The sequence below is a fragment of the Arvicanthis niloticus genome, chromosome 3, assembly GCF_011762505.2.
Source record: "Arvicanthis niloticus isolate mArvNil1 chromosome 3, mArvNil1.pat.X, whole genome shotgun sequence".
NCBI classification, from domain to species: domain Eukaryota; kingdom Metazoa; phylum Chordata; class Mammalia; order Rodentia; family Muridae; genus Arvicanthis; species Arvicanthis niloticus.
Window position 1 is genome coordinate 43,639,409 of NC_047660.1, and position 288,358 is coordinate 43,927,766.

At 43.6% G+C, this 288,358-nt stretch overlaps 1 protein-coding gene and 1 long non-coding RNA gene across 11 annotated transcripts; one reads left to right on the forward strand and one right to left on the reverse strand.

The window, feature by feature from the left end:
• Nucleotides 1-3,203: 3,203 nt before the first annotated feature.
• Nucleotides 3,204-107,071, reverse strand: Tsc22d1 (TSC22 domain family member 1). Of its 6 annotated transcripts, none has more exons than XR_013109268.1 (4): nucleotides 106,492-106,931; nucleotides 103,203-106,296; nucleotides 82,368-82,535; nucleotides 79,858-81,508 (listed from the first exon to the last, which is right to left on the reverse strand). XR_013109268.1 is itself a non-coding variant. In XM_034499263.2 (3 exons), the coding sequence occupies exons 1-3, from the start codon at nucleotides 106,112-106,114 to the stop codon at nucleotides 4,251-4,253; spliced, it is 3,219 nt and encodes a 1,072-aa protein (XP_034355154.1). In that variant the 5' UTR covers nucleotides 106,115-107,071; the 3' UTR covers nucleotides 3,204-4,250. The 6 variants fall into 6 exon arrangements, 4 of the variants coding, with proteins under 4 accessions (XP_034355154.1, XP_076786817.1, XP_034355157.1 ...); XR_013109267.1 differs by having other exon boundaries at nucleotides 79,858-81,555; XM_034499263.2 differs by lacking the exons at nucleotides 79,858-81,508; nucleotides 82,368-82,535 and adding exons at nucleotides 3,204-4,508; nucleotides 5,642-5,690 and having other exon boundaries at nucleotides 103,203-107,071.
• On the forward strand, nucleotides 107,063-151,344 carry LOC143441675 (uncharacterized). 5 transcript variants are annotated; one of them, XR_013109270.1, is made up of 8 exons: nucleotides 107,063-107,250; nucleotides 123,135-123,311; nucleotides 125,454-126,159; nucleotides 130,464-130,546; nucleotides 132,293-139,790; nucleotides 147,672-147,770; nucleotides 148,532-149,612; nucleotides 149,913-151,344. It is a non-coding gene; the product is annotated as an uncharacterized LOC143441675 (long non-coding RNA). The 5 variants fall into 5 exon arrangements; XR_013109272.1 differs by having other exon boundaries at nucleotides 132,293-132,490; XR_013109271.1 differs by lacking the exons at nucleotides 147,672-147,770; nucleotides 148,532-149,612; nucleotides 149,913-151,344 and having other exon boundaries at nucleotides 132,293-132,490; nucleotides 134,671-139,888.
• The last annotated feature ends 137,014 nt before the right edge of the window (nucleotides 151,345-288,358 follow it).

The window sequence follows — 288,358 nt, forward strand, 5'->3', positions numbered from 1 at the left end:
TTAGGAGACCATGCTTCTCGGGACCTACACAGCTATTCAGACAGATCTTAACACATTCCCAACTCCTCCAGAGTCCAGAGGCCTGAGGGTTGTTTAAAGGTTTTGCTGTGACAACATTTAAGTCTCAATTGGCTTGTCTTCCTTGTCAATGAAACTCCCTGGAAAAACTAGTCGGCATCTCTGTTATCCCTTTATAGTCAGCTCACTGGGTCAGCAAGCGACTTTTGCACATGCCCGGTTTTCATTTATTCTTCTCTTCCCTGCCATCAAGAGAGCAGGGACCATCCAAAGAACACCATCTAAAACAGTGGTTCTCAACCGTCCTATGTGACACCTGAACATAGTCTTCATGTTGTGATGATCCCGAACCATAAAATTGTCTAGTTGCTACTTCACAGCCATACTTTTGCTACTGTTACGAACCATACTGTAAATGTCTGATATGCAGGCTATGTGATAGACAACCCCCGTGAGGATCGCTATCCACAGGCTGAGGACCACTGATCTAAAACAAAGGCACATTCCAGGAGTCACGCACTGTCTGAAACTGACCCCTGCTGAAGAGAACACTGATGAACTGTGCCTTCATGACACTGAGCAATATTTTAGTTATTTACTGCCTTCAGGGTGGTGTCCAGAAGCAATGGGCTGGTCCAACACTGGACAGCCCCAAGTTTTTGCACCATTTATTCCCACTTCTTTCTACTTACACAACAACAGCATCGTGAAACAGGAGGTGTAACATAGTGGTCTGCTCTTTTACCATCGAGGGGCCTCTCGGTGGTGCATGCTTTCAAAGCACCCATCTGGCCGACTCCATCTACCAAGGTACCGAGTGCTACCTTCTGGGAAGACCCAGGCAACCGGTGTGGCTGTTTGCCACAGCAGGTCGCCACGGCAGTCCTGCTTCTTAAGGAAAGACACTAAGCACTCATGGAGCAATGGAGACCATCTTCACTGAAATATGTTGTCCCTGGAAACGCAGAGACTTCGTGACATAATCTTGTAGCATACACATCACAATCACAATCTTGGTCACTGGGCTGGCTAGAGAAGGTGGGGGTAGGGTCATCCTGTCAAGAGACATGGCTTCCCACTTAACAATAACTATTAATAATATATATATAATAATATTATATATATATATATATATATATATATATATATATATATATATATATATATAGAGGCAGTGATGGCTTCAATGGTATCTTTGGCAGGCTGAAGATACTTACTGATATTCTCTGAAGAAACGCAGCGTTCTAAGACCCTGTGCCCAGTCTCCACTAGAAAGGCTTTTCTAATTTGAGCTGGAATTTAGGTGGTTAAGCTCTCTCTCAGTGATTTCATGAGTGGGAAGGTGGGTCTGTGGCTTTCCTGTCCCTTCCAAAGATCAAAGAGCCGGTTTCCACAGCACTCAGGTGTGATCAGCTATTGTCTTTCTCCCACTTACCAAAGCAGGAACCTCACCACACAATCTGCTCCCCACTTCTGTTGGTAGACAGTTAGTTCTTCACTTTCAGGCTATTTTATCTAGGAGCAGATGTCATTTTCTGTTTGTTTCTGAACTTACTGCCGTTATCACTGTCTGAATGGATCTGAAATAGGCATCTAAAGGCCTTCACTGCACAAGGCTCTACCTTCTATTTCACACAGCCTGAGGGACAGTAGTGCCTGCATTGAAAATCATTTTCATTCCTAATTAAGGTTATAATTAACTCTTATACGTTTCTTGAGCAAATATAAACCTGATTTCTGGCATGCGCTATTCATGACAATTATTTTTAAAGTATGCAAAAACTCCAAAAGCACAGGTCCTAAATTCTGAACATTGTTAATTTGAAACAGAAAGCAGGCATTCATTAGAATTATGTGGTCCCTTTGTCTCCCCACCCTTGTCTCTCCTGCTGGTGATGTCACCAACGCCCAGTGTTCACACTAGATCTCCTCCTGCTTTAGAAGTCACTCCTGCTCTGTGGCATGGGAAGTGTGACTCCAACAACTCCATAGTGACCCACAGGCTAAGGAGGCCTAGTTAGGTTTGGAAGCCAGCAGTAAGACGAACTTAGGTATGTTCAAATAGCAGTCAGTAAAACTGTTCTGAACTTAAAGTGAAGAGAAGCCATAAGAACACATCTTTTGATTTTAATAATTCATTACTATTTCATTTATCAAGACACCACAATTTTGTGGGACTTTTATATTAGTAGAAATAATGTCTATTTAATTCATCAAGGATGGAGACTTCAAATTCTCCACAATTACATGAAAAATCTAAGAGATGAAATGGCCACTGTCTAGTTTTCTTTTTAAGAGAAGTGTAATTACTGTCTAAGCATCCCGTTAGGTCAGTTCTGTAGCCCTGAGTATGACAGAGACAAGTACTTGCTGCTCTCCAGTTATCTTCATGGCAACTGCCATTGGCTCACAGTGAGTACCACTGCTTTACCCTTCCACCTAATAAACTATGCCCACTGGCTGGCCATTCTTCCTAGTGAGCCCCGATGTGTGCCCAGTTCTCCAGCCCACCTCCCCCAGCTCTACATTAGGGAGCTGAGGGATCCAGGACTTAGGTAGATAAGCCTCAGAGGATGCACAGGATGGACCCAACTCCCACTGGATCCGGACAGACTACAAAGCTAAGTCCATCCTGTGACCTCCCTGCTTACTCCTTAGGCTCCACTGTGTTTACACATCATCCAGAAGAGATTCAAGTACCAGGTCCTACCTAGCTCAAACCCCAATAGATTCTTTCAACCCCCAGAAGAGTGTCTAAGAATACAACTACTCTCCTAGAGGCCAGCAGCTCATTCCACTGTAGGAATCATGATCTGATCCATGACAACAGAGCTGTCAACGTGGGAACGAACCTGTTACTTCCTTTGATTCTATCTGGGAATACACAAGAACCAGACTCATGCCCCTCAGTTCAGGAACTTCACGGGAATAAGCTCCACATAAACCCTTCCGATTTTAAATAGGGGAAGTGAAGATACTATCTCTTATCAGTCCAGAGGGGTGAGGTGACTCAGTCACAAGAGAATGAGCTCCTCTCCCCTCCTCCAAGCAAAGCAACATCTCTCCCTCCTGGAGTGGAACCACTGGCGTCCACGCCCTGAGACTTTACTAGGCAAACTGCTGTTGACTTCATGAGGAGCAGCTGTGGAAATAACTGTATCAACGGCGTCATGTGGAAACGCGTGTGTATCAACATTTGATATGCTTTATTGAAAGGTGACAAGAACAGGTAAATACAGTGGGGACTGTGTGGGGAACATGCGCAGAACGACTATACAGGTAAGGTGCAGAACCCTACAGGGAAATCCACTTCCTTAGCAACTGACCATTTCTCCGGTGTTCACCAGCTCAACTGACATCAGTCAACACGGAGTTTACTTTTCAAGACTCAGCAGCTAGATTCCGGCTTACACAAAGTGACTAACTGTGCCAAATTCTTAAAATTTCTTCAGGTGTGGTTTTTGTCACAAAGCAGTTTTTAAGTAGATCTCTAGAAAGGACAATCCACACCTTTTCAGACAGCCAATGGAACATCTAAATTTCAATCTGTACAACCTAAACAGTAGTTACGGTCCTCTATTGTACAAGTTCGTTACACTACATACACAAATATACAACAAGCAAAACAACCTTCATAATAAGATAGCCTAGGTCCCAGCTACCTGTCACCGTTATGTCACTAAGAGTTTTGTGTCTTCTGATGTTTCAGAAAAGAGGGACAGTACTATCGTATTTTATAAGCTTTGGTGACAGTTGTCGGTTTTGTAAAAGGACTGCATCCCCCTCCCCCCCCACCATTGCAGTCCTGTTTCTGGCCTCTCAAGTTCTTTGAAGAGAAAGAGAGCAAAAAATCCAGGAGCAGCCCACCTCCGAGCCCCACGCAGGCAAGCCCCAGAGCTCTTGGAAGCTGGGTGGGCGGCTGGGGAGGGGTTGAAAGGCACACAGCTCCTCGGCGTCAGTTAAACCATTCCTCAGACATCTGCCACGTTGCACAGGGTACATCCATGCTCACTCTCTGATTAACCTTTAATTCACTCAACTAGTACATTTCTTCAAGCCAAAAGCATATGAGTGCTTAATACTGGGGAGAAAGCGAGAACAGCGTGTGAGTCTCACGTCTCTTTCATAGACGGCAATGAAATGGGTGACGGCGGAGGCGGCTTCTCGCTAGCACATCTCTTCGGTCTGTTCAGTTCAGACAGCAGCAGCCAGTTCTGTTGGGGCATAGCAGGCTATGCGGTTGATCCTGAGCCCTGGGATGCTGGCTGTGCCGGGGGCTGTGTGGTCCCCTGTGGCTGCGTGGTGGCCGGAGGAGAGCCAGTCTGCAGCTGGGCCTGAAACTGGGCGAGCTGCTCCGGACTGGCCAGTGTCTTCAACAGATTGTTCTCCTGCTCCAGCTGGGAGTTTTTCTCTATTAGTTCTTTGATCTGCTCCTTCAGAACCTCCACTTCCTCTCTAACTGCATACATCAAATGGCTTTTCACCAGATCCTGAAAACAAGAGGTAAAGAAAGGCTTTAGCTTACTAGGTCCGGGGGCTCTGGCTTTTCTGAACGCCTTTCTTAGCTCTCCCTAACCAATTATGCATTCTACCTCCAAAGAGCATTAAAGCACACTTGTGGAAATCTGTGCATAATCACAACCACGAAATACTTTAAGTTTAATGTGTACGTGATCAAGCTTTTCAAAAGTCTCTAGACTTTCTCTGCAGACATTAACCAATGATGTCTCCAGTCCAGTTTCCAATTCAAGATGGCAAACCACACCAGGGGCTCCGTTCAGGCCCTGTGTTCTCATCCAGGCCCAAGGCCCAGTGGCCGCTTCCCCGCCCCCAGGCCCTCCCAGCGCAGGGAGCGTCTCCTCCCTCCCCCGGCACCGGCTTCAGCCAGTTCCTACAGAGCGTGTTGCCGCATTTTCTTCCCTCCACCTCTATACCCCCCCCCCCCCAGATTAAGCTGACATCACAGAAACCTGGGCAGACGTCGTAGCCAATGGGAGCCCGAGTTATTTATAGCTCTGAATTAAAGGTTCAGAGTTTGCCTAGCAACAGTGGGCAGAGAATCCCGTGAGAAGAGCCACAGGCGCTGCTCCAATAACAAAGAACGGCCAAGGCGGAAATAAAAAATAGGAGAAATCCAGGCTCAGGCAGAGAAAGACCAAACTTTTCTCCCATTCCCCTCCTTTGTGCGGCTGTAGCACCACGGGAGAGGTTCTGGTACGGTCTAGAGATACCCCCCCCCAATTCCCCAGCTCCCCTCGGTGGGGACACCCTCCCTCCCAGCTCCCCAGTAAAATCTCCGGGTTCCCAGTAAAGCCACACACACACTGCTGAAGGTGCTCCCAACGAGGAAGCTGGGCCGCTGCCTTCTTATCCCGACATGGAGTGAATGGGTCCAGGGCAGGGCCCCGCTCAGAACCTGGGGCCCTTCTCCTGCGGTGGCAGCCGTTGGGTAAGTGGCTTCTACGCTGGCAGGAGAGAGCGAGCTAGCGCTGGCATTCTGACTGTATGAAGAACAACCGGCACCGTCTGGATTTAGCTAAGGGATGCACTAGTCCTTTCCAAGGCATCTCGGTTTTTGTGCCGTGCCCACACTGAGTACAAGTAATTTTAAATCAATACATACCATAGCTTGCTCTATTTTGTTGTCGATAGCTACCACACTTGCACCAGAGCTGGAAGAGAAAATAAAAAAAAAAAGATCATCGATAAACGGAATTGATCTTTAACATCCAGGATAAGGACAGATCTCTGAATTCGAATGACGTTACTAGCATCATATTCTGAGTATTCTTAAACGCTACAAAATGCATCCTACTCCAGAAAATACCAGCCACACTCTATCCAGGCATCTCCCTATTTTAGGAAGCCACAAAGGACTAAATTACATAATGGAAGAAAGCCTGGTTCTCGAGCCAGATCTACGAAAATAAGGATCTGGCCATTTCAAAAAGCAACATCTATGCCACAGTAACCCTAGGCACGGACAAAGGAATTCGCATGGCTATCTTGTACCTGCATTACCACAAGTCAGTTTACTCCGAGTCAATTTAAACCAACTATCCCAGCTGACATTTACCTATTGTCAAGTCTCACGGAAGCGTTTTCAGTTCCCAGCAAAGACGACAAGAAAGAAATTGAAAAATGTCTCAGTTGGTAAACTCCTAGATCCATCGCCACTGGTCTACACCATTGGGATTTCATGCAATTGCAGCCAAATTTAAAAAAACCAGCCTCGTGGAAAAGAGAGAGAGGGAGGGAGGGAGCTCCAGCAGCCTGGTTCAAACTAGATAAAGCCTCCTGGCTGTCTGCAGCTCGGGGCGCGAGAACGACAGTGCTGGCGCGAGTAACCCTGCGTCTGCAGCAGCTCAGTCCGCCCCGGCTGCCGGCTCCACTCCTCTAGAGGAGGCCGCCTGGCCCCAGCGCCACATATAGGCGGGGAGGCGACGCGCCGATTGGCCGCGCCTTAGGCCCGCCCCGCGCTCCCGGGCTGCGGTCCCTCCCGGTGCCCGCGGCGGGGAGGGGAGGGAGGGGGTTGGGCGCCACCTCTTCCGAGGCTCGCGTCAGGGTCCCCGAAAGCACCCATTGCCCGCACGCACGCTTACATCTAAGGGAGTCAGACCCCCGTCTCCAAAGCGGCCAGTTCCTGCGGCAGCGCTGAACCCTGCAAGCTTGTTCTTTGCAACCAGACCCAGCCGAGCTACTGGGCATGCCCAGTCCCACCACTAAGACTCAAACGCCAGCGTCTCGATTTCAATTATTGGGTTCTTACAAGAAGCTCTAACGGGAGGTTATAGAGGCTGTGTTATGTGCAAGGATACTAATCCTGCTGTAGGAATTCCTTTTTTTTTTTATGCTAACGAAATTCATAGGAATATTACATTTGCTTTTTTTGGTGGGAGATAGCGCCACATAAAGTTTATCAGTTATGTGCAGAAAACAATATTGTATTTTTCTTTAGTAGGCAAATAAAAGGGTCAAAGGAATCTACAAGATGAAACGCAGGGAACCTTCCCTAAACGGCCCCATAGTTGTAAGCCTTAAAATCTCATTACCCTAACTGCACCAGTAATTATGTCTTCTTCCATTTATAGCTAGAAAAGTCAATCTACAGGTCCAATCCCAAGCAGATCTATGTTCAGCCAGTCCCTAAGGCCAAGGGTTCTTGAAGTGAGACGGCAATTCCACCAAGACACAATTCTCGGTCTTCTTAAACCGGAGAGATTGAATACCATCAAGGACGTTTTCCAAAAAGCATATGATTCCTTATAATGTAGCCTTTGCTCATTTGCAGTGTGGCCAGAACCAGTAAAAATGGGTAGAGTCTGATGGTTAAAAACAGTTCACCAAGCCGGGCGGTGGTGGCGCACGCCTTTAATCCCAGCATTTGGGAGGCAGAGGCAAGCGGATTTCTGAGTTCAAGGCCAACCTGGTCTACAGCGTGAGTTCCAGGACAGCCAGGGCTACACAGAGAAACCCTGTCTCAAAAAACAAAAAACAAAAAACCAAAAAACCAAAAACAAAAACAAAAAACCCAAACAAACAACAACAAAAGCAAAAAACAAACAAACAAAAAAAACCAGTTTACCAGTCAAAAGAGATGCTGCAGGCTAGCCACTACTTCACCTAACAGCCAGAGTGAGCAGATTAATGCCATCAAATCATGGTCCTTAGATAAGGATGTAAAATAGCTTAACCCAGGGCAAAATTACCTCTAATAATTTAAATATCTGTGAAGACGCATCAGTGAAGATTATACTTTAACATACTATAAAACTAAGACCAGAAGTTTGATTATTACAGATTATATACCTTCTGCAGTATGGCTGAGGAAATTTTAACCTCTACAATACTGCCCTCTAGTGGCAAAAGACTACAATAACAAAAGAAATAGCAACAGCTTGGGACCTCTCCATAGGCAAGTGGTACTCAAATAATTCCAAAATAAAATTTGATACATAAATACGCCCTTATCTATCAAAATGAGGCCTCTCCCTCAAGGAACATCCTTTCCTAAACTGCCATAGGAGAGACTCTTAGACCAAGGCTGGAGGGGGCTCTTGGTTTCAGAAACTGTATTAATTCAGTTAAACACCAAATATTGAATACAGCACAAGGGGACGAGAGTAATTCTCTTCTGTGTTAAAAATGGGCATTGCTGCAAAACAATATTCTTTTCATTGTGTTTCGTGTTAGACTGCTTCTGAATAAAAATGTTAGTATATTTGTAGTTTATGTTGTGTGTTGTTTGAAGGCGCCACTTTCAGTAATGGGAAATAGTAAGACTGGACAATCCTAATAACTCATGAAATAGGATGGAGTTCCTACGTCCACGAATGCTAAGTGGGATTATTTGTTTTGGTACTTTTAGAGTTATAATTTTAACTCTATCAATCTATATCTTTTTAAACATTTTAACTGCACAGCAATCCCAGAGGAAAGAATATTACAGAAAAGTACACTGTAAATGTTAAAAGCTAAACAGAAAAACAAAACCCACTCAGGCCATATGAAGAAATGAGGTTAAGATTCCCAGCTGGAATTTAAAAGGATCACATGATTTTATTTATTCATGTTGTTCTTGAACATAAGTAAAAGAGCTAAACCAGGTCTGTTTTCTATCACTTTCAGCTGGCTGACTACCTGTACTAGCAACAGAAGCAAATACGAACCACCACCAGTCTGTCTAATCCACATCCCTACTGGAGAACTGGCTGGACCAAAACATACAGAAAAAAATGGAGGCTTTTCATCTCATACAAATGTGCTGAGTCCCTTAAAACTGGCTTTTTATATGAAAGGAAGAATAAATAATATAAAACAAAGGCAATGGAAAGAGGACATTTTCTTGGGCTATAACCACTGGCTGAGAATATCTGACAATTTCCCTTCAAAAGTTCTTCTATCTACCAGACAGGTATCTGTGAGTCTAGTGCCATGTCTGAGACTACAACAGGTTGGCTGAGATTGTAAAGAAATGCAATAGCCCTTCATGAGATACTCCCAATGGCGTGGGCCATACAAGTCAGCTTCATCAGGCCTATACATATAAGAACATTTGAAATTTGCTATTGTCGTCTGCATAGGAGTTTTTGAATAGATTCTACTTCAACCACCTCTGGCTCTTGGTATCAAATGTGGGGAATGAAGAGGAGGAGAAGAGGAAAGGTCTGTGAGGGACTAAGGTGACTGGAGCACAGACAGGGTCTGTGAGGGTCTGCCTGAAGCAGAGACTGCATACCTAGAACCTCTTTCCCAATCCTTATGAACCTAAGAGGGACTGCCAAGGAAACAGGCAAGGGATGCATGTTGTAAAATTGCTCTTGTCTGGGTCTCCCCCAATCCCCTTACCAATCACCTCACTTTCCCAGGTTCCTAGGAAGCAGAAGTAGAATACCAAGGTTAACAAAACCACAGGTTTTATGGCCAAAGAAAATGTAATACGCACAGAGTCAGAATGGAGATGGGAGCAGAGACAAAACTACTACTTAGCCATTAAACATAAAATCTTTGCATGGTTACAACATGGATGGAACCACAGAGTCCAGAGAGTCAAAGACAAATCCCACATGGTCTCACATCTAACACATGTTGACCTCTTTGAGATAGAGGGCAGAACAGTGGTTACCATGGTAACCGAGGGTAATAGATGAAGAGGAGGGGAATGAGGGATGCTGCTCAAAGGATATACAATCTCAGATAGAGGGTAGGAGAGCCGCTGACCAGCATAGCAACTTCAGTGAGTGAGGGTTAGATTGCACCCTTTAAAGAGTGGATGCAAAGTGCTCTCCTGACAACTCAGCATGGCAAGTCCTGCATTTGTTGGCAAGCTGCAATTAAACTAGCCCACATACATTTCTATGAACACAGGAATAGACGAAAGCAGTTAAAAGTCACTGTGTACAAATTTACCTGTCAATTTAAAACAGCATTTCAATATATAGAAATGCATTAACAATTCACAGGTAAACAATGAATAATGTTTTAGTGACGTTCCTCTGCACACCATCGAAGGAGTAACAAGCCGCTACATGCAGCCTTCCTTTGGGTTAGAGGATAAGGTCGGAAAGTCTCCCCTTGGAGAACCAAAGAGGGAGAGTGAAAGAACAGAGATGGGAAAATGACTCTGGAAAGCCAATGTGCAAACAGGATGTGATCCAAAGACACCAAGCAGCGAAGAGGAAATTACCACACAGTCATCTAAAGTAGGAGTCTCCAGGTGAAATGAGAGAGATGACTGAACGCCTACAACAGCACACCAAAACCAAAACCCAAACAAACCATCAGAGCACATCATCACAAAACACAACAACAACACAGGGATGGAGAGGCATCTCCAAACCGCAATGATAGACAAGGCAAGTTACAAACAGAACAGTAACAGCAGAGAAAACTTTTTTTTTTTAACCACTGCCAGACGATCATGAAGATAAAGGTCTTTACAGTTCTGAGAGGAAAGGGCTGCAGTGACCGAGTTCTCACTTGGCCAAATTATCTCTTTAATGCAAAGTTAGAATAACAACATTTTTAGCTATTTTGTACAATATGCTGGAGGCCTATTCTGGAAATCAAGAAAAGCAGTGGGCAGGGGAGACCACAGCCAGAGCCAGAGGACAGACTCTGGGAATGGGGAGCTGACAGGCCAGACGGCTGTGACCTCAGGAGAGGCTGCCTGGCAGGCTTGGTGCCATGGTGGCCTGATGGTGGTGGGAGAGTCCAGGAGCAAGAGAGCAGGGAGAATAACTAAGTTTGCAGGGCCTGGGCAGCGGCTGCTATCGAGGTGCGTGACAGTCTTCCTGGAATAATCACCCTACAAACGCAAAGGAGGCTCACACCTCCCCAATCTACAGGACCATCATTTTAGAGATTAAAAAACCAAACCAAAACCATGAAACTTACTGACAAGGTGGTGGGAAGAATATTCACAGTGTGTGACAGTTTAAAGGAGCTAAGCTACATCTATATTTGTCACAACTTAAATTATAATACTCAAAATTGAAAAATCAGAAAGAGAAAAAAAAGTCAGAGAAATACAGAGATAAAGAGAATAAACATTAAAAGTAGCTGCCCTTGAGAGACAGAAAAGGGGTGGAAACGGAAAGTGCTTAATTGTTCTGAGTATGTATGTGGAATACCTGGATTTAAAATAAAATTAATAAAATGCCTGGATTTATGTAAAAGGGAAGAATGCAAACACAGGCATACCAAAGACCACCCATCGACAAGCTTCTATACCCAAACCTTGAGACAGCCACGGCCAAAGAGCAGACCAGTAGTCAGAAGTCAGAGAGGGTCTTGGCTGGTGAGGGCTACAGAAGCCAAGTGAAGAAAATCTAAGTCAGGAGTGGCGAATGCTCAGGACACTGCCACCCAACTACTGGGGGTGGGGGGTGGGGGCGGGGGGAGGCGTGATGTGCATGAGTCTCTGTGTCTGTGTCTGTGTGCATGTGTGTGTAAAATGGGCATCATGTATACACATGTGTATGCATGCTTTGTTCCTATGGAAAGCTGTCTAAAAGCAAGCCTTGAAAAAGTAACAAGTTACCCGCCACAATGGTTATTTGTTAAAAAGTAGCAGACACACTAACATAAAGACAGGACTCACAAGAAAATTCAATGAAAATGACCTGCATGTGACAAAGGCAAGAGAACCTGAAGACGAGGATATTAAATTAGAGACATTTAACTATGCTTTATATGGTCAAAGGCAGGCAAAGGAATTAGGATACTAAAGACAATGAAAATTCAGATTAAGTTAAAATGAAAACTACAATCTTTGAGAAGAACACTATACTAGACGGGATGAGAGCAGCAGATCCAAGGGCAGCAGTTTTAGCACTACACGAACAGCAGACCCTATTCCAAGTGAACCACAGAGAAAACAGAATTAAAAAAACAAAATAAAAGGACGGAGGGAAAGCACTGGCCGCAGCAGGAGGCCAGCATACGGGGGACAGTGTCAGTGGGAGCCCTAGAAACAGGTCAAGGAGAACTATTTAGGAAGCAATGGCAGCTCCCCAAACATTACAACAATAACCATGGAACCCACGGCTGCACACAAACCCCAAGGCGAGACTATCCTGCCGACAGCCAGGATGAAGTGCCAGTCAGAAAGAAAATCTTATGAACGGCCACAGACGACTCTGTCATACACAGAGGGACAGCGGTCTCCAGCTGGCCTCCTACTTGGAAACAACTGCAGGCAGGAAACAATTTCAGAAATACATTTATGGTTATGAGAGAAAAAGTTAGATCAATACATGATGGCAAGTTGATTTTCCACACCAGTGTAGGAATTCTGTGAAGAACTAGCAACGTTTCAATAAACGCTCCTGGGTCCTGGGCCAATTGAATAAAGTCAAATTAAATAGCAGAAAAAAGAAAAAGAAAAAAGAAAAACCACCTCAAACTATTCCTCACACTTACGAAACATTAACCACACACAGATCAGAGTAAATGTAAAAAAAATCCTGAACTAGACCGCTTCTGTAAGAAAACCCAGGAGACATCATTTACTCTGTAGATTAGGGAACATTTCTTAGATGTAACCCTAAAAAAGCTGGCAACCGGGCTGCTATTGAAACTATTCTGAGTTAATGCCACAAGAATATTGGAAGCAAGTTAACGGTAACAGGTACTTAGGAACAAAGAACTCAACAGCCAATAAAAGAAATGTATATATTACACATTATATATAATTATAACACAATATACTTATGTTATAAATATAATATATATACAAAATATAGTATATACTACACACTATATACTATATTATATATATATAAAATATAGTATATACAATATACTATATACTATATTATATGTAAGTAAATAAAAAAAAATACTAAGCATCAATCATTACAAAACTGAAAACAAAGCCGTGAGATGCTACTATACAACACACCTGTATTATACAGCATGGTTAAAATAAAACCTTCCAGTCTTTTTGTGAAAACAGTGCACCAACAGTCAGGGTGTGGGGTGGGAAGTGTGGGTGGGGCAACAGACCACTCATCTGTTGGCAGTGGGAATGTATAATGCCACAATTGCTTTTGAACAGTTTGATACCTTGCATCAAGGCCAGTAATCCCAGCTCAAGTTAGAAATTCAAATCCCTGCATGTTCACAGTGGCTTTATCATAAGCACCATAATGTCACTCAACTGGAAGACAGACAACCATGTGCCAGCGGCTAATCTAATGGGGTCTACCACTCAGCAGTAACCAAAAATGAACTACTAACAGCATGAATGAATCTCAAATTTAACACAGTGAGTGGAAAAGCCATTAAATGCAAAAGGCTGCAAAGCACACAGTCCCATTTGTAAGATGTCCTCGGGAAGGCAAAACAGTGGGGGCAGAAGACAGTTCCTCAGCTGCCTGAGCTTTGAGGCAAGGAAGGGAAAGTGGCGAGAGGACCCTATTCAAGGACCCTGCAGTGGGGGCTCCCTGCAAAGCCTTTGGCAACATGACTCAGATGGTTAATGTTATTTTACATCTCCAAGAGAATAATCATTCTGAAGCCAAATTTCTTCATAAATACCACTTCTGCTAAATGGTGGTAGATTATGAAAATCAGGAGCCATAGACGAAAATGGCACCCCAGATTTAGAAGCTAAATGACATTCTGTAAGAAACATCTGAAGTGAAAAGTTGTCCTGATTATGGTTCTATTTCAAGGCCTTCACGCACATCTCCTATCAAAAATGAACAGTAGTTCTTTACTTTTATGCAGCCATGGAAAGAGACGATTTGAGCTCCTTACACCTTAAAAATAGTGGCTTCAACCTAACCTTTGAGAAATTCCTGAGGTGGCGGTGGGTAGCAGCAGAGAGGAGGCAGGGGACCAGATCAGCCCTACACAGAATCAGCAGGGGCCATGACTGTCAGCCTCTTGGTGACCTTAAAATGGACAAAGTTAGCTGAACAGTTTCATTTACAAAGATGAAGATAAACTGGAAGCTGGTCCTCAGCCACTGAACGCCTAGTACAGCGTCGATCGGGTGCGAGAGTGCACTGCAAAGGTAACGCCGCGCCGCCTGCGCATGTGCAGTGAGCTCTTCTGCTCTGACGAAGGGCTCACGCCCATACGATGGCCTCTCTGGACACTGGTTGTGGAGCTCCGCCCCGGGGGTTTCCTCAAACTCTATGAATTAGTCAGAATTTTAGAAGGAAACAAGCTTTGGGGACCATTTTGTTTTGATAACCTTAAGATATGATGTGTCCAGGATTTACCTACACAATTGGAAGATGGTCACAGAAACAGCTTCTCAGTATATTATGTGATAGAGGTACAGAGTTCTAAAGCAATGGATAGGAAGGCAGGAAGGCGAGAAGGTGGAGGACCAGCCAGCTCAATAGAACCTTCGTAGTCATCTAAACCCACCCTCTTTACAGGTGGAGAAAGACCTAAGAGACTGGAAACCCACACCACAGCCCAAACGTGGCACAGAGCCTACAGTCTGGTGCAGGGTGTCCCTCCCAGCCCTCTGCCAGGATGCAGAGCAGACTGATCAGAGAGACGCAAGCCAGTCTCAGAAGCATCAAGTTCTGCAGTCTGTGTGGGTGCTCTTCAGGCACTGGGACCAAGTCCTGGCAGGGAGCAAGGCTCACCACAGCTCCAGGCTAGCCCATTACAGTGCAGACATGCCCAAGAAAGATATTCAAATGGTGACATCAGAGGCCTTCTTCCAAAAGCCTCCAGGAGCTGTGAGAAAGGCCTGAGGGAGTTCAGGTGGCCCAGAGGGAAGGATACTTTGTAAATAAGGCAGGCTAGATGTCTAAGGCCTGTGGTCAGGAAGGAAGAGGAGTGGCGTTTAGCAGCACACACGTCCCTGTGACAAGCCTGTGATATCCCAGTACGCCTGTGAATGCTGCCACACAGCAAAACCCCTCTAATCTCCTTACACATCATCTAGGTGTGATTCTAACCTTGTTATACCCTCACTAGTGACAATTCAGTAAGGGGAGGGGACAAGAGGACAAACAGAGTGAATAATGGAGTAGCCCTGGCCAATGAAGAGGGAGACGTGGGTCACTTTCAACACTTAAACTTGCTGCCAGTGTGGGCAAGGGGACTCTGCAGTAAAGGCGTCTGCCACCACACAATGCCAGCCCATCCATGTGGGCGCAAAAGAGAGAGCAGGGCTCACACAGTCGTCCTCTGGTTTTCACCATGCTCTCTCTCTTCCTCCCCCTCACACACACACATTCTCACACATTTTCTCTCTCTCTCTCTTGCTCACACACACACTCGCGCTCACATGCACACACACAATTGTAAAAATTAAAATTGCTAACTTTTTTTAAGGTCTAAGATAATACATTTTGACCAGAAGGATACAAACTAAAGTTTTGAAACACTCTCTTTGGGCACTCACTCTTTCATCCACTTATCCATCCTTATTCAACCAGAACTGTGAAAGGCCAGGAACTAAAGTTACAAAGACAAATGAGTCAGAGTCTCTGCTTTCAGTGACTGGGGAGGGGTGGAGGGGAGAGAAGCAGGGGGAGGGTATGCCACCTGATGTAACAAGATACACATACAGGATGACAGGTTCAGAGAAAGAAGCTGAGGGGTGTGTCTGAGAGCACAAGATCCCCTCTGGACCTTGAAAACCAAGGCACTTAACATGGTACAATGTGTGTGTGTGTGTGGGGGGGGGGGGGGGGCGGGGAACACATTTGTGAGGAGGGAATGACCAGACAAATGCCTGGGTCATGAGGCAGCCATGCCAGGGCTCTATGTCACTCAGGAGCTGACTGGCAGCACAGTCAGAGGGTGGAGGTTGTGGGGGCAGCAGTGCAGAGAAGTAGCAAAGGGGGATGGGGTTGAAACTCCTGCTATTGCCTGGCAGGAGACTGGGATTCCTGGTAGCTGGGGATCAAATGGGGTGTGTCACTGACGATGTACAAAATTCCAGTAGGAAGGACAGAGGGAGACCACGTGGGAGGGAGATCAGGTGATGGCTGGGGGCAAGTGTGGCAGGCAGAGCAAGTCTTAGCTTTCCAGGTGGGAATATGTGGAAGGTGAAGCCATTAACCAATCAGATGCTACACCTGCGAGACATCGCTGGTTTGGGGAAAGGATGGTGACTGGTTGGACCCAGAAGCCACTGGGAAATACGGTTGGAACTCAGGAGAGAGTGGGGCCTAGGAAAAACAATTGAAGCTGAGAGACAGCAAAACTATCCATAAGAATGGGTACAATCACCTCAGAGCTGTGCATGGGAAAGACAGTGGAGTGGAGGCAGGGGTCATCAAGGGTGGTCATGCAGCAGACACCTGAGCTGTCTATGGGTCTGGTAGACACAACATAAGGTGGCATGGTGTAAGCCATGTTTTCAAGATCCTAGCATAGGACAGTAGTCTCTTGAATGAGGAGACCAAAATGACAGCGATAACCTGGCAGTGGAGGGCAAGGAAGAAAGAGACAACTCAAATTAATGCCAAGTGGCCCAAGTGTTCTTCAGGAAGCCACCAAACATGTCCTGTGAGAGCCCACTAAAGAGTAGCCTGTCAGCCCATCAGACAGGGGCACACACACAACAAATGGCTGCAGAGAGCTTGGTGAGCCTCTAGCCTCTGTTCTTGCCTCCGGCTGGCACAACCTGCTGAGAAGAGAGAAGTGCTGGAGGCAAACAAAGCTCAGCTCAGGGTTCAGGCTCCAGATGATTCTCCTCTGTGGGGAAGAGTGGGTGAGACTCGCTCACAACTCAATAGGAAGAAAACAAGCAGAACGCTGTACTGACAGGATTCACAATGCACCGGGTTGAAAAGTAAGCCTGTCCAACAACAGGTACGAGTGTGTGTGTGTGTGTGTATGTGTGTGTGTGTGTGAGAGAGAGAGGGAGAGGGAGAGGGAGAGGGAGAGGGAGAGGGAGAGGGAGAGGGAGAGGGAGAGGGAGAGGGAGAGGGAGAGGGAGAGGGAGAGGGAGAGGGAGAGGGAGAGGGAGAGGGAGAGGGAGAGGGAGAGGGAGAGGGAGAGGGAGAGGGAGAGGGAGAGGGAGAGGGAGAGGGAGAGGGAGAGGGAGGCAGGGGGTAGGGAAGAGAAAGCACAGAGAAGACAGTGTGGAGTCGAGATGAGCAAGGTCAGAGAGAATGGTGATTTAATCTTCGAGGAAGAACTCCTTGAGAAGTTTGGGGTAGTCTTAGAAATAAAGGACTGAGTCTGCCACAGAAGACCTTTTCACACAGTACAGCTAAGGACGCACACCTCAGATACTCAGGGAGCCCATGACAGAGCCATGACAGTATGAAGAAGCATCACGAGAATCTGCAGTAACCAATGCATGGTGCCAGTGCTTTCTCTTGCTCTCTGATCTGCACATTCCGAGGACGGCTTCCTCTTTTGAGTAGAGGGATGTGCGGCTGACATCACAGTGTACCTAAAGAACTCCTGTGCGGACTTGACAGCAATGGGTATCACAGACCTCATCACAGCCTAGACTAGCTTCTTCAACAGTCATTTTGGGATACGTCTCATCTTCTGAGAAACATTTTCCTATCCGGAAGTATAAATAAGTAATGTTTCCCAATCATAGAACTAGATGCTTCCAAGTTTATGCACTAGACACATGAGGGTAGCTCTTGTTTGAGTCTTGGTTTAGATAATTTCATGAAGCCATGTGACTCTCACCAGGAATTCACATATTTAAAGAGCTGGTAAAAACTACTTCTTACCAAGAGTGGTAGACGGCAGCACATACATCTGTGTCCACCTACACACTACTAAAGACAAAAAGAACTCAGTTTTAACCACACAGAGACAGAAGAAATAGGGTAAAGATCAATTCCATCGGTTTTCAAAGATGAGGGCGTGTCATCCAATCAAAGACTATGCAAGCCGTAAGGTGAACCCGAAGACAGCTGAGAGCCATCACCGAGCCCAATCTTTAGAACCCATGTATTTTTGGAAGTACAAGGTACGGGTGAGAGGCGTCTGGAGCACAGACACCCACTCATGCCTGCAGCAGCCCACGACCCTCTAGTATAAGCAGCAGTCACGGACAGGGACCCCAGAGGAAACGAACACAGTGTAGGGTACTCAACAGTGCTTCACGTCTCAAAAGACTGCACAGACTCAACAAGACGGGACAAGAACGGTCAGCATGGAGGAGCTGGCCTTCAAAGGTGACACTGTGAACACTGACAGAACTAATGAGAAACTGAAGAAACGCCTCAGACTAGAACAGAACAAGGGAGGGAAGAGAACACAAGAAAGAGAAGAGCTACTCAGGCGAAATGACATCATCAAAGAGGCGTCAGAAGAAAAGACGAACCGGGCAAAGGTTAAGTATCACAAAGTAATCTGTGCAAGCGTCTACAGCTACAGATGCAGAATGTGTCCTATCAATACAGCATGGACAATGGAGGTTGCTCATCTGGTGTGGATTTCAGTCACGAGGAACCCAATAGTGCAAGCAGCAGCTGCACCAAGCCACCAGGAGCTACCTCAGTCCATAGCTGTGTCTTACAAGGACAGACATTTCACGATTCTGCAAGTCTTAGCGCTTCTATATCAAAAAAGTATGATTCAACGTCCTAAAGCTGGCTTGTCTCCCTGTTTTAATATCATACAGTGAACAGGAAAAAAGTGCTGAGAAGCCAGTGAGCGATCAGACAACTCCCTTGGAAGAGGCAGAAGGGAAGCCTTGCCTTGTGCATGACCAGTAGTCTATACACTCAGCCCCACTCCCCACCTGTGCACTTGTGTGCGCACACACAAACATAAGGAGAAGCGGGGAAGAAAGGAGGAAGAGGGAGGGAAGGGAGGGAGGGGAGAGAGGGAGGGAGAGAGGGAGGAGAGAGAGAATCTGTTGTGATCAAGTGCAGCATCATCATTAGGGACAATGACTAAAAAACAGAAGAAGTGGATAGAATGACTGACACATGGATGGCAGTGAATAATAAATCAATCAGAAATAGCCATTTCCATAATCAGAAGCATCATTTTCTACATAAAGACCAGAAATTGACAGATGACGATTCTTTTCATACTAATGGTGGCTGAGTAGTCTCAGGCATCGCTAGTTTCCAGCTACAGGTGAAACAGATAAGAAAACAGCCAGAGACCTCGCCAGTGAAACCAAAGTTAGCTGAAGAAGGCAGCCACATGTCCACCAAGCTTTCAATCTAATGAGACAGACACCTATTATAATCACATCTGTCTTACACAGACCCAAGAAACAAGCCTATTGGCACTTGAGATTATTATTTTATATTATTGGATAGAATTGAAAAACTTTCAGTGTCTCTTTAGAGCAAAACAGAAAAAATCTAGGGTTTGCTTTTCTTTTCCAAGCAAACCAGTGAAGTCTTTGGTTACTTGAGTCACTGTGCCCATCAAATCTGATCCACTCGTTTCTCACTGGGAGGATGACAGAAGTTACTCATGTTCTCCTAACAAACAGCACAAGACTACATGACCTTGGGAGGTAAGAGGAAGCAACACCAGCTTCTCTGTTTAATCTCAAAGTATTTTGTCTGAACTGTGATTTTGTTTGTGATTTTGGACCTTCAAGTCCAGATGCAATTACTGGTAGATTCTCTCCCACCTACCCGTGTGTGTGTGTGTGTGTGTGTGTGTGTGTGCACGAGCACACACACTCTCGGATGTACACTCATGCTTGTGTGTATCCCAAACATGCACATGCAAGGAGGCCAAGGAACAACCTGTAAGTGTGGGTTCTGGCCCATTAAACCCATGGGTGCTCTAGATCAGAAGCCTTCTGTGCTACCTGCTATGCTACCCGCTGCGCCACCCGCTGCGCTACCTGCTGCACTACCTGGCTGTACAATTCTGACTGCTTTTAAAACACAGCTTTGTGTATAGTCAGATTTGGGGCTCTGGAGTTAAGACCTTGATTTAAATTTTCCCAAATCCTTTCTTCTTGTGTAAAACAGGGATATCATATTTTATAAGTTTTCTCTATTAATTAAAAGAAATGACATAAGAATCTAGAGTTTCCTATAAGAATTTCAGCTATGATCCTGCGCTCTGAGTTACCTGGCTTCAACAGTAACTGTGGGCTATTTAAGAGACCTACACATTTCTCTACGTAGTTTTGAAAGTAGAAAGTCTCTTGAGAGTGCCCAATACACAAAATTATTATAAATTACCACACACCCCCATTTTTTTGTCAACTATAACATCCATTTTACAATGTGTTAGCCCTTTCTAAACACCGGATCAAGTTGTCCAGCTGACTTTGGATTTTAGCTCGAACAGCGCGAGGAGAACGCTCTCACTTTCCTTACACTTAGCTGACATCTAAACTACGCTGCAGATCTCAAGGCTGCATGGACTCCGTGCCCTCTCCTGAAGGGAAACGTCCTCGAGGCTTTCCTCTAGTAATGTCGGTGTTTGTTCTCCAGAGAGATAACAGACTGTCTGCCCAGACAGAATAAAGCACGGGGAGTCTTTCTTCCCTGTGCACTATTTATTATGTGCAAATATCTACACAAATCCTGATTCCACAAACATCTGTGACTAGCATAGCATTAATCCCCGGCGCCTTTGAGAAGTGAAATAGACTTAGCCTAAAAAGCTTTCAACCAGAAATCATTACAGAAATGCACAAACAGTTTTAACCTACTTAACTGCAGAAGAACCACAGCTTTGCAGGGCAGTAAAGAGAGCCTTCGGCAATACCAAGCCACAGACCATCTCAAGAGTTCACATGCAGACAGATCTACAAGGCTCACCTGGGACATCCATCAGGTGCCTGTAAGTACTTGATACAGGTTCTATTTCCACATCAAAATGAGCACATAAGAAGACCCTCAAAGAGCATACATGAGGCACGCACCCCTCTCCCCACAAACACAACCCCTAAAATCTAAAGAGAAGAAAACAAGAAGGGAAAGAGACAATGTCAGTTGGTGAATATTCTTGGAAATTAAAACCACCTGTTATCTGAGAAAAAAATGTTGCAAGCTAATGCATAATTTTAACCAAAATTTTCGATGCACTTAATAAGAATTCAAACATTTAAAATTTTCTATCAGAGATCACTTAACCAGACATGGTGATATCTATCTTTTCCTCAGTACTCAGGAGGCCGAAACAGGAGGATTGCCACCACAAGTTGAAGCCATCCTGAGCTACATAGTGAGACCTGTGTATGTGTATGTTTATATGTGTGTGTGTGTGTGTGTGTGTGTGTGTGTGTGTGTGTGTGTGAGAGAGAGAGAGAGAGAGAGAGAGAGAGAGATCGCTTAGTTTCTCCCTCATCTAAGTTACTCTGAACCCTTAACTGTAAAACATTTACAATACCATCAAAGTAGGCCTGCAGAAAAGCAGCCCAGCTGAGCTGCAGGTCTGTGGCAGGCTGTACCAAGCTCTGAGGTAAAAGTGAAGCGGCCCAGCAGTCCACTAAAGCCCGTACACACTTGGTCTTGGAGCTGGGTCAGTGCACAATCAATCAATTGCTGAATCCCATTACGGGGAAATCGTTTCCTCTGGAGATGGTATAGAACAGCCATTTTGATATGTGTCTTTTGATTAGAGGATTTCAGAAATTTTATATGAATATATACCTAGGGCCACAAAAACTTCTCTCCAGGGTAGGGCCTGAAAGTACCAAGAGTTTTAGAAACTCTGACAGGCTTTCCTTTGCAGCCCAGGTCAGAGCAGTGTGTGTGCAGCAGTCACTAAATACAGTCCTTCCACTGTGCAACCAAACTTAAAGTCAAGCCAGTCACCAGGAGTCCCAGGCAGGCTTCACCACCTACTCAACCTCCCCTCTGGCTACTGGCCTGGAGCCCCGATTCTCTGCACTGCATCAGGGCCACCTGCCTCCTCTGCCCACCACAATGCCACCGGCATGTCATTCTGCTCTTCTGTGCAGTTTTTATATCAACCACGGGAGCTCGCAGCTAGACTGAGCTGGTACCAGCTTTGCATCTGCCCAGTGCTCCAGTTACAAAGCAGCTCTTCCGAGCGGTTGGTCTCTGCTCCGTTTTGTGCCTCTGTTGCCTTATTTTTTACAGTGTGAACCATATACACTATAAAGACCTTCACCTAATGTGGGACCAGCACACCCAACAGACCACAGCAGGCAGACAGGGATGCACGGAGCACCTCCCTGAACTACGTAGGGATAAGCGACCTTTCTCCTTACCTTAAAGCCTTTGTCATGAGCTCTCTCCTCACCCACACAGACGATCTTGGCAGACTAGGAAGCTCTAGTCACTTAACACAGAGACACAATCTCTGCCTAAAGAAGGGCTTGAGCAGGGAGGGAAAAGGCTGAACTCTACAATCAGGCAGGAAGCATTTATAAAACATAGATGCTCCATCCCGACCCTCAGGTTCCAATTTCCTGGCGTGGGGTTGGCTTCCCAGGTGATTTTCTGGTGTGAAGCCAGGCTAAACAGGCTCCAGCTGCGGCTCAATGGCTAGTCACTAAGCCAAGGACCCTAAGTCCAAGTACCACAGCTACATCAGGGGAGACAGGCCTGATATTGCCATACTAAAGGCAGAGGCTTGGCACCAGCAGTGAAGTGTCCAGCGAGAGGCAGCAGCTACCATTTTTGGGTAAGAGCAGATTTTATCAATTGGCAACAGCTCTGGAGCTGGACAGTCCTGGGCCTGAAGCCACCCACCTGCTTTGAGGCTCCCTGCTGTGAGGCCTGAGAAATGGGGCTCTAGTGGAATACAGACACACACAGCCAGGTGATCGGGGCTAAGTATGCTTTGACTTTCAAGACTTACAAAGGCAGGTCATCCGTGTGCGGATCTCGTTACCACAGGTCTCTCCCACTCCCTTCACATTTGGGAGACACTTGAAAGCAACAACTTGCCACAACAGAGGGTTAGAACTGGGGGTCCCGCCCAGTCCACATACAACACAGCTAAGGAGGACTGACAGAGGCTCCTCACAGGTGAAGAGGGAAAGCTTCCAAAGGGAAGACAGTTCTGGTGGATATCACACACCCACCACAGGCTCTGCACCAGTCTGATTTGGGAAAGGCAGTGCACACCTTTAATCCCAGCACTTAGGAGGCAGAGGCAGGCGGATTTGAGTTCAAGGCCAGCCTGGTCTACAGAGTGAGTTCCAGGACAGCCAGGACTACACAGAGAAACCCTGTCTCGAAAAACAAAAACAAAAAACAAAAAACAAAAACAAAACAAACAAAACAAAAAAAAACCCAAAAAACAAACAACAAACAACAAAAAAAACCCAAAAACCAAAAGACTCCCATTCCCAGCACCCCAGTCTCCGCCACACCCTGCTCCATCCTGCTACACAGCACTGGCTTTGCTGGTCTGGTGCTTTTTACCCCCCTTTGGGCGTCTAATTTTGCTTCTGCATTGCTTCACTATTAGGCAACCTTATTTTTCTAACCCATTTGTCGCTCCCCCTTCCCAGCGTCCCTCTCACTCTCCCATCTTTTGTCTAACTTCTCCCCTTTCTTTCTTTCAAGTCTTTCTTACTCAGAGCCATCATCCATCTCTACACTCACCCTGGGTAGCTTCTACCTCCACAGTCCCATCTGTGTTGACTGTGTGGCTCTCCGTTCCACAGCAGCCATTGGTAATGATTCACGGCTTGTAATCAATCCTAAGCGCATTCAGTATCCTGCTCAGCCTGCTGCTGTTACAGTAGTCACAGTGTGTGCCCTTGCTGGGTGGTACTGGGGATTTACCCTCAAGAGTAAACTGATCGGTTAGAAGAGCCCCAAATAACACTGAAAGCCATCCTCACCAACAGATGTACAAGCCACAGAGCAGGGACCTACACTAAACACAGCAATGTGACTTCTCCAACAGATCCAGCCACTGAACGCAGAGATACAGGACTGGGTAAAACGGAGGAGGAGGAGGAGGCCTTCAACACTTTATCTGTAAAAACTGTGAAAGGACACCTCCCCCTCACAGCAAACAAGTGAGAGTAATACGGTAATCGTTTCAGGACCTGGAGAAGAAAGCCAACAACACAGAGAGAAAGCGGCTAAGTGACTGAGGAAAACGGCAACATGTAACACCCATTCAGCCAAGAAACAAACATTCTGAAGGACAAAAAAGAAACGGAGGAATCAAAAAGTCAATGAATCAAATAAAAGCCAACAGATGAAGCAACAGACAAAGGTTACCAGTAAATACTTCATTCATACATCAGTAAGGAGGAAGGGTACAATCCTAAGTTCCAACAACTCTGATAAGCTCTAGAGAACACGTCTAAGAACCCGTGGGACAGAAGCTGAGCGAAAAGCTAAAGGCACAGAGATCCACCCAATAAAGTTCCAGGCCTTTCTGAAATCTGCAAAAAGGAACCGGCATCTAAGCCACAGAAGAATCCAGACTCCTAAACAGACATGACCAAAGATGAGCCTCTCCCTCACAGACCAGGCGAGATGCCAAAAGCACAAAACTAAGAAATACTATTGAAAACACTAAGGAAAACCAACCAACCAACTAACCAACACAAATGTTAGAAACTACAAAGAAAAAAATATCACGTCCAACAAACACACTTATCTGTGAATAGGAAGGAAGAGAAAAATGACTTAATTCTCCAGCCAAGCAGAGAGACAGTGAACAGAACTACAGGAATTAGCAACCCTCTCTAATAACATCCCTACATGTAAACTGAAAGACAAGACTTAGCTGAATGGACACGGTCCAACCAGATGCTGTCTCCTGGGAAAGGTGCTCCCAGACAAAGACTCGAAGTGTGAAGTCAGTTTACTAAGCAAATGGAAGTCTAAACTGGCAAGCTACTCAGTGTACCTATTTGGTTGGATACCTTAAAAAGTAAACTTCTAGACAAAATCGGAAAAGTAAAGAAGGTAGTTTCACTAGCGGACATAGAGGGCATAGATTCTGACAGGAACAACCCATTCATTCATATATATATATATATATATATATATATATATATATATATATATATATTTTACATTTCAGATGCCACCCCCTTTCCCCATTTCTCCTCCCTAGAAAACCCCTATCCCATACCCACTTCTCCTTTTTGCTTTTATACTATTTTTTTTAATGTTAATCAAAGGCTTTATAAGTTTGGTAATGCTCAATAACAAGGTGCCCATACAATCAGAAGTGTAACCCAATACCTAACCTAGATATATCAACTATCTTTGACTGGAGGAGACACTCGAGCATCCGCCTCCATGCTCCCTCCCTCCCCCCCTTCCTCTCCTTACTCCTCCTCTTCCTCTCAGTACTCCTCCCACCTTAGCTCCTCCTACACATCACCCTTCTTGTTAAAATAAAACTTTTCTCTTAAAATACAATTAGAGAATAACTATACCAATTTGTGTCAGTAAGGTACAAGATAGACCTAATACCCAGTCCATCATTTCTTATCAATAGGTCATCCAAACTAAAAAAGCTAATGAAGAAATTCTGGTTGATCTACAGCACAGACGTATTTATCAGATAATTACAGCCCAGGGCTGCAGAAGACCTTCCTCTCAGTAGCTCATGGAGCTTTCTCAAAAATGCATCACATTTTAGGTCACAATATCACACACACACACACACACACACACACACACGCCTAAAATAGTTCCTTGTCTCACATCAGATCACAGTGGAACACGACTTGAATTTAGTAATAAGATAAACCACAATAGCCACACAAATACCCAGAGATTGAGCAATGTTGTCTAGATCACTCATTAAATCAAAGGGAAGGTTCTGAAGCTCTTATGATCAAGTGAAAATGAAAGCATGACTTAGCAGAACCTTTGTCACGCAGCTGAGGCAGTTCCACAATGAAAAGCCACAGTTGTAAGTGCTTACATTAAAAGATCGGGGGGGGGGGGGGGGGGGGGGCAGGGAGCTGGCCTGCAGGTGAAGGCACTTGGGGGTGAGCCTGATACCTGGGTTGGACCCCTAGAGCTGGCAGGATGGAAGGAGAAGGCAGAGGGCATTGTAGCATCAAGTTACCCTTTGACCTCCACATGTGTGCCATGGCACACACACACAGACAGACACACAATAAGTGTAAATTTTTTTTTTTTTTTAAATAGTTGGCGAGATCCCAAGTCAGTAAATTAATGGTGGACTTCCAGGTCTTAGAAAACAGGAAACAAGTCCAACCCAAAGCTGTGGACAGAAAGAAAAATGGAGAAAGAAACCTAGAGAAATGGAAACGGGTTGGTTCCTGGAAAAAAACAAAATTAACAAACTTTTATTTTGACTAACCAAGAGAAAGAAAAGACCTAAATTAACAGCAGAGATAAAATTCCAGTAAAGTTAAATGGAATGCAAATGGGCATTAGTATTTTGAAAATTAAAACAAACAGAAAAATCTATGGAAAAGAAATTGAGATCCTTAAGTATAGACAGCCTACCAAAAATCAGATCAAGAGGGTATCAACGGGTTAAACAGATCCATAACAAGCAGTGACACTGAAACAGTGACAGACAGACAGTCCAGGGTTAGGTGTGCTCACTGCTTTTACCAATTTTAATAAGCTGGGAGTGCTGTCATGGTCCTCAAACTGTTCCACCAGGCAGAAATCCCTTGACTCGAAAGGGGCCAGAGTACATCACCACTTTACAAGGGAACACTACCAAGCCGGTTCTATAAAGCCACTACTACTATTTTGCTATCAAAACCAGATAAGGGGGGGGGGGGACACGACACACTCTCATGTACACACACACACACACCCCACAGACACACACCAATAATCCAGATGAACAATGGTATGCAGGCGCGCACGTACACACATGCGCGTGTGCACACACACAATCAGTAAAGTACCTGTAAACCAATCTCTAGAAAACAGGAAGGTCATATACACCACGACCACAATGGTTTCACTCTAGGGAACACAGAGATCAACATAACCAAATCAGTGAAGGGCTACACTGGACCACTTCCTCCGCTGGACACTTTGTCCTTTCTGGAGTATATATTTACTCTGGTTATGGAAACTGCCTTTCCTGCATGTAATGCTTCTGCCAAAACCACCATCTGAGCATCTACAGAATGCTTTCCTTACCCACCATCATGGTATGCTACACGGCATTGCTTCTGACCAAGGAACTCACTTCACAGCCAGAGAAGTGCCACAGTGGGCCCACTGGTCCTACCATGTTCCCTACCATCCTGAAGCAGCTGGCCCGACAGAAAGACGGGATGCACTTCTGAAGACACAGTTACAGTGCCGATCAGGTGACAGCAGCTACAACCAACTAGTTTTGGCAAAGCTGTCAGAAGTATATAGTGGAGAAAACACAAACGCTTTTAATAGATTTTGGAAGAAATAGGATATCCACATGAAAAAGAATTAAATCAATCCCTAACTCGGGCCCCATTCTCCCTCTGCCTCTCATACACACAAATCAATTCAAACCTGATAAATGACTACTGCATGACTTGAAACCCTGATTCTGTTACACAAAACCATAGGGAACATAGTTCTAGATAGGAGAGTAGATAGGCAAGGACTTTCTGAAGAGAATTCAATTAGCACAGAAAGCAATCCACTTTGCTCAGTGCATGTATGAAATTAAAAGATTTCTAAACAGTGAAGGATATAACCACAAAATTGGCTTTTTCTTAGGGTTTCTGTTCCTGACCCGCCCCCAAATAATAATAAATTCTACTTAACATTCTTTTTCTTAACCTAGTCTGGCAAGCCCAACCACCTTATACAGCTAGATCACTGCACCATGTCTTCCCATGCTCCCCAGGGGAATGCCTGTGTACTCTTGCAGCCTGGTTTGCTGCAAGCCCCAGAGCAACTGTGGACAGGCTGCAGGGCAACCATCCGGTCTGAAGCCTGGACTCAGTCTGTACCCAGTTGCACCCAGCTCAACTTCCTTATCAGATGTTACAATCCATTCTAACAAAAAATTCCTTCACAAAAACAAGAGGTAAGTGGACCTTATGCTATATTTAAGATAACAAAAACCAATTAGGGTGTAGGCTCATTCACTGAGTCCTTATAATGAGACACTAGCAAGTCTAGAAGTAAATATTCCGATTCCCTACGATCTCAGATGAGCTACAACTTTAATAACATGTTCTAAACACAGCCGTGCTCCTGGATCTGATCTTTCTGGGTCAGTTTCAGAGTGTAAAGTTAGTTACACACAGTTCTGCCCTAAGTCTATTTAGTCTAAGGCAAAGTTATAGACTAACTATATTATATAATCTACTATGGCAGTGGGCCAATTACTCAAGAGCATACAGTACCTGGCCAAAAGGAAAATGTTTACATTTTATAACTACTTGATAAAGCTATCCATATATTTTAAGCACCTAGACACCATAGCTACACACCTGGCCACCACCACAAGGTTAAGAAAGTCCCGTTACTAGAGAGAGCTGAGTAGAGAGGCTCAAGTGTCCATGGCCCAGTGTCCATGGTCCAGTGTCCATGATCCAGTGTCCATGATCCAATGTCCATGGCCCATGGTCAGGCAAAATGCAGCTTCTACATAATGGCTGGAGGCTTCTCTAGAGTGCACCCAAGGAGGAGACAGTGTAGCCAGCGCGGCACTGGGGGAAACTCCCCCATGACTTAATAACTACTGTAGCCATGTGTAAAATCCACTCCAGAGCCAGTGTTGGGACATTACAGAGACCCAGAAAAGCACAGGATTGCCTTGATCCAGTGCCTCAGCTACTGCTTTCTCAGCTCATGTGAAACCACAGACAGGATCTTAAACTTGGGCCAGTGAATTTTATATATTACAATTTTTTAGACTCAGACACACCAGAAGAGGACATCAGATCCCATTACAGATGGATGGGAGCCACCATGTGGTTGCTGGGAACTGAACTCGGGACTTTTGGAAAAGCAGTCAGTGCTCTTAACCGCTGAGCCATCTCTCTAGCCCCTGTATAGTATTACATTTTTAAAAGACTGGGAAAACATGCAAGTAACTAATGGAGGAAACAAAGTCAGTAGACAGCTGGCTATCGTGACAGGCTCACAAAACCACCGCAGACCCGGAAGCACGGAAGAGCAAAGCTTCGGCAAACGCTAATGTTGTGGTCCAGGAGATGACTTACCCAGCGCTATGTCACCGGAACCACAAACTGCTTTATAAACAGCTGATGGCTGGCCGGACAGGCAAAGTCAGTACCAGCCACACCCCTGTACTCAAGTGTCATCTCCTCCATACAAACGGTCTACAGACTACAGGCTCAAGGACTGCAGGGAAGATCCCTTAGTGTGCTTTAGATTAGACCTTACAACTACAGGACACTTCTCTGCACAGCATGGTGTGCTACTCTGCCACGGTGGCCTGTGATAAGTGAAACTCAAGACTTCATAGTGCCTTCGTCCCCTCAACCGATGTTACAAACCCTTGAGAGAAGGCAGGGTTGGCCTGCCACTGTGTGCTATTTAATTTTGCAGACCAGGGCTTGGCATTATTCACTTCACCATTAATAGGAAAATAAATGCAGATTTAAAAAAAAAAGCAAGGTGGTGTCAGGCATCGTTAAACACCCGGGTCCATGCCTTTGCAGGGCCTCTCTATCCTCTCTCCCACCCCTTACTGCTCCATCTTAGTCCTTAGTCTATGCAGTCACCACTATCTAGAAGGTTCCTTGATCACAACTACACTACACTTTAGCTTGGGGTGAGGCTTAGAGAGCATTCCATCATAAAAGTTAAAATGGGAAGCTCTGGTATATAAAACGGTTAACATTTAACCACATAGAAAAATGTCCATTTTTGCACAACCAAAAGAGCTTGCTTTGCAGGGAACCAAAGGGAACCTACGAACATCCAACCCTGCCACCTTGTGGAACACAGTTGGAATTACAACCTGAGCTACATGTTTTAATATCCTAAAAAATAGTAATCAAGATAACATATTCATTCTGAAACATTAAATATTAGTGGAGAGGCTCACTAACATTCATTCAGTTGGTTGTTATTAATGTTTTATTTAATGAAATCATTTGGGGTCAAAACTGAAGTTTCTCTTTAGACATGAGCAGAACTGCTCTTGTAGAACGTGGAATAAACTGGGGTCTCACCCTTCTGACAGTTCCAACCTGAGACAACACCACAACTTCACGGCCCACCAACAGCACCAGTCTTACCCTCGGAGGGAGAATCCCTATACGATCTTTATTATTTCATAATTAGACTGCAATTAACCCAAACTCTCTGAGGAGTCTACTCAGTATTTCTTGATAACAAATTGCCACAAAAGAACCTGGTCTAAAATATCGAATAAAAAGACAGCACCATTGACACTTCCAGAGTACCTGTTGCAGTAACGAAGTTTTCAGAAAACAGGAGCCTTTGGAACAGCAAAGCCTCCTCTGCCGAGGGTTGGCTGTGGATCTTGTGAGAATGTGGGCTACCAGGTTACAGAAACACACCAGGCAGACACGACATCAGACCTCGTGAATGTGGCTCAGGACGATCCACAGAGCTTCCGATGCCTCTGGGCCAGGTCCTTTCCTCGTTCCCTGTAACAGTCTGTGTGTCTGCCTTGGGGAGGAAGTAATCCTACATCCGAATGGACAAAATCTTAGAAGAGTGCTAATGTACTTCCTGCTTCCAGGGATTTAGTTATCGCACCTGGACAGGATGGACAAAAATGGAGAATCTGTTCAAAATGTCTTTGAAAAGATAAAGATTCCATCTTTTGGCAAATATTTTTTCCCTTTCTGTTGATCATAATTTTCAAGTGTTTTTCTCTGCTGTTTCATCTGTTCTTCACAAACAAACAGAAAACTTGTAGGCAAGAAGCAAAGAGAGTTTATTACATTTTCTTCTGCTCTACATACCATCTGAAGGAAGCTGGAACACTGGCTATCTCCTTATCCCTTGCCTGAGAAAAGCTTCTCTCTCCCCTTGTGAGCCAGCATTTCTCACCCTGAGCCAGCATGTCTCATGATGAATCAGCATTTCTCACCCTGAGTCAGCATCCCCATTCCTGGCCTTCAGGTCCAGACCCTCAGACCCAATGGCATACAGTGAAGTATCTAGTGTCTTTTTCCCTTTCACCCACGCACATACGCAAACATCTAAGCACCAGGTCTTAAGAACCAAAACAGGAGGAGACAGAGCTACCCTCCAAACTGCAGCTTAGCAGAGAGTCAGGGGAGATGTGACAAATCATTGTTAAGAACTTCAGAACAAGTATACACAGTTTGATGCACACTAAATCAGAGGCGGGAAACTCTTGTTTTGAGCTGTGCACTTTTTGTCTCCTTATACCATTCCAAATTGTTTTCCAAGTAAGTTACATATTTAATAGTATGACATTGTGAAGAGTTTGCATTTACAGCCCAAAGCCTGCAACTACAGAGTGCATTCAAAAGATTAAAAAAATGACTCACAGGACCAAGTTTTATCAGGGAGCATGGTTATGCAAATGACTTCTTACTGGCACTTCCTTTTTAAAGTAAGCCAACCAGATTATCTAGTAAATAGACTACAGGAGAACTCTGGTTACAGAAATAACTGTGCCACCACAAGTAAACCCAGCGATCTATAAAATCGAAGAACTGACAGTTGGCTCTAAGCCCCACCCTTAAGACCCACCTCTAGGCCCCACCATGCCAATCCAGCATCATGTTTTAAACTCCATTATCATCTGAAGTGTCCGACTCAGCCTTCCAACTTTCTTGATTAAAAAACAAGACCAAAACAAAACACAGCTTTTCTTGAGTTTCTCCATCCCTGGAACAAGATACACATTCTCCTGGTCTCAGTTGTACTCTGAGACTTAAAACGTCCAAAGAAGAAAAGTTTTCAGTTTAAAACTTAAGACATGTACACCAACCACTACACCACATACTTTGAATGTACTGATATAAAATGACATGAATTATATATACTATAATTGCACACATCTGACATACACATACAAGGTAATTTTTTTATCCTTCATCCAATGTCTAGGGTAGACATTTACTACAGACTTCTACATTTTCTTGTATATGCTAAATGTCCCATTAAATAAATTCTCATTAAGTCTTTGATAAATGTTACTTCAAAAAGTTTATTCTAGTTCATTCAGTGAATATTTATTAAACATGCTTTATGTATAGTACAAAGTGCCGGGCGGTGGTGGCGCACGCCTTTAATCCCAGCACTTGGGAGGCAGAGGCAGGCGGATTTCTGAGCTCGAGCTCGAGCTCCAGGCCAGCCTGGTCTACCAAGTGAGTTCCAGGACAGCCAGGACTACACAGAGAAACCCTGTCTCGAAAAACCCAAGGAAAAAAAAATGTATAGTACAAAGCACAAAATGTCCACATTTTGTAACAAGAAACTAGGAGCTTGGCCAAGTAGCCGCCATAAGTAAGACTTGTATTTCTTCACTTCAAAACAAAGATAAAAATATTTGCCTTCCCTCCCTCATAAGTTAAATGGTTCAGATGAGAAAACCCTTGTGAACTGACTTGTACAATATTAAGTAACTTTCAATGTTAATCATCTGAGGCGTCATATTATAAAACAGGGACACGCAAAAGCTAGTTAGAATGGAGATATGTGTGAATCACAAACCCTAGTAGTTACAACAAAAGTGCCCTTTTAGTATCACTAGAGGGCTCACTGTGTAAGGGCACTTGGCACCAACCCTCATAACCTGAGTCCAAGACCCCAAACCAACATGGCGGGACGAAAGCCTTGACTCCCTTAAGTTATCCTCCGACCTCCACAGTGAGCGATGCCCCTGCCCCCAGTAAGTAAACAATAAAAACTGGCCAGTTTTTCTAAGTCTTAAATCCCAGCTGTGTATTAAAAGTGACAACTAAAACATAAATTAATGATATTTAACAAAACAGCCTTTTCATCTGTCTGTATGGCTGCCGTGTAGCAATTCTGCCCTTGGCAACTTCAGATATAACATCATCTGTATCAATAGGCAATTTAATATGTATCTTTTACTCAAACTGATGCTTTTCTGTTGCTGCTGTTTTTAAGACAATGTCTTATATAGTTCAGGTTGGCCTTGAAATCCATATACAGCTGAAGATGATCTTTCCTGAGCTTCCTGCTTCAACTCCCTGAAGACTGAGAGGGCAGCTGCCACGCCTAGCTTGATGAATTCTTAATCTGAAGGATTAAGAAAAACTACTCAGGAATGTTTTTTACATTTATTTAGAAGTATAGAGTTAAGTATGTAGGCCTGTCAACACTAAACCCATTTAAGTGACTGACACAGTACGCTTTATTTCCAGCCCTTGCTATCTTCAGGGGACTGGTTCTTGGATACCCCACTCTCTAGCAGATACCAAAAATCACAGGGTCTCCAGCCCCTTTATATACAAGGGGACTGCATACACATCCTCCGTGCCTACCCTTCCGTAGGCTTTAACCCAACTCTAGATTATATGTAACACACCGAAAGTGATACGTGAATAGCTGTGTACTATTGAGGGGATAGTGACAAGAAAAAGTCTGGGCCTGCCTCCTTCGGTGACGTTTTTTGAGGGGAGATTGGTGGAGTCCAAAGAAGCCACACATACAGAAGGTCACCTGTTAATGTATATACTTCTTAAGTTAGTAATAAAGTCAGCAGTCTCCAAACAGTATTTACTAAAAGCTTGAACGTTTCCAAAGAACTTTACAAGCCTGCTGAAGCATCTATTCCTACACATTCCTAGCAAGAATGGCTAAGATCGTTTTCCAAATTCCAAATATGGATGATAAGCTAATAATTTCTGACAAAAAAAAAAAAAAAAAAAAAAAAAAAGGGCTCAGTATAAACCTCCTATGTAAATATAGTACTTGTGCATGAAATTCTCAAAAAAATATTAACAAAAGAGAAAACAAATGCTAAATCATTTACAGTGTTAATTCAAAATGATTTCAGCTCTGGTATCAAAGTTAAGAGCTAAGCATGTTATCCACTCAATTTCCTTATTTATTTATTTATTTAGTTAGTTAGTTAGTTAGTTAGGGTCTCACTCTGGATATGGTGGCACACACCTTTAGTCAAAGTGATACGGATTTAGAGGCAGGTAGAGGTCTGTAAATTTGAAGCCAGCCTGGTCTGCACAGCAAGGCGAGCTAGACAGTGAGAGACACTTGTCTTTAACAAAGAAGGAAGAAAGGAAGGGAGGGAGGTCTCCCTGCACAGCACTTGGCACTTGCTGGTTGGGAACTCCATGGAGAGAGAACAAGCTGCCCACAATTCCCTATCCCCCCCCCCCCCCCCCCCCCCGGCCCCCTGCTTCCAAGCTGTTGGACTCCGTCACAGGCTCGTACCATCACGCTAGGCTTTACAAAGAACCTTCTATAACGTATCTGTCAACTGAAGCAAAAGACTCTTCTTGTCACGATTGACACCCAGTCCTCCAAGTATCTTTAAAGGAGCTCTTAAAATTTCCTAACTAAGAAAAAGAAAACAAAATGGCTGAACTGAACTTAATGCCAACCTCCAAGAGAGGCAGAAGCCAACTGCCTTTCCAGGTACAAATCAGTGTGTGTGTGTGTGTGGAGCCAGTTCATCCCTTTATCAGAGCCACAGCTGGTACTCACAGTACGTGTATCACTAGATCACAGGACAGGTTTCATGTGTAGACACAATGGTGGCTGTCCTCCAAGCCTGCCTCTGCCCCCGCTGCCCCCACCAGGTCCAACTGACACTACTGGGGGACCAACAAGTGCTTCAGATGAAAGTTCTCAAGTTCCATCTGACCCTCGAGGCAGTTTCTGCTTAAAGGGGAAGTGACCTAATTTATTTATGATGACACACTATTACAGACAGAGTTAAAAAATGCTATGATACATGATAGAGGGATTTGGCCCATTTCAAGGTTAAAGGGTGGGCACAGGAGATTGTCATGGGGCTTTCTGAAGTTAACCTCCGTTGACCATATGTACCTAACCCAAGACCTCAGAGAGTTCAGTGGGAGTTCTCCGAGGCTTTGAGTGGAGGGAGAGGAAAACTAGCAGTAAATAACAAAAGGATTTGGGAATGAATGGAAGACTTGGGGAGGAGAAAATATAACAGGGAGGGGAGGAGAAAAGATGAGGAGGGAAGGCAGGTAGGTGGGAGGGAAGGAAGAAGTGAAGAGGGAGGAGGGAGGAGGGAAGAAAGGGAGGAGAAGGAAAAGGGGAGGAAAGATGAGAGAGGAGGGGAGGAGGGAAGTAAAGAAGAAGGAAGAAGAACAAGGGAAGGAGGGAAGAAGAGAGAAGAAAAAAAGGAAAGAGCTGATGAGAAGAGAGGAGGGAGAAGTTGAGGGGAGGAGGGAGCGGAGGAGAGAAGGGAGGAGGGAAGGAAAGAGGAGGAGGAGGGAAAAGGACCCAGTGTCCCAAATTAGCAGACGATGATAATTGTCACCAGAACACAGATCAAACAGTCACTGAAAATTAATATTCTAACAAAACTCGAGGGCAAAACAGATTTAGTTTTCAAAACCCAGCCACAATATGATCACTGGTGTAACAGGACACGAGGCACCAATGTCTCCCCAGCGCCCCACTTCAGCAAGCTATGCACAAACTGTAAAGCCACGGTGCAACTTCTTTCCAAGAACCCAAGGACAAAAGCATCAGAGTCGTCTCAGAAAACAGAAGTGTTAGTTCTACATCCCTTGACTAAGTATAAATTTGTTACATAATGTGGGTAACTATTAAAGTTGACTTTCTTTTGTTGATTATCTAAAAATTGTCAATATGCAAAAAGTAATGATCATGTGCTCTATTTATTTACTTTTATATTTTAATTGTGTGTGTGTGTGTGTGAGCACGGTATGTGTGTGCAGGTTATGTGTGTATTTGGTATGCGCAGTACACTCTCCCTGTGTGTGTTGTGGGGAGGACAGACATCAACACTACCCTTTTCCCCACCATTCTCCATCTTGTTTTTTGAGACAGGGTCACTGAGCCTGGAGCTCACTGTTTGGATCTGGCCATCTCTACCCTCCCCCAGTACCAAGATTACAGATTGGCGCTGCCCCCCCCCGCCCCCGCCCAGCTTTTATGTGGGTGCTGGGAAGCTCAACTCAGGTTCTAGTGTCTCTGTAGCAAGCTCTGTGCCATCTCCTTGCTACATATTTATTACAAAAGAGTATCTGTAACTACATGACCTGACACATTGATTATTATAAGCAAATACCTTTGGTGGGTACTGCACACCTATAACCCCAAACACTTGGAAGACTGAGGTGGAGGACCCTAAATTCTAGGCCAGACTAGGCTATAGTGAGACCCATTAAAGAAAACACACATATGAAAATATATATATAAGTAATAGATATCTTCTACTCGGAAATAATCCTTAATTTTTAAAAACATAGCCAATGGTAAAATAATCATTTAATATTTAATAATTAAAGCTAGCATAAAAATCAACGTTTTTATATTTTCCTAAATACACCTTACTAAGAAATTAATCCCCATTGACCGATCAACATAAAAAAGTTAACATCATTCTATGTATTTTCCCAGATGGAGCATAAAAATAGCATTACTGCAAAATATAAAAATCTATTGTTTTATTCTTAAAATACTAGACAGCCCCTCATCTATAATAATGGCTTCGGTGCAGCTCTGGGCAGCAAACATGTAACTGTGCCTGCCACCCGTGCCTCGCCTTGCTGACTGTTTTCTAGTCAGCAATTCAGCTCATGTTGGGATCACAACTGAGGTTTGTTGCTGAAGGAGCCTTTCAGGAACAGAGGCTAGCTGAGGCTCCCTGCAGGAGCTCAGAGTTCCCAACGCCACTCCCAGCAAAACGGACTCTCCTGGAGCATCACTCAGAGTCCTCACTCTTCCCGACATCCCCCACACTGTACAAATGCTCCACAGGGAATGTGACTGGGATACTGGTTCATTCCGTATCCCCGTGCCTCATACGATACTTGGAAGTTGGATGTTTTGAAGAAGAGGAAAAGAACACCACAGAGAACACAGGAGTATCGAGCCTATTTAATTTAAAAAATAAAAGTGTATAAATAAATGGTAAAACAACTTCACCAGGACAGAACTTAACACCTGAACCATTTCTACACTGCTTAAACACATAAAGCATAGCTCTCCTGCAGATGCCAGGTTGCCGGGAAGTTTTACTCGCATTGCAAATGTTTTCTATAGAAAAGGCACATCACACATTAATGCTACTGACCTTGTTTCAAACATTATCAAAGTACCTAACACATACGGTGTTAATTTCATATTTTGTAGGCAGAAAAACAAAGGCACAGGAAGACAAGTATAATGACATTCCAAGGCACAGAGGAATAATTTTTGAGCCAGGCTTGAAACCTGGAAGCCTGATGGGTCACTGATTTTTTTCTGGTGTTTTTAGCACACACCAGTTCTTTATATAACGAAAAGATTTAGAGGCCAGAGACAGGAGAGGCAGGGAAATCGTTGACATCACGGGAGGAGACCGCAGGAAGGAAGAGTCAAGGATGCCACGGCAAGGGCATCAAAGAAAAATGAACAAAGCCAGATAACTGGAGAAGCAATGGAACACACATGCACGCACACACACACCACACAGAGAGACACATACTCAGACACACACACACACACACACAGATGTACACACACGGAGACACATAGACACACACCACACACGCAGACAAACACACACAGATACACACATACACGGAGACATATATACAGAGACACACATACATACACAGAGAGACACACACAGACATACACACACTCACACACATATGTAAATGCAAGCACATACCCCTACTCACCCAATAGGGAGCCTGTGAAAACACTAAAATCAAAGCTGGTGAACCGATGAGTCTTGGGGTTATTAACAGAAATATGGGTGAGGGGTCACTTACTGGAGCAGAAATGACTCAAAGACACAACACGAAAGATGAAGGAAGCAAGAGGTGATGCATTCTTAGGAAGCCCCAGAGGGCACAGGAGGGAGTCACCTGCTTATAACTCCACACACAAGCGCAGCTATCCAGTACGCCTGAGACCTGCTCTCATTTGTCTGTCCATCCATCCAAACAGCCATAGGCATCTACTCTGCTCAGGGACCACTCTGGGGGCCCATCTTTTACCCTCACACTTCCAGGGCCTTCCCCTTACAATGGAGACTGGAAACATTCACACCCACGGTCTATGAGGCCTGCAGATAATATATGTCTAATAATCTATGAGTAGGTTTATATTGTTTATATCCTTCTAGAAGGCCCAATGACTACACTACGAAAAACGCGCTAACGGGGGTCGGGGGTATACCCAGTGTAAGAAGCATGCTTCCCTGGACCCCTTTCTAGACGCGCTGGTATTGTTTACTTACTGACCACTCACATATGTGTCCTACTATAGCTATCCAAACTGATAAAGGAACAACAACAACCCTGCGCTGTTTAAATCCTGTATCTCACTCACACTCCTTGTCAATGTGAAGTTTCTTTGTAGCCTTACCAAACTCTGGCCATCCCTCAAACATAAAATGGGGCTTAAAATCTCATGCTAATATAATCAACAAATAAAGCAAAATCAGAGGAACATGTCAGTGCATTTAACGTATGCAATTAAAAGACAGCTTATTTCCACTGTTAACCTAAGTGCCTGGAACCAAGGTTTCATAGATATTGGTAGATTTTATCCTTAAAACCGCTCACAAAGTCGGGCATCAGAGGCCAGAAGTTCACAATGAGACAGAGTCCAGACGGATGCCCAACCGGGATCTTCTACTCTGCCAAACCACCCTCTAAAGGATGTGCAAAACCGGACGGTAAACATTCTGAACGTTTATAATCTTAAGGTATACACTTAGGACAAACATTCTAGGTCCCAGAGTTAGAGAGAGATTGGTGACTGCAGTTAGGATATAGATTTACTGAGATGTTGAACTCACTTTGATATGAAAGAACTAATACAAACAGAAATGACGGCCATAAGTTACAGCAGCTGACATCTATGGAGTGCCAGGAGAAGTACCACACAGGCTGTGCGCGGTGGTACAAGCCTATAATCCCAGGACTGGGAGATGGAGGCAGGAGGATCAGGAGTTCAAGGTTTCCCTCTACTATAGAACAAGTTTGTGGTCAGCCCTGAGACCTTATCTAAAAACCACAAAAATGTGAAGTGCCACACATTCAGCTAAATACTCTAGATACATTTTATTTATGCTTCATAATGATCATAAGAAACAGATAATGTGGGAATTGATACAAATATTAATAACAACCATCAGTTATAGCAATTACTATTGCTATTCTCCTTTTCATTTCCTGTTGAGACGATCAAGGCCCAGCAAAGTTGAGGCTCTTAGTCTCAAGACCACAGAGGAATCCTTGGGAAGTTACTCTCTCAGCCTGGGAGGGGAGCTGGCTCACTCGGTCACGGCACATGGCCATACAAGCCTCAAGGTCTGAACTGATTATCTGGAAACCATGATGAAGAGGAGGAACAGACTCCACACACCTGACAGTAAATAAAATCAAGAAACTCAGGGATCCAACTTTAAAACACATGTTCCTACTTAGTATAATGTATGAAAATATTTTTATATATTCTTTCTATTACGAATTAAATTCTGGGGGCTGGAGAGATGGCTCAGCAGTTAGGAGCACTGACTGCTCTTCCAGAGGTCCTGAGTTCAATTCCCAGCACCCACATGGTAGCCACAACCATCCGTAATGGGATCTGATGCCCTCTTCTAGTGTGTCTGAGAATAGCAACAGTGTACTCACATAAAATAAAAAAAAAAAAAAAAAAAAAAAAAACTCTTAAAAAAAAAAAAAGAAAAAAAAATACATTCCAAAACAATAAAATAACAACGATAGCTTTGGACACAGCTTCCCCCATAATGCCTGGGCAGACCTGTACACCCAGTTAACACCAAGCAACACACTAATACACTCACAGTGTTTTCATACAGAATAAAACTATAAAATGTGTTAAGAAACAGAATGTAGTAAACCCTGAGGTTTACAAAAGGCTAGAACAGGCTAACAAAATTTTACATAAATCATACATTAACGTACTGAGGTTTGTTTAGCCTGATAGTTTGAAAGGTAGCATGGCCCATTAGTTATAAAGCTCTCAATAATGTTCCTTCGGTGACTCTAAAGCCAGACCTCCAAACACTGGCCAACCTGGAACAGACACTGTCGTTAGAGCAGCCAACACCCAGATTCCACAGAGCAGAGACTAAATGAAAATCCCCACAACAGTGTGCCAGCTTTGGAAGAAGGCTTCAGGAAGAAAAAAAAAAAATCCACATGTACACCAGTAGGTGGCGCCAACACACCACGTCCTTCCTATTAGAATGGCTTCCAATATCCTTCCACAACCTATTTTTATATGTATAACCCAGGCTACCTAATGGTTTTATGTATGTAATATTTCATAATTTTTATGGCATCACTTTTATTACTCTAAAAACACAGGCATTTTATACACTCATTACAGCTATTTTTAAGATGCATTTGTTTTAATACAAAATAAAATTAGGAAACGTTAAACCTAACAACTATGCTGCCACAAAGCTCCACGTTTAAAAAAGAAACACATAGAGCAGAAAGACATCTGTGTGTGAAAAAGCCATGAGACCTTACTCTGTTAACCTAAAATTTAAATTTAAAATACGTATATAGAGTAAAACAGAGTAAAAAGAGAGACTATGGGCAGGTTAAAGAAAATAAAAGCCAAAAGTGTATGAATTCGCTGAAGTTGGCCCAGCCTCAAAGTCTGAACATCTCTCCAGTCAATTATAGAAGCGCTAAAGTCTCTTAAACGCCAGTGCGCACAGTAAGAATTTCGTTTCTATGTGGGACTACGCAGAACACGATCATTTCCAGGGGCCAAGTAGACAACACAGTCCTTTGTCCCCTTTGCCCACAAACCACTCTGAGGGCTTCCGACTTGGATGCCAACAACATCTCTGATGCAGTAGTGGACAGGACTTTAATTGGTCTGTGGCAAGAGAATATGAAGCATTTATTTCTTGTTGTGTTAGGATGGAAAGGCAGCTCATGACAGAGATGGCTAAGTCTGTAATAATCATAACAAACAGAATGGAATGTTCATAGCATAAGGTGACCACACACCATTCTAAAAGTTAATCCAATTGTAGGCTGCTGCTGCACCACAGAGGTCTGCTCGCCATGGGGTATCTGACTTGAAATTACAGAAATCACTGGAGTAGCAGAGCTCTGCTTACAAGGACTTCACAGGAAGACAGACAGAAAATGGGAGCGGACTGCCTGTCTGTCATCAAGGAAAAAAAAATATGGCACATGTTAGCTGGGGGAGAGGGGGAAGTAATATAAACAAAAATACTAAACAAAAGCTAACCCCCTCCTCCACTTCCCTTCCCTGTCAGAAATGGGGGTGACCCCGTTTCTGCTTAAACCTTTTAGTTCTCAGTATTCTCATTTTCCTAGAAGTCACCTGAAACCCCACTAGTCGGTAACCTGATTTAACATATAATCTTTCTTTCTCAAAGGGGGAGTTTGAACAGAAGTACCCTACATTAGTAATTGCTGCTCCCTGAAGGACATGAGTTACAAAATAAAATTTTCAGTGCCAGGCAGGAATTTCCTCCCAGAGAGTTACTGTCAGACAGGTCCCAGAGGCACCCGAAGCAGCACAGGCTCCTGTCTCTGCTCCTAGCTACCTACCATAGCTCGGCAGCGATAGCCCTGCTGTGAAAACCCCACAGGACACAGGGAGTCAATCTGGAACTACTCGAGGAAGTCCCTGCTTTCACAGAGCTGAGGGGCAAGGCGGGCGCCACCGGGAGAGAAAGACATCAGTGCCCTAAAGTCAGTGCTGGACCCTCACATGCTCCGGTAGCACCTGCCAGGGAGGATGCACCCAGTAGTGGAGTAGCTGCAAGACTGTGTATGGGGGTTAACATAGAAGAGGGACGGAAAGGATGTGAGGACAGATCACGGGGCAGCGTCTCCAGTCATGGCATGGCTGCTGCACGCATGAACACCAGGAAACGGTGGTTACCTGTACAAGATCAAGCCAGTTCAGAAGGCCTGTGTGGGTGGGAGGGGCTCCCGAGGCCCCGCCCCCAGCTGAGGCGCTACCGACAGTGGTGACTGCTGAAGGAGAGCCACTTTGTCTAGGAGCATGGTCACTGGTAAGAACCTCATTCTCCAGTGGATGTGCGCACACCTATGCACACATGGATGGCGCTAGGTGGACTCGGTGGTTTTCAAAAAACGTATGTTAATTAAATTATGAAAGGAAGGAATGAACTCAGATATGTGATGGTGGGCTCCCTGGCTGACGTGGCGGGAGGCAGTGAGGGTGGACATGATCTAAAGACGTTGACACGACCTAGACACACTGACATACACATACTTGTAAGAACGTTTCAAATAACGTTCCATATGCAGCGAGGGTGGCCGTCCTTAGATTTACAGCCACTCTGTCCTGAGAGGACAGCCACCGCCCATGTGCATATGGAAAGTTTGGGTTATTTCGATATTTTACTGTGCAGCAATTCTGCACTAACCTACAAATGCTCCAGAGACTACGGAGTTAAAAACAAACAAAACCTCAAAGCTGTATGCAGTAAATATTAGATTTCTGACTAGTTTTCCTAGGAGACATTTCAAAAACATACCGCTGGTTCAGAGAGACTAGCTAATGAGGGTAACTTTCAAATCCAGGGAGGGGCGGGGGGGGCTGAATATTTCAAGAGCTGGGGTGAAACAGAAAGGCACAAAATGAAATCTTCCTGCCATCTGTTGCTGTGGAAACATCTAAAACATCCCATTAAGAAAAGTAAGCAAACCCAATTAGAAAGGTATGAATCAGAAGGTACAGTCACAAACGGTTGGTATAAAGGAAAACCCAAATGTTGCATAGGTAATGGCAGATTTGCAGAATGACTAAATACCAATTTAAAACTTCAGGACGATAGTCCATGTACATTGTGGGGAGTGAAATAGGAAGTAACTAGGGTTAAAATCTAAGGGATTTGGTTTGGTTTTTCTTTGAAAGTTGGTCTTAGGATAATTTCAGGTTTTTAAAGTTGATAATATAAATGGTATGGATTGGAAGCCCACCAGTATAACACAGAACACATAAGCTAGAAAGGGATCAAACAGAAGATGTCAAAAAGCAAAAACAAGAAAAAACAAAAACAAACAAACAAACAAAAACAAAACCCAGAATCCCGAAACAACAACAATAAAGCAAGAATTTGGAGGTGGGCAATACCACTGAGCAGGGCAGGTGAAAGTCACACAGTGGCCCCAACTCTCCAGGGAAGGGGCTTCCAGTGCTTCCAGTGCCTGCAACTCCCCTGCAGCATGCCAGGGAGACAAATTGAGCTTCAAGGGCATGGAACTGGTAAACTCAGGAAGTGGGGAACCAGTATTGGCCATGTTAACCTGGAAAGGTTATATGCTTTGCAGAAGATGAAACAGACCCCAGAAAGGGGCATCCCTAGGGAGAGACATGACCCAACAGGCTCAATGAACATCGAGAAGCCGGACCTGCAGGAAGCCAAGGAGTGTGTCATACTGGTTCCATTACCATTGTTAAGTCACTCGGACCATATTAACTGTAATACTGAAGACTGAAGATAGCATCTTAAAGCTTGAGTTGATGCACACAGAGAAACCACAACCTCCACATTTAAAGAATGCACACCCTTCATAAGCACCCAGGAGACATCGACATGAAGGCCTCCTAGGCTAAGCAAACTTCAAAGAATGAGTTAAAAAAAAATTAAGTCTGAAGGTTGAAGAGATGGTGCGGTAGTTAAAGGCATTTGCTGGCCTTGCAGAGGACTTGGATTCAGTTCCCAGCACCTACGTGGCAACTCCTGACTGCTTGTAACTTCAGTTCTGGGAGGACTCTAGCTTTCCCAGGCACCAGCACATATATGCATATAAATAGGCAAAACATGTATACACATAAAATAAAAACAAATCTTAAAAAAAAAAAAAAAACCTTCAGAAAATCAAGTTTGCAGCTGAAAGTGGGAGTACGCACCTTTAATCCCAGCTTTAGGGAGGCAGAGGCAGGTAGGTCTGTGTGACTTTAAGGTCAGTCTGATCTACATAGCAAATTCCAGGCCAGCCAGTACTACATAGAGAGACAATGTCTCAAAAAAAAAAAAAAAAAAAAAAAAAAAATTACAGACTAACACACAGTTAATGTTTAATTCATTAACAAAATGAGAGACATACTGAGAAAAGGACACTTAGTATTTCTAAATTTTGTGGGTAAGACCAATTACAAATATGCAAATTTAAAACATTAAAAATTTAAAATTCAGACTTCTATATTATTTTATTTAATGACTTTTAAAAAATCCATAGCCTTTAAACAGATCCCAAGAAAGAAACCCTGAAGCCTAAAGGGCTAAATTTTCAACTTAATCCATTAGAAAAGGGAGGAGAACAAACGAGACGAGGGGGAAGGAGGTAAGTGTTATTAAGACAGGATACAGTTATTTCAAGTCAAATCTGGCTTCTTGAAAATACCAATACAGAAGAGCAGTTAGCAGAGGCTGGGAGAATATGAGTGTGACCACAACATACTGTGTATGTTCAGAAAGCCTGAAAGAGGGACTTGGAATATCTGGACCAAAAGAAAATAATAGATGTTTGAGGAGAGAGGGGTTTGCCCACCCTGATTTGAACATTACTCAGTGTGCACCCACCTGTACTGAAACATCATCCGGTACCACAGACACGTATAATTCTATGTGGCAATCTAAAATTTAGAGACTAGTAAACAAAGGTGGATTTCCTAAAACATTTGAGAAGCAAACATAAATACCAGGGGAACTATTCTATGGAAAGCAAAACGCAGATGATTAAACCTCAGAACACAGGACCTTCAGTAGGAGGCTACAGGCCCAGCCTTGTTAAACTGCCAAAGAAAAATGACACTGTTTTAAAAACCTCCCAGAGATTTTAACACACGTATAAAAGCTTGTTTTCACCTAAAGCTTATTTTAAGAAGCTTGTAAAACCTTGAAAAACATTTTTTAAAAAAAGCAGACTTTAAGAAAACTATAAGCTGGTTCCCTTTTATGAACAGTGTCAAAATCCCTTAAAAAACAAAACAAATACAACTTAGGGCCAGGCAAGACGGCTCAGTGGGTAGAGACTTGCCTCAAAATCCTACTTGGATCCCCAGAACCCACACAAAGGTGAAAGGGGGAACTGACTCTTGTAGGTTGCCCTCTGACCTCCGCAAGCTCGCCAAGGCAGGAGAGCTGAGTCCCTAACCCTCACACACAAAATGTCACAACTGGGTTGGATTTATAGCAACATCACTAGGGTGGTTCTACGTTATAAACTCTACACATTTTATCAGATCAACAAAAGAAACAGACAACAAGAAGAATAATAAATCATTTCAAGAAATAAAAACTTAAGACTAAGCATATGGTGCAGCAGGCCTGTAATCCCAGACCCCAGGCAGCGGGAGGAAGGATTACTGGGATTTTAGGCCACCTCGTGAGAAACTGTCTCAAGAAACCAAACCCTGGCTGGTGAGATGGATGGTTGGGTAGAGGCACTTCCCACTGAGGCTGATGACCTACCTGGGTTTGATTCCAGGGACCCACAGGAGAGCTGACTTCCACCAATTGTTTTCTGGCTTCCATTTGTGAGCCATGGAAAAAAAGCAGCAGCTAATAAATCATTTCAACCCCCCCCCCCCCAAATAATAGTAACTAATAATGATAATACAATTCAATATAATTTTATTGTCCTATTTTTGATATGGCGTGTGCCTTTTTAGTGGTGTTTTACAGGTCAGGTTCACAAAGCAAAAAAAAAAAAAAAAAAAAAAAAAAAAAAAAAAAAAAAAAAAAAAAAAAAAAAAAAAACAGAAAGAACAAATGCTGCCCAGGAAACAAAGTTCCCTCACAGACTCTCTGACTGCACACAACCAAAACAAAATGGTAAGCAAGTATCTACTGTAATCAGTAAGAAGGCCATTACCTGGGAATGGTTTCATTGGGAAACCAAGTGAGGTGCCACTGGACCACCCAGCAACACAGCTAAAAACACAAATACTACCAAGAGGGTTTAAGCTTTAGTGACAGCTGCCACATAGAGGCACCAGGCACCTACACACACCTAACAGATGAAAACAGGCATGGCTACTTTAAAACCTAGCAATAGCTAGCAAAAATGAACACACAAGAAACAACCTAAATGCCTTATCAAGAAGAAAACAACCACAGAGAATCATAAAACAGAATGTGTCCGTACAATGTAGCATGCAGTTACGGAAAGGAGCAAACTTCTGATAATCCCAGTAACAGTATTCAGCAAGAAAAAGCAGAGTGAGAAGGATCCACTTCAAGGCAGACAATCTGTAAGAAGAAAAGGAATTTCACAGAAGAAACACAAATGGTTAATATGCATCCATAAGAAAGCACTTAACCACAAAACCACACCGTCTAATATTTACATGCTCTACGCTGACAAAATTGAAGAGGTGGAGGATGCCAAACGCTGGCAAAAGCAGCAGTGAGTGGGGCTGTTTAATGTGTTACTGGTGAGAGGCAAATCAGGGCAATCCATGGCAATCATTGTCCAGCAAGGAGCGTCTCTCTCCCATCATCCACAACTCCACTCCACTGCAAACACTGCACAGTCTCCTGTTGTCAGGATGGTCACAGGAGTATCAGACATCCAGGAAAAAGAAAGACCTGGAAGTAAGTCACTCTAAAACACCAGCAAGAGAAAAATGGACACCTGTGTATCTAAGTCTTTGTATTTATAGATGGCTTTGGGGGCCACGAAGTTATTAGTGAACTCTACACAAGACAATGCACAGAAACCCGCTCTGGGGAAGTTCAAACACAAGCCGATGTAAGCAGCACACCGTCCGGGGACAGGCACAGGGAGAGTTCAGCTGCTTTGGGTCTCCTTTGCTATGAAACAAAGAGTAAGCTCTCCTCATCCAAACAAAATAGCGTTTAGCAGCTACCTCCAGAGGCAAGCAGCAGGCTGTGCTACAAGGCTGTGTTACAATGGGCTGGTAAAGGCACTATCCTGTTCTAGCTTTGTTCTGCCAGGTCCCAGATTTTCAGCAGTTTTTCTTTGTATACATCTCAAGTAATTGTTCGGTATTTAGTTAGCAGAAATCTCATAACAAATTAACAAAACCTCTTTAAGGCTATATTTACAAGGACTCCTATTTCCTCCTGGAAACTGCTCAAGTAGTATGCTGTCCTGGTAGTGAAGTCCAAATAACTCAGCCGCCTGCCACATGTCTCACCTCTCCATTCAATTATTTCTAAGGAGAGAAAGTCCTCTGAGGGTCTAGCATTAGTAAAAACAGCAGAGAAGGAAGTGCAAGTACGTCTCTCACCAAAGAAATTATTAGAAAGAGAAAAAAATAGCAAAAGCTCATTGCGTGAGCGTATACGTGTACACACACACACACACACACACACACACAAGGAAAATAATTCTACCACCAGCATACACCTCCTTCCAAAATGAAGGAGAATGTGAGACATCGCCACACAGGGGACACCCAAGGACAAACTTCTGCTTCGCAGCAATGGAACTTTCTCTGGGCATGATGAGTGTTCAAACCTGCTAACAGTGGTAGTTACAGTGCTGTAATGTACCTAGGTGCCATCAGATTGTACAGTTTAAAACAGTTGATTTTGTGTTGTTTAAGCTGAATTTACCTCAGTCTGAAAAAAAATAAATAAATTGGAAGGCCTGAATTTAAAAAAACAAAAACCAAATTATCTTCAGGGTTTTCTGTTTTGTTTTCTTTTTTCCTCTATCACCGTTCACCTCCTGTCTGACGAGAAGCCAAGGTTCTACTCAGAATGAGAGTCCCCTTCTTTTCCTTGTGGCTGCCCCGCCTCCATCAGCCATAGGTGGACCACAACTTCTAACTTAGTAATTTTACGTTTCCCAGGGAGTCTAATTACAAGGATACTGTGCCCACAGTTAAGCCTTTTCCAGGTTGCTGGCACGTCCATCCTTCTAAATCGTTAAGTCAAAACCTCCATGTTCCTGGTTGCCTCAAGATAAAGGGGAACCTTTTATATTGGCACAAGGCCTTTCTCTCTCTATTCCTGTCCCTTCTTACTCCTGTAGCCGCATCTCCTTTCTTCCTTTGCATCCCCTCCAACGACACACACGATGTATTTATGCTATTTCAAAGACCTATGTACTGCTTCTCCCTGGGAGAGCCTTCTCAGGTAACACTTCCTAAATACCCTCTACAAACCTCATCCCTCACAACAGAGTATTCCTTAGCCCAACTCATCTTTGTTTTGCTTGAGACAGGGTCTTGTAGCCCAGGCTGACCTTGAACTCATTTTCTAGCTAAGGATGACCCTGAACTTCTGACTTCTTACCTTTACCTGCCAAGTGCAGGGTTTAGAGGTGGGCATCACCAAGCCTGGTTTGTGCTGCACTGGGGTCAAACCCAGAACTTCATGCACTGTGCCAACTGAGCTACAGCCCAGCACCCCCGTCTCCCAGTTCTTCACTTCCACAGCATACACAGCCTTCCTCAGAGTGCTTTTCATAATGACATGAAATGACTGGTTTACCATTTCAAGCAAACTCTGAGAACAGGAGACAGGACTACCATGGCACATCTGTAGGTTGGCAAATGTTCTTTACCCACTCAGCCACTCCCTCAGTGAGCCCAGCAAAATCACCCAGAAACCTATGCGTTCAATTCGTGACCTAGCCAGTAGGCACACATCTGGCTGATGTGTAGCCTGGTCCACATCTGGGAGAATAATCCGCCACTTGTTTATGAGAACATTCTTCTTAGGACCCACCCTCAGACTAACTGAAACAAGAGCTTCAGAGCTGATCATTTCAGTTCACGAAGGAATAGTGAGTCTCTAATCCTTCTTGTTAGTAACGAAAGGCTGTTCTAGGCTAGCAGAGGAAAACATAAAAACCAATTTATTGACTAAGGCTACAGTCAAGGTAGAATCCCTTAATTGATTTTAAGGGGGAAAAACTAAATTAAAAAAAATGTAGCTGGGCAGTGGTGGCACACACCTTTAATCTCAGCACTTAGGAGGCAGAGGCAGAGGCAGAGGCAGGCAGATTTTTGAGTTCGAGGCCAGCCTGGTCTACAGAGTGAGTTCCAGGACAGCCAGGGCTACACAGAGAAACCCTGTCTCGAAAAACTCAAAAATAAATAAAATTAAATTAAATTTTAAAAAATGTAACGTTTCTCTTACAGTAGATACACAATTCAACTTTTGTTTTTAGATGTTCGAAACACACGCCCCTGCACCCCACTACCCACCATCCCCCAGGGCACAGAAGCCTGCATTCTTCTGCTTATAAAATCCTGGCTTGTTTCAGACGATATTCTGGAAACTGGAACCTTTTAGAATAGTTTTCCAAGGAAGTATTCTTTACTCCTTCCTTAGTTTCTGCTGAAAATGCTCCTCCATCTCTGAACATGTTTTAACAACCTGAATCTGAGGGATACGAGTGTATTCTTAACTATGTAAACGTCTCAAATACAATAGGCCATGATAAGCTGCAGCTTCATGTTTCTGATAAATGAGTCCTGCTCTAGTCATGGGAATCCAGTCTAATTCTTCCCACCTTCGGCAGATGCCAATCACTCGAGAGGATGAACTACCTCCTGCTTAGGATCAGGACTGGCTTTCCTTTGGTTATTTCTAGTGAGCCTAAAGCTGTCAGGCAGACATCTATTTTTCTCAACACCAGGAAGTACGGTGCTTTGCATACTTTTCTTTTCTTTTCTTTTCTTTTCTTTTCTTTTCTTTTCTTTTCTTTTCTTTTCTTTTCGAGACAGGGTTTCTCTGTCTCGTCCAGGATAGCCCTGGCTGTCCTGGAACTCACTCTGTAGACCAGGCTGGCCTCAAACTCAGAAATCCGCCTGCCTCTGCCTCCCAAGTGCTGGGATTAAAGGCATGTGCCACCACTGCCTGGCTGGTGCGTTACATACTTAATGTATTTGTTTTATGCCTTATGGGTTTAGAATCTTGTTCCATGGCCAGAAAGCTCACAGAGAAGCATATCTGGTTCTCGTTTACAGTATGGGTATGAGGCTACCTGGGTTCCATGGTGATTATTTTTAACTGTTTTTACTTTTCTGCCACAATATATGCTTCATATAAGATGTCTTTCTAGAAAACCCTTTTACAAAATAATGCCTTCAATCCCAGCACGTATGAGGCGGAGGAAGGAGAATCTCTGAGACTTACAGAATGAATTTCAGGACAGCCAGAACGACACAGAAAAACCCTGTCTCAAAACAAACAAACAAACAAAAACAACAAAAAACCTAGTTAATTAACTAGTTAATTAAAAATCTCAATATACACTTGATTAAGATATTAGCCTGTCTGCCTCTAGTTTCCACGTTACAGACACTAGACAGAAGCAAAGTCCACAGCGGTCCTGCAGTCCTTGCTTCATTCCCATATAAACAATTACAGACCTCTTCCCATCTTCCTTGGGTCATCACACTGTATCTGACTATCAACAGAGGTCTCTACCTGAACTTCAGAGGTGATGGGGCCACTCATGTAAGGAGCCACAGCTCCTGCCTGGGGATGGGAGGGATGAGGCATGTGACCGAAGACATACACAGGTAAGACGGTGACAGGAGACAGTTAACAACCAAGCAAGAGGCAGGGATGATGGAGTCTCAGCATGGATTAACAAAGGGAACATCACAACTGTTCAACGTCAGTCCTGGAGTTACAACAGCCAAGATTCTGCAAAAAGAGCTGACCTGGGAGCCTGGACTGGAACTGATGGTTTCCATTTTAAGTAGCATTGCTGACTGTAAGTCCTAGAAGATGAAGTGTTAAGCCCACACATCTGTCCTCACTCCTGAGTCCCCCAGGACTTAACTGGAACTCTCGTAATCCTCCCCAAGGTCAGACTTGGTCCCAGAAGCTGGGCCAGGGAAAAAGGCACAGACAGAGCAGATGAGAATGTTAACATGACACACTCATGAACCTACTATGCTGTGGTTGCACACTCATAAGACCTGTGCAAGCCTGGACCCCTCAACATGTCATCATGAGTGAGGAAGGGACCCATGAGGCCCTACTCCTCCTTGAGGAACTACCGACCACCAACGGTTGGAGGAGGGGGTGTCATTTTCTTCAGTGGTACACCATAGAAGATGTCCTTGCTCCACTAAGTCACCTCCCAAAGATGCTTGGACCAAAAACACTAATTAAACTCAGTGGGACACACACACACACACACACACACGAAGAAGCCTACATGAGAGTGGACGGGTCTTGCTGGAAGAAGGTTTTAGCAGTGAGACAGGAGGTGGCAGGGTAGGAAGGGGTGGCTAAAATTATAGAAATACACCAAATTGTCAAACGGTGAGCAGAGACTGTAGACAAAGCAAACAAGCAAGGCAGTGATCCCTGGGGTGAACGGTGGGAAAGGGGGATCCTGAACACAGAACAAGAAAACCTACTGCAACACAGATAAGCCACCTTAGTTAGCACGCTACCTCACTATGCAGTAAGTATATCAGAGACAAACACGAATGTCATACTAAAGCCATGTGTGGGGGAGAGTAAGAAAAGGAGACCAGTGTGTGTGGTGTGGACACACTTCTTTCCCAAGGCACTACAGGAGGAGCCCCCCCAACTTGCCATAATACGCAGCAAAAGATCTGTGGGCTTACACACCTTTTAAGTGTCATGTTTAATTTCCAGCTGACGTCTCTGACTTAGAGGACATTTCTGAAATCTCTCTTCCCCTTGCTGCTCATCCTTGATAAAGCTCTCCGTGATTAGGACTATGGCTCTGTTCTGACACAGGCTATGTCCATGCCTCCTCATGAGTGACCTTACAAACGCTCAGTGTCTAACTGATGACGTGCGTTGAGTGGCTGGTTTTCCTTAGCCGACACTAGAGATGGAAAACACTTTTGGGCAGCCTCTATTCTACATGTCTTAAAGGAAATTCTACATCTCTTAAAGGAAAACACCCTTTTCTCCGACGAACTAAATTCTCTCTTTTCGTCAGAGTCCAATAACAGTTAAGATGATTATCCCTACGCCTACATGGTTTATAATATGTTAGCTTATTTACGTCTTCCTACATGGTTTATGTTAATTTATTTACCTCTTAACTAAGGCTCTTTACCAAACCACTGCATGCAGAAGACTGAGAGGCTGTTTTCCCATCTCCGAAGGACAATCCTTAAGCAGAACCATTCTAGGACCATGGGACAATGGTCAGCCTGATGCCGTTCACACTGATGCCATTGAACTTCTCAAGAAACCACAACTGAAGAATCATAATCCAGCAGGCAGGCTGCATCATTCCCATTTAACAGCCAAGAAAACTGAGGCTGGAATCCAGTTACCCGGTCACACTCACGTTGCTAGCACACCATGGAACCGATATGCAGATTCAGCCTGGCTCCAGAACCCTTGCTACTACAGCCAGGCCACTCAGCTACTATGAACCCTTCCTCCATGTGGGAATTTCCAGCCTATACCTTAAAAATCTGCCCCTTTCAAATCTTTACAAATTAATTTTGGTAACTCACAGTAAAATACCAGACATGTAAAATAAAGAGCACAGACAACCTTCTCTGGATCCCTGCAGCAGTGGGCTTCCTAAGGGTACTCGGGATCTGCCTGACTGGTCATTGCAACTAACCACAGTTCTAAGACAGTGAGAAACAGAGGGAAGTAGCCTAGGCAGGCAGGCGTGGTTCACAGGGCACAAGAACGCCTTGGGGAAAGTCAGACATGGGACCGTATTAGCACAGTGAGCACTCTGGAACCTGAAGACAGAACTCTGGACAGGCCTTCCAATGCAGATATCCATAACCAGTACTTTTCAAGTTATCTAACCACAGGATGAAGGCTGCTAGCTCTGCAGCTTTACTTCTGATGCTCCTGGGTAGGTACTCCCGAGATACAGAAGAAAGCAGAGGACATAAAGATGAAGCCCCTAGGAATCTGCTGGGGCTCCGTTTTAGGAACCTATAAACCTAGCTAACTTCGTAGAAGAAGGGAGAAAAGAAATGGCCTCTACCCAAAGAACAGGAAGCCATATACAAATACCTTTGGATTTTCACAGAGTTGCCGTTGCTAATAGGTTTGTATATCATCCCGAAGCCCAAGATTTTGTCAGTTTGAGAAAAGAAGGGGTGAAGTTATGATCTACAACATAGAAAAAAAAAATCTTTCAGTATTTCCAACTCTAACGCAGAGAAAATCCAAGCGTTTGCTGTAGAGACATCTCAACTGAGACAAAGGCAGCACAGACAGATGAAACAGAATCGGAGCTGGCCACGGATAAAGTGGGTCGTAAGCGGCCCGTCACTGTCACTCGATCCTCTCCTTCCCTCAACTTGAACACTACTCTACTCAAACCCAGCCTCAGACTCCTGGATGTACCTGCTTTTTATTTCAATTAGAAACACTTGAGACACTTCACCATTAAAAAAATACTTGAATACTGTCCTGACAAAACAGAGCTTGTATTCGTATAGAGACACAGAGTGTTTCAAGTCAACCATGTCAAGCATGCCAGTTAATACACCTGGACTTCACGCAGGAATCCCAGCAAGGGTAAAACAGCCCCGACAGTGGTTCCCACCAGTGTTTCCAAACACACGGAAAACCTCCAGCCTGGGAGAGGGTATATACTGTAACCTAATATTGTCCAAGGGAATAAAACCCGCTCAGGACATTCAATCAAACTATTGCTTACTGGTGGAAATTCTCCTCCAGGAGAAATCAGCATTATTTTTTACCCATTGGGTATTTTTAAAGCTTCCAGAAGTCCCTATTGAAAGTCTTCAGTGAACCAATGAGAAAATAATCTAAAATGAAATGGGGGGTATCATCTACCCCAATGATAACGGCTAATCATTCCTTCCTTCAAGATCATAGAAAATAAAACCGATACCCAAATCTGACATCACATGTTTAAATCATCAGAAACTTAACATCGAGGCCAGCAGCAAAGCTTACTCCTGAACACCCCTCCTTAAACACCCCAGGTAAATCTGCTAAACGCGTGAGGATGGGAGGAAGCCGGAGACCCGTGTACAGGAGACCCATGTACCTGGAGACAGTTACACACTTCCTGGACAGCTGTGCTCTGCACACACACACACACACACACACACACACACACACACACGCAGAAGTTTGTCTCCAACACAGAGGCAGCCAAACAGCTGAGATTATGTTCTCCTGGTATTAAAACTGTGTGTTGTTTTAGCATCCAGGGGCTCGACAGTCACCATCTTTGTATGGTTTCAGTTAAAATGTGTGTTTTTGTTGAAATGACATTAAGCTTGTTTTATCCAAACCATATAATTAAACAAGGAAACCATGTTCTCTCTGTTAAATTATCCCAGAAAACTTCAGTGACCTCACTTTGACTGATGGAACTGCTGTGTGCTGGCGTAAATGACTGCATTTCAAAACACCCTTCGTGGCTGTTATCGGGTAACTAGGCTTTTTGATAAACTTCAATTTGATTCAAAAGGTACTCCATGAAGTACCAACTACATATAAGGCACCATGCTAGATTCTATGGGGCTAGCCACAGAACTGTCCCATCCTGGAGGTACTTAGGAGCAGATTTTTTTTATTTTAACATGTATTAATGGAGCTAGGAAGATTTTCAGTCAATATAATGCTTGCTGCACAAGTGGGAGAGGACCTGAGTTCAGATCTCCTGAACCCACTAAAAAAACTGAGCAGAGACAGGGCCCTTTGACCTCCAGCACCCAGGGAAACCGCTGGATGTGGTGTGGGTATCTGTGATCCCAATGAAGGGAAGCGAGGCCAATAACCGGCCTACCAGCAAGCCGGTGAGAGGCCATCTTAACACACTGGGTAGGGGGCTACTAAAAGATGGCATCTATGACTGCCCGGCCTCCACATGCATGTACACAGATGTGCAAGTGCATTTACATAAACATACACACATCTGCACACTCACACGCGGGCAATAACAAAAGCAAACATTTCCCTACCACTGAGTAGTGTCTTAAGTCTTTTAAACATACATTAACTTACTTAGTCCTCACCATAGCCCAGAGATGAGTATTATTACTGCTCCCAACTTCAAGGCGAGGAAAGCAAAGTCCAGAGAGATCGAATAAGCAGCTGAAGGCCCGGTGCTGGCAAGAGGAGGAATGAGGGCAGGAAATTCAGAGAGGGTGGTATGAAGTGACAGTAGGTGAGGAACTTGTTAAAAGCATAACAAAAATACACTCTATGTTCTCAAAGGAAGATGACATCTCATTGGGTAGAACCTACAAGATGGACCCTAAATGGGGAAGAGGAAGCAGGGATCCTGAGAAAAGGGAGTTAACAAGGAGCTGTGCGGAGGAGGGCCCCCTAGCGGCCACTAACGCTGTCTAAGCTGAGTGCCTAAACTGAGAGGGTGTTTTAGTAAGAATAATGCCGCAGCTGGGAAGGAGGAAAGTGAAAGCGGGCTTGGAGCCTGGCTGATCACCAGTTTCTCTCACTAATAATCAAGCGGCGTCTCGACTGTCTGTGCTAAACGGGGACAATGAGGAAGGAGCTGAGAAGACAAAAGCAAAACCGTCAAAGCAGTTATGAAACTGCAGGGACTGCACTGCCCACTGTGTCCAGGAACAAGCAGGCTGGAGGCCAGTGAAGACAGTCTGAAGTGACCAGGCTGTTGAGCATGAGTGACTAGAACACCAGGGCAATTCCACACAGAGGAGGAGCTCAGGCCACCAGGAGGCAGAGAGAGCACGCTCCTGAGCAAGATGGCCAAGAAGAGCTGGGGTCATCTGTGCAGAGCAGAGAGGAAGATGAAGACAAGGCACAGACCTAAGGGAATGACCCTCACATCCTACACATGAGTGTGTCGGGTGAGGGAAATAGCCAAGATGACGACGACGGCGGTGTACTGCCCAGATGAGGGAGGAAAGGCCAAGCCAGACAGAGCTGTCCCGTATCAAAACGACATCGTGACAAAAGAATCAAGAACAGAATTCTTTTACATTAAATGTAAATATCTTACAGGAAATTACATTTTTTCAAATTTACAAAGCTCAAGAATTGGACGCCAAGTCAAAAGTAAGCAAATGCTATAGAACTCAAACTCTTTGTTCTGAGAGACGGGAACCCTGTGTTCCCCCAAAAGATGAACCCATGATAGAAGCAAGAGCCAGTGCCTGGTAATAGCAATTTCATTCAATCCTAGGTGAAGTGCTTCCTATCAAAACCACAACACAGAATGAAAGAAATGGATTACAAGACTTGGGAGCAGTCTCACGCTGGCCCCCACCCTCCAGGTGTGCCTAGCCTCCCTGGCTTCCCTGTGAGCAAAAGTTCTCCGGAACTTCATCTCTGTCCTCAGAGCACCATGTCCGTCAGCATAATGGCTCAGCACAGGGGACCACTCGGGTCCTGTGACAACACAGGGAGTAGAGAGGGGAGTCAGATAAATACACAAAGCTGTCAAAAATAACACACAGCAAAACACAGGAACACTTTGAGCTCATGTTCTGTGTGCTGAAGTTAAGACAGGACTTGGAGAGATTCAACCCCTGACATGTATCATATGATGCCTGAGGTTGGGAGAAGCTGACAAATACTTTCCTTTCTGTTTCAGCACTGTAAATGACCCAACTTTCTGCTCTTTGGATATAAAACGGAAATATGGGTATCCTTCTAAATTCACCAAATCATTTATAGCCAACTTCACAGGGATGTTCGAAGACAGCTGACAACAAACCTCTGAGATTACTGTGTAAACTGGTTTTGCCCACATTTAGCGGGTTAGGGTAGAGAGAGATTCGGACAATCTCATGGTTACAGTGTTTCCATTTGGCAAGCTTTATTTTTCCATGGGGTAAGCCTGGCAGTTATCTCGACTTATGCTGTAGATGGCCACAATGAGCTTAACTAAAAGTGCAGAAGAGGTGAATGAATCAATATAACCTTGTCACCAGGACAACAGAAGTCGCGTTCCAACATATCTCCCTGCTTCTATGATGACTTGTCTATGATCTCCAACCCAGCAGCCAGAAGGATCTTAAGAAACAAAACAAACAAAGGAACAGGATAGACTTGCCTCCACTCCTAGCTCCACTCAGAAGTTCTTAGCATGGTTCCAGCAAGGCACTGGACCCTCCCTCTGTGTGTGCCCCTCCAGCCTCTGGCCTCTGTAACGCTGGCTCAACTGCTGGCCTTTTGTTCCAGACACCCAGGACTCTCTTCTGAGCCCTGAGCAAGTTTACTCCCTACTACAAAGCCTTGTCTCTCCTGGGCTCGCTGCCAGAGTAGACACAGAGTCAGACATGAAGCCCTCATCCTCTGAGAGACTTCTGGGAAGTGTCTCCTCAAACACCGACAAGAAACTACACAGGACCCCATGTCCTAGGCATGACGTGATGAATGAGCGATCTTGCCAAGACATGCTGAAGAATGCATTAAAATCAAAATCAGTAAGTCTGGTTTGCTGAACAAGGGGGGGCTCTAAATTCTTGCAGCAACTCAGACCCAATTTAAATTAAGTCAATGCTCCTTCCACCTCTCCAGCAGCCAGCACCATTAGCAAAAACAAAATAGCAATACAAGGAATGATTCTGAAACAAAAACCCATGGCAGAGACAATAGTAAGGTCTGAAAGGAACCTGTTTGGGGAATTATTCTTCATAAACTGACCACGTCCATAAGATAGCATTTGTATTCTTCTGCCCAGCAGATCCACTCCTGTGAATTCACCCAAGGAAGCAATCCTGAGGGCATGCGCAGATGACTGCACAAACCTGCGTGCTCATTACAGCACGAGGCGCCGGCAAGGAGTGGAGAATGAAATCAACACTTGGCAACCGAGAAGACAACGCTGGAGCGTCCATATGTTTTAAACAGCAACTAAAAATGTTTCCAAAGAACTTGTGCTAAGACGGAGACATTTTTTTAAGGCTATGAAAACAAAAAAATAATCTGTAAAGTTGTATATACCAAGTGTACTTTCAGAAATTTCCAAACAACATAAACAAAATCTTTGCCCAGTGTCCTGCCTTTTCTATAGCTGAGCTCACGTCACTATCAGAGGGGAGGGGTACGGTGGAATGAACTTATGTTTGGGAGGAGAAAAGGAAGCTGTGAACCTTATAAAATACCCACCGGCCCTTTATTTTTTATCATGAAGTGGTTGGTACACTAAGGTTAGGGTTAAATCTGATTTCTAGCATCAAACACACAGCCAGCATAGTAGTTGTCCAACGTGCCTATATATGCAAACACTCACCCACTCACTGAGCCAGCTAAGCAAAAATACACACAAACGCTTTTTTTTAAACAGACAAGAAACAGCCTGCCAAGTCCAAACTCTTTTGTGTGGAGTATAGTTGATTATTATTAAGAGTAAACGCTGACTCCTATAAGTGCCTTAAAAAAAAAAAGCCTTTCAGAAAAAAAAAAAAAAATTCCTTCACAGCTGACATAGGCTCTAATTTAAACACTGAGGACAGATGAGACCTGACTGGGTTAAAGCTTGGAAGGAAATCATTTGTCTAGTGGAGCAGTCCCGGCCTCAGTTCTCATGAGCAGCCTCCATCCCTCAGCCCCAGACTTCTCTACACACTTCCTGGGCGGTCACACTGCTTCTCACTGTGTTAACGATCACCATTAAGATGGCAGCTCCCAAACCAATGCCTTCATTTCAGATTCTTACCTTGAACATGGGGCTCGGATCTGAATGCCCACCGACCATCTCTATTCAGATGTGTCCGGCTCTATGCACTCCAAGGGGACTTAGTGTTCCCTCTAGAAACAGAACCACTTCTCCTTCACTTCATCTACATCTGTCGATAAGTTTTAGGAATTCACAGTAATTTTCAACTTGTCCTAGTTCAGGTTGATACTGGCTCTTCCAGGAACCCTGGACCTGCCTGCTAGTTGGCTTGCTTTCAGTTCTAACCCTCAGCAGCTCTCCTCAGGAGCCATCTTCAATAAATAGGCATCGGTTTCCCAGAAAGGTCTTCCCAGTCTCCAGAGCAGGCTAGTGTTAACTAGCTAGATCGCCCCTGAGGGTACCTAGCGGGAGCTCCCCGCAGTGTGGTGGGAAAGCCGGTACGACTCAACCAGAGAACAGCGTGACTCAATAGGTCTACAGTTCTTACAGTCGGAGCTCTTGAGGGACATTCTGGTTACAATTTGTTCTGCTGACCTGACGGGCAGTTCCATGGTTAGCACTCTGACTCTGAACATGATCTGATCATCAAAGGAAAAGTATGAATTATTCATTAAAGATTGTTAGAACTGGGAGCCAGAGAGATAAACAGAGCTGGACAGAGCCAGACAGAGACATGGAAAGAGATAGAAACAGACAGACAAACAGATAATTTGTATCAATTCAGAATACCAAGATAAACCCCAAGTGTGGCAAAAAAAAAAAAAGAAAGAAGGATAATTTCCTTACATCCTTAAAGTTAGTTTTGTTGACTCTAAGCTCCAATCGTGAGAGAAAACTTCACATTTTACTATATGTATAAAAAAAAGACATAACCTCTGCATGACCTAAACACAGTACCCACCATAAACAAACTTACAACAGTAAACTGTCAAACAGGGAGAAATATTTACTAGTCTTCATATCATGTATAAAGGGCCAACACCAACAAAACATCCTGGCAGCACACAGATAAAGTGCGCATATAAAGAGAACTCTGACAGTAAGGAACGTGCAAGTTACATCTGCTCTGCACAGTCCTCAGGCCCAAAGACAAAGCTGTAAGAAAACCGATTCTCAGGCACTGCTTGTATTTCAGTAAACTACAACTCTCAGGCTAGGCGGTGGAGGTGGTGCACACCTCTGATCCCAGCACTCGGGAGGCAGAGACAGATGGATATATGTGAGTTTGAGGTCAGCTTGGTCTACAGGGTTGAGTTCCAGGACAGCCAGGGCTACACATGGAACTTGGTGGAGGGGGGGGGCGATCTACTGGGAATTTAACTCATGCAAATGCATATGCAGTTAGGAAATGGTGGCAGGTGCGAGGTCACTCATTACAGAACTATTTGTAGCAACAAAAGCAATGGTCTAAACGTGAGGGGGTGCTTAGGAACAAAGGGACTGCTAAGAGACAGAAGAGCCAGCTGTGGTGGTGCCTGCGGTCCAGCACAGGACAGGCAGGAGCACCATTGTGACTTCCAGGCCAGCCTGGGCTATACAACAAAAACTAATTAGGAAGCGATTTGCTGTCTGTAAAGGCTGCCAAGGGGCCCTAGTGGGGACCAGGAAGAGCAAGATGGTGTGTAGTCTAATGTGCTAGCATTTGTGTGAACTTGCTAAACGCAAACTCAAGGATACGAACTGCTAATTGCTTGACCATGTACAGAAAGCATCCACAAGAACGTACAGCGGGCAAATGCTTTTTCATGTGCTTGCTCTACAATAGCTTTTCAAATGAATGGCTGAAACAGAAACTGAGGCTGATTCTAACAATCCGGCTGGGGGAGCGGGGGAGAAGCTAAAAGCAGCTTTTAAACACGTCAGCTAGAATGCAATGTCCCTGAAGTGTTGTTACTTGGTCTGCAGATTTTTGGCATTTATACGGCTTAAAAAAAAATTAAACTAAATTAGAAACAAAGCCAGTTTCACGCTGCACATCATTGGTACGCCTGAGAATCTTGGAGGGCACTCGAACAGACCAACACTCGCTACCAGCTACACGGTTTTTCTTCACTCTACTTGTCTGACTTTAAAAGGTCTCTTAAAGTTCAAATTGAGTGTTCCTGAGGACTTGACTTGAGGCTCTCGCAGGCATGCGGCTGGGAGGGTGACTGGTACCATTTACGACGACAACAAGCCAGAGCAACCCATCGCAGACACAACCAGGCTACTTTCAAGGTACACTCATTGGCTGTATTATACCAAGTAAAAGATATTCTTCCTTGTCACAAGAAGAAAACGTCACAAGTGCAATACTATTTGATTTCTATTTGTGGAAAACCTCAGTATGCCACCTTAGAAAAGCCCCGATCAAATCTCTACTAGGAAACTATTTCGCCAAGGCACAGACAGCTTCCTCTCTCAAAGCCAGGTTCTCCTGTTATCCGTTCCTCATTTATCTTTTTATGTTTTAGACTCGGCAACACTACTATCAATAGGAGCATCTCAAAGCAGAAAACAAAACACTTCGACTCAGGCTGAGGCATGGAGGATGAAGGGAGAAAGGGACGTCTTCACTTGACCCTCTTCTTCTGGCCACCTCCTCATCTCCTAGCTGTCCCATGCCAATCATGCTATAAAAAGCAACTGGCCATGGCAGCTGTCAGATCCAGCACACCCTTTCTGACCTAGGATGGCGTGTTTGTACGTGCATATCCACATGTGTGCACACACACAAGTATGTGGTCAGACTGTCCGCCTATGTATTCAGTCTGTTTTATGGCCCGTTTTCACTATTTACCTGTGCTCTAAAAGTCTAAAGTTCAGAAACATGATGAAAACCATTGTTACTTTAAGAAAATATCCCTTTCTCATTACGCAATACTAAAACTACAAAACACTTTTTAATAGCTGGAAACGCAGGCAGCACCATCCTTCATCTGTGAAACCCAAGCTCCTTCCTTCCAGCCCAATGCCACAAACAGAGCACGTATCAAAGACATTTTTCTGTTTTAAAGTTTAAAGTCCCTGCAAACCAAATGTGATAGCACATACCTACCCAGTACAAAGGGGGTTAAGGCAGGATATTCTTAAGTTCAAGGCCAGCCTGGGCCATGAAGTGCGGCTATGTCTCATAAGACAAAACACAAAACACAAAATTGCCTGTACACAATTGGCTCTGTCAAGATGGAGATAACTGGGCTTTATATTAATTCACAAATGGTTCTTCTCATTAGATTGCAGGCATCCCCACAAAAAGGACAAAGCTAGGAGCATGTTGTTTTCTTTCATTTTTATTTAGAGACTTAACTAGAGACCTCAGCAAAGGATGGATTTAATATTTACCCAACACTGTAAAGTTCAGAAAAAGCTATCTGACCCTAATTTCTTTTTCTTAATCGTGGCATTAAGATGACAGTAAAAATTATGGACTGGTAAGGCTAGAATTTATTTTTATATGCAAATCATTTTGATTTCAAAGGGCTGTATGTGCAAAACCTCCAAATTTTTAATTATACCATTACCCAGTTATCTGCAACAGACTGATGAATTTGGTACAGTAAGAAAATGCTAGAATTTGATATTTGAGGTTGGGAGACACTGACAAATACTTTCCTTTCTAGTTCAGCATTGTAGATGACTCAACCTTCTGCTCTGCAGATAAAACAGGAATACGGATGTCTTTTTAAAATTCATCAGATCATTTTTGTTCAATATTTAAAGTTCAGTTAACTTCACAGGGATGTTCAAAGATCGTCAACAATAAGCATCTGAGATTAACATGTCAACTGTTTGCCTAGATTTGGCTTGCTAGAGTCAGGAGAGATACTAACAAGCTCACAGTTTCTATTTAGTAAGCTTTAATTTTTTCTGAGGAAACAAAAACAAAGAAAAATCAGTAACAAGCCCGGCAGTGGTGGCGCACGCCTTTAATCCCAGCATTTGGGAGGCAGAGGCAGGTGGATTTCTGAGTTCGAGGCCAGCCTGGTCTACAGAGTGAGTTCTAGGACAGCCAGGATTACACAGAGAAACTCTGTCTCGAAGAGAAAAGAAAAGAAAAATCAGTAACACTGTGCTATTCACACACAAACTGGCATCCAGCTGTGGTCTCCTCACACCCATACCGCACAAGTCCATACTGCATATGCCCAAACTGTTTCCCCAGTGGCCTCACCAGGGTTGGGATCAACTCCAGCCGCCATTATCTGGTAATCTGTGATGCACAGATAAGAGCTCTCACCCCTCACAGTTGGTGGGCACCTGACTGAGTTAGACTGTTAAGGAAGCAGCTTCCCAACGTTCTTGGCAAGGAACACAGGGTCAGGATCACTTAATGCCAGGGCCAAAAACGGAAGAACAGCACATCAGACCCAAGTTCCGTGTTAACCTCATCAGCTCACCGGAGTACCGAGAGAGGCAAACCTTCAAGAATTCTATAGGCAACACATCTAATGAGATGATACTCAGTCCTAAGTCCATTCTCCAGACACGAAAAGCAGTACTGTCAACCAGACCCAAAATCAAACATCCAACGATAACAAACTTGTCTAAAGCCACACAATACTCAATGCAGCTCACTTAACAGTTTTAAACACTTGCTAAGTATTAGTAACACTGTGGGGAAAAAATTGTTGTCTAAATAGTTTTTTTTAAAAAAAAAAAAAAAAAAAAACCATCCTACTGAAACTAGAATGAGACACAGAAGCTGGGATATAACTAGATATACAAATCTGGATATGGCTAGGCAGTTTGTAACCACACTCCGGAGGCTAAGGCAAGCTGATGAGACAGGGGGATTAAGACCTACTTCTTACACAACTTGGCCTCTGGCATTTGCAACATTGTTTCCAACACAAAATAAACAGTATGTATTTGGTGATGGACTGGAGGCAAGTTTTACTGAAGATACAAACTCAGTAACAAATTCCTCCTTTTATATATATACACATTGTATGTATACAATTTCTAGTTTAGCCAAAAGGTAATTCTCTGACCTCAGAGAACAGAAATTCACCCTAAGCCGGGTGGTGGTGGGGTGGTGGTGGCTCACGCCTTTAATCCCAGTACTTGGGAGGCAGACGAGGCCAGCCTGGTCTACCAAGTGAGTTCCAGGACAGCCAAGGCTATACAGAGAAACTCTGTCTTGAACACCCTCCCCCCCCCAAAAAAAAAGAAATTCACCCTAAATTCTGAGCCTCATGCAAGTTACCGAGAAGCCCAAGTAAGTGGGGCTTGTGCCACCCCAGGATCCCATCCCCGTGCTTAATATACACAGATCTGCGAGCACACGTGCATATGGCAGACCTTTAAACAAAGGAATCCTTAGGACATTTTAGTTAAAGGGTGGAGCTGAAAATTCCCCTTTCTCTCTCCTACAGTTCAGCACCAGTCATTTACTTACTGTCAGAAACTTGAAAAGACTGTGTGAATTAAAAGACAGGCTGGGGGCTGGAGAGATAGCACAGCAGTTAAGAGAAGAGCACCGGCTGCTTTTCCAGAGGCCTCCGGTTCCCAGCATCCATATGGCAGCTCACATCTGCCGTAACAACAGTTCCAGCGGATCCCAACTCATACAAACATACATGCAGGCAAGGCATCAATGCACATAAAACAAAATAAAAGTAAATTAGTTAATAGAGATAGGCCATAGGTCTTCCTCTCACATGGCACCAATCTTAACAGCGTCTTGAAACTACCCTCTCTGTAAAGCAAATGTTTCAACAATTTGAGGGTAACTGCTCCTCTAACATCTTATGGAAAAGGAGCTTCATGGATAGATGCTTGAAAACATCTGTATCACGTAGTGATTTGCATTAAACATGTGGAAGGAGTAACTTAAAAACTCATTTGCATACTCAAAAGCTGAAATTAGACATTTAATTCTTTTTATGAACTCATTTATATTAGGCTTTCGTTTCTTTTAAACAAACAAAAAATGTTTTTAACCTTTATTTATATGTTTATATTCGAAGATCAGAGGGCAACTTAGAGGAACTGCTCTCTCCTTCCACCCTGTGTGCTCCAGGGATCGAACTCGGGTCATCAGGCTTGCTGGCAGGCGCCTTAAGCCACCATGCTCTCACCAGGCTAGGATTTTTATTTCTCAAAATGACGGATACTTATAATTTCAAGTTGGGAGCAAGGGGAAACTGAAGTAAGAGCAGAGAAATTCACTCAATAAGAACCCTGGAAAACTGAGGCACAAGGCAGGCAATGTTAAACGCAGGGCCATGAAGCAAGGTGCCACCTCCTTTTCACTGTTCAACAGTGAAAGCCATGAGTGCTAAATCAAACTCACCTTAGACTCATTCATAAAAACTTGTAATTAAAGCATGCTATATACTGATGAGTGTTTAGAAAATCACCCATCATTCTGTGCTTTGTCAGAGTGAACTGGAAAAGACCTCACATCTGCACACCAATGAGTGGTGAGCTTTAAAAAAAGGGGTAGGGGGGACTCTTGACTCACAGAGAAGAGTAATAAAAATAAACCTAGGGTACAAGTCTGGTTCTCTAGAACCGTGAAGCTAATACCCAAAGTGTGGCCAATAAATAGCGCCTAGTTTTCCACTGGACAATTCAGTTTAAATTTATATAAATTCATTTTTAGTAGAGTTCCCATTACACAATTCAGTGTATACAATCTTTGCAGTAACTTGACCTTTTCAGCTGAGTGGGTAAAGATGACAATCTAAACACAAAGCTGGTGTACCACCCACCTAGTCCACCTACTATGGCGGGGCTGTGATCTGGAGCTGGAGAGAGATGCGAATTAGAAAATGTGCATAAATTGTGTCCCGCTGGATTCGAAGCATGCAGGAAGGGACTGCTAGTTGTTACCAGTTCATAGGAGAAGTGGGAACCAAGCAGTGTTTAAATACTAGATTACCACCACAGGACTGTTATTACAATTGTTTTAGAATACTGATGAAAAACAAGTCCGATATTATTTATAATCACATTTTCCATGGGGGAAAAATAAGCCAAGCGACAGGTCACTGATAGAACACTGAGATGGTGAACTTCATATTTGGGGAAGTATCCACTTAGGAAGTTTCCATAACACGTACTTAGGGAAAAGTTACTGCTTTTAGGATTAGAGATTTTAGGAAACATGTAATAAGCCATTTTGCACGGAAGTTTTGCTCGGTGTAAAAGTAAATGCATCTCGAACAAGCTGGCAAGGATCGGGGTCCTATCAACCAACGCTATAGATTGCCTTTTCCCCAAATAAACTTGTCAGTGCCTAAGCACGGGAAAGCACCAGACTTCAGCCTACGCTGTGCTCTGCAAGGGGCGCCTCGCAGACACTGTTGTTACTTGGAATAGTTTGTGCTCTAGATATGTATTTTGGCATTAGTCAGTTGTGAGGGGTGGCGCACACATTCAACTCACAACTGTCACAAAACGTCCCCACTCGGTAAGACAATTCAAGCAAGAAAAACAACAGAGAGCTACAATGTAGATGATTTCAAAACCATGACTCCTAAAGAGTGTTTAAGAGACTGCAAAAGGCTGAAATGATGTATTTATTCCAAAGGCTAAATGTGAGACTACTAACAGAGTTTATCACACAGTTTCTTAGCAAAGAGGTCCTCCTATAAAAACCCCAAAGAGTTTTTAAGTTTAGGAACATTACAATGACAACAGCCTCATCTCCCCTTCGGCAGGAACAACCAGGTCTCTCTCACCCTGCACTGCAAATACAAATGCTGCAGTGATCTTATTTCTAAATCAAAACCACTGGGGGAGTGGGAGGCATGGACGGCGTCTAGGCCAGTGTGTGGCATTCACGGGCTCCCTCTGAAGGTGCAAAGCCTTTAAGGAACAACCATCCCAGTTCAGTGTGCACACACTACGGCCAAACCCACCAAGCCTACTCCGGACATTTTCATTTCCATGAGAAACAAGTCTACTTTTTCATGAAAAATGGAAAAAGGAAAAGTGTCCATCACTTTCTTGCTTGAAAAGGAAAACATTCAGATTACACACACACACATACAAATGCACACACAAGCATGCATGCACACACTTAGGAAAAAAAATCCACTGCTACTTCTTTTATCACTAACTAGAGACATGAAGAAACTTAGGGGAGTCACAGATCTAGTTAATTCCAGTTTAAAAGAACATTCTTTCAAGCTGGAGGTAGATGGCCCAATGGTTAAGAGCACTTGCTGCTCTTGGATATAACCCAGTTCCCAGCAACCACATGGGGCAGTTCACAACCACCTGTCACTCCAGGCCCTAGGGATCTGAAGCCCTCTTCTGGACTCCACAAGCAACTACATATACATGGTGCACATATAGATGAGCGGGAACACAAAGACACACACACAGACACACATATAATTACTTTTAAACTACCTTCAAGCTAAGTGTATTAGATATATTAGATACGGCTGGAGAGATGGCTCAGTGGTTAAGAGCACTGACTATTCTTCCAGAGGTCCTGAGTTCAATTCCCAGCAACCACAAGGTGGCTTATAACCATCAGCGATGGGGTTTGATGCCCTCTTCTGGTGTGTCTGAAGAGAGCAATGGTGTACTCACACACATAAAATAAATACATCATTAAAAAAAATTTTGCCGGGCAGTGGTGGTGCACACCTTTAATCCCAGCACTTAGGAGGCAGAGGCAGGCGGATTTCTGAGTTCAAGGCCAGCCTGGTCTACAAAGTGAGTTCCAGGATAGCCAGGAGTACAGAGAAACCCTCCTGTCTCGAAAAACAAAAACAAAAAAAATTACATACACACACACACACACACACACACACACACACACACACAAGAAGCAATAGTAAGAGCAACAATATCATGGGCCTCAGGAAGTCAGGCAGTACACAGAACAATATGTACTTTTAAATAGAGAAAAGTCCCAGAGGAGGAGGCCATCCACAAAGGATTAGGGTTAAGGAGAAACACAGGTTACATGATGACAAACCAAAAAAGGTATTTCTAACGTGAGGAAATGTACCTGAGTTCTAAAAGGGGAAGTAGGGAATCTCCCAGTCACAGAAATCCCCTACGACAAGAGAGGGCAAGACATGTCTTAAGCAAGCCTAAAGCGCTGGGAGGACGAATCACGGGACTTGTCATTGTACAAAAATAAACACTTTTCCAAGAATGCGTTTAAGCAGGAGGCAAGCATGAAGAAGGAAAGGCTATGGCAGCAGCTGAGGCAGGGTGATGCCCATTAGAGGAAGAGGCTGACACTTTAGAGAACAGGTATGAAAACTGATTAAGCTTAGAGGTCTCAAGACAGGAGAAAGTCTCTCAGCAATCAGTGCTGGAACAACCGGGTGGGAGACAGACAGCAGGAAAATAGAAATTACAGGAAGAAAAAAGAAAAACCTGGTCACTGACCTCACTTTTCATAAGTCTGTTCAAAATACATCACAGACTTCAACGTAAACTCAACTGTTAAAACTTTATGGAAAGCACTACAGGAAGCCATGGGAATTAGTTTTTGTTGTTATTGATTTTTGTTTTTTATAAAAACTACCAAACTCATGGCATATTAAAGAAAAAAGTTGAGGCAAATTAAAATTAAAAATTTCTCTTCTCCCAGGCACTGCTGGGTAGATGAAAGGTCAAGCCACAGACTGGGAGGGGAGATCTTCCATCTGGTAAAGATCCAGCATTGACCTAGGACTTCAGAGCCACTAAGAAAATGACTTAAATGGATAACAGTTATACATCTCTCACCGAAGAGACAGAGAACAAGACTATGACAGAGTCCAACATGGACGAGGAACCTGCAGATGAAAACAATGAGCCGCTTGGAGACACTGTCAGCAGACAGACTCAAACACTGGCACTGCCAGATGTTGGGGATGATGCCAAGTGATAGAACTGGTGGCCACAGCTGGCAAGAATGCAAAATGAAAACGGCCACTTTACAGGACAATTGCAGCCTGTGCTAGAGAGGAAAGCTGAGAATGGGCACTCTGCCAGAAGAATTCAAACTTGGGTCCACATAAAGAAAGCAATGTATGAATAGTCACGGACGTACTCCTCATATCAGCCCCAAAGCGGGTGTGAGATGCCATTCAATACATAAACAAACAGTAGTGAATATGTATGCTTGAAAGAAGCTGATCTGCCACCTCCCCCCCCCCAAAAAAAAGAAAAAAACCATTCAGCTGCATAGTGCCAATGAAAGCAAACCAGTATGCCCCTGTCACACTAAAGACCGGCAAAGCTAGCTGGTAAGGACATCAGTGTGTGCCAGAGGTCACAGTGAGGAAAATGAATGTGTGAAGACAACACATTTCCAACTTTGTTACCAAACTAATGTATTAGTCACATAGTCAATGTATAAAGTGGCTTCTCCAACTGTAATGAATATACCCCTTCATTAGCACAGTAATAACAGCAGACAAACAGCTCAAGAGCTACCGAGATGAGGCAGGGCAAAGGGTTACACGTCACCTCTCTTTTCCTAAGTGATGGATTTGAGAAGGGCAAAACATTAAAAACTGGTGGTCAGCTAGCAAAAGAAAGCCGCTGGTTTGGGCAAGACCATTTAAGCACAGAGAGAACGAAGGAAAACACAGAGTGAACTCGGAGGTACATTCACGGCTGGGTAGGATAACAATGACAACTAGAAAGACACTAATAGTTAGAGAGAGAAAAAATGAAGTTACAGAAGCCAAGAGAGTGCATTTCAGGAAGCGCCAGTGGCTGTGCTTGCACACAGTCAGACAGAGACGTCATAAGCTCCTGTGTTTGGCAACAGAAGGGTCCTTGATGACTCTGACCACAGTCATCAGATTAGTGCAGGAAGCATCAGCCAGGCTGGAACAGACTGAAGAGAAACAGAATCTGAAAAGCTGTAACAATACAAACAGACCAGTCTGTATCCAAGGGGCAGTGGCTGGAGCCAATGCGTAAGGAAAGGTCATGTGGATTTCGTTTCCTTAAGATGGCAAAGCTTTCCACCTCAAGCCCAGAGTGAGGTGGGCAACTCTGCACCATCGTTTGGTCCCAAACACGATGGAGCCAGTCAACCCCAGTCTCAACACTGCACCGGTAAGAAGTCTTTCTGTGAGAAGTTGCTTTTCTCCACAAGAAGCGCATCTCAGAGCTGGCACTGGGCAGTTTTCAATCATTTCTAAGTCTGTTAAGACTACATAAGCCTTCCTTACTAAAAAACTGGTGTGTGAAGGCGTAACAGATACTTACAGAGGTCCTGGGACTGGGGTTCAGCGAGAGAGAAAGGATGCACAATCCCCTTGCAGAGAACCCACGTCCAGTACTCAGCACCCACAGTGGACGGCTGATAACTGCCTATGCACAGTCACGCACTCGCACACACATGCACACACACACACACACACACACACACACCTATGTAAACAAATACACAGTTAAAATGAAAAAATATTTTTAGAAGATACTCAGAGCAATCATTTATCAGGACTATCTGATAGTAAAGAGAAAATATCATCAAGGAAAAAAAAAATCCCTTAACAAGATTCAAGAGTTAGAAAGGGCTAAGTAAATCCAAGTGAAAATGATAGCTGCCCAGGGAGTAACTTTTCCTCAGCGTGGACTCAAATACAGTCAAGGCAAGTGCAGGCAGCACGCTGACAACAAGGAGAACCAGGCAAATGCAGAAGCAGAGACCGCTGCCTAGCTTCACAGCTGGTGCAGGGGCCAGGGACCCAGTGAGCAGCTACTGGGGACTAGAGAGAAAACTTCCTGGCAGAGCACTATGGGGACCTCACGCATACATGATCATTAATGGCAGAAACACCTCCAGGTTCCTGTGGTAAAGAACATATAAAAATACCAGGCTTCTTTCTGTGTCTAGCAAAACTATCCTTGGAAAGCGAAACAAGACTTTGGCAGACAAGAAGAGATGGGGCGGGGGGGGGGTGGGAGGATGGTCACAGACGTGGCTGGGGACATTAAAGTTTCCAGTAAGAGGAAAACGAGACAGGTCTACACAAAGACAAGCTTGGAGACAGTAGGAAAGCGTAAAAGCTACCTTTGCGATTCTCAGTTGATCTAAGCCTTTTCTAAATGGTGACTGCACCTACACGGGGAAGCTAGTGATAGCCAGAGAGAGGTGTAGGCTGCTCCAGGATAAGGCAGCTGCAGGGCTCCGGAACGGAAATAGTTACCTGAAGGTGGAGTTGCCATAAATGGGTACTGTAAAAATCTTAGTTATAAGGCTAAGAGAAAAGAAACATGGAATTTCATAGAATGCTTGCTTGCTACCAGAGAAAAGGGGGGAAGGGGAGAGACGGAGAGACAGAGTAATGTTGAAAATGCATACAAGAAATGAGAAGTTATATACGAGATAGCTAATATGCCAAACTATCTCAGTCACATCACTTCGGGTGCTAACAGTGTATAAACAAACCCCTCAAGGGACAAATGGCATCAGGAAAACAAGCGTGAACATCCAAATGTGTGCTGTCTGTCAGATGCTCTGCTCAGGTTCAACCGCCCACCCAGATGAGGAAGAGAGCTAAGGGACAGGCATGGTGGTACATCCTTGTAGTGCCAGCACTGAGCAGAGGTGAGGGGATCTAGAGTTCAAGGTTAGCCTGGACTACAGAGTGAGATGCTAGACCAAAAGGAGGTACAGCCTCAGAGGGTCGAGTGAGCTGGATGTGGTGATCTGTATCTGGAACTCTGGCACTCCCATGGCAAGAGGCCATCAAGGGCCAGGTAGCTAGCCTGAAGCATGCGGCTTGGCAGAAATAATAGGAGACTCACTTCAACAACATGAGAGAGCTGACGCCTGAATACTGTCCCTTGTCTTCCAAACATGTCCCGTGACATGTGCCTACACTCATGAACACACATCACTCGCACAGCCATCTTTTTTTTTTTTTTTTTTTTTTTTTTTTTTTTTTTTTTTTTAAAGTAGAGAAAAGGTATCAAGGTTCCACTAATCAAAAGAAACTGGAAGGCTGGGGGGGGGGAGGGGGGTTGCTGGTAGAGTTCTTGCTGATCATACATGAAGCCCTTGAGTTTGTGTCCCAATACCACATATATCAGACATCATGACACATGCTTACAATCCCAACACTTGGGAGATGCAGAAGAATCCCTAGTTCAAGGCACACTTGGGAGATGCAGAAGAATCCCTAGTTCAAGGCTATCCATGGCTACATACTGAGCTTGAGGCCAGAAAGTTAGCTCAGTGGTCAACAACTTACTGTTCTTGCAGAAGACCCTAGCTTGATTCCTAGCACTCAAGTCTGGTGGCTCACGACTGCCCTCAGATCCAGCTCCAAGGCATCCCACACTTACCACTATCACCTGCACTCACAGCCCCCTGCCCCCAGACTCTCACATACACATAAGTTTTTAAAAATCTTTTTTCAAAGAGAAAAATCTAAAAATGTAGAAGTAGTCGTATTCATTTCAAAGTAGGTTCGAGAACAGAAAAAAACAATCAAGATATAGATTAAGTATTAATGATTTAAAAGATCAATATTGTAAGCTGTAAACATCTGTAGTATGTTTGTGCTTCCCCTTACCCCTCCCCACAAAAGACAGTACAAGGCAGAGACAAGCAAATCCTCTGTTCCAGTCAAAGACTTATGAGTAACTGACAAGACCTATCAGGAGAGAAGAAAGCACAACCTAACAGCATTGTCAGTCAGCAGGACCTAAATGACAGCTCCGGGTTACTACATCCAAAGGAATAAAAACCCATGTTCTTCTGAAGCTCACATGGCGCATTCACCGAGACAATTCACATTCTGAGCAATTAAACACCCAACAACAAACACAAAAGAACTCAAATATTTTCAGACAACAATGGAATTAAACCAAAATTTAGTAACACCTACCAATCACTTCCAGTCAGCTGATGCCCCTCAAACCCTTGGCAAGGCAACATACTTCTGAGGTCAAGAAGTAGCCTCAAGAGAAACTGAAAGTATTTCAAACCAGAGGCTGCCAGGATGACTCCCCACGTCAAGACTCCTACTGGACAAACCTGGTAATATAAGTTTGATCTCCAGAACGAATAAAGGCGGACGGAGAAAAGCAATTCAACAAAGCCTTTCTCTGAACATGCGCCAACACAAACAAAACTTTACAAAAATATTTCAAACTAAAGGAAAAGGAAATTCACCAAGATCTGGGATCAGTGCAGCAAAAGTACCACCTGGAGGGCAATACACAGTGCTGAGTGAACATGTGAAAAAGACTCAATAATCTAAACTTCCATCTTAGAAAAACTAGGTACAGAAAAAAAATGTAAACCTAAGGCAAGAAACAGGTAAAATTGACCAGAAATCAAACAACACCACAACCAAGAAAACATTGGAAAAAAAAAAAAATCAACAAAACCCAACTCTAGTTCTTTAGTCAATGCACTAACTACTGACAGCACACACTAATGACACACTTGAAAGAAGAGACCGTGAGATCCAGCACACACTAAAAGGACAGTAAGCATCAAGAGAACTGTCCCCAAACCTGGCAACTTAAACACACCAATTCCTTATAAGTCACAATCTACTTAAGCACAGGGAGGGTGGGGGTGGGGGTTGTTAAATGCACAGACCTGTACACCTGTACTTATTAAAGAAATGAAGACCATAATTAGTAACCTTCCCAAACAGAAGCACTACATACTATGACTGCACCTCCAAATTCACCCAACCATTTAATGAACAATATTCTCTACCAACACTGAGTCACCTACGTGTGGTGTGCCTGCATTCAAACACGTACCATCTATTCAGAAAGATGCAACACTGACAAGCATTACACAAATATCTACAACAATGATACCACAAGAAAGGGAACAAGGGAAATTATAGATTCATTTCTCTTATCAACAACGATGTAAAAGTCCTTGACAAATGAATTCCCAAGTGCCACTCACTATAATTCATGACAAATGAGATTTATCCAGTGTATGCAAGGCTGGTTCAACTCAGAAACCAATGAATAGAACTAATGGAACCTAGCCACAGCAGGAAAATCACACGATCGTAGTAATAAATGCCTTTATTTTAAAGACTTGGGTTTTAAGTCTCTGTATGTGATGGGTGTGGGTACAATGAGTGTGTGGGTGCCTTTGAAGATCTTATGAGGGCAGCTGGTACCCTAGAGCTGGAGCCAGAGGCAGCTATAAGCTACCTAACATGGGTGCTTGGAGCAAACTTGGGTCCTCTGGAGGAGGAGCAGGTGCTGCCAACCAGCCATTTCTGCAGCCCCTTCAATAAATGCCTATTCATGTCAAGATTCAATACCAGCTCAGGATTAAAAGCACTACGGGCAACTGGAATGGGGAGGAACTTCAGTGCCATGTGGTGTCTACAAGACTGTGCAGCTAACTTCACAACACCTTCCCCTGATACTGACAGCACAAGAACATGTCCTCTTGTGTATCCAGCAAGTGCAATAAGCAAAGGAAATGAAAGGTAGACTTGAGGAAGAATAAATCACAGGTATCTCTGTCCCCAGACAGCAGTCCACAGGATCATCTCTGAGAACACAACATGGGTGGGGAGGGGGAATCTCAACTCTGTAGGTCACTAAGCAGGGCTGAAGGACATGAAGCTAATACATGACAAGAAAGCTAACTGCAACGAGCAGAAATGAAATAAAAAGCGCTGCTTCACTTTTACAGTTAAAACAAAATACAAATGGCTGGTATACGGCTATCAAGGCACTCGAGGCTGGAGCAGAGGCCTGAGTTTGAGGCTAGCCTGGGCTACATTACAAGAGCTTGTCATGAGTTTTTTAAATGGGGATTAAAATATTATCTCATATGAGTGTGAGTGTGTGTGTGTGTATTTAGGTAAAGGACTGAAGTGCTGATGAAAATGAGAACAGACTGGTCCAGGAAGATGGAAACTTTTTATGTTCCAAGTCCAAACTGACATTCGATTCAAATGTGCAGCAGGCTTTGTGGATGGAGACAAAGGTCTGGTAGATTAAGAGGCATGGAAAAGCCGAAGACAGAGAAGAGCACAAGACTGAAGGCAAGTGAAGGTTCGCACAGCCATGTCTTCAAGGCTTGCCCAAAGCTCCAGAACTAACAGGAAAATGGTAGCATAGCAGCCTCAGGACAGAACAACATGCCAGGAGACAGAAACCAAGAACAACCAGGGCAACTCAGCAAAGTCTTTGCCTTCTGCCCGAGTCCTCAAAGGGAAACAAGCATGTACTCTAAAATTAATTAAAAGTCAAAGAAATACTTGTAAAATGCCAGCCCTTGGGGGTGAGGCAGGGGGCATAAGCAGGAACAGGACAGGGCTAGACAACAACGAAGAGTGGGAACATCTATGTGAACGGGTTTGGAATAAATGTTTACAAATACCACCAAACCAAACTCATTAAAAGGAGAGTGTCAGGATGGACTTCACTTAAAATGAGTAAAATGCAAACACTCCTCCAAAAAGAACATTGTCAAAGAGACTAAAGACAAGCCAGAATAGTGGATAAATTTTGCCAAACATACATCTGACAAAGGACTGGTATCCTAAACACACCATGAACTTGTCAGAATCAATGAACGGGTTTCCAAGCAGGCAAAACCCCTTAGAATACCTAATGTCAAAGAAGCTAAGAGAGACAAAAACCCACCATATACAAAGGACCTTTCAACAAGGATGACCAGGGACCTGTGAATTCAAACAAGGAGAGACCACATACTCCTACTGGAGCAGCCCAAACCAGACACCACCAAAGGCTGAGGAGATCTGGGCACTAGAGGATTCAGTCATTGTTGGCAGGGATGCAAAACAGGGCAGCCAAAGAATCTGCATTTCTAAGATGCCCCCACACACTCCCTCTGGAGCCCAAGGGCAGCTAGTCTCAAACCACACTTTGAAAATTATAATTACAGAGAAAAAAGTCAAACCCTTTCTAGGGCTGGGGGGTGGGGGGGAGGTGACAGCTCCGTCACTAAAGGACTTGCCTTTAGGGGTTTGACAGTTTTGTGTATAATGGAGCAGACTATAAGTTTACATTAGGACTCAGCCACAAGTAAGCAGGAAGCCCTGGGAGTCCTAGGTCAGTGATCTCTTCTGACGCCATCAGTGGATCTGTGACTCTGTATAATCTGGCACGGGACACAGCATGTGAAATGCCACACTAAGTGAGAAGGGAACTATAGGAAAGATGTCCACCTTATTGTCTAGTGCATTTTTCTATAATTCCCAAACTTTTTTTAAAGTGTGTGAGTACAAACTAAGTGAACCAATCCTATTGCAGACCTGACACTGCATTCTGTGAAAAAACCCACCTTCTTTTGACAAAGATTTTTGATTAGACAATAGGATTCTAAAACTAAAAGACTTTTAAATGTCATCTCTTTTGTCCACTGACAGTATACTCTTGGGCAGATTCTATAAGCTCCGAGTTGCTTGGCTTAAAAAATGAAAATATTCCCAACTTTCTCACAGGCTAGCTGAACCATTGGATAAGCATAGGCAACGCACCCAAGAAGTGTGTCCAATGTAGCTATGTAAACAATAATCTTGCTTTCTCCAAAATCCTAATTCTACCAAAGTAGGATAGTCAGCCCTCCTCCATGCCCGTGAATCCAACATGTCAGACTGAAAACACTGGGGGTAAAAACTCTCACTACACGAGGACAGATCTTATTGTTCCTAAGTGCCAGTGTATCAGCTAGTCTAGAGGTGATCTCTGGCACATTGGAAATTGTGGGTGGGAACACACATATACTGCACCATTTCATAAAAGGAACTTGAGTATCTGTGGACTTGAACACATCCATTCGCACTCCAGAGACCAGTAAGCGTCTCATGTCTTCCTGGAGGTCAGTCCTGCATTCCGGTGAAAAACTAAATATTCTAACTGGCAACTAAAATTAGTGCCAAGATGCTGTTGTAGAGCATCTGGCTCTATCTCAACACTCAGCACAGGACTGCATCTGCACTAGAACCTGGGCTTCCCGCATCTACTTCTTCACCGTCTTCAGTGGTTTGCTGCATTTCCCAGACTGTTCCAATAAAGCACTGCTCCTCATTTCTAATTCTGTTACTAAACACAAGTTCATTTCCTCAATGCCAGTCATGTAAAAATAGTTTGGCTCCAAAAGGCATGATTACCCTTAAATCTGCAAGGACATCCTGGAAAAGTAACATTTTATATTATACAGGTCATGTAACACACAATTCAGTTGTGTCAGAACTAAGTAAGCAAACCAAAAATACCTTAAGTGGAGATTATACTTTTGTATCTGATTTTCCAAGTCTTCCTTAGTGCCTTGACTCTATTTTTTTTTTAAACTAAACTATGAACCTTGTACAGTTTTTGACTACTGATCTGATTCTTACAAATAATTTCTTTGTGCATCACTACATAAATTATCTGCTTAGGGCAGCCTCAGCATAATAAACTTAAGTGCTAACTGGATAAACACATAAGGACTTATATAGGATATACATAAGTGATATAAGATCCCATGGACAAGCAAGGTCGGGTTTTAATAGCCAGGCACATCTGTACTGTGCTGTAATGTTACACCTTAAAGAACCAATGAAAATCACAATATGATCAGAGACCTCTAAGGCTCTCAAAGACATGCTTTATGAACAGGGATATGGCAGTGCATGATCTAGCAGAAAGGGAACTCAAAGCTGATGGGACCAGCTGCTAGACATCGCTAAGACTGCCATATATGAAAAGGATCAAACTTGCTCTGCCATCCAGGAGGGCCAGTAAGACCTCTAACATGATACTCCGCCCCAGCAGTGGCCGAGTCTTCCACACATTTATTATTTATGAGTAGTGTGGAGTTAGAAATGCTACAGTTTCTATGTATCAATCAAGATGTACGTACAGGGGTGATGAGCTGGTTAAAGAGCAAGCTGACAAAGCACACAGGAGCAAATTCTGGGTCAAGTTCTTCTCAGAACTATCCCAAACTCAGAACTATCTATCTCATCAAAGGGTGACAATGGGAGATTTACATCAGCAACTATTCCATTTTACACTAAAAGGTAGAATAAATTTTAAAAATCTTTCTAAGTAAAAGCAGAATGTTGACAAGCTGGAGTCCTTATGAAAACAACTCAAATGTGATGTAATTCATGTTGTTTTCTATATTCCCTCTCATGAGTCAATGACACCTGTGACCTTAAGAAAAAAATTCTAGCCGGTTTTCTACCATAGTCAAGACTGAATTTCTCTCAGATACACCAAGTATTATACTAACACTTAAGTTTTTTAACCTACTGAACTGTCCTTAAGAAATATAATAGTATAACTTCCTCTTTGCAATTACTTTTATATACTAGGTATTTCTTACTCTTAGAAATAGGGGATTTCTAAGCTACATTGAGTTTTTATAAAAGTCCTTAATTTATTAAACCAAACTAAAGACAAAGCAATAGACGAGAGAAGACAGAGGCAAAGCGAGGCCAGGTGTTAACTGCGGGACACCCACACATCCACACCAGGTACAGCGCTTTTGTGGTCCTCACAGGATGCCAGGCACCACGTGGCCAAAATGATACACACCTGTGATAGACTCAGGAGGCTGAGGCAGGAGGACCACAAGTTGAAGACAGCCTGTGCTGCACAGGAAGACTATCTCAAATAAAAACCACTAAATTAAGTATGGGTCATAAACACTAAGAGGAAAGGCAGAAGCTGCCTTGGCACCTCATAATATTAACAGGTTACCTGTACATAAAGAATACAATGTCTATAGGTGTATTTCTAAATAAACCCCAAGCACACAAAAACAAATCTGTGGCTTGTCTATTTCTGTGGTCTGGAAAAGCTTCCGGGAAAAATCACATTCCTGCTCCTTTATCTCTGCAGAGAAGTCAACCCTGTGGGGTTGTGTCGTCGGAAGACACTGTGCTGACGGCATTCTGAAGCTCCTCTACCTGCACCGTACCTTACCTCTTCTGTCGAGAGTCCCTTTGACCAGAATTTCTGAAAACTCCGATGCACACTTCAAAGTTCTGAAGAATTTTTACTATAGTATAATTTTGCCTCAGATGTATATACTAGTGGAAAAACTCCAGGGTACCTGTGTGAGTACTTTGGGTTTTTTTTTTTTTTTTTTTTTTTTTTTCACATTTAGAACCCAATTATTATGAAATCCTTTTTATAGGTAATAGAAATAACTGAATTGGGGAGAAAAAAAAACTTGCTTAGAAAACCCAAGCATGGACATTCTGCTCAATAAGAGAAAAATGAGCTGTGTGCACACTTGCAGTAAGTTTAAAGGTCAGTATTTCATAGTCACTGGGTTGTGACTTTTCATAGAAAGAAGCTATCCAAACATCTATCCCTTTCAAAAAACCAAAAACCAAACCTTTATTTTATCACATACAAAAATCAAAGTATGTTCATACTACAGCTAAGCTTTTCAGTAGTGGTGAAGCCAGAGACCACGCCTGAACATGTGGGAAATAACCACATTTCCACTCTGCAATGTTTTATTATGAGGACTAATGATAGCATGGGAAGACTGCAAACACAGCATGGAAACCTCTCACTTTGTCATTATCTTTGCAATCGTTTTGAAATTTCTGATGCATATCAAAAAGCTCGTGTAGAGAAACACAGCCTTCCTCTGCAGCAGGGCTGTGAACTTTCAACATCAACTCTAACATTAGGAACTCTGCCCTGTAACGGGGAATTTACTCATCTTTTCCCAACTTACCCGATGAATAGATAAGACCAAAGACTCGCGGCTTCACCCCCTGCCCAGTGCAGCAGGCAATTCCAATTAAACCTTCTACTGAGTATGCTCATTTTGCTCAGACTGGCATTTCCTTGGGAAGCCAAATCGTTGTGCTGTCAAGCCTCACGCTTTATTTCTTGGGTGGGACTCCATTTTACGTGACTTAGAGTGCCGAGTCCACTTTCTGAGCCTCACTCATTTCCTCTGACAGATGCAGCAGACTGAGAAGGGCAAGTGCCATGGTGGCGGCTGCCGGGAGGTAAGTATATACTGCTGTGAAAACCAGAGTCCCCATGGCCAGAGACGTTAAAAACAAGGGACTCTCAAGCCAAGGTCTACTATTTGCTCAAGGTGAACATTAAAGAAAAAACACTTTTCCTAGTGACACCTCATGACTGGGGTAGTTCTCTAATAAGCCATTATCTCCAACAGTTTCTGGTTTAAGCAGAGGAATAATTTATGTATGCTATTTTGTAAGGGGTTATATTTTGATCAATCTAATCTCAAAAATTTGATCAAATTACTCCTAATATTTACTATACTGACTCTAAAATTTTAACAATTAGATTTTTTCTAAGATAAAAAAATTAGAAAACAATATATTCAGAAACGCTTAGCAAAAGACACATAAAGTACACTTAAAAATATGATTGCAATTTTCACTTTCTATTCCTGAAACAAAAATAAGCCAATTATCAGTAAGTGCATTTTTTCCATGGAGAAAATATTTATTAGTTTTCAAATGATCACATAATACAAATATTACACAATAAATCATTCTAGAAAAAAATCACTTATATTAATATTCATAAAGTAAACACGGAAAAGATATAGGATTGCATATTGTGACACGATATTGTTCTTTAAAAATCTAAAAAGAAAATGCATCAAAATTAAAATTCAAACAAAACAGTTCACAGTGATACACAAAGTTTCCCTTGGCAGTAGCTTGTAGTGCATGAGGTAACTGGAGTGCACTTACATCTCTCTCGCACACTTTAAGGAACAGAGCTGAGATTCAGTAAAGCTTGAGATTCCAGATTAAATCACTTTCTGTCTTCAGTGCCGAGACAAAAAGCTAGTGCACTCAGGCCAGAAAATGGTTTGTACTGTGGTTTAAAGAATGCAATTTCTAGGTAAATCTCGCTTTCAGTTCTGAATTCCTTCTAAAATGTTAGATTAATTTATTTTTTGTTCATATGTACTTGTGAACTATCTTATTAAGTCAGGACTACAACGCTGTAATCATTCTACAGGAATTCAGAGTTCTGTGGGGGATTTTTCAGTTCAAAATTATCTTCGATATTTACTTTTAAGCATTAAACTTCTGAAAAATGATTTATAATTAAGAAATAGTTCTTATAGCCAAGAAAGACTAAAAGCAGGTTATCTCCTAGCTGATAGTCTTAAATGTTGAGGCTAACGTTTTAGTTGTCCCATTATTAATTCTACAATTGCTCTTCTTAAAACGTATTGCAATTTAAAAGAAACTGGCAGCACCGAGTAACTGTTATAGTTTTCCTTAATACCTGACTGCCAGTTACCTGATAACCAAAGAAACATCATTTTGATAGCTACTGCCAATTGGTAATTTGGACAGTTCCTTTAAACCTATTGACATCTACAGGTTTATTCTGACTGTTCATTACCTCTGCTCTGCATCACTCAAGCTGCAGAATGCCTTCAGTGCAGAGTAAACCCTAGTGGGCATTCACTGCTTAGGAACACAGACTGGACTCTGTTGGGTCTCCAAGATAGCTCTATGGCTTCATCATTTGATAAATTACAGTTAAGAATAAGGCTCAGGACCAGCAAAAGACGAGCCAAGAGAGTAAGTCCTAACAGGCTTGGGTTCACCCTTTCTTCACTTTAGCACTGGGTGACAAAAGACGAGGCAGAAGGGTTCCTCAAAATGTATTTTTTTTTAATGCTACTTTTTAAAGTGAGGGTTGCCTACGTGATTAAAATGATTTTCAGTCCCTCAATCTTTTAAGTGATACAGATACAGAGAGCTGCTTTGAAAGACAAGACTCTCAAACTTCCTCTATTTCAGTCTTCAGAATAAGAAATATTTTCATGGCCATGTAAAATTCCAATATGAAAAGATTACTTCATTATTTGAGCCTTTCCATTTTCAGACCAAAAATAAACCAGAATAAATCTTAGAAGTTTGTAAGTAACAAGATCAGGTGGCTGGCTCATCCTTGTGTCTTCTAGACATAGTGCATGGATCCATTCACCACTGCCTTCCAAACTGCAGGTGCTGCCACGTGTGACAGATATCATCCATGAGGGCTCTGCTAGAAGAGTTCCTTTTGCTGAAGAGGTATGATGTTTTACCAGTTGAAAGAAATCTGGGCAATTAGAGAACAAATAAACCGGTCTCCCATTATCAAGATACCTGGAGTCACAGAAGAAGCCACCAAGGAAACAATGAAAACTTGCCAAAGCACCAACTTCACATTCTACCCACTGTAGATGGTAAGAAATGCCTGGACTCACACCCTACCCTTGGCATCAAAGAAACTAAGAAAGAACCACCTTAATGCCCTAGGAAAAATCTGGTGTTGGCATAAATTACATTCCTAGGGACTAGAAAACTACTTTTGAGTATATAGCTTTCAGGGACATTAAATCCTGAAACTTATATTCATTCGTACTTATTTTATTAAAGAATGATGCCTACACTTGACAGTGAAGCCACAACAGTACTATCATCCCATCTCCTAAGAGATGAATGTGAAGGCCTAACATCTAGTGTAGAGAAAAAGACCAAAAGTCCTCACTAACAGGGCAGGGCAGGGGGACACCTGAATATTCAACTGTATAAAATTAGAGATTTCAGGTGTCCAGTTCAAAGATGAAGCACAAAAACTTTAATTTCTGGACTCTACGAGAATTCTATCAAGTCCACTGCTACAATAAAGGCCAGAAAATGCCTGCTTTTCTTTAATTTCTGTGAACTACACAGGCATGGAGCAAATTTTGTGTGTGCCCCAGATTATCTACCGCATTAATTATCTGGAGAGAAAACTAAATAAATGTTAGGTTTGTTTTGTGAATGGGCACTAGACAGTACTCTCAGGAAACACACAGACTGCAGTCCCACCTGGCTCCTGGAAGAAGCCAAGGGGATTACCAACAGAATAAATGGGTAATAGAAGGACACGCCACTCTATAGATAAACCCAAGTAAATAATGGAAAGCACCCACTTGTTTATTATCCTTTCCCACTCTCTCCAGAAGCTGGATATTCTGTCTCCAAGGGTTCAGTGGACAAAGTGGAGCCCTGACGTCAAAAGCTCTCCGTGGTCTTGGCTGTGTCTGTGGCTCTAGGATCACTCCTTGCACCTCTGGTAGGAGAGAAGCACTGAAATAGAGCTGAATATAGATTTAAGAAAAAATTCTTATTAAAAAAAATTACATACTCTGGTCATTTGAGTTTGTAATGGCTTATCCTCAGGACAAAAAGGAGCGATCTTGGTGCAAACTTTAAGTACCATCTTAATTTCAATTTTAGATATCTGTTATCACAAATGACTGATTTCCTCAGTAGCTACTAAGAAGAGGCCTGTACTGGTCTAAGCCATAACATACTCGGTGACAAACCACTCAACTTCAAACAGAAGATCGAAGCAAAAAAAAAAAAAAAAAAATCATAAATCATTATGGGAACCAAGATCATAGTTGTTTTAAAGGGACAGGGAGAAGGCATTCAGCCCGATACATCAGAAGATCCCCAGTTAATTCTTCTATGGAAGAGAAGAGGATGGACTGGAAAGTAGGAACAGTAAATCATAGTAAAAGAATATTACTAATCAGGAATGTCTACAGAGCTCAATTTAATTGTTTAAATTCCAGTAATTTAGACAGACCAATCGACACTACAGGCCAATATTATTGAAAAAAAAAAAAAAGATTAAACTCGTGTTTTATCAAAGATCTGACTAGTGTCAATGAAAAAGGTTTCTTTTTCAAGCCGTCAGTCATCCTTGAAACTGGAGGGCAGGATAATATTCATAGGTAATATATACTTAAATTTTTTTAAATGCATGATCCTTTATTTGGAGTCAAAAGGGACCAGGAATAATCATTAGTGGCCAGACAACAGATGATAAAGATGCTGGAAAACAACTTTACAGGTTCAAAAAGCACATAGTGTCAGATCAAGGGAAAGCTCAAAGGAGAAGCAGAGAGGCAGGCGCGGATTTAAAGTTATAGGGAAAACAGCACTGCCTCAAGGGAAATGGTCAGTTATCTTGTGTACAGAGTGGTAAGTTCTGGTTAAGTCTGAAGCTCTTCCTCTAACTGTAAAGGTGCTGTGTTTTCCTGATGCATGTATCAGTCAGCCGTGCTGTCCTATTTCTGGGACTTGTTATATTATGGGTGAACAAAGGAGGGGAAATTCAGCCAGGTTACTTTCTCCTCACACCAACTGGTTTCCTTACCTGTTAGTGGACCAAGGGTTGTGCTGTCCTGTTCTCTACCAAACAACCAACCAAGGTTATATCTCAGCATTAAGGAGGCAGTGACCATGACAGTGTCTACTGCCTTCACTTCCTCCTGGCTCTGGCAGCCAGTGTGGAAACATACCAAAGCTGAAAAGGAATGGTTACTCTATTATCTAACAACATTTAGACAACTTTCTTAAAGCCTGAAGAGGAAAAGAAAGCTGAACCCTTTTACTTAGGAACATATCCAACTCTGCACAGATGAGGAATAAAACCAGTGTGGCCCAAGAAACTTGTGATGAATCTATCCATCCAACCTTTAATTTCTAAAAATTAAAAGAGATGAAGAAAAAAAGAAGAAGAAGAAGAAAGTAGCAGAGGAGGTGGAACTGGCACTAGGAAAGACAGGGAAGCCATAGGCAGAGTACTTCATGGGCCAAAGTGGCAGCATGTGGTCCTGGCTCACAGAACCCATACACTTGCAGGACACAGGGTGGTTTTTAAAACACTGCCCAGTGTTATCTCATTGGGGAGGGAGACCAGGAATGAGGAAAGGAGAGAAGCACACATTAGAACCAAGACCTGAATACAGACTATCTAGAGAAACACTTTCAAGGCCTCAGAACTAAAGAAAATGACTGACGTTCCCATGGCTGGAACTGTCATTAGTAACTCTGCTGCGAGAACAGCATAGACCCAGAGCATCAGAGTTGCCTCAGACGTATGCCCCTTATATTTCTGCAAGTGAGCGCTACAGAGACGCTGCAAAAATCACTCCACAATAACCCTCCAATATTCCAATATAAACCATTGAAGATTATTTAAGAATTCTCCATTAATAAAATCTAAGTAAAATTTAACTGTAATAATCAAGGCAGTGTTTTAAAAATCTATTCAGAAATTATAAACAAAGGCTGAGGTTTTTTTTTTCCAAATTTCCCAGTTTCCCTCTAATTATCAAATAATAACCAATCATAACATGGAGCTGGATGAAAACTGGAAAAAGGGGAAGGGCCATTTTAAACATTAGGTTAAGTTCACAACTTCAGCAGGAGCACTGAGGTAATCACTTCAAAACCTTTATTTTCATACCTTCAAAAATACATATCAAAAACATGTTAACAATCTTAGCTCAGAAAAAAAAGAAAACCTAAAAGTCTTTATGTTCAGTTACAAAGCAAGTTCAATGTGAGCTTTTCAAAGTCCCATTTCTCTCAAATATTCCTTTATTCTGCCTTCAGCACCAGGGCCTCTGACATACTCTTACTCAGCAACAAATAAACACATAGATTTCACCAAACAAAAATTACTTTGCTATCGTTCAAAGGAGCTGGTATTCTTTTCACTGTAAGTTAAAATTCTGATTGGACTTGATGATTTTATATAAAAAAAAATATACAATTTCAAGATGAGGTCATGAAGAGCATCAATGGCATATGTATCCCATCAGCACACGGAAGACTACCTCACCCCACCACGCCCAAGCACTCCTCTCTATGTGAGGTAACTAAGCTTTCTGAAAGATTGATGTGTAATTACTAGAGAATAAATTTCAAACCAAAGATAATAAAATCTGTTGTGCTGTGATGTCACAGCAAGGATGTGAATGGCCTCTGTACCCATGGATTAGCAAAGTCATCAACATTCTCTGGAATTGTCTCCATTTCTAAAGAGTCTTACAGAAAATCCGGCTACGTTCAAAAGAAACACTAAGTATTACTTATATATACTTAGCATTATATGCATGTACACATCCCACTGAGAAAGACAAGTTCCTTGGAAATGTCTATCAAATGAGGCTGTTTGTAAAATTTGCCCTCAGTACTATATTATTAAATGAGAATATATGGCTTATTAGCTTTACACATTCCTATCATCAAAGAAAACCAACATACCTAATTTTTTTTTAAACAATGCAGGAGAATGACTTTTTTGCTGCTGCTGCTTTTGAGGCAGGGCCTCACGTAGCCCAGGGTGGCCTTGATTTTCCACCTCTGCCTCCCTAGTGCTAGGACCACACAAAAGTCCATACCAGTCCACGGATGTGATTCTCCCTTAAAGGCTGTGCAGCCACGAGTCTAGTTAAACCTGCTGCTTACCAGTGTGCAGATTTATAAAGTAGACAGTATAAATGACTTGGTCACCTGCCATAGCATCTTTTTCTTACATGTGGCACTCTGAATAAATAATTCAGCAAATGTTTTCCAAATGAAGCGTACTAGTCAAGAAAACAGTAAGAGAGAACTGTGTTTCCTGGCTAACATACAGGTAGATACCATATGGTTCAACTTTAATTCTTAAGGAAACAACTTTATCCACAGTATCAGAGTTCAGACAGGAGATGAGACCAAGTGCCAAGACCGGGCCAAGTGCCAAGCCAGCCATGGCTACATAACCAGACCCTATCTTCAAAACAAACCAACCAACAGACAACAAACCCCCCTCAACATACAACAAAATCCCGTTATAAATGATTTTTATTTTTCATCCTTTTGAAAAAGCTAACGTTTAAAATGTTACTGGGACTGAAGTCACACCACTAGATTTAAAAGTCAAATTTTGTTAAAAGGAAAACAGTAGGTAACTAACCAAATGTGTCTTTACATGAACTAAGGCACAGAATCAAGTAAAAGAGATGAAAAATGATAATACATGATATATTTAAAGTGGTCAACAAACTGAAGGGCAAAGGGCAATGAGAACAGACCTGGTACGTTCTGCCAGCTAGCTCTGGCAGACAGAGAAGAGCAACCTCAAAGGAAAGGCAAAGCACGAACATCCTTAAATCTGATTCTTAAAAAAAGAAAAAAGAACGGTCTATTTGACCTGTTGTATCAGTTACTCAACTGTGGTTTTTATAATTAGCCTACCTTTTCCTTCTCCAAAAGCTCCTTATGCTGGCTTGTTTTCTTAGTATAAATTATTGGCTTTGTTCTTAGGACAGTCAAGAGACTCTGAAATGTATGTTATTTTTAGATCAAATGCCTCTTCTATTTTATTTTTCTAATCCTAGGACCCCAAGTTGTACACTATATGAATACACTCAGAAAGATTGAGAAAAGACATGTAACATTCATGTTTCATTAATTACATTATGTAATTAATTAATTAATTAATTCCTTTAGTATCTTTATCCATTTATGGCAAAAACTGCCATTGGTCAACAACAACAAGATGAAGGACACAACTGAAAAGGTGCGGATGCACCCTGACACAGCAACAATGTCAAACACTTAATCAAGTCAGGAAGTACAAGAAACCAAATACATAATGCTGTCCCAGGTCATCACCTCCACAGAGCAAAGAGAAAAACAAAAACCCTCTTAATCACTGATGGAAACAACTCCAGCAATGGAACAAGTAGAGCAGGCACCTCATGATCTAGACACTGGGCAGGACACAGCAGCACTCCTCAGCTGTAAAACACCTATCCCATCCCATCAGGAGAAAAGAGAAACAGGGTGAATGAACAGAATGCCCATAGAGTTAGCTGGTACACCACAGAGACAGTAAGACCGGACACAGGATGAAGGCATTGCGGAGACCCAACCACCAAGTACAACATGGGAATCTAGACTGGATCTTAAAAAGATCAGAGGAAACATTATGTCAAAGTTCAAAACCAGCTTACAGATTGATGCTGATTTCCTAATTTCTAGATTTGTGATAGGAATGCCAAGGAAAGCTGGGTGACAACTTCTAAAAAGACTGCATGACTCACTCCTCCTGTTTTAATATGAAAGGCTAAAATTAAAATCCCAAAAGGTCTTGAATCAGTTGCTGTAACCATGTTATACTCACTGAAAAGAAATATAAAGCATTTTTTTCAGATCAAAATAATTTAGTCCATTGTTTCTTCAATAATTAATCTCAATGGAAATAACAACAGTATGTCATTGTGAATCTAAAAGTTCATAGTAGCAAACTAAAAGAAACTAAGAGAGCCTGTGTTGTCTACTGCTCACCAAGAAAGATTCCTGCACAACACCCAGACTGCACTGCCCCCACACACAACTGTCCAATCTGATTTTCTGTATTTAAAATCCCAGTGTCTTACTAATTATTCAAAGCTTTCATAGTTGTTTCAACTTTTCAGACATTTTTAAGAGCAAAATTTTGATGGTAACAATGTCTAAAAAGGAAAATACTGCCAAAGAGAATATGGTGAAAAGACCATTATCATCATCAAACCAAGGACTCTAGAAATATGACTCGGGCCAGATTTGGTGGAGGACGTCTTTTAATTCCAGCACTCAGGAGGCACACAAAGGCTGACCTCTGTGAGTTCAAGGCCAGCTAGGGCTACATAGTGAAATGCTGCATGAAAGAAAGTAAGAGAAAAGAGAAAAAAGAAAAAAGAAAACGAGAAGAGGTGTGTTTTTGTTTTTGTTTTGTTTGGTTTGGTTTGATTGGTTTTTTGTTTTTTATTTAAACATTAATCTTAGCACTGGGAGGTTAGAGAGAAGATTAGGTGTTCAAGACCAGCCTTGGCTATATGAGACCCTGTCTGAAAAACAAAGCAAAACCAAAGACAGACAGACTGCTTTAAGTTCACAGTGCATTTGGCTTTAATCCTTGACAGTGCCACTACTACAAGAACTTATTGTCTTTATATTTATTAAGCCACAGATCCAAACCTCCACTAAGAAATGAAGCGTGGTGCTAGGATGACAGCTCAGCAGTTAAGAGCACTGCCTGCTCTTCCAGGACGGAGACTCAGTTCCCAGCACCACATGGTGATTCACAACTGTCTGTAACTCTAGTTCAGAAGATCCAATACTGTCTTCTGGCCTCCCACAGAACTAGTCACAAACATTGTGCAGGCAAAACACCCAGAAACATAAAATCAATACAATTAAAAAGAAAGGAAGGAGGGGCAGGGAGGAGAGAGGGAGGACTGGAGGGATGGCTCTGTGCAACTTTCTGGCAGAGAATCCGAATCCAGCTCCCAGAACCGTACACCAGGAGCTTTATAATCACTGTAACTCCAGCTCCGGGGAGTTGAGAGTCTCTTCTGGCCTCCTCAGGGACTTGCACCCAACTACATGTGTGTATATACATATACATACACACAATTAAAATAATAATACGGGTTTTTTTTTTTTAATTAAATGAAACTCATCTAGTATCCACCACACATTTTGGACTGACTGCTTATTATTCAGAAGTAATGCCAGATTGTGGTATTTCTAAAAATTTAAAAAAAAAAAAAAAGTCATTCTGTCCTCAAATTTAAAAGTTCAGCAAATACTTTAAAGCCTGAGTTGACATCACAGTTCCACTCTCCTGGCAGACCAGAATAGTCAAGCGCTCCTCCATACTGAGTAGCACTGTCTTCACAATCATCTTCCATGGCAGGCAAAGTTTTCACCTTAAAAAAAAAATGTCCTGGGCTATGAAAAACTTCAATTTTTACCTCGAAATTTGAGATTTTTAAACCACCCATGGCTCAATCTATAATCCCTCCACTCAAGAGGCTGCCTCAGGAGGCCCATTGTAGAAGGACAGCCTAGGCTACACAACAAATACGATTTATAGTCTGAGCTATATAAGTACTATGGCCAGGTTACAGAGCAAGAACCTGTCTCAAAACAGAATCAAACAACAACAAAACTGCAATGTTTGTATTAGCTAGCTCCTTGTAACCTAACTTGGATTTCCTGAAGAATACAGTACCACATACAGACTCCATCCCTAATAACTGAACTGTTGACAAAGGCAAGGACAGCTGAATGAAGGAGGGCATGTCAGCCCAGCACTTTTCCAAAGCACATTCCCAAGCATCTGGCAAACACCTCTTTGGTCCACTCTCATATGGCAATAATCACACTTTGATCCTAATATGAATGCATACTTACAAAAGACAAGATAGAAAACATGGCCAACTGTTATGGCAGGATAATAAACGTAGAGAGAAACGGGCTCATGGAGATACAAAAAGCATTTTGCAAAACTCCTGGGCTCTAGAATTTTCCTTTTTCCATTTGACAAACTAGTATTTAAAAAAAAAAATTCACTTTGAAAGTCTATAGAGAACTTCAAAATCCAGTTCAATGAATCTGTGAACCTTAAGAATCCTGATTCTGAGTCATTACTTTATTGATTAGTCTCATTCACTCTCTTGAGATGTTTACCATCCCATATGGGGCTGAGAACGGAACAGATGGTCTTCAGGGCACTGCGCCCATCTAAAACAATCTTTACAGAGTTTCAGATCCCTTCATCTGGATGATTCTACTTTGGAGTGTTAAACTGCCACATGACACTGTATTTTCCTAAGTCCCTTCACTCCCATTAGAAACAAAAAATTGAAGGCATGTTTTTCATTTGTAAACTTAACCCAAGTATTTATCAGATACTCAGAGAATAGTCCTCACAGAATGAAATTCAGAAAAACAATCAACCCCTGATGTCTCCAATGAATGGAATAGGTTTTTTTGGTTTTGGTTTTGGTTTTGGTTTTGGTTTTAACAGAATGAAGACACTCAATATATACCATGCTTGGCAGAAATAAGAAAGAAGCCACTCTAAAGACAAGTTCTTTCATATAACCCATGGTGATCCAGACTATACCAAATATCACAAAGACCCAGAATGACTTGTTTAGAAGGCTATATATAATATGTAGAGGTCTTAGCCTGGTAGGCAAGCTTTCTTCTTTAATTTACAATGCTATAAAGGAACCTTCTTACTTGGCATGATATGAGCACCAACCACACACATAGCCACACGGAACTGAGCTGGATGCACTACACAGCTATCTCCTTTGATCTTTCCAAACAGTACCAAGGTCGTGTTCTAGTCCACAGAACAGGTAAGAAAACTGGACTAACAAAGTTTAACTCACTTATAAAAGTCATACAATTAATTAAGAGGTAGAAAAAACAAGGCTAGCAAACAGGTCTGATGCTAAAACTGATGTTCAATAAAACCTACCTCCTTATATGCTGAGAGCACTAACAGCTTTGTTGATCAATTATTTGAATGCAGAAACTGTCATGTGTGTTATATATGAAACAACAACTGAGCATATACTTGATCTGGAAGACATTAAGATCTATGATGCTTAAGACACATGAAGATCTTACGGGCTTCCCCAGCCCCCTTTATATTTTTAGCACTTTTGCTAAACATTAGATATGTATAAAGCACTCAGTATTTCTGAGATAATACATTTCTATGGAGAGTCCTGTAAAGAGCTTTCTAGACTGACACACAACTCCTTAAACTAGCTGGTGTCATCTTTACTTCCCATGGGTAGACCTCCAAAAGTAGGCAATGAGGACCAAGTATCCCTGGAGAGTGGGCTGTACCAAGTTGCTCCACAAAAATTACCAACTGTGACAACCGCGTCTTCCCTTCCCACACTCTAACGGTTTATCACCGTCCTGGTTCTGTTTGCTCATCTCCTAGTGATGTGTTCAACCTCTAACTCAGACCTCAGTTATTCACTACTCATATTTAGACTCAATACTAATGGGATTTAAGTTCCATATTCAAAAGCTCAAATATAGCACAGACTGGCTCTGTTAGAACAGACTCTATTCTTAAAAGCTTCTGGCTTTACATATTAGATCTAGTCATAATAAGCCATTGTAAAGCCTCATGGGCTTAGACTCTGAGTACAACTAGAAAAATAACTGAAACTAAGAAAAATTCCAAAATGAACCTTACCTTCCACAAACTTAACCCGTTAAACCATTCTCCTGTGACTGCTGGCCTGGCCTTGGGGAGAGAGCAGGTCTAGGAGCAGTCCACGTGTGGATGTAAACTAAGGTGCTTTCAAAAGCTGCTGCTTCTTCCCAATAGTGACAGTGGGAATTAGGGAGCAGATAGGGCACAATCAGTACCCAGTGATGACCTAAACCAACACCTCACTTCCGAGCTTCACCGTTACAACCCAAAATCCCCAGCTGTCGCTTTCAACAGCTTCCATGCTCATTCATAAAAGTGAACAAATGTGACTAAGTTGTGCAACAACTCTTAAGACAGACACATAACACAACCTCTCCAACAACAAATGAAATTTACCTTCCAATAGAAAGGAGCAAAATGCTAAGTTCAATTTTTAAACTGCATTATTAATTATTCATATAAATTAGTACCTTTGTAGTTCATTAACAAACATAAGCTGCAACAACTCAAAATTAAAGACCTGAGTCATAAATACGCTATTACAACTCAGTTAATTAGAACGAGGTTTCTGCTTTTAGACTATTTTAACGTAAGTTATGCTGAGCTTAAGGCAAACATCTTAAGTAAGCTTAGCACTGAGAACAGACGCTTTCATTTACTGATTGTTCCTGGCATAAAACTGACTCACTGGACGTGGTGGCATCTGCCTTTAATCCTGGCACTTGGGCGGCAAGAGGCAGATAGATCTCTGTGACATTAAGGACAGCCTGGGCTACATACTAAGTTCCAAGACAAATAAGGGAGGTCCTGTCTTAAAAAAAAAAAAAAAAAGTCCCCAGTTATTCTTCTGAATTGTGATTAGACACCCACAGTTCCAAGCTAAATACAAGGCAGTAAGCTTGGGAATGTAAACCACAGCAAAGGGATGCTATCACTGTCTTCCTCTCGGGTGTTCACCGGCCCTTAGGAATTTATCATCAGTGTATAAACCTGCCAAGAGAAGAAGCTAAAAGGACTGGAGTATGGAGTAGTCTGTAATCCAACAGGACCTGAGGATACAAGTAAAAACATGAAGTCCTGGTTCTCGATCCACCCTTTTTCATGAACTGGAAGAAGTGCTCGCTAGGAATCAAATGTTACCGATTTCAGCAGCTGAACAAATGTGTACACCCAACTTCAGACAGTAACTGATGAGCGTGTGGTGGTTCTACATGAAGGAAGAGAACAGTAAAGATAGCAGCTGGGGTGTGTGCAGGAGAGAAAGGAGACACAGATCCGATGAAAACACTTGACCATCACACCGAGATGCTACAGTTAACTACAACAGAAGACATGCCCCATGCTGGATTCTAAGAGAAATGCAGGGGAGTGATGAACGGGAAGACCTACTGAACGCACAAGAGGAAAGCTGCAGCTCACTGGGCTCCTCTTACCTAGGCTGGGCACATTACCTCACACAAAACCAGGTGCTGTGTCCACCCACTCTGAGGTTCATTGTCTTTGTGCTCAAAGGGGGTACTTAAAGAAATGCCCAGTGACAGAAACGCTCAGCGGCAAAGTGCTCACTTAACAGCATGTTTTTAAAACTGTGTTTCCCAGGCACAGTCATCAAACACCATCTTTTAAAGTAAATTTTAAAAGAGGAGTATATTCAACAAAAAGAAACTATGCATAACTTTCACAAATACAACAAAGTTATCTAGAAAGAACAATCAAGAAAATGGTTAACATAAAACTTGCTTATAAAACAAAGTTAACTGAAGTCTTCATTTCTTTAAAAAACAAACAAACAAACAAAAAAACCCGTGACACCACCTGAAATAGCTTTTCAACATAGCAAATCAAAAAACGAAACAAAAACAGAAACTAAGGGGCCCTCTATTATATCAAGTATCTTTAGTAGTCAGTGATTCTACTGTGGTACAGAAAATGCACTATGCCCTGGTGCCTCCCAACATACTTCAGCTTGAGGAAGCAGAATATTCTGGTTCTGATGACATGCTGCAAACGTGTGATGGTTCAACTTGGATGGAGAAGGACCACAAAGTGAAATCTTTAGGCAAGCAGGAGTCTCTAGAATGAACTAAATGTGGGGATACATTCCACAGGTTGGGGTCCTGGTGACTAGAACTGGGAGAACGAGCTGAACGGCAGCATCCATACCCACCCTACACCCACTGTTGTCTGCTGCAGCCATGTGGAAGAACGTCAAAGTCCAAACCCTAAAACTAGAATTCCCACCATACAGGCAGGTGACCCTGAATTAAAAGGCTTCTCTCTATCCTCAGGTTCCTCACCTGTAAAATGGGAATAAATATGAAGGCAAAAAGGACTAAGTAACACCTCTGTGCCCAGACAACTCTGGCCAGCAGTGCTGGTTTCCACTACTCTACTCCAAGGCAGCTGCCGATGTTACTAGAGTCTGAACAGCACACAGCACTCAGCAGAAACTACCAGCTCCACCCAGGACAGAGCCTCAGGAGGGCGTAATCTAACTCCAAGTGCTTGGTTAAAAACAAATTAAAAATCACATCAAAGTAGCCTTATTACTAATGCTGAAATACGCCATACCACCTGGTGATTTTAATAAGTATCATTTCAACTGTATGTGTATCCTTTCTAAGCACTCCTAACTAGTCAATATACTATGTTAGTTTGTATATACATGCTAGAAAAGCCTAAGGGGGGGAAAGAAAAAAAGGTAAGAACTAAATAACCTGAATAAGCTATGAGAGAATTAAGTCTTTATCAACAAACAATTTTGAATCTGTAAGTCACCCAAAGAATACTCAGAAATGTACATGGGCTATCAAGAATTCCCAAACCAGGCAGTCAGCAGTCAGGTGTCACTGCAAAAATGTGAGGGCCCTGGAAGAGTGGACCATTATTTCATCTGTTTGACCTCAGAGAGCTGAGTTACTCTGCTCTGTGGCTCCATGGATGAGCAAAGCCATACCACACACCATGACCTAACATTGATCCTTCACAACACCAAGTCCCAGTAAGTCTCCCCAGTCAACACAAAACGGTTCTATGAAAGGCAACTGGGTTAAACACTGACCGGTTCAGAGAAAGGGAAACTGACTAGATTTCCAACTAGCCTCTGGTGAGCACTGCATTACATCACTGCCCCTCCTGGTGGTGGGGTACTGCTGCTGTTAACCACCACCATCAGAATTCCACCTTAAAAACGAGGCCTCATCTGTCTCCCAGGGCTTCTCCGACACACAGATAGTCATTAAAGATCACTGTGCATTCTGACCACTGACAGCCCTTTCATGGTTCTTTTCCCTCTGAAGAACGCCTACTTTCCTCTTCTGAATAACAGGCAACTAATAATGTCCACAAGTAAAGATCAGAGAAACTGTAAACAAATATTTACTGAACTGGTTAGAAGGAAACAAACAAACCCCTTCAACAGAAGCCAGTGGCATTTTACAAGCTCAAAACCTGTTTTTGAACAGCAGACTGCAAAGGGTTTCCAAGATAATACCCAGGTATTTTAGAACCACTTTATGGAAAATAGCTAAGCCAGTCCAAAGTGGAAAAATACTGATTATTCCAATCACAAAATAAATGGAGGTTTTTTTGTTGTTGTTTCACTCAAGTTAAAAAAAAAAATTTTTTAACAGCTTAATACAAAATAAACAAAACACAGTGCTTGTTTAGAGAAAAAAAAAAAGCCAACCCACAATCAGCAAAAAGTAAAGCAAGTCTCAATCATATCTATCAAAGAAAAAAACTGATGTCACATAATAACCTCTAAGGAATTTAATTCTATTCTCTAAAAAGATGCATTCAATTTCCCTGTTCTCATGCCATGAGAATAGATTTTCTTCATTAAACAGATTTTCACATCTCTGTAAACATTGAAACAGGTTTTGGATACTAGTAGATTCCAAAAATCCCTGTTCACGGAGGCTAAAATTTTATCAGATAATCACATCAAGTAATAAATTATAACAAGTATTATAAATGAAAATAACAAAGTGCTTTTAATTAGTTTTAACAAACAACCTAAATTGTCTGGCATGTCAGAGGCCCTCCCAAAGGTTAAAGTTTAGAAGTGGTACATACCTGTAATCCCAGGACTCTGGAGGCTGAAGTAGGAAGATCACAAATTCAAGGCCAGCTGAGGCTACATAGCTAGTTCAAGGTTGGCCTAGACTACATAGCAAGATCTTGTATCAAAACAAGAAAAAGAAAAGGGACAATTAAACTTTAAGGAAGAGTTGGGGAGGTGACCTTGGGCATGTTTATGTTCAAGAACTGCATGTGCAAATGCCCTGAGAAGAATGGGTGTTGGGTAAGAAAGTTCCTGAAAGGTCAGCAAGTGTCATCAGGAATAAAGCAGGGGGAGTGGAAGCCCAGGATAGAGCACTTGCCTGGCACGCACAAGGCCCTAGGCTCCATGCCCAGCAGAGAGAAGCGAACGTTTACTTTTCCCTTTTATCTGCTTCTTGTCTGCCAAGAACAGCCAGCCCTTGCCACATGCTCCCACCACCGGGCGCATGGGGCCAAGCAACCAAGGACAGAACCTTCTAAAACCATGAGCCAAAATAAACCTTTCCTAAGGAAATGGAGCCTGATAGGAGGCCAGGAGCAGGCAAAGACAAAGGAATTCCCTTACACCAGAGGGGAAGGCTTTAAGAGGATCTGGGCAAGTGAGTTACATACAAGACTGCCCCATTAAGAGCACCATTCAGACTGCAACACAGTACCAGAGAAAGGCAGGATGTGTGCAGATCAATCGGTGAGAAAGCTACCACAGGCAGTACTTCTTTAAGCAAAGGCTGTTCTCTCTTAGATTTGGAACTGTGCCAGCAGAGAACAGTTGGGAGACAAAATAAAGATGGGCTTTATGTGCAGGACGGAGCCAGTGAGGAAAGAGATGAGGAATGTGATCTAGTGTCTAAAGTGCGTCTCTGAAATGAGGACAATTGGTGTTAGGCTGACTACCTGGGAAGACTGAGGAACTCAGTGGGCACAGCAGCTCAGGCCTGGGAGCCCAGCACCAGGGAGGCTGAAGCAGGATGACTGCCTCTACTCAAAAGTTTGGGGCCAGCCAGTACTAAAAGACTGAGCCAGAAAGGCCAGGAAAGGCCAGGAAAGCTGACATTGATAGTCTGGCAGAGAATAATCTCAAAGACCAACACAGAATGGCAAGAAAAGTGGGGGAAAAACAAAACAAAACAAAAGAACAAAAAACAAAGAAGGGTGTTGCAGCCAGCCAGAGTGCTGCAGGAGGGAGCTCGGTCAGCCAACAGAAGGCAGTAGAGAAGACTTTCCAGTCAGGGTGACTGGGGAGGAAGAAATGGTGGAAAGAAAAGGGCATTTCTGTCTGTGAGATCACAACCCACGGTTTACAATATAGGCAAAGATGGGTAACTTGTTCTTCGACTGTACCTTCCTTTGAATGAGCCATTAAAGGATGTTTTGAAGCCGTGTGTGGTAGGCCTTATCAGGAATCCCAGCATCTGGAAAGGCTGAGGCAGGGGAACTGCTGTGAGAGACTAATCTCTGCTAAGTAAGGAGAATGTTACCTCAAAAAGCAAGAGCAAGACCAAGGAGCCACATACTCTGCCATGCCATCCAGCCTTACAGTGGCAATCAAATCCGAGCAGCAAGGCTCTGCCTGTAATGCCACACCAGGCCTTTTCAGTTTCAAGTTTTAAATTTAAATTTCTACACAAGAAGTCATGTCTATTCTTTTGTTCTTAAAGTGAATTTTTGAGGCTCTACCTCAAATTAAAAAAAAAAAAAAAGGTATAAAAATGTAAGCCTATAAAAAAACAGAACATGAAAAGACAATAGTAGCCGGGCAGTGGTGGCGCACACCTTTAATCCCAGCACTTGGGAGACAGAGGCAGGTGGATTTCTGAGTTCAAGGTCAGCCTGGTCTACAGAGTGAGTTCCAGGACAGCCAAGGCTATACAAGAGAAACCCTCTCAAACCGCCCCACCCCAAAAAAAAAAAAAAAGAAGAAGAAGAAGAAAAAGACAATAGTAACACAAATCTGGAAGCCAGAAAGCAGATGGCTGAGTGACAAATGACTTCACAAACAGTAAAAACAATTGGGTTCGGCAAACAGTAGAGAAAGCCTAAAACAAACCCAACTTCGCAAAGCCCCAAAAACCCAGGGACTGGCAGCACACCACAGCTACTGTGGAGATGGAGACTCTGCAGAAGGCAGGTGGAACCAGCTCTTAGTCCTGCTCCTCACCCAATGGCCAAGTCTGCAGTCTGACAGGGAGCACAAGAGTGAGGGAGCCAAGCACAGGAGAGGGCAAGCGGGGAAAGCAGGACATGGCTGAAGGAAGACATGCAGGTGATCCAAGACTCCCAAGACTTTTCATTCCTCCACTCCCTACAGCCCTCTTCTTACAAGGAGCTAATCAACTAAGGAGAATTACAAAGACATGAGGACCCCTAGTCAAACAGCCCATCAGGTTACAGGCTAGTGGGGCAGATGGCTGACAAGCTTGTTGAGAATCTGTACCAACATTTCCATCGTTTACACTTGAAACTACTTAAAGGAAGGGACTAGAACATGGAAGATACAGACCAAGGCACAAAAGAAGAGGAAACCTGGAAAAAGCAGACTGCACAGAAAGAAAACTTTTAAAGAGTTAAGCATGATGACACACTACAACATCTACACTCAAGAGGCAAGGCTGGGAGAATGCCAAGTTCAAGGCCAGCCTGGACTACAGAGAAACCCTGTGTCATAAAACAAATCTAACTTATGTTCACAGAGCTAAGAGAAAGCTCTATTAAATTAAACTGGAGCAGTACAAAGCTTAAAAAAAAAATACAAAGGTCAACAACAACAAAGCTCTTGGAAATTAAATGTAAGAAAAACTCAAAGAAACAGAGCAGAGATACAAACCAAGGAAATTAGAAGACCAGCCAAGAAGGCCCATTATGCAAATAAATTTGAGGAGAAAATTTTGGGATGTAGTTCCCTGGCAGATCCTTCACCAAGTCTATGAGGCCCTGGGTTCAAACTCAGTACCCCAAACTTTCCAAGATAAAATTGCACATAGCAAAAACTCATGAATAAAAGCAGAATACACACCCACACACCTACACACACACCACACACGCTATCCATGTAAAATTCAAAACACTGGAAGCAAACTTTAAAAGCATTTATAGATCTTTCAAAATGAAGAAAGGAAGGAGAATGAAAGAGAGGAAAAACAAAGACAGGTCACATACAGCCTAGGAAACTAAAATGGCTACAGAAATCTCAAAAGCAATATGGAAACTAGGAAGTAGTGTCAATAAAGTTGTAAGAGAGCACGATTTCTGCAACCTGGTATCCTTTACCCAAACAAAGAAATCAACTGAGTGTAAAGGTAAGCCAACACCATTTAAAAATAGCAAGCAAATCAAGAATGGAGTCAAAGCTGGCTGTGGAAAATGAAGATATACCCACTGGAGAAATGAAAGAGGGAATCCAAGAGCAACAGGTGAGTAGCAAGCCTAGGTGAGAGGCCAGCAGAGAGGCCAGAGTGACACTGGACTTCCTAGAGAAAGGCCACGTCAATACCTTGAGGTTGAGGCTGAGGGGCCGGTGATAAAGGCCATTAATGATAAGACTAAATAAATGCAGGGTGCAATGGGGACCATACACTCCAGCCACTGACCGACCCAAAGCCAGTTCCACAGTAAGAGCAACCCCAGTGAAATGTTCTAAGTAGCTCTCTATCCTCTGGCATTGAAGTGCAAGCACACAAGCAAGAAATCACCAGAGAGCTGAGGAAGGGCTCTATCCACGTGGAGACCAAAGCACACACAACTTGGAGACCAGGAGAAAACTGTGCTGATAAAGGAACTGGAAGAGACCCACCCCTTCCAATACACCAAGTGTCTGGGAGTGGAGGGAGGAGCAGGGCAGCCATAGGACACTGTACTGTGGATAGAAAAAGGAATGATCTTTTATAAAGCTTAAGAATACTCCAGAGTAACATTAACTGTTGGGAGAAACTTCTAGAACAAGGGCAACCAATGGGCAGGTCCATTTTATCTCAGAAATTTAAAAAGTCAAAGTAAGGATAGTTCTTATTTGATAAACTCTTAGGAGCACAAAGAGTTAAGTTCTGAGAGTCTTCTAAATTTAATTTACCTGACAATTCTGTGAGAAATGTTATTTATTGCCTTCATTGTTTTCAATTGAGGAAACTGAGGGATAAGCAAAGTAAAGAGCCTGAAGTCATATGAAAGGAACAGAGGACAGAGAAAAGGCAAGACTGGGTGGTCAGCCTTCTGAGCTGCTCCAACCGGCACACCGTGGCCTGTCTGGTAGTAGGACAGGCTTGTCAAAGAGGAATCATCTGTACAAAATTAAAAGGATTCTACAAAAGAACTCTGGGTAGGAAGGAGGTGGGAGGCACAGACTTCAACTCTTTAAAGCGTACATGTAAAAACTAAATACTTCAGGTCAGGTGTGATGGTGCACACACACCTCTAAACCAACATGCAGCACTGGGGAGGCAGAAGCAGACTCATCTCTGTGAGTTCAAGGCCAGCCAGGGCTACAGGGTCAAAACAAAACCATTTAAAGGTACTTGACATTTTTACATTATTTTAATTGATCCATCCTATAACAAGTGTTGTTCCTTTTCTGTATAAAAACCCCAGATTTCCAGGCTGGGGAGATGGCTCACTCTCCCATCTGACAAGATGGGAGGTGCTTGCTACACAGCATGTGAACCTGAGTTTGGACCCCAGAACCCACAGAAAAGCCTGATTGATGCAGAGACTTCTAATCTCAGCACTGAGGAAGTACAGACAGGTGTATCCCCATTGCTCACTGGCGAGCCAGCCCAGCCAACACAGTGAGCTCCAATTCAAAGAGAGATCCAATCTCAAAAAATAAAGTGGACACTGTTGAGGAAGACAATTGTAGTTGACCTCTGACTTCATAATCACATACACGAATGCAACACAAAAGTAAACATGAAAAAAAAAACCCACTCATTGCTGTATAATACTTGAGAATTTACTACAAAACAGTATTTAGAAAGCTGACACCATGTCACCTTAAGGAGCAAGAAGATAGCAAAGTCATACTGCTCATTTCAATTTGTTAGATAAATTATAGCAACTGCATTTCTAATGGTGTAGTTAAGATGACAGACAACAGGAACTGTGCCTTGATAGGAAAAACAGAAAAAGATCTGCTGAGTCCGTTAAAAAAAAATTGTTCCTGTCCTTGTGGGAAAGACAGGTAAACATAATTATCACCAAATATATAGTACTTAAATAGAGACAGTAAAATGTGCTAAGGAAACAACCCCTGGGGAAGAACAATCTTTCAGAGGGAACATCTGAGCTTTGCTTATAAACAAGACTTTCACATAACACTGTGCTAATGAGTACAGAACATTACAGTAAAATAACTGTATCTTCCTGTTCCTGCAAACATTAAGTTCACATTAAAGGCTAAGACATCTAGATCTTTATAATAAAATAGCCTTTAAAAAAAAAGTCCCATCACCTTCCATCCGCATCTGTAATGTTTCTAGTCTCCCAAGTATCACAGTTGGTAAGGGGACAACTGAAAGCACTCTCCACGTGTCTGAGCATCTACGCTAAAGAGCTAGAGCACAGCCAGTATGTACTCAAGGAGAGTCTCTCTCTCCTGCCACCAAACATTTTTATGTTAACATTACTTCCTGGATCATAAAATGAAATAAGGGCACAACCCTCTCTTCCAAAGGAGAGCAATGGTGACAAAGCCTACAGGATGCAGGTGACACAGGCTGGCATGGAGGAAAGGGAGGGCTCTAAGGCTGACTTGCTTTAGCCTCTCCTAGGTATTTCCCAATTATCTCCCAAGGGCAAATTTAAATGATTTTTTTTTTAAACCAAACTACAGTGAGAAAAAAAACAATCTGCAATAAGATGTAATTAAAAATAGACCTCAATGGTTGGTCTGCATGCTCCTTGGCGGGGACTCAGATCTTAGAGAACTTGAAGGAGGCCTGGCAAACAATGTTTCCAGTCTTGACAACTCAACTTTGATGTCAACTAACACAAGTTTGTAATAAAGTTCAAAGACAGTCTGAGGACTGCTTATGTTAGTTACTGCAGACAAATACTTCACATTGCTTCTTGAGCTTCTCCGGAACATAACTCTACCCTACTGACTCCTGACCCACCTTGAGCTCAGTAGGGAAACAGCTCTGGACTCTCACTCTACCGGTGTACAGTATTCTCTGACTTAACCTTGGACAGCAGGTCTTCCCAAGGCCTGCCATCTCCCTACCAACAGGAGGAAAACAAAGGAAGCCCTCCCAGGAGCCCACAAACAGTGATTAAGAAAACCCTCCCAGTTTGTAACCAGTGTGTGGTTTCCATTTCTCTCTGTTACCTGTTTGTCACATCTTAGGTTAGCATCTGTATTATATAGTTATGTTAACAAGGAACTTCACTCAGTTCACATCACACCCTTTTGGTTTAGGAAACAGAAAAATTAGAGTAAATAATTCCTTAAACTAAAATTACAGGTGAGGATCAGAATGATAAAGATAAAATTAAAGGTTGAACAATGGTTATAATTGGACTATTACAGAAACTACCTCTTACAAGTCTATCTTGTGAAGCACTTTTGTAGGAGGGTTGAGGACTGCATTTAGTTAATAACAAAATTTAGGTTATAATTATTAGAAAAACAAAAAACTAAAGTATTTTCACCTGTTTCAATTATCATAACCTTTTTATGTTTTAAATGACTTGGGGAAAAATGATGAAAACTTCACTGAAACACATGCATGGCCTTGCTTTCTCTTTATAAAATTCTTTTGCAACATCTTCAGTTTTTCAAAGTAAACCCACAAATATACAAATATAAATGCTTCAACAGGAATGGTTGAAAGTTTAATGTCAAAAATCCTCAAAAGATTCTAAAATAATTAACTATCTTAAATGTTTGTTCAAAACTTCAGTGAAAAAGAAGTCTTTTTACAACTTATGTTGTTACTTATGTTGTTTATATATACTGGCAAACTTGCAAAAAAAACTTTCTTTTTTAAAAAAAAAAAGAAGAAGAAGAAGAAAAAGAATCTTAAAGCAATGTAGAAACAGAGTTCAAAGCTTGGCAGTCTGACTAAGTGTGATTAACATATTTTCAATATAATTGAAAAAAATGCTGGCCTAATACTGACTTTTAGCCTGTCTTTTGGTGAGAAGAAACAGGTGGGACAGATACCCTGTATCAAATCAGCCCTTTAAGACTGACTTCACTCTTTAAAATGGCTACCACATTCATCTACTATCAAAAGAAAAAAATGTACAGCATTACTTACTACCAAGGATAAATCTAGGTATTTTGCCCTTGGAAAATACACTCTAAGACCCATATTCTTTTTCTGTTTACAAAAGCTGGTACAAAAGCTAACAGTATGAGGGCAGCCTATATCACCCAGATTAGGTCATCTTTCCCACAGTGCCCTAGGAGGACAAGCAGGTAACAGTATCTCTCACAGCCTGAGATCAAACATACTAGGAAAGAAAAGGGCTGTATGGCAAGAACAAACGTGGGAAACACAACCCCCAACAAGAAGTGATCATAAAGATTTTAGTAGCTCAGAAGAACAGCTTTAACTATTTCGTGGGATAACAAAATGTAAGCTGCTTTTCATAATCTTCTCAAAAGCACTTTATAAATAAAATCTACCTGGTAGCCCCAAGCCTATTTGTCATATACACTTACACTTTACAACTATTGTGAACATTATTTTCATAACCTAGTCTACCTCCCAACCACTGAAACCATTCTGTGACATTCTTCCTCTGTAAAACTTACCATGAATATGCATTTCTCACATGCAAACGAAAAGGTGTATGTGTATATGTATATATACACTGCTTTAAACTAACTGCGCCCACACGTATTGCTACTCAGGAGATTAACTTTTAACTGCCCGATGTCTGCAGAAGCACATGAGCTTACCTCTCGTCCTCGCCATCCACCAGGGGTGTTGTCAGCGGTAGCACCTTCAACGGGAAGAGAGAAGCAGAGGCTGCTAGGCTGCTGCTACTCCCATCTGAAACTGCTGACATTCCCCCACTGTCACCACTGATAGTCTGAGGTAAGCCGCCTAAGGAGGGCTCCGCTGGGCGCCTGGTATCTTCCATTTGGCTTCCAATCGCCTGAGCTAATGATTGTGTAGAGAACTGAGTAGAACTTAGTGGTATCTGCTGTGCCAAAGGCAAATTTATGTTAGTGGCTATCAAGGGAGATTGACTAACACTTTGAACCAAACTGCCATTTTGGGTGGCTGGGGGTTGTGCTATATTCTGTGGTGGAACTAAGTTTGTTGGGACAGAAGGCATTCCAGGAGGGCCAGCTGAACTAACCTGATTTGTAACAGAGATAGTGCTTGCAGAGGGCAGAGGACTACCTGTGGGCAACTGCTGGGAAACAACTCCTTGAGCCACGGTTTCTACTCCCTGTGGCTGGGGAGGCACAGTTACCAAGGTACTCTGGGCTGCAATGACCAATTGTTGAGGAAGGCTTGAAGCACTAGTTTGAACTCCCTGATGAATTATCCCAGTTGGAGCAGGTAGGACTACTTGTGAAGACGGAGGAGCACCTTGCTGAATAACTGAAGGTGTAACCTGGGTAGAGGGCTGCTGTACTGCAGTGGGTATGTTTGCCTGTTGACTGATATTTGCAATCTGACCACCAGCTGGTACAGTGGACACTGCTGTTTGAGCCTGGCCAATGGGCTGCCCTGACGCCCCTGCAGGTTGTGCTTGTACTGCTGTGGGCTGCACGGGCAGCTGGATCCCTTGTGGCTGAGACACAGGAATCACTGATGTTCCTGCTCCTGGGCCTGTGGAACTGGACTGTCCAGCCGACATTGCTGCTTGAAACATTGGTGGCGGCTGCTGCTGCTGTACGTACTCTGAAGTAGGATTTTGAGTCGCTAGCTGGCCATGGCCTGGGGCTATCTGTGTAGGAACCATTGGTTGCTGTTGCCCATATTGTAACTGCTGGGGTGGTGCCCCTGGAAGAGGAGTTTGCACGGGAGGAGCTGTCTGAGAATATGGCAGCTGGGGTTGAGCCAGACTGGAAACAGAAGGCTGTTGGCCTACAGCTGACGTCACACCAACCACGTTGACAGGTGAAGGCTGGATACCAGTTGCTGCACTCATAGTGGCTTGCAGAGGAACAGGTTGAAGACTCTGCTTCTGCTGAAAGCTCAATTCTTGAGGCTGTAACTGTACTTGTGACATCTGCGACTGGGAAATACTCTGTGGTATACTAACCGCCGCAATACTCTGTGGAGCAGGGCTACTGAAGTCCAGCTGTTGGAGGGCCACACCTTGAAGACCTGGAGGCGCTGGTGGTAGCGGCTGCTGCTGCACCACAGAAGGGGCTCCCATCTCCCCACTTCCCACACTCTCTGTGTAGTGACTCAGTGTGCTGACACTGCTGCTCACGGAGCTCCCACTCGTGCTCTCCCTCTCCGAAGACGACACTTCCGTGGGGGTTTGCTTCACTGTCTCCACCACTTTATTTATGGCCACGCCTTCTGTAGCTGGCCCAGCATTTTCTTTCTCATAGAATTCAGTGCAAGTCCATCTACCTTTTTTAAAGGGTTCAGAAGTAGAGTCTAACTTCACAACTCTGAACCTCGATGTGTTAACTGTTGGTTGTTGCTGCTGCTGCTGACTGGAAACCACTCCCACAGTGATACCTGCAGCTGCATTAAGGACACTGTTAGCAACAGGAGAGGAAGAAACGGTACCATTGCCCATGCCACTCAAGACATTCACATTAACACCACTGGTAACTCCAGGCCCACTACTTAGGCTAGCAGCATTAGGAATATTGCTTGTACTTATACTAGCATTACCATGCGCGCTGTTCGTCACGCTGGGACTGAAACCGCCCACAGTAGCAATGTTAACATTATTCGTTGCGTTCGTGCCAGTAACCGAATTTACACCTATGCCGCCTGTAGTACTTGGAGCACGGATGTTTGTCATCACTGATGCAGGTAAGCCACCCGATGAGACAGCAGGAGGAGGTGCGGCTGGCACACCACCATCGGAACTTCCAGTTGTGGAGAGTTTCCTGGACACTGGGCTCGAGGGTGGCCCTCCAGGGATGGATGTACTGGCCACAGCAGCATGTGATGAATGGTGGTGTCCATGGTGAAGGTGGTGCCCATGATGAATGTGATGGTGGTGATGGAGGTGGTGTGGATGAGCGTTCCCATTGATCACAACGTTCTGTTGTGGAAGGTGAGGCAAATGAGGCTGAGGAAGGTGGGGCTGGTTAGGAGAGACTGCCCCAGGTGTCTCAGCTTCCTGGAAGTTATTCAGAGTCTCCTCTGAGGAACTGCGTTCAGGCTCACCTAAGTCAGTGGCCCTGGAAAGGGAGACATCAAGGATCTCGGAAGAAGAGAGATCTTCCGTGTGCGACTCATCTAGATCGTCGTAGCTCTCCGTGTCCTCTGCTATGCTGTTGTTAGAGCTGACGCTGGCAGAGATCTGAGCCGGAGTAACGCTAGTTATCTGGAAGCCACTTTTCTTTTTCATCTGAGTTCCGCCTGGCGCAAGAGGCTGTCCCTGCAGCTGAGCCTGCGAGAGGAGGTTCAGGCTTTGTGGAGGCGGAGGCTGTGGTCCCTGCGTGGAAGATGCAGCAGGAGGCGGCGGCTGGAGCAGCGAAGGAGGAGGAAAATCTTCAGAAGATGGAGCAGCACCACTGACGCCGGTACCTGCTGCATTGAGAGCAGAGGCGCTGCCACCACCGCTGCCCCTTCGAGGGAACATTGCCGGGTGCGCCATCTTCCTAGCACTAATGTCTGCAGCAGCGGCCGCCGCGGCGGTGGACTCTGGCGGCTGGTGCATTGTGCTGGGTACCGGGGGGCGGAGGAGGCAAGTGCAATTTCCTTCTGCACCGTAATCTTTGTATGGAGAAGCCGGAGAGGCGAACAGGACCTGAAGCTCCGCCCGACGCGATCCCTCCTCCTCCTCCTCCTCCTCCACCTCCTCTGCCGAAGGCGCCGGCTGCTCGTGCCTTCGAGGGCTAGCTTCGGGAAGGGAGGATGAACCGGGTGAACCAGGTGGCTGGGGAACCGAAGGGGGACCCCTTCAGTCCTTCGCCATTCACTTTCCCCTCCAGTCACACACCCCCCTTTATATTCCGCTTCACGTGGGGTGCGGGGCGGGAGGGAGGGGAGCCCAGGAGGGGGCGGGGGAGGCGAGGAGAAGCGAGAAATGCCCACCTTCTTTGGCCAACTCCGGAGCCAGCTCAACCCCCTCCTCCCGCGGCGGCGGCCGCTGCAAAGCCCCTCCGCTCGCCCTGCACCGAGGCAGCGCGGAGCGAGCGGTCGCCCGGCCCTCACCACCCCCGGCGCCGCGGCCGCCGGCGAGCCCTGAGCTCAGCGTCGCTCCAACCTCCCCTGCCGGCGCGGCCGGCCCCGCTCGGGCCTCCCCCCGCGGCCCGCGGCCCCTCTCAAACCCCCTGGGCTCGCGACGGCTGCTCCGGGAGGAAAGGCTGGCCGCGGCTGGAGCCCGGGCGGCGCGGCTGCGAGCGGGGCGGCGGCGGGGCGCCCGGTACGGTGAGCCCAGCAACGAGGCGCGGGCGGGCGCGCAGAGACGCCGGGTCCTCGCGGAGCGCGGCCGGGGCGCGGCGGCGGCGGCGGTGGCGGCAGCAGCGGGAGCCCAGGGACCGCTCCATCACTGGCAGCCATGGAGCCCGAGCATTTTCCTCCCTCGGGGCAGGCGCTGGGCTCGGCACACGTCCTCGGAGAGGAAGGGCGCCGGCGCCCGGGCTGCTCCGGCGGGCGGCGGGACGTGCGCGGGAGCGGAGGGGCGAGCTCGCGTCCTCTTCTTAGCCCCGCCGGCTGGCTCGGCACCGAGCTGCTCCCGCGACCGGGAGGGAGGGGGCCGCGGGCGGCGGTGGTTCCTTTTCGCGGCGGCGACGGGCGGCCAGACGGGGCTGGTGCAGCGGCTGCAGCCGACGCCGTTCAAAGAAATGAGAGGTGGGGTTGGTCGGTGGCGGCGCGGGGCGGGGGAGTGGGAGGGCGTCGGGCGAGGAGGGGGCTGTGGTGGTTGTTACTAGTGCTCTTCTCGGGCTGCTCCGTATCCCCTGGTCTCTCGCGGCATCAAGAGAGGAGGGACCAGCGCCCCAGCGCGAGAGGAGGAGGGTCGAGCTCTGACCGAGGAGAAGGAGGAGGAGGAGGAGAGGAGAAGGCGGGGGGAGGGGTCGCGGAGGAGAGGAGGGAAGATGGCGTCTGCGCGTGCGCGCCGGCGCTGCAGCCATAAAGCCGGGTCTGACTAGGGGAGGTGGCCTGTCTTCGGTCAGTGCCGAGCTCTAGGCTCCGTCTCCACGGAAATTGCCGAAGGCCGGCGGAGCCGCCGACGCCTGAGGGCGGTGGGGGTGGGGCACTTGGGCGCGCGAGCGAATCCGGGTCGCGTGGAGAAGCTGGGGTGGGGCGGGTTGGGGGGGGGGAAGCCGCGCCGCGCGTGCGCGCAGGTTAGGTGTGTCCGCTGCTGTCTCCCACGCGGACCCCGGCAAGGCGGGTGAGGAGCCCTAGGTCTCGGGTGTGCGCGCCCTGGGGCGGTGTCCCCCACCCCCCCCCCCGGCCTGCGGAATGGGTAATGAGGCTTTTCTCCTCAGCAACAGCATCACGAGTTGCAGCTCCCAGGAGCCCTCCGCTGCTGCCACGACATGAGTCAGGCTTTCTTCTTCGGCGCGTGGCGGAGTCCTCCTCCTCCTCCTCCCTCCTCTCTTCCTCCTCCTCCTCCTCCAAGCAGGGGGAGCACCTGGGCTCCCCCTCGACCCGCACTACCCTCGCCCCTTCTGGGGATGCCCCGGTGGAGTCGAGTGTCTCCCCCCACAGCAGTGGTACCTTTTGTGCAGGGCGGTGGTGGTTGCCACGCGGTCCCTCGCCCTTCGACGGGCAGGGGCGAGACTGCTAACATATGGCAACGACGTTTGCAGTGAATCTCCCAAGCCCCTCCAGGGGAAGGCTCTTTACAAAAGGGAGTGGTCCTTGCTGCCCCTCCTTTGATGGGAAGAAGCGAGCGGGCCCCGCCAAACAACCAACCAACAGGTGGAGCTTCCCTCCAGCCATTCATTGTCTTTGTGTCCTTGCTGTGGCCCTTAATAGAGATATAGGGTTAGGGCTTGGTCTTAGTGGAATTTAAAGGAAAATTGTGAAGAATGCCTTTTAGGGCTAGAAAAGCAAAAGGACCAGCTAAAAGCACTCCCCCCCCCCTTTTTAAACTAAAACTAGATTTCATGGATGTAGATGAGGTTTGCTTAGAGGCAATTTTCTTTCTGTTAGCTGTCTCCGGAAGTATTACATGTCAAAACCTCTGAAAGCAGTGCTTCTAACCAAGAATGTAAATCTCACTCAGGAAATATTTTAAGCAGAGGTGAAAAGGGTTGTTTGGGAGTGGTTTGTTTCTGTTCTAATTTAGGTTTCTGGGATACAACTTGTTTAGAATTAAAAGATAGACCTCTGACTCAGGAAGTCACTGATTTCCTTTCTGAAGGAACAGCGTACAAAAAAAAAAAAAAAAAAAGCACTCATCAGCTTAGTACCCCTCATTCTGTATATTGTTTATCACCTATATGCTGTTGGATAGAAATGACTCCTTGACATCTTTTATCTGGTCTGTACCAAACCCTCACACCTGCCACCTCATACATGTAGGTCTCCCCCACAAAACAGGTACGATTCACATTATTTTGATTTTTTTTTTTTTTTTTTTTTTTTTTTTTTGTTCTTCAAGACAGGGTTTCTCTGTGTAGCCCTGGTTGACCTGGAACTCACTCTGTAGACCAGGCTGGCCTCGAACTCAGAAATCTGCCTGCCTCTGCCTCCCAAGTGCTGGGATTAAAGGCATGTGCCACCACTGCCCGGCCTATTTTGATTTTTTTAAAAAATGAGATGGGTTCTCAATATGGATGGAAGGGTAACCTTCAACTCACTGTACCCTGCCTTTAGTTTCCCTACTGCTGTAATTACGAGCCTTCACCAGCACGCCCACTCCCTAATAGTAAGAGTTCTCTGCTAGGTACACAGTATGTGCTCATAAATTCTGAAATAGACAATAAGTCATTTTGAAAAACATAAAACCGTGTTGTGTCTTAGTATATGAATGCCTGTACTTTCAGACATCTGAAGCCATTTGAGTATTTTACAAATTTAATAATTTCACTGAGAATGGTGGCATAACTTGTAACCGCAGCTCAGGAGGTAGAGGCAGGGGGATCTTAAGTTATAGGTCAGCTGGGCTACATTGGAAGATTTGTGTCTCAAAAAAAAAAAAAAAAAAATCCTCTGTGGGGCATATCTGGAAGTCACCTGTGTCAGTCTGTGGACATAACCCCCAGCAGCTTTTGTTGCAAGTGACTCACCAGTTTCTGAAATGCATATTGGACATGCTTTGTCAGCAGTTTTTCTGATAGAAAATAGAAGCTGCCCTAATGGACTGAAACTGCAAGAGGTTGTAGACAGACAGAAAGACATTTCTTTGGACTGGTGTGAGAAAGAGCAAGTCCCTGAGATCTCAGAACGTTGCCTTAAGTCAAAGTTTTAAATAACAAATGGCAGTCTGTCACCCCTTGGCCAAGGCAAAGCCTATTATTACTTTGATGATACAGCTAAAAAGTACATGAAAATCTTATGCAAAGTTGGAAAATGAAAGCCATGGAGAAAGGGCCTCATCAGATGCAGGTGTTCGTTCTGATAATCCAGCAACCCACTGGGTTTTGATTGGGTGGGGGAATTCCTTTCATTTTTTTTCTTTTCTTTTTTTCTTTCTTTTTTTTTTTTTTTTTGTTTTTTGTTTTTTGTTTGTTTTGTTTTGTTGGTTTTGTTTTTTTTTTTTTTTTTGTTTGTTTTTTTGGTTTGGTTTGGTTTGGTTTGGTTTTTTCAAGACAGGGTTTCTCTGTCCTGGAACTCACTCTGTAGACCAGGCTGGCCTCAAACTCAGAAATCCGCCTGCCTCTGCCTCCCAAGTGCTGGGATTACAGGCATGCGCCACCACTGCCCAGCTGGGGAATTCCTTTCAAAAGAAAGGTTTCAAACAAATTAAAGACAGCTGGGCATGGTGGCACACTCCTTTAGTACTAGCTCTGCGGAGGCAGAGGCAGTCGGGTCTCTGAGTTCAAGGCCAACCTGGTCTATATACTGAGTTCCATGCCAGCCAAGGCTATATAGTGAGTGAGGCCTTGTTATCCTAATTTCTGTTATACACTTATAACTTGGAGAAAAAACTTTTAAATCAAGAGCTTAGATGATATCTTATGCATATAATTCCAATACTCAGGAGACCAAGTCAAGAGTGCCCAAGTTTGTGGGTAACCTGGACTACACAGTGAATTCCAGGACAACCTGGGCTCTGGTGTAAGACTCCCATCCCCCAAAATGTTAATTTAGTTTTTTTAAGGCTTTAATCATGGGATGAGAGTGTAGCTCCATGCTAGAGCATCTGTGGCATACAGAAAGCCCTGGATTCAGTTGCATATCTCCCTCCAGATCTCATCAATAATAACAGCTCAAGTCTAATGCTCTCTATAACCACTGTTCTATGTGCTAAGAATTTCAGCTCACTTAATGCCCACAGCTGTATAAGGGAGGCACTATAATTGTCCCCATCTGACAAATGAGGAACAGGAAGTTCAAAGAAGTAGTGGTCCTACAGCTTGGTGAATAGCCAGGCCAAGATGCAAACCCTGGCAGTCAGCTGCCCTGTTGTACGTACCAACACACAGTTCAGGATCCTGTCAACCCAAGCACTCAACTCAAGTTTAAGTTCTACTGAAGACACAAGTTTGAATTTTCCTAGCTAGACAGCTCCAAAGAATCTATAAGTACTGTCTTCTCCTTGTGCAGACATTCCAGGAAAGGACATAAACTGTAGGGACCTACTCTGACCACCTAGGAATTGAGCATAAGTGAGCAGGAAAACAATTTGATTAAGTTGGATGATCCTTTACTGATTGAAAGACATGCCAAATGCTTGGAATAAAGGTGTTAATCATATGTAAGTAAGACATATTTTTTTGTATAGGACAAGACAAATGCTTTCCTATTTGAGCATTTAGCATTCCGATGCTCATAAGATCCTGTAGACGAGAGCATAAGCTTCTCTTCCGAACATGTTCTTCTTAAAGGACCGTTAACATCTGTGCATCTTTTAAACTATAGAAAGAAAATTGTGTATCTCACGTGCTTGTATCATGATGCTAATATGACTGAAGCCACTATGAACTATGTGGTCCAAGCACCACAAATAATCCAAATCAACCATTATAGTAACTGTCTTCCCAAACACCGAGGTTCGTTATCAGTCTTAACTCTCAAGGATATGGATGTTTTATTTCTGGCATACACAGCTAGCTTATAGCATATAAGTCATAGTCAATGTAAGGTATATCACTTTACTAGACAGGAAGAGAAAACGTGATTATATCAACTGGCTCATAAACATCAAGTCATCTGGCATTATTCAACATCCTTTCTTAATAGAAACAGATAACACATTAATTATATAAGGAAAATTATCTCTAAGACCATTGGTGAAAAATCTGTAACTAGTATTCTAATGAATGGGAAGACGCTGATAGTCTTTCCTGTAAGATATAGTACGAGGCCTGGATGCCCAGTCTGATCACTTCAAATTATACAATACAGGAAGCACTATAAGGAGCAAGAAAATGAAACAAAACTTATCCGAATCAGAGATAAACAAGCAATATTATCTGATAAGGTTTCTGTGATGGCTATTCCTGGTTGTCCACTTGACTATATCTGGAATGAACTACAATCCAGAATTGGAGGGCTCACCTGTGATCCAGATCTTGAGGCTGGAAGATACAAGTTTCTGACCTGGGTCTTGGCATGGAGATTTTGAGGCATAGTGGCTATGAAAAGCTTAGGCCCAGGCAAGGTAGTACACGCCTTTAATCCCCGGAGACTAAGGCAAGGAAATCAAGATCAGCCTGGGACAAAACAAGTCCCAGATCCAGGCATGGTGGTACAACACCTTTAATCCGGGCCATACCTTCTGCTGGAGACCTACATAAGGACATTGGAAGAAGGAAGATTCGCTCTTCTTTGCTGCTTGCATTTACTTGCCAACACATCTGTTGGAATCTACTTCTACAGAAGACCAGCTGAAACAACCAGCCTTGTGGGACTAAGCAACTACTAGATTCTTGGACGTCCAACTCACAGCTGAACATTGCTGTGGAGTTTGACTACAGACTGTTAAATCATCATCATAAATTCCCTCAGTATAGAAAGGCATTCCATACGTTCTGTGACTCTAGAGAACCCTGACTAATACAGTTTCTAAAAATGAAGTCATACAATTACCCTGGAAGAATGAGAGAAGATTTATTGAGGAAGAGTGACATTTTTGTGAAGAAGAGTAGAAAACAGAATTCTGTTGTTATTGTTGTGGTTAATAGCTTAGTTACTCTTATGTTGGAAACATAAGGTTTACTTTAGTTTCATGTGTGTTGAGTACAGGGACTCGTGCATGCCAAGCCAACATTCCACCATGAACTACATTCCTAGTTTTTATCTAGCTTAAGTTTAAAAAAAAAAAAAAAAAAGATATGGATGTTACCAGGCTTAGTGGTGCACGTCTTTAATCCCAACACTTGGAAGGCAGAGGCAGGTGGCCTGGCCTACATACTGAGTTCCAGGGCAGCTAGAGCTACACAGTAAGACCCTGTCTCTAAAATGGGGGTTAAGAGGAGGAAGAGAAAAGGAAAGGAGGAAGGGAAGAAGGAAGGAGAAGTTGTATTCCTTAGGAATTACCTTTTGCTCACTCATTTTCTCTGCTCTAACAACTTTCAGGAAAAAAAATGACGATGGTTTTTAGTAACATGTTCAAGTTACTGTTTCTATTTAATTTTGTTATAGAAGAGAAACAGAAAATTAATAGTCTTAGGGTCTAGAATAGTTTTATGGAGTGTTCTGTTTTGTTTTTAGTATTTATTTAAATGTCATTAAAAAATAAAATCTTCGCCAGGCAGTGGTGGCTCACGCCTTTAATCCCAGCACTTGGGAGGCAGAGGCAGGCGGATTTTTGAGTTTGAGGCCAGCCTGGTCTACAGAGTCCGTTCCAGGACAGCCAAGGATATACAGAAAAACCCTGTCTCGAAAAAACTTAAATAAATAAATAAAATAAAATCTTCAAACATAGGTGCTCACACCTGTAACCCTAGTATTCTGGAGACTGAGGCAGGAGTATCACTAAGTATCTGAGACTTGGCTACAACATTCCAGGATAGACAAGGTGACAGAATAAGGCCACACCTCAAAACCAGGGTGGGCAGACAGCTAACAACATAGCTCAGAGGGGAAGGGCATGTGCTATGAGCCCGAGGACTCGATTCAATCTCTAGAATTCATGTGATGGGAAGAGAGGACCAATTCCTGAAAATGTCCTCTGACTTACACACACATACACACACACACACACACAGACATACACTGTGCTGCTCTCCCCACAAAGAAATGGTTTTAAAATACCTTAAATATATGCAAGCTAAATTACAGTAGAAACACACAATAAAATTCTGTTAACATCACAAACATTTAGAGGTAACTTCTATTTCACATCCAGGTGACTTACAGAGTTGTACATGAGTGATAAATTAGAATCCTTAAGCAGAAAATACTCAAATATATGAAGAAATTGCAAGATTTAGGAGGAAATGCTCAACAAAATTATATGCAATGCAAAGATACCTGTCACATGCAAGAAAATTAAATGTAAACCTGACTCAGCCTCCTCACCGAGTTAAATCTAAAGTTAATTGCAACAATGCCAGCAAAGCTTTCCATCAAAGGTGGGAGGGTAGAAACAAGGTGGCATGGCCCCGTGAGGAACAGACAAGTTTGATACCATGTGATAATTCCAAACCGGCAGTGTAATACCGATGTCTTCAAAAGGCCTGCTTGACTGTAACTGAGATACAAAGGCTAGGTTACAGTGATCTCAGTGTTTATTTCGGGTGAAGACCAGACAACACTCAGTGCTGCCCAGTGTCGATCCTAACTGGTTGGTAAATTAAAACAGAGTTTTGAAATACTTCTAATGCAAGATATCTTGAGAAAGGGGCTAAATGTGCTTTATTCTTTCAGGATAGGCTAGAAAATATATGCTTGCAGAGAATTTTTTTTTTGAGTCCCACATTATATAGCAACTGTGTCAATATAATTTATCATCTGACCTTTACAACTAGGCTTTTTGGGTGTCTCTGGAAGAGATTGGGTTTGGAAATTATAGCATCAGAAAGCAAGCTCATTATTAAAATTTTGATCAGGGTATCCAATACTGTTGTATTGACTTGATCTCTGTAAAATTCATTATGCCCAGCAGCTTGCTGACTACTTTCTTACATAACACCATCCAAAAAGCATTTCTTAAAAGGTGGAGTTCAGTGAAGATGGCACATATGTTGGAGTTGAGTGTATGTACGCCTGCCTAGGAGTAGTGTTTGATGTGGGGGCAGGAGCTTGGAGGCCTCTGTCTTGGTGAATACAGGAAGTGCTTTCCTTCCATCTCGACCTTGGAGGTGTGACAGCCATATCCATCTTTGGGGCAGACGATCTTGTGGACATTCTCTAAGGCATTTCCTTGGTGATCTTTGTTTTGTGACTGGTCACACCGCTCACAAGATACGCACCGCACAGGGAACAGAGTAATTACAGACAAAGTGATTCACTAGACAAGTTTGACTTACTGTGTCTAAAACATTTACAACCTGTTTGCTAGTCAGAAAGTCACATTGACTAATGAAATTTCTGCTATTTTTCATTTCTTCAAGTGAACACTTTTGTACTTCATTTATGATAAAATCAATAAAAACCACATTGGGGCCAGCAGGATGGCTTTGCAGGTAAAGGCACTTGCCACCAAGCCTGATGATCTGAGTTCAGTCCCCAAAACCTGTATGATAGAGTTAGACAACTGACTCCTACAAGCTATCCTCTGACCTCCATATCCCTGTGGAGGTATGTGGGCATGGCATACATGTGTCAGCACATACACACATACTAATAATAATAATAAATGTAAATTTAAAAAATATTTCAAATCACTATTATATAACTAAAGTTAGAATAAATAAACTAAGTTGCAGACTATAATAGATGGGTTTTCAAAATTAAGTAGCTGTGGTAGCACATGAGTTTCATCCAGCACTCAGAAGGCTGAGGCAGGAGGATTTCCATGGAGGAGAGTAGCCAGCTTAGTCTATATAGCAGGTTCCTAGCCATAGCAAAACACTGTCTTAAACACACTGCATATTGCAAACATGTGCAAGTGCATGATGTTTTAATATTCATTTTTCCCTTTTGTAGTAGGTTCTTGCTATGTAGTTCAGTCTGGCCTTGACCTTTTGATCCTCCTGCTCTAGCCTCCAGAGTTGGGAGATTACAGGACTATATCTGCCATGCTTACTTACAAATTTTATTTTAATGATAATGATTCTGTAGCCAAATATATTTTTAGTGAATATATGCTAATTGATTGAAATATGACTTTCTTGCTTCCTGTTCCCTTATTATATATAATACAAAATATGTGTGAAATTCAAGAAAAATCTAACAAGAAGATTCTGGCCCTGCAGCTTCTTGAATCTGTAGACTATCCAGAGGAAGCAAATCACAATTTCTGCCCAGCTCTGCCTGTGGCCCTATTATCAGGACTCTGTTCTAACGACACATTAATTCAGTGTTCATCTTATAAACCACTTGTACAGAATTAGTAGTTCAGGTATCACCTAACCATTAACATGCTTTCAAATAGCTGGGAATTCAGTAGTTCTCAACCTGTGGGACCAGATACCCTGCATGTCATCTACTTAAATTATGATCCATAACAGTAGCAAAATTAGTTATAAAGTAGCAAAGAAATAGTTTATTATTTTTTGGCACAAGGAACTATATTAAGGGGCCACAGCATTAGGAAGGTTGAGAACCCTGACTTAGATACATCCTCTGCATGTGAACTTGTTACCATTTTAGGAAAGACAACAGTTCAATTCCTCCTTTTCTTTCCTTCCCATCCAGTGCTGTGCCCACCACCCCTTCACTCGCTCTACCTCCAAATTAAAAATTACAGCCATTTCCATGTCAACAGAACCCCAGAACAGTAATATTCTATTATCTGCCTTGTGCTAATTATGCCACAGGAGTCGATGACGAATGCCGTTTGCTGGGCTGCTCATCCCAGGTGCCATGACTAGTACATGTATTACTCATGTCATGAATGGTACTGATGGAGAAGCATGGAGCTAAGAACATTAAACTTCCTGAAAATACATGTTGACAGCAGTGGCTGATTTCATCTGAATCAGACAGTAGGAACTTTATTAGATTAAGAAATGTTAGCGGGCAGTGGTGGCGCACGCCTTTAATCCCAGCACTTGGGAGGCAGAGGCAGGTGGATTTCTGAGTTCAAGGCCAGCCTGGTCTACAGAGTGAGTTCCAGGACAGCCAGGGCTACACAGAGAAACCCTGTCTTGAATAAAAAAAAAAAAAAAAAAGAAAGACAGAAAGAAAAAAAAAAACAGGAGGAGGAGGAGGAGGAAGAGGAGGAGAAGAAAAGAAGGAGAAGAAAATAAATGTTACCTCTGCGCACACAATAAGTTGAATTAGCCAAAAATATATAACAATTCATGCTGCCACATCGGTAAGGACTAGAGGAGGGGAAATACAAAATTTGGTTAAAAAAAACTTAAGAATAGAATTTTACATTATTAATTCAGTGTCTGCTGGCTGGTTTGGAGTGTATATGTATTCTTGGCTTGTTGGTTCCTTGGAGATTGGTTGGCTGGCTGGTTTGGTTAGTTGGTTAGTTGGTTAGTTTTTGTTTGTTTGTTTTCAAGTTCAGGCTCTCCTTGTGCAGTCCATGAAATACTTGAACTCACCGTGTAACCTAGGCTGGCCTCAAACCAAAGGCAATTCTTGTGCTCCAGCCCTCTAGTACATGGGCATATGCCACCAAGCTTGGCATTGGCTCTCTAGGGGACAGAATCGCATGTGATGTGTTTTGTTTTCATATATATGAACAGTGGAGGCATGAGAGGGGGAGCCCCTCTCACCCACCCCCAAAATCTGCACAAACATACTGAAAACAGGAATACAATTTGTTTCAAGTTGCACCAAAGATATTTTTTTCTCTTAAAAGTGATCAAAGTCATCCAAGTTATTGCAAACCCTCTGGAGTTGTTAATTGCTTACAAGTACAATAACAGATCTTTGGAAATTAGAAAGATCAGTTTTAATGCTATATACTAGCAATACTGTTCAAGGCCCGTGATGCTGAGATCTCACTGGCGAGTTGGTCTGCTAGGGAACAGGCATATGGTGAGGGTCTGACACAAGTGGTGACACTGTCATAGCACCTAGTAAGACGAGATTCTGAACAAGCACACCTGTTGGTTAACTGTCTCAATGTGCTTTCACATCTGCTCTTTGCTTGTTTGTTGATGACAGAACCTTGGGCAGAGACAGCCCAAAAGGAAGAATATGTCTGTGATATACCTAAATTCAACTATTATAAGCCAGGAAAGTACACAACACTTGCTAGGAGGCTGGGACACTGACAACACACCGAAAGACACACACAGCCAAGGCTGTTAAATGTCATAATAGCACACAGCTGTGCAGAGAATAAAATAGTATCCTTCTTATATTGGCAGTCACCAACTTTATTCCATGACAAAGCATTGTTTATGTAATTAGGGACATAATGAGGAACAGTTCACAAGGAGAACCTGTGCTATGTTTGCAAGTTATCCTAAGTTATCGGCTGTACTTTTAAAGTACTGGACTGAAATTTTCCTCCATTCTCAGCACCGACAGGGGGCATCTGAGATGTTCAGACCTACTTGCCCTGTGACACTGACTGGGCTATCCATGGCAGCTGAGAGCCAGGAGATCAGAGCATGTGAACAAACCGAACTGCATTTTGACCTGTATTTTTGGATACAACCATGTCCTGGTTTGCTTTCTACTGCTGTGATAAAACACTGACCAAAACCAACTTGGGGGTGGAGAGGGATTTGTTTTGCTTACATTTTCCTATCATAATCCATCCATGCTGGAATTTTGGACAGGATCTCAAGCAGAAACCTGCAGATAAGAACTGAAGCAGAGGCCACGGAGGAGTGTTACTTACTGGCTTGCTCTCCGTGGCTTGCTCAGCCTGCTTTCTTATGTCACCCAGGGTCATCAGACCAGGGTGGCAATACTCACAATGGGACAAGCCCATTAGCTATTAATCCATAAAAATCCCAGACTTACCCACAAAATAATTTCAGGGAAGCAGTTCCTCAGCTGAGATTTCTTCTTCCCACATACATGTAGGTTTGTGTCAGCTTACAAACTAACCAGCACAGACCACTACCCCACTCTCTGGATGTGAATTCTCCATGGGCCATTCATACCAACCACAATGAAACTCTCATTCAACACCAGCGGGGTCCACCATCCCCACGTCACATGCTGCACGTGCACAAAAGATTTGGAATCATTCCAAGTTTGGTCGAGACCAAAAGAAAAGAGTTTAGGCAAGCAAACCCATTGGGTGAGAATACAGTCATTAAATCTAATTCAAATTCTGTTATAGTTTGGCCCTATTTTAGGAAAAGTCTATGAATGTTGGTTTTTTTTCCTAATAGTAAAGATAACAAAATTGATTTCTGTTGTCCTGAGGCTTCTTCACCATCAAACTTTTATTAAGGACTTGACTGAATGTAGCTCCTATTTAATGTGGAACAGATCAGGCTACTTTTTCTGACATATTCCATTAGAGACTCTCATAGAATGGCTAGAGCCCTACCCTTCATTAGGCTGTGCTACCCTTACACAACCAGCAGAACCTAGAGGAACGGTTATCAGCCTTCAGCTGATAGGGTCAGTTGAGGAACAAGTGCTGCATTCCAGAGAAAGGGGATGACCACAAGTCTTCCATGCTGCCTTGTGAGTAGCTCTTAAGATTGGGACAGACTGTCACATACTCTTCTGCAGATGGGTGGAGACTGGCTTGCAGTCAGTGTCAGAGGAAGACGCCTACCCCTGGCCAGACAAACCTTTAAAGGTTAAAGGTCCCTGGCTTGACTAATTGCTGTTGTTTTAATTTGGGAAACATAGAGCCATGCCTTCATAAACTAAAAATAAAGCTTAGGCATACCTGGATTCCTGAACATAGTCTGACATCGCCATTGTCTTTGATGGAGGCCGTGACCTAAAGGCCTACCATTTGGTGACTTGAATGACAGATGTAGTCAGAACTACATGATTTTTTTAGTACTTAAATTTAAAATTGTACATCAAAATTCATAAGCAAAATCAGCTCCCAGTCTTTCTAGAGTTTTCCATATTGGGATTGTTCTCATGTGTGTTGATTGTCCACGTTTCTATTATTGTTTCCATTTCCTTAGTGCCATCTATTTTTTTAAAGAATTATTTATTTATTTTATGTATGTGATTACACTGATGCTGTCTTCAGACACACCAGAAAAGGGCATCAGATCTCATTACAGATGATTGTGAGCCACCATGTGGTTGCTGGGAATTGAACTCAGGCCCTCTGGAAGAGCAGTCAGTGCTCTTAACCACTAAGCTATCTCTCCAGCCCTAGTTCCACCTATTAATTTCATAATTTCTCTTTATTTACCAGCTTGTTGTGGGGGTTACATAGTTTTGTTCTGTTATTGAGGCAGGGTCTTGGCTAGCCTGAAATTCACTGTGTAGCCCAGGCTGTCCTTCAGCTTTGTAATGATTCTGTTTCTGCCTCCTGAGTGCTGGGACTCTGGGAGTGTATCACCATGCCCAGTGCCTGCTAGTTAATTTTTTTTATGGGACTTCTGTTGTTTTCTGAAATAGTCTCATTCTGAAGCCCAGTCTGGACTGGAACTCGCTATGTAGCCTAGGCTAACCTTAAACTCATAGCAGTCCTCCTGCCTCAGCATCTCCAGAGGTATGGTTATAGGCACAGGCTACCACAGTCACTCTGATTTTTTGAATTGCTTATGTAGCTCATTATTTTCAATTCATTGTATGTTTAAAATGAGTTGATTTATACTTATGTATTTCATTTTAATTACTGATAACTACCATTATCTTCTGAACCCATAAGTTTTTATATAATACACAAGTAAGGGGAGTTTGTAATTTCTGTTATAATTTTTCTCTTGAGTCCGGGAATTCTGTACGAGACTTTTTGTTTGTTTGCTTGAGACCCCAGGGTTCTATTTTACAGACAGAGAAATTAAAGTTAAGAGTAACTAAATGTCTTGCTCAACATTTTGTATTTATCATATATGACTTGAAAATGATAAACACTTCAAATCACTATTTCACTTGTGACTTTCTGCTTTCTTAACTTAGATCCTTTCTCTGTCTGGAAACTTTCTGAAGTCAAACTGCCTTTGTCTATAACTCATGTTAAAGCTACAGTTCCACATTTTTATTAACACTCTCTGTTGAATTTTTCATTTGTGCCTAAGCCTTTCTCAGAGTAACTTGAGACAACTCCCTTTGGCTTTCTTGTGCATCAAGACCTATTACTTTCCAGATGTATCACTTCCAATACTTAACATCTACTGTGATGGCTAGAGAAACTCCATTTTATGCTAGGCATTCAGCTTGATACCCACTAGCCATTTGTCTCTGACTCTAATTCCTAGAAGATAAATTCCTAGTAGCCCTGACACAGTGATCCCCACCCAAAAATGTACAGCCATGACCATCTACTTTGTTATAACAAGACTGGCTGCCTTCTTGGCTTCTGAGGACTCCTTATGCTGACATTCAAGGGCTGTATTGAGGTCACCTTGAGTACATAATCTTGGCAAAGCAGAATACCTCTTGGCTTGCTCGTATAGATGCTTAAGATCTTTTTGTGGTTTACACCATTAACAATCCTCCCCTCACCCCCCTTCTCTCAGCAATCTCAAAATCAACTCAGAGATTGTTCTGTTAGTAGTATCGATAAAGTTAATGAATTATGATCCCAATTGACTCTATGGTCTTCTGTAGACCGTGAACTTCATAATACTACAACAACACTGTTTCAGTTTAAAACAGTTACAGCCATGGTAGAACATGCCTGTGAATCCAGCACTCAGGAAGCTAAAGTAAGGGCATTGCTAGGAGGTAGTGGTGCCTGTGCTACATCGTGAATACCAAACTAGCCAATGCTACAGGGCAAGACACCATCTCAAAATAATAGATAAATAATTGGAGGAATTTTTGTTTCACAGATGTTTGTAGAATGTGATTGGTCCTGTGGTAGAAGAACAGTTGCTTAGCACAGACAGATCAGGGGTGATGATGGAGTGAGGAAGGATGAGAAACTATGAGCATACTGAAAGGACCCACGATTCCATGATTAAACCAAGAAAGCAAATAGAAATATTTTATATGGCTGTTGTGTCACTGAAAATGGTGACACTACAGCAAAGTGTGAAATCATGAAAAAATAATAACCAACTTTGTAAACACTTGTTGGGGAAGAAGGTTTTCCTGTTCTCATTGTATCGATGGACAGAGAAGCCCTACAGTTGAGGGGCTTGGCCTGTGAGAAGAGTTGCCTCCTGGGGATTGGAGTTCAGCTTCTGCCTTATCTTTTCCATCCTCGATGTAGCCTGGGACTGCTGCCCACGCCCCACCACGAACATCCAGGGTGTACCTGGGAAATAGGAGATAACTCTGACAAAATTGGGAGGGGGTGGTGGTCAGCTTCCTGCAGACACAAAATACATTGCTGGAGATTCATTTTTTTTTTTCTCTCCGTCTTTGAGAATAACCTTTTGGTTACAGGGAATACAATTCTCTAAGCATCGGACATGGAGCACATGGTACTACTTACTTCTGTGTGAGTCTTCACAGAAGGCGGTGTAGGGGCTGTCCAGCGTCAGAAGCTACCGTGTGTATTAAACACTACTGTGCTAATGCAGTGTCTGGGCATCTTTGCATGTTTTCTCTAAACCACTGAGAAAGTGGGGGCTTTCTATTTTTCATCAAAGCCATGCTAATCTTTCCAATATGATGTGGTACTGTATAATAATAATTAGTGTTTACAAGTTTTATACTACACCCTTGCTGGCAACCAGATTTCATTATTTCACAGTTGTACCAAAGTAACCTCTTTGGTCTTGTGCTAGCAAACTGCGCATAAAAGGAATATAGCCTATAGCCTCCTTCATATTTTTCTTTCTTTCTTTCTTTCTTTCTTTCTTTCTTTCTTTTTGTCTGCTGAAATTTTTTTTAAGTTTTTTTTTAAATTTATTTAATATATGAGTATTCTGCTGCATGTGTACCTGCAGGCCAGAAGAAGGCACCAGATCTCCTTATAGATGGTTGTGACCCACCATGTGGTTGCTGGGATTTGAACTTAGGACCTCTGGAAGAACATCCAGTGCTCCTAACTACTGAACCATCTCTCCAGCCCAGTTCATAATTTTTTGATTTGTGCTTTCTTCCCAGTGACCATGAGAATTTAAAATTTGGTAACTGGGGTCATCATTTAATTGATCTGCAAATTTAGTGTTTAGATTAGCATTTCTCCCGGTTTTTGCTTCCTGTTTGATCTCTACAATTATTATTTTATAGCAAGTATGTATAATGATTACAAAGAATGCTTTTAGAATACAAACCTTCACAATTTAATGTTAAAGGATATATATAAACATTTACATATATAGTGAGCCCAACTAAATGAACATTTGCCTTTTTATTTAGATAAAATGTTGTATTAAGTCAAAATATTGGCAAGCATCACTCTAGGTAGTAAGATTATGTGTTATTAAACATATTATCTAAGTATTATTCATGTTTTCTACAATGGGTTACATATGATTTTTTTTTTTTTTTGTCAGCCATAGGTCAGAGCCAAAGCCAGAAGAGGCCAAGGGACAGTTTTGCTGAACAGCTCTTTCTGCTGTCAAAGGCTCTCTTGCTGTGGCAAGGCCTCCCTGATTGCCCTGTCTGGAGGGAGTTGGATCACCAGCAGCTGCTGGGATTGTGAGGGCCTGAAGCTTGAGCTGTATGGTAAGGTGAGGAGTCTAATACTCTCCTTTCTCTGGGGCAAGGTTTTGCTTTCTGAGGCTGTGGTGAAAATAGCCACCCCATTATGGGTTTTACAGAACGACATCTGCACCCAGCCAGCCACTTAATGTCTCCTGTCTGTGTTACCCACTTCATTCTTCATCTTGAAGTTCAGTTCTCTGAGCTAGGACAGTTGAACAAGTTCAGATAGTTTTGTTTTTTTAAAGCTTTTAAAAATTTTATCTTATGTCCATTGCTGTTTTGTCTACATGAGTGTCTGTTTGATGATGTCAAATCCCTGGACCTGGAGTTACAGACAGTTGTGAGCTGCCATGTAGATGCTGGGAATTGATCCTGGGTCCTCTGGAAGAGGCGCTTAACCTCTGAGCCATCTCTCCAGCCATGTTCTCCCACTGGCTCATGAAAATATCATAAGGACCTAGAATATGTGTCTCCTGTTCATTTTGCCATTTAAACGTGGCTTTTGCTATTAAATTATGTCGCCTTTCAAGAGAGACATGTGCACACACGTTCCTATGCGTGCGTGAGTGCATTGCTTGGCCTCTTTATCTTAACTTTTCCTCAGAACTCAGTTATCCATTGCTCTTCTTTTTGGAAAATGAGACAGAAATGAACTCCTGTCATCTTTCAAAGTTTGTTTCATGTTTACCCTATGTGAACACAAGCAGGCAAAGCTGAGAGACATGATGGATATGACCATATTGGTCCATAAGATGGAATCATTCATCAAATATTAGTGAGTCACTTCATAAAATTATGTTTATAATTGCTTTTCTAGAATGGAGACCGAAGCAATTGTAAGAATAGTAAAGGAATCTCAGGTTTCCCCACTGAAGGGAGCACTGACACAATAGCCTACCTGGTTTTCCCTCAAGTGACATTTTCTCACACAGAAAAGTTTGATGTCATTTCACATGGCAAATGAATACACATAAAGGGTATTTCCAAGGAGCTAACAGCTAGGGTTTAGTTCCGGTCTATTAACCCATGCTCTGCCCTACATCCAGCCTCTGGCTTACCGTGAGCTTTTGGACCTATAGACCAAACAGCTGATTAAAGTTGAGTTGATACAATTTTATCACTCTGGGATGATCTTCCTTGTCATGAAGTCTAAACAGACCATCAGTTTTCTTTGGTACAACTTAGGACTTCACACACCAAATGTGAGTAAATAAAACTTGAAACAGCCATGTACTGTGAACTGATCCTCTTTAAACCCAACACATCTCATGCTCGCACACGTGTGGTTTGAGGAGAGAACATGGAGTCAACTCTTAACACTCAAAAAGGACTCAGTAAAACCAGAACCACAAGCAGAATTAGGATTGAGTTCTAATTCAGCATTCTGCCAGAAATCACTTATTCACCAACATTAACTGTCAAACTAACTGGCAGAATGAGGAGATGGGTCATTCTATACAGATTGCTTCCTGTTCAGGATGGGGAATAACAGACCTTCACTGTGCAGTGAGTGTAAAAACCAACAGCCATCCCATTGCACATTTTAAGTTGCTGAAATCCTAGGTACTTTGCCTTTTAAAACATATTAGACAACTGATTAAATCATGTTTATTGCTCAAATATATGGAGAGTCTGGCATGTTTGGTTGAGCCTTGGATATGACCTCATTTAGGATTCCTGGACATACCAGATATTGGCAGCAAGCCATTCACTATGGAGATGTTTGTTTGGTACTTAGATATGCCAAACTTTGGCATCTTCTTTCAAAGGAAGAGTAACAGTTTCTTGTTAGGCCTAAATGATGATTCTTTTTATGACCAAAAAAGTCAATAAGAAACTCGGTTTGAAAGCAGACTTTTTCCCAGTGTGAATGAGAGTCCAATTATTTTCTCATGTAAGCCTTGACATTGCTTTTCTCTTGTTGGACAGTTTTGTATCTCATTTCCTGACAGATGTCTATTGCCTTCAAGGCTTTCACAGAGAATTTAATCCTTGGTGGTGAAAAGAGAGAATCCCAAAGTGTCAAATCGGTAGGAAGGGAAAGAGACTAGACACGTTGAGGGGTTTAATTCAAACTGAAAATCTTTTAGCTATGCCAACGATGTGCAGTTATCAAAGAAACATAGCATTTACATTGTAAAAACAGGAGCAAATGCTCTGTCTTACAGGAAAAAGATTTTCTCCTCAGAACCTAAAAAATGTGTTATCAATCCTGAAGCAAGTTTTGGTTGTTTTGTTTTATGACTGCATCTTGCTCTGTAACCCAACCTGGAATGTTTAGCAATCCTCCTGCGGCCGACTCCCCAACGTTTGACCTGCCACTTACAGCAAATTTTCTTGGAGAGAAGTATTACTGTTACCTGACCATTGCCGTCTTTACAGCATGATTATTTCACCCCTAGAGATGTGCTGAGATGATTGAGTGCCAATTTGCATTTTGATTCAGGGTTAAGCTGGAATTGTTTGTTCTCAGTGGCTGTCTTTGGAACTGAAAATACATTCTCAATGGATCTCATCCCAAGCCTTATTTTGCATTTATCCCCAGTTGCCAGTTAGTTTTGGTTTGCCAGCCTGGTAGACTTAAGCAGAGACAATTATTGGACAAGTTGCAAGGAATGCAAAAGATGGAAAAGAGAAGGGCCTGCACTGGGAAAGTAGATGAGGACGTTCACTTAGGTCTCCACACTGTGAACACCATACCCACGGCTCCTTATGGAATACCATGCCAATAGCTCCTTATGGAACAAGTGACTCTGGAAGACATGACTGGGATAACTAAAGTCAACTCCTCTGTCCTTGGCTAGAGGGAGGAGAGCCACCTGAACAGCAGGCCATCAGATGACAGCTAAATGAGGATGCCACCACTGAAAGAAGGTGAGCTGGGTGCTGGGCAACTACAGTGAATAAGTAAGAAGTGAGCCAATGGGATGGGCGGCTCAGAAGTTAAAGGTACTTGTCTTGAAGGCCTGGTGACCCAAGGTTGCCTCCCCAAAGTGATGTGAAGGTGGGAGGAGAGAACCATCTCTATGTCTTCTGACCTTCACTTGTACACCATGACACTCATGTCCACAAATACATCCCCCTCACAGATGCATCTAATGATGGAATATACAAACATATATATGTTTGTGTGTGTGTGTGTGTGTGTGTGTGTGTGTGTGTGTGTTTATGTGTGTATATATGACAGAGAAACAACTATCCCTATTTTACCCTTTCTTCTCCTTTGTTGGCTGGTCCAGGCAGACCTTGAACTGTGATACTCCATGTATTAGTCTCCCAAGTAGCTGAAATGATATGCCTGCTCCACCAGGCCTGGGTAAAGTCCTTCTTTTGCCAAATATTGAATGAATACCCACCCATGCTAAACTCCCCAGAGATTCACAATGGGAAAAAACAGGGTTACACTCATCAAAATCTAATATTCATTAGAGGCCTATGAATAATGGCACTCATACATCATAAATACAGATATGAATTAATTAAGGAAAGTATTCACAGTCAAGTTGAATTCACTGGAGATATGTGGTTGATAAGTCTGGGATCCAGAGCAAACTAACACAAAGCCGAAGAGGATTTTGTTAAAGAGGTCCTGGTTCTGTGCTTGTATAAGAAAAAGAAGAAACATGGTTTAACGCGCGCGCGCGCGCGCGTGTGTGTGTGTGTGTGTGTGTGTGTGTGTGTGTGTATGTGTATAAGTGTGTGTATGAGTGTGTGTCTGTGATGTATGTGTGCAGGCATGCTTGTTACCACACATGTGTGGAATTCAGAGGACAGCTTTGTGTTCTCCACATCTACCTGGGTTTTGAGGATTGTACTCAAATTGCCAGGTTGCATTGCAAGCGCCTTTATCCCCTGTGCCATCGTATAGATCTGGTGGAAAGATTTAATTGTATATAACTTCACATGAAGGATCTTTGGAATATTTGAATGATTTAGGCACTATATCTATTAGTCTGTCAGTAGTATTTGAGATCCAGATCATACTAAGCTGTAACACTTGGGCTGAGAATGCCTCCTCAGAGCCAGAGATAACAAAAATTCTAGTACCAGGCATGAGAAACCTCCTTTCAAGTTGTTGATCTTGGTAATCCAAGTGACTCCCCCAAAATATAGATTGTTGCTGTTTCCCATGGTTACCTTTCAGAGGTTAAAGGTAAGTCCCTATTGCTAATGACATCACATACTTAGGACACAGGCTTTGGATGAACTCCTTGCTGCAGTCTAGCTTTCATGGTACCAGACGTTACTGTGCAAACTGCCAAGGGAGGCAAGCAATCAATAGTCCTGTTCAGCCGTGAGGGCTGTAGACCACAACAAGGACCAACATGGCAAGATATCCCTAAAGATGTAATAGTCGCACTTGTATTTTGGTGGTAACCAAACACTGTCGATTAGATTTAAGGCCCATTCAAGAGCAAGGAAATTATGCCTGGTAACAGAAACCTAACCATGTACCTGGGGCTAGTGAGGTCATAAGTCTTAAAAGAACCTAACGCTGCCATTTTACTAAGCCAGCATAATTCCTCACTGTACTCAGAACTCAGCCCTCATGCTCTCAGGTGTGGAGCTCTCAGCCCTTATCAGAGAAGCTTACCTTACAGAAAATGGAGACCAGTTCAGAAAACCATAACTGGACACAGGACAGAGATGAGCAGACCATGGGAGCACAGCCCCAGATGGATCCACCTATAACACAGCTCCTGTTCATACAGCTTAGGAAGCATCCATCACCGAAGAGGAGGGAGAAAATTGTTATGAGCCAGAGAACTAGGAAGTCAGCTGCCAGACTGTTTTCTAGAAATGGCTGCCCAACAAGACCTGAACAATGACAGTATCAGTAGACACAGTAATGCAGGAGAGGGGAAACCTCACCAGGTCCCATCCCTACACAAAGAAGTACAGCAAGGAGCTAGTGACTGCTGAGTGATAGGGAAGTAGCTGTATCAGGAATGAGCTCCTTATTGGTTATTCAATATAAATGGGTCAGCCCTGAAATTATATACACACAAAGCACAAACATGTGCTTGACAGCTTATATTTATAGATGCGTGCCTCTCTCTCTCTTCCCTTCCTCCCCACCTCTCTCTGTGTGTGTGTGTGTGTGTGTGTGTGTGTGTGTGTGTGTGTGTAAAACAATATGATGAAAGAATAAGATCATAAATTTGAGTGAGAGTGGGAAATGGGGAGGTGGGGAGGGGTTAGAGGACACCAGGTATGCACATAGTGAGTATACATGCTGGCAGAACATTCATACACAGAAAAGAAAAAGTCAGTCTTTTCTAAAAAATTGTTGTGGCATGGATAATAATGCTGAATTATTTAGTGCGTACGATAAACAAAATGTGCAGATAGGAAAAAGGTCAAGGCTAACATGACAGAAAGCAACTATCATATAAGTCTTGAAGGAATTATTCTGAGGATATAAATTGTAACTGGCTAACAAAGGCAAAATGGACACAAACACACAATTTCCAGTGAAAGTACTCAAAAGTTAAATGAAGCCTGGGGATTACAGGTTCAAGGACAGCCTGGTCTACAAAGGAAAACCTTGTTTCAAAAAACAAATAGCAACACAGAAACTGCATCAAAATAAGATTCTCTTTGCCTGTGAGCTTGGAAGAAAAGATGAATGCTGCCTCAAGAGATAGCTCATTGAAAACCATGTTTGATGGTTACTCTGTGTGCACCACCAATCAGTGTACTCTGGCCTCTAGTAATGGTTACTCTGTGTGCACCACCAGTCAGTGTACTCTGGCCTCTAGTAATGAGCTAGCATTGTCCAGGGGCTGCCTCACTAGCTTCCATCATCTAATCCATGTCCACTCACATGTGGGCTTTAATGCCAAAGTAATTATATTTTGTATTGCCCCAATTACCATTCTTTAATCTTCATATTATATGACTTAAAAACCAAACAGTCAGATTATAATTACTTTTATTATGAGTGAATTTTGTTGAAAATTTGAAAAAAAATTAATAAAAATATTTTTTTTGTCTGAGCAAATCAACTGAAAGTAAACCACTTCCATTTTGTGTTTTACTCTCTGCATCATGTTGTACCTACATGGAGTTCATCCACTTCTTTTCTAGCGATTTTAAGAGGAAGTACAATTCCTGTTTGCCTCCTTAAGGTAACAGACCTTCCTGTGAGGCTCAGGAGCATGCATTCAGGTCCAAGGAAGGGCAGACAACCTTCCAAATTGAGCTTGTCAGGGAGGGAGCTTTTTATTGTCCCTTCCACTTTTACTGTCTGTATTCATTATTGCACATTCACCTCTCCCTTCGCGAAGCTGAGAAACAGTCTTCCCCCTTCACCTTCAGGGATGCTAGGTTTGAAGTCCGAAAGCACATTGAAAATGAGGAATGATAAGCCAGAAATCATTTTTCGAGGTTCAGGTGAAAAACAGTTCTCTAAACTACTAAAAGCAGTAGTTAGATGAGAAGAAAAACATAGAAAAATAAAAATAAAGTAGGAACTATTAAAGCTAGTGGTCTGTTATGGACTGTCATCAAGAATGGGGTTCCCTGGGTTTCTCTTAAAAGGAAACAGTTTAGGTCCCTGATGGTCCTTCCACTGTTGTCCTGGGACATCCAAATAAAAGGGTCCTATATGCTCTGCCTTGGTAGGCAGGGGGGAGGGGTGGTCATCATCTCTTATCACATTTTGCATTGAAAACAGGCCATTACAAACAAGGTTTGCCACTGATGCTGTGTGCATGGTCCAGTCCAAAACTGTTCCGTACCACCCAGACACTTGAGGTGAACTGATGAGGTCGCCATCTGTCTCCACCCAGGTCCGTTTATCTTCTTCTGTGTAGAAGTCCACAGGCTACTTATTGGAGGTGTATCTTGTTCTGATATCTTTTGATTTTTATTTATCCATTTTAATAATTTTTTCTAGTTGTTTCTCACACTGTATAGAACTTAAAAGCCGAGTGTTAATATAGCAGACATAATATCCATTGCTGAGATTGCCATTTGAGAGCTGTGCAGCTTTTCAATATGTCACCAAACATTCTGTTAACTGAAGGGTAGGTGGCCGCCATGCTTGAAGTCTCTGGGTACTGAACCCACAGAAAGTGCTACCATCAGGAGGAGTTTTTGAACTCTGAAGATTCATACCCAGCATTATTTTTGTCCTCTAAGGTTTTCATATATTTATTATTTAACCAACACAGGATTACAGATTATACACAAGAAAAATCAGATTCCCAATTCAACACATCCAACTGTCCAGAGGAGTTATTTTCAGCTTTATATGGTAAGGTGATAATGATCTTAATGTGGTAGAAATATGGTGACTTTCATGCAATCCCTTTTAGAGGCAGTCTGTCTCTCATCCACTTATTGAAATTCTGACATTTGTTTGTTTGTCTGTTTGCTTGTTTGTTTGTTTTTGAATAGAAACACATGATATAGCCCAGGCTCACCTTAAACTCCAGATTCTTCCTCAGTCTCCTCAGTGCCAGGATAGTGGTTTTATATCACCATGGCTTGCTAGACCTTGTGTTTATCATCTGTTTTCATTGAAAATTGGAGTGGTTTTGTTTTTGTTTCTTTGCCAAAAGGTTCTTAGTCCTTACAGAGCAAGGAGAGGAGGCAAGCACAAACACCATGCTGCAGAGAGAAGATCAGAGATACTTTTATTTTTAATCACTGCTATCCAATGAGTACGGGGGTGGGGGGTGGGGCTGGGAACTTGGTCTATTGGTTGTGTTTGGATTTGACCCTTCTTATTTTAAGAACAGTCCCAACCTGTAGTTGGCAACATTTCGTAAGCAACATGTCCTTGTCTACTATCCAAGACTTTTTTACTATGAGAGTTGAGAAGTCAAATTGGTTTAAATTAACAAAGAGAATGATAAACAAGAAAGTAGCTAAAAATAAAGGACTGTCATGGGTTAATATAGTTTATAAGAAATTATGTAGAGGCAGGGAAGTGGTGGTACATGCCTTTAATCCCAGCATTTGGGAGGCAGAGGCAGGCAGATTTCTGAGTTTGAGGCCAGCCTGGTCTACAGAGTAAGTTCCAGGATAGCCAGGGCTACACAAAGAAACCCTGTCTCGAAAAACCAAAAAGAAAGAAAGAAAGAAAGAAAGAAAGAAAGAAAGAAAGAAAGGAGGGAGGGAGGGAGGGAGGGAGGGAGGGAGGGAGGGAGGGAGGGAGGGAAGGAAGGAAGAGAAAGGAAGGAAGGAAGGAAGGAAGAAAAAGGAAGGAAGGAAGGAAGAAAAAGGAAGGAAGGAAGGAAGGAAGGAAGGAAGGAAGGAAGGAAGGAAGAAGAAATTAATTATGTAGAGAATGCTTGGCTTTACTGAAGGTGTATCCAAAGCAATATAGTATTTGATTTGGTAAGGAGAACACAGGAGCAGGACCTAGCAATTGAAATCAAAGCATTAGTTTTAGAGACTGTTTGTCCACTTAAATATCTTTTGCTTTAACAATATTTAAAGCCAGGGGAAAGTGGGCAAGCTGAAAGTATGCCTAAGGGGTTTATGTCTCTCTTAATCAGGCATAGCAGGGGTCAAATGAATTTCCTGCCATTGGAAGGGTGCCAACTTTTCTATTTTGAATTAAAATGTTCTCACCTCTCATTTTATTGTTACCTAGAAAAAAAACCCAATTTAGCTCAATGATACAACTTGTCATCAAGTATTTACCCTATGAGGAAAGTTTTCAAACTTATAAATGTAAAGCTTACAACAGTGGCTTAAGGATGTTCAAAGTATCAACAAAACCAGTCAGACACTGCTGGCAAAGGTAAGGAATGAAGCCACACTAGTTAATTTGCACAAGACCCTGGAGAGTACCTGAATGCAGGTACAGATGACAGAGAAAGAAAGTGGGATCTTCTTTAAATCTGAAAAAAAATCAAACTATTAAATGTATATAAAATTATGGAATCTTGTGATTATTTAAAGCAATGACATGTAATTAATACTATCCCAATATTACTTTGTCCTTGCTTTGTTACACAAGAGAGCAAACTTTTTTTTTTCGTCTCTCAAGGCAGGGTTTCTCTGTGTATAACCCTGGCTGTCCTGGAACTAGGTCTGTTGCTCATGCAGGCCTTCAACTCAGATCTGCCAGCCTCTACCTCCCAAGTACGCATGCCACCACTGCCTGGCTGAAATTAAACATTTTAAGGAGTGAGACAAAAAAACCAACCAACCAACAACAACAACAACAACAACAAAAACCAGACAAGTGAGTACATCCCCCAGGAGTATGTCTATAGAAGACTATGAAATTAAAGTGATTATGAAACTGAAAGAATATAAATTGTGAAAATTAGCATAATCTTATTAGTGTAACCTTTATGTTTTATTTTATTTAAAAATCACTTTATCTTTGAGAATTTCATAGAATATATTTTGACTATATTCACACACACAAACACACACACACCTCCTCCCATAACCACTCTCTCCTCCCTCACCTCTCTACCCACCTAACCTTGAGTCTTATTCTTCTTTCCCTTCCCATCCAGTCCAGTTAGTGTTACCCAACTACTCTTGGGAGTATGGCCGACCTACCTACCATTTCTCTGGTTTACAAAACAAATTGCTCCCCACCCATCAAGAGTGGCTGTCAGGGATGAGATGGGACTATGTAGGGCAGCAAGGAGTAGTTTGTGCCTACATTGCAAAATTGTTGGCTGATATTTTAGTTCTAGCACTATCTATCTTTCAAGAATCCTACCCTTCCTGCTTCCCTGTCTTCATTTGCTCAGAAGTAAAGGTATAAAGATGAAGTCCCAGAAGCAACAACAAAACATTTCAAACCAGAACCAAACTGTCTTAACTGTTTCTTTATGCCTGTGACAAACACCATGACTAGGGCATCTTATAGAAGAAAGTATTTATTGGGCCTTACAGTTTTAGAGCCATGACCATCATGGCAGCAGACAGGTAGGCATGATGACTGAGCAGTAGCTGAGAGTTCACATGTTGAGACACAGCCATGACAGAGGGAGAGAGGAAGGGTGGCAGGGAGACAGACAGACAGACAGACAGACAGACAGACAGAGATTAGGCATGACCCACATCTTTTGAAACCTCAAAGCCTAACCCCAGTGAGACACCTCCTCCAGCAAGGCCATACTCTCTAATCCTTCCCAAACATTTCCACCAAGTAGGGACCAAGTATTCAAATATATGAGCCTATGGAAGCCATTCTCATTCAAACCACACACACAAAAAAAATTCAGACAATGCTAAGATTGACATGTCTTGAATAAAAATTGGACTCTATCAACTTTTAACCTGTGGAAGAAATACCTACATCTTGAACTTCAATCCTGTAGATACAAGTATTGGTCATATTAGTTTTATCAGTAAGAAAGCCAACAACTGAGCAAGCAATCCTAGGGACACAGTTACATTTCAGAAAGTTTCAGGCTTGCCTGGACCAAGTGTGGAGTTGTTCTAGAACTATAAGACGTGAGGTCAGAACAGATTGGAGAGAGATTACCAAAAACTGTATCAGGCTGATAACAAAAGGAACTCTGGTAAAAGCTGTGTGTCAGGCACCATGCTTAGTCTTCCCTTGCTCTGTTTCTTCATTCCTCATAAGCAGGGCTGCTGAGCAGTAACTATGGAAACCATCATCACTTCTGTCTTAGGGTTTCATTGCTGTGAAGGGACACCACCACCAAGGTAACTCTTATAAAGAAAACATCATTGGGGCTGGCTTACAGTTTCAGAGGTCCAGTCAAATATGATCATGGTGGGAAGCATGGCAGCATGCGGGCAGACATGGTGCTGGAAGAGCCGAGAGTTCCTCATCTTGATCAGGAGGCAGCCAGGAGGAGGCAGGCTCTCTTCCACACTGGGCACAGCTTGAGCACTAGTAGACCTCAAAGCCCACCCACAGAGTGACACACTCTCCGACAAGGCCACACCTATTCCAACCAGGCCACACCTCCTAATAGTGCCACTTCCCAAGAGCTAATTATATTCAGACCACCACAGTCCCCTACTCAGAGTTGGGAAAGCTAGAGCAACCTGCCCAGTGTTAAACAGCTTGTAAGTTGCAAAGCTAAGTATTAGAATAAAGCCAGTATGGCTTGATAAACCAAGTTCCTAGTCAGTTAGGAGTTTGGGTTCCATCCTACTAGTTTGGGAAATTATTTTTGGTTTTTCTTGTTTTTGTTTTGTCAAAATTGAGTATGGATAGAAAGGACAAATGATTATGTAAATCATAGTCCTCTCCCTATCTTTTTTTTTTAGCCCAAAGGCAAACATTTTTACCTTTTAAATTATTATCATTATCCCCATCCCCAAGTCTTGATTTCTTGATCACAATTTCTTGATTTTACAATGCTGTACGTGGTCTGTGCTGCTTATGTTTTTTTTTTGTTGTGTTGTTTTTGTTAACTTGACAAGAGTTCAGGTCATCAGGGAAGAGGGAATATCAGCTGAGAAGATGCATCTATCAGACTTGCCTGAAGCAAATGTATAATGTATTTTTTTGATTAATGAATGATGTCACCTCTTGGACATGGTCCTGGGCTGCATAAGAAAGCCAACTGAGCAAGCCACGAAGAGCAAGCCAATAAGAAGCATTCCTCCATGGTTTCTGCTTTAGTTCCTGCCTTGATTTCCTGCCTTGGCTTCCCTAATAATGGACTATAACTTGCAAACTGAAGTAAACCCCTTCCTCTCCAAGTTGCTTTCAACCACTGTGTTATTGTAACAACAGAAAACAAACCAGAACATTATCAATTTCCATAACCAATTATGATTTAGGTTTCATTTCCTATTTTCACCACAAGCAGCATCTTTCACATAAATATTAACTCTGTTAAATAATACTTGTATTATCTTGGCAGTAAATATCCATTACTGCACCAGGCATACTAATCAATACTATTACTTTTCTCTTTCTTGAATAGCCTTTTACTTTTCTTGGATTTAATTATTTTCTTGCTTTTAAAAACATTGGCGTCAGTTTTCTATCCTCAGACCATACCCAAGAGATAACACATCTCTTACTATGTGTCTTAGTCAGAGTTCTATTATTTACAAAGAGACACCAGGGCCACAGTAACTCTTATAAAGAAAACCATTTAACTCGGGGCTTGCTAACAATTTCAAAAGCTTGGTCCGTTATCATCATGGGGTGGTGGGAGGGGCATGGCAGCAGGCATGGCAAGCCCTAGAACAGTAGACTTACATCCTGATTTGCAGGCACAGAGGGAGAGGGGAGGGGGTGGGGGAGACAGGACTTGGCCTGGACTTTTGAAACCTCAAAGCTTACCCCGTGACACACCACCTCCAAGCAAAGCCATACCTCCTAATCCTTTCAAATAGTGCCACTCCCCAATGACTAAGCATTCAAATCTATGAGTGCACGCACAGAGGCCATTCTTATTCAAACTACCACACTTATGGGTCTGATGAGATTCCTATCCCTAGAGCCCTCTTGTCCAGAATCTCCAAGCTCCTGAAGTTTGGACCAAGTGTTTCTGTCTAATGCAGGTACACCCCGGGAATCCCCTATAGCATCCTGCTGAGTATTCCGGGCCTTTTGTTCCCTGCACCTGTCAACCTCTGGGCTCCTGCCCTCCTCTTTTCTCATTACTCCTTTGGAGGAACCTCACTGTTTCCATTATTTACTGAGGAAAGAGGCATGGAAAAAGGTTTGGGGTGAACTTCATTTATGAAAAGGCCATTTTCTACCCGTAAACTTAGTAGGTTTGGTTAAGAATTGAATTGAATTCCAGGTGAAAATGTTTTTCTCAGAAGACATTGTTGTCCTCTACTGATGAGGAAGTCAATCAACTCTTGATTATTTATAGACACAGTCAGCCCTCCGCACCCAAGGTTTCACATCAGCAGAGCTAATCATTCTTAGATGGAAAATATTCAGAAAAGCTATGTGTGGTGGCACACGGCTTTAATCCCAGAACTGGGGAGGCAGAGGTAGGTGTATCTCTGTGATTTTGAGACCAGCCTGGTCTACATAGTGAGTTCTGGGCAGCTGGGGCTATGTAAAGGGACTCTGTCTCATTCTACTCATAACTACCCCAAAACAAAATAAAAATATGGAGAAAATTATCTGTGTCTCCATTCCTTGTTTTGGTTTGGTTTTTGTTTTTTTTTGTTTGTTTGTTTTGTTTTGTTTTGTTTTGTTTGTTTGGTTTTTTTGAGACAGGGTTTCTCTGTGTCCTGGCTGTCCTGGAACTCACTCTGTAGACCAGGTTGGCCTCGAACTCAGAAATCCACCTGTCTCTGCCTCCCAAGTGCTGGGATTAAAGGTATGCACCACTACTGCCCGGGTGTGTCTCCATTCCTTAAATAATACAGTGTAAACCTATTTACACCACACTGTATTGGGTAGTCTATGCATTGAAATGAGTTAAAGTGTGTGAGAGAGGATGTATATGTGATGTGCAACCACTGTCATTTCTGTAAGGAATTTAGGCATCCTTGCAGGTCCTGAGCCCACTTTTGGCAGGTACTGAGAAACAAGTATAATCTACCCTCCCTGCTCACTCAAAACTTTTCCATCATCAGTTTCTTAGATGATGAAATGACATGGTTCTGATACATATCTTCTGGGCTTGAAACTTTATAAATCCTTTGAATTTGGAAATGAATGATGTTTAAAGCCCCTATTCTTTCTGATAATTTTCTCTCCTCCTTGCCCTCCATTTTCTCTGTTCTCTTTCTGGAAATCACTCTCTCCCTTCTCCCCTTGTCTCCCCCCTTCCTCCCTCCCCATTTTCTCTCCCTTCCACCCTTCATTCTTCCCTAGGTTACAAGGGAGGGAAGGAGGGAAGAATTATCAAAAAACAATAGAGCCTTGAACTCACCTGAGCCAGCTATGATGCTGGGATTCCAGTGTGCTTCCTATACCTTGTCAGAGGGGATCTTATTCAGATAGTGGCCTTCCTAAACCAGCTCTTATGGCAGGAGGATATGTTTTCCATCTGCAGCTTCTGTCTTTTCTTAGGAGTCTTTCCCTCTTTGTTTAATTGGGGTGCCATTCCTGTTATCATATGTGTAATACCCAATGTGTAATTCCCAGGAGCCCCCTCTCACTCTTGGATCATTTTGCCCCAGTGGCTGTCTCCTAGTTTCCTGACTGTTTTTCTCTGCTCTCCATGAGGACATTCACCTTACTTTATTAGTCATCTGCTTCTGCCTGGATTGGTCTTTATTCATCCATGTATCTCTCCTCAAAAGCCTTTGTGCTTTAGTATGGGATAGCTGAAAGGCTGACCAGGAGGTCAGGGTGTGGGCTAGAACTTTGCTGATTGATGTCAGCTTTGGTGTTGGAAGGACTTTGCTGCCCATTTCATAGGGGAGTATGAAACCTAATTTTATGTGCTGTAGAGTTCATTTGTTTGCTTTTACACCACACCAGACATTGCAGTGAATGTATTTTATACATGCAGTTGTCATGTAAAATACGTAAAAGCAAAATACATGCACACATATATCCACAAGCAAACAAGTAAGTAGGCTTCCCAGAGAAAAGGAATTCTGCCTCTGTATAACAAGGAAGTACTGCCTCAGTTTCCAGCCTGTTGGCTTTCCCTACAGATTTCAGACATCCTCTTGCCCCACCCTCATCTCTAGCTTCCTCATCAACCATATAGGCTTAAGACTCTCTAGGTATCACAGTTATACAAGCCAATAACTCATGCATTCTCTCTGTCTGTCTCTGTCTCTCTCTCCAAATATATTTAAAGTATTTTTTCTTTAGCAATTTTTGAGTTGGCACACCAAGCAATGTGTTTCGTTATGGCATTTTCATACATTTGTTCTTTTTGGTTCTCCTCCCTGTGCTCCTCTCCCGTTCCTTGTGCCCAGAAGTGGATGCCCTCCCCACTTCACGTATTTCCCCATTGTCTACTTTGTTCTCCACCTAAAGAGCTCTGCCTCCCCTCTCATGCTGCCCTTTCTAATCTCATTATCTTCAGTGTGTGTGTGTGTGTGTGTGTGTGTGTGTGTGTGTGTGTGTGTGTGCCATGCCCATGTGCATATAATTTAAAACATAGGATCTGAGTATGTGACATTTGTTCTTCTGAGTCTGAGTCATTTTACTTAACATAGTGGTTTTCCAGTTCTATCCATTTTCCTTCAAATGTCATAATTTCCGTTTCCTTTTTAGAGAAATAAAATAATACTGTGCACTAGGACCACAGTTTATCTATTCACCAGTTGGGGGGAATATCAAGGCTGGTTTCATTTCTTATCTGTTGTGAATAGTGCAATAACACACACGAATGTGCAAGCATCTTTGTGCTGGGACTTAGAGTAACTTTTCCATCCATCAAAATGATCATGTGATTTCTGTCCTAAAATCTGTTTATTTGTTGTATTACAGTTGTATGATAGTTGAGTTATGTATGTATCAAACCAGCCTTGTGTTGTTTGATAAGACTGTCTTGATTATCAGGTATGGCCTTCTAAATGTATCTTGTAAGTACCTTGTTGAATATTTTTGTGCCTGTGCTCATCAGGGAAGTTGGTGTATGGTTTTCCTTCTTGTTGTTGCCTATGTTTTAATCTGGCTTTTACTACAATTATCTTTTAACATTGATCTTTCCTAGATGGCTCCCAACTTAGGATGCTTCAATTTGGGACCTTATTTTTCTTATTTTACAATATTTATATTCACTAGAAATCATACTTTGGATTCTAAGTTGCTTTTTCCAGAATATTGGTATGGAATGGACTAGTATCTCAAGCTGCTAGGCAGTGACAACAAGACACAGGTCTCAGAGAGTTGTGTGCTTACAAGGAAAGGTAACTGATGCTTTACAGTATACTGTACTCAACTCTAACATTCAGTAGGTGACATATATTACACCCATTTCACAATCTGAACTTATGAGTCTGTTACATTACAACCACGTAAGTTAAGGAATATCTTTACAGTCTTGAGTTATTTTTGTTTTATTTTGAACCCAGGAGATTTTACATGCTAGAAAAGTGCTCTGACGGAGTCACATCTCCAGACTCTAATTGTTTTTTTTTGTTTGTTTTTTTTTTTTGTTTTTTTGGTTTTTTTTTTTTTTTTTGGTTTTTTTTCCTTGTTATTGTTGTTTTTGAGACAAGCTCTTACCGTCTAGGCTGTGTTCACACTCATGATGCCAAGTGCTGTGATTCCAGGCAGACATCACCACACCCTTGCTTAATAATTCTGTTTCTAGCCAGCAACGGAACCAATGCTCAGACAGTTGGATGTGCTGGCCCTTTTCCAATGTGAAGGTCTAATCCCTGATTCAAGAGTCCTAAAACTGGGGAATCCCACAAAGCGGTCTCTAAGAGAATATTCTTTGCATACAAGCCAAAGATGAACTCGAAGCTGTTTTAGCAGTAACTGACTTAAAATGTTCTGTATTTGGAACTCGAAGAAACAGGAATTCTACATTTTCTCCAGTGGTATCCCATACCACCAAGGACAAGGTACTTTCCTGTGTCTGGCTCAGCAGCTCAGCATCCTGTGCAGTCAACAGCATCTCTTCTCATGGGTTCCAGCGCTGCAGCAGGTACCACCTATAAATACAAAGATGGCAAATAAGGGAGAGAAATGTGTTCTTCTGTGCATTTTTCTGTTTTTAATTAACAATAAAAAGTTATCCCAGAAGTGCCCCCAAAAGACATACTTTTTGGTAAGGACTAGGTCGCGGTGTCAATGCCCAAGCTTGTCACAGAAAAAGTAGACCACAGTGATCATCTTTGCTGTTGCCTGTCTTCTCTGAGAACATGGGCCCGGAATATCACCACAGGGACCGGGGTTGAGATTGGGACTAGTTCTTCAGTAGACAGGGAGTAATCTTGCCTGAGCAGGATGTGGTTTTATATACCTACAATTCCAGAATTCAGGGGCCAAGGCAAGAGGATCAAAAGTTCAGAGCCAGTCTCAGCAACAGAGAAAGTTCAAGGCTGGCTTAGGTTACATGAAACCTTTTTTAAAAAAAAAAATCCCTAATCATTGTCATTGCTGTTGTCATCGTCATCATCGTCATCGTCATCATCATCATCGTTGTCTTGCTGGAAAGAATAAAACTTAATATTCTTTTCTTCCCATGCTGAATTCAGACCTCATGTTGATGAAACATTAAAGGAGTTCCCAGTAGGAGAAAACAGTTCTTAACTTTACTAAGGCCTATACATGCCACAAGCCAGGGGGAGAGAGGTAGGACATGCTACCTTGCATTCATCTCCTATGAGGAAGTGATGCTCGGGCTCAGTTTTTTTGTTTTTGTTTTTTTTCGTTTTTGTTGTTGTTGTTTGTTTGTTTGCTTTTTGAGACAGGGTTTCTCTGTGTAGCCCTGGCTGTCCTGGAACTCACTCTATAGACCAGGCTGTCCTCAAACTCAGAAATCTGCCTGCCTCTGCCTCCCAAGTGCTGGGATTAAAGGCATGAGCCACCATTGCCCAGCGTGATGCTTGGTTTTAACCACCCATCTTCCAAACTATACTGAAATACTTGAGACTGGCTCACAGTTCTGGAGGTTCATGGTCAAGATATTACATTTAGTGATGGTCTTGCTGGCAGTCAGAGACTACAGGAGCATCACATAGCAAAAGACAGAGAGTGAGATTGAGGGGGGGGTGTGGGTGCGCATGGGTGCGTGCATGCATGCATGCATCCGTGTGTGTGTGTGTGTGTGTGTGTGTGTGTGTGTGTTCTGGGCTCTTTCCCTCTTACAGCCTGACCAGGGTGCAATCATGGGAGCTCCCTTTTCATAGATCTTACTTCTAAACACTATTGTCATATTACATTTACATCCTTGTATTACCTCACAATGGAGGTCACATTTATTTTCTTTTTTTTTTTTTTTCTTAGAAAAAAAAATACGGCAGAGGCAGGCAGATTTCTGAGTTTCAGGCCAGCCTGGTCTACAGAGTGAGTTCCAGGACAGCCAGGGCTACACAGAGAAACCCTGTCTCGAAAAAAACAAAAAAAAAAAACCAAACAAACAAAAAAAAAAAACCCCAAAACATGTGATGGCTGATCTTGGTTGTCAACTTGATTACATCTGGAATTAATTAAAACCCAAGCAGTTAGGAATATCTGTCAGAGATATTTCATTTTTTTTCTTAAATAAGTCACTTGAAGTGGAAAGATCCACTTTTAATCTGCATCTTTTGAAATAGGAAGATACACTTTTGGTTCAGATATTTTGAGGTAGGAACATCCACCTTTAATCAGGGACACACCTTTTTCTGGAAGCCTATTTAGGAACATAGAAGAAGGAAGATTGCTGCCTTGGCCTGCTTGTTCTTGCTCTCACTAGCAAGTTCATCTCTTCACTGCACTAAAGGCTACTTCTTTAGGATTCTGGTGTACACTAGCTGAGATGTCCAGCCTCATGGAAAGAACCAACTACTGGATTCTTGGATTTTCTATTGGTAGACAGCCATTGTTGGGCTAGCTGGACCACAGCCTGTAAAACATTCTAATCAATCCCCTTTCTCTCTGTTTCTGTTTCCCTTTCTCGATAGATAGATAGATAGATAGATAGATAGATAGATATGGTTTTTAAGTTCTAAACATCTAAAGAATTCTGATTAATATGACATATTTTTTTAAATACAGCCTGCTGGTTCCATTTAATATTGGTCATATGTACATGTGTTCAGGGCTGACAGCTTGGGATTACGTAACCTTTAGGGAGGTTTGTCCATAGGAAAACTTATTCTTTCTCTCAGCACCCACTGATTGCCTGTAACTCTTTATGAGATTTCCCCTATCCATACTGGCATGTCAGTTGGTGTCATTATTTTTCAGAATATTTTAGGGCACCATATTGTTGATATCACATGGATGCAACTTCTCCATCACATTATCAAAGGAACAACCTCATGGTAGATGTCTGGTCCTCTAGCTCTTACAATCCTTCCACCCTCTCTTGTAAGTTGTTCCCTGAGCCTTAGGTGTAGGGGTTACGTTGTAAACGGGCACCTCATGGTCAGCGGTTCTCTGAGGTTTTGACCAGTTGTGACTCTCTGTAATGTCCTTTTGCTACAGAAAGCAACTTCTTTGATAAGGGATACGGAATCACCTTTCAGCACAAGAACTCTTGGGTAGCGTTCTGTGCATATCCCTGCTGTAATAATAGGCAAAACAGAAAATTAGGGCCGACTTGGGAGCAAAGGTACAGTTCCACCACCACCACCTTCATCATCGCCGTGGTGCTTGTCACCATCATTGTCACTTCAGGCATGCTTATGCTCACACTGTTTCATGATGATGGAATCAGTCAGAGTGACATGACCTTAACTCATCACAAATGCTGACTATCCCCTCTCCTACCCAAATAACAGCACACCCATGGCTCATAACATCAGAGCTACAAGCTACTGCTTTAAGAACTTATATTCCAAGAGAATTAATTCCATAAAGAAAATGCTGACAGCATGCAAAGGGATTTTTTTTTAAGTAAATAGACCAGTTTAGCAATTTTAATTTCTTACTTGTCATAAGCAACTGTTGGGGGTACTTGAAATGGGTGAACCTAGGGTACTTGTTGAAATAAGAAAACCATCACCACCCCTTAAATAATTGTTAACTCCTCAAATACAATTCTGTGACTGGATTGACTGACAGTATTTGATGTAAGTAGCTAAATCATTACAAAAAGAGTTAATGATGCCTGGGATATAGATTAGTGGTGGAGGGCCAGCATAACACACAAAAGGGTTTGGATTCAGTCTCCAGCATTTTAATAATAATAACAATGGCAATAATAAAGTATGAATTCAGGGATGCTCATTTTTAAAGATCATTTGTTTGCATGACTATGAAATAATAGGTCTGGATCAATGCCTTTTTCACTGCTTGCAATTAATACATCCTTAACGAGATTATAAATAGCAAAATTAAATCAAATTTCTTATTTGAAAGTCAGTCTATTTTGGTACAACAACTTTACTAGATGTAATTAAATATTACAATATTTTTTTCTAATGTGCCCTCCCCCAGCTACTTACTGCACCATAAATAGAATGAGGAAATGTGATTTCCTGGCAAATAGAATTAAAACAGGAAAATCTATGAAGTATGGAGCATTTGTTCTGTTAGTTTTTCTCTAATGAGCAAAATAAAGATTTATGTCTTAAAGATTTTTCTACTAAATTTAAAATACCTTCAAACCAGATAACACTTCTATATAGAGCTATCTGTTTGAGTCTCTTGCTGTCCAAAGATATTTTAAATAGGCAAAACTTTGAGAATATGAACAGTAATAGAGACTTTACCTAGCATTTACAAGGCTCTGGGTTCAACCCCCAGGGATTGAAGATAAGTAGATAAAATACACCTTGTTTTCATGGGCATCTTTATTAGACTCTCGCTTCCCCTCCCTCTCCCCCTCCTCTTTCCTGACTTTCTTTCTTTTCAACACGGGGTCTCTAAACATAGCCTAGACCGATCTTGAATTAATCATGCAGTCCAGACAAGCCTCAAACTCACAGTGATCCTCCTGCCTCAGCCTCCCAAGTATAGGGGTTTTAGAGATGAGCCACCATCTCCAGGCTGGGTGACTGTAGTTCTTTCTTCAGCTCTAGAATCTTCCTGCCACATCCCATCTCTGTAGACAGAGACCTTCATCAATCAAATGCTTTTTACTCAATTTTTAATTTCGTACATATATTGTATTTATTTTTTTCTTTTTAAAAAATACATTTATCATTTTTTTGAGATTATAACATAATTACATTATCTTCCTCTTCCCTTTCCTCCCTCCAAACACTCCCATATGCCCCTCAAATCCCTGGTGTGTTTTTTATGAATTTTTGTTACATGTATATGTATGTAGGGAGAACAGGGTTTTCTTTGACTTACAGAGTCACAGCCCATTGAGAGAAGCCAAGGCAGGAACTCAAACTGGGCAGGAACCTAGAGGCAGAAGCTGACACAGATGCCATGGAGGGGTGCTGCTTACTGGCTTGCTCTCCTTGCTTGCTCAGCAGGTTTTCTTATACCACCTGTGACCACCAGCCCAGGGAGGGCCCCACCCACAATGAGCTCTCCCACACCAATTACTAATTAAGAAAAGGCCCTACAGGCCTTCTACAGCCTGAGCTTATGGAAACATTTTCTCAGCTGAGGCTCCTTCCTCTCAGATGACTCAAGCTAGTGTCCAGTTGACATAAAACTAGCCAGTACATCTGTAGTTCTTTGTGTAGGGCCGAGGCCATTTGGGCTTTCTCCCGTCCACATTAACATGTCTATTGCTGTGTTCCTTTTTCAATTCATGTGTCAGCAGTCATGTTGGTGAGACTACGTGTGTAGCTTCTGATGGATGTTACTAGGAGACACAACCTCATGGCAAACTCCCTGATACTGACTCCCACAGGCTTTCCAACCCTCTCCCACAGTGTTCCCTAAGCTTTAGGTCCAGGAGTGTTTTGTAGATAGGTAAATGGGACCGTGATTCTCAACTTCATTTTGGTCAGTTGTGGTTTTTATGTAATGGTGTCCATCTGTTGTAAAGGGGAATCTTCCTTGATGAGGGTTGAGGACAATAGTTATCTGCAGTTACAAGGACAAATACTTAGAATGTGGTTAGGGATCATCTTGGTTTAATAATGTAGTAGTTTTAAGTTCTTCTCCAAAATCCCTGACTTCACTAGCCCCGAGATCCTTCTGTCTGCCTTCCTAGCACTGGGTCTACAGGCTCCTGGCTTTTGTATGGGTGCTGAAGGTGGAGCTCAGGTCCTCATGCACAAGCAGGCACTTAACCAACCACACCATCGCCCCAGCCCTTTGCTTGATATATTTTTTGTGCTATAGGTCAGAGACAATGGCAGGAAAAGACAAAACCCTTCGTTTGTACTTACGGCCAAAGAGTGAAGACAAGAAATACATCTTTAAATAGCACGGTGCTTCTCATGGCTACACTAGCTGCTGTCATTTCCATGGCACAGTCAATGCCTGGAAGAGAGCTGTTGTCTCTAAGGATGGTGGTGCCACTGTGTGGTAATATCTTAGTCAGGGTTTCTATTGCTGCAGTGAAACACCATGACCAAAAAGCAGGTCGGGGAGGAAAGGGTTTATTTGGCTTACACTTCTGCATCACTGTTCATCATGGAAAGGACTCGGGGCAGGAACTCAAACTGGACAGGATCCTGGAGGCAGGAGCTGACGCAGAGACCACAGAGGGGTGCTGCTTACAGGCTTGCTCCCATGGCTTTCTCATAGAAGCCAGCACCACTAGCCTAGGGATGGAACCACCCAGAGTGGGCTGAGCACTTCATTCATTGCTAGTTAAGAAAATGCCTTACAGCTACATCTTATGGAGGCATTTTCTCAATCAAGGTTCCTCAACAGCTTGTTGACATAAATCTAGCCAGGTCAGGTTATACCTCTAAATCTGTGAGAGATTTACCTAACCTATGACAAGAGTGAGAAAAAAACCAGTTACACAGCAGCTCCCAGGTAGCACTGCATGCTGGATCCTGAGATGAAAGTAAGTACATCTTAGCAGCCCAATAAAACATTAAAACTAAAAATTTCAAAGAATAAACAGCTTAAAACACTTTATTTAAACTCCTTTTACTGATTTAAGCTTCACTCTCCAAAAATTATAGCTGTCATAAACCTCTTTACAGGAGCTTTACATCTTTATGGAGGTGAACCACGGCCACTGCAATGAGTAATCATTTAAACTATCCAGAACTCCTGGCTTTCCATTTTCCTTCTGTAGAATCCTTTTCTCCCATTCCCTCTTCCCCTGTAGAGTTGCAAACCCTTTCCCCTAGCTATGTGGAGAGATGTGGGGAGCCATTTCATCCAAAGGCCCCCATGCACGCATATAAGCCTCATCTTTCGTTAATCTGTCCATGGTCAATTAAATCCATTGCTCCCTCCCTACACACACAGACAGAGACACAAACACAGAAAATGAGAAGCTTTTCCTCTCAGCTGTGTCATCATAACCCTGCCAGTCTTATCATTCTCCCATTATTCAGGTAAAGAAACTGAGCCTTGCAGGTGTTCAGAACATTTCCCACCATCACACAGTACTTACATTGCAAAGACGGACTTTGAGGTTTGGATTCTGATTACCTGAAAAAAAAAAAAAAAAAAAAAAAAAAGGATCAATACAGCCTATTGTCCTGCCATGCTGAGACAGGATGCCAGTGTCCTGGAATAGCCAGGCAGCTAATGCTACTTCTCTTTTCCCTTCTGGTTGCTTAGAAATATCCGCTTAGCTCAAGATAACTCAGGAAAAGGTTTCAGAGGAAGTCCATATAAAGTTAAGAGCCAGCAGGGTGTTGTGCACATACAGACTATAGTACCTGTGGTCAGACTTCAGAGTGAGAAGGAAAAGGAAAGAGAAGACATTTGTGCACATAAGTATAATCATGCAACTGCTTTGAGGTCCAGAGAGCCCCTGAAAGACTGTTTGTGGACCAAAGATACTCAGCTTTTTTCTGATCTTAACACCCAGCACAGCACAGATCCCTCCTCAGTCTCTGCCTTTAGAAACTCTCTGGAATGGATCTAAATAAAAGCATGCTATTTTCAGAACTATTATTTATTTTATTAATGTTGTTTTAATAACTATAATGTTATTTTTAAACCATCGATCTTTTCATATTTATTTAACATTCACAATGTTTGATAGTAATAAAGATTCTAATAACAATTTCCAGCCTTCTGGCATTGTGACACAATGGTGTCAACTACAAAAAAGTGTTAGGTCACATTCATAACTTCTGGGCCACACCTGCCAATAGCTTTATTAGTAGTAATATTCATAGTCTAGATTACAGAAAGTCAGTTATTTGGTCTACTATGAAAGTATCTCTGTACTGTCGTCTGTCTGAGTTCACAAAAGATGGCAGCCACCATGTCATCTCCCAGACACTGGGTCTGACTTGCCTTTTCTCTTGGTTTTTGCTTCTTTCCTTCTTGACATAAAAACACAAGCCTGGAGAGATAACAGGGACTAGTACATACTTGGTAAATCTTGAATACAGAAAAAAAAAAAAAAACTACAGTCAAATAAAGTTACCAGGATACTGATGGATGCCTACAAAACAAAGATGCAACTGCGGCACTGAAGGAAGAACCTGGGCGTGTCTGACAGCGAGACATAGATTTCAGGGCCCCAGGGGTTGCTCCTCGGACATAGTTAATCATAGGCCTGAGCAGTTAACTTGATGCCTATGACCTTCCCTTCGGCTGTCTTTTCCTTCTGCAGTTAGTTCCCTCAGTTCCTATAGTCCAGAGACAAGACAATGGAATCATTTTCTTGGGGTGGGGGATGGGAGCATGCCTAAAAAGCAGGTTAATACATTATGTGTTGTGCAAGTAGAATTCTCTAATAAAATTATGAGTAGATAGCATAACTGTAAAGTTTATCACTTAGAGTTTTTAACGTACCCACATACCTCTATTCAATTGATTCTAGTGCCCGTTCATCACCTGATAGAGAATGTGGAATAAATCACACCTGGATGAAGGGAAGTATTTGTTCCTATATCCAGGATACAGGAAGAGGGGGGAGATGGTAAGTGAGCTGTTAAACTTTCACAAGCAAGTTCACTGAGAAAAAGATCTGATGTTCCTGAGAACATAGAATTGTTACATGTCCACTGACAGGTCCTAAAATTAAATGTGCAATACTCAAACCCCGATGGTTGTCTAAAAACACTTCGGTGTCATCGCGAACTGAACCGACTCTGTTAGGAAGTCTGGGAGCCATCAAGTGGTCATTGTGCCTGCAGGAGAGGCCTACACCTACGGCCTTCTAGAGTTTCTCTTCCAGGAGACAGCAAACAATCCCTCCCTTAGCCTGCCTCTCAAGTTAAAAGGAGATGGGAAGTGTGGGGCCAGTCAGGGAGCACGCTGGCAGAGTCAGGGGCTGAACTTGAAACCCATCCAACCGATATGGGTTAATGTAGACTGTGCTTAAAAGACAAACTAGAACCTGGAGATGCTCAGGTTTCAGAAGCACTGAAGCGCCTTGCCTCTGGCAGTCTACTGGTCTGAGGGCACTTGAAGTTTCTTTCCTTCTGGCTGTACCTTTTCTTGGCCAGGAAAATGACCGACATCTGAGTGAGTAACTATCTATTAAAAAGGGGCCCATGATCTTTGTGATTTTTCTAGGTCTTTTTTTTTTTTTCTTTCAGGAAAGGCCTTTCTATTCCTCATCAAGGGATGAGTGTCCCCTCTCCAGAGATTTGTAGCACACGAATCTCACCCTACATGGTTTACTGTATCATACAGCACTTGCTGTATAGGTTCATGGGGACCTTTTTTCTTTTGCAGATGGGGCAGGGATCATACTGTTGGCTGCACAATGGGAAGAGGACCGAGGAGAACAGCAATAGGAAGCTTTCTATTCTATTCTATTCTATTCTATTCTAATAGGAAGTATAAATAAAAAGAAGGCAGGAGTCTTATGTAGGAAGAAGAGACAATCAACTAAGTCAACATGCACATCAGACATATAATTCCCAAGAGCTGGCTATTTATTGTACATGTATGAAGCAATTTGGGGGTAGGGTGCATGTAACTTGAAATAGTTAGGTGGTGAGACCACATTCCAAAGGAGGGTTTGTAGAGAATATGGAACCTGGGGCATAAGACACAGAGAACTCGTTACATGCTGAGGTTCTATAGGACTTAGTTGGAGACAAGATTAGTAACCTCAAATATAATGGATGTGGGACCCCTAAAATAATCAATGGGGTCTGGAAGGGAAGTAGAGAATCCAAATAACCATACCATGAAAAAAAGCAGAAATCTTAACAAATCATCAGCATTAACACCCATGATACCTTGGGTTCAGTTCCCATCATTGGCCAAATGAAAAAGACATTAGGAACCAAGAATAGGATGAACTAACACCCACCAGGTCTAGAAACACGTGGTGACTGACAAGAGTTCTCTCCATGGTGTGAGGAAGTTAGAGCCGGGGGAAACGGCTTCAGGAATGAATGAATGGTGGGTGAAAAGGAGAGGAAGGGAGGCGTCTCCTTGTCTTCTGGGAGTCTGAAGGAGAAAGGGAGCTGGAGAAGGACAGGCCAAGTGTCAAGTAGGAGCCAAGAAGAGAGCCAATGCCCTTGTTTATGGAAGGGAAATCACTCCAAGATGGGAAGAGAGTGAGGCTCTGACAGCAGGAGGTCCTCGAGAATCAGGAATGGGCTGTGATCCTCGAAGGACCCGTAAGAAGGATAGTGAAGCTATGAGACCCGCTATCTCAGGAAGAGGACTGGCAGAGATCAAAAGACGTGCATGGGAAAGCACATCCATGTTGGCTTCTCTTTCTCAAAAAGAAAAAAAAAAATCACAGAAGTTTCATGTTTTCAAGAAGACAGGGATGGGAAGACAACTTGAAGAGAGTGAGGTAGGAGTGTCTCCTGTTGTTTCTCCTCCATAGCAGTGTTTCTAGAGTTCTTAGGTCTTGGACTGAGAACTTTTCACACAGTAACTGTCTGTCCTTCGTGACCATCACCCCTGTATGAGTGAGTCATGAGTATTTCACACATGGGGAGAGCTGGGTCTCAAAGACGTCAATCACTGGCCTAAATAAGAAGTACCAAGTCTAGTGGGGTGCTTGATCAATATCAAACAAATGGGCTACATAGACTACACTCTCCAATCTGTTCACCTGTGTGTGATGCTTTTTTTTTTTTTTTTTCAACAGAATTTCTGCCAGTGAGTCTGTTCTCATGTAGTCTTGGATCAGCCATGAACTCTAAAAACATGTCACAATAATGGGAAACACAAGACGTGGCTGGACAAGGAAGTGTCAGGGCTACTTTATTTACTCCAAACAGAAAAGCTGCTTGCATGGTTATGACTGATTGGGAAGTGAGATTTAATTGGACAAAGCGCGTCCAGCCCGTGTTTAGACTTTCCAGCACAGACCTCCCTGCACGAAGAAGCATTGCAACAGATGCATGCTCAGTTTCAGTTTTACTCTGAATAATATCTGGATGAAAATTCCTGCCAAAACATTTCACTGAAGGATTTACAATAGGCTTTTCAAGGCCCTAACTGAAGGGGGGCAGCTGATGTCAGTGTTCGTACGCTGGCACTCGCTACTTCATCTGGCTGAATAAAAACTAACCAATTATGTCTTCATAGTTGTAAGTCAAAACCTAATATGTGTTCCCAGCATTATGTCCCCCGAAGAGAAACGGTACAAATAATAAAATGTCATGTAATGCACAAATAGGGCATTAGACTCCAAGTTCCTGTGGGTAGGTATTCAGCTTTCCCCAATATTTATTCGAGAGAAATAGCCCAATGTTTGGCACACAATGTGAGCTAAACATTTCATGTCAAACCGAGTTGAACTGCACCAGCATTGCAGGTGGCTTTATTTATTTATTTATTTATTTATTTCCTGGAGCAGAGCACAGAACTGTCACTGGAGGATGCTGTGAGCATGAACATTCTTAATTCATTATTGAGGTTCTGAATGAATTATTAACCCGAGAAAAGCATCCAGAGCCAGAGTTGTCCGGTGTTGCAGTGAGGAAAAGGGTAGTAACCCAGCTAGGTGGTCTCCCTACATCTTCTTCTCCTTCCCCCTCCTCAGGGCTCTCCCAAGCTGGGACACTAATTCTCATTCTATCCCTGACTTCCTGTTTGACCTCAGGAGAGTCACTTAATCTCAGTTAGTGCTTAAGTTTCCCCCTCAGTGAGAGCCAAAGGGGCCTGGCTGTGCAGCCAGCACACTGCCAGGCCTGAAAACTGGATGTGTTAACTCAGAGCCATCCATCATTTCTGTAAGGTCAACGGAAATGAATCACAGACACAAGCCCCCGTGGGTTTCTCCAGCTCCTACCAAATTAGCCCTTTGGGGTGGCTAAGTATGTGGAACGCAATGAAGGGGCAAAGACAGGGAGCTCATGACGGTTACCCTAAACGCAGAGGGGGAGGATCTCTGGCAACAAAGGGCACTGGGCAGGGCAGGGAGAGAGACAAGGCTGGCTAGAATGGCTGTGAATCATTTGCCCTCCTGGGAGAACACACCAGCCTCTGGTTTTTTTTTCTAGATAAACACAAAAGACAGCATGTGAGCTCTCCTCCAGTTCTTGGCACTTAACTAAGGGAACTTACATGCAAGGTTGTAGAATAAATTCAAAATTATATATATATATATATATATATATATATATATATATATATATTATATATATATTTTATATATCATAAGGCCTACAAGGGTGATGTGAAAGAGAACTTCACAGCATGTCTGGTGACTACTGAAGGCTGCTGGGCCAAAAGAACAGAGGATGGGAGGGACATCCCCTTATCCAGGCTCCCAGTACCCTAAGTCTGTTTTTTCCCAGGGAGGAGAAAGATCTACAGAGATGAAGGCCCACATCCCTATGAGAACAATCTAGAAAGGTCCTGGGTAGACAGCACACCTTCAGTATGACTAGAGAGGACCCTGATAGAGTATGTTCCATTGTCATGGCTGTGGTCATAGCCCTGAGAGGGGCACAGGACAGTTTGAAACCTTGCGGAACCTGTACTGTCTAACCCTTGTTTAGAATAGGGGCCCCTGCTAATCGCAGGGCAGACTTGGAATTTGTCCTGGGCATCATCTTCCTGGGCAAGCTTGTATGCAGGGTTCTCCAGGCACCAGAAGAATGCTTTTGAGTCTGCATCACCTTGCAGCTCAGCTCACAGCACCATCTGGGAAACAGCGGTCATTGATGGGCACTTCAGTCACACATAAAAGCCTCTAACGTTTTGTGAGCAACACTGTAAATCTTATCTGTGGCGTCCAAAGTGACTGATGAGACAGGTCCTCTGTGCGGCAGAGTATCTCAAGAATCTCACATGTAACTGCAGTTTATGAATATCTTTGTGACACTATTTATAAGCTCCATGAGCCATAATAGGGTTCAATATATCTGCATTATGATAAAACATTAAAAATTGTTGACAGTGCTTTGCACATGCTTAGGAGAGAAAAGGGCAATTTCTCAATGTTTAAAAGAAAAAAACTTGAAAGCAATAATACACTGTTTAAAGAACAATCTAGAGTTTGATCACTAAAGCACTTGTCATGTACATGTGAGGACCTGGGTTTGATCCTTGGAACCCACGTTAAAACAAACAAACAAACAAACAAACAAACAAACATGATGGTTCACTCTTTAATCCTAGCACCAATACCATGACAGGCATATCTCTGAGACTTGCTATCCAGTTAAGGTATCCCAATCAGTGAGCCTCACCCCAAAGAAAGACCCTGTCTCCAAAACAAAACAGCTAAAAAGTGGATAGCGTAGTTGGTTACACCGCTTTGGCTCCTGGCAGGTCACACATTCGCACCTGCCCAGGAGCTACATGGATTCCCCATTGGAAGACATGAAAGACAGGCAGGCAGGCAGGCAGGCAGGCAGGCAGGCACACGCGCGCGCACACACACACACACACCCCAGTTAATTTTTAAATGTGGCTAGCTCAAAGGCTGGGCAGTTCGAATCCTCTCCAAGGCAAGCACACATTTCCCTCTTGTATGTACTTCTGGCGTAACGCCCTCTAATTCTATATTTTATCTTTGCTGCCCTGACTCCTCCTAGGTGGCACCTTAGTCTTTGCTGCCCAACAGGCTTCTGGGCAGCCCTTTCCGGGGACCGCATTCCGGGGACCGCATTCCTTCTCACCTACATTTCGGATGATTTTTCCTTCTGCAGCTCTAAAGCTGATCTGTATCCCTCCGAATCATGGCGAGTCTCTGTCTCCTTTTTGCCAGTTCCTAGCCCTTGTAAATCTAAAGGTCCCGCCCCAGCCCAGCCATAGGCTGTACAGCAATTCTTTATTACCAATCAGAGCCAGCCGGGAGCAGGCTTCCTTTAGTCTGCTGTGGGTCCCTACAAACAGGTTTTTTGGGTAGCACAATTAGCAAGAGAACACCAGCTGCTACAAATGGAACCTGAGGGACAACTCAAGTATGTCCTCTGAACTCCACACACGCATGTACACAGCCCCCAACCCCCACTCCCCGACACACAACACTGTAGTGCAAACACTAACAAACCCATTCGGCTGTAGTAAGCACAGAGGAAGCCCTTGGTGGTGGTCTCTGTCCGAAGTTCAGATCTTGTACTTAGTTATGAGATTGGGACCTTTATTCCGTTCATTTGTCGAGGTCCACTCAAATGCAGACTTTGGCTTCAGGTTCAAGTGCAATGACTATATGACACAACTGAGATCGGATCCAGTCCAGTTATTTCCTTTTCAGTTTGCTCCTCTACTGCAGGTGTTCAGGGGAAGGACAATCAGCTTCTGTCGTCCCCAAGTCATGGGGTAAAGAGCAGATGTGGATGATGACTCCGTTATGGATCGGCATGGTTGAACGCTGATAATCCCTTCATTTTCTCTAAGGTCTTTGCTGCCGTTCCCCTGGGGAGCACTGAACAGGGAGCACCAGCGGCATACTCATTTGTCTGCCTTTTGGTAACAGCATCAGGATTTTACATCTGGATGACTCTAGCAACTGGAATAGAGATCTAGCTTGGGCCAATCAGAAAGCAACACTCATGCTCCATCCCGTGCCTTCCTTCTCTTCTGTGGGGGTTGCTATCTCTGTTCCATGGAACAGCAAGTTGATCAGAAGACACAGTCTTCCGAAAGAGAGAAAATGGTGACATCATCTGAACTTCCTTTATAGAGAAACTTGTTTGGACTCAAGTTATACTTGGAATTAAAAACGTTCTAATGTGCATAATCCTTGTTATTTTTTTTTCTTCAATTACTTACAATTAACTTTCCCAAACCCAAAGAAAAGTAAGAAGAATGGTAAGTGAAAGTCTGTATCTCTTCTAAATTCACCAGTTAACAAATTAACACATAAACATCTCTTTGTACCTTCTAAGACCATGTGTCTCTATGTCTACCTACCTGTCTCTCTATGTCTACCATTCATCTGCCAATCTGTCTGTCTGCCTATTTATCTATTCATCTGTTCCATTTTCTTTTGCTACTATACAACACCAGTAGTATTATCATTAATACATTAAAATGAAAATCAACTTGCAAGCTATTTTTAGAATACCAAGGTTCTGTGATACTCAGGGCACTAAAACAAAAGCTGGTTGATAGACCTCCGTAACTAACATGCCGGATTTCAAAACACAAACACATTTAGAAGGTGTACGGACAATCAATGTGACTTACATTAAATACTGTAGAAGAAGCAAAAGTATTTTTTTTAACTTGACAATTAAAAGAGCCTTAACACATGTGCTAACACCTGTTTGAAATCCAGATTCTGCTCCAACTTTATAGTACTGGAAAAAATGAGTCAGACTTTAAGCAGAAGCAAGAGAGTAGTGGGCTTGATTATTGCTGGTATAACAGCTTTAATTATATTAATTGCCAGCACCACTGCTTCTGCAATTGCTGTGCCACAAGAAGTTAAGACAGCTACTTTTGTTAACCATTTAGCAAAAAAAAAATGTTACTAATGTGTTGAATATACAAGAGGATTTAGATAGGCATTTGGAAGAATGGATTGATGTTCTTTATCCTATTCAAATTACTGGAAGGAGGTTCAGAGTTTAAGGGTAAGGAGCCATCTCGAGTGTCATGACAAATACCATTAGATTCATGTTAGTTCTAAAATTTATAGTAGTAGTCATTATAATTAGGAAGAAGTTTAAAGACACTTGCAGTGTGTTTGGCATAATTCTCACACCTCTCTGGATGTTTTAATGGTACACAGTGTGCTTATGAATTTCAAGAATGCTGCTCTGCTGAGTGTTGATTCAGCAGATACTGCAGATAAAATTACCCATGGCCTGAGGTCAGTATTTCTATTTTGGTCAAGCTTCAAGAATGGCATATATAGCTTGATCATGCTAGCCCTTTTTGTCCTGGGAATACTTTTATTCCTGCCCATCGTGTTAAAGCTTTTCTTTAACAACATCAGCATGTTGGCTTGAACCTAAAAATGGACTTTCAATACTGTTCGTTTGGTTTTGATTTTTCGATACAGGGTTCCTCTGTATAGCCCTGGCTGTCCTGTAACTCATTCTGTAGACCAGGCTAGCCTCTAACTCAGCCACCTGCCTCTGCCTCCTGAGTGCTGGCATTAAAGGCGTGCACCACCACACCTGGCCTGTTTTGTTTTTTGTCTCTTTTAACTTACAGCAGTGTCCTGGATTTCACTGTATTTTTTATTTACTGACATTGTGTCCTGGCAATTTTATGTCAACTTAACACAGGCTAGAGTCATCTGAAAGGAAGGAACCCCAATTGAGAAAATGTCTCTGTAAGGTTGGGCTACAGGCAAGCCTGTAGAGCATTTTCTTAATTAGTGATTGATGGGAGAGGGCCCAGCCCATGGTGGGTGGTGCCACCCCTTGGACTAGTGGTCCTGGGTTTTATAAGAAAGCAGGCTGAGCAAACCATGAAATACAAGCCAGTAAGCAGCACCTCGTGCCCTCTGCATCAGCTCCTGCCTCCAGGTTCCTGTCCTGTTTGAGTTCCTGTCCTGACTTCCTTCAGTGATGGACTACAATGTGGAAATGTAAATCTAATTAACCCTTTCCTTACCAATTTGCTTTTTGTCATAGTGTTTCATCACAGCAATAGTAACCCTAGGACACATTGTATTCTAGTTCATATTTTTAGAACCCAGACTAGTTGTCTTACAAAATGTACTGCATCCTGAGTTTTTCTGCTTCCTTACTCAAGATTAGAGCCATAATTTTAGCAAAAATTCTTCCTCGGTGGCATATTATATTCAATATTCTATCTTGCTTTCTCTCTGACGCCTTCTCTCTCCGTGTCTTTTATTTTTAACACTATGTAATGGAAACCACTTCACATCAACCCATATTTGATGTTTTCCATGTTTACAATTACTATAGAATCAATATAATTATAAAATTATTTAAATAACATATATCAAATTTTCCCATAATTTATTTCACCATCTTCGAAGGCTAGGTATTAACATTGTTTATTAGGTTTTTTTTTTCTCTTATAAACTTACCTCAGTGAAAATCTCACACATGTGTTGTTTCATACATTTGCAGTTCTATCTGGGGATCAACTCCTGGGACTGGAAGTGCTGGGTCATGTATGTGCAAGGGGAAATGTATATGTAGTTTTGTTAGGTGTTGGCCAAGATCTCTTCTTCAGGAAACTGGCAACATGTCTTGACATACAGTGTTCTCCCTTAGAGAATGTTTACTCTTACTTTACATTTCACGTTTCCTAATGTCCTTAATGCCTGCTTCTCACCGTTTTTGGCTTAGTCACCTGGCAGCATGTTATAGAGGTACTTGGTGGGTACTGAGCAAGAGAATGAGCACATCAGTGAATGGACAAGCTATTTTCTTCCATGACGTCTGCACTCACACTCCTGAGAGAAAACTGAGACCAAACTCCAGGAAGAACATTCTTCAAAGCTGCCGTATAAAGGTAAGGCGTTACTTCAGTTTCTGAAATAGCAACCAAAACAACTATGTTAGCGCCCACAGCATACCAGTTGAGACAGATACCAAGTATAAGGAGGATATCCTCAGGCTAGTGCAATGCACCTGTAACCAAGGCGACCTACAGATGAGGAAGGAGGCCAGGTAAGGCTACTAAGTAAAATCCAGACCAGACTGGGCTACATGATGAGAACCCCACCTCCATTCCCCCCACCCCCCCACTCCTCACCCCCCCCCCCATAACAAATGAAACAAAAGTTCTAGAGCTCAAGTTTGGCATGCAGATTTATCTGTGGGGATATGAGGCATGTGTGCACCAACAATAACAAGAAAAGGAATTGTGTGATAAATACCCAGTGGATTGCATAGAAGTTTTACTGCAATTAGAGTCACGAGAAGGAAAACCAACTGCAACTCTGGGTGTAGACGGCAGGAATTCAAATCAGAGAGGACCGCGTGGGGAAAATGGGGCAGTTGACGGTGTAGCTGAGCAACAGTAAGTGAACCAGGGTTGCCAGGGTGCACTTTAGGATTTGCAGTTTGAGGCTAAAGTCAAAGAAATCCTTCCCTGTTAAGAAATACTGAGGATCACAATTGTGGTGGTTTTAGTTGGAACAAAAGTCTGCATGTTTTCCCACGACCCTCATCTCTTTTTCTTTGGCGTGGTCCTTCCCCACCGTGGACAACCCTGGTGAGTCTATGAAAACAGTCATCCTCCCCATGGCCAAAGGGTAGGGTGGAAATGACGCCAGTGATTGTGCAGAGCTGAGCCCTGGACCCCAGCAGGAGCAATCAGTCCCTATCGGATGTGCACTGGAAGAACTAAGTCCAACGAAATCCCTCCTTCCTGGACCTGCTGGGCTGGAGCATGGCGCAGGCAGTAGGGGGGAAGCCCATGAGTAGAACAAAGCTGAGCAGAGGGAGGCTGAGGTGGATGTCGGAGGGACGGAGTGTCCTGCACCAGTGTCCCTTCCTGGATTTGCCGGCTCTCTGAAAACCAGAAAATTCTCTTTCTGTTTCTGCTAGCTTGAGATTGCTTTCTGGTACTTTCATCTAAAAGAATCTTGAATGATGCAGGAAGCTTAGACTTCACCCCACAGATCAAAGCGTCCCAAAGTGGTTTCCTTTGATCACTGGTCCCAGAAGTTCTAAAAAAAAAAAAAAAAAGAAGAAAGAAAGAGAAAAAGAAAAAGTTACACAGTAAACCTAGTTTGAGAATACTGTCTTCCAGAGCCTCCTTTGTGCATTAGTGTAGTAACATATTAAACACTAAAAGGTGCTTCTTGATGAGAAGACCTCCATTGTCTTTCCACCCCACTCTGTGCCCTGGGAGGTTGACCGGATGCTCCGAGAATCAACAGACACCTCACCTTTAACCCTAGCTGGATTGCGAGGAGCAAAGGATACTTCATGGGGTCAGGTGAAGGGAAGATGGTTTATGGTATGTTCATTCCCCTCGGGCTGCCCAGTGAAGTCATTGTGGGCTGGTTGTGTCTGTCCTCTCTGGGCATAGATGCTGCTGGGCATTGCTTTGCAGGGAGAGTCCCCTTTCCTGCTCTGGCTGTCAGAGTGGTTGATGGCTCCCTGCTGCTGGGACAAGCCCAGAAGCACCTTCCTTTGTGGTTCCCTCAATCCCTGGTGTCATTTACTAAGCTGTTCTGAGATGACTCATTCGAGTGGTATGTTTCCTTCAAGGGCCTGTTGGAAGTCATATTCCCAATTAATCCATTATCTCCTAAAGCCAGTAAACCTGGGACTTCTTTTTAATGGGAAAACACTTTCCAATGGGCTATAGAACAGAGAAGTTTTGACCACATGTTTTTTCTGGAGTCTTGAAAGGGCAATGTCTTTTTTTTTTTTTTTTTTTTGGTTTTTTGAGACAGGGTTTCTCTGTGTAGTCCTGGCTGTCCTGGAACTCACTCTGTAGACCAGGCTGGCCTCAAACTCAGAAATCCGCCTGCCTCTGCCTCCCAAGTGCTGGGATTAAAGATATGTACCACCATCAACCTTCTAGAATCTTGAGTCAAAGACACTGCCCTTTCGATGGGCAGTGGTGGTGCACGCCTTTAATCCCAGCACTTGGGAGGCAGAGGCAGGTGGATTTCTGAGTTTGAGGCCAGCCTGTCTACAGAGTGAGTTCCAGGACAGCCAGGGCTACACAGAGAAACCCTGTCTCGAAAAAAAAAAAAAAAAAAAGAAAAAAAAGAAAAAAAGAAAAAAAAGAAAAAGAAAAGATTCTCCTACAAGCACCTGGGGCTTCTATCAGCCTGGTGTGTCAGGCCTCAGTGTGGATATTCCTATGGGTAAAGGGTAGGTTTTAAACTCTTGCATTAGAAAGTCAATTTCCTTGTTTGGTATCTTCTCTCATGTCTCACAACATCTATCAAATACATGCAGTTCTACACAGAGACTACACCTCCTTTGTCCCTGTAGAGTGAAAAATTATAAAGGCCATTTTAGGAAATATGTGTAGATTTCTTTGCCCTTAGACCTGGGCAGAAAAGTGCAGATTCCAGAACGAGAAACTGAAAATAAGATTTCAGGCCTTCACTTCCCCAGAGCACATTTCGGGTGGAGGACATTATTCCCTGAATCAAGCCTCAGGCAGTAGGCCCGCCTATGGGTGGAAAAGGCCCAAGGCAGGAAGGCATTTCTGACCACAGATAAAAGATGCAAGCCACCTAGGTGGGGCTATAGCAGGAAGAGGTGAAGATAGTTAATCTGAAGTAGTTGGTAAATGACAGGTTAGGACACAGTGACATGGTAAACCATTCAGGGTGGGTTTCTCTGGAATGTTTCACTATTCTTATGTTATGTATCCTTGGCAACCCCTCACCCCCCTTCCCACTCCCCTGGTTTGTGGTTTTTCCCTTTAAAACCCTCCACGGACTGGATGTTGGGGTTGAACCCCACTCCTGCGCGAATGTGTGGTGAGACCGCTGGCTGCCAGGTTTCTTCCCTAATAAACCTCTGCTGATTGCATCCAGGTATGGTTTCTTGTGATCTTTGGGTGGTCATGATCTCCTGAGACTTGAGGAAGGGTCTCCCGAGTATGGGGGTCTTCATTCCCCATTGATTTGTAAATTGAGCCATACATATATGCATGCACAAACACACAGGTACATACGCATGCATGTACACATGCACATGGGTGCACACACACAGATACGCACACAAGCATGCTCACATGCATGAACACACATGCACTCATTATGCTGCCCAGACTTGTCTTAAATTGCTGGTGACCCTCATGCCTCGGCCTCCCAGGACGACAGGCTCCCAACACAGTTCTCAGCTGCTATTCTTTCATACAAAGTCCAAATCTTGTCACTGTAAAAGACATTTCCTGATCATCTCAGACAAGTGTTACTTTTCAGGTTTCTGAAGGACTGGTACTGATTACCCACTGAAGCAACACTCAATGTATTCTGAAATCATGGTATCATCTGGGACTACTGGTCATGTCCTGGGACCAGTTAACCCTGGCCTAGAACTTGTTAACCCTGCACACTTCTTTCTGAGAGCCATATCAGACTTATAAGCATTGTTATGGAGTGAATTATGTCCCAATCCTCAGTGCCACAGAATGTGACCTTCTATGGAAATGAAGTCATCGCACATATTAGCTAAAAAGACTTCATCCTGGAGCACGGTAGATGAACATTTTAAAAAGTGGAGCTTGGGCCACAACTAGGGAGAGTAAATACCACGGGAAGACAGGCTCTGCAGCCACAAGCCAATGAGCATCAAAGACCGTCAGCAAAGCACCAGAAGCCACTTGAGAAGCATGGGACAGAGGCTCTCTCGTGGCCTCAGAAGAGCCAACCCTGCCACCATCCTGTCCCAGCTTCCAAAACTACCAGTTCGTGTCTGTGGTTTAAGCCTCCTAGCCTGAGCTTCATTCCAGTCCTTCCTTCCCTCCAACCATTACAAACAACTCAAGAACCCAATCTTGGGGCCTCGTAGAGGAGGGTGACCATCTAAGATCTGCCGTCTGTGTCTATGTCATTCCTGGCTAATTAATTCCCTTCTCTGGGCCTGGATGTTCTCTGTAATGTGGAGATAAAAATCTACCTTGGATAGTGGTTGTAAGGATTAAAGAGGATACATTAAGTTATTAGGCATAGTGCCCGACACAGTTAACATGTTTAACAAATGCTAGGTCTTGTCTCTGTAATCCTCTTGCCTTGCAAACAAGGTCAGACCTAGGCATGCAAAGTGCCTGTCGGAATCCATACAGCAAAGTGGCAACAAGTTAAACATTAATGGAAAACCGGGAGCCCTGCCCCCAATGTATAGGCATCAGTTTCTATAGTTCCTCGTCTTATCTTGCTTGTGGGAGAGAACAGTAAGCTTGATGGCGCTGATTGGACGGCTCGAGAGGTATGCGCTTTGTTTACTTAGCTGCAGCTGAGGAATTGAATTTAAAGAGTAGGGCCTTTGCGGGCTTCTCTTTTTCCATCCACAGATAGCTGAGATGAATTGTATCTTAAAGCAAACTATCCTTGGTGTTTGGTGCCAAGTTAAGTTCTCTTTCTTAAGGATGCCATACATTGGGCTGGTGAGATGGCTCAGTGGTTAAGAGCACTGACTGCTCTTCCAGAGGTCATGAGTTCAAATCCCAGCAACCACATGGTGGCTCACAACCATCCATAATGAGATCTGATGCCCTCATATGGGTGTCTGAAGACAGCTACAGTGTACTTACACAAAATAAATAAATAAATTCTTTAAAAAAAAAAGGATGGCATACATCATAACAAACACTTATGTAGTGGACTAGAAATGAGAGCATAAACGAGTGAGCAAAACTTACAGGGATAGGCTTACGGAACACTGGTGAGCTGCACATTCGTGCGCACAAACGCTGTCTGTGCAAGCGCCGCCCGATGATGCTTGGATTCATTTTAACCGCGTAATCCTCTGAAACACAGTCTTCACTGCTTGTAGTTGACCTTCTGGCTTCAACTTTCTTCCCTTCCTTTTGAATCCCACTGACCGTGAGGACGGCTGAGGAAGGATTGGTTTCTTCACAGAGCAACACTTATTCCAATTCTTATGGAATATAAGTCAAAACTGGCTATGTCTCATAAATTATGATGTTCTTTCATCACTGGCAATCAACGCCCATGTTCTCTATGCATCCATGTGTTCAGAAATCAAGTGGGCGGGGAAGCTTGCTGCCACACTGGGAAGGGGCCGAGGACCCCTATTTTATATGCTGCAGGAGGCTCATGAATCTATGGCCGGGAGATGCAGGTTGCCCAGTGAAAGCGACGAGAAGAAAGGGGCCGTGAATGGGTGATTAAATTCTATGATCTCACCGGAGTTTTCTGGACTCTTCCATTGTGCCATGACAACTTGCATCAGGAAATTTTCTTTTTCTTTTTTTTCTGAATTGCAAAGGGTATTGAAGTAGTTCCCCCTGAAACAGACACTTGGAGGCCCTTATTTCAAAGATAAAGCTGTTTGGAAATTAAACAAAAAAAACCAACATTGACCCCTAGCTTTAGTTTTCTTTTTTTGTAGACCTAAGACTTCTCTCTATGAATAATCCTATATACCAGATAAACATACTATTTTTGAAGCCCCCAAAAGAGGATAAAAGAAAGAGATGTGAAGAAAAAGACTCCACAGCTAAGAATTAGCTTGTGTTATCAGCAGCTTCCCCGGCACAGTTAGACCTCCTGGATCTAACTGGATGCTTTTCTTCGTCAGCTGCTGGCTGCAAAGCCCAGCCTATGGGTCTTGGCTTCAGCAGTGCAGTATCAGCTGATCCCATTTTATTTCCCATAATCTCGTGGCACAGAGTACTGTTAGCAACCATATTAAATATTCTCTGCCCTACCCTGTGTATGTGTCAGCCTTTACAGTCATACTGATGAACCTGCCCTAGGCTCAGCTTTCCTGGGGCTAGGTGATAGGGCAAGCAAGAGTCTGGGTGTCAGAGGGGAAAAGAGGAAAGGGCCTTCACCTCCATTCTTCCCCCACAGAAGCTTCAGCCTGTCTGTCTGCTCACTTCTGCCCCTTGAAATTAGAGTCGCATCTGTTCCCAGCTAAAGCTGTGGAGGAAGGGCTCAGAGCTCTCAAAGGTCTTCAGTGTCTTACTAAAGAGTTTGGGAGATTTGTTTTTATTTGTTTGGGGGGGGGTGTTTTTGTTCATTTGTTTGGATGTTGTTTTTGTATGTATATATGTATGTTTGTTTGTTTTTTTTAGCTGAGGTGACAGTGCAGCCTTGGCCTTAGTGACTGTTAATATGGGATGTCAGATGGGGTGGGATTTGTGAGAGTGTAATTAGCCCAGTGTAACTCTCAAGGATCTAGTTCTTGAAGAATAAAACCAAATTGTTTCAAATGAATCTCTTTGCAATAACCGAGCATGTTAACTTAGATGACTTGCCTCTGAGATCCTAGTTTTGATCTCCATTATATCGGGCACAAACCTTGGCAGGTTACTTTCCCTAATCTCGGATGATTTAATTTCTTTGATATAATAGGATTAATCCAGCTGCAATAGGAATAGGAATTGATAGTGATCAGAAAAATGAGGAGGCCATTTTCTTTGCTTTAGAAATAAGATTATTGGGGGGGGGTGGGGGGGCAGGGAGGAAGGTGGCGCTGGCTCAGTCAGTAGAGTGTTCACCTAGCACATGTGAAGCCCAGTGCTCCATCCCCAGAGAAACATAAGTCTTGTGGAGTGGTTCACAGTTGTGGAGCCAGAACTTGAGAGGGGGAGGCAGGAGACCCTGCATCGGTACACCTGCACTCAAAACAAGCAAGCAGACAAAAAATAAAACTCTGATGATGATGACTATATAAGAAAAAACCTTATATAGTGTCAAAAATGTAAAGCATACATATGAGAGACAAAGAGAAATTGTATTATTGGGAAATAATCTGATTTGTAACATTCATTGTTTCTTGAACTCATCTCTTTCATTAAACTGTACATTTGTTCAAAACACTCAAGGGTAAGAATCTGGGAGAATATAGCAGAGGTTATAGTCTCCGGCCAGTTTTAGTAATTTTTTTTTTAAAAAAATGTAGCAACAATACCATCCTCACACCCTTGCAGTGTTGGTTAGCATCTACAGGCAGAAACATCTGTTCCATACCCTCTTGAATCCTCTATGCTGTCCGGGGCTCAGACTTCCCAGATCTGGTCACAACTTACTTTCTTGACAATGGTTGCATTTGGCTCCCTTGGCAGCCTTCCAACCCTATCTTTGGCTTCACTACTTAGATTCACTTCCTATTTCCTGTTCGTGGGGTAGGCTGATTTTTTAGGTGCTTCAGGTAGTAAATTCCTGTCTAGTCTATGGTCTTGGCAAGCAGGCACGAGTTTTCTTGGCTACCTCCCTTCCTCCCAAATAGCCCCACATTCAGAGCTCATTATGGAGAAGGATAAAAACTAATGAAGATGTGTTGCCTTCTTTCTTTCCTTCCTTCCTCCTTCCTTCCTTCCTCCCTCCCTCCTTCCTTCCTTCCTCCCTCCCTCCTTCCTTCCTTCCTCCTTCCTTCCTTCTTTCCTTCCTTCCTTCCTCCTTCTCATTATGGAGAAGAATAAAAACTAATGAAGATGTGTTGCCTTCTTTCCTTCCTTCCTCCTTCCTTCCTTCCTTTCTTTCTTCCTTCCTCCTTCCTTCTTCCTTCCTTCCTTCCTCCTTCCTTCCTTCCTTCCTCCTTCCTTCCTTCCTCCCTCCCTCCTTCCTTCCTTCCTTCCTTCCATTCTCCTTCCTTCCTTCCTTCCATCCTTCTTCCTTCCTTCCTTCCTTTCTCCTTCCTTCCTTCCTTCCTTCCTCCTTCCTTCCTTCCTTCCTTCCTTCCATTCTCCTTCCTTCCTTCCTTCCATCCTTCTTCCTTCCTTCCTTCCTTTCTCCTTCCTTCCTTCCTTCCTTCCTTCCTTCCTTCCTCCTTCCTTCCTCCTTCCTTCCTTCCTTCCTCCTTCCTTCCTCCTTCCTTCTTTCCTTCTTTCCTCCTTCCTTCCTTCTTTCCTTCCTTCCTTCCTCCTTCCTTCCTTTCTTTTGAGACAGAGTATCACTATGTAGCCCAGGCTGGCCTCAGATCCTCCTGCCTCAGTCTCCCTAGAGCAGTGTTTACAGCCGTACATCAGCACGCTAGTACTGTAATGTCATTCTTATGGACCGGGGAAGGTGCTCTTCCACTGAGGTTGAGGAGGAACCCAAATAGTTCAGCAATGCCTCAAGATGAAGAGGACTACCTTCCGAACAAGGCTTCCACTGGATCAAACCAATAAAACTCTATTTAAATGGTGACCAACTCCCAGAATCTTAGAGGAAGGAGCAGAAAGGGGCCCTGGAGAATCAGCTGTCATTTCTTCCAGAGAAAGAGTCAGAAGTAAGCAGGTCTATTAACACAAGAAGATCTTTGAACACATTCAACCTACCCAGTGCATTTCCCAAGGAGCTCACTGCTACACTGTAGCCCAGCTGTGAAAGGAGAGGGAAGGCAGTCCTGGAGCTCTGGGAAGGGAAATTGTGAACAACTCCTGTGATCTCAAAAAGGCCTAGCCACCTCCCTCATATCTCCTTAGGAATCTAAGAATAATCTGAGAAGTAAAGCAGCCAAACACACTAGATCTGGGGTACGCTAATGTGTCAGTCATCAAACAAGTGACACAGTGACAATTTTGCACAGGGATCCTAAAAGGTGAGGAAAGTGTCTCAGTCTGGAGCCTTCCCACTCCTAGTTCATCTTCACAAATCGGTGTCCTCTGAGCTTCCATTAAGATTTTTGCATACATTTGCCTTACAATGCTTTGCAAAGGGCTTGTGTCTGTAATTAAAAGACACTGACAGATGTGGCATCATGATTGTGATTGGGTGCTTCTGCCCCAAGGCTCAGGAAAGTCACCTGTGCCCAGAAGTCACACATGAGATGGGAATACCGATTTTTTTTCCATGTGTGTTTTAAACAACCCAAAGCATACTTTGCTTCCTGGTGAAATTTGTTGCTTAGGGTCCAAAATCTTTCTAAAACTACTTTTGAAGAATAAATATTAACAGTTGTGTGTGGGGCACCATCGTGCAGGCTCTGTTGAATAACTTCACACATTTCCATAGGCCAGGGACCAGGCGGAGACAGGAGTCCCTGGATATCCATGGACGCTCATCTGTAAACCAGGGCAGCTCAGAGCTTCTAAACCCCAATTAGGCTGCTCAAACAGACTGAGATGCCGCAAATGCAACCTAGTGTTTTTTTCCCATGGGAAGTCAAAGAAGTGGAAAATATTTCAAGCCATTTGGCATGCTTGCACAACCCCTTTGTGCAAATTCCTGCACTAACAACTCGCAATGAAAGTGGAAGTGAGTAAAAAACAGAGCTGCAGCGGCTTGCTTCCACTCCGACTGTGGGTGGTTGACTGACTGACGGAGGAGGAATGCACTTTATGTCTGCCCCAGCCACAACAATGGAGAACCAAAAGGGTGCCAGCTTTCTGTGTAGCATACACATTGGAGGCAGGTTGCTGTCATAACATTAATGGCCATCATTAGCTGAGATGGAAGATACGGCTGTGTAAAATAAGCAAGTCAACAGCAGAGAGACACACCCACAATCTAGAATGCCGTGTGGTACATAGTTTCTATGACAAACATTATTCTCCATCTTGTGTTTTCTAGATGCATTAAAAACACCCCAACTTTTGTATCATCTCCCAATTTAGCCTTAGCTACTTGGTACCTGGGATTGGGAATTGGCACTAGCTTCATTAGGTAATTCTGTAAGATGGAAAAAGTCATTATACAATAAAAAAAATACTTATTTCCGTGCTTGGTGCCATGAGCTATTAATCTCTGATATGCCCTTCCTTCTCTTGGTATAAAATTGCCGGGGTTGCTCTGCTAATGTCATTATGATGTCATCATGCCAAGGTTCTTTAAAAACATTGCTGAGATGCCATCAGATAGTTATAGTTTTCCTCTGACATTTTGTAAACTCAGTGATTAATGTGTACAGTGTTTGTCATTTGATGACTAAAAATATCCAGCAGAGGAATTTTTCTGGGATTGAATCACTACAAACAATTCAAGTGGATCTGGGCAATTTGGCGGAGGAGACAAGGAGACGAGGAGACAGCCTGTGAGTGAGAAAGATCAGCTAATGAACTGAAACTGCAAACCAAAGGGGGGCCTCATGCCACTCTGCCTGGATCTAAGTGACTTTTTGCAAGGACTGAGCATGAAAAAATAGAGTGGATCATGCTTATAAAGGGTGTGGAACGGTCCCCAGCGGCTCTTGGTAAAAGACATGTCGAGGCATTTAGGCAAGGTGGCTGTGTGAGTTCTCCTCTTCAAAAGTGATCAAAAAGATCACTCTGGCTGTCGTTGGAAGGTAACTCGAAGGAAACAAGTTTCCTGGATAAGATGCTGTAGGCATTTGCACAAAGCAGGGGGAAAGAGTCAAAGAGAAAAACATGCAGACAAACTGATGGACGATGGGGTGGCAGGTAAGAGGGGGTCACTGGCAAATGCATTTATTTTGAATATAAGTGTGGAGTAATTTCAGTCACGGAATCATAAACAGAAGGAAGTGAGCCACTGCCAGGCATGCTCACATGTGGACACACATGTAGAATCTGAGTCTGGAGTCAGTGCATATGGTCTTGACAACCTAATTGGATTGAAATCCACGCAGGAGATTAACAAAGCACACTTCTGGCTATGCTTACAAGGCCATCTCCAAAGATGATTGACATATGGGAACAGTGGGAAGAGGAGTGGACTTGCTTTGTATGTGAGCATCCCCGCCTACCAAGATGGGGACCCAGATGAAAGAAGGAGACTGCATGCTTCCTAACAGTCATGGGTTAAAAACATCTCTGCTCCACCAGGCTCTCATACCATGATGTTCTATTTCACATGGCCCAAATCAACAGAGCCAGCCAACCATGTACCGAAACCTTTGAAACTGTGAGACAAAATAAACAATTGATCACTTAAATTACTTTTCTCAGGAATTTTGTGACCACTGTGAAAATCTGACTAAAGCAGGGAAAGTTAAGACCAAAGATACAACAATTTATAAGCGTGGCAATGAATTGCCATAGTCCAGTGATGCACATGCGATTGCTTGCATTATTGGACTTTTCAGCATAGTGAAAAATACACCAAATAAATTAACTTAAAACGAGGCTGAAGAGACATTCCAGTGGTTCAGAGAACTTGCTGCTCTTGTAGTTAGATCCCCAGCACCTGAGTAGTGGCTTACAATTACCTGCAACTCCAATTACAGGAGATCTGATGCCCCCTTCTGACCTTGGTGAGCATCAGGCCCTACTGGATGCAGCCAACATAGTAAACCGTGGTTCGAATCTGTGGAAGAGGAAGCTGCAGAAAGCAGGGAGAGAGGAGAAAGGATTCAAGATCCTACTGTGCCCTTAAAGAGCATGACTCCAAGAACCTAACTCCCTCCCACTAGGCCCTACCTTTTAAAGACTCCACTTCCTCCCAGTACCTCCACAGGCTAGCATACAAGCCCTTTTTTTAAATACATTGGCCTTTGTGGACCACTCAAGTGTATACTACAGCATCGCTCCAGTGAGAATCTAGTATAAAAAGACCAAGAAGCCATCAAGTGGACCTGAGGAGAAGCAAAAGATGAAATCAAATAGCATCGTAAACCCATTGTCTGAGTGCTCCACACAGAGCCTTAGGGGGGGACGGAGTGGGGTGGGCTGTACAATTAGTGAGATGACCTGCAAGGAACAGGATGGTGAAGTGTTTTGTAAATAGTAGCATCTGACTCCTCTGTTGGTTTTACACATGATGAGGCTGGTTCAGAGCAGTCCCAGGTGGTTCTCAAGACAAAGGAGGCATCACCAGGGTTTGAACTCAGATCTTGCAGGCCCAGTCCTCTGCTCCTGCTTCAGACCTCCTTTCCTGGGATGAAGGTAGTAGGGTTGGACAAAAATGTGGCCATGGCAGGGTTCCTTCTCTCTTTTACTTTTTCTTATTTTTAGGCTTTTCCAAGACAGTGTCGCATAGAGTAGCTCCAGCTGCCATGGAACTCACTCTGTAGACCAGGCTGGCCTCAGACTGACAGAGATCTACCTGCCCTTGCTTCCCAAGTCCTGGGACTAAAGGTGTGAGCTACTACGGCCAGCTTCTTCTCTCTTTTAACTCTAAGACACGGGAAGATAAAATCTTGTGTGATTTCTGCCTTCCTGGGGAATCACCCAGTTGCTGGCATGGCGTTTGGCTGTCCTGAGAACAAATGTTCAGGAGGATGAACTGAGATAAAAGGAAAGGTGGCAGCAGGTGGGGGAGGGGCAGGTCCAGAGGAAGAATCATCACACAAGCCTCAAATACTTAAAAAAAAAAAAAAAAAAAAAAAAAAGCCATGTCAAGAAAACACTAATGCATAATTAGTCCATGGGTCTAATAATGGTACCTTGGAAAAGAGAAACCACATGGAAGGCATCAGCCTTGTCTACAGTTTTTGGAGGCATCCGAAACAGGGATGGGGCTTGCCTGAGCCACCTCAGGAAATGGGAATAAGTTCAAGACAGCGATGTCTGTGGGGATGGTTCAAAAACAACATATTCTTTAAAGAGTGAGTTTCCTGTCTCTAAAGCATTTCAAGTGAGGGCTGAACAATAATTTGGCAAGAGTGCTACATTATGAACCAAAGTCATAATTCCCCCTGGAGCAGCTTCCCCCAATTTGTAATAAAAGACTTCCAGGGATGGGTGGGAGCATGGGGGAACGGGAGCGTGGGGGGACGGGAGCGTGGGGGGACGGGAGCGTGGGGGGGCGGGAGCGTGGGGGGCGGAGGCGTGGGGGGGCGGGAACGTGGTGGAGTGGAGCCTGTGGTTTACATGCACAAGAGCTCTGGTTCTCAATGGGATGAAAAACAAGTCTGAGATGCTTTGGAAGGAAACAAAATATATACACCATTATCATTGTGACCTAATCATTCATTATGGATGTGACCAACGTCCAAGAATCTTTGACATTTTCTCAAAGTTTACATACTAAAAATAAAACACACGGTATTTCGTTTTGTTTGCTTTGACAAGATAGGCTTTGTATTGTATCCCATGCTGGCCTCAGATTCACAGTTATGCTCCTACCGCAGCTTCCTCAATGTGCCGCTTGCTTCTTAAGGCTTTGGGGGTTTGTTTTGTGTGTAAGGTTGCCAGGGATTTTCATGCTCAAAAGGCAAGGAAGCACTTACTTCCTCAAGTCTTTACAGAGACAGTGTGTACTCGTGTGGCTCCTGTGAGCTCTGAGGGCCACAACTGGTGTGGGGGAGGTGGGGTGGAGAGGGAATCCACCCAGCACCGGCAGTTGGTGTGCATGTGTGCACAAGTCCTGCCTCTTTAGCAGAAACACAGCATAAAAGTTCTCTGAACTGCCACATATGAAGTGGAGTAGCCAGCTGTACCTCATTAAAGTGGTGCTGAGAGCACCATCGGCTCCTAGTTCCAGAAGCTGACATGGCTGTGGTTCCCAAGAGCAAAAGGTATGTTTTTGTCTCTGTGTACATTTAAGCAGTTATCCAGTTTTCATCATTCCCAAATATCTAAATATCATTTCTAAGATCCCCCTTACACACATACATTAGCTCTCTGGCCTATCTTCTTTGCAAACTCATTTACCAATGAAATACAAATGAAATTCTTTTTATGGGAAAAAAAAGTGTTTGTATCTTCACCACGATCACAGTAGCAGAAAAACAGGGACCGGAGTGTGGAACAGCAAGATTAATGTTAGAAAGAAGCCAGTTTGCAGAGGAAGGCTGGAAACCTTTCCTGCCTGGACTTCATCTAATAAACAGAGCATATGCAAGAAAAACCTGCACAATACAAATAGGCCAGGCCTTTAATCCCAGCAAAATCCAGACACAGAGGCAGGCAGATCTCAGTCATTTCAGAGCTAACCTGGTCCACAGAGCAAATTCCAGACCAGCCAGATGAACATAGTGAGTCCCTATTTTAAAAAACTAGAAACAAGAATAAAAAACAAATAGGAGAGGCAGGTGCTCTATAATCTGTAGATAAAGGGATGTATATATACCCTGTGGCCCAACACTCAACCCTCTCCCCTCACCTGGCCAGCCTAGGCCTGTTCTCAGGAATGCTTTCCTTTTGTTAATAAACAGACCCCATTTTCTGATTCTAACCATGTGGCCCTGATATATTTCTTCGTCCTGGAACACAAAATCCTGGAATAAGGGGCAGAGCTCAACCTGAAACAAATTTTCCCTTTTCCTTTGTCACCTTTGTGCCTCCAGCTCAAAAGCCTAAGTGTGTTTTCTCTAGGGCTAGCGCCCCTGGCAGGCATTCTCTTTCTCAGAAGTCCTTCTGTCTGTGCTTGCTCTCTCAGACCCTATCTCAAAGGTATGACTTTCTCTCCTCCCCCTTTCCATCTCCCTCTTCCTGACAGTTGCTGAGATTTATAGACTGCCTGACTGATGGTTTTGGTTTTGTTGTTGTTGTTGTCAAACTGATAAAATTGTTCTGGAGCCTCCTTCTGAGTCCATTTTAGAGTTCTTTTATTAATGAGACAAAGAAACTCAGGTTCCCTGGTATCATCATTTATCGAAAACACTGATACATGGCACGGAATTGTTTTATTTTGTCCAGGTAAAGCACACAGGTGTCATGCCCTCAAGATCTATTAATTTTTGTTTATTATGTTTATTATTATGGTACAGTGATATACACATATCACTCTATGCAAGTTTTGGATTTCATCCATGGCTCTCGTCTCTGACCTACTTCGTCCGCCATTGTGTCCAAGATTTTCCTCATTCTGGAGGATTCTGGAGAGAACACTGCACCGAGAGGACTCAGTCTGTGAACACTCAGGCCTAGGCAATGGCATTCCCTTAAAATTCAAGAGGACAGAGACACTGTGCAGCTGGATCCAGAGGGGTCCCCAGAGGGTGGCACACCCAACGAGGGATGGAGACTGTACTTCCCTCCCCTTGTCTTGTATATCTCTTCATCTGTATCCTTCATGCTATCCTCTATAACAAACCAGTAATGTGTTTCCCTGGGTTCTACTGAGTATCTCAAGAAGTTAATCAAACTTGAGGAAAGAGTTGGTTGCAGGTAGCTGACATTGATACAGCCAGTGTCACTACTGACTGGGACTGGGGAGGGTGCAGCTAGCACCTTGTTGAGGGTAATATTTTAAAAATGCCGCTGTGCAGGGCAAGGCAGCTCTGCTTAGCTCAAGCCACCAAGTTCGTCAGCCAGAGCCAAGCATACCACAGCTGGCAATGGCCATAGGCATGTGCGCCATAACTAGACTCGAGACCGAGGTTCTGGCCAGCCAGAAATACCAGCCCTGGCACCCACAAGATGCCAGCATGGGAGATGGCTCTGCCAATCTCCTACACTGTCTCCACAAAGCTTGGCTGAACCCCAGAATACCCACCATGTCCTCAGTACCCAGTAGAATGAAGACTTATTGCTTAAAGATTATCCAATATTTATATATTTGGGGATGCTCAATTAACAAGATCACACAATTAGAGTTGTTACCCACTACCTAACCTTAAGATATACATGTTACCCAGGACTGTTCTGGACCCATGAGTGGTTCTCCATGGCTGCTGCCTCTCTCCTGTTCCTCATCTGCTCCCCTTCCTCTCCTTCTCTCTCTTCGTTCCTCCCATATTAGCTCCACTGCAAACAATGTAGCAGCAACAGGAAACCATCCTGCTACAGCACCTGCTACAGAATTGCATGCTTGCTGCTGGGAATTGATGCTCAGACTTTCTGAGGTCAAAGGAGCTTTCTTTGTTGATAGTTGTGTGAGAACAGAGAAAACACAAGACAGACTTTTGTAGGTCTCATACACCCTGTGGGAGTCCTCCGCATGAGTGTCAGTGTGAGACTAGCTCAGGGAGTGGAACCTTAAAGCTTCACTGAAATCCAAACCCAAAACATAGTCGTTTAGTTCTCTTCCGGGTGACTTGCTCTATCAAGTCACCTCCGAGGATACTTTACAGTTCATGAAGGGTATCTAGAGTTTGATGATGGATTCTCCGGCTCTTAATCTTATCAAAACTTCACACCACCTCAACTAGTGGTGTAAAACATTCTGTACCCTGAATATCTTCCGTACTGGGTGAAATTTCACTTTCTCTCAAATTGAAATCAAAATCATATAATCTGTTTAATCCACTTAATACGTCCCTGCTTCATTTCAAAAGAGCTAAAATATCCAAGTCCCAAATAATATTCAAGACTAAGACAATTTTTTGGGTAATAACTAATGACAAAAGATGGAAAATTTGCGGCCTCTCACACGCATTCTAGAAGAGAGTCCCAAGTGCCTGAGGCAAGTGCCTCTCAGTATGGGGAGCCACAAGCCACAGGCACTGGCTAGGTTACAGACAGCCTATGAGCAAAGCGGAGGGCCCCAGTTCCGGCTCCTAGGCTAGAATCTGCATGTGAGCAAGGGCTACGGGGCTCTGTGTGCATGGCAAAGTGAGAGAACCAATATGTTAGTGTTCCCTAGCCTTCTCTGGGTTACCACCACCCACTAAAGGTGACACTGGCTCTTCTGATTTCAGGGTAGGGGCCTACCATCAACAGCCCAGTGCATCCAAAGAGGAGTGTAGACGATAACAAACTGTGAGAAAGGAGGATACGGATAAGGGCCATTCTTAGGTTTAGGACTGCGTTCTATGGTTCTGTCTTGGGGGGAGGGGGGCTGACCTAATAAGAAGTATTCTGTTAGGCAATATTTCTCAAACTAAGGGTTTCTTGAGGCCTGATGGCATTCTTTTTATTTTTCCTGGAAATATTTTAATCTCAATGACAACCTTTAGAAGATAAAAACTTGAGAGCCCCACGAACCTCCGAGTACACCCATGCAGTGTGCGCACTTCTAACGAGGATGCTGTATGCTGTACCGGCAAAAGCCTCAGTTCAAAAAGAGGAAAGTGCAGAGAAAGCACTTCACTAATCCGAGGTCCAAGTTTTACATTCAAAGGAATCTGTTGTGCTGCTCTTGGAAGCAGAGCCTACCTTTGTGTACATCAACTTGCAAACACCCAATACAACAAAACGCTTCTCTGCCATATTCAACCAGTGACTGGCTATCCCTTTAACGAACCTTCCAAACGCACTGCTGATGCTAATGTTATTATCGTCTATGTTTTCTGCGCTGGGATTTCTGCACTGGATGAAGTGAAATGTTGCAGGATATCTGAGAAGCGACCCCTGGGGGTCGCGACCCACAGGTTGAGAATTATTGTCTTGACTATTGTTCTTAGGTGGATGTGTATTATTGATATTGAAATCACATTAGCACCACTAAGTCAGAAAAAAAGGAATAAGAAAGTCAGGCGTCAGACATTAGACAGCTTTTAAAATGTAGCTTCAATGAAATCATTATCACACTAAAATTGTCAATTTGAATATTTCAGTTTTATACCTTTATTTATAAGTTTGTTTCAGCTATATAACCATGTAATAAGTATAGGCATGGGCTTATATCTTATTTTATGGATTTACATGTTTATATAACATAATAAAAATAATTCAGTAATAAAAGTTTATGACCACTATCTTAAAAGAAAATGTCCATTAAAAACATTTTTAAAAACCATAAGAGATTTAATGATTTTCATCCTATCATTAGTTCTCATTATGTAAAGTTAAATGTTCTAATAAAAATAGTGAATGAAATGGGAAGAAAGACATGGAATGTGAGGAGACTTGGCCTTCTCTCAAATAGTAAAATATAATTAGTTCAATGGTTTTGTTAAACAAAATGAAAGCAACAGTCATAAAATGAAAGTGGTGTCCAGTATTTTAAATGTGAGGAACATCTTTTTAAAAAGGCCTCCCATCTGGTTCTTCCTACTCTGAGACTTAGCATCTAGACTTACTAGTTGGGTAGGTGACTAGTTTTATTGAATTTGTTTGTCTACCTTTAATCTTGCTTGAATAATTTATTTAATGGTATGTTTATTTAAATATGCATTTATTTATTTTATGTATATGAATACACTGTCTCTCTCTTCAGGCACACCAGAAGAGGGCATCAGATCCCATTACAGATGGTTCTAAGCAACCATGTGGTTGCTGGGAATTGAACTCAGGACCTCTGGAAGAGCAGTCAGTGCTCTTAACCTCTGAGCCATCTCTCTAGCCCTAATGGTGTATTTATTAAGATAACAAAATGCATTGGCTAAAACAGCTGAACTCACCACAAAATAAGAGCTGTTAGCTCATTTATGTTCTATTTTCTTCCAAAAAGGATTTTACTAGCTTTAAACTATAAATGAAAAAAAGAAAGTAAGACCTGAAAGAAGTAAGAAGTAAAGTGACAGCTAAGGGGGTCAGAGGGCCCAAGTGAGGCTGGACACAGATGCCCGCCTGAATTTCTCCTGGCCCTTTTGATATAGATACACTACCCATATATCCCTCTCATCTTCCAGGGCCTAACAAATTATACATATTCAAAAAGTGAATGAATGAAATGATCCACAAAAATGGATCACAGCAGGGAAAAGGAAGACTGTAATTCACAAAACAACACAGAGATAAGCGACGGTGACTATGTTATTTCATCCCAAGTTCTTCCCATGAGAGAGCACTACAGGTTTGTACCTTGTCTTATAGTTAGTTCAGGTGTAAGCATATTTCACACATCCAGTATAAATAGCTGAAAATAAAATCAATATTTATATCTCTTTTAAGTAGAGATCAATCTAAAATTAGTCTCCAAATGTACCTATTTATAGCTAATACAAGGGGAAAAATAATTATGCTTCCTCTGATCTTCCATTATAAATACTGAAATCTGGGGAGCCTTAGAATTCAGCTGAAGAAGATTCCAAACAATTTGTGCCTAATTTGGGCACAGTACTGATCCTGGTTAGTGTTCATTGACAATTTGACACAACCTAATGTTCTCCAGGAAGAGAGAACCTCAACTGAAGAACTGTCTAAGTCAGGCTGTCCTATGGGCAAATCTATGGGACATTTTCTAGACTGTTAGTTAATATATGGAGACCCAGCCCACTGTGAACAGTGCCATCTCTAGACAGGCTGTTTTGGGTTGTATAAGAAGCTACCTGAGCGAACCAGTAAGCAGTGTCATCCATGGCTTCTGCTTCAGTTTTTGCCTTGATCTTGCCCTGACTTCTCTTAGTGATCAAGTTAGTGATGAAGGGTGACCTAGAAACACAAGATGAAAGAAACACTGTCCCTGCCCTCTACCCCTGCCCCAAGTTGTTTTTGATCATAGTGATTTCACAGTGTGGTGATTTGAATGAGAACTGGCCCCGTAGGCTCATGTGTTTGAATATGAGTTTGTGGAACTGTTTGGGAAGGATTAGGGGTTGAGGCTTTGTTGGAGGAGGTGTGTTCCTGGGGGCATCTTTGAGGTTTCAAAGGACGTGTGTCTCATTCTTGGTGTGCCTGCTTGCCCTCCTGATTTTGGATGAAAACATGAGCTCTTAGCTCTTCTTGCCACCATGTTGTTGCTCCATCTTCATGGACTCTAACTCTCTGAAACCCTTAGTCCAATTAAGCAATGTATTTTATAAGTTGCCTTAGTCATGGTGTTTTGTCAGAACAATAAAAGAAGTAACTAAGACACACAGCAACAGGAGGAAAACCAGGGCAGCTCTACCATCAGGGATATGCCTATTGGTACGAATTCATGTTGTAGGCAATGGATTTTGTATTACATAGCTGAAACCCATATTCCCCCATGTGATAAGAATAGGATCCCTACCACAGATCCCTTACCCCACATCCATTAGTCCCATACACCTTTCCCCACAATTTGTATAGATGGGACATTTCTACAGCACCAACCCATTCGCAGGATAATTTTCTGTGCCCCAGGTAATCATGTGTTCAGGGGATAACACAGCAGAGCATGTGCAAAAGACTCTCCATCCCTCCCTCCCTGAGGTTTATCAGCAGCTATCAGTTATAATAATGGTTGGCCAACAGTTGGTCAGGGGATAACAACAAGCTAACGGTAGAATTGGTATACGGATACTTAAAAAAAAAAAAAAGCTTTACTTCTCTGCGTGAGGTACTCATTTGGCTTGGGATGGTTGGAAATCATCTGCCTGTGATAGTTAATTTTATGTGCCAGGTGGCCTGGACCATGGTGCCTAGATACATGAGCAAACATTATTCTTCATATTTTAATGAGATTAATATTTAAGCAGTTGATCAATAAGGCAGATTACGTCCCAATAGAGGATGGAGGGCTCACCCAATCAGGTGAAGGTCTGTATAAGAGAAAGACTTACATCCGTCAAGTGAGAAGGAATTCTCTAGCCTGGTGGACATTTGACTTTAAGCACTTTCTCCTGGCTTTCCAGTTCAGTGACCCGCCATTCAGAATTTGGATCTAATAGCTTCTATAATCCTGGGAGGCAATTTCTTTAAATAAATCATGTAAATGTATATATACACATATACACTATTACTTAGGGTTAATATTACTGTGATGAAACACTATGACCAAAGCAACTTGGGGAGGAAAGGGCTTATTTGACTTATAATTTCACAGCATTGTTCATTATTGAGGGAAGTCGGGACAGGAACTCAAACGGCAGGAATCTGGAGGCAGGAGCTAAAGCAGAGACGCTGGTGCTTCTTCCCATTTTACTTCCCATGGCTTGCTCAGCCTGCTTTTTTATAGAACCTAGGACCATCACCCACAATGGGCTGGACACTCCCCTAAAAGTCACTAGTTAATAAAATACCCTACAGGCTTGCCTACAAGCTGATCATAAGGAGTCATTTTCTCACTTGAGGTTCCCTCTTCTCCAGTGAGTCTAGCTTGTGACAATAAATCTAGTCAGCAAAGACGTATGTACACATAGTCAGTTGGCCATTTCTCTGGAGGGCACTGACCAATATGTCATCTTTCCCATCTCTTAAAGTTAGGTACAAAGATGAGGCCAACTCAGAAAGATGGACAGATAGATAGCTGGAGTGATAGATTGAAGGACAGAAAGACTAATACATATCCCATCTATTTCAGAATCTTCTTGCTTAAACTTAGGTTTCTGCTATCTATAAACAGTCTCAACTAATACAGATTCAGTGGCAAGAGATCTCTGAACTGATCATATTAACTTATCATAAATACCACAGCAATTTCCATGTAAAAATGAGTCCCAAGCCACTGTAGCATGTCCTGTCTACATGGGACTTATAATAACATTTTCTTATGTAGCATATCATCCTAAACATTCAAAAGCAATTTTCCCATGTGTTATATTTGACCCTGGCTTGAGGGGCTTCGATAGGCAGGTGCCATATGATTCACGAAAATATGATCAGCTTGTAGGCAAGCCTGTAGGGTATTTTCTTAACTAGTGATTTTTAGGGGAGGGTCCAGCCCATTATGGGTGATGGTCCTAGGTTCTATAAAAAAGCAGGCTGAGCAAGCCATGGGAAGTATGTATACCATGTGTTGTATTTTATCTGGGGCAGCTGTGCTCTGTAGGAAGTGACGTTGTCAAATCTGCTTGCTACACATGTTGCTGAGTAACCCAGTCATGTGGGCAGGCACCTGCCTAGCGAAGCCCGTTAAGTTCATTCCTTCAGCATCCCCAGCTAGAATGTCGATTCCCAAGCTGCTTTCCAAAGTTGCAAGAAAAGGGAAGGTCAGGATCAGTTTACATAGTGGGTTACAGGACTAAGGATGACGGCTTTCCTTTAATATTCTAGTCCCCTGTTCACTGTTAGAATGAGATCTTGCTTTTCCCCTGGTGGTGTTGGTCTGACATTAGGTTGGCTCTGTCTTTCCCATTGCTGTTGCTTCTCCTGCTTAATCTGAACAAACCACCAGCTCAACAGTCAAACCACTGGTGTTAAGTACGATGCAAATACTCCTGATATCAGTCAGTTTGGTAGCAATATTTACTTTAGAGAGGATGTCACTTTCCCATAGGATGAAGAGGGGGAAAGGCATCAAATCGCTTATGATTATTAGACACAAATCTTCAAAGAAGCAAAACAAAGGTACCAGGGCCATTCAGTTTTCCTATGGAGAAGGGAAAAGACCGTGGAATCATATGGTTATGCTCAAAGAAACAAAAGTTGAACTTTGGAAAACTTCTTTATGCCAACTTAATGTTTCCTGTTTCTTTACACACATTAGACTACAATTACTTCAGACTTATTTAGCATCTGCTCCAAAAGAAACTAAATTTACCAAAGCCCAGCACACGAATGGGCACAATAAAGCAAAAAGAGTCTTTCCAGTGCTCCTGAATTGCAGATGTTAGAAGTCCAGTGATCAGCAGCCGAATATTATTTTCCCCATTGTAAAATATTGTCCCATTCAAAAAAACTTGTAGGGCTGGGCAGTAGTGGCGCACGCCTTTAATCCCTTTGGGGGGCAGAGGCAGGCGGATTTCTGAGTTCGAGGCCAGCCTGGTCTACAGAGTGAGTTCCAGGACAGCCAGGACCACACAGAGAAACCCTGTCTCAAAAAACCCAAACAACAACAACAAAAACCCTTGTGGGACATATGGGATAAAATCTTTAATAGTGATTACCAAGATTCATGTTTGGTTTTCAAATTCTGAATTACATGGGCACTTTTTCTTTCCCATCTGAAATATACACTCACCTAGCTGTCTATAAGAGTGTCTATGGAGGCACTTGGAAAATGTGTAGCTGTGCAGACAATACCACAGGAGCAGACAGACTACGCTGTATTTATCTTCAGTGCAAAAAATAGTCACACCACTTCAAGTTAGTTCAGCCTGTGTTGTACAGAAGAAACAGTCACCATGCCATCCATAGGTAGCTAGCCTTCCTAACTTCCTCATTGGCTAGCTAGTTAGCCTCCTGTTGGATCTACCCATTTAGTTCTTCACTGTGTAGATCCCTCTCAATTAGAACATGAGTGGCAGGTAGCAACAGTGGTGCATAGAACTAAGTGTTCTTTTAACCATAACTTGGGGGTTTCACTAAATCGAGGATTAAGTGTATGTCAGACATTGGGCAGTTTCACTGCTGGAAGTTTTCTTACTTTACTACAGAGTGATTGATAACTTTGGCTTTTCATGAATTAAACCAGTAAGTCTAAGATGTCAAGACACACATTACCATGAGCTTTTCAGCTCTAACTCAAAGACTAAACAATTCTCTACTAAGAGAACACTGTAACGCTATTTTATAGCTGAAAGAGCCAGAAACTTCAACACCATCTGAGTTCTATCAGGGGCAGATATTTTGCATGCATCCCACAAAAGAATCAATAAAATCACATCAGAGCTTCAATGCAGCCCTAAGGACTTCCTGACCGGATCAGCATCGGTGACAAGGAAGAGTCAACAAGTCATTTAAGATTCTGCCAACTCAGCAGCAAAGGCTCTTCCAAACCATCATGGGTGGCCGAATGATCGCTGTGTCAAAGCCAGCAATCTGGAGTGGCCCTGCAGAACAGAGAGGAGAGATGGAAAGTTTAATTAAAGAAACTCCTCAGGAGCTAGATCACCCTTGTTGTTTAATTAAACTGTAGACATCTCAAAGAAGTGAATATCTTGGTGATACATCTTATTTTTTAGGTACACTTCGTCTGATTTTTGGACTCTTTTCCACAAGCCCCAGCCAGCCAGATAATATGTCGTCTTTTTTCTCTCCATGAAAACTAAGCACTGTTCTCCGGACTCCCTCACTATTCCCTTCCCAGACTTTTAAGGGTGATGGGTGAATGATATTTTTGCCCCCATTGTCTTTCAGAAGACTACTTTCTCTGGCCCATTGTCAATGACGTGGAGAGCTAAGCTTTTAAAAGTCCCTTGGTCATTGTGGGCCTGTCCATTGCCTGAATGATGAGATGCAGAAAGACAATGGTGGCAATAGGCAAAGCCTTGGTTGATGTTACCAGCATGACTCTGCAGGCACCGACACTGGACGGCTGGGCTGCTATCTGATCAGCAGAACCCTGAGAGTACTTTCCACCTTCTAGGAACTAGAATGAAGTTCTGTTGTCTGGAGAGGACTTCCTCTCATTTTAGCTTTTCACGCTCATTCATGGGGGACTGGAGACAATCCTGAGCCAACTAAGGAGAGGGAGGTGTCACAGAGCCCATTATCTGCTTTCTCCCCAGGCCCTTCCCCACCCCTCAGATGATCCCCTCTGAATTGAAATATACTCTACAGGCCCATCCTAGTTTGCTTCTTAAACACTCTGACCAAAAGCAACTTGGGGAGGGGAGAGCTTCTGTCATCTTAGAGGCTACAGCACATCATCGTCATTGAGGAAAATCAAGGCAGAAACTCACAGGAAGAATTGAAGTAGAGACCATAGAGGAATGTACTCCCGGCATGGTCAGCCTGCTCTCTTATAGGACCCAGGTCCACCTGCTCACAGGTGATATCATGAACAGTGATGTGTTCTCCCACACCAATCATCAATCAAGAAAATGCTCCCGCAGACTTGCCTACAGGCCATTCTGAAAGAAGCATTTCCTAAGTTGTGGTTCCCTCTCCCTAGGCGACTATTTTAGAGTCAAACTGACAGATGTACTGAAGCCCAATGCACTGCTCTAAATTGGTCTGTGCTCTACGCTGGAATCCTTTCCCTTAAACCCATTCTCACAGAATGAGGCAGCAGAATGAGGTATAAATGGAGAAGGGGACCTGTGAGCTTCTAAAAGATTCAGCTATCCCACGTAATATTTTCTTTGGGTCTGCCCCAGTATTTCTGTACTTTCAATATTGACATAAACCCTCTGGGAGAAAGGAAGCTAAGGTTCTACAGTACACTAAGGTGAAGTTCAAATGTGTGACCTGGAAGTGAAGTCATTTTCTCAAGCAATACCTAGTAACACTTTACAGGGCTAGTAAATCTCTTATAAAGGATCAGGATGTTCTTGGCTGAGATACGAACCCACCACAGCATCCATCAACCAATCAATAAACGGCCAATGAAAATGTGATGTATATACACAGCAGAATACCATTCAGCTTTAAGAAGAAAGAAGTCTACCATTTACAATAACAAGGATGAATCTGGAAGACACTATGTGGAGTGTCTTCGCCAGGCACTGGGAGAGAGGCGCTATGTTTATTTCACTTTACATGATTTCATTTACATGTAGAGTCTAATAAAGTTGAATTTATGGAAGTATAGGCTAGATAATGATCACCAGAGTAGCAGTGGGTGGGAAGGGAAGAGAGAGAGTGTGTGTTGTTGATCAGCATGTAGAGTCACAGACAGGAGGAATCAGCAGTAACACACTCCATTTTCCAGGTAACTGAGAATTTCAAGTGCCTCACCATAAAAGATAGTGTGGGTGGTGAGTGACAAGTGGTGCCAATTAGCTTCATTTAAACAACCCACATTGCAAACAAGTATCAAACGTCACATGCCCCACAGGTGTACAGGTGTGACGTCAGTCAAAATAGTGATATGGTCTGGGAGGACGGCTCAGTGAGGAAGAATGCTTGCTTGCCACCATAAGTTTAATCTCCAGTATTCACATTAGGAAAAAAGAAAAGTTGGATGTGGCTATGTGCACCAGTAACCCCAGTATTGAGGGAATATCACTGGCGAGTTTTTGGTTTAGTGAAATTGTCTCAAGAGACAGAGAGAGAGAGAGAGAGAGAGAGAGAATGAATATGGAGGTATAGGTACACATGCACTCAGTTTCTGTGTGAGTGAAGCAGAATTTGAGATTCCCTACATTTTCTTTCTTGTGTGTGTATGAGTGTGTGTGCAGGTACACATGCATGTGTGTGTATGTGTGTGTGTGTGTGTGTGTAATCTAAAGGGCAAGCTTAAACATTATTCTTGAGCGTCAGTCATCCTCCTTGGCTTTTTTGAGACAAGGTCTCTCATGGACTTGAGGTTGTAGATTAGGCTAGACTAACTAGCCAATGATCCTCAAAGCTCCCCAGTCTCTGCCTCTACAGTGTTGTGTATAACTGTGCACCACCATGTCCTGATTTTACACGGGTGCTGAAGAGTCAACCTGTGTCCTCATGCTTGCAAGGACAATGCTTTACCCACTAAGCTGTCTCCCCAGGCCCTCTCTACACTTAAGCAACTCAGACAGACATTTGCATTTGAAGTATTGTGGACTCAGAACACAGGGCTTTAAGTGCTTTTCATAAACTCTTTATTTTATGATTTGGAAAAGTTTAGCATGGCTGGGAGAGAGCAGGACATTGTATAGGTCACATGCAAAGAAGGGGCAGGGGACAGGAGTGCATGCTGAGCTCTAGACAATAGCAAGACAGAAACAAAGACAGAAAGCCTACATGCCCCTATTAAAGCCCAGATTGTTTTTATAACAGCAACAGACTTTACACCTGCTGGTAAGAGAGCTAGGGATAGGGAGCCAGTCGCAGGCATCCCTAAGATACAGTGCTGAGGAAATGGGAAATGGAGACAGTATGTGAGAGACAGCATGGGGGACCCTGAAGAAGTCAGACTCAAGAGACCTATCTGGGGGCCTGACACAGTGATGGTAGAGATACCTAAGTAGCTGAGGGTGAGTCTTTATCCCACATCTTGTCTAGGATAGGCCCTAGACATAAATAGTCAATAGCGTCTTTGATGGACGATATCAGGATCCAAGCGATTGACTGAACTTGGGTCAAGTCCCACCTGAGCTCTCTTTTTGTCCTTTGAGACACATTCTTATGCCCAGGCTTATGCCAAACACTCATTCATGCTGCCTCGGCCTGCCAGGTATTGAGATTACAGGTGAATGCCACCATGCCTGCCTCCTCCCCTCATGTTTAATCCCATTACGAGTAAGCACCTTGTAATTCATTTCCTCTGTGGACATCTGTGGTCTTTCACAGCCTTCTTGGGAAGAAGGCAACAGTATGCACTTCAGTTTTAGGCAGGACAACTTTTGTCGTCGATGGCTTTTGTTGTTTTGTTTTCAAGACAGGATTTCTTTGTGCAGCCTTTGAAGATCTGCCTGCCTCATGAATGTTGCGACTAAAGACGTGTGTCACCACCACCCTGCTTAGGAAATCTTTTAAAAAATGATACCATAATAGCTAAACAACTTAACCAAGAACACAAAAGCTGAGAAAAGTATATTAAGACACAGACATTAAGTGCTTAAATCTAGAACCCGATCCACGTCTAAACCGTGGTGTCAAATGTATGCCAGAAGGTCAGGCATACTTTCCTCGGTTATGGTTTATGTTGTAACTAAAATGTTCTGGATTGAGTTATATCTTATCATTCAAATTTACTTTCTCAGCATTTCATTAAACATCTGTACAATCTTCCTGTCTCATTGGCTGTCACCTTTTAGCCATCTTTGCCAGCTCCCCCCTCCTTCCAAACCTCCAGATGTTGGTCCTTCAGAGGTGGGTGGGGGGATAGAGTTGTCCCATCCCATGACTTCCCACATCAACTATGTATAACATCTCCACTTCCTTCTCCAGTCTCCTTTTCTTTCCTATCTCTGGCTACACATCCAGCTGTGCATTCAGTAGCCCTCTGTGGATGGCAAGGAGGCTCTGCAGATGTAATATGTTCTAAGAAGCACTCTTGATTCTGATCACCCTGTCCTCAGCTGGTCAGTTTTAACCTCAGAAGGACTTCACCATCACGGCTGCTTTCAACAAATACTTTCATCTTACCAGCCCAGCTCAAGTTCCTACCATTTTCTAATTAGGGTCTCAGAATACCATATATAGCTTTAAAAATCTTTTCTCCACACTATAGCCCACCACCTGATACAGTCTGTTACTTTCATCTGCCAAAAGCTTTCAGTGACACTCAACCTCCACGACATCCAAACTCAGCTCTTCCTGTGGTCGGCACACCTCCCCCTGGCAGGCTCAACTGCTGACCTGCTATTTCATTCTCAGTTTCTTGCTTTCATTTCACAGATTAGTCATAACCTATTCTGTATTGTAGACCCTTCCAGTCGCCAGTAAAATTCATGGATCCTCTCTCCAAAGAAGATTAATTTGCGTGTGTTATGTGTGTTTGCATGTGTGTGGGCAATGTGTGAGAGTGAGGTGCATGTATACATGTGTGCACAGTATCTCTCTGAACCCAGAGCTTTGCGATTTGCAAGTCTTTGTAGCCAGCTTGCTCCAATGTCTCTTACAGGCTGGCCACACCCACCTGTCATTTATGTGTGTGCCAGGGACCCAAACTCCCGATCCTTCTGTTGATCCTCATACTGGCACAGGTAGTGCTTTACCAGCTGAATCATCTCTCAGCCTCACCAAAAGATTTTAAATTTAAAGCAAAAATGCATGTCATTACAGATGATACCGTTCTAATGAGATGGAGTTGTGAGAAGACTGGAAAGCACGATTGTGTTATGATGGCACTTGAGCTTCTTCGGTAAGTTAAGTAACAGGACAAACAGCAGTCCCAATCACCACCGTCACATGGCATTTGCAGAAATCAGCAACAGATGTCCTGTGATATAGATGTGTCTGGTTTTGATGGATGCGAGAGTCTCAGATGCTGCTGATACTGCTGCAGTTTGCTCACAACCATTTCTGGAGGAAATGTTTTGGTTAGCAGCTAGTGAAAAGCGAGAGTCTTCCCGTTCCCTCACCAGGAGAGCTCTGCCCTAATCCACCTTGCTCATGCGCCTTGCTGAAATGCCTGTCAACGCTTGATCGCTTGATTGTACAGGAAGTCCCTCCCCTGCCACTTACCTAAAGCAGAAGCCCCTTTGTTCATTTTATCTTTTTATCTTACTTAATTGGCTTCAAATATTAACCAAAACTAACTTAAAGTGGGGAAGGGTTTGTTTGTCTTACAGGTTACAAACCACCATTGACGGAAGTCGAGGAAGGAACCCAAGACAGGAAGGAAGCAAAGCAGACTCTAGAGGACTGTGTAGCTCACAGGCTTGCTTTCCCTGGCTTGCTCAGCTACCTTTCAGAAATAGCCCAGGTCCACCTGCCCAAGGATGATACCACACAGCGAGATTGGTTCTCCCACACTAATCATTAAGCAAGACCTCTACACATAATCACAGGCTCAGCAGATGGAGACGATTCCTCCTCAGTTGAGATTGCTTCTTCCTGAGTATGTATCAAGTCGACAAAACCTGACATTAAACTATACTTTCAATTCATGTCAATTATTTATCCATTTCCGGGCTCCCTAAAGGTAAGCTCTACTGCCCGCCTCTTCTCCAAGCTGCCTGATCCAGTTTCTACAATTATCCCTGGGGCCAGAACCAGTTAGTGGACATATCTAAGACAGACAGATGACAGGAAAAGTCTGAACCCAAACCAGATTTTTGGGTACACAAGGGTGTCTCTTCTGGAAAGAGATGCTTTGTTTTTAATTTCACTCAAATGGAACTTGTTCCCACAGGTTTTCTTTTCTTGCCCCACCCCCTCAAATAGGACTTGTAATGGGAAAATGTTACACACATGAGCGTGTGCCTGAATGGCAACAGGAGGATTAGCTGTGAGAATGGTGAAATAGAGAAGGCATCAAAGGCATATCCTGAGAAGCCCATGAGAGAAAGTCAGGGTGAATTGTTCAAATATCTACTTGAGTATAAGTTGGCTTGCCAGTTGCTTACACCAAGCTAACCCATAGTCATGAAGAGGGGGAAGTGCTATGGATTATTTTTTAAAAAGAAACAACACAAAATTAACCAACAATGGCATAAAAATGCTAATTTTTATTCACAAATTATCTTGCAAAGCCAAACATGTAGATGGAAGAGTTGGCAAAATACACAGTTTGATAAGGAAAGCCGGAGAGAAAATACCAAGGCAAACCTCGAGGGAGTTCAGGAATAACTCAGAAAGCTAAAACAGAAAGCTGGAGAGGGAGGGGGGGAGAGAGAGAGAGAGAGAGACATATCAAATGCCTACCTGAAGAGATTGTTGGCTTTCCCAAGGTGTCTGTGTTAAGCAAGTATATGTATATGTATATATTGTACATGTGCATGTGTATATGTATATTGTGTGTGTATGTATATAAATTCAAACCACTGTATTTTGAACAGAAAAATAAAAACAAAGTAAAACAAAATGATGCAAGTAAAAAACTGTTACCTATATTTTACGAACATGTAGTGATACACAAAACAAGCACATTCCTTTAGTCTTGATCATGCAAGCGCAATTGCTGCTTCTCATGGGTAGGTAAACGGAACATGGGTGGTGCATGGTCTTTCTGAAGAGCAAAGGGCACAGACCTAGGGAACATGTGCTTGGTCTTGACAATGAACTGATGAGGAATGTTTTCACACTTTTCTTGTAGCAAAGTGCTCGTATTTAATTCTGTTTGTGTTGATGGGGTCTGGTTGTCAGGGCCCCAGGCCTAGCCTTCAGCATGGCCACCTTCCCCCATACCCACCCAAGCAGCCTCTGAGCAAGACTCTGCTCATTCAGGCGTCTTATGCAGTGAAGCTTGCAAACCATGGGTTGAGAGAAGACATCACAGGCAGTCTGATGCACACAACCATTCAATCTTTCTAATGCTCACTAAAGTGACCTGACTTATCATAAACGTGTCATTAGCTGGACCTGCTTTAAACAGAAGAAAGTCAGTTTGGAGATCAACCTGATTCCAGTACCTTTGTCCCAGCCTCAAATGTGGCAGACACATTCTAGGCTCCGCCTGAGCAACAGCCGCAGCAATCACAGCAGAGCTGAGGGAGGAGAAAGGAGTCTGGTGGATGGCTTCCTACTCATCTTCGGTGGTAGAGGTGGGCTTCCTAGACAGCAGAGAAGCATAAGCCTCAGGACCCCAGCATGTGTGCCATTAAAGATCATCAAGCCCCAGCCTGGAAATTGGTTATTATGTAAACACATTTGAAACTCCCCTGGAATCTCAGTTTCCCCTTAACTCCAAGTTGGGGTTCAACTGTAGGATGAATCATGAACTAGTGAGACAAACATATAAGATCCAGATATGATTAAGGAACAGGGGAGCCATGTGGGAAAGAAGCCAGTGTAAGAGAAGCAGTAGCTTGTCTCTGTCATACAACCTTACTTTTAAGGGAAAGTGACCTGTGAGTGTTGCAGAGTATTCACTGCTGGTTTTGGTTTGTGTTTCCTGGGCAAAATATCCACAGTCACTTGCTCCGAGTTCATTCAAGGAAAAGGCCACATCCCCAGGTTCTAAGAAGGTAACCTCACAAAGGGCATGCATAGGTTAAGGTGAACTTGACCCAGGGGAACTTGAACATAAAAGAACCTGGGTGCAGAGATGACCAGAATTCACAGAAAAAGGTGACAGGACTGTGGAATGTGGCAGGCCGGGAGGCTGTGGGGTGCTGGTGTATCCATGGCACTTCAGAAATTGTGCTGTGTGGCCCCCACCCCCGCCAGCCTTACATGATGGCCCTGTTCAGTCCACTGTCTCCCACTATTCATGGCTATTTGATCTCAAATCAGATCACTGGGCAGGTGGAGCAAACGGAAGGGCAGAAGCTCTGGTCTGCCTCTGCCCCCGCCCACCACCTTTTACTGTATTTTATTTTGCAAAGTAGCTCCCAAAGTGAATCTGATGGCTTTCCCAGATGCCTGGCAACCACACAGGGCTGCAAACGCTGGGAAAAGTCAAGTGAATTCTCATGCACATTGGAAAGGTTAGGTATGACAACGGGAAGCGAAGGAATGGCGAGGGAAACTGAAAATCTTTAGCTACTTTAGGAAGAGGGGAGGCTAAGACTTTGCCAGCCTTTGCTTCTCCCCCACTGTTAAAGAGAACATGCACCAAGTACAGTCCAGTCTCTTTTAAGACGACCACCTCCAAACGGCCAGGGACTCCCCTGCAAGAGCTGGGAGGGACAGGCAGAAGAGCACCCCCAACAGACAAAGAAGTCAACCTTCTTGTAGAAAAGGACTCAGCAAACCACACTGCTCTCAAGCACAGCCAGGGTCATGACCACTAAAATAACCAAACAATATGGCACAATATGGCTCCCCAGTCCACACTAGATACAAATGTAAAGACACTAACTTGTCTTGGAGTCCTCTGCTATGTTCTTTCCACAGGCTCTTCCTGCCGGTTTCTGGGGTTTCCCTCACACACACAAGTTCCTACTGTCTCCACAGGCCTTACCCTCTGTTGCTATCCTAGGTTTGCCTCTGTGCAATGCCATATCCAAGGAGGAGTGGGTGCCAAAGAGTCTAACAGATGGTTAAGTCGTGGCATCTGACTCCCGGTTGCACGTGAGAACTATCCGGGATGCTTTGTACTCAATCACAAGTGTGGGAAGGCTGGGGAGATGTCTCAGTTGGTCAAGCACAGGACTTGGGTTTGAACCCCTGTACCCACATGAAAACCACAGGGGAACACCAGCATTGTGGAGGTGAGGACAAGCAGATCCCTGGGGTTCACAAGACAGCCAGGCTAGTGAACAGCAGATATACAAGTTTAAAAATAAAAGAGTTATGAAAAAGTAGAGTAACGATATTGTGTGTGGGGATCCTAATGGGATTGGGGCCTGTCCTCTTTTGTGTACTTGTGGGACCCTTTTTCTTCCTGCTGGGTTCCTTATGCAGCCTTGGGGTGAGAATATGCCAGGTCTTTTTGTTGCTTGTTATGCCATGTTTAGTTGATGTCTCTGGGAGTCCTGCTCTTTACTGGGGGAGGCAGGGTGTGTGTGTGTGTGTGTGTGTGTGTGTGTGTGTGAGAGAGAGAGAGAGAGAGAGAGAGAGAGAGAGAGAGAAAGAGAGAGAGAGAGAGAGCTGGACCTAGGGGAGATGGTATGTTGGGGGTTGGTGGGCACTGGGAGGAGGGGAGGGGAGGGAAATTGTGGTTGGGATGTAATTTATGAGAAAGAAGAATTAAAAAAAAAAAAAAAAAAAAACCAAACCCAAACTCTCAAACTCCCAAACCCACAACACTCATGACTACCTCCTATGTCAGACCAAACAATTCAGATCTCAGACTGGAACTCTGGTACTTGTTAAGAGAGGATGCAGGGGCTGGAGAGATGGCTCAGTGGTCAAGAGGACTTGTTCTTCCAGAGGTCCTGAGTTCAGTTCCCTGCACCCACCACAGGCTCACAACCATTTGTAACTCCAGCTCCATGTGCGTCTGATGCTCTCTTCTAGCCTCCATGAGCACCAGGCATTTGGAACACACATAAAGTAATTTTAAAAGCAAGAAGCAGATGCAAAATGTCAAGAGTCAGTGTCCCCCGACCCCCGACTCGGAGTTAAATCAGTGATTCCAAAACTTTCCTCAAGTTCAACTCCTTTTCTTTCAATGTTAACTTTTTAAGGGCCTATTTTGGGAACGCTTTAAAAGAAAAAAAAAAAAAATCTAGCACCCAGACTTCAACTTGAATTAATTAAATCGAAATTCCAGGGGTGGGACCATGCATCACTTTTAAATGTTTAGTCAAACTGGGAAACAGTGAGTTAAATACAATAATCTCACCCACATGGTGGGATCTGGAGGGAGGGGGATGGGACTTAAAAGAGAGGAGGCTTTCTAAGCCAGGCAGAAGAAATCAACAGAGTTTGGCTAGAGCCAGGTCAGTGGTATTAACAACTCTAAAGATAGAACATGTCAGCCAGAATGAGTGTGTGTGTGGAAGAGAGAAAGTGGGGTCAGAGAGGAAGGGCTGGCTGAGGGGGGATGTGTGAGACACCTCACAGGAACAGCTCGTTCTGTTTGGCAGGTTTATCCCCAAAGGAGAAAGAAGACATGAGCTGACACCCTGTGACATTAGCATCTATCCCCTGTCCTTCCCTGGCCAGGCTTCGTGCTCCAGCTGCCTTCTCGATACGATTTGTCTTCCTATTTAGTTTCCTACTGGGACAGAACACGTTCGTCAAAGTGACACAAGTGTCCACTCTGCTTTAGAGGTCTTGTTTCTCACCGCAATTTAATAAGTTGTCATTTTGGTTCATGTGGCAGCCTCTTAGGAGCCTGTGTGATTCGAGTCTGTCACCAAGAGACTGAGTCTTCATAAAATCTATTTCCCAAGCTGGCAAGTCTATTTGGACAAGGTGTCACCACCTCCAGATTCCCAGGACAAAGCCCTTCTGCACAGGTTGGGCAACCAGCGGTCAGTGGTCAGTGTTCTATTCTGCAAGCTACTAGTTTACTGCTAGGACTTAAGAATGGCAGTCTATGCCTGTGGTGGGGGCATATGCCTTTGATCCCAGCACTCGGGTGGCAAGAGGCAGGTGGATTTCTGAGTTCAAGGCCTACCTGGTCTACAGAGTTAGTTCCAGGACAGCCAGGGATACAAAAAATCCAACCAACCAACCAACCAACCAACCACAACAAAAAGAAGACAATCTACATGCTACATCCATGTCAGTGGTACTTATTACCCTTTCTGCTTCGTGTCCAAGTTCTGGAGAAGCGTTCTGGAGGCCCCGTGGGCTACTCTTATAGACAAATGGTCTTAGGAATGCAGCGGTCCTGGGAAGGGATTCATATGTTTAGATTAGAAGGGAACAGTGAGTTTGAGATACTCACCATTTGCCAATCAGTACAGGAAGTGTTTTCAATATTTTAAGGACAAATAGACACAGCCCAGGCTTCTACACAACAGCTGACTATCAGCTCCGGTCTTAGGTGGCAAGTAGTGGTTAATTAAATCATGTGTTTCCATGTCTGATGGCATTCCTCCATTAGCTCCCCCATAAAACATTCAAGATTGTCCTTGCCCAGCTCTATGATGTCACACCCATGAGAGACAACAAGCCCAACCTTCTACCACAGACCCTAGCTGGTTCTGGCCGCTGGAGAGGGTGGAAGGGAAAGGGGTGTGGCCTCTTTGAAGGATTAGCTTTAGCTTTCACTTCAAAATAAGTAAATCAGCAAAACCAGGCCAGCCTGGTCTACACAGTTGGTTCCAGGATAGCCAGGGCTACATAGAGAAACCCTATTACAAAAAAAAAAAAAAAAAAAGTAAAACATAAATTCTCACTTTTTGCAACTGTGAGCTCCAGGGAAGAAATCCTGCAGCCATATTCTAATACAAAAGGTTCCAAAGCCACTGGTCTGATATCTGTGGCAAAGTAGCCCCACCAGAAAAGAACAAACCTCTGCTGGCCTCTAAAATGGGGTTTCGAATGATTCCCTAACACAGCCACAGCCCCAGAGCTGTCTCATCATTATTTGTCACTAACTATCCTTCATGGAACATTCTGCAGCAAGTGACTGAGGACCATGTCACCTTATGAGAGCCCTGAAGAACGCTTGTTTAACCAGTCACTGTTACCTTGTTGCTGTGGCACTGTCTCTCCGAGATGTGTTAGACAGAGGCATGTGACTGATGAAACACCAGGTCTAAGAGTCCCTGCTGATCAAGTATGACACTACTGGTGAACTAGGATGTATACTAGGTCATGGTTCATCGTGACACTCACGGTTTGGGGTTTCGAGACCTTTCCTCCTGTCTTACTCTCTTCTTCTTCCCAGATCTTAAACTTTATTGAGATGTGTGTCCTTGTTCTATTACAAACACTGTTAGGAGGTGTATGCCACGCCTTTAATCCCAGCACGTGGGAGGCAGAAGCAGGCAGATCTCAGATCTCTGTGAGTTCCAGAACAGCTAGGACAGTCCTTTATCTCAAAACAAAACCGGAAATAAACCAAAAACAAGCAAAAAAAAAAAAAAAAAAAAAAAAAACCAAAACCAGGAGAGTGTTAGAAGATGAAGTGTCTCTCAAAATCATTTACATACTCTCAGAAATACCTGAGTTATTTGATAGCATCTGGGAATATGTGGTTAGGATGAGGGTTACCCACTAATGGCAAAAATGTCTAAACAATGGATGAAGAGACCTATCATGTTACCTAAAACAATGTAAACCAGCCAGTAGAGCCAAAACATTTGTTTCCAACTTACTATTTTGGCATCATCTTCCAGGCACTGCAAAAAGCTCTTGGCTGAGAAAGAATAGAAAGAATTTCACTACACAAAAGGGAAAAAAAATCTATTATCTCTCGTGTGTCCCCAGTGAAAACATCATGTGAACTCCAGCTGCCAGCAGCCCCTCCTGCCAGCTGGTTCAACCGGCTGAAGTGAGAATGTTAATAAACACTCTAATGAAAGGAAGCGGGTGGGTGGTAATTAACATATGCCATTAGTATCTGTCCCTTTGGCCAGACATGGCAGACAGGCGGAAACCATACATACAAATGAGTGTCTGCTAGGACAGTGGAGGGACAGGAGGGGGACAGCATCAGTGTGAGCTGTTGGTGATATGTAAGGCACAAGGCCACTCGGCAACAACCAACCCAGGGCAGACCTTTGTGCCCACAATCCTGTTCTATCAACATATTTTCACCCATTTATTTTTCTCTTACTTCAAAACAAAATATTTGATTTACCTTTGTTTTATGTGCATTGGTGGTTTTGCCTGTGTGTGTGAGAGAGAGTGTGTGTGTCGGACCTGGGAATTACAGACAGTTGTGAGCTGCCATGTGGGTGCTGGGATTTGAATCTGGGTTCTCTGGAAGAGAGTCAGTGCCTCTAACCACTGAGCCACCTCTCCAACCTCCCTCCCCCTTTTTTGAGACAGGGTTTTCCTATGCATCTCAGACCAGCTTAGAGCTGATTCTCCTGCCTCAGCTTCCTGAGTGCTGGGACTATACATCCAGCTTTCTCTAAACTGTAGAGCTATATTTTCAGCCCTCATTTTTGTTTTCTAAGAAAAATACCAACAGTCATTTTTCTTTCAGATTTAATTAATGGGTATAAGACTGCAATTTAGCTCTTCTTCTTCTTCTTCTTCTTCTTCTTCTTCTTCTTCTTCTTCTTCTTCTTCCTCTTCCTCTTCCTCTTCCTCTTCCTCTTCTTCTTTCTCCTCTTCCTCCTCTTCTCCTTTTTCTTCCTCTTCCTCTTCTTCTTTTTGAAACATGGTCTGTGTAGCCCAGGCTAGCCTTAAAATCCCTGTGTAATGGAGAACAACTCTGACCTTCTTCTCTGCCTGCCTTCACCTCCTGAGCACTGACTCCACATACAGCACAGCTGTGCCCAATTTATGATGTTCTGGGCATTGAACCTGGGGCTTCCTATACTGGAGACGAGTGCTCTATCAATGAAGTTACACCCCAGGCTGGGCTGGTTCTAAAGCATCACTTTCTAATGTTTGTAGAGATGGAGAGAAGGTCACAGTCACACATGTCCTCTGCCAATCGTATCTCTCAAGCTTCAGATTCTCCTTTCTATAACAATGTAGGTCTTACCAGACGCTCAGCAATGCCGTCTCACAATACAGTGGAGTGTGAGATGCAGAGACACAAAGGTTTCTGTGGTCCTTCTTGTCAGTGGGAAACAGAGGCCCCCCAAAGACAAACCGATTTCCTAACCTACAGGCCTGACATGCTGAGTCTCAGTCGAACTAGTCACTGTCCTAGGTGATGTCACTTGCTTCTTTTACCTTTGACCACGATTTGAGTAACTGTTCTCATATGGCTTTGGTGAAAAAGAAGGAAGTTCAGAAAAGGACATCACATCCTCTCCACGTGTGCTGACCTACTGGATTCATACTGATTTAGGAAGAAACGGCTCATTTCAGAGAAACCAGAAGCACTGGAACTGGGTGCCATTTGCCTGTGAGACACCATGAAAAGTTGAAACCAGAAAACCTTGCAAAAAACAAAGAGTTCACACAGAAAGAAAAGATTCAGAAATCCAAGAAATTACAGTAAAATACAAGTTGACAAGAAAGCAGCTACCACAAGTATGTAGATGGAAGGCTCCAGAAGAGTCCCAGGTGTAATTTAACAAATAGTTTCCCGGTTGTAATTTGAGTGACTGCCTTTGGGTACCTGTGGATGGTTAAAATTGGCTGAAGCTTCTCTTCGCATTGTAGTCGAAGAAAGAAGGCAGAGAAAAGTACAGAGAAATTAGTTCAACCTACTTATCCAGTAGTTGAAGCATTGCATTTTCAGAAAGTACATGTGTGTCTTCAGTGTGTGACATCTGCTTACTTACCAGACCCACGTACATCTTTATCTGTGGCTCCTCATGGCAGGCAGCTCGTCTGCCCACCTCCAGTGAGGTATAGCATAAGTTACTCCATTTGGTGATGGGTGAGAACAGCTTTTATGGAGATCCTATGGGTGGAGAGCTAGGGCGATGGCTCAGCTGGCGATGGTTCTGGCTGTATCAGCTGAAGGCCTGAGTTCTGTGACTGTGCCTGCTGGCCTGCAGTATGCAGCACAGCCCAGAAGCCAGAGAGACCCTGCCTTGGCAAGGTAGGAGGTGAGACCAACTCTAAAGTCATTACTTCCTTACATATACTTAGTCACATCTCTCTTTATCTCCTCCCTCAGGTTAATTAATTAGCCGATTAATTAATTAGCTAATGAATTGATTAATTTAAAGTGAATCTTGTGGATGGAAGGGTGACTGTTGCTGTACTTGCCGATTGGTCAGATCCCATGACAAACTTAGGGTCCAAGAGATAATAGTTTTCTGTTTCCGAAGAATAAAAAGAAAAATTTAAAAACAAAAAGACTGAAAATGTCACTTCTACTATAAGTTTGCGGGGTTAACTGCGCCCTATGCTGCTCCAGATAAATGATCTATCTTCATATATCACGAAGGTTGATAGGCCAGAAAACATAAATGAAAGTGTATGTAATGACCCTGGAGGCATACGGTACAATGCTCTGGTTTAACAGGAATTGGAGTGGAAAGCCAGCTCTATATTTGTCTTGGTCAGGATGACTGCTGTGTTGAATCACCATGACCAAAAGCAACTTGGGGAGGAAAGGGTTTATTTGGCTTATGCTGTTCATCATTGAAGGAAGTCAGGACAGGACCCCTGGAGGCAGGAGCTGATGCAGAGGCCATGGAGGGGTGCCGCTCACTAGCTTGCTACTCATGGCTTGTTCGGCCTTCTTTCTTAAAGAAATCAGGACCACCAGCCAAGGGATAACACCACCCACGATGGTCTGGGCCTCCCTCATCAGTCACTGATTAAGAAAAAGTCCTAAGGACTTGCCTACAGCCTGATCTTACAGAAGCACTTTCACAATGAAGGGTCCCACCTTTCAGATGACTATAACTTGTGTCAAGTTGACATAAAATGAGCCAGAACAATATCACATACTTACTCTCTCTCTCTCTCTCTCTCTCTCTCTCTCTCTCTCTCTCTTTCTCTCTCTCTCTCACAAACACACAAACAATAACAGCAAAAATAAAAATTAAAAAGTAAATCTCAATTTGGGCAGAAACTGTTTCAGAAGATGCAGAGTAAAAGGGAAGATGGAGACATCGTTTAGAAGCTTTCCTCATTTAGGAGCTACAGTGATGGTGGTGCTTGTACAAGGCTCATTCCTGGCATAGTGATCATGTGCCATTAGACATGACACGCTCATTATTTCTGTTCATTTTCTGTTGTTAAATAACTGAATACCACAGGCTAGGTAATTCTTCAAGAATGGAGTTTTACTTAGAACGCCTAGAAGCAGGGAAATCCAGGAGCATAATGCCACCATCTGCTCGGCACCTGGCGAGGACCTTCTTGCTGGTCCCGGCACTGTGCAGGGTTCTGATGTGGCACAGGACATCACACCACAAGACAGAACAGGTTTGCTACTTCTGCTTCTTTTTTCTTTCCCCCCCTTTTCAGTAATATCACTAATTCAGTCACATGACTCCCTCAAGACACCATCTCACCCTGATTGCTTCCCACAGGCCTACCATTAAACACTCTTCATACATGACTGTCAAGCTGCCTGCAAGTTGTGCAGAGAGCTTTCCTGAGATGTCAATTGTATCATGATAGGCTTTTCAGTGACACAGCTGTTTGAGTCATCCCTGCTCCCATAAGTAACTCCTCCCCCACACTCCTGTGGGCAACTCCAGTTGAAATTCATTGGTTCACCAAGTTGGAGTTGGATGCAACCATTACTTTTGTCTGTTTTTGTGCTGGATGGTTTTGACAAAACCAGTTTGACGAAAACTCAAGTCATTTGAGAGAGGGAATCTTAGTAAAGAAAATGGCTTCATAAGATGGGACTGTAGGCCAGCCTGCAAGGTATTTTCTTAGTTACTGATTAATGGGGGAGGGCCCAGTCCATTGTGTGTGGTTCTATCCCTGGACTAGTGGTCTTAGGTTCTATAAGAAAGCAGACTGAGCAAGCATGAAGAGCAAGCCAGTAAAAAGCACCCTTTCATGGCCTCTACGTCAGCTCCTACCTCCAAGGGCCTGTCCTGTTTGAGTTCCTATGCTGACTTCCTTCAGTGATGAATAGCTATATGGAGGCATAAACTAAATAATCCCTTTCCTCCCCAACTTGCTCTTGGTCATGGTGTTTCATCACAGCAATAGAAACCGTAACTAGGATATCCATTTCTAGATTGAATAGGTGTATATGTATGTCATCTCCCCAAGCAAAGTCTGTCACGTGCCACCCATGCACCTGTGCTCTGTGTCTACTAATGTCTGTTAGTAGTTCAAAAACCAGAACGATCCACACATATGTAACCCCTGACACACACACACACACACACACACACACACACACACACACACACACACGGAATAGTTGTGTAACAATTCCCTCAAAGATTATAACATTGCATCCCGCAGGAGTTCCTTAAGAAGGAAGATAAACAACTCAAAATAACTTCAGGAAGTCTCTGAAACTGACCAGATTCATTAGCCCCACCGGCAGGGTAAGGAGAGACTGAGAGGCCCCTTAGATAAACAGAGCTGAGCTACAAAGACTTTCCAAGGAGAAGAGATGCATAGAATACTCTGAGACCAGACCAGCTGACTGGAAGAAACAGAAGCCAGTTGTGCTGCTTGGAAGATGTTTAGACCAACTGCAGCACCTGGAAAGGACACTTTCCAACTTGATGAGCTGCCTGCAGACTGTGCAGTGGCTCCAGGTTCCCAGCTGTGTGAGCTGTCACCCATGCTGGGTGGACTTTGGTGGTAGAGATGTCTTTGAGCCATTTCTGCTCCTGTAAGTAACCCCTCACTCGTATTCCTTAAAGTGACCCCAATAAAGTTCATTGGTTCACTAACTTAGACTTTGGTGTTCTCTGTCATGGGATCCCTATCTAAGGTGAGTAGACATGCGTGTTGTGTTTACCCAGGAAAAGTTTTGTCACATAACACACACACCATTGGGGGAGGATATTTTCCAATGTCTGGTCACATTTTGGGTTGTCACAACTCAGAGGAAGAGTGCTACTGGCATCTTGTGGGTAAAGGGTCCAGGAGGCTGCTGAATATGCATGGTACAGGGTCTCAGCAACAAACTATGCAACGTGAACTAGCCATGGTAGCAAGGCTAGGACGTCCTGATCTCTCTGGATATGTATTTTTGAACAAATTTGCACAGGTCTGTATTGGTCCCTAGGACCAACACAGAACAGAGCTCACTCTAACTTTCTTCTTCTGCTTTTCTATGGCTGTCATGATCTGCAGTGTTTTTTATTTGCTTAGTATACAGCAAAAGTAGTTTCAAATTTCCTGACTCAAATCCTGTGAGAGACAGATTCACAAGAGAGAGAGTGAGAGCGAGAGAAAGAGAGAGAAAGAGAGAGAGAGAGAGAGAGAGAGAGAGAGAGAGAGAGAGGTATTGGTGTACACAGGTGTTAGCTCTAACAGTAGTGGTCCATTAGTCAGGGTTTTCTAAAGGAGAAGATCTGATAGAATGACTATATCTATATATTAAAAGGGAGGTTATTAGACTGGCTTAAAATTAGACAAGCCAACAATGGCTTCTGTACACTGAGAAGACCAAGAGTTTGGTAACTGTTCAGTTTATGACACTGAATCTCCCAGGAGTACCAGTCTGGAGGCCTGAGAAATCTTGGAGAGCTGCTGGTTTCAGTCTACATTGGAATCCCAAAGAAGTAGATTCTGATATTGGTGAGGGGATATTGCAGCAACAGGACAGATCGACTTGCCATCAAGAGTGAGAGCAAGCAGGCAAAGAGCAACGTTTCCTTCTTCCTTGTCCTTTCATGTGGGGTGCCACCAGAAGGTGTGGCCCAGATTTATAGTAGATCTGCTTTAAATAATCTGATCAAGAAAATCCCTCACATGTGTGCCCAGCAGCTTAGGGTTTAGTTGATTTTAGATACAGTCAAGCTTACAATAGAGATTAGCCATTACCAGTATCTACTTCAAACACTGTTTTCCAAAGTTCCTTTCTTCCCACCCCTTTCTTGTGGCACATCTGCCACTTGTCGCATTGTTGGGATTCACTGGCCACTGTTGGCATTCTTCTTACTTCCCCCCCTCCCCTTGTATACAGCAAAACTCATTCTTTGGGTTGGGTTTTTATGGATTATGGCAAATGCTCAGGGGTGTTTACATAATAGCACACAGTAGAGCCCCACAATCCTCTGTGTCCCTTTTGCAGTCATTTTCCCCCTGCCGTATTGGGTTCTTTTCTGTTGCTATGGTGAAATACCCTGACAAAAGCACTGCAGAAGAGAAAGGGTTTACTGTGGCTGACAGTTTGCAAGAGATGTACTCCACCATGGCTGGGTGTGCAACAGGCTGGAGCAGGAAGCTGAGTGATCATCACGTGATACTCATACTCAGGAAGCAGAAAGAGACCGAGCAAGAGAGCAAGACCAGGCTATAAAACCTCAAAGCTTACCCCTAGTGATGTCCTTCCTCTAGCATGCCTCTGCCTTCCACAGGCCCCATATTCTTTCTAAACATCACCAACCTCTGGGACCAAGTACTTACACTCATGGGTCTGTGGAGAACATATCGTATTTGAAGCACATTTACTCTTATCCCCAACAACCATGCTTCTTCTGCTAAGCAAAGGCATTTACAATTCAACCATGTTCTCGAAGCATGGTAACCTGCTTCTTCATGCTACTTGGTAGTGATTCTGCTGTATGTTGATATTGTTGTTCATCCACTCACCAGAAGGACCTACTTTGACTTTAGGGTGCTTCTGAGTACAAAAACGTGTGTGTGTGTGTGTGTGTGTGTGTGTGTGTGTGTGTGTGTGTGAGGGCAGGAGGTTTCGGCTCACCTGGGTAGACATCTAAGAGTCAGGGTAGGTCATTTTCATAACCGTAGAATAGCGCTATGCCCAGCCTTCATCGGCAAGACCTTTTACTACAGTAGGAAGCAAATAAATGCAGAAACCCACACTGACCAAAGTACCAAAATAAGTGATGGAGTGCTTGGCTCTAAGCAAGCATGACAGTCACATCACCCCCTCCAAGGCTCAAGGGATGTCACCAAAGAGGAGATAATGTAAGCGCTGTGGATGTGTGGATGAGCAACAAAAAACACATCTTTGGGACATGGCTTAGCTATTTCACCCATGAGCTGGCTACATCTGTGGTTATCTGCAGAAGACCGATACGGGGCTGGGCCTGTTGACATTTTATCACAGATGGAAGAGGCCCAGGAGCCCTGACTCTCCCTGAGGGACTATTGGCAGTTAATGGTTCTTTGGCACAGGGACTATTTTCTTCAGTGATGTAGCCATTGGTTCCACCTGCTACCCATGCTTGGGCAAGAAACTCCAATTGAACTCCGTGGGTCACACACACAGAGTCATGAAAGCAGGGTGGGGATCTGCTGGGCAGAAGGTTTCAGTGGGAGAGGGAGGGTGGGGTAGGAAAGGGTGAAAATGACTGAGATTCATGGTATAAACCTACATAGCTGAAAATGTTTCTAAACATAGGAATTTCAGAAGGGTTAGAAGGCAAAATAACTATTACTCTGTTCTCATTAATATTTTTAGTTGAGACCATGTGATGAACCAAATTGTCCTCATTTTTACCTTATGTGACAGATAAATACGAGAGGTGTCTGCTCTCATTAGGGAAATATTTTTGTTGTTGAGTTCTTCCCATCAGATTTAATTTTGTTACAACTTCAATTATAAACCCCATAAACCCATACAACCTGCCAAATGTAAACTGTATTATACCCCACTATCCTAAAAATGAAAAATGAATGACTTCAGTGCCATTAATCTCTCCAAATGATAGGACTCTAGGAAGCCCCCTACTCTATTTCCCAGAATACCTGAGAGAGACCAGTGTCAACCCTTTGTTAAGTTTTACTAAAGCTTAATGTGTGCCTATTTTAGCTCAAAATCAGTCTAAGTTAGAATATGTTATGGCGGTCATAAAGTTGGTCTTGCATAAGCATTGGGTGCATACGGTACCTAGTGATGGCTGGTCTTTCCATGTTTCTGATTTTCCCCAAAGGGAAACCTGGGAGTCGATCATATGAGTTCTATTACACATTATGGGTTTTCGATTTAGAAAGGCTAAAGTCATTTTGGCATCTCTCTATTGATTTTGCTGTAGGACCTGGGAGGAGCTAGAAGCGTTGGACGGTAGCCAAACCAGGGAGGGAGGCAGTAGCTTCGAGTTTCTGCTTCCCTTGTGGTGTTGCTTCTGTTGTTAGTTTCTTTCTTTTTTTTTTTTCTTGGTTTGTTTTTGGTGTTTGTTTGCTTGCTTGTTTTGTCTTGGTCTTTTGAGATTTTGTTTTGGCACAGGAGCTCCAGACCCAGGGGTTTGCCCTTGAGTGGCAAGCACTCTACCATTGGGCTATGTCCTCAACCCTCATCTCCACTCCTGAATACAGCTGGTACCTACTGGATCTTTTTGACTGGGGTCAGTTCCAAGATGCATGGGGGAAGCTACTCTGTTAGAATTACAGGCCAAGTTATCCAGACAGGCTTCCACTCAGAGCATTCCTTTCCAGATTCTCTTTCCCATCTAAGCATTTCTAAGTTATTTTACCCAATTTGCTCCCGAAGAAGCAAGCTCCAGGTTCCCACGATGGACCACAGTCCTGGGATCACAGGAGCAGCTTCCTGAGAGCCTGAGCCAGCAGCTCTCCCGCCCCAACACAAGGGCTTTAGAGGACAGTGAGTCAATTCCAGGAATGCAGTGAATTCTCCGTTTAGCCTCAAGTCAGTGACCATCAGCAGCAATGAGTGTTAGGACTCCTGTCTCGTGCTGTTTGCAGTGTCGTGGCCAGTGGGAACAGACCTGAGGAAAGCACAGACCAGCTTGAATTCAGCAGGGAATCCCAGGACCAGCTACACACCTGACACCACTTTTAAGACCCAGCTATCCATGATGCTACAAGAGTGTTAACACTGCACAGAAGACTGTGTGAACCATTGTCTGGCTTTATTTGCACATCATCTCTTCAAGCGGAAGCTTAAAAAAAAAATGCAGCCCTAAGGCAGAAGAAGTAAAATAATAATAATAATAAATCACAAGATTAAAGAATCTATTGTCTTAGTTACTTTTCTGTTGCTATGATTAAATGCTCTAATGGAAGATACTTAAGGGAAGATACTTAAGGGAAGGGGTTTATCTGGGCTTACACTTTCAGAGGGGATGTGGTCTACCATAGCAGGGAGGCCTGGAGGCAAGAGCATAAGACTAGCTGATCACATTGCATGGACAGTCAGGGAGCAGACAGACAGGGAGAAAACAGGACGTACAGGCATCTATAAAAGCTTAAAGTGTTTACTTCCAGCCTTGGTTGTTTACTTCCTCCAACAATACTCCACTTCCAGAAAGTTCCACAACTTTCCCAAACAACACCATGAGCTGGAGACAACATGTTCAAACCCATGAACCCTCTGGGAACATTTGACATTTAAACTCTACAGCAAATATGCTTTAAATTCTTCAAGAAATGTTTAACTAACAAAGCTGGAAATACAGTTCGGTGATACAAATATGCACCTAGCATGCACAAGATTCTGGGTTCAATCTCTAGTCCCTCCAGAAGCAAAGAATAAAAGTGGAATGACCCAGAGGAAAGAAGTTTTAAGTATCTAAATGTCTCCCGGTATTAACTCCTGGCTCAACTAGAACTCGGTAGACATCGTGAGCAGTCAATGAACAAACATTGTACATAATAAGTCTAAGTAGAAAATTCTTATACATCACTGCATCTAAAGTCAAGGTGTGACATAGCATTTAAGTCTTCCTTGTTCTCCCCTATCTCCCAGACACCCAGTTCCTCTCAGCTCAGAAAGATTGTAGAACCGTGGAAGTGGGTGGATTCTGGGTGAGTTGGTTTGATTTGTAAGGGCAGTACTCTAAGAACATCCCAGCAGAATGGAAAAATTGATAAGGAAGTATTTTAAAATGTCTTACGTTTGCCAGGCAGTGGTAGCACAGGCCTTTAATCCCAGCATTCCAGAGGCAGAGGCAAGAGGGTCTCTGAATTCTAGGCCAGCCTGGTTTAGTTCCAGGACACAGAGAAATCTTGTCCTTGAAAACAAAACAAACAAAAACAAACTAACAAAAAAAATTCTATGTTCATGCAGCATAACACCATCAGCATCAGCTTCAGACTTGAAAGCCAAGGGAAGAGCAGAGAGCTATTCCTGCAGGAGAGAAAAACCATGGCGGCTGAGTAAAAGGTCAGGACACAGCCGCTTTCCCTGGGGTTTCCATGGGATGTCTGGAGGCTCTTGACCAGGAAGGCCTTCTTTAAGTGTTGGAATTGGCATCTGGATTGACTTAAATTGTCCAGTCACCTGGCCCCAATTATGAGGCTACATGTGACAAGAACTTCTTTGGACTCTGGAAAAACCCCCAGCACTTTAAAGTAGATTCTTCTAAGCCATTAATGCTTCCTTCCAACATAATCTGAGACCCTTCTAAGTCATCAGACATCTCTACTGAAGTTCCTGGTTCCAAGAGCATAGAAATTATCAGTTACTTTTTGAGTGATAATGAATAAATCCTTTCGTCTATAGAAACAAGGGATCAATCACTTGCTTAGTGCTTGGCATCTTCTATTTCTTATTTCCTCTTATCATTTCTATTATTTATTATTATTATTATTAATTTGTTTGCTTTTTGAGACAGTTTCTCTGTATAGCCCTAGCTATCCAGGAACTCGGATTGTAGACCAGGTTGACCTTGAACTCAGAACTCCACCTGCTTCTCTGCCTCTGGAGTGCATGCCATCACTACCTGACTGATTTCAATTATTTTAAACAATCTCATGAGATAAACTATTAACACTTTGATTCTCTCCTTAGAGATAACTTTAAGAAGGGATGGTAGCATATAACTGTAATCCAGGTTTAGGCAGGAGGATCTAAGTTTGAAGTCAACCCGGGCTACATAATGAGACCCTGCGTAAATAACTCAGTTAAGTAAGGAGGGAAAGGAAATGGAATTTTATTTGGGAAAGGATATAAATACGCCTTTGTAAGTGAGTATTTAAAGTGCTACATGGGGCATCCGGCCTGGTCCACAAGCTCCTATAGTAATGTCTTCATTTTATAACCACAAGGGATTCAGGATAATTTAGATTATAAATGTGTATGACTTAATCTCTTGGGGTGTCATGCCAGTGAACAAATATCACAGAGACTCAAAACTTGCTGTTTCTTTAGATCAGTTCTCAGCTAGCAGAGTTCTTGACTTCTAGACTAGTATTTTATTTCATCGCCCCTTCATCATAACTTCTACAATGGAACCTGAAAGACCCTGCCAAAGCTACATGGCATCTAGTTAGGGATCATGTATTTTTATATATATTTCTATATATGATATATTTCCTTTCATAATTTTTCTATTTGTTTAAGAAAAAAAGCCATCCTTTGTTCATCGGGAGCTACCACTCTGTGTGCTTTTAAAAACTTACTGTTGTCATTGAGTTGGTTTCTCACTGCAGGAGATTTGCTCCACCCAGGCCCACACTCACTCCTATTTCTCCACCTTCCTTTGTTTTTCTACTCACAGGCAAAAATCAATATTTAGTTGACATTACAAGGAACACACTATTGACAGCTGAGATCTGTAATAAACCATGATTACTTTTTGGGATTGGACAGTGTCCTGGTTAGTTTTACGTCAACGTGACACAAGCTAGAGTCATTTGTGAAAATGCCTCCACCAAACTGGCCTAGACAAGGTATTGGGACATTTTCTTGATTGATGATTGATGTGGGAGGCCCAGGTCACTGTGCATGGTCCCGCCCTCTGGCAGGTGGTCTTGGGTGTCATAGAAAGCAGACTGAGCAAGCCATGGAGAGTGAGTTCATTTGCAGCCTTCCCCCATAGTCTCTGCTTCAGCTCCTGCCTCCAGGTTCCTGCCTTAAGTTCCTGCTGAGACTTCCCTCAGTGATGGACTGCGATCTGAGAGTTGTTTACTTCCCAACTTGATTTTGGTCTTAGTGTTTTATCCCAGCAACAGAAAGCCCAACTAGGACAGTGGCTACTGTTTTGGTTGCCACATTTCTTGTTGAGTCAGTTTTACTAGTAGCATGGTATGGTGAGGCCTTTATGTGTTTCTCGCCAACAGATCTCCAAACTGTGGAGCTGCATAAGTCCCTCAACCTCCGTGCCTTTGGTGTCCCAACAGTTTCGTTCATCTTCTGGAAGAATTACAGCCTGGTGTCTCTTCCCTGCTGGGTGACGATAGGAAGTTCTCTGGCTGGCTGGATTGACAGAGGTGTCATAGTCCTGCATAAGCTGACTTCCAGGCACAGCTGCTGTGATCAGCTTCACCTTCCCAGAGGTCACCAGTGTTCCAAATTCCCAGGTGGTCTCTGGAGGCAAATGAAGTTTCTCCTCAGCTTCGCCCACTGTGGCTAAGGAGTCAGCCTTCCCAACTGTTGGTAAACCTCCCCCCCCCCGCCCCCCAACACACACACACAAAACCATCCCTGCTGGGCTGAATTTTATTGCCATGCTATACAGGCCATTTTATATGTGTATTCTCATGTGAAATTAATATGTCACTCTTTTTAAAAAAAAAAATCCTTCTGAATCCAGATTTTCAGTTTTAAACTGAATTTTTTTTCAATGTTTTCCCTAATCAAAATTATCTAAACCATTATCTGTACCAGTTGTTATTGCAGTCTTGACTTACACAGTCTAACTCATCCTAATCCATAATATGAATGGCAATATGGTTAGCTAGCATGAGCCATTCTCAAGTACATTAATATATGTTCAAAACAAATAAATTCAGTGTTCTACCAGTACTGTGGGGTCCATCTAGGGGAAAGAACAAAGCTGGCCCAGTGCTAGAGGAAGGTCCAGGCACTTGGAACTGCTCTTATTTCTTGTCTAATGAATGGCAGACTTGAGACAGTCTTTGGATCTCTTGATTTCTTCTCAGATTGACCACGAAGCCCTATCAACTCAGCTCAGTCTTCTGCCATTGGGTCACCCAGCCCCTAGTTGTAGACCTTGCTTGAATCTGATGGCTCCTGACTTGAGCTCCAAATAGGGAGATGCACTGGTGGAAAAAAATAGAGAGGTTGGTATTCCGGCCTGCTCCTCTGGCAGGAACGGCTACTTGGTAAGTAAGCAAACTTTCCACACTGAGTTCCAGAAGTCTATTCGATCCACAGGGAATGAAGAAGGGCACTAGGGAAATGCAGGTTCTCTCCTCTGCTGTGGAGGGTGGATGGGGCTTCCCAGTCATAGACCCTGCACAGTTTTCCTACCAGAAAGCGGTGTTATTCGTAGGAGGCAGAAGCCATTTGTAAACACAGTTTGTTCCAAATGCATCATTTAAATAGAAATGGCCCCACGCCAGCATTACTTCAAGCATAGGAATTCTCACATCGTTTGTCCTAACCAACAAATTCCACAAGACCAAATTTAGCTGGGTGAGACCAGCAAGATGCTGAAAATACATCCCCTGCTGTTTTATTTGGTATTGTTTTAATAAAAGAGGAACAGATGCAGAACCAGAAAAAGAAGGTTAAATTTTGAAACGACGAAGGTCAGTATTTAAAGTCAGAGTAAAAGACACAAATTTGAAATAATTAAATTCATTGAAATTGAATTTTGGATATTTACCGGACTTCATTGATGTGATATATTTTGCAGTACATATTTTCATGTAATATTTTTAATTTATATCATGTGTCAACTTAATGTCAAATAGTATTGTTGTACATTATCAGACAGAAATCTTATAGAGCACCCTTCTACCTCTTTATCCATATCTCTGTACTGTTTGGCTTTAGGATATGTTACTACTATAATAAGTTGCAAATCCTTTGGAATAAGTTATTCATGCATTTGCTATTGATGGCATGTTCAATCATTTGCATAGATCTTTTTCTGAGATTATATATTGCCTGAGAGATTCCATGTAGTATAATACTTCTTATACTACACACAACTTGTGAATTTGTTCAATTTTGTTTGAAACTCTTTAAAGTTTACTTTTATTTTTGAAACACATTTTATTGAATGTAAAAGTTCACAATAGATTTCCCCCATTACTTTAAAGATGATAACCCATTGTTATGGTTCAAATGTGAAGGGTCTTAAAAGACTTTATGCTTTGAAAAATTGGTCTCTACCAGGGATCCCATCATGAAAACCGTTGAATCATAAGGGCTCTCTGTCTGAATCAGGGGATTCATCCCTCGATGAAGTCATAGTTTGGTGCCATCATATAGCAGGGCCTGGATGAAGGATGTAGATCACCGTCCTGGTTTGATTTCTAGCGCTGTGATAATGACTATGACCAAAAACAATTTGGAAAACAGTTTGTATCTGTTTACAGCATAGAGTTCATCATGAAATGAAGCCAGGGCTCGAACTGGCTCAAACTGGAGCAGGGGCCACAGAGGAACATTGCTTTCCAGTTTGTTCTCCATGGCTTGCCCTGGTGGTTTGCATATGCTTGGCCCATGGGAAGAGGCACTATTAGGAGGTGTGTCCTTGTTGGAATGGGTGTGTCCTTGCTGGAGGAGAAAGCGTCACTGTGTAGGCGGGCTTTGAGGGCTCCTAGGGCTCAAGCTCCGCCCAGTGCAAAAGAGCGCCTCCTCCTGGCTGCCTGCAGATCAGGGTGTAAAACTCTCAGCTCCTCCAGCACCGCGTCTGCCTGGATGCTGCCATGCTTCCCACCATGATGATAATGGACTAAACCTCTGAAACTGTAAGTGAGCCCCAATTAAATGCTGTCCTTTATAAGAGTTGCCTTGGTCATGGTATCTCTTTACAGCAATGAAACCCTGACTAAGACACTCACCCAGTCTACTTTGTTATCCCACCCAGGCCCACTATCCAGAGTCCAACCATCCCCTGTGGACTGGGGTCTCCCACACCAATCATTAAACAAAAAAAAATGCGTTACAGACTTGCCTGCAGACTAGTCTGATGGATGGACTCTAGCTTTGGTCAAGTTGTCAAATTAATAATAATAATAATAATCAGAACAGTCACTGAGAGAGTTCATTGGAAGGGTAGGTCCTGTTCCTGGCCCTTTCTCTTGACTGCTTCCTAGCCACTATAAAGTGAACAGCTTCCTTCCACCATAATGTATGGGTACACTACAGGCCCAGAAACCTAGAATCAAGCAAACACGGACTGATACCTCTTAAACCATGAGCCAAAATCGGTATCTTCTTTAAACTCTATTTATCATAGTGGAAAAAAAAAAAAAAAAAAAAAAGGAGGTGGGGGTGGGGATGGAGGCTCCATAGTGGCCTCAGGACCAGGCGCTTTCTGATAAGAAACTGCTGCCTCTGTGCTGTTATTCCTGTGTGAGCCTCTTCTCCAGCTGCTTTTTTCTTCACAGTTGGCTGTCAACAGCTCGCTATGGTTTTCTTAAACGTTACTCTGCTTTACTGGCTATGGTTTTCTTAAACGTTACTCTGCTTGACTGGTTGATCCCTTTGATGGTCCTCGTTAAAGGTGAAGGATTTCAATAAACTATTTCTTAAAGCATTTCTCTTCCTTCTCCCACCCCGTTTTCGGCTCCCTGAATGACGCATGCGCAGTCTGCTCCTATGTGCTCGGCCATGCAGTAACACTCTCTTCATTCTTTTTAGGCTTCCTTTCTGTCTCTTTTCCAGTCATCCTTTTGTTACTTTGTCTCCAACCTTACTTATCGTTTTCTTTTGTGGCATTTGATTAGCTGCTTATTCGGGATTTTTTATTTCAGATATCAGGCTTGTCATCTGTATGTCTTAGCGGCTTCTCTTTGTACCAGCCGTTTCTCTTCTCCAGGCCACCACTGTGGTCCTGATTTCCTCCACTTTCTTATATGTAAAGTGAATAATTGAAGTAGATGTTTCAATATTATTGTCTGTTTACCATTTCTATAATTTCCTTCACTCTGAAGTGTGGGTTCTGGGAATAGAACTCAGATCATCGGGCTTGGCGACAAGCACCTTGACCTCACTAACCATCTCTCTGGCTCTGCCTGACAATTTTTGACTAAACGCCTAACATTATGATTCTACATTGTAGTCGCTGGATTTTGCTGTGTTCCCTTAACTATTATTGGGCTTTATTCTGCCACAGCATTAACTTTTAGATGTCAGTGGGTCTTTTCAAGGCTCAATATTAAGTTTCGCCATAATGAAATTTGGTTCAGAAACCATTTAGCTGTATAACTGTAATGAATTGAATAAGAAGAGTTCCCTTTCTGGGGGACCTAGGTCTTTCTCCTCTGACTGGTGGAAACGAAGCATCTGAAGCCTGTGTGATCACAGATCTGTGTCCAGCCAAAGAGATCCTTTTGCTGATGTCTGCCTGCCTGCCCCCCCCCCCACTAGAGATATTTTTTCTTTCCTCTTCTCCTCCCTCCCTGTTCCCTCCCTCCTTCTCTTTGCAACTCCATGGTTCTGGTGGCTCAGGTACCACCTTTATCCAGATGTCTACACCCACCCCATCCCAGTCTGACGGCAGAGTTCTTTCCCTCCTTCCCTGGACTCCAGCCTGGAAGCTGCCTTCAGGCCACAAGCTGAGGCAATTACAGGCTCACCTTTCCTTCACCCGAATCATGTTTCTGTGCGGCCTGTTGTGTAACTTCTGAGAAACGTTGTTTCTTATATTTTATCCAGGCTTTTAGCTGTTAAAGGCAGGAGGTTAAATCCATTCCCTGTTTATCCACCCAAGCCAGAAGCAGAAGTACTTTGATCCCCTACAATGAATGTTTGTGGTTGGGGAAAAAATGACTTGAAAGAAATTTAGTATCTTCCAAACTATTCCACCAGGTCATCTCTGGCTTTTCACCACTAATGAAACGTGGCCAGTCACTTCACTCCCTTTTATATATTTAGGGCCACCGTGTAGCCTTCCCTTCCCTCCTTATATGACTGTCTTTACAATCACTAGTATAGAGTCCTTGCTCTTTCTCATATTAACCAGGAATGAGCCATGGGAAGCATGTGATAATGTATAAAATCTAATTTATATACTGTCTAAGTATGGTATGGATTTAAAAAAACAGACATATCTAGTTGTTTGCCAAGTGTTCATTTCTACTGGTGTGATAAAATGCCCTGATAAAAAGCAAAATCGGAGTAGAGAGATGGCTCAGTGGTTAAGAGCAATGGTTGTTCTTCCAAAGGACCCAGGTTCAATTCCCAGCACCCACATGACATCTCACAACTATTTGGGACACCAGTGCCAGAGGATCCAATACCCTTTTCTGGCCTCCACTGGCACCATGTACGCATGTGGTGCACAGACATATGTGCAGGCAAAAATCCCACACGCATAAAAATAAAAATCAACCTGTCAACCCTGAAAACATACACACAAGTAACACTGTATGAACCAAACAGGTTATACTTAGAACTATTAGGAATATACATATGTATTCAATGACAAGAAGTGGGAGGGAGAGGAGGCCATGAATTTGAAGGTGAGTGAAAGTTTGTAGGGAGGAAAGGAAAGGGAGAATTGTTGTAATTATAATCTTAAACTTTTTAAAAAGTATTTGAGAGAAAAGGGAATTTTATTGTATTTTATAATTCCATGTTATGATCCGTCATTATGGGGAAGTCAAGGCAAGAACTTTAAACAGCTAGTCACATCACATCCACAGTCAGGAGCAGAGGGAAAAGCAGACAGACATGCTCACCTTCTCCCTGGGGCTTAACACTACCTCTGTACTCTTATGGAGTTTAGCACCCCCTGATTAGGATATGCTGCCACCCACAGTGGGCTGAGTCTTCCCATATCAGTTAACGTATTAAGAGAATCCCCAACAGACCTGCCCACAGGCCAACCCAGTGTAGATAGTCCCTTAATGAGACTCTTCCCAGGTGATTCTAGGTCATATCAAACTGATCAAGAAAACTAAACACCAAAGGCAGAGACGGGTTATCTGCTCTGGATTCCTGTCCCCTGTTCCTGGACAATATGGTTTGGGTGCCATTAAGATATGCTTTAACTTAACACTGGACACAAGACTCAGGCTAAGGACTCAGTGTTTGCTGGGAGCCAACTTTTAGCAGAAAGTGGCTAGAAAGCAGCTATCAACTTTGCAGCCATCTCGAACCATATACCCTGATAGAGACTTGTTTTTCAGCAGCCTACAACAGCTGAAGCACACTCTGACAAACATCTTGTTTATCCCACATAGCTTGTTTTGCTGTTTAGTGACCCCAGCTGCATGGTGCATGTGGTAAAATGTTTTCACCTGTGTTCGCCTGCGTATGCTTATAAATACCCAGGATTTCCTTGTAAGAGTGTCAATAGGAGGAGAATATAGTCTATGTGAGATAGTAAACGAGACTTGACTACAGACCCTGTTTTGTCTCCATTCTTCAAGTCTCTTGCCCCTCCATCCCCACTCTCTCTCTTGACCAGAGCACTCAGCCCCAAAGCGTGGGGCAGTGTGGACAGCAACATAGTAGCCCCAAAGCATGGGGCAGTGTGGTCCTCAACAAGTGTTGCTGTTTCAAGAGTGGACAAGACTCCCTAGGGTGTCCCTCTCCGGCGGTTTCTGGTTTCTGCTGTGGTGATCTGTAAGGGTCAAGATCATGGGCATTGCAGCAGCTGAGAGGAAAGTAACGTGACAGCAACACAAGGAATGTGAAGCCAGAAGCTGCAAAACACCACGTTTGCACGACCTCACCTCTTAGATTCAGCTGCCTAGATTCACTTTTAGATTTCCCAAGAGCCTATCATTTTCCAATTTTGCTTAAATATGTTCAAATTGGCTTTCTGTCACTGGTGGGTTTAGGAAAATCTTTTAACTTTGAACATCGAAGTACAAGTAAAATGTAAGAGTGCCTGTCAGGACAAGTGGAAAGCACAGTTTCCCCTCAACCTGGGGCTACCACCATGTGCAAGATGAAAACTAGTATGTGAGCAAACCGAGTTGAGTCTTGAGGTAGGCACCAGGCAAAACCCAAGTCTGTAATGCTAGGAGGCTAATGTATGCTAATGATATGCTAATATAGACAGCCCTCACCTACAGACTCCCATCACTTCTAGGTTCTGCCCAATGCTCCTAAATGGGAATCAGAAAATGACAGAGCTACTTCATGCTGACTCAAATATAGGCCCAAATTTCCCTTTCCATGTCTTGGGAGCATGACCTTCCAGAGTCCCCGAACACTGCAGATGGGATTGAATGGCGTCTATCTTCTGGTGAATCTACTCCATTCATCCTTATGGAAGGTTCCATCCATTCCTCCAGTGTATCCGTTCTGCCCTGAGCAGTGACAGGCAGGTGTGCATCCGGGGGCTTGGAGAAGGGACCAACACACCGCATCTGAACACTGGCAGATTTGTTAGGAGAGAGCGTTGCTGCTTTGTCTCCCCTCTTTTTTTTTTTTTTTTTTTTTTTTTTTTTTTTTTTTTTGGTTTTTCCAGACAGGGTTTCTCTGTGTAGCCCTGGCTGTCCTGGAACTCACTCTGTAGACCAGGCTGGCCTCGAACTCAGAAATCCGCCTGCCTCTGCCTCCCAAGTGCTGGGATTAAAGGCGTGTGCACCACTGCCCGGCTTGTCTCCCCTCCTTGATTTGGCCTCCCTCTCCTGGTTGTCCTTTGGTAGAGATGCAGACTATGGATGAAATGCCTTGGTGAAATCATTTCTAGAAAAAGTGTCTGGGTGAGGCAGTGGAGCTAAAGGTCTCCTACTTCTGATATGCCCCAGACGCGTCTCAAAAAACTAAAAGAAGTCACCTTTCTTTTTGCAAAATGCTTCCAGGTGCTCAAAAGAGTGCAGGAACACACACACACACTCGTCGATGTAAAATTAGGCTAATGTTCTTTGCTGTGTCAACTGTATAGCCAGGTTACAAAGCTGTGGTAGGGTCACATCACTTCTAGAACACAGCAAAACATGTGGACTTTTGTTTTATGTTTTGGTTTACATTGACAGTGTCTTGTTTATATAGCCTGACTGGCCTGGAACATGCGTGGGCACGCACATGCATGGATATGCACATGCGTGGATGTGCGCATGCGTGGATGTGCAACTGCATGGGCCGACTTTCAGAAGGTAGAGACAGCTTTGTGGAGTCAGTTCTCTCCTTCTACCTCTGGGGGTCAAACTCAAGTTATCACACTTGTGCAGCAAGCACTTTTACTCACTAAGCCACTTTGTCAGCCCTAAAATACATTTTAAAAACAAACCTTCAAGCCGGGGTAGTGGCTCAGCGGGAAAGGTACTTACTGTGAAAGGTCAGAGCTGAGTTTGGATCTACAGTACCCATGGAAAGGCATGGCATGGCATGGCAAGACTCATCTGTGACCCCAAAACTAGGGGACAGAAACAGATCATTGATTGTTATACTTGCTGACCAGTCAGCTGAATCAGGGAGTTCCAGGTTCAAGACCCTGTCAAAAAATAAGGTGGAGTACAGCTGAGGATTATAATGGCCTCTGGGTTCTCCATGCTCACACATTCTTAAACACACACAGAGGCCACATACACACATACACCACACATACGCACAAATAAAAAGTATAACTTAAAGAATTACTATCGTTGGGCAGTAGTGCCATGCACCTTTAATCCCAGCATTTAATCCCAGCAGAGGCACACAGATCTCTGTGAGTTGGTCTACAGAGTGCATTCCAGGACAGCCAGGGCTGTAAAGTGAAACTGTCTTGAAAACAAACAAACAAACAAAATTTAATATCACAGGGAGGATGGCTATAGGCAAAGGGGAAGACCAGGCGAGGTTCGGTCCTTTTCAGGCACCCAGAGCACAGGTTTGCTTTGAGCATCCTGAGGAGATGATGCCCCCAATGAAAGGGCAGATTCAGTTGCCTCTCTCTCCTGCCCCACCCTAAGGAATGGCCCAGTGACGCTGAGGCCTTTCTCTTGCTGGATATCTGTGAGTCAAGGCGCCGTGTTGACCAAGTAGGTCAGATAAAGGACTGCGAAACTATTGTGTGAATTACCCAAAGAGGATGCAGCCAACATTCCTAGGTGTGTTTGCAAGGATGGCCTGGAGGATAGGTGCCAAGTGAGAGGTGCTGCCACAGTGACACTCCAGAAGTTTCTAGCAGGAAGGATTTAGATGAAATCCTTCCTACACAGTAGGACACATGCTGCCACACAACAGAGGGTGAAGCCTGGGCTCAAAAACCTCCAGCTGGCTTTTAAGACAGGATAGCATTTATTACAGCAGAGATTGCTTTCTGGTAACTCAATAGTCTGTCAGTTCATAAACTTGGTTCATAAATTCTTTTAAAATTCTAGAAAACCCAAATATTGATTACTTTATTCTTCCGGATAATACACTATATCTTCCAAATTGTCGTAAATTTCATGAGACACACATTCATAAAATTATTGCATCAAGGACTTGAAAACAAAAAATAGCAGAATGAGTTAAAGGATGAAATCAACTATATTTGATGACAAAGTAAAGATGCTTAGCTTTGTCTACAATTAAATAAGAAAAAAAAAAAAGAAAATTAGAATGTATGTGTTCCATCAGGTGCTGTCATCTTGACAATTCCTAGAGGGTTTATTTACAAAAGTAAGATTTTGCTATGTGAGGTGGCACACACCTTTAATCCTACCTAAATCCAGAGACCAAGGCTCATCTCCATGAGTTCAAGGCTAGCCTGCTCTACATAGCAAGCTGTAGGCTAGCCAGGGCTATATAGTAAGACCCTAAGACCATATCTTAAAAGCAACAATAACAACAACAACCACAACCACAAAACACACCAGGATCTCAATATAACTTTTTAGAAATTCAACTGCCGTCTTGTATGTAAGACCTGGGTGAGCATAAATCTCAGTGAATGCTTGCACATGTCTACCATCTATAGTGTCTCTTTGTATTTATAGTTAGAGATTTAAGGCAGAATTACTGACAGCTTTTTTAAGACCCCAGTTGTTCCAATTTGTAAGAATGGCTGCCTAAATAGGGATGAATGAGGGTCAGGTGGAAAGGGTGCTATGAATCACTCAACCCTATGGCACCTACATAACTTACCCACCTGCTGGAAGGGCCCAGCTGGGCCTACCCAGGTTTAGTTCTGTCACAAGGTGAGACCCTTGCCTCTCACAGGGTAGGAGGAGCCAGTCTTGTATCCAAGACTAGCTGTGGGGAATCTAAGGAGAGCTCTTTGGCATCCACATGTCCTGCTCCAGAAACTTTCTGCCGACTCCTGGGGCCAAGCCTGGCATATGACTGGGCACCTGCTCAGCTCACATTTGGACTCTGGTCCCTGCTTGCCCTGGAACCCAGCCCCAAACCACAGCTGCCTGTCTTGGAGCCTCGCCATTAGTCTCCTCCTGGCCAGAATTCTCTCCCCTCCCCCCCCCCCCAGGGCTGGAACTCTCACTACATTCTTACCTCAGTTGCTTCAAGGGTCCTGCTTTTAGCCTGATAGCCTAGAGAGGCCCCACCTCGGTGTAGCCACCTGCTTGTTGTAAATATTTCGTTAACCAGAAGTCCAAAAGGTCATGCCCCTGCCTCTCTAATTCCACCACCTACATGTTTAGAACCACCAGGCCCTGGAGTTGTCATGATGTCTTGGCAATGAGGTAGCGTCTAACATGGTCCCACTCTTTCCTATCTTTTTCCTACCTTATTTCTTTCATATCATTCTAATAGGATGATATGAAGTTCAAGGCCGAGGAGCTGGCTGAGGTAGCAAAGCTGCCTGTTTCCAAGCCTGACAATCTGAGTTTAATCCCCAAGACTCACCTAGTAGAAAAAGATCTGACTTCTGAAAGTTGTTCCCTGACTTCCACATGTGTGCAATGGCAACTGCTCTCCCCACCACACAATCGATAGATACAATAGAAAGCTTTTCTAAGTTATGAAAGCAGGCAGAAGCCTCATCTTTCCTGGAAGGCAGTCTATGCGGATGCCGTGCCAAGACCCTCTCCCAGCAACAGGTGTTTGCAGTACAGACACTGGGGAGGGGTCTGCTCTATTCTAATTCAGGCAGAATCAGGAAGTATTCCAGAGTGACAAAGGTCATCATACTGCCTGGAAATGAACAGTTTGCAGCTTCACTTAATCATGAGGCTATAGGACAATAAAATGTATATATAATGGTCAACTCTTTGTGTTCCCTGTATCCAACAAGGCTTGGTCCTGAAAACCTGACTGGATCAATAAGGGAAAGAAGAAAGGACAGATACACAGACAGACATACAGACAAGCAAGGATTGGGTGGTTGTACTTGCCCCAAACCCACCTGTAAGTTCAGCACCTTTATTTGTTTATTTGTTGTAAGTACAACAAGCCGGGGCAGGTTAGTTGGCCTTCTTAGGAGGTCTCTGTAGGGGGCGTCCGAGTTGCAGTAATCCTGGAAGGGAGAGATGCAGTTGTTAGTTGTTGCTCACACTGATAACTTCAGCACAGGGACCAGAGGAAGGCTTTGATCCGGGTCAATAATACACATTTACTCATGGCATCTTCTGCTCCCAAGCTATGGGAGAGGAAAGGGAAAGACCACTGCAATCCATCCTTTAGGGACAGTGTCTTAGTGAAGGTCACCATTGCTTTCATCTTTAGTGAAAATCAGGACAGGAACTCAAGTAAGACAGGAACCTGGAGGCAGGAGCTGGTGCAGGGGCCATGGAGGGGTGCTGCTTAACTGGCTTATTCCCCACAGCTTGCTCAGCCTGCTTTCTTATAAAACCTAGGACCACCAGCTCAGGGAGAGCACCACCTATAATGGGCTGGGCCCTCCCCATAAATAACTAATTAAGAAAATGCCTGTTTATCCTTTTAGTAAAGGAAGGCCACTGATAATTGTTTGAGTTGATTTTATATCCAGCCACTTTGCTGAGGTTGTTTATCAGGTTTAGGAGTTCTCTGGTAGAAAATTTAGGGTCAATTAAGTATACTATCATATCATCTGCAAATAGTGAAATTTTGACTTCTTCCTTTCCTATTTGTGTCCCTTTGGCTTCCTTTTGTTGTCTAATCGCTCTAGCTAGGACTTCGAGTACTATATTGAATAGGCAGGGAGAAAGTGAGAAGCCTTGTCTACTCCCTAATCTTAGTGGGATTGCTTCAAGTTTCTCTCCATTTAGTTTGATGTTGGCTACTGGCTTGCTGTATATTGCTTTTACTATGTTTAGGTATGGGCCTTGAATTCTTGATCTTTCCAAGACTTTTACCATGAAGGGATGTTGAATTTCGTCAAATGCTTTCTCAGCATCTAGTGAGATGATCATGTGGTTTTTTTTTTTTTTTTCCTTTGAGTTAGTTTATATAGTGAATTATGTTGATAAATTACCGTATGCTGAACCACCCCTGCATTCCTGGGATAAAGTCTACTTAATCATGATGGATGACTGTTTTGATGTGTTCTTGGATTAGGTTTGAAAGAACTTTATTGAGTATTTTTGCATCGATATTCATAAGGGAGATTGGTCTGAAGTTTTCATTCTTTGTTGTGTCTTTGTGTGGTTTAGGTATGAGCTTAATTGTGGCTTCATAGAACAAATTGGGTAGTGTTCCTTCTGTTTCTATTTTGTGGAATAGTTTGAAGAGAATTGGTATTAGGTCTTCCTTGAAGGTCTGATACAATTGAACCCACACACCTATGGTCACTTGATCTTTGACAAAGGAGTTAAAACCATCCAGTGGAAAAAAGACAGCATTTTCAACAAATGGTGCTGGTTCAACTGGAGGTCAGCATGTAGAAGAATGCAAATTGATCTATTCTTATCTCCTTGTACAAGCTCAAGTCCAAGTGGATAAAGGACCTCCACATAAAACCAGATACACTGAAGCTAATAGAAGAGAAGGTAGGGAAGACCCTTGAATACTTGGGTACAGGGGAAAAGTTCCTGAACAGAACACCAATGGCTTATGCTCTAAGATCAAGAATTGACAAATGGGACCTCATAAAATTCCAGAGCTTCTGTAAGGCAAAGGACACTGTCAACAAGACAAATCGGCAACCAACAAATTGGGAAAATATCTTTACCAATCTTACATCCAATGGAGGGCTAATATCCAATATATACAAAGAACTCAAGAAATTAGACTCCAGACAACCAAATATCCCTATTAAAAATGGGACAGAGCTAAATAAAGAATTCTTGAGGAAACTCGAATTCTGAGGAAACTCGAATTCGAGTGGCCAAGAAGCACCTAAAGAAATGTTCAACATCCTTAGTCATCAGGGAAATGCAAATCAAAACATCCCCGAGATTCCACCTCACACCAGTCAGAATGGCTAAGATCAAAAACTCAGGTGATAGTAGATGCTGTCGAGGATGTGGAGAAAGAGGAGCACTCCTCCATTGTTGGGGGGATTACAAGCTGGTACAACCACTCTGGAAATCAGTCTGGCAGTCCCTCAGAAAATTAGACATAGCATTACCTGTAGACCCAGCTATACCACTCCTGGGCATATACCCAGAAGATGCTCCAACATATAACAAGGACATATGCTCCACTATGTTCATAGCAGCCTTATTTATAATAGCCAGAAGCTGGAAAGAACCCAGATGTCCCTCAACCGAGGAATGGATACAGAAAATGTGGTACATTTACACAATGGAGTATTACTCAGCTATTACAAACAATGAATTCATGTAATTCTTTAGACAAATGGATGGAACTAGAAAATATCATGCTGAGTGAGGTAACCCAATCACAAAAGAACACGCATGGTATATACTTGCTGATAAATGGATATTAGCCCAAAAGCTTGCAATACCCAAGATACAACTCACATACTACATGAAGCTCATGAAGAAGGATGACCAAAGTGTGTGTGCTTCGGTCCTTCTTAGAAGTAACAAAATACTCATGAGAGCAAATATGGAGACGAAGTGTGGGACAGAAACTGAAGGAGGGGTCGTCCAGAGACTTCTCCACCTGGGTATTCATCCCATGTGCAATCACTAAAGTCCAACGCTGACGTGGATGCCAGGAAGTGCATGCTGACAGGAGCCTGATATAGCTGTCTCCTGAGAGGCTCTGCCAGAGTCTGACATATACAGAGGCAAATGCTCACAGCTAACCATTGAACTGATCATAGGGTTCCCAATGGAGGAGTTAGAGAGAAGACTGAAGGAGCTGAAAGGGGAAAGCAACAATACCAACCAACCAGAGCTCCTAGGGTCTAAACCACCAGCCTGGGAGCACATAGGGAGAGACCCATGGCTCCAGCTGTATATGTAGGGGAGGATGGCCTTGTCGGGCATAGGTGGGAGAGGAAGTCTTTGAAGGCTGGACACCTGTAGGGGAATTCAAGGGCGGGGAGGTAGGTTGGGGGACTATCCTCATAGAAGCAAGAGGGGGGGATGCGATAGGGGGTTTCTGGGTTGGGGGGAATGGGGAAAGGGGATAACATCTGAAATGTAAATATCCTATAAAGGAAAAAAGAAAATGCTTTACAGCTGGATCTTATGGAGGCATTTTCTCAATTCAGGCTCCTGCCGTTTAGATACGTCTAGCTTGTGTCAAGTTGACATAAAACTATCCAGTCCAGAAGGGGATGCCTGAGAAAAAGCTGAGCTATTTCCTGACCTCCATGGGGCATTTTGGAGGAGGAGACACTTAAGTAAATAAATTTACTGTTGGGAGCAGGTGAAATAGCAATATTGCATCAGCCAACTAGATCCTGGGGAAGCTGTTTCCCCAGTGTCCCCAACATGGCTGTCCACAAGGAACTGCACTCTTCCAGAGGCTTTCAGGAAATTTTGCCAAGCCTGAGTTGTGGTCACATGCTCCCTGAGGCTGCCCAGAGGGTATCATCAACGAAGACATCCACAGGTGGTGACAGCATGCATGCCTTGAAAGAAATGGACTACTGTTAATTGCTTACAACTGTGTGGGATGATTCTGCAGGGCCTGGTCCAGAGCAGGCATTCTGTACACATTCTCAGTCCCTTCCCACTGGAGGCTCATGGAGTGTGTAACATGAACATGCTTATCCCCTGGGGTTGGTGGATGCCTTGAGGTAGGTCCAGGATTTCTTTTGTAAAGTGAAAACCTGCCCCTCTTTCCTGCTGCCCCTGTGTCTCTGGGGGGAACTTTGATGGAGGGAAAATGGTCTTTGGGTTTTCAATCCTTCCCTTGACTACACCTTTCAGGAAAGTGCTCCTGTGGGAAACAAAGAGAAAGGAACAGTAGTGTGGACCAGGAGAACCAGGGGCAAGCTGTGCCAATCAAACACGTTGGCACGTTGTAGCTTTGTTCTCAAAGCACTTGAATGAACCCTATTAGCGGGGGCCCTTCTTCCACAACCGAAGTTATGAGTAGATGGGTATTTATTTTCACATAGCGATTAAAAGGCAGATAAAATTCACACACACACACACACAAACAAGCCACACAACTTAAGACACAGCGAAACAGAGTAGACACAAACTACAATTATAAAGAAATATGTCTATCTGATTTTAGATACACCAGAAAACTAAACAAAATAGAAAATCCACAATTCAGGTGGAGGAAGCCAGGCAGTGATTGTGGGCACTGGAAGGATTTGTTTGTTTGTTTGTTTGTTTGTTTTTTAATGCACTGACATACTAACCTACAGTTTGCTCGGGTGTTTTGGACTAGGAAAATGCCCAATTAACCCCTCATGTTTCTCTTTGCAAAAACACAGGGGTGACTATAGTTGGCTGAATTTTCTGCTATGAAGAGGCACAGAGTGACAGGCACCACCAAACTGAGGACTGAGAAGGGATGCAGACTGTGGCCTTCCGGCTTAGAGGTTTGCTGCTGGAAGCCACAGAGAGGGCTAGCCATGTGGACAGAGACCATAGGAGTGCATTCCAGCAGGAAGATGTAAAGAAATGTTAGTTATTAAACAATGACAAATAATTTGAAAGTAAATTTTGATTATTTTAATAATGTATTCGTGCTTCCATAACAAAATACCTTTGACTGGGATGTTTACAGAACAGAAACTTGTTTCTCAGCTCTGAAGGCTGGGAAATCTAAGATCAGAGCACCAGCAGATTTGGTATCAGGTGGATTCCTCTTCCTGGTCCATGACACAACCCTCTTTGGAGTCTCCTTTGGATCTGTCTCCACTCATCTCCCAGAGACCCCTAGCTCATCTGTCATTGCCTGGGGATTAAGACTTCAACACACAGATTTGAAGAGACAAACAGTCTACACATATACTAATACTTTCAGATTACAACAGACCTCTGCTTGGATAATAGTGTTTATTACTTATTTATATGTCTGTGTCTATGTGAGAGTATGCACAGATGTATCCAGGTACCACTGGCGGCCAGACGAGGGGTCTCAGATGCCCAGGATCTGGAGTTACAGACATTTGGAAGCTGCTCAGCATGGGTGCTGGTTCTCTGCATGAGCAACAAGCACCCTTAACCACTAAACCTTCTCTCCAGCCCCCAGATAATAAGCGTCTAAGAGTCTATTCACTTCTACATCATTATAGCACTCACTTGGAGAACAATTCCCCCAAAATTCAGTATTGCCTGGGCATAGGGACTACAGAAGAAGCCAAAGACCTTCTGCAGAACTGATCTGTACCACTGAACATGCTGAGGGCCCTATGTGTCCCTCAGAACTACTGAGTCAAAATCTCTGAGGACAGATCTTGGGAATCTGGATATCCTTAAAGTCTGTAAATACAGTAATTTGGAAAACCATTAAGCTAAAGTGTGAAGGACCAAACTGCCAATGTCTAGCTCCCCTTTTGTCTCTATCCAGGCACCAAAAAGCACATTGAATTTGGCTTGGGCAACTCACTCAACCGCCAGTGGTTCGAGTTACTTCATTTGCAATCTGAATATCTTGCCCAGTCATAACCATGACTAGACAAAGAATGCCTTTGCATAGTAGACGCTAAATAATTATTTGAGTGCCTATTATCATCATGATCATCAATTGCCCCAGCTCCAGATATTTCCAGCCGTAGCTGCCATCCTGACTCAGGACCTCCCTAAAGCCCCACCTTTTCTCCTATGCATGATTGTATGGCTCTCTTGCTGGCCCTAGCACACAGTTTAAAATCCTGAATAAAATCAGCTCGTATAACTACCAAGGCCTAGAGAGAGGAGGTAGAATAGAAGTGAGGAAGGTGCAGAGAAATCAAGACGGTGCCCAGGCATCCCTCCTGCATTCCGGAGCCTCTGGCAATGAAAACACAGCACAGAGGCTGCAGCAGAAACCCATGTAGCTAGCAGTGGGAAGGGCAGCTGGTAGAACCACAATCACACAGACCCAGAGAACAAGCACACTATTAAAAGTTTAAACATCAGTATATTGACTCTGCATTTAAAAAGTAACCCTAACTATAAACCTAAAGGCTGTTTTCTGGGGGAAGTGCACCCTCAAAAAAAAGAGAATGGGTGAATACAAGATGGTTATGGAAGATGAATATGATCATATTATTATGTACATATATGAAAAAATCTCATAATGAAACTCATTATTTTCTACATATATATGTAAAATTAAAAATGCCTATAAATATAGATTTGAAGCTATCTGAGCCAAAAAATTTACCTTAATTTATAGTACTTAAAATAACAGAATTCACTGTCAACTAAAAGGCTAAAAGTACATATAATTTTTAATATATGAAGATATTTGCTGGCACATGTTTTTATTGGTGGAAATATTTCTCAGTAAAACATATTTATGTGTGTGTGTGTGTGTGTGTGTGTGTGTGTGTGTGTGTCTGCTTGTCTGTGTGAATATATGTGTGCCGGTGCCCTCAGAGGCCATTGGATATCTTTGAATGGATTTACAGGCAGTTGTCACTTGATGTAGATGCTGGGAACTTAACACGGGTCCTCTGCAAGAACCACAAGTACTCTTAACCACTGAGCCACGTCTCCAGCCCAGTATTCATTTTATAATGTTTAACATTTCTATTTTAGAATAGTTTTATGCTTACAAAGATTTTGTAAAGACAATACACTTTCTTACTTAGTTTCCTGGCTCTGTCTCCTCACGTTTCCATATTCGGTTATCAAACATAAGAATCTGATATTGGTACAGTCGTGTTACCTAAACTCCAGCCTCTGTGAGGTTTCCCACGAATGCCCTGTTTAATTCAATGCTCAGCCTGCATTTATTCATCTTGTCTCCTTGAACCCCTCTGGGCTTTGATGGGCTTCAGATTTTCTTTGTATTTGATGACCTTATCAATTCTGAGGTGTACCAAGCAGATATTTAGAAGAAAGTCCCTCGATTGCACTTGTCTGATGTTTTCCTGTGGGCTCTGAGAATGCAGAGATCAAGCCCTGAATTCCTCACCTCATTCAAGGGATCCCTGTTGCTGTTGGCCTGATCACCTTGCCCAAGGGTAGTTGCCAGATCCCTCTGCTATGAAGTGATTTTTGCTCCTTTTCTCTGTTGTACTCTTGAGAAGCAGCCAGTAAGCATGGCTCACCATGCTCAAAGTATAGGTAGCAGAGGAGTGGGGGTTGAGCCCTCTCCTGCAGGGGATGTTAACTGTGTAGTTTGGATGTGTTAGATAAGGAAGACTCATCTATTTTCCCATATGTCTATATCATCTTTATGCTAAGTGCCGTCTTAGCTCCAGGTTACACATTAACCTCAACAGCTGACGCTTTGTGTTCCAGTCTCTGTGCTCTTCACAGTGTCTTCAAGGTCAGCAGCAGTAGCCTCACATTCATTGTGGCTTGGCATAGCTGTCTCATAACACACAAGACATTGTCCTGAACATCTGTGTATGTTTGTGTGTGTGTGAATGTGTTTATGTGTGTGTCAGTGTCTCTGTGTGTATGTGTGAATGTATGTGTATGTGTCTGTGTGTGTCTGTGTATGCATGTCTCTGTGTATATGTGTGTGTATGTGTCTCTGTGTGTATGTGTGTATGAGTGTGTTTATTTGTCTCTTTCTGTGTTTGTATGTGTCTCTGTGTGCATGTATGTGTGTGAGTGTGTTTATGTTTCTGTGTGTGTATGTGTCTCTGTGTGTCTGTATGTGTTTATATGTCTCTGTGTGTATGTGTCTCTCTGTATTTATGTGTGTCTGTGTGTGTCTGTGTTTGTGTGTGTGTGAATTACTTTCCTCTCCACTAACACCCTATGGGGTGCTCACACATGACTGAACCATGATAATAAAATCTCATTTTGTTCTTCCTTTACATATAATTACCGGTGATCATTTAGGTAAATGTAAGATCTTGAGTCTAAAGAAGTCTCTGCAGTGAGTGAGTCCCTGCCACCTAGTCCAAGACTCCAAACAATGCTGGTTGAAACACTGAAGGAACCTGGCCAGTTCAAGCCTTTCTGTCTCTTGAGGATTCAGTTTCTACATTTGCACGCCCCATAAACACTTTATACCCACCATGTCCAGATCACAACTTGTCACAACCCTGCCAACTCTTTTTAGATGGCCCCTCTTTGTGTCTGGCATCTGTGTGATCTCTGTCCCCATTGGTTCCCCATGTTTAACATAGTCATCTGGTCCTTAGGCTGCACAGCTTCTGTGACACGAGCGTCTCTCAGCTCTGTTGAGCTCTCTCTATTCCTGCTCTAACCTCAGAGGCAGTCTACAGTCTCTGAAGTTAGATTTCCCCAAATTCAGCTCTTGCTAGCTCTAATACATTAAGCAGGGGACTTAATATGCCTTTGCCTTTTCAGTTTGTGTGGTGGTTTGAATAGGAATGACCTCTATAGACTTGTGTGTTTGAATGCTTGGCCCATTGTGATAATTAAGAGGTATGGCCTTGTTAGAATAGCTGTGACCTTGTTGGAGGAAGCGTCACTGTGGAGGCAGGCTTTGAGGTCTCCTACTCTCAAGCTATGCCCAGTGTTCTACACAGTAACCTTCTGTTCCCTGAGGATCAAGATACAGAACTCTCAGCTCCTCCAGCAACATGTTTGCCTGCACCCTGCCATGCTTCTCACCATGATGATAATGGACCAAACCTTTGAAACTGTAAGCCAGCCCCAATTAAATGTTTTCCTTTATAAGAGTTGCCATGGTCGTGATGTCTCTTCATAGCAATAAAACCCTAAGACAGGTTGTTATTCAGAAATTTGGGAGGTTGCAAGTAGTAGACACTGAAAATTTAGTCACCTGAGCCAAGGGTGTCCAGCTGGATTTAGGAGTCTTTCATAGACTTTGTGCTCATGACCAGTCTCCCTTTCTTCCTCCTGGCCAATTTCACACAAATTCTTCCTTTATGAAGGAAAGATGGCTGCCAGAGTATCAGTCCTACAGTGTATGCGCACAAGAACTCTGGCCATCCCCTTCCTTTTTTGGCAGAAGTTCCATGCTTATTGGTCAGGATTTAACACCTGGCCATTAGAGATGGGTCCAGATGCATGTGCTGCATATAACAAGCATGGGAGAGGGGTGCACAGAACCTGGAAGGTTTTTCCAGGGAAAGAAGTGAAACAGCCACAGGGTCTTCAGGAGGAGGAAGAGTCAGGTTTGTGTTCACCTCCTTTATGGCTTCCCTCTATCCTTGGGGGGGTTCCCTCTCTTGTGGGAGGCCTGGCTGCCCTTCAGCTACTTCCTCACATTGTTGCTGGGGAGAGGTTTCTAAAATGTAGTTTCTTTATCATAAAATATGACCTTCCTTGACAAATGATCAACTCTTGTTCATGGTTAAGTCCTAAATTCCAGCCCAGTATCTGACACAAAGTGGAGTGTTGGGAAATCTGTGGAATGAATGAAGTCATCCTGTGCTAGGACATGTGATGAGTCACCTTCCAGAAAGGGAAATGAGCCCGGAAGAAGCTGAATGAATTCACTGGATTCCCTGGGCAGGGTCAAGCAGGGTTAGGATTGGGGCTAGATCTGGAAGGAAAGGGTGCTTAGAGGCAATTCCAGGGATCCCAGGAGGAAGCTCAGAAGGGAAAGCCCAGCAGCCAGCAAGGAAAGGAAAGCTGGTGCCCAGAGCTGAATGCACAGGGGAACTTGAGCATTGCTTACATTCTAGCAGGGGAAGAGATCTCTGGATAAGGTAATGACCTGCTCGCACATTCCTCGAGACCGTTGACCACACTGGCCTCTGGGAATAAATGTAAGTTACTCACAGGCCTCTTTCAAATTCCAGCTCTGATGTTGCTGCCTCCATGGGTTGTCCTTTGGTCTTGCTAATTAAAACAGCCTTGCTCCATACTACCCAGTTACAGCTTCTGTATAGCAGGCAGAAAGTTATTATACATATACACATATACATGTATATGTATATTAGTTGCTATATCTGGCTTTCCTGTTTGCTTATTTCATTTCTCTCTTCTGCCATGGAAATGTCTTGACTACTCACTCTTAACCCAAATCTTAGCCCAGGGGCGACAAAATAGTTCAGTCATAGGTCCCTTGTCTAGCATATGCAGGGGCCTGTGTCTTATCTCCAGTGCTGTGCAAACAATAATAATTCTGAGTTTAATTATAAGTTGATGATGACATGATCTATTTCAGTGTGACTTCAAAATCCCAGTCAACATTTATTGACCCTTTACTGTGTTTAAAACACTCACTGGTCTCAACAAAGAGTAGAGGTAAAGACAGAGCACAGACCCCTTAGGAGACACAGCTCCTTGGGGAGGCAGAAGATGGGTCATAGCTGAGTCTAACTGAGCTGGGCAACATGCCAGGAGAAAGCAAGAGCACTCGGGGAAGGCCAGGGAGACCAGGGTTGTCCAAAAGATGAAGAGAAATGCGACCATATTGGTGAGCAAAACACAAAACTCAGGAAATGCCTGTCTCTGTTTTCTTCTCTCTCTCTCTCTCTCTCTCTCTCTCTCTCTCTCTCTCTCTCTCTCTCTCTTTCTCGCTAGAGTTTTGTTCCACTGAAATTATGACAAGTTCCTTGTTACATTTATCTGGCAATCAAATGCCTGGAAAAGATCATTTCACCAAGATATGCTGCACACCTGAGCTGAGTGTACCGATCAATAGTTGGCTTTTGTCTTTCAGAAACAAAATATGTTGGAAGTCAAGAGCTGAGCATGAATGGCTATCTGTGTGGTTCCTAGCTGACCTCCACACAGTAAGAAGCCAATGGTACATGTGATGCCCTGGCCCACTGTCTCCCCAACCGGGAGAAACACGAGGACATGTCCTCTCTCAGCTCCTCTGGCTGCTCTCTGAATTTTTCTGACTTTATAAAAACAAAAGAATGAAATATAAATAAATGTTATCTTTCTATAATGATATAATGAGAAATTACTCTCCAAATGGAGTCTTGGTGGGACTTTATACTGTTGCTTGATTTTCTTCTTTTTTCTCTTTCTTTCCTTCTTTCTTTCTTTCTTTCTTTCTCTCTTTCTCTCTTTCTCTCTTTCTTTCTTTCTTCTATTCCTTCTTAGGCCAACCTTATCACCAACCTTTCTCAAATGAGGAGTTTACCATTCAGGAAAATCTTCATAGTTTTCTGTTAGTGGTAAAAGAAATGACTTCAGTCAGTTCTCCAAGAAAAACAAGTAGCCGGCTGGGGAGCTAGCACAGTTGGTAAAGGGTTCTCTACAAAAACACAATGAGTAGAGTTTGGAACTCAGCAGGCACTCAAAAGCTAAGCATGGTGGTGCATATCTGTGTCCCCACCCTGAAATGGCAGGAACGAGAGAGGAGAGAGAAGGCTGGTTAGCCACCTAGCTGAAACCACAAGCTCCAGGTTCAGTGGGAGATTGTGGTCTTAATAAGATGGTAAGCAAGACAGAGAAGAACCTGAAGTTAATCTCTGACCTCTATCCATGCATGCATATGTATAAGCCACACAGACAGACAGACAGATGGACAGACAAGTTGCCTTGTAAGTAAGGTTAGATTTTTAAAACAAAACAAATGTCATGGTGGTAGGTCCCTGTAATCCTAACAGATAAGAGCAAAAGGATCAGTAGTTCAAAACTATCCTTAACTACATAGTGAATTTAAACATAGTCTTAAGACTATTTCTCATCACCTATAATAGTTAGGTAACATGTGTTACAGATGACAGATATACACATATATGTGATATATACATATGTATATATATATCATATATACATATATATGTGTCATATATATATATCATATATACATATATGTGTCATATATGTATATATATATATATATCATAATCCATACATGTTTGCATAGATGGTAGATAGAAGATAGAAAGATACTACTGAAAATATATCACAAAGAAAGGAATCCTTGAGACCCTAGCATGTGGACTATATGCCTTTAAAAATGCCTGTGGTTAGGTTTCTAGTGTCACATGCTGAAGTTAATTGAAGCTAGGTTATAAAAAAAGAAAACAAAGGAAAAGAACACGAGGACACTTTTATAGAATAACCAACCAAGGATCGGGTGGCCATCTCACACTTACCATATGCTCAAACGCATTTGGTTTGTGCAAGTCCAGGACAGTCTGTCTCCAGCTGTACATGGGTGTGTGCCCAGGTTCATTTGCAGTAGGTTTTTCTTCTTCTTCCTTAAACTCAGAACAAATTTCTTGTAGGCATAAGATTTGACATACTATATTGTGTACTGGGTAGACTTTGTGAGCTAGCTCAGGGTGTAGCCTGCATTTATTGTCTCTATGTTATGCTAAATCACCCAGATTCCCCACCTGCTCCATTCCTCCACCCTGGAGAGAATGGAAGGACTGGGGGTGTGGGGGGGGGGGAGGCTCCCACCATGGACCCCTGGCTTTTCAGTAGATCAGAAGGTAGTACCTTCACATTCATTCACACTGTCTATTTTTAAGAGAAAAATGCTCCATTTTGAGTCGGGACCCTCATGAAATCGCTGGTTCGAGAATCTCCCTGTCTTGATTATATTTGCCTTGGGGGTTCTCTGAACTCTCTTGGTTCCATCTCCTCTCCCCAAATCTTAGTGGAGCAAGAGCTCCACAGGCTGGTTGTGTTCAGAACAGGAGATGATCCCAGACTACTAGGAGAAAAGAAAATCTTGGCTGGATCAGTGATCTAGGCTGAGCAGTGTCCCCAAGGTTCCTTGGGGACAAAGCAATCTAGATCTGGAAGCTGTCTCAAGCTCCTCGGGTCCTGGCAAGGAACAGCAAGTATCTGCACATCTACATCTTCCTGTCTTCTTCACATATCCTCACTTCCACACTCCACACCTTCACACCTCCACACTTCACACCTCCTCACTTCACATCTCCTCACTTCACACCTCCTTACTTTACATCTCCTCACTTCACACCTCCTCACTTCACACCTCCTCACTTCACATCTCCACACTTCACACCTCCTCACTTCACATCTCCACACTTCACACCTCCTCACTTCACATCTCCACACTTCACATCTCTGCACCTCCACACTTCACACCTCACCTCACATCTCCTCACTTCACACCTCCACACTTCACACCTCCTCACTTCACATCTCCTCACTTCACATCTCCTCACTTCACACCTCCTCACTTCACATCTCCACACTTCACACCTCCTCACTTCACATCTCCACACTTCACACCTCTGCACCTCCACACTTCACACCTCACCTCACATCTCACTTCACACCTCCACACTTCACACCTTTGCGCCTCACACCTCTGTACCTCCACACTTCATATCTCTGCATCTCTGTACCTTCACACTTCACACCTCCAAACCTCTGCACCTCTGCACTTCCACACCTCTGCATCTCCGCACTTCCACACCTCCACAACTCACACCTCTGCACCTTCATACCTCTGCACCTCCATACTTCCACACCGGCACATTCTGCACCTCTGCATCTCTGCATTTCTCATCTCTGCATTTCTGCAAGTGACAGAGCATGAGTCCCAATGTGAGTATGAGAGGAATAATGAATTAAATATGCCCAGCTTCACCATTAATGTTGAGTCCTTATGGTTAGTCCCAACATCCTCTTTCAAGGCAATTTCAGGGGCAATTCTAGCAATGGAGTCCTCTTTGGACCCCCTCCTCTCCCTCACCCCTATCCAAAGAGCCAGGGTGATAATGTGCTCAGTGACTGACTGGACAGGACCAAACTTATTGAAGTCACATGATTTCCAGGTACCTGGCCATAAGTGGGACTGGCTTGGTTCATTGCAGGTGTTACTATTGGTTTGGCAGCATTGAGTCTGTCCAGAGAACTTCAAAATGTGAAGTCACTTCAGAGCTGTGGACGAGGGAATGCACCGAGCCTGAAGCAGGCTGAGAGGCTATTTAGCTTGTAAGGTTCAGACACAGGTTCCAGACACCTGCATCTAACAAAGCGACCTGCTATGCTCTGTTATGGTTTGAGTGGATCTCTATGTTGGGATTCTGGACCATGGCCAGGGGTGATGTGAAGCTTTAGGAACTGGAGTTTAGTCAAGAAAGAGTTTCTCATGTAAGATATTGATGTAGTTTTGTGGGATCCTAGTTAGTTTCCTTGAGTGTGGGTTGTTGGGACATATCAAGACTGGCCCTCCTCTGTCACTAACTTCCTATTTCACTGTGTGGACCCTTCTTAGATACTGCTATGGTTATGTAATCTGACAAGTGAGAGAGCCAAGAGGGTCCAACAGAGGCTGAACTGGGAGGGGTACTTCAGGTTCCACAACCAAGCTAAATAAACTTTTTCCTTTATACATTGCCTGGCATCATCAATACCATTCAAGAAATGGAGAAAGACTCACATAGGCCTTATAAATGTAATTTATTATTCCCAGAAAGTTGTACAGGCTAAGCAAGGATTTTGCAAGTAGGATCTAGGTAAAACTACCTGAGAAAGGGTGGTCCTATTTAGGGTGGGACACAGTCTTCAGGAATTCAGACTCAGAATTAGCTCAAATTATTGAGCAAGCTCAAATCCAGTCCAAGCAGGATTAAGGTCTCAAACAGACAACTCAGGTGATGGTTGAGGGTATCAAGGTTACATGTAAGGATTCCATAGGCAATGAGAAGTCTTGCATGGAAGGCTGGAGAGATGATTCAGCATTTAAAGAATACATACTTCTCTTGCAGAATGAGTTTTATTCCTGTCACTTTGGTCAGGCAGCTCACTAACATCTGTAACTCCAGTTCCACTGAACCCTTCTGACCTCCACAAACATCAGGTATGCGCATAGCAAACACACATACATGCAGGCAAAACATCATACATGTAAAGTAAAGTTAATATTATTTTTTAAACAATTTTAAGAAATCTTGAATGAGAAGATGAGACATGGTAGAAGACTCTATAAGGATCTATGTGTTCCAGTGCCAGAGCTGAGGGGACACTAGCATCAGTGGACAAGAAGGCATGCCCACCTGTTGGCTAGGCTTACATTAGCCACAGCACTGATGGGATCTGGGCTCTGAAGGTCCAGGACCAGTCTGTCAGGCTGCTTAGCTGCTGCAGGAGGGGGGAAAGAAGGCTAACACAGCATCACTGCCTAAGTTTATCCATGTGTGTGAGTCTTGGCTCCTCCTTCATATGAGAAAGTATGTCAGTCTAGGCTAGCTCCACTAAAAGTGTCAGAAACACAACTCCAAGGTTTAAAGTAATAAAGAAGTGTGCGTCACAGAAAAGGGTGGGAGACCGACCATAGGAAGGGATGGACCCAGGAGCTCATGGTCCAATTCAGGACCCCTCCTTCCCCATTTCCTCTCCCCTCTGTGTGAGTTCTAGAAGCCAGTTTGCAGTCAGTGGCAGCTGCCAACCCACACAGTTATGAGAACGCTGCCAGGACTTCTGACTTTACACCCACAGTCCTTTACTTCCTCTGCTAATGGAAAGTCCCTTCCTGCAATTTCTAAAGTCACAGTTTGATTTGATTTGATCTCAAAACCATTCATTGTAGCTGGGGAATGTAGTGCTCTCATCCACCACACTCAGATCACACTGAACATACCCAGCCATCAATACTGATTAATAAATGGTTCTCTATGAAAGACAGTTATACTATTATCCCCAAAAAGGGTGGTGGGCAGGAGGAAACAAAAAGTGATTACTTGATATTCTGCTGGGCAAAGTAGACCTGCCTGGTTTGGGACAGGAAGAAACTTGGAGTGGGCTGATACCTGTTAACATTTGGTCATGGTTATACCAGACAAGGACTCATAAAGTCATGGTGTGAGGAATGGATGCAAAAAGCTTCTAAGGTGTTTGTTTAATTTCTAATCGTGGGGATGGGGTAGGTGTCCCCCAAGGTTAGAAGAGAGCATTAGATCTCTAAAGCTGGAGGTACAGACATTACTGAGCATCCTGAAGTGGGTGCTGGGAGCAGAACTTGGTGCTTTTAACTGTTGAGGCATTTCTTTACTCCAGTCTTATAAGGTTGTGTACTTTTTCACCTCCAGAGTTTTACTGAGTGATTTTCTTAAAGATTATATTACTGGATATTGCTTAATAAATTCAGCTGTTTAATTAAGGAAAAATATTATCTCCTCCACAGGTGTGAAAATGTGTGAAACTTAAGCAACTCCCCTGTAGCAGGATATTATTAGGCAGTAGAAGAGAAGGTGGAGCTGGGAGAAGAAGAGAGGAAGGGGAGGGGAGAAAAAGAGGAAGGGGAGGAGAGAGGGAGCAGCTATGGAGAACCATGGATGGATGGGTCGAAAGCTGTCCTGAGTAGCAACTTCTATCAAAAGGTTAGATATTGAGTAACAACTCTAATTGTGTGGGCATCTTTGTTAATCAAGCATTTCTAAATATATAAATCCTTTAGATAATCTTTAAGCTTTAAGTGTCGTCATTCTACCAGGTACAGCAGGCATAGTGGGAATGGTCTGGGTTCAGTGGAGCATTGTGGACAATGTGGTGGATTGGCAGAGCCAGACACCACGCAAGTGTCTTGTGGGGGCCAGGGCCATGGTTTCTAAATAGCTAGAGCCTCAGTCCAGAGCTGGAGCAGCAGGAAAATGGCGGCTGCCCAGAGAACAAGCCAGACCAAGAGCAGAATTTTAAATATCTCCCTTTACACTCGCCTTCTTAATAAAAACTAATCCAGGGACTGGAGAGATGGCTCAGCTAGGAGCATTGGCTGCTCTTCCAGAGTACTGGATTTGATTCTCAGCATCCACATGTCAGCTCAGGACAGCCCATAACCCCAGATCCGGGGCTCTGACACACTTTTCTCATTTCCTCGGGTACCAAGCACAGACAGACAAACATGCAAGGAAAACACCCAAACACTGAAAATGAATGTTAAAAAAGTAACTCAGATTGTCCTAGGTTAAACATAGTCTTCTTCAAACCCATTGTTTATTTTATTCCTGAATGATTGATTGGGCAAATATACCAGGATGTTGCCAAGGCAGGATCATCCAGTGGGACAATTACTCTGAAGGAATAAATCAAAGGCAACGTAGATGCTGGTCACGACAGTCACAAAGATGTGTATCTGTGGCCTTAAACCTATGTTTAAAATCTGATAGGAGCAACAGGGAATTCCGTGAGCTCCTGTTATTATTTATTTTCTGTCTCTGTGCATTTTAAAGTTACACACAACACTTACATTATCAAAATCCTGTTCCAGTACTATTAACAAGAGAAAAACAAATGCTTATCAAAATAAAGAAAGGAGGTATTTTGGGCCTGACTCTGCCTCCTGGATGCTGGGTTTGAAGATGGACACCACCACCCAGCTTCCAATAACTGAATCTTTTCAAAACAGCAGTCACTGAAACTGGCAGTGAACAAGTATAAGATCTTAACTGTGGAGTGGAGAAATGGCTCTGTAGCTAAGAGCACCAAGTTTTGGTCCCAGCACCCACTGCCAGTGACTCACTAATACCTGTAACTCCAGCTCTAGGGGATCTAAGTTACCAGTTATCTGCTAAATAATTAAGGCTAAAATAATCAACCAACACAGTCAATAGGTGGTCTCATCTATTGGCCATGGGATGCCAGGACCAACTGCAACTCTGCACATGTAGGACGCACTGTTCCCTGTAGACTGTTGAGATACCTACAGCCCCATCCTCACACATGTAGGCAGGTGGCTGGAATATTTCCCACAGCTGGAAAAGAGTTTCAGCCAGGCAGTGGTGGCGCACACCTTTAATCCCAGCAATTGGAGGCAGAGGCAGGCAGATTTCTGAGTGCGAGGCCAGCCTGTATACAGAGTGAGTTCCAGGACAGCCAGGGCTACACAGAGAAACCCTGTCTCAAAACAACAAAAACAAAACAAAAAAGCAAAAAAGAAAAGAGTTTCAGAGACTTGCAGCTGATAAATAGCTATGATAGCCTCCCAAGGGAGGCCAGGTTGTGGCCAGTTCAAGCCTTTATGAAGAACAGAGATCATATCATAGGTGGTTCCATCTGCTGACACCTCCCAGTTCCCTTCCAGGAAGAAGCAGTGGGCATACCTTTGGCAGGGGTGGTCACACCTCTACTACTCTTATCATAGTTACAATCATGTGATGGTGCACTTGAAATTCTGCAGCTGTATTGAAGCCTTGACAAGCAGGTGCTCAAGTTTAATGAATATCTCCATATTTGAGTAACATTAAAGATAAGAATATTGTTTAAATTATATACCGAGTCACTGGAAGCATAATGTCCTAGTTTGTTTTCTGTTGCTGTGAGAAACGCCACGACCAGAGAGCAAGTTGGGAGGAAAGGGTTTATTTTCTTTCATCTCACAGTTCATCATCCAGAGAAATCAGGGCAGGGACTGAAGGGGGGAGCACAGAGGAGTGTACAGGGCAGGGATTGAAGGAGGGAGCACGGAGGAGTGTACAGGGCAGGGATTGAAGGAGGGAGCATGGAGGAGTGTACAGGGCAGGGACTGAAGGAGGGAGCATGGAGGAGTGTACAGGGCAGGGATTGAAGGAGGGAGCACGGAGGAACAGCTTACTGGCTTGCACCCATGGCTTACTCAGCTTGCTTTTTTATACAACCCAGGACCAGTTGCCCATAGGTGGCACTGCCCACAGTGGGCTGGGCCCTCCCACATCAATCACTAAGCAAGAAAAATCCCACAATTGTGCCCACAGGTAGTCTGATGGAGGCAATCCCACAACTGAGAATCTCTTTCCCAAGTGACTCCAGTTTGTCAACAACTAATCGATACATCTAACTACCTTTTTAAATGAATGTGTTCATTTTTCCTCTTTGAACCTCTATCAAACAAGGGGCTTCAGGTGGTAGAACTTTCTACAATAGTGTTTCCTATAAGAGGTCCCAACAATATAATTTCCTATTAATTCTACAACATTAAAATTCAGTTCTTCTTAAGGCAAACAGATGACTTTGGGAACTTAACTCATAGAGTCATCTCTGTGTGCAGATGTCAGGTCTAAGAGTTGTTGTCATGTGGCTGTTTTAAGTGACTGGACCTTTAATGACATAAATGCCACCCACTTCACTTCCATGCGGCTCTTGGCTTAGCAAAGGCCATCTTTGGTTCCCTTTCAGCAGCGAGCATTTCTGCATACCCTGTGTTAGGTTCTTGCTATGTTGAGACCTTATGAGTAACAGACATAGATTGTTACATATACCATATAAACTTTCAAGGCTCTGAGGAGGAAATATCTTTTCAAAAGATGTTTATTACCAACCTCTAAGATTGCAGCCTTGGCTTGAACCATGATAAGTAGCTTTAAGCGTAACGTCCGACCTTAGTTGCTAAGGATAGATTCATTCTAAGATCAATTTCAGGCTTAACTATAAACGTACTATTAGGAAGAATTAAACTCAACTGCAGTGCAAGCAGGGCCCGGGAAGAAAAGTCTTCAGAATGTGGCAGCCCGTTGTACCTTCCTCGGACTGAATCTCAAAAATGAATGGAAACTGGGAACAGAGGGAAGGGGGCCCTGACAGAAGATGCAGGAGGATGTTCGAGGAGTGGAAGGAGTGGAAGGAGGAAGAAGACTTTTGCAACTGCCAGGCCTAGCTCTACTAAAATGGAGCATGCAATCTGCCATCAGGATGGACTCCTTAAAGTCCAGTGGGTCTGAGGTCACCGCAGGACAATGACTGTTCATTCTTGCTGGCCGCAGGACTTATGGTGCTTAAAGTACTGTGCCAGCAACTAATGATGGTATATTTAATAAATGAATGTGTGTTTTATTCAATCAAGAAGAGCTATTTTTACTGGTAAGATGAAATTCCCCTGGCCAAGTTAGGAAATGGGCCTGTTGGAATCACAAGTGTGAAGAAGTGAACACAAGACATTTTCTGATTGGCTAAGACTAAGAGCAGGGCTCCAGGGCTTCTGCTTCCTTACAGTTACAGCAGGCTAACAGCAGCATGCAACCTGAACCAGAGGATCCAGAGCCCCAAGTTCAGTTCCCAGCACCTACATCACGTGGTCCCAATATAACTCCAGGGCATCTGACATCCCTCCTAACCTCCAGGGGCACATGAGCATGTGTAGTCAAGTGCACACGTAAGTGCACACGTGCGCGCACTCGCGCACACACACACTGACAAAAGCAAAATTTTTAAATTCGCAAACCTATCTGATGACCCACTGGGCAATAGGTCAAAATAACAACTAGAGCCTGTTTTAGAATATTTCCTTATAGCACTTAACATCCAAAAGAACCATAAGCTCCTAAGTGCTTCCCTTATAGAACAGCCCACCACACAGAAATATAAACTGTGTGGTTAACCTTCAGGTCAACTTGGTTGAGTTTATAATCACCTAGGTGATGGTTAGGCACACCTCTGAGCATGCCTGTGAGGATGCATCTAGTAAGGACTAGCTGACAGGGGATGGGGTAGGGAGTGTTGGGAAGCCTGCCCCGAATGTGAATGTCATCATCCTGGGGTCTGGATGGGATAAAGGGGGGACTGGAGTCCAGCATCCCCTTGCTTCACTTTCTGCCTGTCACAGAGGATGTAACCAGGTACCTCCTATTCCCGCTGACACAGCCACAAGCTGTCCCGGCTGCTATATGTTACCCACCCTGATGGACTGCATCCCCTTAGTCCATGAAATAGAATAAACCTCTCCTCCCTAAAGTTGCTTTAGCCAGGTATTTCATTAGCAATGAGCAAAGAGCTAGCACATATGTATGGACAACAGTTATAGTATTGTTATATTTTATTTTTATTATTATTATTATTATTATTACTAAGATATTACAATATTTTCCAGTTTAGCTGGCATCTGAAAGATGGGGTGACATGTCTGCTCTAGAGTTCCATCGAGATCATTACAGTATTTCCTGAAGGAAGCTTCAATGCCATTCTTAACGCACAATGGAAATGCCCGAAATAATATCTAAGTGCATAGTCCCAGCCTCCCTAGTTTTACATATCCTTTAAGAACATTAATGCTTGAAACCTTAAAAAGAAAGACCCTTGTGTGGAAGTCAGGCAGACTCTACCAGGCTCCTAGTATGAGGGGCATGGTAGACAATCCGTGGGAGTCTCACATTCTGTGGTTTACCTCCTCTTCCTGACAATGTTTCCTTCTGCCCAGGGACACTTCACAGTAGTCCCAGCACCTGGAAAACATCTTAAAGTCACTCTTGTCTTAGACGTCTTAAGTAGTTTCCATTGGAAATTGTGGCACGGTTACTCAGAGCCACAGATTTATCTGCCCCCCTCCCCGCCCCACGTTTGTCATGCAGCTCTGTCTACTAACACCAGACATGAATAGATTCCAGGGTGCTCTTAGCTACTGAGGCTATGAGGACTTCTCCAGCACGAGAGGCCATGAGTACCACAAATTCCCAGGGACAGATGAGCTCTGCAGAAATGCCCTCAGCCATGGCAGGCATCAGGATGGGCAGCTGTTACTCTAATGCCATCTGGGCAAAATGTAGGACTTTTGACATTCTTAACCTTACACACTGTGGGGCTTTTTAAAGCATTTTTTTCTCTTTACTCTCTCTTTTTGTCTGCTTGTTTCCATAAACATAAAATATTGTGTACAGCCACAGCGCACACACACACCTATGTGAACAAGTGCACACATACCCAACACACACACACAGACAAAAAGGTTTATGTGCATTACAACTCAGGTATCTGGATATCCCAAACAGCCCTGCATCCAGCAAGGGTCCTCCATGGCTATGTCACAACATGGTAGAGAGGCAGAGAAGGAGATAGACGGTCATATGCAGAAAGGGCACGGGACAAGCAGAGGCATAGAGAAGGGCTCCACCCACTCTTATCACAACCACCCTCAAGGGAACTGACCCACTCCCAGAGGAACCACATTGATCCCTTCACTGTAACTGTTCACATGACCTGGTTTCACTCCACTGACCCCATCTCTTAAAGAGATCTCTCCAACCCACCACACCAGCGATGGAGCCCATAGACATCTGAAGTACCAGCCACATCCTTGTGGCTGCGATATGTTAAGTGCCATCCTTATGTTGGTCAAAGGAAGATGCTTCCTACCACCTGTCTGGAAATGAATGTAGCCAGGGCTTGACCCTGGGTTGGCTGTTGGGAAGGGGCATGATGCAGTAATGGACAAGCATGAACTCAGGGGTCTGAGAGAGATACTGGTAGATCAAATAAGAATTGTTGATGTTTGGATGATGCTTCTTCTCCTGGGGTGAACCTTTGACACTGGGGTATGGCATAAAGTCAGTTGCACACACTCCCACGACCATAAGCAGGCAAGCTGGACACATCTCTGACTCACATTATCTTCCAGAGGCGGTGACTACTGGGAAAGTAGACGTGCATGGAGCTAATACGTATTTTATGACCGAGCAGTGCTGGAACATTGAGAGATTTTCCTTTGACTCTTGTCTATTTCTGTGCTCCATCCAGCTACTCTGGAGTGTTTTTCACAAACCATCTTCCAAGATCTCTTTCAAATGCTTCCATTTCTGCACTGGTCTGCATGAGCTCCCCTCATGTGTGTGTTAAAAATCACTGTCCCCAGCTCAGCAAGATGTGCTAGAACCTTTAGCTGGTGGCTTTGTTTATGGGAATGAAGTGTTGAGGTCCTTGGAGGCATGGCCCTGAAGGATGTTGTGTGGTCCCAGCTTTTTCCTTCTCCTTTGGTTTTAGACAATGCATGAGCAATTCGCTATGCCATACAGCAAGATCAAAAGGAACTGAGCTAGAACCTTCAAAACCATGAGTCAAAATAAATGGGTTTCTTCTTTTGTCTCATTACTAGGACCAAATCCAGGGCTTCATGCATGATGTCAAACGCCGTTCCACTGAATTTCACTCTCAGCTAAACAAGGATTTCAAGTAGGTGTGGTAGTGCATGCCGATAATCCCAGCATTCTGTAGGCTTAGGCAGGAGGGGTGGGAGGTCAAAGGTAGCCTAGGCAACACAGTGAAGAAACAAAACTATAATGAAGTGAATGTTTTCTCTTTAGAGGTTAGTTAACTCAGGTAATACAAAGCTGAGAAATACAGTTTCTACAAACTTCCCCCAGTGGCACTGGCCAGAACTAATGTTTCTTTTATTTGTATTTGGATCTTCTGTGACCCTGTTGCCTAGACAATATGGTACTTCTTACTATGAATTAAATCCAGTGGCTCCAACACGCTTGTCAAGACTACCATGGAACATCTCTGGTTTTCAGTGACTCTAATCATACGTGCAGGAGTGGTTAAAGGCGGAGCCTGACCACTTGTGACCTATGGAAACCATTGCTCATGACATCTCGCCTAACAACAGCATCTAGTTTTGTTTTGTTTTACATCTCAACAATACGAACTGAAACAGCACCAGACACCACGAAAAACATACTTAAATTTCCTGAAAAAAGAAAACCAAACAAATGTTTTTGACAGTTATGCTTGGTGGTGCACATCTGTAAAGCCAGCATTTAAAAGACAGGGGCACCCAGGCAGAGTGACGTACGTCTTTAATCCCAGTACTCACGAGGCAGAGACAGGCAGAGCTCTGTGAGCTCCAGGCTAGCCTGGTCTACAGAGACAACCTCCAAGACAACCATAGCTACATAATGAGACTCTGTCTCAAAAAACAAAACTAAACCAAAAGACTGAGGAAGGAGGATCGCCCCATATAAGAGGCCAGCCTGAGCTACAGAGTGAAAGACCTTACTCAAATATAATACAAAACAAAATCTTAAGAAGAAGCAGAAGAGGAGGAGAAGGAGAAAAAGGGAAGGAAGGACAGAACAGAAGAAAAAAGAGATAGAAAGGAAAAAAGAAGAGGGAAAAAAGTTAAGAAAAAGAACTGAGGTATAATTTGCACACACACACACACACACACACACACACACACACACACACACAGCTCTAGCTCCACAGTACTGAGTGTGATGAGTTTGGGCAATTTAGTGTGTGTGTGGGGTGGGGGTGTAAAGTTTATTTGTGACAGAAAAAGAATCTGTAGCAGGTATGGCCAATGCAGAAAACACCAACACCAACACTCAGGAAGATGGTAGCATCAAAACAGAAGTGTAAGAGGCCCAGAAATCACCCCTGAGCTTGGCATGCTGTTTCTGTGATAAACGCCATGACCAAAAGCTGCATAGGGAAGGAGGGGCTTAGTTCATCTTACAGGTTACTGTCCATCATTGAGGGAAGCTAAAGCAGGAGCCTGAAGGCAGGACTGCTTGCTATCCCATGCAGGGTTACATCAAACCAGGTTTGCTCCCAGTCTCAGGCTCAGCTTCCTCGCTTACACATCCAACCACCTGTCCAGGGATGGCACATCCACAGTGGGCTGAGTCCTCTCATATCAGACATCAATCAAGACACTTCCTCACAGATGTGGCCACAGGCCAATCTGATCTGGGCAGTTTTCCAGTGGAGACTCCCCGGGAGGACTCTGAGCTGTCAAATTGACATCTGTCACTAACTAGGACACATAGTGAATGGTCCAAGTAACCAAGCAAATGCCATCCATCCAAATAGCCTCCTTAGGCTGTGTGGGCAGAGAGAAAGAGACGAAGTTACTGGTTGCAAAATCCTTTCTAAGTCCACGAATGCGCACCAAGAGAACAATCCTTAGGAAGGAAAACTTTAAGCTACTTACAGGCACATTGCAGAATAGGAACCAGTTAGAAAGAAAAGAAGCATCAGAGTGGTCCCCTAGAGAGAGCCTAGAGTCCCAGCAGCTGAAGCCACATCCACCTCCACCACCACCCCCCAATGATGGTACTATCACACCCTGAGATAGATGCTCCTGCCCTGCTTTGCCTCAAGTGCTAAGTTTTATGTTTATGTTTGTCTTGGGTATAGACATGTTTATGGATATGGGGATATATGTTTGTAAAGGTCAGAGGTCAACATGGGGTGTATTCCTTAATCATGCCCCACCTTAATTTTTAAGACAGGATCTCTTACTGAATGAACCTAGACCTCACTGACTGGCCTGGATTGACTGGCCTGCAAAGCCCAGGAATCCTCCTGTGTCCACAGCCCCAGCACTGGGAATACAGGTACGTACTGCCATGCCCAGCTTCAGGTGCTGGGGATCTGAGCTTAGTTCCTCTGTTTGCATGGCAGACACTTTACCAATGGAGCAAAGAAGGAAGGGTACCAGTCTGGCCCCCAGGCTCTGCGTCAACTTTTAAGTTTCTATTTCAAATGAAAACGTTGAGCAAGTAAGCCATGACTCGAGTCCGTAGTTCATGATCCTCATAACTGAGTGTCTAGGATGTCAGTTGCGAAGATGCTCCAACAACACTGGCCATAAGTTATGCTGCAGGATCTGAAAGCACTCATGATTCAGCTAGGGTACTTTTCTTGGTCGTTTGAACAGAATCCCACTCAAGCAACCAAAATCTCTGGATCAAATTGATGTACAAATTACGTAGCCACAACTGTTTCCATTCTGCAGCTAGCTCCGACTGCAGATTCAGAGTGCCTGGGTTAGGGCCCCAAGACTCCACACTACTTGCTGCAGGGCTCTGAGAGATGTATTTAACCCCTCCTTGTCAGTTTGCTGATCTTTAAAATAAAGGAAACCAGGGCTAGGGAGATGGCACGGTCAGTATTCAGTGCAAGCATGAGGACCTGAGTTTGGAGCCCAGAACCCACATAAAAAGATAGGTATGGTGTACATCTGTAGCCCCAACACTGGGAAGGCAGAGACAGGAAGACACTGGAAGCTGGCTACTCAGCTGCTCTAGCCAAAGTGCTGATTCCAGACTCAGTAGGAGACTCTACCTCAAAGCATAAGGTGAAGAGACCTCTGGTCTCCATACACACATGTGCACAAGCATGGGACACACACACACACACACACACACACACTGAGGAAACAGTACCTAGATCATATTGTAATGTGAGGACTAAATGCATAGTATCCAGGTACTCATTTAACCAATATATTTTGGAGCATCATGGATGAGCCATTTAATGTGTTACAGTTACTTGTCTCATTGCTGTGATGAAATGCCCTGACAAAAGCAATTTAAGGAAGAGAGGGTTTGCTCTAGTCTACAGTTGAAGGGAGTGCCGTCCATGGTGGCAGAAAGGGATGGTAGCAGCAGAGGAAGGCTGGCTGGTCACATTGCACGCATAGTCAGGAAGTCCAGAGTGGCAAAACGCTGCTGCTAAACTGCTTCCACCTTTTTATGTAGACCAGGACCCAAGCCTAGGGAATGGCACCAGCTTGCTCTTAGGTGGGTCTTCCTACTTCACTTAACCAAGTTAAGATAATCCCTCACAGGTTTGCTTCCTCACAGGTGCTCTCCCTCACAGGTGCTCTCCCTCACAGGTGCTCTCCCTCACAGGTGTGCTCCCTCACAGGTACTCTCCCTCACAGGTGTGCTCCCTCACAAGTGCTCTCCCTTACAGGTGTGCTCCCTCACAGGTACTCTCCCTCACAGGTGTGCTCCCTCACAGGTGCTCTCCCTTACAGGTGTGCTCCCTCACAGGTGTGATCTCTCACAATTGTGATCCCTTGAGGTGTGTCTCCTAAGTGATACCTGATCCTGTCAAGTTGGAGAAGGGCAGCATGGGGGGGGGGGGCCTCAGTAGACACCGGGAGCCTTTGTCCTCCAGTCAAGCAAGCAGGTAGGTGGAGCCACAAGCCCAAAGCTCCCAGGCACCGCCTCCCTAAGGCCTCCCTTCTTTTGCCTTTTCCTTCGATTCTGTTTCAGATGGACGTTTCTTTCTTTTTAAAACTTTGGGTCCCCACCCTCCCTTTCTCTTTAAAGCTTTACACAAGTATACATTATGCCTCTCCTCAGATGAAAATTTCTGTCAAAATGCAAATGAATCCAACTTTTATAAATATATTCTGAAATATATATGGATGGGATCATGAAATCACCGGGAGTTTTCTTTAAAATATGCTATAGGTTGGATCTCTCCCCCCGACCCCCATCTTTTTATTCCTCTCTTTTGTCTTTTTCTAACCAAAAAGTGAGCAAATGTGGTTTTCCGTGTACTTTCCGTCTTGATGCATTGCCTACCCCAGGCCCAGAGCAATGGGGTCAATCCACCATCACAAACTGGAACTCCAAAGACTTTGAGCCCACACAAACCTTTTCTCTCTAAAAGTCAGTTCTCTTGGGCATTTTGTTATAGTAAAAGAAAGCTAACACAAAATATTTCAGGGGAAAATGAGGAATCAGAGGAATAAAGGGAAAAACGGAACATGTTAAGATATCTGAGGGCTCACTTTTCATATTTCTCTCTGATTTTCTATATTACTAAAAATGTCTATTTAAAGAGGCATAAAACCAGGAACAGAATTATGCATCTTCCTGAGCCCTGTTTAAATGAATGGCTCTTCTGTATAGATGTTTTTGGCCGTTCCCCCACTCACCTTCTCCTCTCCAGTATCTGATATACCTTTAAATAAACATTTATTTACATTTAATTTACCTGTTTGTGTATGGGAGCGGGCATACACACTGCTCTGTGCACACTTGTTGGTCAGAGGACAACTGTAGGGAGTTTGTTTTCTCTTTCCATCATGTGGGCTCTAGGCATGGCGGCAAGGGGCTGCTTGCTGAGTCTTGCCAGCCTCTCATCTGATATTTCTTAAAGGCCATAATTATTTCAGCAATTCTTAACGTCCATATGGAAGACATCCTATGAGCTAGGCAGCTGGCCTTCCTTCTAGGTAAGCTAAGGGCCCTGGCCCTCTGGGGGACAGGTCTAAGTGTTTTCTTCTCTGTCAGCCTTTTTCATAGGTTCATAGACTGTTCCAGAGACACTCATTTCATGGTTGATCTGTTGATCCTTTTATAGTGATCTTTCACATGGTCATACTTCTAAGAGGAAAAGTTAAAACGAGATTAAGGAAAATCCTGAGATATTTGTACCCACAGAAGATGTTTCTCCTGCAGGAGTTCTGTTAGACACCGGGGAATTGCTCTGAGGTGGCGTGGGGCTCTAAAACACACTTAGGAATGAGTTTGTTTTTTGATCTCACCAGAGGAAAGCAACGACCAGACAGCCGTGAACCTCAGGGAGCATCTTACCAGGGGCTGTGGCTGAGGTCCCCATGTTTTTTTTTTTTTTTTTTCTTCTGCAGTCACATTAACACTTTGACCAGTGGCACTCACTCACCTGCTGCCCTTGTAAGAGGTGGCCGCTGGCACATCTCATTCCTCCACAGGATCTTGAGTCTTTGTATTTACTTGTCCTGAGCATTAGCTCGGGATCACTGGGGCCACCTTCTTTCTCTGTATGCCTCTTTCCAAAGCGGCCTCCAGGATATGGTGCAGCCACCCCTGCCCCTTCCCCTCCTTGCTAAATCCTTCCATCTGAAGCACAGGACTGCACTTTGCTCTCTGATTGATGTTGAAGACTTAATGTAATTGGCTCACAGAAAATAAATAGCTGAAGGTATGCAGTCAGCCACAGCACGACCTCATATTTCAAAAGCAGCCAGTCCTCTTCATAAACACTCCTTCCCAGGGTGTGAAATCAATCATGTCACGGCCGGGCTCCTGCTGCACACAGGACAGATAGCTCACCTTACTCCAGAAATGTAACCAGTGACTTGGGCCCTTCTCTGAGCCTCCCTGATTGCCATGGTACCCTATACCCCACAGCTTCCCATGGGCCCTTCTCCAGGCCACTTCCTCTTGATTGCTAGCTTGCTCCGTGATCCTAAGTGACTTTGTTTGTAAAGAAACCATGACAAAGCTATTAACAGTCCATTCTCCTTCCTGGTGTCAACTTGCTTCTTGGCCTCGACCTCTACCTCCAGAGAGTACCCACAGTTTCCCAGAGTGACTCAGGTCTTGAGCTCTGGCTCTACCTCAACTTTCTATCCTCAAAATGGGTGGTTTTTCAGAGGTGCCATGTACAGACCTGGTTCTGTGTTCTCTAAGCCCCTTTCTCTTAGGAGCTCTAGAGTAGGAACCTGTAAATGTGGCTGCTGGCTTGCTCCAGCGATCTGCTGTGTTGGAGGCCAGGACTGAGACCCGGGCATCAATATCCTATAAGATGAAAATGAAACCTGGGTGCTGAGGAGAAATCTCGGCAGTTGCTACATAAGCATGAGTCTAGGTTAGCTCTCAGAGTCTAGTTTAGCTCTCAAAACCTAAGTCAAGAGAGGGGGAAGGGAGAGTGACAGCCACTTATAATCTCTGAGCCTTGGAAGCAGAGAAAGGCAGATCCTGTACTCACCAGCCAGCCAGTCTAGACCAGTGGTTCTCAACCTTCCTAATGCTGTGACCCTTTAATACAGTTCCTCATGTTGTGGTGACTCTAACCATAAAACTATTTTGTTACTACCTCATAACTATAATTTTGCTACTGCTATGAATCCTTTTTTTGTTGTTGTTGTTTTTTGTTTGTTTTTTTGTTTTTTGAAACAGGGCTTCTCTGTATAGCCCTGGCTGTCCTGGAACTCACTCTGTAGACCAGGCTCGCCTCGAACTCAGAAATCCGCCTGCCTCTGCCTCCCAAGTGCTGGGATTAAAGGAGTGAGCCACCACTGCCCGGCTACTGTTATGAATCCTAATGTAAACATCTGTGTTTGCCAATGGTCTTGGGCAACCCCTGTGAAAAGGTCATTCAACACACACACACACACACACACACACACACACACACACACACACACACGGGGAAGGAAAGGGAGAGAGATGGGGGGGGGAGGAATTGCTACCCGTCTTAGTTAGGGTTTCTATTACTGTGAAGAGACACCATTGACCAAGGCAATTTTTATAAAGGACATTTAATTGGGGCTGGCTTACAGTTTCCGAGGTTCAGTCCTTCTCATCATGGCAGGAAGGCATGCCTGGTGCTGGAGAAGGAGCTTGAGTTCTACATCCTGCTCATAAAGAAAAGAGTTTTAGTTCCCAGTTTTGAAAGCCAGAATCTAAACAGCATGCTGCTGGTTTTAGCAAGGGCTCTGGCTGTGTGACCTCATTGTTACTGGCATCACAGTGCTGGGAGCCAGTGTGGCAGGGAGAAGTCACATGCGGGAACAAGAAGTCAGAGAGCAGGGAAGGGCTGAGCCTGCTCTGCTGTTGTTGCTCTCCCTTGGGACCCAGCAAGGGGCCCAGAAGAAGAGCCCTGTTCCCATTCCAAAGCCGCACTCTCAGTGACTTACTGACCTCCCTCCACACCTCCGTAAGGTCCCTCCACTTCTCAACACCTTACACTGGGCATCAAGATTCTAACATGGACTTGAGGACATGGGACACATCTAGACCATGACAGACAGAGTATAACATATCCCACGCTAGTTACCAGAGAGAGTGATATTTATGAAGATATGCCAAAAGCATGGAGGAGAGGGAGGGCAGGACTCAGGGCAGGAGATGGGAGAATGTCTTACAAGTGGTCAAAGCAAATGTCATGGCTGGGATTGTATTTTACAACGATTATGGAACCCAGCATGGCGGTGCGTACCTTTAATCTGGCACTCAGGAGGCAGAGGCAGGTGGATCTTTGAGTTCAAGGCCAGCCTGGTCTACAGAATGAGTTTCAGGACAGCCAGGGCTATACAGAGAAACCCTGTTTTGAAAAACAAAACAAAACAATAATGATTACAATGTCCCCAGCAGAATTTCAACCTTCTCCAATTGTTCTTGGGAGTTTTCAAAGGCAAATTTGGCAAGCATGAATCTAATTAATACCAACAGCACCAACATTATTAAATGCTTGCTTACACAACAGGAGGAATTCCAAGGGTCAGGTATCAGCACCGTGACTCAAGCTCCCACACAGCCTTGACTATGACTCCATAGCTCCTAGCTCTTTATCTGTGCTTTCTTCTCTACAGTTCTTATGAACACTGGGCATTTTATGACTAGAGGTTTACCTAACACATGCTATCAAGCACCTTACCATTTTATATGACTGTTTACTTATTATTTGACTTGATGACTGGAATGTAACCTCTCTGAATGCAGTTTCTTAATCTCATTTTATTTATGGCTGTTTTCCCTAGAGCTGAAAACACGGAGTGATAGTTAGTGTTGATAGTTAGTGGGGCTTGGTTTCCTCACCTGTAAGTAAGAAATAATAAACTGAGCCCAAACTGAGTTGTGGTGAGACCTGATGAGGTCACTGTGTGGAAGTGCTGCGTAAGCAGAAACTGTTTACAAATGAAAGGTCTTATTGTCTTTTCTGCCTGGGATTCCGTTCTGCCTCCCTCAGCATTTGGCCTGAGGCGTGTGTGTGGGGGCAAAGTGGTGACTCCTGGATTTGTGTTTGCTTGCCTTTACACCGCTTCCTTTAGCTTAGTGTTTACTTTGGAGACTCAGTGTAAACTACGATTTGTCAAAAAGCCAAAACAATTCTTGTCTCTGGAACTGAGTTCTGTACTTGGTTCCTTGGCTGCCCGGGATGACTAGATGTGTGTTGACCGGGGTGCACATATCCCTCTGATGATGGCATGGAGGAAGCGGCCTGACTCACCCACTCATCATCCTGCTTAAGGGGCTCAGCTGTCCACCTGGGAGGTAGCCATGTTGGTGTCCTGATACCTGAGTGGTGAGTAGCTTGAACTTTCCCATTACTCCTCAGCCCGACACCCACAGAACATGGCTCCCTGTTCAGTGCCCTTGGGCTACTCTGGAGAGGGCAAACAAGGCCCAAGCGACTGCACTTGGCTGTGTGAGGAAACTTGCTCTGGAGGAGGATGCTCATCTAATTGAGTGTCCTAGGACATCAGCTCACAGTATTACTACTGAGGACCAGGAGCGGAGTTGGGGGAAGGGATTACATCATCATTATTATTGTTATCCACTTATCAGATGATTACTAATTACACTTCAGTGAAAGGCTCGCACTCTTTATGAACATGAGCTCATCGGCCTGTAAAAGGCCCAGAGGAGGTCAAGAACCAGCAGACAGCAGTTTGCTCATGAGCAAGCTGACTTGCTCATGGAAGCCTGCCATCTTTCTTTCTTTGTCTGACCACTGGCTACTTCTCTTTTTTTTTTTTTTTTTTTTGGTAATTCTCCCACCCTGCTAGCTGGAGTTTGCAACTCTTCCTTGAGTTTGTGCCAAAAGAACGAGAGAGAGAGAGAGTGAGAGAGAGAGAGAGAGAGAGAGAGAGAGAGAGAGAGAGAGAGAGGAGGAAGAGGAGGAGGAGGAAGGAAGGAAGGAAAAAAGGAAGAAAAAAAAAAGAGAAGAAACAGTTTATAACCAGGCCCTGTGATGCAGCCAGCTCACCTTGCAGATCGATACACACAGGAAGGGAACTTCATAGGAGTCCAAGGAGCAGCAGTGGGTAGGTGAACTTTATCCTTCTAATTTATTTTTTATTGCATCTGCGTGTATTCGAGGTGCATATGCATGTACACGCTCATGTGTGTGCTCAAGTGTATGCATGCGTGCGGAGGTCAGAGTTCAGTGTTGGTAGTCGTTCCTCAGTTGCTAGACATTTTGTGTTCTGAGACAGGTTCTCTCACTAGAGCTCACCAATTCAACTAAGCCGGCTGACCAGCAAGCCCCAGGCCTTTTGCGTGGATGCTCAGCTGCCGAGGACCAGCTCAGGTCCTCATGCTGTGTTTCATGGCAAATGCTGCATCAACCGAGTCGTCTTCCCAAACCCGAGGTGTGAATTGTAATGATGTCCCAGGCAGTTGTTGATGTTTCTGACCGGCAGGAGACAGTGGAGAGGGGTTTGGGAAAACACAACATCATTTTGTTGCCAATGTCAGAGAGCAGGACCAGAGTTTAGCATGGTCTGAAACAGGAAGGGAAGACAAGGTGAACAAAGGCTTGGCTCCTGCGAGGGAGGGTTGTCACGAATTGTCAGACCACCATGGAGGGCAGATTGGAGCTAAGAGATGATGGGTTGGTGATAGGTAGCACTGGCCCCTTAACCAAGGCTGCTTAGTTATGCATACCTCTTGCCTCATATTTGCACTGGACTCAGCTCTTCTTCCTGGTGTGGCCACACTGGATTCCTCTCTTTGCTGCTTTTTCACCACTGCTTGTCTTTTTAATTGGTCTTTTGAGCACAGTGTTCAGGTCTGGCTTGTTAGGGCTGCCAGGCTCAGACCCTAAAAGCTCAATGGCATCTTATTGAACAAAATGTGCCATCCCATAGCGTCCAGACCAGCCTACAAGGTTAATAAGAACTGACCAGGATGGAAAAGAAGAACACAAACCTGAGGCAATAAGTGTCTTATCTCAGGAGAAATCAGTTCCTTAGCTGAAAGGGCTGCCAGATAAAAGAGAGAGGCAAACAGGAAAAGCCCTGGTGAGTTGTCCTGCCGGTGAAAGTCCTGGGCTTTGCTGTAGGGAGTACCCACCCTCTTCCAGGCTCCTTACCCAGTGAGGTTGTAGCAATCTAATCTTAGAGAGACAAAGCCCAGTCTCCTCAGCTTTGGAGCTGACAAACACCAGGCTAAAGCCCGGCACTGCTCAGGCAATGATTAGCGCGCTCAGGAACTCAACCAGCACTGTGGTCAAAAGGGACAAGGACAAACTCGTTTTTTTCCCAATGCCATTGTGAGCAGCCCAAAGCACCTCTTGTTGGAATTTAACCCAGTGAGACCAGCGTTATCTCCATTCATGTCTTTATGGATTCAAGTAGACAACAGCGGCACATGACCAGTCTGACCTCTGGACCTAACTACTGATCAAAAGCTCCAGGCACGCCACTCACTGCGAAGTCTGTAGAGGCAAGACACAGCAAAAGGCACAGTGATGTACTTCTTACTGGTTAGGAGATGCTCGCATTCCCCCCAAATTTTGTGATTCAACATTGAAATGGCTGAGCTTTAAAGGAAAAAAAAATTGCTTGTGAAAACTACTAACTTCTGTAATCAGTGACAAGTACACATTAACAGGAGTATTCACAAAAAAAGATGAAGATTTCATGCAAAAAATTCACAAATTAATGCATTGATGGTCCTCCGTGCATATGAGCAAAATGGGTTACAGGTTTGCATGAATACCTTCACTTACAGCCATTTGAATGGTTTAAATACACTAACAATATACATTTGAATCAAATATTTGTAGAAATCCATGTGCCCAAAATAGATGGAGTTTGGATTTGGAATGGAGGAGAACAAGGACAGAAAAATCGATGGTGAGGAGATGTGAGGTCACAGAGGACTTTACGTATAACATTAGAGAGCTTGAACCAGGATTTGGGACCTGGAAGCAAAGGTGATACAAATCAGGTTTGCATCTTAAAGCAATCAGCTGAAATGAGGATGATGGATGTGGGTGGGGCAAAGAGGAGGCTGAGGAGGGAGACAGACTGATGCTAGGAGGTGCTAAGACACTCTAGGTGAGAGACTATGTAGCCAGAACTGAAGCCACAGCTCTGTGACAGGAAAGCAGAAGGGTGTGAGCCAAGAGCTATTAGAGAGAAAGAGAGGGCAGGATGAGGCTATTGATTGAATGGGGTAGAGGGACTGAGGACAAAGGAAATGGATGGGGACGGTGAAATAGACCGAGTTTCCCTTACCAGGGTAGGCAACAGATGCTGCGCTAACACACCTGGAGTCTGAGATGTGAATCCTTGCAATAAAACAGAAGTAAAAAACCATGTTAACTGAGCTCAGCACTGAGCTCAGCACATAGAAACAGATAAGCGACCAGTCGGTTGTGGAGGTGGCTCCAGCATTTAATGCCAGCACTTGAGAGGCAGAGGCAGGTGGATCTCTGGGAGTTCAAGGCCAACCTGGTCAACAAAACCCAACCGCAAGCAGAGCAGTCAGTGCATGACCACAAGCAGAGCATGTAGCTTTGGAAATAAGAGGCTATGTCTGAGACTAGTCTGCAATTCTTAGAGAATGAAAGTGACTCTTTCGGGAGTGACTGGCTTGAGAAGCTGGAAAGAGAAGGAAACAGCTTACATATGGAATAACGTGAGCCAGATAAGGAGGGCAGATGAGAGATTTGACAGGAGGTTAAGGGATGGAGAGACCCAGGAAGATCGGGGGCCTCCAAGGGACATTAGTGCATTATTATTCTATGCTCGTGCAAGCCAGGGAGAGGCTTTGACCAGGAGGAGTGTGAGATCATGGGAACCTGCACCGGATGCTTGCTTCCTTTAAGTCTTGTGACAGGGACTCTGACTGCGGGGGCTGCTGGGAAGGCTCTGTCATCCATTCCATTATCCATCTCCTCCAGGTGAGTATCACTGTGAGTACAAAGGAGAATACCCAGTGGCTGCTGCAGACCACGGCAGTGAGGCCATGTGGATGATGTCAGTCCAAGTCCCCAAGGCTGCTCTTCCAACTTATTTTGGAATCTCTGGTTCGTGGTTTGGGAGTATATTAATTGGCAGAAATTACAAAAATAGCTATGACCCCATCTTTACTTAGGAGTTTGTGCAGAGATTTTTCGAGAACTCTTGTATAACATTTGGGATTGTGTCTCATTCCTATAGCTTGGGGGGGGGGGCAGGAAAGATGCTCCTGGTCTGATGATGTGAATTGCTGCAGGCTCACGTTGACCGCGTCAGGAACACCAGAGGGTTGGTCATCATGATGCAAGCACTGAGCTTTCTTTTCTGCCAGGACAAGGCAATCTGTGCTTTGCTAAATGTTGTGAATATGGCCAATGGGGTAAAACCTTGTTCAGCACAGGCTGTTACTAGTGCCATCTTAAGTCTAACCACTACCAATGGGAAAACCATGAGATGTGGGTCTGCAAAGGCTACGATTTTCTAAATCAGGGACTTTCTCTGGGCCTCTCACTTGGTTTATTTTCTGTCTGGCTACATCAGACTCTGTCCTACCTGGTGCATATATGCATGGCTAGCTTTCTACATCGGACTATATCCTTCCTGACACATATATGCATGGTTAGCTTTCTGCATGGGGCTATGTGTATGTATATATATATATATATATATTTGTTTTATACATCAGACTGTCCTACCTATGTCTAATTTTCACATAGACACAAATACACACTGTATGTTGGAGAAAAAAGCAGAAAACCATTTGCAGTGTCATGTTCTAGAACTTTATTTCAATGTGCTTTCAACACTTGAGACAACAAAAAGTCCTATTCCATTTAAAGTCATCCCTGAAATATACAGAAATTTTCATGGGTTCCTAAAGAATCCAAAGTGAGTATACTCAGCCAGATGTGCACACAACAGACATCGTTTAGAAGAGACTGGGGACTATCATCATCAGGCATGCCAATTATAAAGGAACACCCCTGAGACCACTGGCATCAAGAAGATGACAAGCAGAGTCTCTTACCAGTGAAGCCAAGTTGGCAGGAGCAAGCACAGGATGATTAGAAAGGAGCCTGAGGTAGTTTCACAGGTAAAGATGCCTGGCTGATGATCTGAGTTCAATCCCCAACTCCTGCATGGTGGAAGAAGAGATCAACTCTTGAAAGTTGTCCAATACCTCCACATTTCTGTCATCACTTGAATATGCATGTGCATGTACACGCATGCACGCACACACACACATATACACACACAGACACACACAGAGAGAGACATTCTCTCACTAAATAAATGCACATAATTTATAGTTTAATATGGAATTGGAAAATGGATCATAAGCACCAATGCTGCATAAGTAATAAAGAATGCTCAGAGAATCAATAAACCACGCAATAAGTTTTTTGCTTTTGTGTTATTTTAAATGAGAACCATCCCTTTCCAGTATTTGAACAGGTAGTGACATTGTTTGGGGGAGTGTCTTAGTTACTTCTCCATTGCTGTGAAGAGACACCATGAGTAAGGCAACTTAGAGAAAAATAAGTTTATTGGGCTTATAGTTTCAGAGGATAAGCCCATAGCTGTCATGGCGGAGCACACAGCAGTAGTCAGGCAGGTGAGCAGTAACTGAGAGCTTACATGTTGAGACAACAGCCACAAAGCAGAAACTGCTCTCTAGGAACAGTGTGCACTTTTGAAACCTCCAAGCCCACTTTAGACACTCCTCCTCCAATAAGGGCACACCTCCTAATCCTTCCAAAACAGTTCTACCAAGTAGGGACCAAGCATTCAAATGTTCAAGCCTATGGGGGACATTCTCATTCAAACCACCACAGGAAAGCTACAGAACCCTTAGGAGGTGGATTATGATCTTAACATGAGCATTTATGGAGGATTAAAAATCTATTTCTAATTGTTCTGTAGCTCCAAATTGCTAGGAACATAGGCCAATGTTTATGAATGGCTTGTGCCTCAAATAAAACAAGCTAAACTGCTATGGTCTTATGGAGGGCCAAAGTTAGGTTAGATCTAATCAGACAGAAAGGCGAAGCACTAAAGATCACACATTGTACTTGTGTTGTGTTCTTCTTTTAATACAAGTTTGTAATTAATGGACCCATGGTGGCAGCTTCCTGAAACACTGGCACAGTTCTAGGAAGTTACAACTCACAGTTGAAGGATTCATTCTAAAATTTAAGTAGCACCCAGATGCCTGGAATGCTTTGCCTGGCTGCATGATTTGATTCTACACTCCATGTGTGTTTTATTAATCCATAAACTTGAGAAGTCAGTCGTTTAAATTGTCTCTGAGTCAATGTTTGTTTCTTTCATAATCTTATAGTTCCAAGGATTTTAGGGATGTAACCCCAAGAATTTCTTTTCAAAGATTTTGTCAATTATAAAAATAATGGTTTTTAAGTGCCAGCAAACAGGTCAGAAGCTATTTGATTTAGTACTCTCCTCTGTATTAGGCCCCTTCCATTATTTCCAGTTTTATATAATCATTTATGATATGTCTTTCATATGTATGTAATATATCTGTATATGTATGCATTTACATTTATACTTTAAATAAGTGTTATTTATACTGGACATCGCTTGGAGGCTGGAAAGGGGGAAGCAATATAAATGAGGAATCACAAGAGTAGAAACGGAGGGAAAGGATTTGACAGTTGTATATTAGCAAATATGTCTTTGCGTTGCTTCCTTGCGTGTTGTATAGAGATTAATTTTTTTCTCTAGGAATTTTTTAAGTCAACTACTTTTCATTACCTTTTAACCTTGAAACATGGATTTGCGGAGAATAACCTTAAACTCACTCTGTAGCCCAGGCTGCTCCTAAATTTGTGATCTTCCTGCGTCAGCTTTTCAAGAGGCTAGGATTACAGACCTGTAACACCAGTCAAAAAAATTTTTTTTTAATTTTTAATTTTGAAATCATTGTAGATTATGTAAAAAGTACAAAAGAGATGGGGCAAGGGCGCCCTTCCCCCACATGCTGCTTACCTATAGCAGCACCACATGAGAGCCAGGAAACAGACTCTGAACCAAAAGAGAATGACAGGTGCTACCCCCCTGGTTTGTAGATGATGCCGTGCACTCACCAGATGATCTGTGTGAGTTGACCTCACAAGTTGTGTGCTGACTGGACGAGGCGAGCTATGAATCTTCATTTAAGAGTTTGCTCCTGGAAAGCATGAGACAAAGAAAAAGTATTTATGTTGCCCTCAGCTTCAAAGTGTTCCTAGAAATCTCATAAAAGCACACAGATTCTGCAGACATAAGGTTTGTGGGGCAGCCGAGAGCAGGTACCTAGACATTCACACCCAGTCTTAAATTCCACCCAGGAAGAAGGACTGAGGCAAGTCCCTCCTAAACTCCTGGCATTTTAGCAAACCAAAGAACCAGAAAGCACTCACCTCTTGGTATTTACTCTGGATCGTCCTGGAATGCCTGGCAAGGTTCAACTAAGGATACATTTGTCTTATTTTGCATTACTTTTTAGGACAATATTATTGTATCACATGTTTTAATTTCACTGACCTTAGGTCAGCCAGTGAAAGAAAGCAGAATATTAAATACCTAGTTCATTTACATTTTGAGGAACATGGCAATGACTGACTACTGCTGTTGCCTTGGATGTGCAAAGGTTGGCTGGTACATTGGCATTACCTACCTGGTCTGCTTCACCATTTGAACTTTTGTGGTCTAAGTGTTTGATGTCGCATCCTAAAAGGTAAAGATAAAAAGAGGGGATGGGGGAAGGAATAAAGACATATTGGGCAACCTTCACAGGGGAACCTTGAAAGAATGAAAAAAAAAAAAAAAAAAACAAAACAACAAACCAACAACAACAACAACAAAAAAAAAAACCCTGCTGCCCAGGACTTGACATCTGTCTGTTCTACGGATTAGTCACCTACCCATGGACCATCTGGGATTATCAGGTTTTCTTGCTTTATCTTTCTAGGAAACCGACAATCCTCTTGAGTACTGAGACCACATTATGTAATTAAAAAGAAATTCATAGAACACCTGGCTCCACCCCTTTCCATCGTAACATTTCAGCAATGACACAATACAATGCTGATGTCGGTTTACTATGTAGACCAGGCTAACCTTGAACTCATAGAGCTCTACCTGCCTCTGCCCCCTCAGTGCTAGAGTTAGGGGTGGATACCACCATGCTCAGCTGACTGGGGTGTGACCCTGTGGGAGGCTATGCGTGTGAAGGGAAGAGGGTGCATGCAATAGCTTTGTCCCCTCATTCAACTTGGCTGTGGCCCTAATGTCCTCTCTTAAGACCCTCTAAACTGTTCTTCGGGATGCTGCCCTGCATCTAGCAGACTGTTCCTCTTTACCAGCATTCTGTCCTCTCAGGGCCTCAACGTATCTGTCCTCTTCAATCTTTATAAGATAATATTAGCTATTATTAGACCTGTTAGTTATATCTGCATAATGATACATATTATTATATGTTAGATCTGTTAGTTAGATGAAGAAATTAAACTTGCCTGAGATGTCACAGTGGTGAAGAGCAAGGCCCAGGCTGAAGCCCTAGTCTGTCTGAGCTCGTACACGGTGGTCCTCCTCACTTTGGGATACTTAAACCACAAATAAACAGCAAACATTTCTCTTTTCCTAGTTAAAAATTCATTATTTTAGTTACTGTGTCTGGGTGTTTTGCCTGCAGGTATGCCTGTGTACCATGTGTGTGCCTGGTACCCAGGGAAGCCAGGAGTCCCTGAATTCTCTTGTGAGCCCTTGTGTGGATGTTGGGAATCAAACCTGAATCCTCAGGAAGAGTGGCCAGTGTTCTTTACCACTGAGCTCTTTCCAGCCCCATCCCTTAATTATCTAGATGGTGAAGAACTGGGTATAAAATGAAGTCCTCAAGTTTGCTTTTGGGTTTTAGAACACTTGACAAAAATTTCCCACCATGGATGTTGGAATTTGAGCTGTATTCAGTCAGCAGACAAGCTTGGCTAAGCATGTTCCTAAGGACCGGTGACTGGAGCAGGGTTACAGAGCATACCACAGATCCCACTGGCCGCCTGGGTGAGCGCTGTGGAGACGGATTGTAACTCAGCTCATCCTGTGCGGTCAGCGTTCCTCTAATCCCTGCAAAGAGCCCAACACTGTGCTCAGCAAATCGCAACTATTCATTTGCTCGATACTCATCTCTAACCTGGGAAGTGGGTTCTACTGTCATACTTACAATGACTATCACACCTACTGAGCCACGAAGCTGGGACATTGCTGGACCCCTTCCACACAGCTAATAAGTTTCCACAGCTAATAAAATTCAATCTCAGATCTACAAGACTAAAATCGATGGACAGTTCTTCCAGGTCACCAAAGGATTGCAAGCTAAGTTTCTTCTGGAAAACAGCAGAAATGGCACGGGGATGAGGGTACAGGCTTGTCTCTTTAAGGCCTTCACTTGTCTTGTTTAAATACTCTTATAATTACCATATCTCCTTATATTTCATTTATGTTCCTTACAAGCGCAGTCTTCCAGCTTTAAAAACATTTTTTTTCCTGATCTCTTATCACATCAAAGAAGGGAGTCTTGTCAGGTAGTTGGTTGCTAGATTTGCCTTTTTCATGGTGACTGTTGTAGATTAAAGCCAACGTATAACACTTAGAGCCTGGGGCCTGTGCAGGAAGGCTCTGGGACTGGCCTGCCTGCTTCTGGGGAGTTCTAGAGCCTGGCATCTGTGTTCTCCAGATTTCTTGGGTAATACAGGCAGGGCCCAGGGCTCTTTATCAGAGGGAACAGACAGGGGCTGTTATCAATTGTCGGGGAAGACATTTTGGTAACACAGAACCATGATGCCAAGTTAAAGGCTGCCTTTGCCCTATGGTTTCATGTCCAGGAATCTAATCTAAAGATAGATTTATATATGTGTATGGAGACTTAGACATCTGTAATACCAAGGGAGGGGAGACAAACCACTTAATAGATGAACAGTAGAGAACCATGTCAGTCAATTATGATACACCCCTTAAATGGGTACAGTAACAACTTCATGTTGTACAAAAATATTTAATAACATGGGAAAATGCTCTTCATTTATTTTAATCTTTTTAGTTAAAATTTTATTACAATTCTATTTTATTTCTCTCTCTCTGTCTCTCTGTCTCTCTGTCTCTCTGTCTCTCTCTCTTTCTCTCTCTCTCTCTCTCTCTCTCTCTCTGTGTGTGTGTGTGTGTGTGTGTGTGTGTGTGTGTGTGTGTGTGTACCACACTGAACATAGAGAGGTCAGAGAACAACTTGCAGGATTCAGTTCTCTCTACCTAATGTGAGTCCTTTTGCTTTTATAACAACCCCAGGCCTGGAACAACCCATCATTCCACTAATCTATGAACTCATGGAGGGAGGAGTCTACTCAAGACCCAGTCACCTCTCAGATTATCACAATCCTGTTACTCTGTTACTCCGGGGACTGTGTTTACAACATGAAGTTTGAAGTCTCTGTTCTAGCCCATTGAGGCCCAAATACAGCCCATTATTTGAATTTCAGTTTCTTTTCTCTAGATTCCATACCCCCTGAGTTTTCATTGTAAGGACAGGGTTTGTTTGCTTTGTTTTATTTTGTTTTGTTTGGAATGAACTTATTGTTGTCCACAGTTACAGAGTTTCTTGTTTCTTAGATTTTGCTAAATGCCTTCCAATGATTCTTTGAACAAATTGCTTTGTGTTTCCTATTTCCTTAACCTGATATTTGCTTTTTTGCTTTACAGGAAACTACTTTGTATGTTGTTAAGGATCTGATTTGTGTGCCTCCCGAACACCCCCATGGAAGTAGCAACCTCACCTACCTCAGAATGTGACTGTATTTGGAAGAAAGGCCCTGAAAGAGTTCATTCAGTTAAAATGGGGACATTAGTGGTGGACCCTTAGCCAGCATGATTTTGTCCTTATAAAAAGAGGTTAGGATGAAGGTCCAGAGTGAAGACCATGTGGAGGAAAAGACTGTCCGTGGTAAGCCAGGGAGGGGCTCCAGAAGGAACCCTCTCTTACCTTGATCTTGGACTTGAAGCCTCCAAATTGAGAGAAAAATAAGTTTATGTTGTTTAAGCCACTCAGCACCTGGTATTCTGTTACCATGGCCTGATAAAGCATTCAACCCATTCTCGTGTGTTGAATTCTTTAGTAGCAAAAAAGTTGTTACACATGATATTTTAAAAAGGACACTATAAATTACTGATGGCTACCTTTGGCTCATATTATATGCAGGGCATTAGCCGAGAGGCATTACATTTATTGTATTATATCCTTATGCCAGCCCTTCAAGGTAGCTATCATTGCTGCTATTCTAGATAATGAGGCTGATTTCAAGAGGTCAGTGGCAATCACAGGACACACAGCTAGGGAGGGTTGGAGCTTAAACTCAAAAGTAGCTTTTGTATCATACATAGGATCATGGAGAGTTGGATGGCATCACCTCCCAGTGGAAATCATTCAGAACCGCCATGCCCAGAAGCATGCAGACAAAGGAGAGAGTGCTTTCCCAGGGAGAAGGTACTGTGAGCCTGAGGTCCTGAGCCTGGTTCTGAGCAGTCACTCTGCAATTGCAAGTTGCTACTTGGTAGCCACAGTAGGGTTCTATGGGTCCTGCTGGTGCTGCTGTGTATTCAAATGCTAAATACTGTAGCCCAAGACCTGGTTGCTCCAAATCCTCACTATATCAACTTTTGTTGTGTAAACTTCCCTCCCCCCCCCCCAAGTTATCTCTGATTGGCTAATAAAGATGCCTACAGCCTGTAGTTGGGCAGAAGTGAGATAGGCAGAGTTTCCGGTCTGGGGCTTAGGGACCACCAGGGGGAAGAAGAAAGGACATGGAGAGAGGAGGAAGCTGCCATGAGGTAGGTAGATCATAAGAGCATGGTCATGAAGGCCGACCTGTTAGAGCAGAAGAGACCCAGAGAGAACATGCAAGTGGTATCTCAGGGTTGCTGACAGGTAGCATAGAGGGTTGATATCTTCCCTAGTGCTTTAAGGCTTATTACAAATATAAAGGCTTTTCTGTCCTCTATTTGGGAACTATGTGGACTAAATGGAGTAGGAAATCTCCAAATAGTATTTAACACAACAACTGCCATTCCATCAGCTTTCCCCGTGGCAGTACTAGACCCTGTGTTTACAGTTATTCCATTTATTTTCATTTACTTCGGATCAGATTTCCTTCTCAGTTCAGAATTAAGAAGCAGTCAATGAAAGTTAACACAGGGCTGGGGTTACAAAAACAGACTTTGAAGTAAAATCACCCTGGACTATAGATTGTCTTGTCTCTGTCACTAGGCAGCTTTAGTGACAACCTTCTTTCCTGGGGGGTTCCCTTGTCTTTAAAGATTTGTTTTAAATTATGAGTTTGTGGTGGGGACAGGTGTGGGGGTAGTGTGTGTATGTGTGCATGCAGGTACCTGTAAAATCCAGAAGAGGGCACCAGATTCCCCCTGGAACTGAGGTTTTAGGCGGCTGTGAGCCCTCTGGGTGCTGGGAATGAGCGCAGATCCTCTGCAAGAGAAGCACTGCTGAGCCATCTCTCCAGCCCCCTTCCTCGTCTTTAAAATGGAGTTAATTGCAGGTAATGTTGATGACTAAATAAAGGGATGCATATAAACTATTCTGCCTGGGTCTAGATTCAGTGAGGCAGCTTCAAAATGTCAACTCTAACAGAAAATCCAAGGACAGTAAAGAGAAGAAACTGATGGTTGTATGCCTCATGTGTGCAGAGAATAATGTCCACTATGGGAAAACAGGTCAAGCTACTCTAAGTGGCTTTGTAACGGGCAGCATTTGAGACCAGAAAGTTCCAGAGACTCATGTCTTTCTCCACCTGGCCCAGATCACATTTACTGGTTTTTTCCAATGACGTCTTAACAGCCTTATCATTCAATCAGCTCTGGACAAATGGCATTGACTTTGACAGTTTACAGTCTGGGTGTAGTTACTAAATGGCAGTGGACCTAGGAAAGACAGCCTAGAGCAAGTTTCCCCCTGAAAGTTCTAGATACTACCTCCAGTCAGCAATGGGAAATCTCAGCCCCTAGAGAGCCTGTTAAACTTTACCTTAGTCCCTGACTCTCCGATGGGGTTAACTACAGCACCTCCCCCTGGCAAATGGCAGTGTTCTGGGGACAGGCCAGCTGTGTTTATGTCATCATTCTCATCACCCTGCTGGCTTCAGGAGGGCTAGTCTAAGGCCTCCCAGCCCATATTGGTGCCATAGGCTGCTTCTTACCTCTCTTGCCTTCCTGCTTGTTGGGCCAAACTTTATCAACATCAACATGGTTTTCTCTTCTGCCTTCTTCCAGGTGGGCTTCATGATTGGCAAAAGAAGCATAACGCTGGTCTGATGAGTACACAGTCTTATCACAAGAGTGCTGTGTCAAGCAAGGCCTGGTGCCACTCCAGAATGCCTTGCTCTGGGCAACTGGGTGGCCATGTGGGTGTCAGCGTGATGTTCTGTGATTCTGAGGCCCTCGATCTGCTCTGTGGGGCAGGATGGAGGCTGATACAGCTTCCTTATTTTTTCTTTCTTCTCTGCTTTTTTTTTTGTTTTATTTATTAGCACATATTAATTATACATGACAGATTCCATTATGACATTTTCACACATGTATATAATGCTGCTTTATTTTTCCATGCTTTTTATCTAGAAGAACTTGAAACCGTATGTTTCCAAACTGTGTTGTTTGATCTGATCACCTCAAACGCCATCAAAAGGAAGCAACTCTGCTCAGCTTTGGGGTTCACAGCCTGGGGCTACAAGGTAGATCTAGGAAGGCTCTCCTCCATGGGTCATTTTCTTTCTTTCTTTTTTTTTTGGGGGGGGGGGTTCAAGACAGGGTTTCTCTGTGTAGCCCTGGCTGTCCTGGAACTCACTCTGTAGACCAGGCTGGCCTCGAACTCAGAAATTCGCCTGCCTCTGCCTCCCAAGTGCTGGGATTAAAAGCGTGCGCCACCACCGCCCGGCTGGGTCATTTTATTTCTTCTTCTTTTTTTTTTTTTCTACTTTTTAACCTACCTAGAGAACGCAACTCATTTATTTTAGGAGAGGTATGTTTGAGAGTTGTCTTCCAAGTAAAACATCAAAGAAAGTGGCATTCATAAAAAAGATAATAAATAATATTGTAAGTCTATGAAAATAATTTGCAAGAAATTTATATTAAGTTACATGTTTTATTTCACCAAACATGCCTTACCCAGCTTTTTAAAAATGAAGTGATGAACAAAGTATTGAGGGTTTGACATGAATCACATCCGTCAGCAGTGTGTCAGATGGACCAGACTTGTGTCCAAAATCCCCAAGCACATGGTATTAATTGCCCAGAAAAATAAGATAAATTCCTCATTTCCCCATTTGGAAGCTGAGTTAAGAAAGTGATGTCTAACTCGGTCAGTTCAGACAGACCTAGAACAAAGAAACTAAAAAGCATGAAGGTCCCAACTGCTAGCTTTCGACATGGAAAACTGACTTATTGAACAAACAGAGGACTCTGGGACTGTCCACGTTTCACTTTCTCTTAGTCTACGTGGGCTTTTGTCACTGTTCTCAGTCTGTAATTAAGATAAAAAGTTAAAAATTATATGAGTTCATGGAGAATCATAGTATACACGGGGAATCATGTGATGTCTAAATCATGGTAAGTATATTTATATCTTCAAACATTTATTGTCTCACAGTGAAGCCATAGGGACAAGACAGCTAGGACCCTCCAGTTACTATGTACCCACAGACACACTGATATGCATATATAGCCACTCACACACCAAACTCCTTTCACAAGCTCTAAAGAAGCCTAGTGTGAACAGGCACAGGGGAGGGAGGGGGGAGGTAGGCCAACTGCGTGTTAAAGATTCTCCAAGGTTGACTGACTAACTAGAACATTGTAAGCATGGAGAGTTGGAATGTTACACATCCAGACCCAAATGATCTTTAATAGCCACTCAGTGGCACTTACCAGTCTGACCTAACACTCCCGTGACCATCACATGACTTCTTCTGGCACAGATTAACAGACTTCCAGCAACACATAAGCTAAGGGTGTGATCAGATAAAGCCTGAAAGCTGCAGCCACAGTCCCCCTGCGCAGCTGGCCCCACCTGCCATGTTTCTACCAATGGATTTGAAAACGTCTTGGTTTTATTTGGCTCTCTAATTATGAAACTGCTACTACATTGGAACACGGTATCTGAGGCACCCTGACTCTGAGTTCCTGAACCATAATCACTCATATTTGGCTCCAGAATAAACTCTCTCTTCTCCCCTTTGAGGTGAGAGCTCTGTTTGGTTTGAGCTGCACAGGTTTGAGATCCTAGAACCTGGCTTTAGTGTAACAGCAAGAGGACTTACAGACTACCCCTCCTCCAACTCCCAGCAATGCCAGGCAGAGGGGGAATCTCCCAGCCAGGCAAGGAAGAGGTATAGAAGTCCAGGCTTGAGCCTTTAAATCCAACACCAGGCCTCCATGATGAGAACCAGTGCTTTGAGAATCCGGCTACTAATTACTGGGCAGATTTCTCTACACCATCTCCACCTGTATGGAGTAGGTGGGGGGGCAGGGGTTGATATTATATGTCCCAAGGCGGGCAGTGGTGGCGCACAGCTTTAATCCCAGCACTTGGGAGGCAGAGGCAGGCGGATTTCTGAGTTCGAGGCCAGCCTGGTCTACAGAGTGAGTTCCAGGACAGCCAGAGCTACACAGGAAACCCTGTCTCGAAAAACAAAAACAAAACAACAACAACAAAAAATATTATATGTCCCATTCTAGAATAAAAACAAACCAAATCAAACATAAAGACAACAGTGAGTTACCAAAAGTTTAAGAGATGAAGTTGCAGGCACAAAACACATTACGGAACAGTGGGCTGGCACCAGAAACCAAACTTCCCTTTCCTGGTTTCTAAGACATTCTCTTTGACAGTGTAGATGCTTTGTGAATTGTTTATGAGCTCAGATCACAAGAGGGGCACTTCTCGCTTGAGGACACAAATTTCTGTAAGTTTTAATTACTCCAACAAACACAATGGATTGCTGTTTTGCCCCTAGAATGATATTGTTTAACTTGCAGAAGTTTTAGAATTGGAGATGTCAGTTTAGGGGCTGGCTTTCCTTACATATGCTTTGATTTGCCCACCCCCACTCCCATTAATTCCTTCCTAATTTTTACCAAATTCTTTATACAGTCTCATCCAGTGAGGTCTTCTGGCTATAGGACATTGGGCTGAGGACTAAGAGCCATCACATCCTTGATAGAAAGTAGACGTGCCCAGAGGGCCACAAACAGCTCCTCTTGAGGCAGTAGCTGGAAACAGTTTTCCCAAGCCCAGTGTCTCACTCTCTGGTATTGAATTGGTAGGATTGTTACAAACATGAGAGAATACAGCAAAATTAAACCCAAGGTTAATTTTAGTAACTGGGAATCCTGAATAATATAAGAAATGAAAAACATTGGTCTCTCAAGCCCAGTGAATCCCCCTTATGATGGAGTGTGGATGCCAGAAATGGATCTCTTCTCTCACTGCTAATGTGTTATTACCAGTGTTTTCTCTGGTAAAACAAAATGAACTTGGCCAGAAAGCCAGAATATCACCTCTTCTCTCCCTTGGGACCTAACTTCCAGAAGAAAGACCGAAGTCTGGATTCTCTTATTGTTCTCTGGAGATCCCCCTAGATAGACCCTTGATAGGTCCCGCATGCAAAGTGACAAACAAGTTTAATGAGATGCTCTGATGTAGAGTTGGATTAGGGTCCAACAGAGAGACAGAACCAACAAGAAATTCTGTGAGAGACAGTGACAGAGATGCACACAAATTCGTTACGAGCAAGTGCCTGGCAAGTCCCCAGCTATATTGAGCCAGTGAGCTGAAAAGCCACGTATCACTACAGGTCTTACCCCAGGCCAAGTTTAATTGCACAGAAAAGTCAGCTTTCTTGTCCAGTTGGCCTTCAACTCATTGGACATGGCTACCTCACATAGGAAATGCGTGATGAACTGAATGTCTCTGTATCACACATCCAGGGGTTGGGGGTGTTCCAAGTGCACAGGACATGTGCCTTCATCCTGATGTCAGAGGAAGGAAGAGAAAATGTCTTTCCTTTCTGTATCCTTTATGAGAGTTAGGGCTCCCACTTACACGTCTTCTGTGAGAGAAGATCTACTGCTCAGTGAATTGATTGGTCAGGCCTAGAATAAAATCAGCTCAAGGCAAACAAGCCAATTGGTAAACTTGGAATGGGGAATTATAATCAAGAACAGGAAGCAACATCTGAGAAAGGGCAGTCTGTCCTCTTGCTTTTAGATGGGTTCAGTGTTTGAGTCCCAAGCAGAAATTCTGAAAAGAGTCTCTTAGCCAATTAGCTTCCTGAGAAACACTTAGCAACGTTGCTTAAGTACCTAGTGTGATTCAAAGGCACAAAAGAACAACCCTTGCAAAATAAATGGGCCTTCAGTCTCTGCTCCTTCTATGACATTCTGTTTTCACTTAGCTGGAAAGAAAAAGGAGAAAACTCAGGTCTCTTGCTCTGTCTGAAGTTTGAAGTTTCTTTCCCACACTTGTTTGTGTGTTTGGGGGTGGGGTATGACATTGGGGGGTTTCTAGGGCTATACCCAGGGTCTGGTGCATGGTAGGCAAGCACTGAGCTCAACTCCAGCCCTTATTGATGTTTCTCTAGAAAAGATTCTTCACCTGTGTAGAAACCCAATCCCTCTTTACAAAAACAAAAACCAACAACAACAACAACAAAAAAAAAAAAAAAAAAAAAAAAAAAACTAATGAAAACTACAGCCTCTTTTCCTGAAATATGCATATCTTCTATTAAAAGATAAAGCTTCAACTTAAATGACCTAACTGGCTTTTCTTGTGATCCCTGCCTGAGTCTGTCAGCGGATCCTCAGAAGAGAGGTGAGCTTTGCTGGCTTTTCTCATAAGAACGGTAGAGAACCCGAAAGGAGCAGCATCTGCAGGAAGTAGACCTTCCTCAGAAAGCACAAGCATTTCCTCCTTGCACCAGCAACACCAGCCAGCTTGGGCATCGGTCTACTATCTCCTGGTTTCTCTGAGAGCCAGAAAAACAACTTAGTTTCAGTTTGATGACACAGAACTTTAGTTGGTTTGTTGGGGCCTCATACAGAAGCTCAGTCCAAACCAATTATTTCCCATAAAGTTTATTTAACTTTGCCCCAAACACTGAAAATTTTGTCCAGCACTTGAGAAATGATAGAAACTCTCAGAAAGAATCTAATAAACTGAAATGCCATAACTTGGGGGTCAGCAAAATGACCCAGTGGGTAAAAACCTAATTATACAAGCCTGAGGACCTGGAATCCTCATGTTTAAAAAAAAAAAAAAAGACTATATTTGGTCAGTATCTATAATCCTAGCACCCCTGTGGAGATATGGAATTGAAGACCAGAGAATTGGCTGTCTGGACTTATGTGGGTCAGCCAGCCTAGACAACAAGGTGAAAAGACGTAAACTAACTGCCAAAGGTTGTCCTTCGACCTCCACATTCACCATGGCATGTGTTGACACACACACAAGCATGTGCATGCACTTCATGCTTTATAGTTAAGAAAAGTTAGGGTGGACTCTAATTCAACATGACCAATGTTATCATAAAAAAATGAAATTTCAAGGACTAGAGAGATGGCTCAGTGGTTAAGAGCACTTACTGCTCTTGCAGAGGACCTAAGATCGCTTCTTAGCCTTACACTGGCTGCTCACAACTGCTTGTAAGTCAAGCTCCAGAGGATCCAGTGCCCCTTCTAGTTTCTGTGGGTATACACACACACACACACACACACACACACACACACACACACTATTCCAGTAACCCCTGAGACTCTCAGAAGTGGGGATGGAGCATAGGGCAGATTCTCCCTCAAATCCTCAAATCCCATCCAACACTGTCATTTCAGGTTCCTGAGCTGTGACACAGGTTTTTATTTCTAGGCCATCTAGGCTGGTATTCTTTGTTACAAACACACCAGGAAACCAACAGAATTCCCTGGGTCACCTGTTGAAACCAGGACCTGTCCACATTTCCTAACGTCCTCTCAGGACCTTGTTCCCCTCACTTAGGGGGGGAAAAATAACTATTTTTGAGAGTACTCCATTGTTTGAGTTGCTTTGTGGTTGTGTGTGTGTGTGTGTGTGTGTGTGTGTGTGTGTGTGTGTTTAATCCTCAGTCCAAGGAAGTATTCAATTCTGTCTTTACTTTGTGGATGAGCAAATAGAGACAAGGATAGCAAACAAACAAACAAACAAACAAACAAGGCTCCAAAGCCAATGTTCCTGCCACTCTTCCTTCTACTTCTTCATTCAGCAGCAGGGATTCACTTTTTCAAGAACCCCTGACCTCTGACCTTCCTCCCTTTCTTCTCATCTCCAGCAGGAAGAAGGTGAGAGGCAGAGTAATCTCTAACTAGAAGCCCCTGATGCCTGGGCTCACACACTCCACATATCTTACAGAGGTATTCAGGAAAACCTCAGCTAATTAAACTGACTGTACAGAATGCCAGGAAGCAATTAAAACAAAACAAAACAAAAGGAGTTACGGGCTGTCTAATTTAAGCTGTGTTTTATTACTTTCAAAGTGTACATGAAGTATAAAGTAAGCTAGCATGCTTGGAGCAGATTTGGGGGACCTGCTTTAATGAATAAGTATGGGTTTGAAATTAGCTTCCTATTGTTTCGAGCAAACCCTTCTGATCCTGAGAGTAGTCACTTTCTTAATCAGGAAAACACTGTCTCTCTATTATCTGGCTTCCCCTGCTGGGGCCAAGGTGGTTATTGAGAACTTAGAGAAATCCAGATCTGACACCATCATGACAAGATCAAAGGGTCAAGGTGGCTCCTGTCATGCCTGGACTCCCAAGACCACCAGACCAAGCGGACCTCCGAAAAACCAAGTTTTGGTTTTTTTTGTTTTTGTTTTTTTTTAATTCCTACAAGTTCAGTCATGGGTCCTCTCTACTCCAATGAGAACACCAGACCCCAGCCTAATAGAGATTCAATCTCTGGAGAACCAAGACCTAAGGCAGGAAACTGGCCTTGCTCTCAGCTGTCTCCACTGCCTACTTCTCTGGAGTTGGTCCTAAGCACTTCTGATGAAGATTCTCTGTTTGCCTGCTGTCCCCAGACCTATCCCTTCTGTTTCACCCTGTTCAATGCACCATACAGTCTAAGAACTGTATCCCATGACTCTCTGACCTTCCAGAGTGCACTGGCTTGTAACAATACCGTGGGTATTTATTACTGTAGATTCTTTGCCACTGGATGAAGATTTGGCAGCGGCAGCATTCCTGGGAACCCTATTGTGACCACAGGCTTAGCAGTGGTAGCAGCTTTCCTAACTGCAATGGCTCCAGCCATGTCTGCAAATATGCCCTCCAGCAACTTGCATGAAGCATCTCTTTTTGGTTAGAACCCTGGGGGACACACCACTGTATCTCTAGTACCCAGCACTTGGGTAAACAGTGAACACTCAAATACTTGCCCTCCCTCCCTCCCTTCCTCTGACTTTCTCCCACTTCCCTGGTATCCCTTCCTTAGACTTTTAAATCTTCCTTTTTTTGATTTATGGTCTTTTTTCCAAACTGTCCCTGTGCTGGAGTGCTTTATGATAACACAAGCTAAAGACATCTGAGAGGAGCAAACCTTGATTGAGAAAAAACACCACCATAAGACCAGACTGCAGGAAACCAGTGATTGATGGAGGAGGGCCCAGCCCATTGTGGGTGGTGCCATCCCCCGGCTGGTGGTCCTGTGTTCTTTAGAAAGCAGTCTGAGCAAGTCATGGGGAGCAAGTCAAGGAGCTCCCTCTCCATGGCCTCTGCATCAGCTCTTGCCTCCAGGTTCCCGCTCTGTTCCTGTTCTTGTCCTGACTTCCTCCAGTGATGAACAGTGATATGGAGGATATAAGCCAAATAAACCCTTTCCTCCCAACTTGCTTTTTGATCATGGTGTTCATCACAATAAAAGTAACCCAAACTTCAAACTTCAAACCGTGAAGTGACCTTAAGAGACAATGGCCACCCTTATCCATCACCTTCCTCAAAAAAACGTAGAGTCTGAAACTTGGGTGATTTATAACTTGATTTTTCTAAGCTAGTTTCTAGATTGTGAATGTAACACCAGTAGACAATGTGACACAAAGGGTGGGTGAGGTGGGAGGTGGCTGTGTGGGAGGGGCTGACAATCGGTAGTTCCCCCTAGTGGGCTTGTGGAGGGGAATTCAGACTGTACCAGAGACTCTCATCTGACTTTAGTTACAGTTGATCCTTAACCGTCTCCTGAAGGCCCACATGGTACAGCTTTGGTTGGCAGCCAGTAGCGCTCTTAGGAGGCAGTGGAATTCTTACACGTGGAAAGGCAGTTAGGTTGCTGGAGGTGTCCCTGTGGAGAGGACATTTCCCAATGTCCATAGGGTAGGCAGCTTCCTCTGATGTATATCCACCACAGCACTCAGGACACTGGTCCAGCAACCAGCCCAAGTGATCCTAGACCACATCTTTGGACACTGTGAGACAAACTCAGCTTTTTCTCCTTTCAGTTGCTTCTGTCAGGCATGTGTGAGAGTGGCATGTGCTGGCCTGCTTTAATGAAAATAGTGAGGGAAGGCACATTTCCTCAGGCAAGGCCAGAAATGGCTGATGGGGCACCCGGACAGTGAAGGGCCATGTGTAATTGTGCATGTGAATTTGGTTATCAGGGTTGAAGCAGGAAGGAGCATGCTCAGTTGGAGCTTCTGACCAATACAGGGTTAACACTTTAGATGTATCATTCCATCTGTAAGTTGGGATGGTTTTAAAAATTCTGCCTGTTTCGTTTTGTTACAATGTAATAAACACCCTTTTATTAAAAAGGGACTTTTTTCCTGTGGCTTAAATAAATTGGAACATTTTCTGTGGCCTAAAAAAAGTTTGTGTGTGTGTGTGTGTGTGTGTGTGTGTGTGAGAGAGAGAGAGAGAGAGAGAGAGAGAGAGAGAGAGAGAGAGAGAGGCTGCAGAAGATACCTATAGAGCCCAGGAGTTAGATTCCCTGAGGTGGGGGTTGCAGTTGGTTGTGAACTGGCCTTCACTGATGCTGGGAACTGAACTCAGGTCCTCTAGAAGAGCAGTAAGCACTGCTTAACCACGGAGCCATCTCTCCAACCCCTTCTCCAAGGTGTGGTAGCACATGCCTTAATCCCTGGAGGCAGAGGCAGATGGGTCTCTGTGAGTTCAAGGCCTGCTTAATCTCCATATGGAGTTTCAGACCAGCCAAGACTACTCAGTAAGACTCTATATTATAAACAAAATAAAACATTTTAACGAAAGACATTTAGAAAAATCTCTATGAATCCCAGTTTCCTTGCTTTTTATTTTTTGTGGGGCGGGGGGGGCGTTGCTCAGTTTGACATGTGTGCTCAGAGAGTATCCGGAACACTCCAGACCTTCCCAGTCAGTATGGCCGCAGATGGAGTTTCCAGGAAAAGAACTGTATTGGTCTCTGAGATGTGTAGCCAGGATGTGTTGGAAACAGCAGTCGACTTAGGGTTCAGTCATCTGAGCATCCATAGCAATTCTGGCTCTGCTATTGGACACTAGCTGAGTGACCTTCCCCTCTACCCGCCTCAGTTTCCACATGACTACAGTGGAGATAATCCCTTCACCATAGCTTTGTTGAGAGGATTAACTCGGGTGACGTGTGACCGTGCCTAGAATAGTCCCTGGCCCTCAGTAGGCTCTGGGTAAGCCGGGCTGTGGATAGCTGACTGCAAGGCCTCCCAGCATTGGCTGGCCTCAAAGAATGTAGTTAGTGCTGGTGCGAGGCCGAAATGAATCGCTTTTGTTTTCCCCAGGCGGACAAAAGAGGTCCCCTGGCTCTTTCTGGGTGTGAAGGAGCCAAGGCAGAGCGAGTTCTAAGAGCCCCCTTTGTCCTGACAGAGGCCTGGTTTGTCAGACACAATGCTGCTCTGGCTGGGCTAGAAGCCTGTGCGGCTGTGACAAATCTGTTTGGGTTGGAGTGGCACCAGGTCACCGCTGCGATGTGTCCAAGCTCCCAGGCTGCCAGGCCTGGCGCACTCACGTTCCCGAATTCATTCAGGGCTGCCTTAAGCCAGGGCACTTTGAAACTTTGGGCTTTAAAGGCAGAGTCAGCAATTCCTTTTGATGACCTTGCCCTGCTCGTTGTGGGGGTGTCGTGGGGCCTCTGGCCTGCCATTGGGTAAGAGTGGCACCGAGAGCTAGCGTCTCTCTGTTGTGGGAAGCTCCACAGAGCCCGTGCCGAGTGGATCTGGGCTGGGGAAAGCCGCTGGTTATGCTCTTCTGCCTTGAGAGAGAAGCAGAAGGGAGCTTGTAACAGAATCTAATAGAGGAATTCATTATGAACTGCCACTTGGTCTGTCTAGCTCCTCCCCTCCGTGTGGCAGCTGACCCTGGCAGCATGCTGGGCCCTTCAGCCTATGGTGACAGGTGTGGCCCCTGAGTTCAGGCTCTGCTAGAAGTTGTTCCCTGTCACAGTCAGACTGCTCACACAGGGCTCCTTTCACTGGAACAGGGTGTACCATCTTGAGAGCAGAGCCAGGTCAACTCACAAGGTGGCTACCATTTCTTAAATTCAGTTTTACTTGTGGTACAAACGTATACTAGAAAGCTCACCATCCCACACACTTTCTTTCCTCGTTTTCTTTTTTGTTGGTTTGTTTAAGATAGGGTCTAACCCAGGAATTTACCATGTAGCCCAAGCTGGCCTACTTGTGCTGGGATGACCAGATCTGGCTTCATCATGACAACTTTCCATGAGTTTAGTACATTTCCACTGTACAATCCCTAGAGTTCTGTTTCCCCAGACTAAAATTCTGCACTCAGTAAAGGATCACTCCTTTTTCCCCCAGCCCCTGGAAACCTTTCTACTGTCTATGTTAATCTGGGCAGGTCACCCACACAGAGTCATGTAGTGTATCTGTTTGTGACTGGCTTATTCCATCCCTGTTGTACCTGTCACAATTTCCTTCTTCCTTAAGGTGAAGAAATAAATGAATGTGATTGTATTCTGTCTCTGTCTCTGTCTCTGTCTCTGTCTCCCTCCCTCCCTCCCTCCCTCCCTCCCTCCCTTCCTCCCTCTCTCCCTCCCTCCCTTCCCTCTCTTTTTATAATTTTCATTTTACTATTAGGGTGTTTTGCCTGCATGTAAGTCTGTGTACCACATATATGCCTGGTGCCCAGAAAGGCCAGAAAAAAGTTTCAAATATCCTGGAACTAGAGTTAACAACTGGTTGTGAGCAGCCCCACGTCGGTGCTGGGAACTGAACTTGGGTCTTTTGCAAAAGCAGCGAGTGCATTTAACTGCTGAGCTGCCTCTCCAGTCCCATGTTTCGGTGAACTCTTAAATCTTGGTATATTCATACCTTAGACACAAGATGAGGGACCAGCACTCTAGAAGACAGGTGACCCACCTAACAATAAAAGAGACGTAGTTGGCCTGGGGCTTCTGAGGCACCCCCAGCGCTGGAAGAGCCAGTTGTAGCTGACCAGGAACATTGCTTCATGAGCATTCCAAAGTGTCCCCCAGAATCGGCATGTACTGTCCATGACACCGTGTGTGATCACCAGTCTTTAGATCTCTGCCTCAATGACCGCCCTCTGAAAGCACTCACGCTGCGGAATCTACAAAGACTGAATGCCTACTTGCCTTTGCCTTGTGGTTTGCTTGATGCGATTGTGCACATAACCTGCCTGTGTGCTCTTCTCAGTTTTAAGCGCTGCCTATCTGTTGCTGAGTGTCTCTCTTACAACCCCTCAAACACCGTCTGAACGCCGCTCTGGGAGCTGTTCACAAACCTCTAGATAGACTATTGTTTCACCAATTGTCTTTCCTCAACTACTCAGAAACTAGTGTGTGTTTCTGTAAAAGCTTGGCATGGCTCAAACAAATATAGCTTTACATTTCAAGTGAAAGGTTCCCTTTTGGGGGGATGGGTATAACTCTATGAGAATTAGCTGTCTGAAATACAAGACCAGGGGCTAGGGGGATGGCTCAGTGAGTAGAGGCCTAATAACCAGAATTTGGTTCCAGAAACTCTTTTAAAACGAACAAACAAATAAACATGGTGCCTCACATACGTAATGCCAGAACTCCTTGGGCTGCACTTAAGGGTAAATTATTGCAGCTGGGAAGTGTAATTCTGTGGTACAGCACTTCACTTGCATGCATGAAAGCCTAGATTCAATTTTCTAGTAGTAGCAAAAAATAAAATAAAATTTTTAAAAAATTAAACTTTTTAAAAATAGTGCAACCAGTGTTAAGATGAAGCGTCATATTCCTGAACAGATCATGCCAAGTCAACACAGTTCTCATTGGAGAGGTCTTTATTGACAGAGGTGCCCCTGAAGGGGGGAAAGGGTGAGGGGAAAAAGAGAGAAAAAGAGAGAGAGCTATGGGTTGTGGTCGGTGTCTTTTATCCGGGCCATGATGTAGGTAACACAGGTGATGCGGGTGACGCATGCGCAGGGGGTGCCATGGTAATGGACGCAGGAGGGTCGTCATCCTCTTGTCGCCTAGGGATGGCATGGTCGCTGGGTTCAGAAGCTGGCTGTAAACAGCTTTTGGCTGACCGTGGACGGTTCCGATGCTAACAACCAGCACACTTCTAATAAGATGGGAGGCAGAGACAGAATAGCCTGGAAGCTCTTGGGCCAGCCCACCTGGAGTACACACATAGCTGCAGAAGCAAGGAGGGAGGCTCTGCCTCAAAAAGGAGGGCAAGAACCCATTCTACAAAATTGTCTTCTGACTCCACACACGTGCCACGGTCCACACACTGAATATACATAAGTAGTATCCAAGAACGGGGGATACAACACAGGTTCCTGTCTCCCTGACACTGTGGCCTATTGTTGGGTCAACCAAGAACGGGAGAAAAGTCAAGCTTGTGAGCCAAACGATGTAAAAGCTGAGAAAAGTTTTCACACCACATTGACCCGGGGACCTAGGCCAGCGTTAGGAAGCTCTCTCTGCAGGCGCTGGCTGTGGTCTGGGGCCTCTTTCATGGGGGTCCTATATAGCTGGGGTCACAGGCTCCACTGCTAGCTCTTCCTGGCCCTGGCGTGAGCATTCTGCTAAATTTCAGAGTTGCTCATCATTGCTTTTCCAAGCATAGCATGAAGGATTTATGAGTAACAAAAGTTTCTTGTCCATGTAGGTGGGAAAACATATAGGGAGTAGAATCTCCTGACTGCCAGAAACTGGTGGGCCACCTCCTTACAGTTATGAAGCCTTCAATTTCTACTAAATCTGAGAAAATCTACTAAATCTGGTTTGAGTGACTGTAACGTAAACTTCTTTAAACTACAGTGATCTGAAGAATTCAGAGGTTGATAAGAAACCAGAGGACTCACACAATCAGAGCAAATAACACAACTACCCACAATACTCAGAACCTTCAAAGCCCAGGACCCTGAGAAAGATGGCACATCAGCAGAATTCTCTGCACTCCCACCTCTGGCAATCTCAACTCCAGAAAGGATGGATCTTCTCCACAAGAAAAGCAATTCTGGGTGCATTTTTGTGTTTGATTTTATTTTCAAAATAGCAATTTTCTCCTAATTACAAATGTGTGTGTGTGCTTCAAATAACATTTGTAGAAAACAAAAACACAACAAAGTAAGGTCACTTAGGATTTCAGTTCCCAGAAATGTCTAATTTGAGCTCTCTATTGTGAATATTTCCTTTACAGAAATATTTACAAAATATGAATTTAAAAAACATAAAAGCAAGAAGGTTCCAGGTGGGAAAAGGAACAGTGGGAAAGGGTGGGGGAGACAGGATAATGGGGTGATTATGATCAAAATGTACTATATCAAGTATGAAAATGAGTATATATATAGTATATAAATAAATATAAATATATATATTGTATATATATTAAATATATTGTATTATAAGTGTAAATATATATTGTTTCTTTACAAAAATTATATGTAAATATATAAGATCTTAGGTTCATTGATCCATTTCTTTTGCTTAGGAACTTAGTCATACCAGCAGACAGTTTCTTTAAAATATTTCATAGGTGGCTCATTGGTTAAGAATATTTGCTGCATTTCTGGAGAACTCAAGTTCAATTCCCAGCATCTCTCTACATTGACCAGGTCACTGTCTTTAACTCCAGCTCCAGAGTAGCCCAGAGCTTTCTTCTGACTTCCACAGGTACCTGCACACACATGACATACATTCACATAAAATAAAAATTATATTATAAATCTTCAACGTGTTGCCTAATGGCTACACAGAGTTCTGTCATTTGACTGTATTGTAATTCCTCCGGACAGACATAAAAGATATCACAATGTATTTCTTTCATAAAGATTTAATTTTGTCTCTGATTGTTTTTAGTATAAATTCCAAACAATTACTGCCTCATATTTACATATGGCAGACTTCAATTTTATGAAGTCTTCTGCTTCTGTTTATTTAAGTGCTGTCACGCCATAGTCACAAGAACACCACAAATGTAGATAGCAAGACAAAAGGGGGAAAAAAATCAGAAACAAAACAGTAGGAGATGTTCACTAAGGTCAGCTTTTAGGATGAGCCAGAGATAAACACACTAGAGAAAACAGTCTGCTTATACCAACTCAGAAATCAAAGAGAAGTGGCTAAAATACTTCAATTTCCATCCCTGTTCAACAAGCACGAGCCAGGCTGAAGTGGTGGCTCAGCTGAGAATGACTGAGCACCAAGCCCTGGGCCCAATCGCCAGAGCTGCGTAAACCAGCTATGGAGAAGACGGTCAGGAGGAAGTACTCACAAAAGGAAATACGCTTTTGGTAAAAAGGGTAGAGATAAAACAGAAGTAAGGATCAAGGGAAAACAGAAAACAGATAAAGAAGAAGTAAAAAATAACGGAGAGGAAAGGGGAGGAGAACAAACATACAGATGGTGAACGTATGAATTAAGGTAAGACTAGAAAACAGAAGGAACCATGCATGGCCCAAGACTTTTCACAGAGCTTTAGTATCTACAGTGGCAATGACTCAGTACTAAGGTACAGGCTGCCACCAAGAACTCAGTGGCTGCAGGGGACACTCCTGGATCTCCCTCTCCTCAGGATGCTCTGAGGCCCACAAGGAAATCCCTGCCACCCCCTTTGACCAGCAGACCAGGTGAGGTAGGACACACCTATAATCTCTGCACCTGACATCAAGGTGGGAACAAGACAGGAATCATCTGGAAGCTGGAAGACCAGCTAGTCAGAGCACACAGCAGAGCAATAACGAGAGACCTTGCCTCAGTGAGGTGGAAGGAAATAAGTACTTTCTGAAAGTTGCAAGTTGACCTCTGACCTCCCCATGCATACTGTGGCATGTGTTTTCTCTCTCTTTCTCTCTCTCTCTCATCATAAATAAACAAAACACTTTTTTAACAATGTCAAGATTTAAATGCTACTGAACTCATGCCCCTGGGGAGTATTTGTAATGTGGCATCATGAAGTATGTGGTTGGTATTATGTTTAACCTTGACTAGCCAGCTGCATTTTCCTACACTTCCTGGTCATTTCACTCCCTCGAATACTAGTGTGTGTGTGTGTGTGTGTGTGTGTGTGTGTGTGGTGTGTTGTGGGGAAGAAATCTCGCGAGCGGGGAGGGGGGAGGGAGGGGGGGAGGGAGTCCGGTGGCAGAGTCCCAGGGCGGTCTGACATCAGGGTCCCGGGCGGGCTTCCCGCGCCGCCAGCGGAGGATCCCACATTCACGCAGCTGGGCATTCATGCAGCAGTGGGCGGGCCGGTGGCTGCATCGGCAAGGTTCCAGGGTTCCAAAAGCTGGGAATCAGGCAGCAAGACCATGGACACGTGGAGTCCGGTTTTCCAAAGCTTTTATTGTTCATGGCATGGTGAATGGACGCAAGTGGTATACACTTCCCCCACCAAAAGCCAGGGGAGACCAATCTTATAGGGAAGGGAGAAAGGGGAGGGAATAACTTAATTAGCTACGCCCCTGGCCTTTTGATAATTCATTAATATTTAAATCTCTGGAGGTGGAGACTTGTTAGTCACACCCTCTACCTGTCCTACGTGACTGAAGGTAACAGGTTAAATGGAGTTACCTCATCCAAGGCCCAACAGTGTGTGTGTGTGTGTGAGAGGGGGGAGGGGAAGAGGAAGGGGAGGAGGGGAAGAGGGAGAGAGAGGGAGAGATGGAGGACTCCATTTTCTTATTTTCCTCATAGGACTGTTTGCTTTCTTCCCTTTGTTGCTATGCTTGCTTGTTCCCTTCCGTTCAAGAGTCATATTCCTGGCAGGATGACCACAGTGTAGTTTTAGTGTTATTTATAGATAATGTAACTCAATCCAAATACTATCTCATGGTTGGTTCTGACTAATTTAGCAGATTAGAAGGGCCTTGGTTTCATCTCTGAAATGCAATGGATTAATGACAAAGAATAAGTAATGATTTCTTTGTGTATCATTTGTAACAAAAAAAAAAATGGCTTTTTATCTGTGAGTAATTTATTTGTGGTCCATGATGGGATGAGTCAGAAATAAAGCTTTCTTGGTACTCTGGTTTTAATAATTTCTTCAGTTCTTCCTTAATGTCTTATAAATATAAAACAACGTGTGAGTCTCTTCTTGTTATGCTAACACCTCTTCCCAGAATTCACATTCTCAGCTATTAATATTCTGAAGTGGTGTGGAAGATATGTCTGACATGGGATCGAGACTGCAGGTCATTATTTGTTGTGGAATTTTTCTGGGAGACAGGAATGAAAGTTTGTTCACCCCAGAGAGGGTATCAACAACAGACCAAAGAAACAATTCCACCCGTCTAGCTATGATTTTATTGTGCTTACTTATAAGAGCAGGGATAGAGGTTACTTCCAGGAGAATGGGTGACTCCAAAGCATCCTTGGAACTCCTTGACTGCCTACAGCTTGCAGAGTCTCTTCTCCCAGCAATCTTTAACTTCTTTTATAACCTTGGAAAGAGGCCTTGGGAGGTTTGTAAGTTTCATGCTCTTCCTGAACCTTGTAAGCTGTCCTAGCTTCCTGAGTGGGGGCCCCCTTCCTTTTTTTCAGTAGCAAATGCTGGGGGGGTGGGTAAAAAAAGATTCATAGAAACAAAATAAACAAACAAAAACCTACACAGCATTGAATTAGAGCAATGTTCCTAGCTTTTTGTCTTGGTTTCTTTTCCTGTTGCTATGACAAAAATACTTGGCCAAAATCAACTTAAAGGAGAACGGGTTTATTTCTGCTCATAGTTCCAAGTTCTAGAGGGAAATTCATGGCTATGGGAGCCTGAGAGCCCTGGTCAAGAAAAAAAAGCATAAAGGCTAAGTGGTTGCTGCTCAGCCCCTTCAGTCCAGGGTCCAGCCCAGGAAGTGGCAACACCCACATTCATGATGGGTCTTCCCCACCTCAATTAACTCAAGAAAATCGGTCACTGGCATGCTCAAAGCCCCTCTCCCCTGTGATCCTAGACTGGAGCATTTCATATCATCATAAGTCAAGGTGGACAAAAGCAGAGATGATAAATGTGGGAAGAAAAGATGAAAACACATGGAACAAGAAGAAGAAAAAGAAACAAAGAAACAAAGAAACAAAGTCGAGAGAGGCTCATTTAGTGTGAGGAGGGGCATCCGGGGCGCTCCCGGCCACGCCTGGGATTCTCAGTAAAAGCTAGGCAGAACATCTCAGGTCTCCAGGGGAGGGGCTCACCTTTCACCTCAGCCACAACATGGCTTCCCTATTAAAAAGCCATAGGTTTCTACCCAGCCTGTTTGCCTTTTCTGGTTCAAATCCAAATAATTATGGCTGCTTCTAGATATATTCAATCTTGGAATAGACCAGTCTATCACATCAAGTATTCCTGAGTGGGAGCCCCCTTCCTTTTTTTTCAATAGCATAGTATATTTATTTGGTTATTTATTATTGTATATGATGTATCATGTATGACAATGACATAATGTGTGGGGGGGTGCACATTCCACTATGAAGATGTGGAGGTCAGAGGATAACTCTATGGAGTCAGTTCTCTCCTTCTACTTTTAGGTGGGTTCTGGGGCTAGAACTCAGGGCATTAGGCTTGCTCAGGAAGCATCTTTATCCTCTGAACCACCTCACCATTTCCCAGCAAGTGTTTTGACAACCACACCATCTACAGCCAGACCCTCACTTCCCCGTGCCTGGAGTTCCCAGGCTCTTCTGTCTCTTGCGTACATTCTCCACATCTTATGCTCAAATTAAATTTACCTTCTTGTCTTTGGTTACATTTGGGTATATGACACCGGCTTACACTGTGTGCCCTACAACCTGCGATTTTTTTTTTCTTTATGTGTGCATGTGCTTCATGTTGCAGAAGATCAAGATGTCACAGAAAGCTGGAGCTCCCTGGGCATCACAGTTGCCTCACCTAACCATGGCTGCCCAGGGCTGTCCTAAAACTTTTGTATGTGATCACTCATTTGATCCTAAGACACAAGTAAACAAGAAACGGAGCACACAACATTTAGCGTATTCAGTTAGCATACATGGAGAACTCAGGACTCTAACCGTGTCTGACTTGTGTGTGTAACAACTATCCCTAGAGACAGCTGAACCCTCAACTGTGCGTGTCTATTGAGATAATTAAATTGGAAAAGATAATGTTGAGGCCTCTAGATTCCAAGCTCTGTTCCTGCGCCACTCTGAAGTCTCTTTTCTGCATGAGGGGGCACAGCAGGCAGACGTTTCGGTATAGGTCCCTGTGTGTGTGAAGCATGAATGGACCACATGTGTCCATTTACTATCCAGAGGTGCCTCTTCTATTTATCTCTTTCTTGCCCAGTTGCCAGCCAGGGCTCTTTTCAGCTCTTCTGAGACAGGTTAGGGAAAGGGCTGAACAGGATTTCAGAGCACACCTTCAAGTCCAAGCAATAGCCAACTTTCTGAAGGTTCATGGTGTGCTAGGCTTTTTCTGCGATGTCTTTTGGCATTGCAGGAATGAAACGTACCGGGTATTAACTATTTCCTTAGAGATTCTAAAAGTTTGCAATATAAAAGCACTTGGAATTGCTTTTGAATGCCAAGTATTTAAAGTCCCCAAACATAATGACTTATTAATAAAGCTCCCCATGGCTCATAAATCAATGCTACTAACAAATCCTATTTAATCAGGGAATATAATCTGATTAACTGGAATAAAGCAGGCATCTAAGATCGCCAGCAATTTGCTGAGCTTGCACTACACAGTGTGTGAAATGTACAACCAATGCCCACACCTTCCCTGGGGCATTGTTGGCTTCTTGACTCACCAACAATTGTCAACAACCCCACCAGGGACCCTGTTTGTTCTGACAGGGGTGTGTGTGTGTGTGTGTGTGTGTGTGTGTGTGTGTGTGTAGGGGGGGTTCTTTGCCTTCTGTGTCCTAAAGTCTCAAAGCCTTTCTGCCTCCTCTGAACCCCCTGAGGCCATGCTGGCAGGCAGAGACAGTGAGCTGGAATGAAAGGTCAGGAACCAAGGCCACCACCCTTAAGCCATCATGAGGGGGAGGGGGCATGTCTCTGATCTCAGGGATGGTACAAGAGGATCTTCCAAGCCCTTGGCAAGTTGCTTGCAGGTCAGGGGGCCTCTTCCTGTCTCCCCAGGCCCTGTGTCTGCTGATCACCTTTCCTAGGGAGCATTTAGACACACAAACCAAACAACCGAACAAACCACAACCCTCCCTAAATTCAAGTCCTCTTCCTCTCTTACTATGGTATGTCCCTGGTTCCCTTGCTTTTACCCCTCAGGTGGCCTGGTCCACTGCACCCATATCTCTGCTCCCCCTTGCTTCTCATTGGTCTTCTTCTCTAGAACAGGGCCTGCTAGGGTCAGTGAGGAGGAGACTGGGTGTTCTATTTTTTTCCGGGGCCTGTCTCCTCTGATTCTTCTTCAAATCCAGGCCAGATCCCACTTTTGGGGATTGTTCTCTGACAAGAGTGGCCCAAGGCACATTTGTTCCTGAACTGTGATCAGTTTTCAGTCAGTGAGCCAGCTGTTGAACATGAAGGCATCAGGTTCTTTACAACCCATCCCAGGGCTGAGGAGACAGGGATAGAGAAAGGGTGCATCCAATCTTGGCAAAGAGGGATACAGTCCACTCACTGGTCAGAGATCATCGTAAGAAACACCAGAAAATGCCCATGATGTGAGTCCCACCCCCACCCCGGGTCCTCCATAGAGCATCATGGGGGGATTTGGCCATGTTCTACTTTGACTTCTATGAGCTACAGTGTTCAATTTAAAGTGTTTTTATTTGGATTTTCTTTTGTTAACTCTCATATAACATGGCTCCTCTTTTACTCTTGCTTCTGATTTTAAAGTAAGGCATTGTCTCAAAAACAAGGAAAAAACCAAAGACTGTGTACAGCTCAGTGATAAAGTTTGTCTAACACCTGCTTGAGGTTCTGTTTCAACAGAGAGAGGGAAGGAGAGAGGGAAGGAGGGAGGGAGAAAAAGAGAGAGAGAGAGAGAGAGAGAGAGAGAGAGAGAGAGAGAGAGAGAACAAGAGAACAAGAGAACAAGAGAACAAGGAGGAGAAAGAGAGAGGAAGGAGAGGAAGGAAGCAGGCTTCCGAATCATCGTCAACCCCTTGGGTGGCCAACCCTTGAGACCTAGAATCTTAGCAGCCCCTGGGAGGTAACAGTAGCATTCCTAAACACTGCCACCATGTGGCCGTATGAAGACTGAACAGGAGGCAGCCCTGAAGGAGACTCATCAGAGAGCAATCACAACCCTCTTCCATTGTTACATCCCTTACAGACAACGCCAGCCACCATGACCACAACAAGTTCCTGTGTTTTGAGAGCAAACCCAACAAGAAAAACTGTTGGTATCAGGCTCCGAACCCAGTGACGTCACATCTAGGCGACCCCCACATCGTTGCCAAGGCAACAGCCGCACACTCCCAGAATCCACCTGGCTATCTCACCTTTACCTGGGAGATACTACGTCACCGCCCATATAAAACACGGCCAACAGTGCTCAATATCTGTACACTTGACATTTCTTGGGAGGGCAGCTTTAGGGGAGGCTACCAAATCAGTTCTGGTCTCAAGGAAACTTCAGAGAGCTCCTGAGGAGAGGTGCCTCTCTTCCAGGCCTGATTTATAGCGCTGTGAGTGGAGAAAAATGCCAGGAACTACATCAATCTCTGGAAGTTTCCATAGTGCAGCCCGAGCCTTCCAGAATCAGTACAAACACATAGTTCTAGCTAGGGGTGTTAACAGCTTGCCTCTTGATGGAGTAAGAAACTGTCACCCAGGATGACTCCTATAATTGAGCCTGGGCAACTGAGCATGAAGAGGCTGGGCCCCATGCTCGACTAGAACGCTAGAGGCTGGGCCCCAGTGCTGCAACTGGATAGGTGAGGTACTCATCCAGGTCATTGTGGTGCCCATCGGAGCTGCCATGGTCTGGTTTACATAGCTCATCAATCCAGACTCTCTTACGTCTGTGAAAGAGTCAGGTTTCTTTGCTGTGGGTCATTTGTCCCACTTGCATAAATGGAAAAAGAATTGATCAGGCCTGTATTTGCTTGGTCAACTCTGCAGCTTGTCACATAAAGGAGTGATCACATGACTCAAGTTGCAGGCTTGCTAGATTAACTGTCGAGGAACGAGAGAGTCTGTGCCAACATCTTCGCTGGTGATGATAAACACAGAATTATTTTCCACTGCATCCTGTTTTTCTACACTGCCCACATACTGTGAAGTACAAATTATTTAGTTGGGAACTTGAGATTCACCTTAAATTAAGCAGACTAGAGAGAATGGGTATATATTTTACTTTAAAATGTGTTTCTTTTCTGATAGCTTTTAGTAAAATTCAATAGGGAGAATAAAAAGAAAACCAATTGGAGTCTCTGATCTAACAGAATTCTGCTAAGTGCCAGGCCCACGACTGGAAGCCCAGCATTTATTTGATTAAATAAACATTTGTCAAGTCTTTTTAGGAATACTGTACAGATATAAAAAATGGTTATAGGCTACACAAATACCTTCATGGAGCACAGTGTTGTCTGTTGCAGGTCATACATCAGTTATTTGCTAGAGCTGCAGAAAGAAATCACTCCAAGCCTGTTAATCGAGAGGGGATTGTGGGAAGAAGAGATTTAAAATGATCCTCCAAGGACTCAAAGTACTCTGAGAAATTAAGACAGGGATGTCAGCAGAGACTGTAAAGTAGATATGGCTTGAGCACACTTGTCTTACTCAAGGTGACTATTGCTGGGATGAAATACCATGACCAAAGCCAACTTGGGAAGGAAAGGGTTTATTTGGCTCACATGTCCCAAGTCACAATCCACCACAGAAGCCAAAGCAGGAACTCAGACTGGGCTGGAACCCGGAGGCAAGAGCTGATGCAGAGGCCATGGAGGGGTGCTGCTTACTGGATTGCTCCCCCATGGCTTGCTCAGCTTGCTTTCTTATGGAACCCAGGACCTTCAGCCCAGGGATGACACTCAAAACCACATCAAGACTAATTAAGAAAATGCCCTACAGGTTTGCCCAGAGCCCCTTCTTAATGTCGCCTCTCAGTGGCTATAGCTTGAATTGAGTTGACAGGAAAAGTAGCCAGCACAATATCTTTACCAAAGCAAGAAAGTATATTTGGAGAAAGACATACTATTCAGACTAGCTGGGATAAGGAAGTCCCAGAGGTGAAGCTTTGGGGTGATGTTATAAAAACCTATGGAAGCCAGTATCTCAGCCAGAATTTAGTCAGAAGCTTTAGGCATGAAACAAGTAAAATACCAGAGAGGATGTAATAGCAGATTAAAAATAAGATCATTGGAACACGAATGAAGACATAGCAAGGCCACCTTGAGACTAAAACCATCAGGAAACTGTTATCGCCTACGGAGGCAGACAAGTTCTGGGAGTCCCCAGGGAGTTAGACCCCCTCATAAATATCGTTCAGTGAGAGTGAAGTTCACAGAGGCCTGTCCATCCAAAGCTAGAACTATAAGACACACAACCAAGCCACACAGTCTGTGTTGGACCAGAAGGTAAACCCTGGCTTCTGCCTTCTGTCTTCCAGTCCCTCACCAGGACACTGGCCAACACAGTAGGAGCTAACTGGGAAGAGAGCCTTAGAAATGTAATTTGTAAGAGAAGGGCAGGGAACAGCAGGACCAGGCTTCACTCAGCATAACTGGAGCTTGGAGAGAGAGCCACAGGAAGGCTCCTTATCCATAAATAAACACTGCCCAATCTAAAAAGCTAGATAGCCATACCCTGATCTCTACAGCATTTACAGTTTCACCTCTGTGATCAAAGGACTATGCAGATGTTATTGTTGAGACAGGGAACTCATGCTGTATTCGTTGTTCAGACTGGCCCAATGTAATAACAGTACTCCTTACAGGAGGGGCTGAGGAGTAGTCAGAGGCAAGAGGCCAGAATGGTGTGCTCTAAAGATAAAGGATCCACAAGCCAGGATCACCGGCAGCCCCATGGCCCCATGGAAGAAATGCATACTTCTCCAGAACTTGAGAAGGAGCCGGCCTTGCAGCAGCTTGACTTCAGACAGTTGAAAACAGACTTAACACTTTGAGCTTCCAGGACTGTAAGAGGGTAAAAGCTGCTGTGTTTTGCCATCCAGTCTGCGGAGATTTGTTACAGTAACAATGGAAAACTGGTACAGTGTATCGGGCTGGATGGGCCTGATGAATAAATTATGCTGACTTCATTTGCATTCTTTCCCAGATACACAAAAGGTAGGTTGTCCCACAGCCTCCAGGAGACGGGTGCGTGCGCTACTGACTCCTAACCACGTGGACCCACACAGGTGCAGGAGGCACTGCTGCCTTGTGACTGCTGCTTCTGAGAAGCTTCTAGTGCTCACATCCAAGACTACCAGAAAATCTTCCTTCTTTTTCTCCACTTCCCCACCTCCTCTCTCTCCTCTCCCTTCTTTTTCTCCTCCGGCTTCCCTCCTCTCCCCCCATTTCAACCTCCTTGTCTCTCTCCCTCCCATGGAGAAGACCTCCCAGCCTGTGAAGCCTCACCCTCCTCCTGGGCCTCGAGCTCTGAATCTTCAGCCAGGAAAGGCAGTGTTTATTTATCTTATGCAGCTCTGCCTGTGTAGACTGTCTTCCTGAGGTAACCCACAGCTTGTCTGAAGGAATGTGAGGGGAGCCAGGTAGGAGAGGGTACTGTGGCTTCCCTGGCAGAGTTCCAGTCTCCAGGAAGGACGTTGTTGTTTTGTAAAGGCCTAGTTGCCCGTGGATTATTTACACTCAAGAAATAAACGCTGGGGGGTGGGGGTGGGGGGCAAATGGGAATGAAGATTCTGCGATGGCTTCAGGAGCAGAATTGCAAACGCCCTCAGCGGATGCTTTCTTTCTCCAAGGTCCCCATCAGTAGCTGGTTTCTAGGCTCCATGGCTGAGCACTCCCTGGATGCCATACTTTGTTCCGGATGCTTTGTAAACCCCTTGCTTTACAATTCACTGCTCCTCTTTTACACACTGAGTCACAGGACAGGTGAGCACCGACCCTGACGTCCTGCTCACACCCATTTGTCTGTGAAGTGGAGCTGCATCCCACAGTACGTCTCTACACCCCTAGCCCAGGGCTGCATTCTGCTCACCCTGTAACGCTCAACTCTTGAAATTCTAACTTGATGTGTATAAAGGATTATTTATCAGTATACCTAGCTGCTATCCACTTGGTGCCAGCAACAGTTTCCCCAAATTATGGCAATCCAAACTGTCTCTGAATGCTGCAAATGTCCCCTGGGGGAGAAAAGAGAGGAAACCTCCTTCTCGCTTAATAATTTCACCTGTGTTTAAGTGGTTTGCCCTCACCAAAACTCCTGTCTCCTTTAGTCTCAACTTCCTATAAGCCAGGGTGTGAAAATTTATTTTGGGCTGGCAAGATGGCTCACAGGTGAGGTGAGTGAAGCCAGGCCTGCTGACCTGACTTCAGTCCCTGGAACCCACATAGTAGATTGTTCCTGTTGGTTGCCCTCTGGCTACCATTTGAGCGCCATGGCACAAGCATCCATAGGCAGACACAAACGAAATCCAGCAATCAGTAAATGAATGCGAAAAAGAAAAATGCAAGTAAAAACAAAGAAATTTAAGTCTGAAAATATGTGTTTACATAGTCCTTGATACAAAACAAGCATCAGTGGAATTCCTCTTGTAAGCTGTGGCTAAATGTCCAAAAGGCAGCTTGCCCACTGGAGCCCACTCCCTCCACTATAGCAAGACCACTTACGACAGTGGTTCTCATCCTTCCTGATACTGCGACCCTTTACCACAGTTCCTCATATTGTGGTGACCCCACCCATGGAATTGTTTCCATTGCTACTTCTAACTAATTTTTGCTACTGTTATGAGTTGTAATGTAAATATTTTTGGAGATAGAAGTTGGCCAACAGGGTGGTGACCCACAGGTTGGGAACCTCTGACTTATGAGATGGTGCTCAAAACAACACATAGCCTCCTGCGGACTTTCTGAAACAGGGATTGTTTGGGTAGTTATCTGGGTGAATTTTGGGGGGAACTATATCAACAGTAGCCTTTAGCCTGTTGATAACAATAAAACAAAGAATGGTAAAAAAAAAAAAAAAAAAAAAAGTGGGCAACAACTATAAAACAGTACACAGGAAAAGGGAAATAACCAATAAAAACAATCTGGTTACTTCTACGGGTGACAGCTGTAGTTCTGTGGGTGCTCAGAAGGACGACAGAGGACACATTGTAGGTTTGTCCTTTACTTATGAGTTGGAGCGTTTGTTTATCCATATGGCCTATGTGATAGTTAATCTTGGCTGTCAAGTAGGAGACATGGCTCTGAGTGGGCTTGTGAGTACATTTCCAGGAAGGGTTAATGAAAGAGGGAAGACCTTCCCTCTATAGACTGGGCAGCACTCTCTGGAAGAATCCCAGATATAAAGAAGTCTGAAGGGTTTAAAGTTCTGTTGCTTTTGCCTGCTCACCTGTACTCCTTGTTAGTGAATGCATCTGCCTTATTACTGCTGCTGCTGCCACTGCCCTTCACTGACATCAGAACCCAGCTCCTTTAGCCTTCGATGTAGACTAAATAAAGACCATCAGCTTGACAGGAATCTACCAGGCATTCAGCACCAGACTGGGACTGTGGCATGCAGGCCATAGGCTGAGCAGCAATGTACAGATGACAATGATGGACTGCCAACCCCCTTTGTACTGTATATTCATCTTGTGTTTCTGTTCCTCTAGAGGACTCTGACTAATTCAGCTCACTACTTTAAGCCTTGGCTTTATTTTGTAATCAAGCCCTTTCTTGAGAATCCCATTTGGAATTCTGACACCATCTCCAACCCCATTTGAATTTTGTTTTTCTTCAAGGCTCTCATCACTTTGAATATACTTTACTTACTGTAAGCCTTCCCTATCTCCAAGACTAGGGATTTGTAACTAATAAAGTTTACTATTTGGTGTCTAGGATCTAGAGTTCTTCCTGCTACATGTAGGTACTCAATAATTGTTTGATGAATTGATGAATTAATGAATGTATGAGTTCCCCTGCTAATCTCAGCCATGTACTTACAGGACCCACATCCATCTTTGATAAGATGTTGGCTATCTAAAAAGCCAAAAGCCTCAAAGCTAGAAGGCACATCGCCCCAGGGTCTGTATCCTTTGGTCCTCAGAACAGTAGTGTCTCATTCCTCCACTGATCCACGATCCCCACACCAGGCTCAATTTCCTACCATCTGCCCTGGCCCTGTCATGGCCACAGCCTCCAGGTTAAGATGTGGAATCCAAAATGGTAGCCTCTCTAATTCACCAGTCTATTAAGGGTCCCTCAAGATTGCTGGCATTTCTATCTTCCCTGAGCTTGTCCTCTAGCACAAGGGAGGAGAATCCCCCAACTCTTGGACCAAACCCTTTCTGTTGGCAGAGAATGCCTGCTGCTTCCTAGGTTCCCAACCTCAGGAAGAGCCTGATGTCAGCCATATGCTTCCATCTCTCAGACCCATTCATCACCATGAGGAGCAATGACTTCTGGGTCACCATTCCAGTGCAGTCAGAACCTGGAGATGGAGGAGAAAGGAAAGAAACACAGAGGAGGAAGATGATACAGTTAATAGGAGTGGACTGGCTCTTCCTTCTTCAGGGATTTGATCAGTTTTGTCTCTAGGGGTTCAGAGAATTAGCACATGAACTGATGTATTAATTAAAAACAAAGTGTGATGTGTCCATGCAGTACCTACATCACCAGACCATAAAGTGACACAGCACAGACCACAGCTGTGTGCATTATCATGGATAATCTTGAAAGCATTATGCTAAGTAAAGACCATGTGACTTATGATTCCACTGACAACAAATGTCCTGAAGTCTGTTGGTGTTGGGGAAGCAGAGAGTGACTCTTAGTACATGTGAGGCTCTTTGGGATGCTGAAAACATTCGGCTGTTTGAGCTAAGAATATAGGTCAATGGTGAAGCACTTGCCTAACATCTGGGGAGCCCTGGGTTCAATCTCAGTACCACAAAAAGGAGAAGAAAGGAGAAGGGATGGGAGGGAAAGGGAAACAGGGAGAGAGGAGGAAAAACAGAGAGAGGGAGGGGAGGGGAGGGAAGGAAAGAAGAGGAAAGAAGGAAGGAAAGGGCAGGGAGAGGAAGATCCATTTAATTGTTATTATGGTCAAGTAGCCGAGAATATACTAAAATCACTGAATGTTATATTTTAAATAGGTGGCTTGTACGGTGTATAACTTGCATTTTAATACAAGAGAAGTCACAGCCCACTCTAGAGGAGTGGTACAGGGACAGATGGAAGTTGAAGCTTAGTCTTTAGCTGCCCTGAGTTCTCACACACCGCTTTCCAATTGAAGTCATAGCTAATGTTGTCTTCAAAACTCTGTTCCTTTTCTTAAGCACCCCCAGACTACGAAAGCTTTACATTCAAGGTAACCCGGCCATGCCTAGATGGGCATGCATTACCTGGAGCCATGCCAGAGATGCTTTTGTTTTTTGAGTCAGGGTTTCTCTGTAGCCCTGTAGACCAGACTGGCTTTGAACTCAGAGATTCACCTGCCTCAGCCTCCCAAGTGCTGGGAGCAGAGATGTGCACCACCACCACCTGCTAGAGATATTTTTAAGGGCTGGTGTTTCTCCCCTGAGCAGCACTTGGGTCCCAGGGAAAATAGAGTCACTGAATCTCTTAGGACATCTTCTCACCTTAGCCTCCAATGAAAGGACATGTGACTATGTGCAGAATCTGATCACAGATCAGGCTCTAATAATTCAGAAGTCTGTCTAGGCTTGAGAGAGATAAAGGGGTTG

Excerpts from the sequence above, each read along its gene's own strand:
- Tsc22d1 (XM_034499263.2), bottom strand. The coding sequence starts at position 106,114 with ATGCACCAGCCGCCAGAGTCCACCGCCGCGGCGGCCGCTGCTGCAGAC. Across the intron at positions 5,691-103,202 it reads GTGGATGGCGAGGACGAGAG|CTCTGGTGCAAGTGTGGTAG; the intron begins GTAAGCTCATGT and ends TTTCTCTTCCAG. Across the intron at positions 4,509-5,641 it reads ACAAAATAGAGCAAGCTATG|GATCTGGTGAAAAGCCATTT; the intron begins GTATGTATTGAT and ends TCTTGTTTTCAG.